This window comes from Talpa occidentalis, unplaced genomic scaffold (assembly GCF_014898055.3).
Source record: "Talpa occidentalis isolate TD23 unplaced genomic scaffold, MPIMG_talOcc4v2.1 talOcc4.4, whole genome shotgun sequence".
In the NCBI taxonomy this organism is placed as follows: Eukaryota; Metazoa; Chordata; class Mammalia; order Eulipotyphla; family Talpidae; genus Talpa; species Talpa occidentalis.
This window is the reverse complement of record NW_023604295.1, coordinates 125,416,275-125,704,632: the sequence shown is the minus strand read 5'-3', so window position 1 is coordinate 125,704,632 and position 288,358 is coordinate 125,416,275. Positions and strand designations below refer to the sequence as shown.

General features: G+C 35.5%; 1 protein-coding gene across 24 annotated transcripts; it reads left to right on the top strand.

The window, feature by feature from the left end:
* The first annotated feature begins 90,155 nt into the window (after positions 1 to 90,155).
* MBNL1 (muscleblind like splicing regulator 1) lies at positions 90,156 to 276,856 on the top strand. Of its 24 annotated transcripts, none has more exons than XM_054701006.1 (11): positions 90,156 to 90,220; positions 144,865 to 145,850; positions 238,807 to 238,977; positions 250,244 to 250,444; positions 259,086 to 259,343; positions 260,503 to 260,556; positions 261,442 to 261,595; positions 266,675 to 266,710; positions 267,391 to 267,485; positions 270,394 to 270,468; positions 273,452 to 276,856. In XM_054701006.1, exons 2-10 carry the CDS (start codon positions 145,677 to 145,679, stop codon positions 270,448 to 270,450), a joined length of 1,200 nt encoding a protein of 399 aa, XP_054556981.1. In that variant the 5' UTR covers positions 90,156 to 90,220; positions 144,865 to 145,676; the 3' UTR covers positions 270,451 to 270,468; positions 273,452 to 276,856. The 24 variants fall into 24 exon arrangements, with proteins under 24 accessions (XP_054556981.1, XP_037382174.1, XP_037382158.1 ...); XM_037526277.1 differs by lacking the exons at positions 90,156 to 90,220; positions 144,865 to 145,850 and adding exons at positions 113,332 to 113,544; positions 175,270 to 175,389; XM_037526261.1 differs by lacking the exon at positions 90,156 to 90,220 and adding an exon at positions 113,332 to 113,544.
* The last annotated feature ends 11,502 nt before the right edge of the window (positions 276,857 to 288,358 follow it).

Genomic DNA, 288,358 nt, shown 5'->3' with positions numbered 1-288,358 from the left:
TAACATTTTAGAACTTATACATATATATCATAATAAAGAATGAAATTTGATATAACTAAAGCTTCATGTTAACATTAACATCCCTAAGTCATTTCTGACTTCAGATTCATTTTCTACTATCTGGGTATATGAATTCATCTAGTTAAATGCCTGCTATTGGTTTGTTTTCCAATCTCTTCTCACTAGTGTGTCCTCTCTAACTACTAACCTTCTCTAGGCCTCTTGAAAACGTTGGAGCAGTATGCCATGAGAGATCTGGCAAAGAGAGGAGTATATTTAACCAGAAGTAGAGGTAGCAGTGGTGATCAGATGTTGATTACATAAAGAAAAACTGAACAAAGTAAGTAATATGTTTAGGACAATAGAAGACAGCTTTCTTACTGACAGAAGGAGTTCAAATATCAATGGGGGAAGAAAGAACTGAACTTGTATTAGCATCTATGGCAGTATAAATGTGAAATAATGGCTTTAAATTCAGCAAAAGAAATAATGTGTATGTGTACATATATATATATTAAGTGTATATATGTGTGTACATATATATTTCATGATAATCATAAGTTAAATAACCTCAGTCCTGTTGAAACCAGTGTGTGTTGTTAAACTGCTGCTGCTGCTGCTTTTCACCCTGGTCTAGTTGTGAAAAGTCAGGAATTTAGCCCTTGAACCATCTTGGGTTCTTGTCCCGTGGAACCATAAAAAAGGCATCCACAGACTCTTTAGATAAGTAAGCAGAAAGAACCAAACTTTGTTCAAGAATGTAAAGAACAATTTATTTAAAGGAAGAAAGCAAGGACTCCCAGCTATGCTGTACCTGGGATGACAAAGAATCTGTTGCGGGCCTGTGTCTAGGGATATTTAAACTTTTTTTCTCTATTCTAAAATCTCATTATCCTACTTTGTGATTGGCACTCTCTCCCAGTGGCCAGACTCCTCCCGGCAGATATGCCCATTTTCCCAGCTTTTAGAGTTTCTCCTTTTACCTCCCGTATCCAAGATCTTATTATCTCAAGTTTTACTATCCTTATTTATTTAGTGCTCCTGGACTTTCTGACCTCATCTCTGGAGCATGTTTTGGTTAGTGCTTCTTACAATTTACTGCCCTTATCTCAGAAGCCTTTTTAACTTTGACGAAGTCCCTGCCTGCACTGTCCCTGGAGCTGCCTACTTAACCCTAACTTGCCCCAGTACTTTCTGTTGCATGTAACCACTGGAAAACCAGTAACAACTAAATTTCCAAGGATCCTAGAGTAGGCAAAGCCTATATATGTACCTGTATATTCATCTCAAGTTTCTGCACACACATTTCAATTATCAACCTCCTCTTAGCATTTTTTTCCTTTAAACACTTCACTTTCTTTACCTTCCACCCCAGGTATTAGTGTTGACCATTTTGTATCAAACTGTAGAACAGCTCTTCAGGTTGTTGATGATTCAAGGAATGTAAATAGGGAAGTGAAAAAAAAATGATAGAGTAAAGGTATCATCACTGTCTGTTACTATCTATACATCCAGATTTGCTGTCCTTACAACCTTCCAGTAACTGTTGGCAAAGTCTCAATCCTTCAATTCTACTTCCCACTATACCCAGGAATTCAGAGCCTTTTCTTTTTCATATGGATGGACTATGTGTTACCTTTTTATTCTAAGAAACTCCTCCTTTTTACCTCAAAAAATCTCCCTCTAAGATATTCTTGAGTGTTCCCTTACCTAACAAAGTCTCATTAAGATTTCCACCCACCAATACCAAATGTACAAATTTTGCCTAAAGTGACTTTGTCATCATTCTCCAGTAGATGTCTACAACCTGCAGCCCCAAGACTTTAATCCAGCCTGGAGACATGTTTTATTTGTCTGCAGAATTTGTATTTTTTTCTCCCATGTCTGGTTCAATGTTGTATTTTGGAATTAGTTTATTTTCTAGTTTTACAGGCCCAGAAACTGGGAGAAAAGTTATTCTAGGGAGTATCATACTCAAAGTCTCATTCATCTAGGTGATATGTGGGACTGCTGAGATTTAGATGAGATTTTCAGACTGGAGTTAATGCCGTAATAGGTTGAGACCTTGGGGGATGTTGGGATGGGGTGAATGTATTTTCCATGTGGGATAAATGTGAGTCTTTGGGACCAGAAGGTAGCCTGTGGTAGGCTGAAAATATGTCCCCACTCAAAAAAAGATATTTACAAAAAGTCCTCGGAAACTATAAATGTTACTTTATTTGGAAAAAAGACCTTTACAGCTGTAATTAAACATCTTGAGATGCAGAGATGATCTTGAATTGTCTGGTTGGGCACTAAATCCAATGACAAATTTCCTTATAAGAGAAAGTTGGAGGAATATTCGAGGCAGACAGAAGTGAAAATACAGACACAGACAGGAGAATGTGATGTAAAGACAGGATTGGAGGTTGGAGTGTCCTCAAGTGCAGGAATACCAGAACAGACACCAGAAACTGGAAAAAAAAAAAAAACAAAAAACAACACTTGTCCTCTAAAGTCCACAGAGGTTCTGGAACTACGGTCCTAGAGATTTCAGACTTCTGGACTCCAAAACCATGAGAGGATAAAATTCTGTGGTTTTAAATGACCAAGTATGTGGTAATTTGTTACAGCAGCCTCAGAAATAAAGACAGGGTTTTCTTTACTTTGCTTCTGTGTTAACACAATTGCCAGGAGCTACAGTATAACTAGCTATAGGAGTTGAACTTCTAAGCATTTGTTTTTTGCTTGAAAATAAAAAAGATTAGAACCTTATAAATTGTATACATCCATGATATACTAAAACTGATTCAGACATTAAGTACTGGGGGGAATACCACTGGTTTGTTCTTTTGGGAGAGTGAAAGATTTTTCCTGAAAATAATTCCCTTTAATTTCATTAGATTATATACAGGATAAAAAATGCCCCACATAATGCATCTTCTGAAATACAAAAAGAGCTGAATTGGAGTCAGATAGCCTGAGAGTCACAATGCTGTGTGTCACGTGTGTTAGGGAACATAACAGACCACTCATTCATTCATGCTTCATTAAACATTTATTCAGTGGTTACTGGTACTCAGTACTATTCTAGACCTTGGATTTATAGTGATGAGCAAAACCAATAAAGTCACTAACTCAAGTCATTTAACATCTAGTGGAGAAAAAAAGATATGAGATAAATATATCCCATCAAATGGTAATAAATGCAATCAGAAAATAAAGCAGGGGAAAGAATATATAGAAGTAGGGGGTGCTTTAATTATCTCCAATATCTATTTTCTTGAATGACAGCAGGGAAGCATGGCTACGTAGGCAAAATGATATTTCCTAGCCTCCCTTTGCAGGTAGATTTGACTATCTAATAATGTTTTAATCCATAAAATGCCAAGAGAAGGGATTGGTGCAGATTCCAAGACATGTGCTTAATAAAGGACATCCCTGCTCCCTTTCCTCCCTTGGCTAAAATTTGAATCAGGTTGGACATGGACTCTAAGGAATGGCAGAGCCTTCAGATAAAAAAGATCTATATCCCTGAAAAATGTCTGGAAGAAGGGGTGTACCCTGTCTTGAATGTTCTGCCTATTTCTGGATTGTTTTGTGAGAGATAAGTAAATTTTTTTTTTTAAATATCTCAATATTGGATCTCTGTGTAGCAGCTAAGCCTGTTCCCTAGCCAGTAAATATTTTAATTATCATGGATAAGCAGACCTTCCTGAGCAGAGTCCACATGGAATGAGGAAGTGAAGACTGTGGAGAGGCAGTGTAACATATTAAGAGCATTAATTGTTCTGGTTTGGGTGGCTTCAAAGTAAATTTTGAGGTAAAGATTGGGGCCAGGTATTTTCTGGAGAAGTGATCCCAGGAAATACAGATAGAGGGGAGAAAGAAAGAGAAAAAGGAGAGATAAATTTGTGCAAATGAGCAGATTATCCTTAAGAGCAACAGGCGCTCCATCCTATTCAGGCCTCTCTGAGCAACATTGTAGAACATGTTTCAGAACAGTCCTCCTTATGAGAGACCAGGGTATTTTTCCACCATACCCATCCCTATGGAAAATTTCCTCTGGAAACATTAAAAACCTGGCACCATTGAGCTTCCCCTACAAGAACTAAACAAGCCATAATTAGAGAATACTGTAAGCGCAGTGGAAACAATGCTTTCATCACAGATGGACTCAAATGTAGACTTAGGGAATATAGGAAAGGACCTTAACCATGTCTGATATAATGTCTGACACCAGGTACACAAGATTCAAATTGACCAGATACCAGGCTGTGTGACCTAGGATAAGTTAATTACCTTCTCTGATTCTGTTTCCTTATCTATAAAATGACAATACTCATAGTACCTTTTAGTTCCTTAGGATTATTGTACTATATATTAAAAGAGTTGTTATATATAGCAGTTAAAAGAGTAGAATCACAATGAGAATTTAGTTTGTTATTACTGAGGTAAGAGCATTCTGGCTCAATAAACTTTTCAATTAATCTTACGCCTTAATCTATGTATTGTTGAATCATCAGTGCTTGTCACTGAACTTATAATAGTAGGTGTTAAATAAGTGTTTATTTAATAAACAGTTAGCAAAATTTGAGGCTGTTACCAGACTTCTTAGATGTGTAAGGAGTGTATTAGACATAGAACCACAATAGTCACTTCTAACCAGTGTCCCCCAATGACTATCTAGAATATTTGTATAATCCACCTTAAAATTAAGTTTACTGTGAGGCCAATGATAGGGGTTGTTTCATGAAGAATGTGAGGTATAATATAATAGAGTTTCACAAACATATTTTCTTACATAATTTCCACATTCTCCTGAGTTATTTTCACAATTCTTAGAAAACTCTGATATAAATAAAATTAATGGAATTTCTTGAAAAAATTGGAGCTAATTAAAGATGAGACAGCTAGTTTTTAAAGAAACCCTAAGTGCCAAGGTTTGCACCAGAGGTTAAAAATGAAGCTCTTGAAATCAAGAATTGAGGCAAAACTTGAAGATTTCTAGAAGATTCCCCAAAAGCAGAAAGTTAACAAAAGGCTCAGAAACTTTTGTTATGCCTACAGGGGAAATTACAGAATTCACAATGTAAGAAATGAGGAGAAACAATCAGTACTTACACGGCAAGGCAAGCAATTAGAGCCATCCACGGATTGTCCTTTAGGGCACAATAAGCTTAGAGGAGAAAAGGAAGGAAATGAGCACTTACTGAATGTCTAATGTGGACCTCAAAGCCTTGCATTTAAGATTTACAGAAGCACTTTTATTTAATCATGACAATAATGTTTTGAATATCTAATACTATGTATGAAGTCGGGTTGATGTCTCACTCTAAATGCCATGTGCTTACTGGGCAATGTAAAAGAATGGAGGGTGCTGTATGTTCCCCTCAGTATGATGGGTGAACAACACCCAGAAGTCAGAAACAAACTTATGAAGAATTTGGAAAAGAGCATCAGAACGAGAAGGACCTTCTAACCCAAAAATAAGGAAGGAAATACCAATTGCCATACTTCTAAGAGTATCTTCATGATTAGGATAAGAATTCATACCATTTCAGAAAACAGAGAAAATAATAATGTCCTATTAGAAGACCAAGTCAATTTTCGTATTCCAGAAACTCATAGGTGTCTACCTAGTGACAGTATTAGAATGGAGGATCTCAAGAAAGGTGACATGATGAAAGCTTTGAAACCAGCAGTAATTTTAAAGGAAACAATGATTGTAAAAATGTCCTCCATCTTGGTTTGATTCCGTTTTAAATTGAAATGACTTCCACATAGAATATGGTATGAACCATAAAAGGGAATTTAATTTTTTAATTTAGGTAAACTGTAGTGTAGATAAATATCTTGGGTTTTTGTTTTGTTTTGCTTTTGCTTTTTAGTCAAAGGTCTGCTGCTGACATTTACAAATAGTAAATGTCTTTGAGATGTGTTTGAATATTTAGAAATTCAAGGGTGGCCATTTACTTTGGACTTTTTTGTTGTTATTATTGCTTGTGTTTTGGTTGTTTTTTACTATGTTTCATCACTGGGAAATACATACCAATAAGTGAATGAGATCAAGGCTTAGAGATCCTTTGGTAAAATTCCTTCAAAGATGCTGGAGAAAAGAGAGGCACCAGTGTTTTCAGTGTAAACCCATAAGCAATAACAATATATCAATTTTCTCAAGTTGCACAAAGAAGCACAGGGAAGTGGTTTCCTTTCAGATACTCCTTGGAGTTTCTCTGGGTGTGTTTTCTTTGAGTTTTAATTTGGCAATAAATTTTCTGATGACATAAAACTCTGTCATCTTGTTTCACTATGTAGACGGCTCAATTCAGACTCACATGTAAATTAAGTTTGCAAAAAATCATGACTATTTGGATTTCTGTTCGCCAAAAAAAAATTCTTATCTGACAGACATATATAAGATCATTTATATTGAATTATTGTTGCTTCAAAACTGCAATTACATATGCTATTACCACATATTGTCTTGGTATTTTCACCAGGAATAAGTAGTTTCCTTATTAATATCTCTAAGCTCAATAAGATTCAGGAGTATGTTCTTAATTATAAAAGACAAATCACAATAACAGTATGAGAGATTATCCTCTAAAATCTTAGAAGTGATAGTATTGCAAAGCCTTATCACTATTAATTTTTGTTTATTCAGCAAGTACTATTGAGCATATCTGTAAGTATGATGGTTTAAAAATATAAACCCTAGAGTCAAAATTAATGGATTCAAACCCTGGCTTCCCCAAATCTTGGCATCTAACACTCTCCACCCTGATTTCTGTCTTCATGTCAAATATTCCTTTTTTATATAATGGAAATGGAGGCAACAATAATATCTGACTCAGAGAATTGTACTAATTAAGTGGTATGAAAAAACTGTGCCTTGCAGTACTGTTCTGCAAATGTGGGCAAAACAGGCGATCCTGTTGTCATGGAGCTTATAGTTCAGGAAGGGAGACAGATAGAATGATCCCAACCATCATATGTCTTATAAAGGAGAAGTATACCCCTCTGCAGGGGTGAGTAAGACTATCCTGGGATAATCAGGACAGGTTTCCTTTGGAAAATGAGAACTGAAAATGTAAAAATACTAATTTATCAGGCAAAGGGCTGATGGAAAGCATTGCAGGCAGAGGAAAATGCCTGCCCTATATTTTGAGAGAGCATGACATTTTTTGGGAACTGAATAATGCCAGCAGGCCTAAGGTGCCAAACCTCTGCAGGTGAGGTAGAAGTGGGGGTCAGTCACATGGGGTCTTTTAAGTTCTGTAAATTCCTTTAAATAGAAGAGTGAAGTCATTACCCAGTTATGCTGCCTAACAGAAACCTTATTCTTTTAAAAATATCTGGTGTGACTTACTTGTTTTGTGGCATTTATGAAAAGCCATGTGAAGTGCCTTGGCCTCCCAAAATAGTTATGATTATTTTTAAATGAAATATATGTGAACAGAATGTTTTCTCATGTACAATTTCTCCATTTTTAAATACATATATAATTTTCTAAGTTAAATAAAATGTGAGATTTGAGGACACAGACCTCTAGCTGCCAGTTTATCCAAGATTTCTGACATCAATTGCAAGCTTAGGGGGTTTCAGGGAGTTTACCAGTCATCAGTTTTGATAATTCACTAGAGGGACTATTGTGTACATGGTTGTGGTTTAATTCAGGGAAAAGATACATTAAAATCAGGTAAGAGAAGAGAAGCCTCTGTTGTCCTCAGGATGCATTGTGAATGTACCTGAATGGTGTGTGAAAGGGTGCTTGGAGCATTGCCAAGCCCAGAAAATTACCCATGATTTAGGGTCCAGAGTTTTTATTGTGTATCACTAAGCAGGTATGGTTGATTGACTAATTACCCATATGGTAATTAATTCCTAGAGGTCCAACTGATATCATGTGGCCTGAGGGGCTACCATGTATCAACTCATTAGCATAAACTCTCCGGGTGGTCCAGAAGGCCCACCATGAATACCAAAAACATATGCTTAAGAACTCCAAAGGGTTTGGAAACTACCTCCCTGCATCTGGAGACAAAGACCAGGTGTTTCCTTGGGCCAGGTCAAGATATTTACTACAAAGACGACCCCTAGGCCATTGGCCAAGGTTCTCTTACAGTAAAGAAATCATATTTGTTGGTTCATCTACATCTAGTTTTGCTTTTATATGGTAGACACAGCAAAAGTATTATGAATTATATTGTTAGTGTTCATATATTCATAATTACATGCATACTAATAATAAATTTCATGCCCCTCACATTTGGGGGTGCCACTGTGGATAGAGGTAGATTTATTTTTTTATTATTTTTTTAATTTTATATATTTTTTACATCATTTTTCATTTTTATACAATGTATGCATTTTCATCTTGGTTATATTCCCCATAAAATTCCCACCACCCTTGTTTCAATCCTACTTCCTTCTCCCACCTGAAGTGTGTCTCTAGTTTATAGTTACCTGTTGATTTTGATTTTTACCTTACTATACTTAGTCTTTTTCCTGATCCCTTATTTGGGTTTTCTAAATTCCTGCTATGAGTGAGACCATCTGGTATTTTTCTTTTTCTTTTTCTTTCTGGCTTATTTCACTGAGCATGATCCCTTCCAGCTCCACCCATGTTGTTGCTAATGGCATCAGTTTATCTTTTTTGATTGCTGAGTAATATTCCATTGTGTATATGTACCACATCTTCTTGATCTAGTCATCTATTTTGGGGCATTTGGGTTGTTTCCATAGCTTACCTATTGTAAATAGTGCTGCAATAAACATAGGGGTGCAGGTGTCCTTTTGAGTTAATGTTTTTGTGTTCTTTGGGCAGATATGTAGGAGTTGAATTGCTGTATCATATGGAAGCTCTATTTTGGTAGAGGTAGATTTAAAGAAACAATCTGTCCTATAAAACCATTAAAATATTTCTGTAATTTGTCCTTTGATTTACCATTCTGAGCCTCTTTTAAAGAAGTAACAAAATATTTTATTTCTTTCATTTCATAACCCTTTTATTCATTCCCTTACTCTTAGCTTCTATTCCTCATTAGTTCCATTAACTAGTTTACCGAAACTCTTCCACCTTTGGAAAGACATGAAGTTTGGCCACTCATCCAGCTTGCCAACAGTAACAGTAGTCTAGCATAGCCTTCCCCTCAGTAATCTCCCATAAAACAGGGTAGGATTGCTGAGGGGCAGATTTAAAGGACTATCTCAAACACCAGGGAAGTTTTACATTTCCAACTAACACAATTATGTCCAGTGGAGTAAAGGCACAATTCAATCCTTAGGAATTATGATAAAATATTTAAAGATATTATGCAGTTTTGCTTAGCGATAACCCAACACCTGCAGGCCTGGTCCTAGGACCACTGCACTGGGTAAGAGGTGATATGAGGACATAAAAAAGCTATGTAGTAGTCCAATATCCTCCCCCAATGGAAAAAAAAAAGATATATTCATAAAAAAATGTGCCCTCATTTCTTAATCCCCAGTTACCCAGAAAAGTAGCAGAATCTATTTTGTGGGGAGACCCTCCCAAAAGTACCCCTCATATTACATATGAGAACACACTCAGAAACATGTTTAAGGCAACCTATTGATTTTATCTGCCCATTTTAACAAAAAACATTCCAATTAACTAATCTAATTCTCTGCCAAACCGTATTCTGAGGACATCTGCCCATTGTTGGACATGAGTTGTGAAATGATTGCTTGGTCTGAGGCAATATGACTTGGCAGTTAAATTGGATAGTATCTTCTATTACAGGTCTTTTATAGTATTTGGGCATTTGCATTCACCACCACAAATGCAAAACCCAGTCCAGAGAATCTGTTCCTATAGGACTCATCGGAAGCAACCTACATCAGTCCTGCTTGCCTCTGTGCGCAGGTGCCTCATCTTAGGGGATATGTTCCACATTACCTGTGATATCTGCCCCTCTTTCTATCAGGCAGAACTGTTATTACTGGCAATTCCTGGCTCAAGGAGCCTAAGAGAAATATTTCTAAGATTAAGTCTATCCGTTGTAATGCCCTAACCCTCCAGTGTCCACCTCCAGCAGGGACACCCAACTGTCACTTCTGATCACCTTGCAATCCGGGAAGGGTCTCCTTCTGATGGACACCAGCATATCTCACATAATTCATTCCTCAAATTCCCATAAGGTTTTCTATAGGGCCAGGATCCCTTTTAGGCCGGGTTTCCAATGCCTTTCTGCCATATAATATGACCAGAATATTAGACAGCACCCATGAATTAGTAAAAGTGCAAATATAGGGGCACATAGGATGCAACTCACTGCCTGATTTGTTTTTACCTTTGACCAGCACATCAGTCTTTTTTTTTAATATAATAAATTTTATTTTTATATTCCCCATACAATTTCAACCCCCCCATTTTGACCCCAATCCCTCCCCTCCCTCCACCCACCCACCCAAAAGTGTCTCTGGTTCATAGATTTTTGTTGATTTTGATTTTCACTTTCTTATAGTTATTCATTTTCCTGGTCCCTTATTTAAGTTTTCTAGATTCCTGCTATGAGTGAGACCATCCGGTATTTTTCTTTTTCTTTCTGGCTTATTTCGCTGAGCATGATCCCTTCCAGCGCCATCCATGTTGCTGCAAATTGCATGTGTTTATCTTTTTTGAATGCTGAGTAATATTCCATGGTATATATGTACCACATCTTCTTGATCCAGTCATCTATTTTTGGGCATTTGGGTTGTTTCCAAAGCTTAGCTATTGTAAACAGTGCTGCTATAAACATAGGGGTGCAGGTGTTCTTTGCAATTGATGTTTCTGTGTCCTTTGGGTAAATACCTAGGAGTGGAATTGCTGGATCATATGGAAGCTCTATGTTTAGTAGGTCCAGAAATCTCCACACAGCTCTCCATAGTGGTTGGACCAGTTTGCACTCCCACCAACAGTGCAGAAGAGTTCCTTTTTCTCCACACCCTCGCCAACATTTGTTGTTGCTAGTTTTTTTATTATGTGCCATTCTCACTGGTGTAAGATGGTATCTCATGGTAGTTTTGATTTGCATTTCCCTGATTACAAGTGATGTTGAACATTTTTTCATATGCCTTTTGGCCATTTGCATTTCCTCTTCAGAGAAGTTTCTTTTTAGCTCTTCTGCCCATTTTTTGACTGGATTATTTTCTTTGTTGTTGTTGAGTCTCATCAGCTCTTTGCAGATTTTTGTGATCAATCCTTTATCATTAGTGTTGTGTGCAAAAATGTTCTCCCAGTTGGTGGGGTTTCTCTTTGTTTTTGTTATTGTCTCTTTTGCTGTGCAGAAGCTCTTTAATTTGATGTAGTCCCAGCTGTTTATCTTTGCCTTCACTATCACTGCTTTGGGTGATGTGTCTGTAAAGATGTCTTTGATGTGCAAATCCCGTAGTGTTTCGCCTATATTTCCTTCTATGTATTTTATGGTTTCAGGTTTTATGTCTAGTTCTTTAATCCATTTTGAGTTGGTTTTTGTGTATGGTGTGAGGTAGTAGTCAAGCTTCATTCTTTTGCATGTAGCGGCCCAGTTTTCCCAGCACCATTTATTGAACAAACTTTCTTTGCTCCAATGCATATTCTTTGCTCCTTTGTCAAATATTAGTTGACCATAAATCTGTGGGTTTATTTCTGGATTTTCTATTCGATTCCATTGGTCCGTGTGTCTGTTCTTGTTCCAATACCATGCAGTTTTGATGATTATGGCTTTGTAGTATAGCCTGAAATCTGGGAGTGTGATGCCTCCATTCCCTTCTTTTTTTTTCAGGAGAGCTTTGGCTATTCGGGGGTTTTGGTGATTCCATATGAATTTCATCAATAATTGTTCTATTTCTTTGAAGAATAACATTGAAATTTTTATTGGAATAGCATTGAATCGGTATATTGCTTTTGGTAGGATAGCCATTTTAATAATGTTTATTCTTCCAATCCATGAGCAGGGGATGTCTTTCCATTTCTTTGTATCTTCTTCTATTTCTTTTAACAGTGTTTTATAGTTTTCTTTGTAAAGGTCCTTTACCTCTTTTGTTAGATTTATTCCCAAGTATTTGATTTTTTTTGTTTCGATAATAAAGGGGATGGTTTTTTTCATTTCTTCTTCTTCAGATTTATTGTTAGTGTATAGGAAGGCTTCTGACTTTTGCATGTTGATTTTGTATCCTGCCACTTTGCTGAACTGATTGATGAGTTCAATTAGTTTTTCTATGGAGTGTTTGGGGTTCTCTATGTATATTATCATATCATCTGCAAATAGTGATAGTTTGACTTCTTCTTTTCCTATTTGGATTCCTTGGATGTCTTTCTCTTGTCTTATTGCTCTGGCTAGGACTTCCAGTATTATATTGAAAAGCAGTGGTGAGAATGGACATCCTTGTCTTGTTCCAGATCTTAATGGAAATGCTTTCAGCTTTTCACCATTGAGAATGATACTGGCTGTTGGCTTGTCATAGATGGCCTTTATGATGTTGAGGTATGTTCCTTGTATCCCAATAATTTCAAGGGCTTTTATCATGAATGGGTGTTGCACTTTGTCGAAAGCTTTCTTGGCATCTATTGATATTATCATATGGTTTTTATATTTCTTTTTGTTGATGTGTTGGATAACGTTGATTGATTTTCGGATGTTGAACCATCCTTGTATCCCTGGAATGAATCCTACTTGGTCGTGGTGAATTACCTTATGGATACACTGTTGGATTCTGATAGCTAAAATTTTATTGAGGATTTTTGCATCAGTGTTCATTAGGGAGATTGGCCTATAGTTTTCTTTTTTTGTGTTGTCCTTGTTCGGTTTTGGTATTAGTGTAATGTTGGCTTCATAGAATGTGTTAGGTATTATACCTTCCTTCTCAATTTTTTGGAAGAGTTTGTGAAGGATAGGCACCAATTTGTCTCTGAATATTTGGTAGAATTCATTAGTAAATCCATCAGGTCCTGGGCTTTTGTTTTTGGGAAGGTTTTTGATTACCATTTCAATTTCGCTGCTTGTAATTGGTCTGTTTAGGTGTTCTATTTCTTCTTTATCTAGCTTTGGGTGATTGTAGAGTTGTAGGAATTTGTCCATCTCCTCTAGATTGTTGAACTTGTTTCCATATAACTGTTCATAGTAGTTATTAATTATTCTTTTGATTGTTGTGTCCGTTGTGATTTCTCCTCTTTCATTTATTATCCTATTTATTTGTGCTTTCTCCCTTTTTGCCCTTGTGAGCCTGGCTAGGGGTTTATCTATTTTATTTATTTTTTCGAAGAACCAGCTCTTGGTTTCATTGATCTTTTGGATTGTTTTTTTAGTTTCGATTTCATTTATTTCTGCTTTGGTTTTTATTTCTTTTCTTCTACTGGTTTTGGGGTTTTTTTGTTGTTCTTTTTCTAGATCTTTGAGCTTTGAGATTAGGTTGTTTCTTTGAGTTCTTTCTTGTTTCTTGATGTGAGCATCTATTGCTATATATTTTCCTCTTATTACTGCTTTTGCTGCATCCCATACATTTAGGAAATTGGTGTCCTCCTTGTCATTCAATTCAAAGAATTTTTTAATTTCTTCTTTTATCTCCTCGTTAGTCCAGTGGACTTCCAGTAGTGTGGGTTTCAATCTCCACGAGGTAGGAGAGTACCTTGCCTTCTTTTTATGGTTTATTTCTAGTTTGTTGCCTTCATGGTCAGAAAAGATGGTTGGTATGATTTCAATCTTGATGTATCTGTTGATGTTTGTCTTGTGCCCCAGTATATGATCGATCCTAGAGAATGATCTGTGTGCGCTTGAGAAAAATGTATACTCAGATTTTTTTGGGTTTAGTGTTCTATATATGTCTGTTAAGCCCAAGCACTCTAGATCCTTATTTAGAGCTTTAGTGTCTTTACTTATTTTTTGTCTTGTTGATCTATCCATTGTTGATAGTGGCGTGTTGAAGTCTCCCACTACGTATGTGTTTTCTCTGATGTCTGTTTTCAGAGATGCCAATAGTTGTCTGATATATTTTGGTGCTCCTTCGTTTGGTGAATATATGTTAATGAGTGTTATTTCTTCTTGAAGTATTGTCCCCTTGATCATAATGTAATGACCACTGGGGTCTCTTTTTGTCTTTTTAAGTTTGAAATCTGTTTTATCTGATATGAGTATAGTTGTTCCTGCCTTCTTTTTTGGTCCATTTGCTTGTAGAATTGTTTTCCATCCTTTAACTTTGAGTCTATTTTTAACTTTTGCAGCTAAATGTGTTTCCTGGAGACAGCAAAAGGTTGGGTTTTGTTTCTTAATCCAGCCTGCAACTCTGTGTCTTTTTATTGAAGAGTTTAGTCCATTTACATTTAGAGTTAGTATTGATATGTTAGCATCTGTATTTGCCATTGTGTTTGTCTTTCCTTCGATTTTTTTTATTTATTCTTTTATTAACTTTCTTTGCCTTCTTTTGTTGTTATTCGTCCCTCTGAGGTTCTGGCTTTAGGACTCCTTGTAGTATTTTTTGGAGTGGAGGTTTCGTCGTAATAAAATTCCAGAGTTTCTGTTTGTCTGGGAAGGTCCTTATTCTTTCTTCAAAGAGGAAGGAGAGCTTTGCGGGATAGAGTATTCTTGGTTGGCATCTGTTTTCTTGGAGTCTGTTGACTATGTCCCTCCACTCTCTCCTTGCCCGTAGTGTTTCTTCAGAGAAGTCTGATGTCAGTCTGATTGGTTTCCCTTTGAATGTTATCTGTTTCTTCCCTCTTGTTAGTTTCATTATTTTTACCTTGTCTTGGATTCTTGGGAGCTTCACTATTATGTGTCTTGCTGTATTTTTCCTTTCGTCATGGAAGTTTGGTGTTCTTCTTGCTTCTTGTATATCAATTTTCAGATCCTTCTTCGCGTTTGGGAAGTTCTCTTCAATTATATCCTTGAATATTTTCTCTGTTCCTACATCTCTCTCCTCTCCTTCTGGGATTCCTATAACTCTTATATTTCCTTTCCTCATGGAGTCAGATAGTTCCCGAAGTCTTTCTTCGGTCTTTTTCCTTCGTACTTCTCCTTCCTTTTCTGTTTTAGTTCTTTTTATTTCTGTGTCTTCAAGAGTACTTATTCGTTCTTCCATTTCATCTATTCTGCTTTCATTGCTTTTCCCAGAGTTCTTTAGCGTCTCCATTAATTCTTTGATCTCCTGCATTTCTTTTACTTCCCTCTTTAGGGACTCAATTTCATTCTTCTGGTCATTAATTATTTTCCCCTTATCATTGTTTTCCTTTATGACTTCTGTCAGTTTTTTAATCACAGCAATTTTAAATTCTCTATCTGGAAGGCTCAGAAGTTCTTCCAAGTTACTGTCGTTGCAATCTCGTAGATGGTTTTCTTTTTGCGGTGTGCTTTTTTGCTGAGGAGTTGCTGGGTTGCATGTGGTTTTTCTACTCCCTACTGCCTGTTTTCTAATTTGCCGTATTCCTTGTGACACTGTGTTGCTGGTATTGGCCGGCATCTTGGGTAACCTTCCCAGCTCACCACTGGCTCCTCTGGGGAACTTCTGCTGGGTTCACAAGTCTCCAGCAAAGAAAGGTCCCTGCTGCAAAATGGTTATGTGGGAACGTGCTCCCCTGCACGCCCGGTCTGCCCCAGTAGTGGGTGCTGCTCCCCTCTGGGCTGGAACTGCAGGCTAGAAGGCGCCCGGCATGGGCAAGCCTCCCAGCTTACCTCTGTCTTCTCACATCTGCCTTTTGAATATGATCCCTTCTATTCACCTTGGAACTGCCATCCATAAAGCAAGAAGCACTCTGCTAAACAGTCAAGAACTATTCGGAGGGCCCTAGCTGAGTGACTGTAGGATCTGGTAAGTCCTCAAGGAGTTTCATAGTCAGTCCTATGAGAAAAGATGTTGCTTGCTCATGAGTAGCTCCATGCATTCTTCTAGCAGCATGGTCCTGTACAAACCATTTCCATTTTATTAGGGATCTCTTCTAGACTTTGACATCAGCCAAGATATTAGGGGTATTTCAGGTTTCAAGATTATTTTATATTGCTTAGTCATAGGGGTAGTCTCAATTATCTCAAAAAACCCACCTAGTAATTTCTCAAATAGAAATTTTTGCCCCAAATTGCAGTTATCGATGCTGGGGGGGGCACTCACAAGCTTTTGTGACTGCCTAAGCCCCAGTCTGCCCTCTACGCAGAGCTACCATACTGAGAATTCATCCATAGCAATACCCTCTTTCTATTCAATGTTGTTTTAAATTAACAGCTGGGGTGGCCTCAGGCCATCTTATTGGTTGCTACTTGGCAAGTCCAATCAGTATGGGTGATAGAACAAATACACATGCCCTCTGTTTTACAAAAGCAGGTAGGAAGTGGTGCACAGTCAGAAACATATCCACTTCCATAATACATTTAACTAAAGGAGATGCAATCACTTTACATATTGTAAGTTTAAACATTCCCATCACCACACAAGCTTCCACCTTAATGCCGTCAACCATTTTTCTAGTCCACACTCTCCAGAGTACAGGCTGATTCCACAAGACTCAAGGACCCTACCATGTCTTCTTATTAACATAAACTAACGAGCTGACTAACAAGCGATCAGAAGAAGTGTGAGTCATTTGCTAGTACAAACCAGCAGATGTGGTTCACAAGGCATTCCATGAATAACAAAATCACTCCTTTCACTGGGGAAATTCCCACAAGTGTAGAAATTACCTCTCATGAGCTAAGAATAAGGCTAGACACCTCTTTTGGCAAGGCCAAATTCTTTACTACAAAATATGCTATTTTAAAATAGATAATGCATAGAATTTACTTGCTGAAATTGTACTTGAACCATACAAAGCATCACTAAAGCTAAAAATGAATTCTATTTCTTTGAGAAAACAATAACAAGGTTGAGGAAGAGGATGAGGAAGATAGATGGTGGGGTAAGGAGGAAAGAGTGGTCTGATAAGCTAAAGAGCTAACATTAGAAATATAAAGGGGATATAACAGATGTAGAAATTTAAACAGATAATAGAAGGATATTATGAACAATTTCATTTCAGTAAGTTTGGAGACATAAAAATTGGTCAAATTCCATCTCATATGGAAAGAATAGTCAAGAATTTGCAGCTCACCTTTAATCTATCACTAAGTAGTTTTCTAAAATATTGTAATAAAAAGGAGCATGCTATTGAATTTCTTCAATTCTTTCTAAGAAAACAGCAAAGTAGAAGTATATTTTACACAGTAGTAATGATTTAAATTAAACTTATAATAGAATTTATTTTATTAGAGGTGTTTTAAAATGGAATATTCAAACAAATGTCAAAACTAATACCAAACAGACCATTCAGGGTAAGGAGGCAAAGTGGATTTCTGTTAGAGGGAATTAGCTCTAACATATTACTTGTCTTAACTTGCACTCACATAATGGATTCTTGCTGTGTTTTGCAATTTTTGCCTTTATACATTTATGCAATGCAGCAAATTCTTTTTATGAAAAAGTATGTATTTATAATTATGTACACTTTTTATATAGCCCTTAGTACATTTACATGGATTTTCTGTTTACATTTTAACAGATAACTTGTTACACACATTGTCTTACTTAGAATAGTTATTTATTTTGTTTGTTAAAATGAATGAAAGAAAAAAATGAACACTTAAAAAGGTCTTAGAAGACAATCCACTCTTTAATTTGTAGAAAGCAATTGTGTTAAACAATCGTGAGGGAAAAAAAAATACCTGAGTTTAAACAAAACCTTCTGGAGGTTATTAGCCATTTTCCCTGATTATCTCAATCTTTAGTAAATTATTTCATGGCAACTGCATATTATGTAAGTTTCATCTGCTATGTTTCAATCAGCATTGTGAAAAATTGGAAGACCTCAAATTCTGTTTTTGGTTCATTTTTTGTTCTGTATGTTACTTTTGTTATCTCAAATATAAGGACAAGGAGGATCAAAACTACGACATTTTTATCAATAACTGTACAAATATCTTATTCATGAGTTCAATGAATTATTCCTTGTTTTTGAAAATTTACTTCAGGAAAGTTTTTTGGGGGCATAGATTATAAGTATACAAAAATGCATTCATAAGTATCAGCAACGGTCTAATATAATATAACATTTTCCTTCCTTCCTACATCCTTCATTTATTCATTTGAGAAATTTTAGTTGAATTTTCATTATGTCCCTAACACTGGATAGGCATTCAAAGTAAAACGGTGACTAGAAAATTTTGCCAGATAACAGCATTTTTAATGCTAAAAATATTTTTTCTGAAATTCAAATTTAACTGGTTATCGTGTAATGTCTTTTTACTTATTAAGCTATTTATTTGATAATTGATTGATTGATGCTAAGAGTTATAGTCCTAATAAAAATAAACATTGTTCCCAGTCTGTTAAAAATTTAAATCTGGTAGACCAGGCAGATACTAAGCAAATAACCTTGCAGGTAACTAAAAATTACAACTAAGCATTAGAAAAATAGATACAGAACTCTGGAAGGAGAAAACCAGGAGTAAAACCTGCTCAAGAAGGGAACAAGAGGGAAGACTCCCTTGTGGAAGTGACAATAGACAGTTGCTACTCCAGGGAAGGAAACAGATACTCTGAACATGTTATTTTTATTTTTTTTAAGATTTATTTAATTTTAGACAAGAACTGGGGTACAGGCCAGAGGTGCGGGAGAGTGCAAGGATTCACCAGAGACAGAGCAGGGAGCAGAACAGGCAGACAGACCAAAGACACTGCTGAGAGGAGCAGCGGGTGAGACAGGCGAGGTCTGCTGCACCGTGTGGGTATCTCCCTGGCCTGCCGGGAATCAAACCTGCACTGCAGAGGCTGCAGACAGCTTCACAGCTCTGCGCTCAACCTGCTGCACCACGGGGGAGTCCCAGTGTTACTTTTGAACAATAATTTTATACTAAAGGAGTATATCTCTAACTTTAATGGTGCAAGCAATAGAAAACCTTGACTGTTCATGGTGATGTAAAAAACGCAGAAATAAAGTCCTGGTTCAAGGGTAACTGGGTGCATTTCTCATGTGGCTGCTATTGGAGCAGGAGGACCACGATCACCCACGTGGAGGTGGTGCCGGGACGTTCCACTTAGGTATCCAATTTTAAGTACTAAGAATATTTTCTGGGATCACAACAGAGAAGTTGCTTGTCCCATCAGGCCTCTGGCTTTTGCTCCTCTACATCTGAATGGGAACAAGTCTGCTTTAAACAGAAGGGCACTTAATCAGCACAGGCTGGTGGGAAAGACAAAACCAGGGGAGCTGCCAGACAGAAGTGTTGCAAGCACCACACCCCAGAGCCTCAGGCAGGCTGGGGCTCTCACACTTTCCCATCTACTCCTCTTGCTTCCTCTGCCTTTCCAGGTTTCTCTGTATTTAAAAAAATTTGTCTTGTCTAGTTGGTATTAATTATTCAGCTTTGAATATGCTCATTGTTCATCATCATCATAATGAGAACAGTCCTGCCTCCGGTTTATATATTTATTCCCATATGTTCAGGCTCCTTTAATTATCTTATTTATCTTTATGATGTCTGCTAAATAAAAGAAGGTGTGACTGTTATTATTCCAATTTTTATGGATGCGGGAACCGAGCATAGTCTCTCTAGGCCAGTCGCCCAAGTTCCTTCCCTGACACAATCCCAGCAGGTTGCTTGTGACCTGGTCTCCCAACTTTGTCTAGAGGTGTATCAAGTTAGCTGGCAGTGCAAAGCACAAATCAACGAACTAAAAAAATAATGATTTTAAAATTTTGTAATAAATATAGATAATATTAAATCAAAAATCTGCAGTCAACTAGTCAGAACTTATCAAAAATATACTGGTATATGTAACTATGTCAAAAATGCCACTGTTAAGTTATAAAATTATATGATTTCACAAATTCATATAATAACAGAAAGCATTATTATTAAATACAGCATTTTAAACCCCATAATTAGCATATGCTCTAAATTTTAAAAATAAAATATGTGGATTACAAATCTGCAAATTGGGGAATATTTAAGTTTTTCCTCCAAAATTATGACTTATTTTTGAATTATAATACAGTAGTGTAGCCCTTCATAAAATATGATGTCTTTGTGGGAACTTGAAGAAATCTGTGTTTTTAATATCTTAACCTCTTTGGGCAACACTCCATTTTCTGAATAACAATATTTTTCATAATTATGTCTATCTTATTTTATAACAATCTACTGCACATTTTACTCCAAACTGATACATTAAATGTATAAAAGATCTATTCTTTTGCAGTTATATAATGTATTTTTAAATGCAAAGGAAAATTTTATAAACCAGAATGCATGTGTACTTTTGAAAGAGCCAGCTTTAGTTTATTCCACTTTATAAAAGCTAGAACATTCCTGCTTATAATTGGAAACTTACTATTGAAATCTGACCTTTGTGAATGTATCTGTGTAAAATGGACAAATAAATTTCAAAAAAGAATAATTATTTCCAGATCATTAGGACTCAAAAATGATTTTTTTCTTTTTAAATAGCTTTCTAAACCCCTTTCTCTGCAGTCAAAGCAACACCACTTTTATCTGTATCATGAAAGGGTTTAGATAAAAAGTAACCCCTGAAAGCCTATTAGCAACATTAGGAATTGCAGCATTGAAGTATATTTCCCAGGTGTATCAGTCCTCTCATTTTTCCAATCTGCATGTGGCATATGCCCGCCAGATTTTGAAAACAATTGCCTCAACCTCAAGTGTCCTTTTTTTAGTGAACATATCTGTGCTGATGAGAATATTGTACTTCAGATGGCTCTGGGATTTCACGAAAAAGAAAGGAAAGAAAGAAAGGAGGGAGCTAGGAAGGAAGGAAGGAAGGAAGATTGGAGAACAATTACAAACCATTTTTGCAGTTTATACAGAAATCCCTGATTAGTTGCATCATGTGAAAAAGAAAGGGCACCTGGGCTCTACTTTGTGACAGGCTCCAGAATTCCAACAACTTTATGTAAGCAATTTCAGTGAATTCTGATGATAATTCTATGCTGATATATTGGCTTAGTTTTGCTGATGCAAAATCTGAAACTCAGAAAAATGCTAAAAGAAAAGACTCTTTCAGCAAGGCCAAAGAGAGGCTTTCCTATTGGCCATGTGGGTCAGTCAGCTAGATTTTAGACTGAGAAATGTGGAGGACTGTTAATAAGTAAGCAAAAATTGACCTCACGGCATGCCAAAGATCACTTCAGTGATGACAGTGGCTGGGAGAAGGTTCCAAAGCCAGACATTCTGAAGGAATTTGAGAAAGCACACCACACCATCATCTCCCTTTACCCAATCCAAAGGTACCCTGTCCCCTTCACCAGATGTAGAAATGAAAAATGACTGGGTGGTGTCAAAGCTAAAATCTACTTCCCAATTTCACATAGAGCTGTTAGTGCTGTTTGACTCTAGTTTATGTGGACTCCACCACTCCCATATTTCCTAAACCTGCCTGACTCCATCGCTTATTTATATGCCTTCAAGTCCTCAATTTTTTCAGTCCAAAAGAGTCCTCTTGTAAGGATTTTCCTGTTGGATGTTTTCCTGTTGACATTTGCTGTCTTGCTCTTTTCATTGCTTCATTTAATATTTTCTAAGAGTCTTAATGAAATTGATTTTTTTAGTCTCTCTTTTTTTTTTTTTTTTTTTTTGCAGTGTGGAAAGGGATAGATTACAAGTATCCTTGTGTACTTATTAAGGAAAGATTACCCGAAACATTTTAGCCCAAACTCACTGTTGACTCTTCATTATAATTACTTTATCATCAATCAGCAGCAGGGTCACATTTCAAAAGCCTTGGCATTATTTTTGTTGTCTTGATTGGAGTCCATTTTACAGACTGTTGCCTGCAAATAAACCATTTCAATGACTCTATGATCTTGGAATCAGTCAGAGTTTCTATGTATTATTTATTTATTTTTTATTTATTTTTTTTTTTTTTTAATAGAGGCATGTTTTATTTATTTATTTATTTGTTTGTTTTTTTGTTTATACATGCACTGGTACAGTCAGAAGTGCGGGAGGGTGAGAGAATTCACCAGAGCCAGAGCGGGGAGCAGAGCAGGCAGAAGGACTGAAGTACACTGCTGAGGGGAGCAGCGGGCGGCAGGAGAGGTCTGCGCGCCATGTGGGACCCTCCTCCGGTGGCCGGGGAGCAGCTGGGGATCGAACCGGCGCTTCCGAGGCCGCGGGCAACTTCGCAACCCAGCGCTCAACCGCTGCGCCACCGGGGAGGCCCTCTATGTATTATTTAAATCTATTATAAAGAGCTATCAGAGAAAGTGACTAGATTCTGAATAATTATAAGACATTGTCATCTGGGAAGAATAGTATTTCAGATGTTCTTATTAATCCCCAGGATGCTGTTTCTAAATGAGAGCACTGAAGTAATAATGCTTACCAAAGTCCAATTTTGTTTTACCTAAAGGAAGCAAATTGTCCTTGCAGCTTTTAATCACCCATGACTGGTATCTTGCTTTTTTCTGAAGGTTCTCATTACTAGCACTTACATTCAGAGGATATTTTAATCCAAGTTGGGAACTATTAGGACCTAGAAAAAACAGCACTTCATCTGACATTCAGTAAGGATGTTTTGAAACATTTACTTCCTGCAATGGAGCAGAACCATTGCACTATAGAATAATTCTTTCCAACTGGTCTATAGGTCACCAGTAGAGATTTTTCTCACACACAAACATCTGCTCAACTTGTTTAGCTTGTGATTTCCTTTCTTCAATTCAAATGGATTTTATAGGAATTTGCTGTGTATCACACTTCACCTCATAAGCAGTGACGTATCTTTGGACTAATACTAACAAAATTATTAGAACATATGAAATAAATTCTACCAGGAAAAATGCTTTGTGATTATAAAGTATTATAATATGTTGTAAGCCAAAAACATCTGAACACATTCTATAGTTGAAGATGTGCATTTGTTCTCTGGTTTGTGATGCCACCATACACATTACAAATAAGAGCAATGCTATAAAAGTGAATATTCTGAGCCATTGCATTGACTGTTATCTTCATCAAGGATGTCTTCTCAGCCAGAGACAAAAAAAACAATCATAATACATAATATGTATTATCACATAATGGATATTATGTGAAATATCCATTTCACATAATATCATGGTATTAACATAAATCAATCATAAAAGATATTACATATAAAATTTCCCACTTGTTCAGATGGATGCATCACAAATAATAAGTCTAACCATGAAAATAACCATTAGTGTTCTGAGGCTCAAGTCATGCTCAAGGTAAAAAAAAATTTATGGTAAAAAAGAATAACTTCAGTCAAGTTTTATATAGTGTTCAAAGTATTTCCAGGATATGATTGTTTTCTTAGGAAACGTTGAAAATATTTTTGCTTACAGATATGTTTGCTAATTTAGACTAATTCTAAATAAACAAATAGAAATAATCCCTAGCCTAAAAATTACATCCTATTGTCATGCCATACCAGAGGTATGTAAGATTGAAAACCTTTAGATAAAAATAACCATTACTGGGCCTCCCCTGGTGGCACAGCAGTTGAGCACTGGGCTGCGAAGCTGCCCACAGCCTCTGCAGCGCTAGTTCAATCCCCGGCCACAGGCGAGTGTCCCACATGGTGCGCAGACCTCTCCTGCCAAGCCCGCTGCTCCCCTCAGCAGTGTACTTCGGTCCTTCTGCCTGTTCTGCTCCCCGCTCTGGCTCTGGTGAATTCTCTCACCCTCCCGCGCTTCTGACTGTACCCAGTGCTTGTATAAATAAATAAATCTTAAAAAAAATAAAATTAAAATAACCATTACTCACTCCAATGTAGAAACATAAGTTTATGTATTGAAATATCTCATAGTGGAGAAGCCTAATAAATACATCAAACAGACTGCTAAAACAGACTATCATTGCCAACAACTCCATTTCTATTATTGCTCCTTATGATCCCACAGTTATCCAGACTCAAAACACAAGTTTCTTTCCATACTTTTTTCTACCTCCTGAGCAATCAAACTTTCTTTTTCAGTTATTTCCAAACACTAATTGTGCTCCCTGTTCATATATCTTTTCACCAAAAGTAAAAATGTTCCTTTCTGATGCTACATTGATTTTTTCTTAAAAATAGATAATAGAGATGATAGAGAAATAGACAGATGATAGATAATAGATATAGAGAGAGAATGCATAGATAGGAGGGCGAAACGGTGTGTGTGGGGGAGAGAGAGAGAGAGAGAGAGAGAGAGAGACAAACCGACCTCATAGTAAAAGGACTAGAAAGACATATGCCAAAATGTAGTAGTTATTCTGGGTGGGAGATAATACATGATTTTAATTTTATTCTTTGTGATTTCCTGTTTTCTAAAATAAATAATATTGTTTTGTACTTAAAAGTTATAAAAGAAAGGAAGAAAACTAAATAAAAATAAAATGTGAAGGTTCAAAGGAATCTAAATTGATACTTTCTCCAGAAATTTATGTATCTTTCCTGTACTGTCATCAATCCCAGAACATTTTATGCCATGGCCCCTATCTATATGCTTATTTCCTATTAGTTTCCTATATGTAAGTTTGATTAGGGATGCATGGTTCTTATATTTCTTTTTTACGTCACAAATTAGATTTTGTTAAACTTCAGCTCATGACTCAGTTTCTAGAATCAGTTTTGTTCATTAACGAGTCTTTTTTGAAATGAATTAGATTAAAATAGAAAATATCAGAGTGGTACATGGAGTATGGATGAGCACTAGTTTGCAAATTTTTTGTTGGAAATAGAGATGATGGTGGTGATGTTAATCATACAGACATACAGACATTTGTATTTTACATTCCAATGTAAAACTTGTTTTGTAAATTTCCCAAAATCATGTGAGTACACTGAAAATATATATAAAAAAACCCAAAACAGCTTCTTTCTTTGAAGAGTTAGAATTCTCTCAAATGAAACTGATATGTATGCAGGTAATTTCAGTATGACATCTATAAATTCTAGAATGCATGGAACACATAGTTCTCTGGGAACTTAGAGGAGGAAGTAATTACAGCTCCTTAAAAGTACCTTGTTGACTCACTTTCTTCATTCTTCTGGTGATAAATCAGCCTGTTAAGTTTTAATTAAAATATTTTTAAGAGGTTAGTCTCACATCCCTTTTCTTCTGTTCTTTTAATGTTATATGGTTGTTGGCAAATAATGGAACTATAATATAAAATTCTGTGTGCTGAGGTTATAAAAATTAAGTTCTTTTCAACAGTTCTTAAAAATTGATACTTAGGTTCTCACCTGAGTAAAGCTTTATTAACTAAGAGGAAGAAATTGCTGGGAAAATATCTCTCTAAAGTTTCACTTTATATGAAATGTAAAAACTTCACACTGTATCACCTATATTAATCTTTTAGTAATAAATAATCTTTTATTATTAAAATAGCATGCAAACATATGCAACATAAAATTTTAACAATTGTATATACATGAAACTCCATTTTGATAAAATTTTATGCCTTAAAGACATATCAATTAGTTAAAAGTATATGATAAATCCAGAATATTTGAAATAATAGAGACTGGTACTATGTTTTAATTTTTCTTTTTCTTTTTCTTTTAAATTTTTGCAGTGTTGTCTTTTCTTTTCTTTCTTTCTTTTTTTCCCCAAAGATTTATTTATTTATTTATTTATACAAGCACTGGGTACAGTCAGAAGCGTGGGAGGGTGAGAGAATTCACCAGAGCCAGAGCGGGGAACAGAACAGGCAGAAGGACCGAAGTACACTGCTGAGGGGAGCACTGGGTGTGGCAGGAGAGGTCTGCCGCACCATGTGGGACCCTCACTGGTGGCAGGGGATCGAACTAGCACTGCAGAGGCTGCAGACTGCTTCGCAGCCCAGCGCTCAACCGCTGCGCCACGGGGGAGGCCCCATATGTTTTAATTTTTCGTTGCCCAAAATGCAATGTACTTTGAGTTGATTGGATCTACATTAGGAGATAAATGAAGAAATAGATTTATAAGAGGATTTAAGAAAAAACACTTGAGAATCTCTTTGACAGAAAAAATTAGAATTCCAGTCAGATTAAAAAGGAAAACAGTGGAGTGGCCTTCTGCAAATGTAACCAGAACATGCTATCAATCTTTAGAGTGCTTTCTTGAAACCTCATTAAACCTACCCTAATGTGTAACCTATCTGTTCCTTGAATTCTTAGTACATGTTTTTTCAATAAGTAGTATTTATTCCTTTTCCAGTTCTAATTAATTTCTGTCATTATTCTTCATTTGGAGTCCATTAGAAGTTTTTTATATGTTCTGGGTCTAATGCATAATTTTAAAGTTAAGGAGCTGCTTTGGACAGTTAAATATATATGCACACTATCCTTTCTTACACTGCTGCATTAGCTAGGTCTTGTTTGTGCAGTTTGTTTGCTGTGTGAGGATTTATGGTCAACATATTTTCTGTGGTAAAATCATATTATAAATCCATGGGGAACTGTTTGCTTTTTTTTTTTTTTAAGGAACCATGGTCCAGATTCCAAGTATCTGAAGATTGTGCCCATATTTGGAAGCTGATTGAATGCCTTTAACAAATTTTCTATTTAACTCTAAGAAGCATCTTGAAATTTTATTAAATTTTTAATACATTACATTTAAGTTAACAATAAGTATAAATTCTAGTAGTAAAATTGAGGTCCCTGTTTTTTCTACTAAAACAGTTGTTTTATTTGCTGAGGAGTCCTGGGCTTCTCGTGATAATTTGTGTGCGTGTGTGTGTGTGTGTGTGTGTGTGTGTGTGTATCCATCCTCTATAAATCTATTAGAATAGTTATATGACCTACATAAACTTGTTTTGCACACTGAAAAATCTACATACTTCCTTGACAATGTCCCTTTGGAAATTATGTGACGTTTAAATGTAATAAATTTGTCATAATTTTTATATCTTCTGTGGTATATGATATATGGTTAATTCATCCAGACCAAGAAATGATACTTCTCTCCATAGGCTTTATACTTTCAAAAACTGACCTTGTACACTGATAAATTTCATTCCTAATAATCACATGAACAAGACATAGTATGATAGATTTTTGTTTCCTATTTACAAATGACAAAGCTGAGGCTCAAATAGGTAAAGATATTTGCTTAGGAACTAGGAAGAGGTCAAGTAGCACATAAATCCATCCCTTCTATTCCAAATTCTGTATTTTGTAAATACCTGAATATGTAATAGCAAAAACCCAACCCAGTTGTATTAATCAGGGTTCTCCAGATAAAAAGACCCAGCAGGACATACATAAATATAGACAAAGATAGGGCCTCCCCAGTGGCGCAGTGGTTGAGCGCTGGGTTGCGAAGCTGCCCGCAGCCTCCGCAGCACCGGTTCGATTCCCCGGCTGCTCCCCAGCCACCAGAGGAGGGTCCCACATGGTGCGCAGACCTCTCCTGCCGCCCACTGCTCCCCTCAGCAGTGTATTTCAGTCCTTCTGCCTGCTCTGCTCCCCTTCTGGCTCTGGTGAATTCTCTCACCTTCCCGCGCTTCTGACTGCACCCAGTGCTTGTATAAATAAATAAATAAATCTTTTTTTTTAAAAAAAAAGATAATACAGAGATAGAGCTCTATTATATGAATTATTCGTATGCTAGCAGATGTCTGGAAGTCCAATGATGTGCTATCTGCAAGCCCAAGAACTAAGAAAGCTAGTTGTGAAATTGAGTTCCTATCTGAGTGTCTGAGAATAGGGGAGCTGATGGTGTGAGTTCCCTTCTAAGTCAGAAGGCCCAAGAACCATAAGTGTCAATATTTAAGGGCCGGGGAAGGAGGATGTTTTGCTCAAACAGAAAATTCACCTTCCCTCTGCCCACTGGTTTCCATTTAGGTCCTGAATGGGTTGGAATGTGCCCCCCACCCCAACACTGGTAAAGGGATCTTCTTTTCTCAGTCTACTGATTCAAGTGTTGATCTCCTTTTGAGACTCCCTAACACATACTCAAAAATAATGTCTTACCAGCTATGTAGGCATCCCTTAACCCAATCAAGTTGACACATAAAATTAACCATCACACCAGTATTCTTAGAACTGTCCATGATTACTGATAATATGCTGAAATTCATTTTTGAAAGTTTCATAAAACCCTATCTCTGTCCAAATAGCTAAGCTATCTCACCCCTCTGCCTGACCACCCCTCAGGCTATCTTAGTGTCCCTCTATCCAGAATCTTCTCAGTGGAATTTGGGGAAATCACAGTAATGAAAAACTGTGAGAAATGCAGTGTTAAAACCTAGGGAGGAAAAGCTGGTCAGAAAACTAAAGAGCCTTTTATTCTATTGCTAGGAACATGCCATGTGCTGTCTACATAGTAATTTTCTTATCACATACAACATATAACAATGACTTGGACATTCTCAACCCTACCTCAGGAGGAGCTAGTTGAGATAAAAAGTAAAATTTGTCCCCACCAGACCGTGGTACACAGTTGGGAGCCTGGGATTCAGTCATATATCCATAAGGCCTAAAGTCTAGAATCTATCCACTCTACCCTTCTCTAGAAAGATGCTGGAAAACTGTTCTGAGACCAGGGGTTTCAGAAGAAGTTTGTTGAGTTGCTGTTAAGTTGCTGTTTTGTTGGCCTTTGCTCAAAAGTATGTGAGTGGTTAGTTGTTTTTGTTTTTGAGCAAGGAGTTTACATCAGCTATAATTTTCACTTACCTAACTATAAGCTTTGACATATACAATGAGCTTAAGAACTTCCTCACTCAAATGATAGGAAAAGATCTGCATTGAGAAGCCATGCAAGTTGTGATTATCAAAGAGAAGTGGATGGAAACTGAAAGCAATTTTTATGACAACTGTCAAAAAAAATCAAGGTTAAACTGCATTTCATGATGTTGGCTTATAGATTAGCTATACTCCATAAACAACGTATTTAATTCATGGCAGTTTTTGCAACCCTAGCAATAAGACAGAGCTTGCGAAGCATGTACTGCTAAATAAGGACAATCGGGGAAATCAAAAGGCAGAGTGGGAAATGCTTGTTAAAAAATTGAAATAGCTATCTGTCCCTTGAAAGAAGTTACTCAGAATTTCACGTAATTAAAGGCACCTAAAGAATATGATTTCACTATGCCTACACTAACAGTTCATAATTTATCTAATTTAAAAATGCAAAAATTATCTCACCATTCCAGTAAGTATTCAGTTCTTGTATTTATTTGTTTGTAGCACTTGATATTTCACTCAGTAATATTGACTCTAATACAATAAAAATATTTTAGAACTAGAACAGTGTGAAGCAAAAGAGAGGGACTGGCTTATAGTGGTCACAAAATAGATCAGTACTCACAAGTTCACAGAGAAAGATAAGTATATTCCACCTCAATAAAACAAATATATAAATGTTCAATTTATAGAGACAAATCATGATTTGTTGTCATTGTAGAGTATCTATTGCACTCCCTCTAAGAGCCAAAATAAATTTTAGTTTATCAAAGCAACAGGAATCAAACTGCTCAAGGCCAGTAAATGTTAAATTTGAACATATTTGACTGTTATTACATTTTTCTAATTGCTTTAAGAATCTTCCTTTCCCAAAATGAACTTTTCCTGCCTGAACTTCTCAGTAAAAGTAAAAAGCATTTTTGTATACACAGCAGCAAACCACGTACTGATCCTTCAAATTAAAGTGTCAGGTAAGGGTCTCCCCAGTGGTGCAGCGGTTGAGCACTGGGTTGCGAAGCTGCCTGCAGCCTCTGCAGCACTGGTTCCATCCCCGGCTGCTCCCCAGCCTCTGGAGGAGGGTCCCACATGGCCCGCAGACCTCTCCTGCTGCCCGCTGCTCCCCTCAGCAGTGTACTTCGGTCCTTCTGCCTGCTCTGCTCCCCACGCTGGCTCTGGTGAATTCTCTCTCCCTCCTGAGCTGCTGACTGTACCCAGTGCTTGTATAAATAAATAAAAATAAATCTTTAAAAAAAAGTCTTTAAAAAAAAAAGTGTCAGATAAAATGTTCTTTTCATAGAACGACTGTCTCAAAGAACAGAGTAGATTGAGTAGCAATCTTCTAAATGCTTGGAACTTATAAAGCCTGGAGAAATTTCCCTGGATCAGGCTGCCCTTCTTGTTCAGTTAATTCTCTAGGGATAATGAGGTTTCTTTTCCACAATGTGGAACTATTAACACTTCCAGTAGCATGCTTTTAAGTCAAGTAATAAAACTAACACACTCTTTGTATTTTGCGTTTAGCCTTCATTTTTTCCAAATGGTTAAAGGGATTGAAGACTCTTTAAATAAAGGAATTTCCATCAAACATCTTAATCTGTTGACAGATAGGAACTAAAAATAACTCTGGCATTAAAAGTTTCAGTGGAAAAACCAAATAAAGAGTCATGTTCACCCACCACTTGAAAATCCTCCAAAAGGCAATACATCGCCCATAAAGGACACAACCATAATGTTAAAGCTTCTGGTGAAAAGGAATTTCACCATAGCTGAGGAAAGAGTGTAAATATTTGATGATAAAGCTATCAAAACGTGTTTTTCATTTTCAAGTTTTTATGTAAATAAAAACCTAGTAGGCCCTTTATGTGCAGTTTCACTTTTATTGGTTGTAGCTAACCTCAGTCAACCGTGGTTTGAAAATTCTACTAACAGCAAAACTTTGGCAGAGAGAGAAAGAGACCATATTACATAATTTTTTCCATAAGAAAAGGCATTGTATTATAAGTTTCCTATGTGTATCATTAAAAGTCAATATCTGCATATACTAAGTTTACACTAAAGTCCAGTTCTTTCCTTCCCCAAATAGTTGACCCCATGTACCCAGTTTATTCAACCTCTTTCCTCTTTCTCTTTTGGTAACCACTAATTCATCTTACAGTCTAAAAAGTCTTACTTTTTGGTAACCACTAATTCTTCTTACAGTCTTACAGTCTTACTTTTGTTTTGTTTAATTCCTCTATTTGTTTGGTTTTTCGCTACACCACATGTGAGGGAAATCATACACTTTCTTTTTCCATCTGACTTATTTGACTAAGCATAATAGCCTCCAGGTCTAATGTTGCAATTTTCAGGATTTCACCTTTTTTTTAAACAGATGAATAGTATTCTACTTTTGCATATATACCACATTTTCTTAACCTACACTACTGTCTTTTGGCACTTAGATCATTTTCCATAACTTTGTTATTGTAAATAATACTGTAATAAACATGGGGGTGCCTTTTCTCTAAAAGATTGATCAATATGGGAATTGACATCATCAAAAATAAGGTTAGGAAAATCAGCCAAAGTTTGTAAAAAATAGAGCTAGATTTATGGGATACATCATAGGGATGTATGGTGCACCTTACACATTATGTATAAAAAATTCTAAGTATAAAAAAGAGCTAAATGTTAAAATAATGTAAGGACCATGTACTAGTAACTATAAAAGTATTAATATGAACCATATATATTTCTAACTGTAATTGGGGAACTCTTCCTAAGGAAAGCATAAATGCCAGAATTCATAATAAAAACATTGAATATTTGCTTCAAGAAGAGATCTCCTACAACAACATGTTAAACAATATAAGGATGATTAATGTTCAGAATCTATAAAAAACCTCTACAAATCAATAAGAAAGGGTAATCAAATAGAAAAAAAAGGAATGAAAGGACCAAAAATTTCAATAGGTCAATAAATATAATAAAGGAGATGAAAATGAAGATAATATTATATATTATCTTGATCTATTGATTAACAAAATATTTAGAAGATTGATAATATCCAATGTGAGACATAGAAATTGGATACACTTGTAAACTGTTTGTGGGAATATCATTTAAAACCTTTCCTGAAGGCAATTTCACTGGAACAATATGCTAAACAGTAACATCAATCTGAATTCCATCAGATATAATCTTAGGAATTTATTCTGAAAATCAAGTTTCTCAAATGCACAAAAGAATATTAGTAGGAATTCGAATAGTATGTTATGAATAATAAGAACAAAAATGTTAAGTTGACTTGGATCCTGGTTTTAGAGTCTGATAGCCAATGGTGTAATCAGGGTGTTCTATGTATTAATTATTTGACTCCTTGATTTATTCATCTGTAAAATATTTCTGATTTCTTAAAAGGATTAAATATACAGGTAAAGAGCATAGAACTCAGCAGCAGAAGAATGCCCACTATCGATTCGTTCTCTTCCCTTAGTCTCAGAACCACATAAGCAAAAAAAAAAAAAAAAAAAAAAATTATGTTAGAGTACATGTATAGTTTCCTAGGATACCATAACAAAATGCCATAGACTGAGTGAGGGCTCAAACAATAGAAGGTTATTTTCTCACAGTTCTAGAGACTTCAAGTCTGGTTCAAGTTGTTAGCAGAGAAAGTTTCTTCTGGGTCCTCTCTCCTTGGCTTGTAGGCCATCGCCTTCCTTATGTCTTCACATGCTCTTCCTTCCACGTGTGTCTCTGTCCTGCTCTTCTTTTCACACAAGGACACCAATCAGATTAGGATCTGCTATAATGATCTCATTTTAACTTAATATCCTTTTAAATTCCTTTGTTCCCAAGATAAATAGTAATGCTATTGGAAGTTAGGAACTCAACATTATAAAATTATGGAGGAACACAATTCAGTTCCTAACAGTATGGTTTTCAGGAAAGCAGCCTAACAGGAGTATAAGCCATACTTGCATGTTGCATTTCTTCTTTCATTCTGCCTGAACTATGGATGAAAGGGCTAAAGCTGAAATAGCCTTTTTGTGGCCTTGAAAGAAAGGCTAAGAGAATCTCAGAATGCTTGACCCTGACACACTCAAACTGCAAAAACATCATCAACTAACTCTATGCTTCAACATCTTGGTAAGTGTGATTGCATGTGTCTTGAGGGTAGGGCCATGGGGCAAAAACCTATTTTGTGTTATGGAATTTCTGTTACATGTAAATGAGCCAAAATCCACAATGCAATAAATAGTGTTCCATGAAATTTAATTCCCAATAATTTGAACTATTTTTTAAAGAAAGAAACCTAAATATCCATCAATGGGGTAGTGTTTTAAGAAATTAGATATTGTATATGATGAGATATTTTATAGTTATGAAAGAAAAACATAAGAAAGATCTATATCAATTAACAAGTAAAATTTTCTAAGATCTATTGTGAAGTGAAAAAATGAAATTGCATAAAATATTGACATTTATTTTAAAATTAAATATAAATATATATAAAAACATTAAACATTATATGGATACAAAACTGCATTATTTAAAACTAATAAAAATATATATTAATGCTGTACTGATGAAATAAAAGGGGAAATATATTTTGTGAAATTAATCAAATTACTATGTTTTCCTGCAACTTTGTACAGTTTGGCCAATTAAAATTTTAAATCACAAAAATTAAATTATGTCTTAAATCACTAATTGACAAAAAAGGTCTATCCTTTTTTGGAACAAAGCTGGAACAAAGCAGTGAAGTTCATTGATGCTGGAGTGTTCTCAAAGAATGAGTTCTTGCTTGTTTTATTTTTCTTTAGAGACTAAGGTGTGTGTGCGGGTGGGTGAATGTGTGTGTGGGAGGGTGTGTGCGTGTATGTGTGTGTTTTGGGTAGGAAGGAACCAGTGCAGATGATAAAACAGTTCTTCCATTTTACACTGCTACTTTTTTTTTTTTTAACTGTCAAATTTTTAAAGCCAGGATGTTGTTCTACAGTGGATGGGAACATTTAATATAGTAGAGTTTTTGTTTCATTTGTTTTGGCTTCTTTTTAGTAAAGCTGTTATAAAACCAAATGTGCATCTTACAATCAATGGTATTTTATAGTTGAAGAAAGATGGCAAATGAGCTCCATACAAGTGTGGAGAACAACAATGTCCTTCCCAAAAGATTCTTTCAGCTCCCGTTTCAGTTCACACAACAGGCTAACTCTTCCCCGGGGAGAGAAGGAAGTTCCATCTGTTTATTTTTATATTCACAATTGTATTTTGTAAGTGCATGGGTCAAGGTTTACTGAACACAATTTTCTACTTTATCTTTAAATACTTTTTTACATACATATACCCAAGGTCTTCTAACTGACACCAGTCAAGTGAAAAAAATACAAACTGGCAGTAGCTGAATAGGGTACACATTTTTGTTTCATATCAAGCTTCTAAAGAACTGAGTATGATATTTATATAGTGTTGGTACTGAAAATTGCCCCAAATCAACAAAAGTACAAAATAGGTGAAATTTGCATTTGTTGCTACCACAGATGATACCATCCATCCATCCATCCATCTTCTCCTCAAGCCCCAGCTCCATGGTGACTCTCCAAGGTGGGTAACCATCTACTATCCTCAAGGAAAGATTTTAATCTTCAAATTTCCTTCTGGATTCTACCATCTATAGTTTCCATTCTTGGGATTCCTCCATATTTTCAGATAGTATAGCTGTGATCACTGACAATAAATCAGTAGTAATATATAAAACTGGGGTCTGCAAACTACTACCTTGTAAATCCAACTTGAAACTTGTTTTTGAAAAGATTTATTGAGCAACCCCACCCATGTTTAGTATTGTCCTTTGTTGTTTTCTCAACAATGGCAGAACTGAGTATTTGAAACAGAGACTATACAGCTCACAAAATTAAAAATATTAATCATCTGGCTCTTTACATAAAAGTTACTGTTAATGTTTTAATATGCATTTGTGTTGTGGTATAGCAATAATTTGGGAGTTAACTGATTTGAAAATATCTCACAGCATAAAAAGAGGCAGTTCCTATATTCTGTCTCACTTTTATTCTACAAGGGGAGTGCAGAAACAACCCAAAAGCAAAATTTTTAATAATAATGTTGAGATAGTTTATGAAATGGAGAAAGTTTAACACATGGACATCTAATATTTTATCAAGACATCTTAAAAATATAGCATGTTATACTTGATATTGATATATTGGTCCAATTGCCACCAGGTTAGATGCATTCCACAAATGTTTTCATTCTGTTGTACTTCAGAGACTTGCTTTATTCACTTGTTTTATTAAAGATTGTGAGGACATTTGTAACATGCTGATCAAAACTGTAGATAAAAAAATTGGATAAAATAGGCAATATGCTAACTGAAAGGAGAGTGATCTGAACAAGTTGAAACAAGGGACTAAGTCGCCTCACATATCATTTGACAGGAATTTAGTGAAAAGTCCTAATCATGGTACCCAAAATCATTTTCACAACTGTAACATATGGTTTCCATGACTAAGCAGCCTAGGTAAGAAATGTAGTAGGTTTTTAGGGTTTAGCTGTCAGTAAACTCAATGTGATTCCTCTTGGTATATTAATTACCTAGGAAATTTCATTACATTATTATCTATTACACAGAAAATATGTCCAGAAGGATGGAGGAAATAATCATACAATAAGCAGATAGTGTGTTGCATTAAGTTGAGTATTGAACTTTCATAGAAACTCACACAAATTGAAGCATGTCTAAAGGAGAACAGTCAGAATGGGAGGAGTTTGAAATTAAATCACAGGAACAAAAGCAGTAAGAGAGATTCTATTTAATCTAGTGTCTTCAAATGTTTGAAGAATGACCTAAAATTTTATCTTGCCTATGGCACTAATCTTTGGTTCAACATTAAACAAAGAAAGAAAGAAAGAAGTCATCCAGTAGGGTTGACTCAAAAGAAAATTATTTTAATACAGTGCACATTTATTATTACTGGGATGATAACGATTAAAAAAATGATGACCATTTATCATCATTTTTGGAAGGGTTGGAAGTTATTTTTCCTAAGACATCTACTTTAGAAAATTCCAAGATCAAAATTCTTTAGATTTCAGATGCTATGTTGTTGATGAGGTTTAAAGAGAATAGCTCACTGTAAGCAACTTGGTGTGATATACCCAAGTCTTGATAATTTGTCTCCTATCCACACTTCCCACCTTTGTCTTCTGCTAAGTCTGCTTTAAAAATTCTAACCTCTAGGCATATATATCTCCATCATAACTCCCAAAGACATCCTCCATCATAACTCCTCAAGATATCCTTTCCACCTCTGCTGATCTAAAGACTACCTTTTTTTAAGGTTCATCCATGGAGACTTCTTTAAATGATTCTAACAATGTGATTGTATCTACTGCTGCATATTTTTAGGATTTCTCATCCATGGCATATGATGGAGTTGACCCTTAAATGTGCATTAGGGGCATAAAACCCCAGCACTTCCAAGTGAAAAGCTTATATATAACTCTTGACTCCCCCCAAATCTTAATTATAATCAACCTTTGATATCCACAGTGAATTGAATTCAGAATGCTCTATGGATCACAAAATTCAGGCTGCTCGCGTTCCTTATAGTCAGCCCTTCAGATCTGTGGCTTCCAACATCCAATATGGTGTCTGTGAATATAGAACTACATATATGGAGGGTTGATGTATTTATTGGGGAAAAAATCCCTTATTAGTGAACTTAAGCAGTTCAAACCTATACTGTACAAGGGTCAACTTGGTTGCCTTATATAGTTTTCCTATATCAGCTCTGACTATCTACCATATGCCTTTCACACGTTGGGCTCAATATATAGCCACTGATGATAAGGTCAAAGAGCCCAGAGGTTACTAAACTCTCTACCTTTGAATAGAACTGATCCTGAATGAAAAAATATAATAATTTCTCAGATTCTTGACTCACTACAACAGTGTGATTATTATACCATTCTCATACATTGAAGTTACCAGAGACAAAACTGAGCATTTGTAGGTACATGCATATTAGGGATGCTTTTGGCAGCGCTGCTCCTGGGTTATTTGCACAGAATTATGAATTAAGCAGCTCTGCCAAGGCATATCAAGTATTCTTTTCTGCACAATGTAGTAAATCTTCAATTTCTACATTCACTTCCTTTTTCATCTCTTTCTCTCTCTGAAATTTGTTTTGCAAGAACATTTTAATGCATTTATCTCTTTCCCTCAGCTTGTGAAATTACTCATCCTTCGGATGCATAATTGAGAGGTGTCCTATTACATTCATGGGATTAGAGCCTTTATGAATCACTCCAACATGAGAAAAATGTTTATATAAGAAGCACTAGATTTATATGAAAAGGGTACAAAGACTTTTTAATAACCCTGGCTCTTGGTTTGGGCAGGCCTACAAGGGATAATTTCTATACATGCAGGCTGCAAATTACATATCCTTGGCAGCATTTAAATGTGAAAATGGCCTCATGCAGGTAGATGCTTTTTTAACTGGAATTTACAGTGTATATTTTCATTGGTTTCTCCTCCTCCAAAACCAGACTTTAACAGTCAGAGGGGAATATCTTTAAGCCTCAGATTAGCCATAGCAGACCTTTAAATTTTTGAATTATAATTTCCCTAACCATAGAGATATATGTGGTATGAGAAAGCAATAAATATGTTTAAAGAAAAGTTGCTCTAGTGGGTTGCTTAAGAATGGATGTGAAATCCTCTGCATATCTTTCAAAATGCCACAGAAACTTTTAAAATGTGCATGATTAGCTATAGTCCACTTGAAATCAGGGGTCTTATTTAAATAATCAGAAGTTCTGGAGTTTTAGATTTATTGTGGTGTGTGTGTATGTGTGTAAGTAACTTAATTTATATTCCTTAAACTAGTTTTAGGCTATCAAAACAGTCTTTGGGAATACTAGTTTATCTCTTGTTATATCAAGAATCAGTGGCATTTAACTAAATGATGTTTAGTCTAGTGAGATCTTTTTTAAATAAAATGGAAAAATAAGTAAACAAAAACAAAAACAAACATTAATTAAATGACTGATTCTGGCAATAATTGGGTTCAAGAAAAATGTGGTTTGTGGTTAGCACCATAAGACTTTTCATTTTCTTAAAGATCCTCCTTGTTGGCCCCCCTTTTCTCTCCATCTGCCTTTTGAAGTATTCAAAATATTCACTTTTCAAAAACTGCTTTCATGGAAATATCTGAAACATTAACAGAAGTGGAAATGAATCATTAAATGTAACGCAAAATATCTGAACTGCAATGGGGACTTGAATCCCATCCATCCAACTCCAATCCTTATAAAAATTAAATATATAATTCAAAAAGTGTACAACCAAATTATTGAAAAGCTTGACTCATAGATAGTATGTTTCTTTCTTCTCACTTCTGCCCTGTAAGTCTGTTATACCAAATATTTCTTCCCTGCTCTGAGATAAAATCTTAGTTTGAAAGTATTGTTTTTTTAGCTACTATCAGATATGATAGTCTAATTTTTCAGTCATTAAAACAGGATACCTGTGTTAGCTCAGGCCACAATATAAAATGCCATGAGCGGGGTATCAAAAACAGTCATTCAGATATCACAGTTCTGGAGGCTGAGAAGCCCAAGATTGGGGAACCAATCAATCCAGCTCCTGCTTAGGGCTCTCTTCATGGCTTGCAGATGACCACCTTCTTAATGTGTCTGACACAGTAAAGAGCAAGATAAAAAAGAGAGATGTCTTACCCTCTTTTTATAAAGCCTCAGTCCTATCAGATTAAACCCTCTCTATTGATCTCATTTAACCATAATTGCTTCCTAAAACCTATATCTCTAAATGCTTTCTCATTGGACAGTCACACTTCAACACATGCATTGGAGATTGTTGGGGGTGGTTGGGGGTTGACACAATCCAACCCACCACCACTAAAGCCTAATTCTCTCCTCTAATTTATAGTTTAAATTATGGGAAGGGGTCAGTGCTTAGGTTTATGTTATGGCTCTTCCTGGCTTTTGCACATCTGTTCACAAAGCTATTTCTCTCTGTGGTGGGAGGAAGGGTGGAGAAACTGAGAAGAGGAAGTGGTGTCAGGCAGCTTTCTCTTAGCTATCCTAGTACATGGAAGATCTTAAAAAGTTTAATATTTTTAAGGTGTCTATGGGGGTTCCTCTAAGATATCTGCCATTATCTGAGGTCCTGCTGACACCCCATGCTATGGATGTCTCTTATTGTTCACTGTGTAAGACCCCTCCTCTGTCCTGGCTTCCAGGTGTCCCATAACGGAGGTGTTCCCTATGGTGTCACCATGCCCTCTTAGTGACCTTCTTGTTCAGCATCACCTTCCATATAACTGAAACCCAGCTTCCTCCTGTGGGGCCGTGGGAATATCTGCATTAACTGGTAAGGAAGAAATTGTTATCAAAGCTAACACTTAGTGTGCTCCAAGCCCAGCATCAAGCACTTAACATATTTCAATCCACTTCATTCTTTCAATGCTCCTTTGAATTATTTCGACAAAGACAAAGAAAAATTAGTTACATAACTACAAACTCTCAGTTAATAAACAGTAGAAGTTAGCTTTGTACTTAAGCAGTAGAATTTCAAAACTTTTATGCTTAACCACTATACCACATGGAGAGAGAAATCCCAGGTGTTTATTTCCCTTCAAGTCTGTCTCACTTTTTCATCAGAGGCATCTCAGTAACTTTGCTGGTGTAAATCAGGAAATGCTATTCTGAGGGAGTCTCTGCAAGGTTTGTAAGGTAGCTAACCTCACTTTGCAGGAAAGTACCACTTGCTCTCCCCAAGGAGGTGAAGGAGAATAACCAGGACCCTAATATGTTGGAGGAAAGTTTCATTGCTGAACTCTATAGAGTCCACAAAGAGTTTTTTTGGGGTAAAGAGCTAAGAACTGATTTTGGATTCCCTCATTTGTAGTTCTACTCAGATATCCCACAACATCCCACTAGAATATGGGGCACTTGGTTTTTAGTGCCTTCATTTTTGAGGGCTTGTTGAAACTGCCGAGAGGAAACATCCCATTGTAAATTGTATTTAGTGAATTGCTCAAAGTGACACAAAGAGCTAATATCTAAGCCAAAAAGAATTGTCACCTGGATAGAAAAAAAATTAATATATCTTCAGAGAAACGTGAGTTTTCCTAGAGATCAGAGCTAAAGAACAAAATGGCAGTGTATATAAGTGTATTTCTCTGTGTGTGAGTGTGTGTGCATGTGTGTGCACTTTTAGTCTGCCCACTCTCCATTCTTTCTTCTTCTAATAACAGCAACCTGATTTTCTTCTAAGGAGCTACTTTGTCCATACCTCAGACTGTGTGATTCACAGAAGTTTTATCTAGTTCCCATAGTTCTAAAGGTAGGTATATGAACTCATTTTATCCATTCACCAAATTCAATTTCCCTGGCCAAACAAAATGTACAAGTGATCCAGTTTAATATAGTGAGAGTTTCCTTAAACTTATTCTGGAACTTTTGGAATAAAGTGCTATAGTTCTTCTGGGTTTGTTAAACTAGTTGAATCTAATTGGTAATGAATTTTGCTATTAATGGACATGGTCTACCTAAATATGAAGCCAAAACACAGGAAAACAATCCAAAAAGAGTGAATCATGATGGTATAATCAGAAACCCTATATCCAGTTGTGTCTGAAGCCAAAGATCCAAAGTTGAATTTATAGATCCATTAAGCAATAAATTTACAAGAAGAGATCATAATTGAGTATTATTTTCTATGTTGAAAGACAAAGAGTTTTCACAGGATCACATCATCAAGTATTGATTGAGCTTTCTAACTCCTGAGATTGTATTTCCTATCCTGTTCATTTCCATGCACCTATACCCCAGATACTGCCAGTACCCTCACTATATCTCACATATGTTCAGAATCAGTGACTTCCATCTTCAAGTACCTACTTGAGAACTTCAGGCCATGGAAGATTTTCTGGTTGGCTTGCTGGCAGGCCAGAATTTCTGGGAATTTCATGCCTCCTGGTTGTAGCTCTCAACTAATGACTGTCAGAAATTGGTGGACAAATAACAATTCTCTCATCTCTTATTTGAGATGGCACACAGTCTACCAGAGAGGTCTGTACCAAGACTGTGCCACTATATCCAGTCTGCAAAATAATAAACCCTTAATTGACTTCCTTCCCTAGCTTAAGTCATAATTTTGCACTTCCCTATAAAGTTCTTGGGATCACCGCATGAATATATTTCTTGCACTCTCCTCTTAGGAAACTTTACCTAAGACACTTTGCATTGGTTATATGTCCTCTAGCTCAGTTCCATGTTCAGTGCTCAGGGCCATACTGTCACTGCATAAAGACAAACATCACTACCCAGGGCTTTCAAAATACCTCACATACTGCTTCATCTGGGACCCATCCCAGTGGGCAGGTGAAAGGTCCTCTGTAATGGTATCTTTTTTTCAATTCTGAAGTTCTCAACCATCCTATTCCAAGACAATCTCTTGTCCCATCACCCACAACCACATTAACTGTTCAGAGGCACCAAGACAGGATACGGGAACTGGTTTCCTAGAGAAAAGAATCATGGAGTTAGCTGGAATCTCCAAAATCAGAGACTCTTTTTCATCTGATGAGAGAAAATGGGACAATAATCTATGTTTCATAAAATTTATCATGCATCGTGTCACAACTTTGAAGTAAAATAATTACTCCAGGACAACTGGTATAAATGGAACAGTCACACATGCAAACTAGTATGTGTAATCTCCCTACGTAAGATCCTGGGTGATAAAGATCACTCCTTAAGAACAAAGGTTTTAGAAGTTTCCCCAAATGTCTCTGCTGAACAGGTCTTGAACACTTCCAAAGTGGCCTGCCCTCCCCTGCCAGGTCTTATATTCTATAATGACCTTTCCTTTCACCAAAATGCTTCCCATATTACCATCTACTTCCATTTTCTCAAACAAGATTTATGTTCCCTAGTGAATGTAACTACATTACCTACATTACAGGATCATTTGATTCTAAAAGGTAATGTGTATTCAATTATGGAATATACCATTTAAAAGAATAGAGATAATGTTGCAAGTAAGTATTTTTAAAGACCATGGAACAGGTAATTGAGGAAAGGGCAACTTTACTGCAAAAAGAATAATGAGCTTGTAGCTATAGATTTTTGGCATGGAGAGTTTCAGTGGGATCTCAAGCTATTTCCATTTTTTCTAAGTGAGGGGTGCCCTGGGATTCCCTGGGAGCAGGTTCCATGAAGAGTTTTTGCCTATAGGATTCAAATTACAGATATGGGTAGAGTCTATCTACATAACCAACGGATGTGCTGGATTTGGGTAGCCCTCCCCAAATATTAACTAAGCTCTGACCTAATGTGGTCAGGCTTCAGATTCATGGAATTGTTTCTATTTTCTTCCTGGCATTTTTTTTTCTCCTAAGCATTTTTATATATTATGTGCAGCAATTCTATTTCTACATATAACACATTGTTGTAATCCCCACTCCCCCGAGTTGTTGCTATTTCTTACACTTAATTGAACCAAGGAAACAGAATCACGTATCTATTAGCACACATACTTGCACACACCCTATCTGTATACCCTTTAGACTTAAGTTTTCCCAAACTGAAAAACAAAGACAATTAGCTTTAATGTTTTGTCCTGTACAATCATTCAGGTAGTGTTTAGAAAAAATCTAATATGATTTTTTGCATCTCTGAAAAAATAACCTTTGCCCGGAACATATATCTGAAGACAAAAGATAAATTCTTAGCAGAAGAAATTCAAAGGGAAAAAAATAAGCTAATTGTTTTTATTAGAAATTGAATTTCACTGTTAGTAACAGAGAGCTGGCTTTAAAACTGAAATGGGCAGATTTTATATTTTCATTAAAGTAAGTCCTTAAGTAGACCCTCTAGGATAAGTATGGTAGCTCCATGAAATCAAGCACTCATATTCTATTTTTTTTTTTTGCTCCACCATCTTTAATGTAGTTTTCAATTCAAAAGATGGTTGATATCATGTTACCATCACTTTGGCATTCCAGAAAGAAATAAAAGGTGAAGTCACTTTGGGATTTGGGGGTCCTCTGTTAAGCAGTGTGATATGATAAGTAGACAATCTTTCTCAAGCTTTTGTCTAAAATTGTTACATGCTAAGTAATCATTTTAATGTCCCGTCTTCTCTTGGGGAAGAAAATGCTCAGTTTCTTCTGTAATTGATATCTCCATCTGCTCCTCTCTATAAGATTAAATGCAATCTCTAGGTTAAAAAAATATGTCACCTGGCTGACTTGGCAAGGGACCTTAATCCCCTGGATTTAATGTGAGCCTTTGGTGACCCACACAGGCTTCCCATGCCCAGATGCTGACTTCTTACTAGCTAGGTGCTTTGCTAGAACCCAGAACCAATCTTGTAACTACAGGGCTCATGGTGTATTTTTTGGCTACAGTGAAACATGCTGTAACTCTATGCTTTTGATTCAGTTTCCATTCATCACATTTTAGATATAAACCATTGCACCATTGCCTCTCCTACATACAGCCAGATCTCAACTCAAAGTTCATATTACATGGGAAATGAAAGAGGTTCTAAAGTGAACCTGATCATGCCACTCTACCCTCTTAAATGAGCCAGGCTGCCCATGGTGGTTTAGCATATACTATACAGCAATATCCTCATTAGGTACCAAGAAGGGAAGTAGCGCAAGAATCCACCTGGGAAATATCAAAGGCATATACCAAGTGTACGGCCTTCTCTGTGTCAGATCTGGAAGAAGGAAATCTGGATATAGCACTGACCTCTTGGAAACATTACATATTTTCCATTTTTGCCTTTCTAAATATGTGAACTCCTAAGCTTGGCACTAATAGGCCTAAAGTATCCATTTGCTGAAGAAAGATTAGGATTTATTACAAATGGAAACCATTTATTATAGCGAGACTGAAAAGAAGGAGATATTCAACTTCTGATATGCAAATAAGATAATTCAGTAAGAAAAGTGACTTGCAAGCTCAGACATTGTCTTGAAAAATGATCTCCTAAATTTTTTTCATCTGTTTTCCTCACTCTTTTGCATTTCAATAACCAAGCCTAGAGATCATTGTCAGAGTTCTTATGCAGCGCAGATTAAATACCTGTCTCCACTAAGGTTTAAGAGGAGGTCAAAGTCATGCAAGAGGGTGTTGCAAAGGGGAAAGCAACCAGGAGATGGCAGGAAGTGGGGAAATGGAAAGATCACAGAAGAACAAGTGATTGCTTTGACAGCAATACTGTCCAAGAAGGTCCAGCCTTGTGGCCTGGTCATCCCTACTAACCCGTGGTCTTGTCATGCAGGGAGAGACCCTGAGATAGAGCTTTTCTTTTAACCTTTTAACCTTTGGTTTTTACATGTCATAAAAAGAATGTGGACATGGTTAGGAATCTTGGTTTAGATACTGACAAGTCAGGATGGTTTTGGAGGGGACATGTGGTTTTGTGGAAAGATCTACATAACAGACCACCAGGTGGAGCCTACGTGAGCCTAACAACCTGATATCTGAGAGATCTGGGGCACTATCAAAAACTGCAGTAGGACTGGGCAGTTATTGTCTTTATCCCATCTATCAGACACTTACCAATTTTTCAAAAGGACCAGTGTGAGCACCATCCCACCCCAGTTACAAATAGTTACAGAATGCCGAGTAGATAAGCAACCTCGCAGTAGAAAGGGGACATTGCTCCTGGGAGTGCCGGTGAGGGTAGTAGGGATGGTGTAGGTTCTGCCCAAGGATAAAAAGATTTCACTGTCTGACTCCTTGCTCCAGAGAATTAATCAGCACTTAACAAAAAAAGCAAAGGGTAAGGGTGACCCAAACTAGTTTTTCCTTTTTCCAGAAAAACTGAGTATGAATTATCTAAAGAAAATATACACATTATTGAATAAAGTTCTAAATTGGATTGGACAATTAGTGATTTCTTTTCCCCATCCTCTGGTGGGCAAGAGTTATCTTTGCCCATCTGAATAACAGTAATAATTAATTAGAATTATAATTCTCTCATGTATTAGGCTCAAAATGCCATCCAAATCCCTTGTCCCTTCACTTCAACACCCTTGAAAAAGAAATGAAACAGGATCTATTCTACAATAAACCTACTTTGGGCTGATTTTTTTTTTTAAGAATAACCAAATCTGCATCCAAATCCTCATTAGATATATTAATGAGTTGAACCAAACAATGAGGACAACTGCACAGTTATACTTAACATTTAGACTGAGGTACACAAGACCAAGTCCTTCCTGCTTCTTCTTGCAAAAACCTCCTTTTCTCTCACCCTATTTATAGCTCCTAAGTCTTCTTTATATATGTCTTTATAAGACATATATAGAACAACCCAAATCCTACATAACAGGGAAAAAGTAGACACACATATAGGTCTAATTATCCCTTTTCATTCTTCCTATTAAAGAATCTCCTCTTATTAAATACTCTCCTATTAAAGACTTAATCAAGCCCTTCAAATATTGTGAGATTATTATTCTGTACACTAGAGAATTGTGACAACCCTCCCTTCCTTCTACCTTCCTTCAATTTCTTTGAGACATAACCATGAACCTTCCCTAAAGATTTTGGGTTTTAGGGGAGTGTGGCAATAACATTTTCTGCTAATTACCTAAGAATATGTACAAAAATATACACATAAAAGTTGAGTCATTTGACTTTACCTCAGAGTCATGACAGACTTTCCATGAACTCAACTTTTCCCCTTTCTTCCATGCTTCTCAACTGGATGTGAGTTGTGCCACATGTGGAAGTGGGCCAGAAGTATGAGAAATCACCAAACAACATTTTCTAAAGAAATCAATATGACAAACCCACAAGTAACATAGTTCTCAAGTGAAAAACTGAAAAATTTTCTCTAGGATCAGGTACATGACAAGGATGTCCACTCTTACCACACCTATTCAATATAAATTGGGAAATCCTTGCTACAACTATTAGGCAAGGGAAAGATATAAAGGGAATCCAAATTGGAGGGGATTATACTAATCAGAATAAGTCAGAAGGAGAAAGACAAATACCTGATGATATCACTCATATGTGGAATATAAAGAAACAAAAGAAGGATCAGACAAAACTAACTAGTATCTGACTGTAGAATTGAAGCTACTAGTGGGGGAAGTTGAGGCCTGGGGGCAATTGAAGCAGGGGGTTCAATGGGCTATGGTACAGGATTATGGGTGTTTGGGTGATAGGTTTTTGTGTAGTAACATACATTTAAAGGTGTGATCCTCTGCCTCTAAATTATAATCAGGTATAGGTAATCAATGTTACCTCAATTTAAAAAAATACAATTTTTAAATCAATTATACTTAAAGACTTGAATTAACATCATTATAAAATTCACATGAAATTTTGCAGGAACAGGATTTCAAAAATTTCCTAGTTGAAGCATGCAACTTCAGATTTTAGTCCCAAACTGTCCCACAATCTCTCTCCCCATCACCCTCTACTCTTCTTATTACACACACTCTCCATCCACTGCCGAACTCTTCCTCATTACACAGACATTAGAAGGTTTAGACTTCTTTGAATAGGCTCAAACTCAAGAGTGATCGCATTTAAAAGTAAAGTTGCTCCGGAGCAATTTTTTACCTCTATCGTCTAGCAGTGAAGTAGGTCAGAATTTGAGCAGTGTACAATTGTGGTGTTCATTCAAGCAATATGACATGCAAGTTCATGAGATGGATTCTCAGAGGCAATCAGAGTTCTGAATATGTAGATAGAGATTATCCATATTTAATCAGCTAAGTAATACCAATCAGATTTTGAAAGAAGTGAGATCAGGAGATTGTTTTCATACAAATTATGTTGTTATTTGGTCTTGATTGTGTGTGTGTGCATGTGTGTGTGTGTCTCCATATCTACTTGAGAATGAAGTGTGTTCTGCAAGCTACTGGCATACTTAAAAAAACTTTTAACTATGAGTGAGGAATGAGTGAGGTTCCAGTCATAACATTTAAACCTTTATTTCAATTCCATAATAGTTAGCTTAAGTAATGTCTAAAAATTTCTTTAAGCCACAATATCCTATTTTAAGCAGCAGACTCTAGGCCATAATCCACTTTATCTGCTTCTTTCTAACTTGTAATAAGTCCCTAAGTGGAATGATTCTGAGCTCCTTTGAGACTTGTCAACTGCACCAAGGTATAAAGTAAGACTGGCAAAAAGAAATATATATGAATCCCTATTCTGATGAAATAATTCAGAAAAATGTTTCCATGCTCTGCATGTGATCTGGCTTTCTTGGCATTTTTTTCACCTTTGGCAAAAACATCTCTGTGACTACAAAAAGGCTAAGAGCTGTCTTTGAAACTACAATGTTGTGTAATTAAGGAGAAGTTACTTCATTTATCAACATACTGGTCAGAGTAATGCAACTGGTCATTCAACTGGTCAGAGTTAAGCAAGTGTACAAATTCCAAAGATATTCAAAATATCTGGATTTGGATGCCTCTAACTTTTCATTGATTTTTTAGCTGTTCATAAGTGAAAGTATATACAGTACATTTAGTGACAAGTTTCAAGTTAGGATTAATTGACCTCTCTCTCTCCCCCCACCAAAAAAAATATATATATTAACTCAGGGGGAAAATGCACTTGTGAACAAAGCTTTGTATTCCAATGCATGATTAAGAGAGAAATAAACAATGACTAAGAAACTTTTCAGAATTTTCACTGTACCATGACTTGATTTGATAATTGTCCCTAAAATCATAACTAAGAATTTTCAAGTAGTTTGTTCTAGTCACTTTTTAAGTCACTTACATTCACTATTCATATTAATCACAACAGTTCTGTAGGGTCAGGCTTTGCAGCCCATGATTTTCCAATGTAAATATGAGTTTGCAAAGGGTGCAATTCTAACAAATGAAACAGCAGGATTTTCAGTTAAGTGTTTTGATACCAAAGCCTACATTGAAAAAGCACACTCAAATGCCATAAATGGATTATAAGATGCCTTCCAGACCATTATGTGCCAATATGTGACATTGATAGTGATGTGTACTGACATGAGGTATTTTCAGAATTAGGGAAAACTTCCAGAACTGGGGGCTAAACCACCCAAAGACAATTCCACCGCAGCAGTGGACAAGTGGTTGAAATTGAATTTTTGTTCAAGCAGTCTATGTGACTTTCCTAAGTCTCTAAGTCCTCTGGAATCTGGGTTTCCTAACGTAAATTGGTTATCCTGATGGACATATCAAGGAGGATTATTAGGAAGACCCAGGATGTTGATCTGTCTTGTACACTCTAAAGAAAAATATTTTGAAGTGTTAAGTCAAAAGTATACTTCCCAGAAATGGTAACACATATTCTGAGTGAAAAGAGTTCTGGGTCAGATGAGTTTGGGGAATTGCGCCTACTGTTGTGGAAACTCTCCATCTAACATCATGCGCAGTCTTGTCTGCCATTTTTTTCTAGTAATGGAACCCATGTTGGGCATCACTCTCTTCACATCCACATGCCTCTGGGGAAGCTGCTACCACCCGGGGCAAGAGGAGGGCATGTAACTTCCTGCTCAGGAACACTAGACCTGCTACAATGATTGTGGCAAAGTCAGATCAGGATGCCAGTCCACTGCTGATGGTGGTTGTGCCCTCCACATGGTAGAACACAATGCAGTAGAAACAACACCATTTAAGTCATTTTTAAGCTGCTTTGATTTGGAATACTGTATAATATACTCTTCAGAAAGATTCACCCTGAGAAATACTAGAACATACTAGATTTCAATGAAGCATAGTTTAAAACATCAAACACATTAGATTTTCTATTTCATTAATGTAAACCATAGTTGCCAAAGTCACCAAAAAAAAAATGTTACTTCCCATACCAGTAAATTGTTATACAAACTAGGAGAGTTACCCGGCTAGAATTACTTTTAATAATGTTGAAGAGAGAAATAAAGCACTAATAAAGTAATTGACAAAGTATGCAATAATCTTTTTTAATTTTTCCCCAAATGCTCTAGTCAACAGTTCTTTTGTTGATTCCCATGACAAAGTCTTGGTACATCATTGATATATGACTATCGGCTTCATTTTTTTATATTTGTAGGACTTACTAGATATTTAGAGTCGTATAAAGAAAAAAACTACCTTACTGATTAATTTTTCAGTGATCATACTATGATGATTTTGTTGTCTGCAAATGATAATGGATGAAGCATTTCAGATTTTCTTTGTAAAAGATTCCTGGGGAAAAGACAGCAAAAAGAGAGAAAGGAAGTTTTCAAAATGTAAATGATGTTCTAAAGGTAAGACAATCACAGCTTAACCCCATAACTATGTAATCTTAAAAGTGAAAATATTTTTTAAAGTACACATATTTGGGGTGCTGGGGTTTTAGCCTGGGTCTTCATCTATTTTATGCTGTATATCAAATGATAGAGCTTATTTGACTGAGTCTGCATAATAAATAAGAAATGGCATCTTCTGGCTTTAACTCATTGGCTAGAATTGCATTCTTTGTCCATTTTTGTTTCTATTACAGGAAAGATGAATAGTTGAATAGATGAATAGTTGTCTTATGCTAAACAATATTTATCCTCATAGGGCAGACAGGTGGGCAGACTTTTAGAATACATGTCTTCTTAATATATCTGCATATAGAAGGAGTGGATTTGGGAGATGGCTCCACAAATCCCTTGAAAATAAAGTTATGTGGTACACAATCACAGAGAGAAAAGAACAATTAAATAGAAGAGAATCTATTATATATTGCCTGAACAAGATTTGTTCTATTAACACCCGTTTATGTGATCAACTATGTTAGAGTAATAGAAATAAAACTGATGCTGAATCATGTCTCATTCTAAAATAAATACATCATTATCTATCTAAAAAAATTTAAATCTTAAAAGGAAATGAAAAAAAACTAGAAATTACCCTGAAATTGTCAATATACATATAATATCATGTTTTATTTTGTTACTAGAAATTATGTTGAAAGAAAAGTGAGGCATCTAAAAAGAAAAGCCTGCTTGAAAAGAACACTTTTCTCAACTGAATTAGAGGAAAAAAGCTTTATGAATTATCATAATTTTCTATTCTGTCTATGAAATGGTTCTCCACTTGGCAGACTAAAGTATTATACTATAATTATTTTGACTACCTTGTAAGTAATTATATGTAAATTACATATGTGTATATATATATATATATATATATGTGTGTGTGTCTATATACATATATATTTTTACAAATTTATTCTGGTTCTGTAGGAGAGAAACAGAGCCTGAATCTCGTTTTATCGTGTTCATAAAAAACATTCTTTCCAATGTGTCTTTCATACATACCTGTGAAACATTTATCTTGCTGCAAATTAATATGCTGGCACTCTGCCCCACAGAATTTTATAAATTTGAAATGTAAATATAGAAATTAATTTTTCCTAATCTCATTCATTAAATTGGATGTCTCTGCCATATGACAAAAAAAAAATGTTTTTTCATAGGGGCTGTAATTTACACTTCTCCCTCACCCTCCAGACTCTGTATTTTGGGGGTAGCAGTTAAAAAAATGAGTGCATCGTTTCTGATGTTAGAGCTAAGGCCCAGGACATCAAGGGAGTACCTCCCCCAAGGGTGAGGATGTGGTTCATGGTGAGTGGAGAGGCAGGCATCAAAGCAGGCCCTTTGCTGTTTGCTCTCTTCTGAAACTCTGTGTCCCTCTACCACTTGAGCTAGATGTTCTTAATTCCTGCTATGAGTGAGACCATCTGCTATTTTTCTTTTTCTTTTTGGCTTATTTCACTGAACATGATCCTTTCCAGCTCCATCAATGTTGCTGCAAATTGCATGAGTTTATCTTTTTTGATTGCTGAGTAATATTCCGTTTTGTATATATGTACCACACCTTCTTCATCCAGTCATCTATTTTTTGGGCATTTGGGTTGTTTCCACAGCTTACCTATTGTAAATAGTGCTACAATAAACATAGGGGTGCAGGTGCCCTTTTGAATTAATGGTTTTGTGTCCTTTGGTAAATACCTAGGAGTGGAATTGCTGGATCATATGAAAGCTCCATTTTTAGCAGGTTGTCCTTATCTTGGGATAGAAAAAACTCTTCTTTCCAAAGCACTGTTTCCCTTCACATAGAGACATTCTTACAAGTCCTTAAAGCATCTGGGTCTCCTGTAAATTTCCTATCTGTTCAGAATGTTTTTCAAAGGCTTGATGGTTATCTCAGTGTCAGGGCCAACAAGATATAAATTTTAACCATGGTATGATTTTAAGGAAGAATGATTTAGGCATTCATTCATTATTCATTTAATAAGAATTTGTCTGCCAGGAACTGTGGGTAAAGAGATCAAGAATATCCCTACATTTAAAGAGTTGTCCTTACACTCAAGGAGGGTCAGCTAGAGAGGAAAAGAAAACTGGTAAAAAGAAATCATTATGGGAATATTAAGGGACACCATAAAAGATATAAAATGTACACATAGGCCACCAAAGAGGAATTCTCCCTGAGGGGCTCAGGAAAAAGAAAGTGAGGGATGATATTTTGTTCATAAGTAATATAAAGTAGATTTTATCCATTTTTACAAAATGAACACACTTTTACAAATGGATAACTCCACATCTCCAAATAATCACCAAACTAAGTACCGGATTTATTCCTGCTTCACTACAGAGGTTTAAATTCATCTTCATTCAAAACAATATTTTTAATCACTAATTTTCCATTCTATTCTTACATCCTCTGAAAAATGATAATGTATGGCTACCATAATTAATGAAAAGTCCTTTCTGTCATTATTTGTTTAACCAAGAAGGACAAGCTAAGCCCAAGCTCAACAGATGCATGAACTTGCTCACTGAGGTCCTTGAAAGGCTTTACATGAGTAGACTGGGAATCTATATACAGTGTCAATTGGCAATGAACTGAAAAGCATGTTGTTGAAGTCCTATTTACTCTGTAGGCATGTTTTCGACTCACTGCTATAAGAAACTATAAAACTCCTTTTGAGCTAAAATTGTTTAAGTTGCCAACTCTACAGGAAGTCAGAATCCATGGATCATCGACCAGACAAATAGTGAAAGCTTAGCCTGTCATATTGGAACTTAGTAACAGAGTGTTGACTGTAGTTTGGTGAACTGGTGGATGAGCTGAAAATCCTTCTGAATTCTCCTAAGAGCTTTTCAGCTGGAAAGAACAACTTAGTCAATTACTCTGAACATTTATCCCAACTTCTTACAAACACTTCCCTATACTGTACTTGCCTAGACTAAGAACTAAGCTCATTCTTTCAGACCTAAATTCATAAGGTTTGAGCTCTAGAAGGTACAGACTCATTCACTGCCAAGCACACATATAATATGGTCAGTTATTCATAACTGAGGGTCTTTGCTGCTTCTGCTTTTTCTGCAAACTTCCATAGGCTCATCAGTAGGGCTCTGAATGATATGTATTTCTCCACATTGATATCTCTTATTCATATTTGTGATAGGCAGTGGCATGAATTTCCTAGTAAAATCGCATAGGACTTTAACTTGAACCATCTCCTAGTTTGGGGGGATATAGTTGTGAAGTGACGATCACAATAGAATATGCTCCAGCTAAGAAGGTTCCAGGAATATCTAAATAAGTCACAGTGGCCAAGTTAACGTGGAATTCAATTTAGTATTTAAGAAATAGTACATTTGAGAAGCCTGGGCTTCTCTTAAAAACTTTGCCATTGCTTAGCCATCCATCACATAACTGAGCATCATTTGGTGTTCTGGAACATGGTAGACCTTAAAAGAAAAAATATCTTGCAGTACTAATCTTTTTTGATCCCTTCTGCTCTTGCCCCATGAATCATTCATTTGCTCAGCATGTTGGCATTCATTCAAGAAGGTCCAGTGCAAAATGAAAATGCAGGGCCATTTTTTTTCAAAAAGTATTAAGTAATTGTAGGTTGTCACAAAAGCACATTAAAGCAAATGTGTGCCCATCTAATTTCAGTGTTTGATGTGATGTCATAAACCCCATACTCAAAAACTGGCCTTGTATGCCCTGTGTACTGGATATTCTGTTAAATATTACAGAGGGAAAAATATAAATATGAAATAATCTTTGCCTTCAAGGTTTATAGGATCTTGTAGAGGGGAGAAAATCCATGTTACAAATTGATAAGTCAAGAAGTGCTAACTTCCTTAAACAAGTTCAGTACTCCATATAGAAAGGAATGGAGGCAAACATCTGCCTAGGCTATCCAGGTAGGCTGTTCTCTGTGGTGTGAGTCCTTCTCTCACTGTACAATATCTCACTTATCTTTTTCAGACAGCCCTTCGATGCTTTTGAAAGTGGCTGATTTCATCTGATTGCCCTGATTTCCACCTAGTCTTTGGTTAATCCTACCCATATTTTAGATTTCACAGTATAACTAGCTGGCTAGTTGCTCAAATTCCAAGTTGGTCTCCCTGCTTTGCTCTCTGGAGCTTCTTTTCTAAGTGTTTATCATACATTTGTAGTTTATTTTTAATTAGGTGGTTCTGTTTTTATTTACTTAAGGCATTATGAGTGCATGGATTGTTCTTCAGTGGTTCACAGGCATTTTCCTACTTTCTAGCTTGAGGTCATCGGGTCATCTAACAGGTACTTGTTAAATAAATAGCCATTAAGTGAAAGTCCTGACAGAGGTGGATGAAGGGGATAAAAAACTGAAAGGGAAAAAATGTCAATAATAGGGTTACACATACTTTCAAGGTATAATTGGCAAATAGTAATATACCTAGTTTTCCTTGGCTTGATTCATGGTAGGAAATGGTAGAAATTAAAGTGTTTCAGAGGTGGATGGGGTTACTTTGTGGAAATGCTTGAGACCCTAATTGAAGTGTTTGCATGTGACTCAGTTAAGTGATGGGGAATGGCTAAAGGATGTTGTTGGATTTCTTTAAATCCAATAATTTATTTTAAACAGAATATAGGAAAATACAAAGTAGAGTAGTTTTGAAATAAACATGTTTTTAAGCAATTATGGACTTGATCAAAGTGGCTCTTTGGAAGAGGTGACTGGAGAGCACTTTCTTTTTAAATTCAAAGCTTGAATTTGAATAGAGGGAGAGGGTTTGGGGATACTATTTTGGAATAAATATTAAGGCAAAAATGTACTTGACATTCTCTTAATAAAATCTTTGGATTTAGTCAGTTAATTTGTCACTTGGGAAAACTTTTAAAAGCAGCCATTCTCCTTTTCTAATCTTTTTTTTTTACTTAATAAGCTACTAATTATAGTACATTTGCCTAAAATAAGGAACTTAAGTTGAGAAAAATACTCATTTCAGTTTACACTAACCACAAAGTTTCATTTTCAGTCATTTTAACTTATAGAACTGCTAAGACTGAATCTCAATAATGTTGCATTTTTTGTGAAGTAAGTTTTAATTAGAATATGAAAAAATTACCATCCACTAGGATTCATATTACTCAGAAGCATCTAAAGATGTTCTGAAATGAAGTGTTTAAGTAGAAAAAAATTTTTCACATCCCCCTGCCAAATTCAGGATCTTAAACAATAAAATATGTCCATCCTGGGAAAAGACTTTACATACATTAGATCTATAAAACAGAATTCAAATAAATAACTTGTAAAATATGCAAAAATATTGTGCATTCAATCAACATTTATCAAACATGTTTATTTAATAAATTGGTTTTGAATGTTGATGTAAGCCAAAAGTGCAATCACTAATTCTACTAAAAGAAAACAAAATGCTAGATTAATGTAGAAGACTAATGATTTCTCTGCACCCTTGTGATATGTTGGTCAATTCACATCTTGACATATTACTATTAAACATGGCATGTGAAATTGGATGATATTAAAAGGATTGTTGAAACTTAACAATTACAACACTGCTTTAAAATTAAGACTTCTTTACTCGGTTTGTGACTCAGATGTCATTCCTAATAGGGTTATTTTCTGTTGCTGTTCAGTTTTAAACTCCTACTAGTTAATCTTTGACGATGAATCATAGCCTGCTTCAGATTCTTTATCCATTTTGAGACTTTCTTTCAAACTACCTAAATTATTCATCAATTCAATGTATAGTAGTAATTATTCACTCACGATTTCAGCATACTTTCATTGCCCATTATGTGCCAAAAGCTGTGCTGAAGTGCTAATGGTACAGAGAATAATAAAATAACATACTCAAAAATTAATTTCCACTGTTCTATCTTCTACTTTGATTGTACTTGGAAGAGTTTTGAATGTTTGTAAAGTAATAGCAATACAAAAATATTTTGTTTCTCAAACCCAGCAGCTCATAGAATAGATTCTATTCCTGAAGTTTGAATAAAATAAAATATGCACTACAGGTAATGTAAATGTAAACACTATCCTAACTCTGGAGGGAAAAACATTGGTTTTGCTGCAGGCTAGTGAGGAGTCGTAGAATAAATATCCGCTGCAAAGCGAACCTCTGTCTCACATTTCATTCACTTTTTTGCATTTTATTTTTGTTATTTATATAAGAAAAATCTTTGCAAATTGTTCCTCATCCCCCTCATTTTTTAATAAAAGCATTGGGGCACAGAGGGCACACAGAGGTCTACTTGACCTTAGAAAAAATATTCATGGTTAGATAAATATGGGAATATCTGTCGATTGGGGATTGATGCTAGCACCAGATCTGCAACAACATCATCACCATCAAGTTTTAGACAAAGGAAGACAATTCATCTGACAGTGTAGTACACAGTTTGACTGCTACTTCCAACATCTTGAAGATCAGGGAGAACTTTTGCACTGTAATATTAATAATGTCTCTGACTTGGAAAATACTTGTGAAAGAGGAATAATACCCAGTAGACCAAAACAACATTTATAAATATAAATATAAATGAGAGTAAGTTCTCATTTTCACTTTCTGTTGTTTTTTGAGCATATTCATAATTATTGCATTGTGATAAGTCATGTGAGAAATTCAAGAAGGTGAGGCTATACTGTTGACGTTGATATTATAGGTAGAGGAGACAGACTTCTTCTCTGTGACCCCAAATATGGCTGTGTCATGCAGGCATACCCCTCTATAGTCTTTTTTTTTTTTTAAGAGGCATGTATTTTTATTTATTTATTTATTTGTTTGTTTGTTTTATTTATTACATGCACTGGGTACAGTCAGAAGCGCGGGAGGGTGAGAGAATTAACCAGAGCCAGAGCGGGGAGCAGAGCAGGCAGAAGGACCGAAGTACACTGCTGAGGGGAGCAGCGGGCGGCAGGAAAGGTCTGCGCGCCATGTGGGACCCTCCTCCGGTGGCCGGGAAGCAGCCGGGGATCGAACCGGTGCTGCAGAGGCCGTGGGCAGCTTCACAACCCAGCGCTCAACTGCTGCGCCACCGGGGAGGCCCACCCCTCTATAGTCTTAAGCTCTGACATACTGCTTAATCCTCTCTTACTTCAAGGACCCGGCCTAGGGCAAGGGGGGGCTTTCTGTTTGCCTGCTTGCTTGTTTGTTTATTTTGGTTGTTTTGTTTAGGATTTTTATGTTAGTTTCTGTTTTGCTTTATCTTTTAATATATGAAAGGAGTCATAGCTTAATGACAAAGGCAAAAAGATGAAATTGTTAATGTTCAAAAAGAGCACTTAAGTGAAGTCCTTTGCTCACCTCCATAGAAGTCTTAAGGGTGAGTTAAACAGGGAAAGGATTAGGGCAGGTCATAAAAGCACAAAGACATTCTTTCCATGTCATTTTGTGCGATTATTAAAAAATGAACTGTCCCTGCAGAGGCTAACCTGAGACATTACAAGGCTGCTAAAAATGCCCTAAAGAAAGCAATGATGTCAAACATACGATAAACCAAAGCTGGACCTGTAGGGGTCTGGAGGTGGGGTTATTGTCAAGAAAATTGAGTGTTACCATTGTTTTTATTGTAACTTTAACAAAGATTCTTAAAATATAATGAGGATTCTGGGATGGTGCATTAAAACACAGATTTCTGGGCTCCAGCTGCAGAGTTTCTGATTCACTAAGTCTGGGGTGAGGCCCAAAAATTTCCAACAAATATTCAAGTGATGCCAGTGTTTCTGATGAGACAATTGAAAGAGGGTTTTGAGTGAAATCAGGAACCATGGAAAATGTGAATATTAGAAGCTGCCACAAGAGAAAATGATAGAACTTTCAGGAGAGAGATGCCTGGCCTGAAGCATTCAAGTTGGAAAGAAAATAATAGCAATAGTAATAGTAATAAATACTGTTTTGATTAAACTAAAAGGATGTGAACCTGATTCATGTTGTTTGTTTTTTTTTAACTCACAGATGATTTAGGGCCTACAAATACTATTGAGATTATACTCAATAGTATAAATACTAGTCTAATAGTATAAATAGTATAAATACTAGTCTAAATAATACTCTAAATACTCCAAGTACAAATGTCATTGTGACTTTATTGTATTTGGTCTCTATCTCAATAGCAGAAAATTGATGTTCACAGAGAAAATTGGAAAATGTAATGGGAAAACCGGAGTAAAACATCTCAACCAGAGGGGTTTGGTAAAAATAATTAAGTGCCCTTAGGAATCTAAGGGGGTGCGGCTGCCACCTCTAAGGGAAAATAATAAAAGTTCCAGACAATGAGTAGCTTGTCATAATAAGTTTCAACAGCCAAGATGCAAGGAAGAGACAAGAGACAATACTATGTGTTGTGATCTCCTCCAGGTAGACTTTGAATACTTTTACATTTATCCTTAAACTCCAAAAAAATATGTTATCATTAAAAGCTTTTGCAGATAATGCATCTGAGATGCAGAAAGATTAGGGTACTTGTGATGTCACATATCTAGAAAATAGGGGGTTTGAGAAATAAGGTCCGTCTTACTCTGATGACTATTTTCACTTTTATTATGTCACTGACTTTCCTACAGTTGGAGAATTTAGAACAATGAGTGGCCCATCTGTACATTAAGATCCTCTCTCATTCTGCTTCCCTATTAAAAAAAAAGTGACCAAATTCCCCTTTTTCTTACAGTGGAGTATCATAGCCCTCCCATCCTAGCAGGACTATACATGAAGTTATTTAATCAAAATGGTTGAGAGACAGAGGGTTAAAATGCAAAGAGTAGAAGTTTGGGAAACCAACTAACCTAGATTTAAAAAAATCTCATTTCCTTACTTGTCATTCTGTTCTTCTGGGTAGCATACCAGATCCATGACATAAACTGAGAATTCAATGACAAACGCATAATTCCCACCATATTGCAGCTGTTACTTCTACTTTTATTTTATTTTTTCTGTCTTTCTCTGAATAACATTGTAAGCCAAAACACTCAGAAAAAATGTTTTTACTACTTAACAGCTTTCTTTTGTTTTTTTTTTTTTTTTTTCAGTAGTCCCTTATCTTAACTCTTTTACTTTGTTTCCTGTTCCACTGGCCCCTTCCGCTTTGCAATACTTCTAATCTTTTACTAAACAAAAAGAAATGTGTTTTGTCTCATTACCTCTTTAGAAAATACATACTAGCCAAGATTGTAGTTCTCTGGAAAAGGATGCTGTCTGAATGAGTTTAGGTAGCCTGGAATTGCACGTGCGTAATCGTATTCCATAACTTAGGCTTTTATATTTATATTTCTTTGAGAGTCGTTTTAATCTTTCCTGGTTATAAAAATAAGTATGCCAATTGAAGGACATACTGAAAAATACATTTATTTAAAAAAGAAAACGTCATCTAAAATCCTGCAACCAGGGGAAAAGATCTACACTGTTAATATTTTCAAATATTTTTTCCACAACCTTGTACTCACCGTGTGTGTTTGTGTATCTGTGTGTGTGTGTGTGAGAGAGAGAGAGAGAGAGAGAGACAGAGACAGACAGAGACACACAAAGAGAGAGGGAGGGAGAGAGCTTATAATTGGATTCTTATGGCTTATTTCACTTGAAACAATATATTCTCTCATTATGGTCATAAGAAAATAATTTAATAACATGTTTTTAATAGCTTTATAATATTTCACCATGTAGCTATCCCTATTATTTTGTTTGTTTATAATCCACCTTAGGAAAAGAGCACCAATATAAATACCTATTTAAATTACCATTGCTTGAAAACTAGAACTAATGAGAAAAGACATGGTATAATACATGTTTGATCTCATCATTGTTTGCCTAATAATCTGGAAAAAATATGGAATATATTGTTGTAGATTTGACAGAGAGGAAGAATCCACTAAAATATCAAAAACTCAACATCACTTGTTCAGTGACTCAAGAATAGTTTTCTAAGCTCATGTTTTATATTGTTGCTATGTTTACCTTATTATTATATATTGTGGTTTGGTCACTGACATACCACTTTTGTTATTGTTAGGAAAGCAATAATTTTCTGTTCATAACTGTTAAGACAACTGAAAATAAAAATAACGTTTGTACCTTTGTATTTCTAGGATATAAAAAAATATTTTTCAAATAAGAAAATAAGGTCCTTAGCCTTACTGAAATCCGTTTGGCAGATTGATAGGGGTTTACATCCTCATGGGAAAAAAAGAACATTTAAGATTTTAGATTGTAATTATTTTATTGTTTCAAATTGTTCTCTATTCTTCATTCGCACCTGCTACATATGGACCCAAGTAATCTTTCTATTCAGTGATCCTCTTTTTTCTAATCTACACAAATGAAGACGGTTGGAATAGACAGTTTCTTAGGCCCTAACCATTCCTAAGATCATGAACTTCTGTTTTCTGAAAGGCTAATTAATGTGGCTTCTAAAATCAAAGCATAACAATATTATATTAGGTACTTTTTTGAGAATGGGAAATATATGCTTTAATAACTTTATTTGATTTTTTTGGACACACTGCTACATATCAGTAATATTAAAACTTTAGAAATGAAATAATTGCATAAAATATAATCTAGCATGGATTATAGAGAACTATGTTTTGGGATGTTTCCATGATTCATTATAAAGATCATTATTAAATAATTACTGGGTTCTAACAAAAAACTATCCAGTGACCAATGAAACCTCATCAGGTAGCTCCAGTCTAATACACAATCTTACAAATATGTGTAGGCCCCAAAAATGCACTTCTTAAAACCATGCTTAGTTAAAAAACAACTATTATCAGAGTTCTATTAATCTTGATAAAACAGCCATTTCAGTAAGGGACAATGAATGAAACATTCCTTTATCTCATAAGATAAAAGATTGTATAGGAAAGGATATATTATTAAGAATTCAAAAATTGAAAATCTTGATAATAGAGAATTTTTTCAGAGAATAAATACATTCCATAACAAATTATATTTGGGGAGTATTTTAGGTTTCTAGTCCTATCTTAGGAAGGCAAATTAGAATAAACATTCTTGTTAGTGCTATCTCTTTGGCTTCATTTTGACTCCTTCACCTAAATTAATTTTCACTTTCTTTAGTTGTATCTAAACAATGTCAATGTATCTGGTGGAATCCTGAGCAACGAGAGCCTTGCCGCAGTTATGCAGCTGAGCAGGTCGACGATATTTGTCAGGTACACAGCCAACAGCATGGCAGCGGGCGAGGCACTGCCAGGAGTTGTCAGAGGACCCTTCAAACATGATCGTGACCAGTGTGGCTTCTACTCTTTACTTTTATTTGGAAGAATGTTTAGACTTTTTCCAGAAATATGTAGAAACATGTGTGTGTCACAGCATGCTTCTCTTATTTTGCTGATAGAGTCTCTGGCATTAGCTAACCAGGCTTCTTGGAACCGGAACAGTTTTTAATGGCAAGCTACCATGTCTTCTAATAAAAACCTTCCCTTCATATTTTTCTAAATGCTTTTCTTATTTCCATGTTAGCGTTTCTTTCTTTATGAAAGCCCAGAATGCCTTTCATTTCGGCAAAGTGAACTAATTTCATTGCTGATCTTTAAATTATTTAAAACAAAAAAGTGTTGACAGCTTGAACTTTCATTTTCGTATCAATCAATATTCCAGATCTCTTTTTCAAAGGAACTAATATATTTCTGAAGGTATAAAGAGGCCATCATTTCAGTAATAAAAAAAATAATGAATAAGAAAAAAAGCACAGTCATTTACTACTTTCAACTACCAAAGTTTGTGACAAAGAATCAAAATATGCGTATAGCCAACCTGCAAAATAGCTGGAACACGATACAAACTTTCATGTTAACTTCGATGTTAGCAAGCTCACAAAAGCCTTCTCTACAAGCCAGGACCTTGCAGAAAGCCATAAAAGGGAAGGAATATAATTTCGTTTGCTGGCACTTACTGAAAAGCTAAAATAGAATAGTAACAGAAATCATATTTGCCAGCTCTAACCGAAGGAATTGCGAAACATCATCTCAGAACATTGTAAGTTATTATAAAAATGCTGTAGTTACCATGTTATTAAGTATGTTTTACAGGAGTTGAAACTTTTGTTTAGCGGAAAATAATTTAGAGCAACAAACAGCAATTAAGTAGCATTGAAAGAGCTAAACATATGTTTAAAAATATATTTGTGTTATGGAACATTTTTACATTTAGCTTTAAATTGAAATACAATAATCCATCTTTTACTCCCTGATAAGAATTAAGACTTTTGCAATGATAGTTTTCAAATGTGGTAATAGAGTTTTCAAGTAATATTCTTGAAATAATTTACTTTTTCCAGGTGTTGGTCAGGGAGGACAATAAAACTATATGTTAGTTCATAAATTCTGAATTTTTAAAGCAAGTTTAGTCATGTGAAATTAACTAATGTCAACTTATAGCAAGAAATGCCTTGGTTCTTACAGTGAATTGTTGCTCTTTTTAAAGGTGTCTAATGTAACCCTTTCGTACCTGTATGTATACAGATTATACATATTTTGCAAAATTCATAAGCTTTGAATTTGAGCTATGTTTATAGAATTGTGAGGCACCCAAGAAAACTTTGAGTAAAATACTACTTTACCAGAACAGAAAAATTGGTGTCAGCTATGGGATCTCTTTGCAGATGCTGCAATAGTGCACGTGTCAGGTTGCCTTGAAAAATGACTCTCTCTGTTGACTGCTGAATTATGTCATTCTGTTTCTGTGGATTTTCAAACATAAGTGTGAATGTTCTATGGAATTATTTTTCACTCCTTTTCTAATTACAATTTTTCAACCTATGTAATATCCAAGGAACATAACAGGAATGTAAATCAATTTATATCTAGAGAGAAAAATGACTGTTTTTGGAAATTATTTTCTTATACTGTCAAAAACACAAACTTATGTTAAAATTTAAGTTCAAATATAACCCCTTTGCCAAGATATGAATTTAGCTTTTTTTTCCCCCCTCTTACAGAACTTTGTTCCCTGTAAGAACAATTTCTACTGCTAAGGCTTGAAGTCTCAAAATAGTTTTAAAGGGGAAAAAGTGGTCTTTAAGGAACCCAAAACCTCAATTTCTTACTTAACTGGATTTACAAGTGCCTCTCCTTTCCTTCCCTCCACTACCCTCACTTACATCTATTTCCACAAGCCCTCCAGTCTGCCACTGCACTCTCTCTCCTCCCTAGATCAAGTCCTTTGCAGGTGCCTTATGGATTATCTGTGTTCAAGGAAATGTGGATGATATGATATGAAATGATTTCCTGTGATACACGCGATACTATCAACTACTTAGCTTTTTTGTCTCCAAATACTAAGCTATTACATGTTTACAGAATAAATTTAGGTAATGGATGAATTCACATACAGCACCATGCTCTGTAGGATAATAAGAGTTGCTTCAGAATCATAACAGCAAAATATATTTCGCCCAAACCTAGAAGAGAAAAATTTGACTCTGTCTCTTCCCTATTTTAGTGGTTTGGCTATGAAAGCCAACATACTTAGCTATTTGGGGAAATAGACTGGGTTCTTATTTTATCAGTTTTGGAGGCTTCTCTAGACTTCTCTTTCATGTACTCTCCAGCTCTAAGCTATGATGTTCCTGGTGTTTTCAAACACCTGAAAAAGCAAAAGCTGCTTTCAGTTCTGTAGTAGTTTCTTGCACACTAGGAATTCTCTCCCAATCTCTATTGAGCATATTTTTTTTCTTTCCTTGGCATTTCACCTATGATTTTACTCAACTTATCTTACTAGTTTGAATTTCATATTAAAGACCGTCCATATTTTGTGTATTTCCCACCTCTCTTTTCACTGCATGTATCAATACATCTGATCCCTATTATTCTTAAAAGGATGAGGGGGTAAGATATAAGAAGTTGAAAGGTGGTTTTAAATCCCAAAAAAGGAGAACTATTGACATCTTACTAGTATAAATCTATATGCTCAAGTATTCATAAATAGCATATATTTTCACCATGATAATTTTAAGATGCATCTAACTCTAGACACTTCCCACTAGATTGACAGCAATTTCAGCCCCACACATCTTCAGTTCTCTTTTCCTCCCACCTCCCCAGAGCTGTATTAAGAGACAGATAGGAAAGGAGTGAAGACAGTAAGAGGGAGTACCTTTTCAATAATTTACTACTTTCCTACTTAAGACTGTCTGATTGGTGATCCTACTTTGACAGATGTTGTATTTTTCAACAGAAAGCCATAAATCTTAATTTTATGTGAATTTTCCTAAATTATAAATGTTTACTAAATGATTCAGTTTGAATAAATTACTTTTTGAGTCAATTCAGTCCAGTTGCCATCATTCCACAATTTCTGTCTTGGGCTTGATGAGGATGCTGCTAGTCATGGAATATTTTAAAATAATCTTACCTCTCAAAGTGACCTATTACCATAGGCCCTAGCTTATGATTGCCTTGGGTAATATTCAGAAGATTAGACTACTTCAGCATATAACAGAATTTTAACAGATAATAAAATAATTCATAGTATTTCACTAAATTCAATAACTTACTAAGTTGTACTGAATATAAAATATTCCAGGTACTATGTTATAGGTTGAGAGGGGTCACCAGAGAATGCTGAGGTTTCAAACTATTTCTAATTTAGTACAAATATACAAATAATATTTGAATAAAATCAGAAAGTTTGGTGACATTTAAATACATTATTTTGAATATGAACCTTATTTTTAATGGATAAGGGGCCTCCCCTGGTGGCGCAGCTGTTGAGCACTGGGTTGGGAAGTTGCCCACAGCTTCTGCAGCGCCGGTTCGATCCCTGGCCACCAGCGAGGGTCCCACATGGAGCGCAGACCTCTCCTGCCGCCCGCTGCTCCCCTCAGCAGTGTACTTTGGTCCTTCTGCCTGTTCTGCTCCCCGCTCTGGCTCTGGTGAAATCTCTCACCCTCCCGCGCTTCTGACTGTACCCAGTGCTTGTATAAATAAATAAATAAATAAATCTTTAAAAATTAAATAAATAAATAAATAAAAATCACAGTTAAAATATACTATTTTAGAACGTTAAAATATGATAAAACTAAATTGTTTAGTCTACACATAAAATCTTGAATCCAAAGAACTTTGTGTTGTTTGTAAGTATGTGCTGAGGTTTGGAAAATATAGGTTTGAGTTTTCATATTTATAAGTATTACTGTTTTATAAACTATATAAATATTCAGAAATTGAGTAAAAACTGTATTCTTTGGGTAAAAAAAATAATAGAAGGCACCACTAGTGTCTTATATGAATCTTCTAATATTTTCTAGTTTTTAGATTTCATATATTTTTCAACTTCCAGGGTATTACAAGCTGAAAATCATTAAACTATCAAACAAAATAGATTTGAAAAGTAATTCTTGGTTGTGGTGAATATGGTAAGCAATCTTGTTAATAAAAAATGTTTTTACTATTGGGTGAAAGTAAAAAAACTGTTTCATGTTTAAATGGTGACAAAACAGCTCATTTACCCGTGTCTTTTTGGAAAGTCACAGGTATATAGTTGCCAAATCACAAGAGCCATAAAAAAATATAGGACAGTGGTGAAGGACAGTGAAGACTGTTAAGGAAGTTGTTTTCATTATTATGCCAGTCGCTAACTCAGTTAACTAGGTCATTGCAAATTAAATCTACCAAGTTAACAAATTCTATTGTATGAAGAGGTATTTTCCCATGTATTGAAAGAAAACTGGTAAACTAAATGTTGATTTTTCACTTCCACCATCAAAGTTCCTCTAGTTTGAGGTATTCTTTATGAAAGTGAGTCTATTCAAGTCAATTTGCATGGACCTAAAGCAGCTCTCAGTTTTAACTCTTGCCTATGTTTCCCCAACCAAGTCTTTTGAAAACAACTTGAACTAGTGAGCAAAATTATCACCATTCGATAAGGGTTTTTCCTTTTAAGCTGACAATTTAGTTCTGGGAAGTTAAATTTCTCTAACACTTTTACTATTTGGGTGTTTAAACACATGTCTAAGCCTTATTTTAAAAATAAGTAAATCAGGATGCTTTTCATGAACATTAAATGAGGCCATGTTTGTTGGAGAGATGCAGACTAATGTCAACAAAAGTACAGGGAATGAGAAAGGGAAGGGAGGAAGGAAATTATACAGACGGCTTATTCCAACAACAAAGTTCTTTTATATATTTTCACTGGTAGAATTAAAGAGACTTTCCAGAATATTAGAAATACTATTTGTTAATTTATCAAGGGCCAGGAGTATATATTTATTTAATAAAAAAACTACTCAGTGGAAGAATTTGGGCGGCCATGAATACATTTGATTTTGAGTCTCATATTCTATTGCATTTAAAATCTTTTAAAAGGATCTTTTCTTGTCAAATGGATTTTTTTTTCCTAAAGAAACCTATTGCTAACAACAGAGAGGGAGCAATAAACATCAAGGAAATGCCTTATATTTCTCTGCTTCCCCAAAGGCTTCTCTCAAAGGTGAACTATGAATGAGAATGACTTTTTTCTCTGCAGCAGTGAACTGGGTTTTGAGAGAATAGAAGGGCAGAAGTTTGGCCAGGAAATGAAAGCTATGCTTTTGATGCACAAGAAGGAAGGGAGGACAAGAGGAAGGAAGTGAAGAAAGGAGGGAGGAAGACACGTATCTCCTTTGTTAGGATTTTTAAGTCACAGTTCTAACCCTATATTTGCTAACCACCTGTTTCTTCTACTCTAGCTTCTCTTTCCTGCTGGGCCAATCATTTATTTCTAGATGCATCTTGGTTCTCACACCTCTCATGCTAAATTTGACTAAAACCCTGTGCAAAAATGAAAAATGATGTAAACATATATAAAATTAAAATAATAATAATAAGATATTAACATAAAAAAAACCTACCTCTTCTCCCAAAGATATTTTGTACTAACTTCCAGCCAATGACTGTACCCAAAGTCATACACCACCTACTGCAATTGTATCTGGAGATTTCCATTCATAAATTTTCCCATTTAGACTTTTAACTCTGCTGTGCAACCCCTCATTCTTTCCACAAGGCTGGAACTCTAGAAAACAAAATCCTAGCAAAGATGGCTGTGGAAATTTCAGAGATACTTGCTGCCTTAAAGCAGGAGTTAATTTAAATCATCTCAAAAAGATAATCTCTCTCTCCCTTTTTATCTCTCTCTCTCTGTTTCACTATCCTACAAAACAATGTCTGAAAGTGATTTGTGATTCAACTCTTGCAGCAAGGTGGTCCTTTGTAGTCACAGGTTAAAAGTTTAATCAGTTAAGCCTTTGTGCAAAGAACTTTGGGGTAGGGATATTTCTATAATGACAAAGCCGTCAAGATAAAGTTCTTCATAGAGTCCAAGACAAAGAATATTATAGTGGAGATGACTGATGAAGGCAGTTAATTTGCTCCTGCTTGTTCATGTCCTGTCATTTCTCGGAAAGATTCAGAGAGAAAAGTCACACAGCTTTCATTGTAACTTGCCCGTGACACTCCTAGTGTTATAGCTAGGAAATTTAGTTCTGTTAATTGTCCATCTCCTTTCTGTCCATTCACCTTTTTTGCTGAATTCCTGACAGCTGTTAATTCTAGTGTTCCTACCTAATGGTCTCTGATAGTGTTTGATGCATTCATTATGTTTATCTTATGTCAACTCTATTCCTTTTGCCTTGTTTCCTTAGGCACAGTCTCAAATTTTTCATTACAGTTCAGTTTTCAAGATCTTCATTGTAGATCAATTAATATATATTCTTTTATATATATAAAATGATAATTTTATATAGACTTAAAAAATGATAATTTTTGTTTTTATCTCATATAATAAGAAATCTAAATATAGCTGGTTCATTGGCTCAAAAATATTAGGACTTTGGTATCTCTCACCCTATTGACATTTGTGATTGCAAGATTGCTGTTCTAGTCTCAGTCATCAGGTCCAAATTCCAGGAAAGAGAAAGGAAGACAGGGAAAAGGAAAAGGGATTCAACATTCCAGTTGAATCAGCTCATCCATCTAAAGAATTTTCCAAAAATATCACCTAATAAGTTCTCTACTTATATTTCACCAAACAATAAAAACTCTCATAAAGGTCAGAAATTTTAATCCTATAAGTAGGCTCATTTACCTTCATGTAAAAAATATCTTGTTAAGAAGGGGAAGAGAAGAATTAGTATTAGGTAAACAATAAGCAACACATACTACACTATACTGCCCTTTCTCTTCTATTGGATGGTAAACCTTTCTTCATAACAGAAAGAGCATAGGATTTGGGGATAAGAAACTCAAGTTTGATGGCCAATTTAATAAGGCAATTTGGCTAGACAGCAATACCCAGATGTTAGTAAAATCACCAGTCTGAATGTCACTCTGAAGTTACTTTTTTGATATGATTAGCATTTAAGTCTGTAGATTTTGGGTAAAGCAGATTATCACCCACAATCTGGCTGTCTAATCAGTTGAATAGAAAAAGACTGAAGGCTCTCAAGGAAGTGGGAATTCTATTTGCAGACTGTCTTCAGACCCAAGTTGCAAAGTCAGCTCTTTCCTAAGTGTCTGGCCTCTGTCAACCTTGCAAATTTCAGACTTGTCAATTTCTCCCAATAATGTGATAAAACTCCTTAAAATTAATTGAAAGAGTGATGAGAGATGATAGCTAGACAGACAGACAGATAGATATCTTATGGGTTTTGTTTTATTTGTCTGAAAACCTTAACAAATATGCTAAGTTTGAATTTTGGGTTCCAAACTGACTTTGGATAAGACACCTGAAACGAAGAATTAGTTGGAATAAATCAGAAATGTTAAGGGTCTGTTCCAAAGACCTTAACAGGGGTTTATAGTAGGTGTGGAGTAGTGGGAAGGAATGTTGGAACATCACATTTCTGTACTCTTGTTCCAATTGCACCTTCATATCTATTTGAGATTTTTAACTGTGTCCCTCCCTTGAATTCCACTTAAAAAGTAGATCTATTGATTAAACTAATATACCAAGTGATTTTTAAGTTGCATTCTAGCTCTACCAAATAAGTGCCATCATTAAATGGGTTCAGCTCAAAGAGTGTTGCAATCTAAAACTTGTGGGACCAGTTAGAACTCTGGTTCATGGAACTGATACCCAAAGTTGATTAACTCCCCCAAAAGTACCAGTGCCCCAATGGCAGTTCCCTAAGAGGAGTAGTGAATCTAGACCAGATCAGTGTAATATCCACATTATAAATATATCAAGTTCAGTCTAGTGTATAAGAACAACAATAGGAATTTTCAGAGTGGTGATAGCTGAAGTCAGGTGGGTTGTAGTGTCCTGGAACTATGGTGGTGGGCTATGGATGTTTGGTGGTGGGTGCAGTATTGTAGCAACTGAAAAGGGGGATCCTGTACTGCTAAAATCCAACAACAATGCAAACTAACCTTACCTCAATGAAAAAGATCTTTAAGTCATGTTTAGTTTGGCGTAAGGCTGTACAAGTAATTCTCTGCCTCTCTACTTGAGGTGGGAGGAGATGCTCCTGATATACTCTCTCCTGATCAAATTGCTTCAAGAACAGAGAGTCAATCTTGATACACAAGCCTTTGTTATCATGGTGACTCTGACTAGGTCAACTGAAATATGTCACTATGTTAGGGGGAAAAGGCGGTCCCAAAGCTAATTCCATACAGGCTTTGTGGACTCCACCCCCACCCCAGGTCAAAGCCAAAGACACTGGGAACTCCAAATCCCATCACCACCAAAGGGAAGGTGGCTGGGACCTGAGGGTGGGGTTAAGCAGCCAGGTGGATACAAAAGGCAGACACGTGGGCTTTGGGGCTTTCTCCATTTTGGGCGCTCGGCCAGCGCGGAGCCTCCGGCCAGCTCTGGAGTGACTTTGGGTTTCCAGGTCGTCGGATCGGGTAGGACGCATTAAAGACTTTATTTCCCTATTTTTTCCCTGAGTTGTACATTTTCCTTATTTCCTTTTCTCTTGTAAATAAACCTTTTATTAACCCTTTTGTGTGTGTCTGTAGTAGAGTATTCATAAGTCCCTTTAAAGCGCGCGGGTGAGGACCACAGCCAGGAACCCGTTTAATATCGGGGGCTCTATAACAGCTTGGCGCCCAAACGTGATTTGCAAGTTTCACCCGTGGCTGACCAGCCCAAAGTAATTTTTCTTGCGTTGGTCACCATAAAAGAATCTGTTATAGGACAGGGAGAGGGGCAGCCCAAACCCCGCAAACCTGCCTATTCTAAATGGGTTCTGCCATCCGCCGCATCAACACAAAACATATGACACTTTAATGGGAAGGAACTTTAATAAAACTAGGAAACAATACAGGTAAGGCAAAGAGTCTAGTTTCTAAATGAAGCACCCAAAGTTACCCATCCCCTCGTGGGTAAAACTCCATCCATATGGGGTCGGCCCAGAGCAAGGCCCCAAAGCCTGCCACAAGTCTAAAACATCTTCCAGTGGGGACCCACAGAAAAGGGTCACAAACAACCGGACAAGCCCGGAAGGAAAAGAGCAAAATCAACATCAAATAAAAGCTGCCATTGTCACCTCCCCATGGTCTCACCCACATCTGTGTCACCCAGTCCACGACCAAAAGACAAGCGCAGTTTCTTCACATGTCTCTAGGCTCCATGCGCCTCCTTCAGGTCTCCTGGCTCCATCCTGCTTCCTTCCTCAGTCTCTTCTTGCAGCTTCTTCTCTCCCTGCTCAGCTCCATGTAAATCTAGTTTGCAAACTTTTGCTTTGCTGTTAAAAGTTTGGGATCAAGGTTAAAAAAATTTGTGTTTTTACATCAGTTGAACCATTTTAAGATTTTTTTTTCCTAAAATTTTTACATATCTGCTGACTTGTTTTGGCTAACGCCTCCAGATTTTTTTTGGCTTAAACTGATAAACTATTTTTTCCTGGAGTGGAGGACTTTTGCTTTCCACAATGGACAAATGGAGAGACTGGTTTTCTTTCACACTGAAACCTGACAAAACGTTCCTCTGAAACTGCATCCCAACCTCCATATATTTGATCTTCATCACCATGGAAATGGTGGCAAAAAGTAAAAGGGGGGAATTGTTAGGGGGAAAAGGCGGTCCCAAAGCTAATTCCATACAGGCTTTGTGGACTCCACCCCCACCCCAGGTCAAAGCCAAAGACACTGGGAACTCCAAATCCCATCACCACCAAAGGGAAGGTGGCTGGGACCTGAGGGTGGGGTTAAGCAGCCAGGTGGATACAAAAGGCAGACACGTGGGCTTTGGGGCTCTCTCCATTTTGGGGCGCTCGGCCAGCGCGGAGCCTCCGGCCAGCTCTGGGAGTGACTTTGGGTTTCCAGGTCGTCGGATCGGGTAGGACGCATTAAAGACTTTATTTCCCTATTTTTCCCCTGAGTTGTACATTTTCCTTATTTCCTTTCCTCTTGTAAATAAACCTTTTATTAACCCTTTTGTGTGTGTCTGTAGTAGAGTATTCATAAGTCCCTTTAAAGCGCGCGGGTGAGGACCCACAGCCAGGAACCCGTTTAATATCGGGGTTGCTCTATAACAACTAGACCTTTTAATTGTCTGAGACACTTTGGCCACAAAAGATTCTCACTAAAAAAATGTTAAATAAATAAATCCTCTGTAATACTGCAGTTCCAAATATGTACCCATAGGTCAGCATAGAAGTGAATGTAAAAACATCATTTAACATTTTTTTTAATTAATTTATTTATTTATACAAGCACTAGGTACAGTCAGAAGCACCGGAGGGTGGGAGAATTCACCAGAGCCAGAGCGGGGAGCAGACAGGCAGACTGAGGAAATACACTGCTGAGGGGAGCAGTGGGGGCAGCAGGAGAGGTCTGCATGCCATGTGAGACCCTCCCGGTCGGCTGGGATCAAACCGGCGCTGCAGAGGCTTCACAGCCCAGCGCTCAACTGCTGCACCACCAGGGAGGCCCTCATTTTACATTCTTAAGAGTTCCTATTAAAGTTTAGGAGATATATCCCCATCCATAAATAAATAATCTTTGTTTCCCAGTTGTAAGAACATTTCCAGAAAAAGACTTTAAAATTAACTGAATTGGTATATGATGTTTTAGACCATTTTGCCACATTACGTGAAAGTATTTCACAAGGAAAAAAAATTCATCAAAATATGGTCAAATAAAATACAAGTAGAGTTTATTAGTGGAACTGACACTATAATTAACTCAAACTAACCTTGTGAAATCTGATCAGTATGCTTCTTACATTTCATTCAGTTTATTCCATAACAGCTTTAGTAAAGGTGGTTTTGACCAAAAAGGTATCAGATATAGCTTTAAATTAATAATTTAAATCTGTGACATCATAAGTGAATAAGAGTTTTTTTTTACTGCATCTGGTTTAAGTCCTGAGTCTGGATATTTATATCTCTACGACCTTGAACAAATTGCTTAATCTCTAGAAGTCTTAATTCCCTCACTTACTAAGTAAGGGTAGTGTTAATATTATCCACTGCCTTATATGAGGGCATTCATGTATAATACTTAGCTAAGTGCCTGGCATATAATAAAAATTTGATGTCTTAGTTATCCTTTTCCAGTTGAAACAATATGATGATAATGTTTAATAGGTATAAATCATTTTTAATTTCGAAATAGAAGTGAAATCTTTTAAGTGAGTTAGCAATTAAATGAACTCCTACTTACAGTTTCTTATTGTACATTAAAAACATTATCTTAATAAAATCATAGTTAAGATGATTATGAAGAAATGTATTCATGAACTGAAAAGTCATACTGTACCTCAGTCTATACAGTAGCAAGCAGAGAGAATATGAGGTCAGAAAAATCAGTATGAAGATTGAGTGGGGAAAGAAGAGGTAAAGAAAGAAAATAAAAGAGAGCAGCTAAGGGAGGCTTTGGAAACAGTTTAGTACAACTGACAACTGACATTTGAATAATTGGAATGGAATCCTGAGCCCTGGGGCTGATTAACAGACTAGGCCTCTGCAGTCCCCTCCCCAGAGGCTCCTCCCCCTGGAAACAGCTTTTGTTTAGGCTATATTCTTCCTAGTGATCCCCTGAGGGTTATCTCAAGGTGCTATTCACTTGAGCCGCTTTCAAAATACTTAGTTTAGTAAATTACAGCTACTACTATTTTACTACTTATAATTTTAGGTGTTCAAAGGCTATAGTATCACAATTAAGGAAAAAGTAGGGGAAATAAAGGTTATGATACTAAGCTATGATACTAAGATTCTAAGCTGGGTAGGAACCACCAAAGTGAAAATTTAACTCAGCGTCCTAAGGATACAATTTGAATTGCTCAATATTGTAGAATGAGGCAACTATTACAATTCTTAGCAAGCCAAAGGATTTACAGCTCAGACTGAAATGAGAAAGAATACAAACTAGAAAGAGAAGGTAAAAGAAGGACTGGCCCAGGATGCCTGGGGCCACAAAAGTGGGCTGCAAGAGCATCCATTCAAGCCAGAGCTCAGGCAGACGTCTGAAACTCTCAAACACTTCAAGAGCATTTTGATCAATACCTCCAATCCATTCTGCTATGATAGGACACTTGTCTCTGTCTGTTTGATTATTTAGCTTTACTCACTACTCAATTAGCAATTCCAGAGTTGCTCACAATCTATATTTAACTAACATTTACTGTGTATTTTTCCCCTTCCTTCTTATCCCACAATCAGAAGAAGCATAAGTTTTAAGTCCACAAATCTCACAAAGGCTATAACATTTCTGTTTTTCCTTTTGTTGTCACTTGTTCCAGTGCAAGCTCTTCATCTCAGCAGCAAGTGTGAGATGCTCAGAACTGAAGAAGGCAGTTTTCAGTCCATGTGTGCATTTTATCTTGGTAAACCCTAAAGTAAGAATTTTGTAACAGACATGAAAAAATCTTAAACTCCATGTGTTGAATAAACAATGAATGCTTCTTGTGTGAATTCTTACATGCCACTGTTTCTGTTTTTTTTTTTTTTTCCTTATTTCCTTTCTGAGCAAATTGGAATGAACTGGAAAGAACATTAATTCCTGAGCCACTGAGACCTTGTTTGAATTCTGACTTCTCTTCTTACTCTAGTGATCACCTGGAGCAATGACTTGACCTCTTGGAGTATTGGTTTTCTCTTCTGTAAAGTGAGATGCTGCTCCTTTTTTAGGAAACTGTTAAAACTGAGATGAGAAAATATATGGAAAGATCTGAAATATTATAAGCATTCAGTAGAGTATTATTTTTTCATTGTCTGTGTTATCACTACTCATATTTTCCATATTGTTAAGTTACTCTAAAATATTGATTTTGCATATGTTCTATGAAATGAACATACTTTATATACCAATTAGAAACATGTCATTTGATATGGCTCTTGAAAAGGTTGCACTTTAAAGCTCTTGGTCCATGAAGACCCTTGATGTAACTATTTCCAGTATGAAATAAATGTAAATCACATCTGTTTCTCTTTTGATGTGTACAAAATTTAATCACTTGGTTAAAATTAGTCCAAACCTATATAGAGTTTATAGAATTATCTTTCCTTTCCAAAACAGTAATTTCTTTCTCTGAAAATTTGATCATTTAAAAAATGCACAGTAATGGGCCTCCCCTGGTGGCGCAGCAGTTGAGCGCTGGGTTGCGAGGCTGCCCGCAGCCTCTGCAGTGCCAGTTCAATCCCAGGCCATGGGTGAGGATCCCACAAAAAAAAAAAAAAAAATGCACAGTAAGACAAAATCCCAGACTTCAAAAAATAGGAAACCTAGTATGGAGTATGGATGAAACCTGGGGAAGAAAAACCAATAGGTGCTGTTAATAAAAAGAGAAAGGTGGGTAGTTGGATCAGCAAAGACTTTGATAGCCTTGGAAAGATTTAACATCGGGAGTTGGGCTGAAGAGGAGAGAATTTCTGGGACCAATGTGAGAGTAAGTACAGGAAACTGGGGATGCTTGGTGATAAAACTGTAAACATGTTTTCCCAAATATTTTCAGTAGATCAATTTTTTTTCAAATAAAATTTTATGAAGTACTCTAATATGTAAAATATTTCAAAGCAATAATTAAAGTTGCCCTATAAGTTCAAATTTAACACAATCAGTACTCTAATGTTCTAGTCTAATGACATCTAAGCATCTGGAACCCAGGGTGATAGATAATAGTTGCAGTCTTGGCATCCATTTCATTTGGAACAAAATTCTGTGGAATTCCTAACAGCACCTCTTTGGATCATCAGGATTCCAGAGAGTTCATTAGAAAAACCACGGGGTAGAGGAATTTGATGTATAACCTGGGAGGTTTGTCTTAACACTATTAAAAATAGAAGACTTTGAAGGTTTGTTAGTGTGGGAATGATAGAGGATAACACCACTCTAACAAGATTAATTTTATACAATTAATAGAAATAAAGTTTAGAAACAAGGATACTTTTTAATTAGCAGGTTGCTGAAATAGTGAAAAGGGGCTGAATATGGGCCCCAAATTAGTGTAGAGTGGGAATGAGGTATTCATTAACATTCAACTTTAAACTGGAGATTTATTTTCTAGCAAGAGAACCCTGTTTTAATTTCATAGTCTTAATGATGCTATTGCTATTACTACTTCTACAGTAAACACATAAATTTTGTTTTTAAATTTCAGTTCTTCGAAAATTAGCTATTACCTAAGAAATTGAATCTTTTGTAATTACTCTGATAGGTATATTTTTGGAATTGTATTTGGTTGGAAATGTTTATCTGAAGTTTTCTTTTCTTTTTTTTTTTTTTTTAATCCTTTGAGTTTTTAGTTCTTTTAGCTCTTGGTCCATAAAGATCCTTAGTGTAACTCTAGTAGGAAAGAGATAAATCACGTTTCTCCTTTTATGTATAAAAACTTTAATTACTTTGTTTAAATGAGTTCAAACCCTTTATTTTCTATTTCTCTTGTTGTTTTATGAACTTAAGGCAGAATCTTAATTTTCCTTAAAATCTTTCCTAAAAGATAGGTTTTCCAATTCTGACACTGGATTTAGAGTTTTCAGAGAAAATCTTACAAGGACTTTGTTGCAAGCTTTTAAAAATTAGGGAGAGATATTTTGAAGACATAATACTGTGTCTAGAGGCTTCATAGCACCCTATTTATCAGTCATCCAAGATAAAAGTAATATTCCAAGTAAGCGAAAATTCCAAAATAGTGGAAGTTTATCATTTTAGATGCCTTATTTTTCTATTTCAATCACTTTGATGGGAGACTTTTAAAATTCATTTCATATTCCTTTACTATTAAAACAATAGTGTCATTGACAAAATCTTAGTAATTTATCAAAATTTAAATTCCTTCTGGCTCATTCTTGGCCACTGCTGTTTGCAAAGTGCCTGATTTTCTTCATATCTCTCAACTGCTACCTTTATAGAAAAATCAAAGCAAACAACAAAGCTCATTACAGTTGCATATAAAGTAAGAGTCAAACATAAACAATGATATTAAAGACCACTCAGAAGTATTTTATTTGTATCCTTCCCATTGATTCCAAATGAGTAATGTTATTGAATAATAACTATTGATTATGTGGAATATTACTGTAATTTTCTTGGACAGTTGTAATTTAACTATTTGAATTTGGTGCTGGGTAATTTATGTGAAAATGCAGGATAGGCAGGACATAGGGAAAACTTCCAAATAAATGAAATAAATTAACCATTGTTTTGGGAGGCAAGGCTGTATGGCTTGATATCTGTCAGTAAAGGATGCTTTACAACCTCTTGTAGGGAAAGTTTATTTTTCTAAGCCGATACCCATATTGGGTAGAAAGCAAGTTTCCCCATATCCCTTCAGGTAATCTATATTTTCCATATTTTAGCTCCGTTTTGTAGTTGCTTATAGCTGAAGGTTAATGCTAGACTCTGTTACTCCTTCATGGTCCAGAGGCACTTGCAATCCTGGTGGAGAATCAGTTGGAGATGTATGGAAGGTAGAATTACATTCTGTTCACTCTCAGTTCTAATTATCAGTAGTGGTACATGGAATTGCAGGCTGCCCTAAGAATTAATTTTAAACATTAATGAAAAGTATAATAGATTTTTATTATAAACTAAAAGAGGATATTATTCCGTTGTGACTGAGTTTTGCTTTCTATTCTAGGTGTTATAGGCAACTCTAGATTATATGTGAAACTCAAAATGATGTGACAGAAAGTTTTTGCTTGAAGAATTTTAAGAACCTGGTTTAGAATATAAGTATGAAGTTGGGCATTTACCATTCATTCCAAATCAGGAAGAGGAAGTAGATGCAGATCTAATAAGGCATAAATCATATTTTTCCCTAGAAGATGAAAAATATAGAATTATCAAAAATGATCTTCACATAATCACCTCTGAGGCATTAAAGAGCCTATAGCTTAATAACTTTGTTGCATTTGATCAGATAATTCATGGGTTCTTGGGGATGCAAATGGTGTAGACATTGGTAATATATCAATGGTATTATATTGTAATTAATAGCTCTGTAATATAATTCAATTGAAAAGTGATTTCTAGGCACAAACAAACTATACTAGGGGTACTAGAGGGAAAAGAATATACAAATGATTTTTAGTATTGACCCAAAATTTTATTCAAGGGCATTCATAGTTTAATAATAATGTTGTAAAATATACATTATACAAATACATAGAAACAAATATTTTTTAAAATACTCCTTCATAACTTAGCAATTTTAAATAGGGCTGCAGTGAGTAAAAACATGGATGAAACTGGAGAGAATAACATTAAGCAAAATAAGTCAGAAGGAGAAAGACAAATACTGAATATTCAAGCGTATGTAGAATATAGAGTAACAAAACAAAGGGTTCGTCAAAACCAAACCAATAGCAAAACCTTAACATTGCTTAACTAGGGCCTCCCTGATGATGCAAGGGACTAAGCATCAGCACTCTAAAGCAATCTGCAGATACTGCAGCATGCGTTTGATCCCCGCCAGGGAGCTACCCACATGGCACAGCAGACCTCTCCTGTCTCACCCACTGCCCCCATCAGCAGTGCATTTCAGTCAATCCACCTGTTCTGCTCCCCACTCTGTCTCTGGTGAATCCTCTGACTCCCCACACCTCTGGCCTGTACCCCAGTTCTTGTATGCATAAATAAATCTTTAAAATAAAACATTGCTTAACTAAACAAAACTGAGGCAATCAGAGGGAAGGGTGGAGACACAATGGAATATGATGGATTATTAAGCACTGCTCTTGAGCATGGTGTGAAAACATACATTTGTGGAGTTTTAAACTAAAACTCCCAAAACAGATACAGTGATATAAACCAACTTTATCTCAATAATTTTTTTTTTTAAAAAATACTCATCTATACATAAAAGTCATCCTAAGTAAAATTACTAGTTTTCCAGGTAACAACAAAGAACTTTTTACAGCAAATTTCACAGTGCAATAACCCTGTGATTTTTTTTTTTTTTAACTTCAAACATACAGCAGCATAAACAGTGGTAAGTTTGCCTTAGACAATTTGGAAAATTGCCTAGAAAGAGTCAAGGCACTGCAATTACTTTATCCCACATGAGATCTATGAATTGGGAAACTGTATAGCACTGTGTACTTATGTACACTCCTCTCCCATCTCCTTACAGTCAGTTGTAGGACTTCCTTGAAACAATAACCTTTTCAAAAATAACTATTGTAATGGATGGTGGTTCACTGACTCAGTCACATTTCTGGTCTTTTGTAGTACAATCGAGATTTTATTGTTTTCTTGGCCAAGTTAAAGTAAAACAGATGCAAATAAATGAGACAAAGATGGGAATTTGTCATATGAGTAGATGGAGGGTAGAATTAATGTTTATTCCTCACTGAGAAATGTTAAGTATCTTCTGTTACTGAGAACAAGTTTTAGTATTAAAACTGCTTTTACAAATTCTGAAATGTTAATAAATTAAGCGTTAGAAAAGGTTGAAAAAAAGGTAATGGCAGGAACATGCTAACAAATCTGGGAAAATTTGTTAAAATGGGAAGACCCACTGGTCTCAAGTTGAAGTTTTTTTGTGTTAATGCTCATATTAATTTTAAAGACAACCATTTATTATGGGGAGACCTTATCACTCAGCCTTAAGCACCTAGTAAATTACCAGAATATTTCATTTTGTTGAAGAACCAAAAGATTTGGTCTGTTAATGAAAAATTTCTTCCTTAAGAACTAATGGTAGACAATCTGTTTAGTTTGAATAATTTATCATACGTAAAAATTTTCTGTCATTTTTGAAAATTGTCTACAATACTTGGTAGCAAGTCACTGATGAATTTCCATATTTTTCTCAAAAAATATGCTAAGGATGTGAAAGAACTGGATCTTTATAAAATCTACAATCTACACTTTATGAAATTTATATGTGGTTAATAAATATTGACCATATAACTATCATTCTTAAAGTGGAAATAATTTGTATTTTTTATTACATTTAAAATTTTGAAGGAATCAGTGTTTCAGTATAATTCTACCAGCAAACCAAACCACCAAAATTAATTTGGGTCAAGTCAATAGATCACATGATATTTATTAATTGTTTTAAATTTACTGCCTATGCTGTCAGAAGCAAATGTTTTATTAAATACTTGAATAAGTCATTCATTGCCTTCTCCTTTATTTCAGTTTATATATAATCAAAAATAGTCAAGAACTTGGAAATGGTTTATTCTAAACTCCCTCATTTTCAAAATGTAGATGCAAACACCAAGAAAACTTGTGTCTTTTTTTTCTTTTTAATAGAAATTTCAAACCTATAGAAAAACTGTATATTCATCATCAATTAACATTTGATAAATGTGTTTCCCTCTTCACATATACATACATACATATGTACATGTATAATGAATTTAATGTTAAACATCATGGTATTTCATCCCCTAAGGATTTTAGAGCACATCTCCTGATGGGACATCCTCCTACAAAAGCACAGTACTATTCTTACCTTCAAGATTAGTTATAGTAATTCCATTAAAAAATCTATTGCAACATTCATATTCAATTTCTTATCTCCAACATATCCTTTATAATTGTTTGTTTGTTTTTTTTTTTCAAAGCAGGGCCCAAGCAAAGTTCATTTATTGCATTTGATTAAGTCTTACTGGAGTCTTTTAATCTAAAGTAATCCCTATACTTTCAGTTTTGTTTTTAGTGACAGTGAATTTTGTGAGTGTCCAAGCCTATTATTATCTAGTAAAATGCCTCATATTTTGAATTTGACGACTATTTCCTTAAGATCAGATTCAAGTTAAACACTTTGAATAAGGAATATTAATTTTGAAAATATATAACTCTCATTGTATTAATCAGGAGTCTCATTAAGTTTCATTGTCCCAAATATTGATGATTTTAAATTAGATAATACAATTAAGTAATTTTCCATTAAAAAGGAAATTAAAAAAACAAGGCCATGTCTAGGGTGATATCTAAAAACTCCCATATCCTTGTGTAAATTTCATCTTACATTAGGCATTACATAATGGTGATTTGCTATTCTGGCCTTCCTTTCTCCATTTATTGCTGCTAACATTCCATTGTGCGAGAGACAGTTCATTTTTTTCAGGCCTTCTTCTTTCCTTACCCCTTCCAACCATTGTAAGGGGTCACTTGATCACAGTTGTTCCTTCGGCCAGAGTATCTGTCTCATGTACACTTCTACCTGCAAATTGACAAATATGCTATCTTTATCCACACACTAACATCTACCATCCTGGCCATCCCAGATATGTCTTAGTATTTATTCAGTTCCAATTTCTTCCATCACTTTAAAGGACTGAGAGATGATTAGACAAGGGATGGAAAAGAGAGGAAGGGCCTAGGATATGATTTTATTATACTCAACAGGATTATAGATGAAACAAATCAAAGGTTGGGTCATAAGACCATGGCTAAGGGATTTATGTATTATTTATTTAAAACTTCAGTGGATATATTGAAACATAATAGAAACAAAAAGAATAGTAAAATAAACCCCTAGATATCCATTATTTTGTTTCAAATGTTCAATATTTTGTCAGTTTTATTGCATCTATTGCTCACTTTGTTTTTGTTGCATTATTTCAATGTAAATTCCATGTATCATGCAATTTCACCCTTACATATGTCAGTATGCATCACCAACTGTTAGGATTTGTGACAGGAAAAATTCTGAGATGGTATCTCAAGATAGTTGGGCCCTGATATATTGATATATATATATCTCCCCTGTTATTCAATCAAACACTAATTTACTCTAAAGGGTTTTGCAAAGTAATTAAGATCCTAAACCAACTGACATTTTAAAAAGCAAGATTACCTGGAAAGGCCTTGTTTAGTCACATTTTTAGACCTAGGTCTAGAGGTTAGAAACAGAGGAAGTCAAAAGTCCCACACAAGGGGCCTCCCTGGTGGCGCAGGCAGTTGAGCACAGTGCTGTGAAGCTGTCCTCAGCCTCTGCAGCACCAGTTCAATCCAGCCGGCCAGGGAGATACCCCCATGGCACAGCAGACCTCTCCTATCTTGCCTGCTGCTCCCCTCAGAAGTATGTTTCAGTCAGTCTGCCTTTTCTGTTCCCCGCTCTGTCTCTGGTGAATCCTCTCATCCTCCCGCACATCTGGCCTGTACCCCAGTTCTTGTATGCATGACTAAATAAATCTTTGGGGAAAAAAAAATCCCACACAAGACAGGGATTTGACCTGTACGATTATCTCTATTTTTAGTTTGAAGACAGAGGTGGTCAGGTGTGGTCTTTGGAAGACAGCAGCCTCTGTTGAACAGCAAAGTGAGAAAATGGGGACCTCAGTTCCAAAGTAGAAGGAACTGAATTCTGCCTGTAACCTGTTTGAGCTTGGATACTATGCCTCAGATGAGAATAACAACTGTGAATGTCATATTAATTTCAGCAGTTTGAGACCCCAATAACAGACCTCAGCCCTGGGCACAGAAATAGTGAGATCATAAACTTATATTGCTTAAAGCTCTTAGGTCATAATAATTTTGCAGAAAACTAATCTTTTTTCTAAATATAATCATCATATTATTATCACACCTTAAAATCACTGCTTGCTCTATATGGTGCATGAGAGTTCTTAAAGGAGTTGGTATCTTGGCTGCATGTTTTATGTTCAATAGACTTTAATGAACCAGTCAGGAAAGTAAACAACAAAGTATAGATTTATAACGATGCAGGAGCAAATTCAAACAACTAAGCTACAAATAAACTTTTGGATCATATCCCAATAAAACTTGGAGTCTGTATGTATTTCTGAAATTAACCGGTTAAAGCGTTGTAATCAAATGACTGTGGAGACCGAATTACTTAGAACATGTTAAATCATGTCATAGTTAACCTCCACTCTTTGATGAGTCTCTACAATTTTAAATAATTCCAATGAGTCATTTTTCTAAAACATTTTTGAGGGTGTATCATTTACATTACATAGGATTATTTTTCCCAGAGATGTGTTTCCGTTTCCAGTCTTTTTATTTTATTTTATTTTATTTTCATGTTTTATTTATTTATTTATTTGTTTGTTTGCTTGTTCGTTTATACATGCACTGGGTACAGTCAGAAGCGCGGGAGGGTGAGAGAATTCACCAGAGCCAGAGCGGGGAGCAGAGCAGGCAGAAGGACCGAAGCACACTGCTGAGGGGAGCAGCGGGCGGCAGGAGAGGTCTGCGCGCCATGTGGGACCCTCCTCTGGTGGCCGGGGAGCAGCCGGGGATCAAACTGGCGCGGCAGAGGCCGCGGGCAGCTTCGCAACCCAGCGCTCAACCGCTGCGCCACCGGGGAGGCCCCGTTTCCAGTCTTTTTAGATTATATCCCCAACACTTTACTAGCTACTCCTTGTACTTCAGGGTTTGATTTTTAAATAAGTACACTAAAGAAGAAGAAAACCAAAAAAATGATACTCAGGGAATAATACTTTTTCATTCTGATAGTGAGTACACAAGTGTTAAGCATACAATTTTCAAGATTTACATTTACTTAGAACTTTGATTTCAAAGTAAAAAGATGTTGGTAGTTTTCTAACTACAACTTCTGATGCTTCTGTCATAAATTTCTTTGTCAGTTTTGATCTTTGGCCCATTTTCAGTATGATATGCACTGGATATTTGTTTTAGAATTTGATTATACATCCCCAAAACTTCATTTGACCAACTAACTTCCTCAAGTATTATAGTTCCTTCCTTAAAGACCTCCTCCAGATCTTATCTCTTTTTTAGAAGTCTTCCCAAGTTTTGTGGAAAGAAATCATTGATGCAATGCCCTCAACCTTTGCTTAAGAACCACTAACCACTAATTCCTGAAGTCACATAATTATATAATCATACAGGCTGATTCTCATGCCTGTCTCTTACAAGTTGAGGCCTATCCCAGTTTGTAACAAATATTCCATGAGTGTAATTTAATATAGCAGAAGCTGTGGCATTTGAAATTGCTTTGAATGTAAAACAATCAACACAACCACACAAGCTTGGCATTTTGTTAAAAGCCTTTAGTCACTGATTCTAAATATGTGGCACAGGTTTTTATAAAAGGTCTTCAAATTATAAACCCACAGGTATTTCAGTAGCTTACATGTATATGTTCTGTAAGATTATGTGCTACTAGTGTTCAAATGTGTGAAAAATGATGTGAATAAGAAGTATAATTGAATTTATAGTAAATTTGTCATTATACATTTTCCTAGTTTGTGAATATTAAAAATTAAAAGGCAGTCATATAGGACTCTGTTTTATTTTATGTAGTCCATTTTTAAAAAATTACATAAATACATGAACGTGCATGGGTTTACATAAAAATTGAAGTGATCATTTCTAGCTGATTGAAATAGAGTAATTTTTATTGTCCTCCTTATAGTTTTATGATCACTTATTGCTTCTATAATTCTCATCCACCAAAAATACCCATTTAGTGTGTGTATGTGCATATATGTGTGTATGTGAATATATGTGTGTATGTTTCTATATGTACGTATATATGTGCATGCATATACATGATAAATACAAATACACAAATAAATACATATACAAATATCACATTTATACATAGATAAATATCCAAGAAGCAAAAGTACATCCTGTCCTGATGCTCAGAAACCTTGTAAACAATTGATTTGCTTTACTTACACAGAATGAGGGCGTAGTATCCCTATTGTGTGCCAAGGATTTGAGCTTTGATATTTTTGTGAATTTTCAGTCACTGTGAAGCATTAAGTGACTTCATCTGAAGCTTTCTAAAAGCTGTGTAACTGCTGGTAATTTGCTTTTGGAATGAACAGAATGCATTGAGGCTCATGTAAATGTTTTTGAATAAAATAGCATGTTGTAAAGCTTTTCAATATGACCACCAAGGGCTTAGTCGGTCAGAGACCAAATAGATATCCATACTTGCCATCAACCATCAGAACTGGCCTCCAAAAGTCAAAAATATTTAACTCTGTTGACAGAAATTGCTTCCAAAGAGCAGAGATTAAATCCCCACTAAGCAACACAACTTATCTTTTTGATGCTTAAAATCACACCAACTGTCAACCCCACAACTTTTTCAAATATGTATCTCCTTATTGCTCTGAACAAATAAACAAAAAGCAAAAAAATATATCTTTTGTATGGGAGAGTCCAACCTTACATAATACCATTGTTCCCTGGCAGACTCTTTCTAAAAGCGGCTCTTACACCAGGGCTGTGGCTTGCTGTGCCCATCACCATTTGCTGTTACTTTGTCTTCTCTTGATTTAGGAGTGAGCAGTCCCCAGCAACTTTCCTGGGGACTTTTTTCCTCACTTGAACCCCCATTCTGAAGCATGTTTCTCTGTTGTAGCAGTTGTGTGTTAGTGAAGGAGAACATATCCTTTCTTTGTTTCAACATAGAAATAACAAACATTGCCCTAACCCACTTAGTAGAAATAAAGTGTTTGAGTAATCATATAAAATGGCTCGCTCAGGAATTTGAAATGTTCTTAAAGAAAAAGGGTGTTTCTTACAAAAATTTTCTGTTAATGGATTAATTTGCTAGAACATGAAGATTCCTAGAATCATATAATCATAGGATTAAAATTGAAATGAATGTCCCAGAAATGAAAAGTATTATGTTTTAAAATTATTTCACCTTACAAAAAAATGAAAGAAAAGGAAATGTTGATGAGAGGTTACTGAATTGTTAAATAGATTAAAAATGAAAACTGTTTTAAAGGGTTTCATTTAATATTTATTACTATACAGGAAGTTTTGAAAGACTATTACTTGTTTTTTATAATTTACTAGTTCTTTTTTTTTAAACATTTATTTTAACATTTATTTTTAACATTTAAACATTTATTTTATTCTTATTTTTTAAACATTATTTTTTAAACATTTATTTATTTATGCATTCAAGAACTGGGGTACAGGCCAAAGGTGTGGGGGTGGTGAGAGGATTCACCAGAGACAGAGTGGGAAACAGAACAGGCAGACAGACCGAAGTATACTGCTGAGGAGAGTAGTGGGCAAGTCAGGAGAGGTCTGCTGTGCCATGTGGGTAGCTCCCTGGCCAGCCAGGGATCATATTCATACTGCAGAGTCTGCGGATAGCTTCACAGTGCTGTGTTTAACCCCTTGTGCCACCAGGAGGCCCCAATTAACTAGTTCTATTAAACAAATTTTTGAGAACCTACTACGGTGAAAAAACTGGGATGGGATGAGAACAAAGCAAGTATATTTCCCCCTTTTAGAATATATTTTGACTCTAAGACTCATTGTTTCTCTATTTGAATAGGTCTCATTGATATTTGTATTTTAGTTAATGCATACATTAGAAAAACAAAAAAACTAATGTTTTGTAGGTCTTTAGTCATTTTTAGTTGATTCCATCATTCTACTGTCTAAAGGCAGAATCAGAAGTTGTCATACCACTTAAAACCATGAAATGCCCCAAATCTCATTAGGAATAAACGAAAGCATAGGCATGTTCTTGAAAGAATCCTACTCACCACTAGATTATTTCTCTGCCTGCTTTACTTTAAATGAATATGTTGTGCTCCTAGGGAATCTGACATTGATTCGTATGACTCCCTATAAAGAATTTTAGAGAAATGCATCATTTATTTGACTGGAAAATCAGGAAAACTTTAAGGACACTGTATCTGACAGATTATTTTTATTGAAGCATGGTATTACTTACATTATTTCCCTGTGCAAAATTATTAAATAATTCCCCATTCTAAGGCCTTAAAATTTCACTATAGGCTCAGTTTCAATTGGATTCTTTCATCTCCCTCTGTACTCTAAGAAATAAGCTGGGCTGTGCTGTCCAGTGTTTCTGGGCACTTGGATTGTGACTGGTGTAATGGATGACTGAATTTTTCATTTTATTTGATTTTAGTGATTCAGGGTTAAATCTTAAAAATGGGGCCTCCCTGGTGGTGCAAGGGGCTAAGACGCAACCTATGAAGTTATCCACTGCAGTGGCCTCTGCAGTATGAGTTTGATCCCTGGCCAGGGAGCAACCCACATAGCACAGCAGACCTCTCCTGACTCGCCCGCTGCTCTCCTCAGCAGTGTATTTCAGTCAATCTGCCTGTTCTGCTCCCCACTCTGTCTCTGGTGAATCCTCTCACCCCCCCACAACTCTGGTCTGTACCCCAATTCTTGTATGTATAAATAAAATACATGTTTAAAAATTTTTTTAAATGAAGCAAGATATAATTTTCTATATTGATTATTTAGTAAATGGTAATATTTTGATAAATTAAAGTATAAAATACATCATTAAAATTCATTTTACTTGTTTCTTTATGTAGCAATCAGAAAATTTTAATTTATGTATGTAGCTTTCTTATATTTCTATTGGGCAGAGCTGGTCTAGGGGTAATGGAAAGGCTTGCTTTTCTTAATATTCTGTACTTTGAATAAAGCATGCCTCCTCCCCCAGACTTTCTTTTCTGATATAAAGGACTCTGCAGTTACAAATTGCAGAAATCTAAGAATAATTGGCTCAATAAATGAAAACAAGAGAGACAAGGGTTCAGGAATCATTGGAATTAGAGTTTGATAATGTCATCAGAATTCAACCTTATAGTTAAACAAACTCAGCAAAAGCAGAATTTAAAATTTCCATGGGTAAATCTCATTGACTGGTTTGAATCAGATGACTATCTTTAAACCAATCACAGTAGCATAGGGAAGGGATCAAACTGATTTGTTAAACACTGGTGACATGTTGACACCAAATTCAGAGGATAAAGATAATCAATATCACTCCCCTTACATGGGCTAGTTCCTTAGAGAAAAGTAATGAAAATTGTTACCAGAAGAAAGTGAATCAGTAATGAGTGAAAGAAAGAACAGAGTAGGAAAAGACTTAATTGCCTACATTATAAATATATATATTTTTGTCTCTTCATGGCTCTTATTTCAAAATATTGTTCCTTACAATATCCTTTATCACCTTTTGAGCCTCTTCTCTGACTTATTCTGTTATGTTGCCTCACTACTCCTTTTCCCATCCCTCCCAGTTAAGTCTCCCAAAAAGCTACCACCTGCAGCTCCTTGAATATGACACTAATTGCCTGATTTCCAGGCCCTTCCCAATTTGCAAACACCCTTTCTATATAAAGCCCCACTCTTTTTTCAACTCTTGGTTCAATGATCACTTCCTCTTAAGTTGCGACTGTTGATTTCTCTAGACTAAGATATCCTTTACAACTTTTCACCTTGTATTTCCTCTGAAACTGCACATCCTTTGTTACTTTAGAAGTAGCAGTTAAATTTGCATGACGGGACTAATACAGACATCTTGAGAGTAAGGTTTACCTAACATGGTGCATTTGAAAGAATCTGTTTCAGGTAATTTAATGAAGGGATTATTGAGAGATGATAAAATAAGCTGTAGTTAACATGGCATGGTAAAGAATTCAAAGGTGAGCAATGGTAGAAATTTGTTACCATCCCTACACCTGAAAGGTAAGGAAGAGCCATGGGAGCTATAAGCTAGGGAGGAGGAGCAACTACAGGGGACATACAGCTACAGTTAGAGGTATGCAGTCATTTCCCAAACCACGTACTGAAGGGATGAACCACAGACAAATGGAGCCTGGTGATGTAGTACGTAGACTTCATTTTCAGGTACGACAGCAAGCAGTGAGACAGAGAATAACCTGCAGTATCCAGTTACTATTTTAGTATTCCATTCCCTAGTAAAATCCATTCCCTAGTAAAATTAGCAGTTAATAAATATTGAATGGACAAATTAGTGACTCTCCATAAATCTCCTATATTCCTAGTTCCTTTCATCTATTTTTCTTAACAAACACAATGAATGTTAATGTAGAACTAAATGTGATTTAATTTGTTGAACTTTTGCAATGTTTTCAAATACATTAATTCCCAAATTAGAAGAATTCTTTACCCAAATGTGTTCTCAAATTAACTTGGAAATTATCAGCACCATATTTATCAAGAAACTTACTCTGCTTGGCCCTTTACCTGTGATATTCGCTTGGCATTCTCATCCCCTCTTACAGATAAGCAACTGGGAGACTAAGGTATTTCACAGTGATCAGACAATGCTTTCCCTTTCAGTCCTCTAACTGCACAAAAAAAAAAGACCCAGAAAAATTATGTGAATGCTTAAATATTAAAGCCATTCTCTTAATAAGTTAAAAATAAAATCAGTGAACCACAAATACTTCCTTACAGCTGAACTATGCAGATAGCAATTGAAATGTCACTATTTAAGAAATTTTAAAGTGGCCATGTAAATATGTTTTGGGAAAGAAATGGTGGCTAGTTATGAATACATATATTTTTTAATGGAAATTTGTTTTCAGGGACATATACTTAATTTTAAATAAGTGTATAATAGCAAAAAAAATGAAAGAAACAGGGACTGAGAATCATAATGATAAATGAGATGAAAATAATAAAAATATGGAAGTTGTGCAATCTTTTTTTCACTCTTTATAATTTTTGAAATTATAATTCTTGAATCTCTGAAAGTTCTAAATGCAAAATATGCCAATTACTATGTTATTACCTTTATCAAAATGTCCTTTCTTAAGAAAATAGTTCTTAATTTTTATTCAAAAGAAGTTATTTTGTTATATCAGATATATATTCCTAAACTACTTTAATGATAAATGTGATATAAATTAATGCATATTCATTTGGTGATTCTGCCAGATAATCAGAAGGGTGAAGTCAGGAACTTGAGCTGAAGAGTACTTCTAGGAAGGAGACAAAAGTGATCAAGGATGGCAGTGCTGCAAAAAGACCAAATCAGAGAATCTGGAGTGTCTTGGATTTGGTAGCACAATAATCTGGTGACTTTGGCAAGACTGTCTTGATGGATTGGAGAGGCAGGAACCGAAATGCAGCAGGAACCGAAATGCAGCAGAATGAAACATATGGAAAATAGGGGAAATAAACATTGTGACAGGGCCTCAAAAGTTTAAACATAGAACTACCACCTGATCCAGCCATTTTACTTCTGGGTGTATAAACCCAAAGAATTGAAAACAGAGACTCAAACAGATAGCTGTACACACATTCTTACAGAATCACTATACACAGTAACCAAAAGATTAAGGCAATCCAAGTGTCCAGCTAATGGATAAAATACGGTAGAGACACATAACACAATATTATTCAGCCTTAAAAAGCAAGAAAATTCTAACATGCCAAAACTTGCAGGGATCTAAGTGATATAAACCAGCTACAGAGGCCAATAGTCTATGATTCCAATTATATGTGGAATCTGGAGTAGTCAAATTCATAGTGACTAAAAGTAGAATGGTGGTTGCCAGGACTGGGAGGGGAGGTGTAAATTTTTGTGCAATGGATAGAGTTTCAGTTTGGGAGGATGAAAAAAATCTGAAAGTGGGTGGTGGTGAGGACTGTACAATAATATGCATCTACTGTACATAATACCTCTGGACTATACATTTATAAAGATAAAATGGTCGATTTAATTTTCTGTGTATTCTAACCCACATACAATATGGACTAGAAAGAAGTCAATGTTGACATCTTTCACAGAAAGGAAAGTAAATAGGGCAGCTCAATCTGAGGAGAAAGTTTTAAGTCAAAGGAACTTATTTACTAGCCTGGAAGGGTTCATGAGAGAAACAAAGATACACACCTGCCACCCACATTTCAGACCGATGACACTGTGGGTTTTAGGTTTGTTGGCTTTGTGTGTTGGTTTGGTTTTGTCCGGACAGCGTTGTTAGTTATCATTTTTTTTTACTTACTACAAATTCACATTGAGTAGGAATTTAGGTGAAATAGGGATGATTCCATTTATAATCATCTCCTAATTACTCTTCATTGCTTATTTGAAAATATGGTTAAGTAAAAAGCAGAGTATGATATCCTGAAAACATGGCAGTTTTAAAGTCCAGAAGGCAGCTCTTGCAATGTGTGGAGGTTTGCTTAATGACTAACTTACTCTTGCAATACACCCCCTTCCTTTTTGCCAAAAAGCAAGGAAGGGTGGGAGGAGTATAAATGTGCGTATCTCCTTTTTTTCTTTGAAGCTGGTTTTACTTTAATCAACATTTTTTATGTCCTTTTTCAACCATTATCCCTCCTGTCCCATAAATATTTCTATATACTGCCCCAAACTTTTAGAAATGTAAACAGTTAAATGTTCACATTATAGGGTCTGCACCTGCTTGCTTTTTATTCTTGTGGCTGCAGTGAGACCAGAGCTCGTGGATAAGCACCACTTTCAGTTTTGCAATTCTTTATCTCCATGTAACAGACAAGTATTCATGAGAAAGGAAGTTTAAAACTTGCAGGTAAAAAAAAAAAAAAGAAAGCCACTACCCAGATTCCAGGAAAATGCCCGTTTACTGAAGTTGGTTTTCTTTTTTCTTTCTTTCTTTTTTTTTTACAAGATGTGTGTAACCTGATTAGCATTTAGGCCATACTCCAAAGACTTTAAATTAATTAGCTTTATAAAAGCAAACCTATTCCTCATATGTCAGCCTCATAGTGTTCTTCCAACTACAGCGGTATTTTCTGTTTTTCTATAATTATCATTGAGCCACACAGGAGCCGTTTCTTTATGTAAATGAGCATTGCTTAATCAAGTATAGACTTGGATAACTCAACTTTTCCAAAATTTGCTTACACTTATAAATAGGTGCATACATTAACGATATATGTGTACACACAGAGATTATAGTCATTACCATGATTCCAAGTGTAAACTGTGAATAATTTTCCACTCTCCTTAGACTGTATAAAGCACCCTGACTAGAATTTCACAACTTCCTTTTTTGCAAGCTGGCCTTCAGTATAGGGGGAAAAATTTGACTATTGAGCCCAAAAGAGAACAGAGCTTCTTGGGGTGCTGTAGTTGAACTCAACTGTTTAAACAGCTTAACAAGCAACTGCAAATAAGAAAGAGGTAAGAAGAAAGTGTTACTTGCTATTTTTCATTTTATTATTTGAATGGCTATTTATAGCACAATTTACAAAGTAGATTAGATAAACCTAAACCTTTCTCAAATAAGAAGTTAATATTTTAAATGAAAATATTTAGTAAATTTAGAGAGCTTCAGCTTCACATATAAGCTTTTAAAAGTTAGAAAATTTAAAAGTTATTAATGATCTCTAAATTATTTAACTGTGAAGTAAAACTGTATCTTTTTTTCATAGTTTTGCACACAATTTAGTGCTGGAAAAAAACCCAGACATATTTTTTTTCTTACCCTAAATTTGGTATATTCTTGGTATTTGTAAATTCTCCTACAAATAGCCTTTTGTTAATTTTGCAAATTATGAGTTGCACTTTTTTTATGAGTTGGACATTTTCCAAAAAATAGTCTTCCATTTTTTCCACCCACTATGAAGATATGTGGTATTATTTAAAATGTGATATTTTAGTATCATTATTCATGTCATCATAATATTCAAATACTTCAAAAATAATTTTTAATATAGATAGTAGGATTTAAAAATCTAAATACATAAATCTAATTTTAGGAATTCATTGTTTTCTTAATAAGGTTAATTTGCAGTTACAGTGCTTATAAGGTGAGCAAAACTATAACTAAATAGACCATTTGGATTCATAATTGGAGATCAAGCAAAGCTGAAAGTATTCTTATTGGGAAATTTTAAAAGTAATCAAAATACTGCAGTTTTTTTTCTTATTTGTGCCACTCTAAAATAGTGTTTTTGCATGTTAATTTTTAATACAATTGTATGCATTATATGGCCATGTTTAAATTTTCCTCTTAAAAGCTGGGTTTCATTATACGTTGGTAAAAACATTATTTAGAGAAGTTCACATAGACATTTGCTATGCAAGATTAAAGTAAGAAACTATCCCAAGTAATATATTTAAATGTTTTCTTAATTTGGTTTGCTTTTTTAACTAGAATACTCTTATGACTTCCAAAAAAGAAAGTCTATATTGTTTCATCAACTCATGGATTTAATTTTTATCAATTTTGGTAAACTATGCTGTCATACTGGTTTTCCTACATTACTTGGAAAATTGATATTTAAAATTGTTTTCAAGCAATAGGCTGTAACAAAACTTGCTACATTTTGGTAAGGAGAAGGAAAACAAATTGTTAATGTTATAAATTCAGGAAAGGAATCACTGACTCAAGTTTGGCATCCTTACCTAGCTAAAATATTTGAGGTTGATAGTTATGATAAAGCTATTAAAATTATGCATCTTCATGTTTATGTATTACACTCTAATGAAATACACAACTACTCCTATCAGAACTTGATTATGTTATTTGCAACAATACCACTTTTCATTGCTCCTCTCTTTATAAATAATAGAAGTATTTTTAAACATCCAAAATTTTAAGTGTGAAATATTTTGATATCATGAGATAATAAGTGTGTAGATGTACTATATGAAACTGAACAACTGATAACAACCAAGAGAAAACATAGTCCCAGGATATTATAATATAAATTGATCACTGCTATAATTCAGAATGCCAATTAAAGTTACCACAGTAGAGAAAATGCTTTCCTTCTTTCAAGGCAGATGTGTTGTGTGGTTGGTGTTGTTATTGTTGTTACTGAGAATGAGCAACAAAATTCTATATTATGGAAAATAAGTTTGAGGTTTGTTTTATCTTTGAGAGCGTTATATTTATAGAAAAAATAAATTAGTGCCAGTCTGGCTGAGTTTCCATTCATACAGATTGCTGAAGGGGACATTCTAGTCATTAAAAGAGCATTGTATGGAGACTAGAACCAAGGTGAAAATGCATACATTGTGCAAAAATGAAAAATGATGTAAAAAGTATATAAAATTTAAAAAATGAAAAGGTGAAGAATTTACAGAAAAAAAAAAGCAGATGTGTTGGTGTTTTTTACTTCATCTACTTTCATCAGTAAAGCAATAAGAGCCTGTCCTCAAATCCAAACTTTTAAAGTGAAATTAGATATAATATTCTAAAAACATATATGTTTGATTTTTTAAATGTACACATATGTTATAATGTCTTTAAATTGGACTGAAGTTGCCTTCATGTAACTGACACATACATTTGCATTGTGTAACAGAACGTGAAACTGGATGACTGTGGTAGAACCTGTGAAATTTCCCTGTCTGAATAAGATATGGTTGATTGTGTGCCCTGTGGAGGATCTTGATGAGAATCTGTCAGGCTACTGATATCCAGGGTCCCTCTGTCTAATCCCACAATGGGTGTGTCCTCCTTCAGAGCAGGAGTTTCTCAAAACTGCCCACCTATAGAAGAGAAGAACCTGCTTACAGGGGCCTCTATCTCACCTCAACATCATTATCTTTCAAATACTAGTTTCCAACAGAGCTATCTTTTATTTTTATTTTTATACTTTTATTGAGTTTTTAAAAGATTTATTTATTTATGCATACAGGAGCTGGGGTACAGGCCAGAGGTGTGGGGGGTGAGAGGATCTACCAAAGACAGAGTGGGGAGCAAAACAGGCAGACTGACTGAAATACACTGCTGAGGGGAGCAGCGGGCGAGACAGGAGAGGCCTGCTATGCCATGTGGGTTGTTCCCTGGCTGGCTGGGTATCGAACTCGTGCTGTGGAGGCTGCGGATTGCTTCATAGTGCGTTGCTTAACCCCTTGCGCCACCAGGGAGGCCCTATTTTTATACTTTTTTATCTATTTTAAAATGGACATTCTTTTTATTGAGGTCACATAGGCTTACAACACCGTATATGATATAAAGATATAAGGTCATACCTCTCCAGGTCTTGTTCCCACCACCAAGGCACAGCATTCCTTTTTATGATCTAAAGGGCTGGATCTCCAAATAACTTTTGAAACATTAACCATGTGTTTTCTGTCTTGTTTTTCTTCTTTCAACCATTTTCCCATTTACAAAAGCAAAGACAAGAAAGTTTATTGCTGGAAAGATTATGGCTTGGGTGCAGACTAAGAGCAACGGATTGTTTGGAATTCAAAACAAAAATTCTCTAAGTCTAGATTATGTGGCTCTTCCATCCTTTTAAAAGCAAGTTTGTGTCTACCTGTATCCATTGCTCTTTATTTTTAATGGATGTGACTTTCAAATAATGCCACATGTAGCATTTTCATATATACTAAATTAATCAAAATGTGTAAAATAAATGGGAAAAATACTGTGTTCACAAAAATATGCACTGGGACAACAGTAAATGTGCTCTATAAGATATAATACATACTTCATATCCACACAAGAAATAATTTCTGCAAACATAAAGCTTAAGTTACTCTGTATTCCAAATATAAAGATATATTACAGTGTAATTTACATATCTGTCTTGTAAAAACTAAAAATTCTATTTGCTAATTTTTAATGTTTAGAATTAAAATTATGTGTTGTTTAAGAATTATTGCTATATTTCAAACAATCCTGACATCATTGATATTTTCTGATATTTTACATGAACTAAACTAGGCACTTAAATTTGATATTTTCCAAATTCCTTCCTGTTTTCCTATTTAATTGTTCTATCCATGTAGAGAATGTAGGTTTTAATTTTTCAGTATTATCATAGGAAATAGTAAATTTTGCATTTTAAAATCCAAAATTAAAGAAAATAACATTGAAATAATTAATTAATATTGGAACAATGAAAAGTAGAGCAGAAATAAAGTTAACCTACTGATGTTGCTCCACACACTAGCATAAAATGTCCCCCTTAGTTATTATTCTTCTTTGTGGATGTCTCACTTTAAGCTTTTATTATTTTTTTTTCATACATGTAATGGTTATCACATTCTTAAAATTCTCACTTTGGAAATGATGAAAACAGTAACATGACCTTGAAAAACATCACCAGTTTGTTCTAATTTTGAAAAGAATAAAATTAGAATTTTTCTCTTAGTGTAACTTAGTTCAATTTATTTACCTTTTCATAAGAAAAAATTAAGTAGTTATTTTTATTCTTTTTTGCTGAACAGATCTGAATATAGGAGAGATAAAAACATTCTCTATGCAATTAGGCTGCTTTCTGAATAAAATAAAATCATGTATCTGATGACAATGGATTTTTTTGAAATGCTCACTGGAAACATTTGTTATATTTCACTTACTTACTTTTTTCTATTTAGCAATAATTTCAAGCTTAGAAAAGGTGAAAATTAAAATAGTATAATGAACTCCCATATACCCTTACCCAGATTTATTTAATTCTAACACATTTTATTCCATTTGCTCTATACTTTGTTCTAATTTTTTCTCTATTATCTTTTCTCTATCACCATAATTTTTTTCTGAACTCCTTGAGGGTAAGTTACAAAGAATATGACCCTTTATTTCAGTGCATAATTGCTAAAAATATCTCTCAGGTTACATACAATTATCTACAATTTATTTACTACCTAAATTTACATTGAGACAAAGTTTTTATCTAATATTTGTCTATATTCCAATTTTGCTATTTATATAATAGCACCCATTATAGTATTTGCCTCTCAAGCAAAGATTCTAATTTAGAGACAAATATTACATTTAGATGTAATGTCTTTTTATCTCCCTTAATTTGGGACATTTCCACATCATTTCATTGACTTTTTTGAAGTTGAAAATTTTGAAGAATACAATCTATCAACTGTTTTTATTTCTTCTTGACAAAGCATTCCTTAATTTGTCTTCATTGGACATTTCCTGGTGGTTAGATTGTGATTATGCATTTTCTGTTAGAATATTCCATTTGTGATGTTGTTTTCTCTTGTGCTCTCCTATCCAGAAACATAGGATGCTCATGTGGCCAACATTGGTGAGGTTAATCTTGGTTTCATCAAGGTGCCTAAATTTTCCTCACAAAAACTTGCACCTTGGACTAGGTATTAACTGATGTTTTCACCTGATATAATCTTCACTATAGTGGTTACAAAATGATGATTTTCCAACTCCAGCTCTCCCTGCCCATTTGGGTCAGTCTTTTCTTTCTACCATAAGCAAGAGAACTCCCTTCTTTCACATTTATTTGGTTATGAATTCATTTAACTGTTACTGGTATGAACTATGAATAGCTGGCTTTTCAAAGGCTTACATTTCACTAATACCTTTATTGTTTTGGTGCTCTAATTGTCCTCATTTGACCAATGGCGTCCCTCCCTCTCTCTTATATATCTTCATGGAGCCTCCCCCACTCTCCAGGCACTGAGCACTTTCTTACTATCTGGCATAAAGGTGTTGTAAGTTGATTGATCTGGCATTTACTTTGTCCCACCCCTGGAATGATTAATTTCTCCCTTCTTTTAGTAGCCAATGATACCAGAGGCCAAGATCTAGAGGTTAGGTGTGTTCACTGTCATCGGAGTGTTTTGCTATTTGACACTTTCAGCAGAAATTTATTTATACATGTACACACACAGACACATGCACACAGATATACTCACGTACATGCATAGCATACATGCATGAAAATACAAACACATGCACACATAGGCACATGTATTTTGGATATCAGGCATTTACTCTGTTATTTCCAATTCCAGTCCATCCCCCACATGGTTCTATCTTGTCCTCCCCTATTTCATCTTTGTATGCTGCTTCCACCATGTGATTCTGAGATCCTAACAACATCAACATGATAACTCATGTGCTCAATTCTATAATACATCTAAAATAATTTCTGAATATTTTACCCAAACCACAACAAACAAAACAACTGAAAATAAATTCTGGGTTTTTGTGCAATTCTCCCCCCTACATACACCTATACCCCATAAATGCTGTGTTATTAGTTAATCGGATGAATTCTTCCTTCCTTCTTCTCTCCCTCCTCCCTGCCCCCCAACTTTTCTTTCTCTCCATTTGGGGGTTATAGCACCCAATCAAAATGTAATTAGGCTCATTTGTTTCAGAGTGTTTCCAGTTTTAGGTCTTTCCCCTTTTGTATTCTCATTTCATTTTACATTCTGAATTGATTTACTTTTAATATTTTTTTCCTAAGCTATGTACTTGAAGTGCTATTTCCCCAGCTATTTCTATTAAAAAAACCGGATACACCCTATTTCAGATGTTATGATACAATTCAGAAATACTTGCTTGAGTTATTGGTTGTACCTTTATCTTTATACTTCAATTCTATTCACTATCTAGTGAGTCTAAAGTCAATTACCTTGTTGGGTATACCCAAAATGAGAATTTGGGGAAAAAGTAGATATATTTGGCATACAGTTAATGTTAACAATTTATTATTCCAGAAGTTTTTTTTTATTTAAATGTGTATACATCATTACATTTACTGAGAAATAATAAAATAAGTAAAACAAGGGGGAAAAGCGACCATGAATTTTTATTGTCCATAAGCACTGGAAAAATTCTGACCCTTTTATTGAAGTGATTCTAGAATGTTCTTGTCCCCATAGTCCCCCATATTCTATCCCAGAATTCATAACTATTAATGCATCCTAATATTTGTACCAGAAAGAGAAAATGGGTCAATGTCAAAAGATTCATATTCAAATATCATCTGTTGCTTACTGACTATGGACCTTGGATAAGTTACTTTTCTTTCCAGATATTTGGTCCCATAATGTTAAAAAAAAAAAAAAAAAAAACCCTATACCTCCTTAACTTTCTGCCAAGTTCTGGAATCACACTTCAAAGTGATTATTAAGCCTCTTCCCGCAGATGTTAATACCCATCTCTAAGTCAACGTGTTCAAAATAAAACTCCTCATTTGTTACTGTTCTCTCATCTCTAATCTCCTTTGGTCAATAAATGGCACTCTGTTACTTTCAGTTATCCAGTCAGAAGCATCATTGATTTCTTTCTTTTTCTCATATATATTCTTCTTATCAGAAAACCTGTCAGTTCTACTTTCAAAATAAATCCCAACGCTGCAACCTCACCATCCACTATTGGGCAAACTGTCATCTCTATCTTCAGAAATCTCTTTTTCTACTCTTGTATTTCTGACAGTCTGACCTTTTAAAATATAAATCAAATCATGTGACTCCCTGCTCAAAATTCTTCAATGGCTTCCTAATTTAATTACGATAAAAAACAAACCACTCACCATGGCTTGTGTGCCTTGACCTCCATCTACACCTCCTCCCTCATATCCTGCCTCTTGTCCCTTCACTTATTAAACTGGCTCCTCTCCTTATGTCGCCTAAGCATCCTGAGCTATTCATAACTCAGGGATTTTGTGCATGATCGCTTTCTCTTTCCTGGTATGCTCGTCCCACACGTATTACTCTGATACAGTCCTTGAAAAGATCTCTGATAAAATGTCTTTCCCAAGGGATGTCTTCCATGACCAACTTCATATTTTTTATAGTTTCCATAGCCCACAAACTCTCTGTCCTTTTTATGCTATTTTAATTTTCTTGATGGCAGTCAATACTACACTAAAATTTCTCTCCCTTTTTTTTTATTCAATTATTTATTTTCTGTGCCTCCAGTAGAAAGTAAGTTCTCTGAGGGCAGAGATTTGGTCTGTTTCGTTGATGCTACATCTTCAGAATATAGAAAAATGCTCGGAACACAGTAAGTTCTCCGACAACGAGAGAAGCAATAGTTCTCAACATTTTAAAGCCTTAGATAACAATAAAAGGAGCATGATAGAAATGCTGGCTATCCCCTGAGCTTGTTTTGGAGGCATCGTCTATGGCAGTGTTCCAATCTGCCCTGCAACTGTCAGGTGGGGACGCTTGGTTAACTTTAAGTGAAAGGAACTGAAACAAAAAAAAGGGTTCCCCGGAAACAAGTAGACTAAGAAGTTCTCTTTTTTTGTTTAAAGTTGGCTCTTGTCCACTGAACTAAAAAGAGACAAGTTCACAGTGGTGGAAGCTAACCTCTTAGACTCTTGAGGGGCAATCACTCTGCATCCCCACTACAAGGCACTGCTTCTGCCCTCACTGCCATGGCAAACACGCACATAAGGTTCATTGGGTTCCTCCAGTCAGATGGGAGAGCAGTCCATCCCCTTCCAGAATCCTTTCCTGATAAGCCACCAGCCTGTGCTGGCTGCATGTCAATGCTCATAGTTTCACATATTGTTTTGTAATTATTTCCTAGTGTTATTTTGGTCTTGAAGTAGATTATAAAGCTACTCTCTGAATTTTTTTTTGTTCATCCAAAAATATCTTTTGTTCATTATAAACATGTGTGGTTCTTGAGATTATTAGAACATAAATAATAATCATTATCATGATCATGATGATGACAATGCTCACAGTATTAACAATGATGATAATAATAATAGTTTTACTACTACATTTTAGTACCACTTTTAAAATATTATGCATTAGGTGCTTTGCATGATTAACTGATTTAGTGCCCTCACCAACCTTGTGAAATAAATATAATTATTCCCATCTTAAAGATTTAAGAAAAGAAGGTTCAGAGAGAGAGAGGTCGCTTGGTAACTGTCACAAAATCATCCTGGTGTGTTTATCTCTAAGCTGTATTTTATGTTATTTACTGCCTCATCTACTTATTTATTGAGAAGCATGGTAGGCTAAGCTGTGGCTGAGATATGGTAAAGAATCTGTAGGTTACATGGTGAAGCCCCTGTCTCAGAAATCTTACAATCTAATGAGAGAAAGTATTAAAAGAAGTGGATTTGTGGCCAAGGTATAAAAAATATAAAGTGTTATGTGAGTGATCAAAATAATTGAGAATTATACCTCTGGGTACAGAGATGGCATAGACTCCCTGGAGGAAGCAACTCTCAAGTTGAACTCTCAAAATTCTCAGTAGGTGGAAAGGAAGTTGGGATAATGCATTTTCAGAAAATTGCAAAGAAATGAAAAGCATTTTGATATTATTCGAATTGAATAACTGCACCACTTAAGTTTTTTCTCTGTTCTACAATCCTACCACAGAAGGTACTTGGTGATTCTGACTTTGTGGTTCTTCTCAGGAAATGGGGTGTGTGAAAAGAGGGTTTTAATTCTTATGAGAAGTTTGTTTTCATTTTGCAATGAATTTATTCATGTATTCATATATCAAGCATCATGCATTGGGCACTATTCTAGATGTTGGGGAAACAGTGATGCATAAGACCAAGGTTCTACATTCAGGGAGCAAAACTTCAATCTAGTGGGGAGAGTAAATCAGTAAACAAGAAGATTCTTAAAACAGGAATATCAGATGATGGCAGTAGCATGAAGAAAATTCAGCCAAGTAAAGAATAAAGAGCTAGGAAGAAAGTTGCTTTACCTTGCCATCTGCCTAAGATGGCCTCTCTCCTATTTAAGCTAAGGCGTGCGCAATGAGACAGCTGAGTGCGCCATGCGCTGGGAAGATGGCTCAGGAAGAGACATGAGTGTGGTGCAAAAGCAGAAATGAGGTTGGCACCTGGGGAAGCAAGAAGGAGTCCACATCTCAGCATATAGAAGATGAAGCTAAGGAGCTGGGGTTGAGAAAGGGCCAATCACCTAGGTGTAGCCAAGACGGTGGGGGGCTGTATATTGTGAACAAATATTTGGGAAGATGTGCACGTGAGTGGATCAGGAAGAGCAGTGCAATGAATGACACATTCATTATCTGTGCTTAACACAGGCCAGGAAAAAGTGTTGTTTGAAGAGAAGCGGGAATTACTATGTGGGTCAAAAGTTCTCTCAGGAGATAAATTATTAAATTTAGGTAAATTTCAGATAAGCCACGTTTACCTTCAGAGGTTAACTACATTTTCTTACTCTTTCATTTCCACAGTAAGTGTAAGTATTGAAAAGTGAAGAGGGCTCGACTATTATTTAAATTTGTGACTTAGGAATTTCAGCAAAATCGTTGTGGAATAATTGGCCCTAATTGTGGCCATTTGAAAAATAGATACACAAATGTTTGGTAATGGGGGTCATTATGAGCCTCAGCTTCTGCATGGATGTGAGGCAGAATATATTTAAAAGACTATTTTCCAGCCTCCATTGAATACAGGTATTCCCTTGTTTATCCTTCCCAAAACCCAACACCAATGACCATAGTGCCCTTAATGACATCAACCTGGTCTTCTTATAAGTAGTTAGTAACTTAGGCTTAATTTTCTATAATAACTCTAAATTTACACTGTTTTATTTTTATTTTTAGAGTGATCCAAACAACCCAATTATTACCTTTTAAATCTAAGAGTTAGTCGAACACAACTTTGAAAGGGGAAGCTGGAGAATCAAGAGCTGTGATTCTGGGAGGGAACATAGCATAGTTTCCTGAAAAAGATATATTCCTGTTTATATTGAGTAAACAATGTCTATTGGTAAGGAACCACAATGACAAATGGCCTCCTTTTGGTTGGGATTAATAAAAACTAGTGGCCTCAGATTGGGTGTGTGCTGGATGGATGATGATGTGAGGGAAAGACACACAATAGCAATTTCCCTAAGGCAGGCAGACAGAATATTGCAGGCACCGGAAACTGACTTTTAAGTGCTCCTGACAATGCCCAAACAGAAAACCATTATGCTACTCTTATTGGGAAGTGTGGAGGGGTCCCACTGTGTTTGGTGCTCTTAAGCAATGCATTTCATCCTATCATATAAACACGAGGGTGTGATGACTCATGCTATTATTGGATTATTGCAAAGTGTTGATGGTGTGTGGTTTCCAAGTGCATGTGTATAAGAGGAAAAAATGCATAAATGTCTACAATGTGTGAATATTAGAGAACACCCTGAAACTTGAAGCCACTCCCTGACCCGATACTTATGTAGGTGGGCAGATCAACCAAGAAGCAAAGAGTATAAGAGCAGTAGTTTTTCTGCAATAAGAGTATTTGTTGATGTAAACTAAATTCAGGAGGGAAACGTAAAAAGAACACGTGGGTTTGGGTGTGACTCTATTCAGTTAACTGGGAACTGGTGATCAGCTTCCAGAATTGGATGCTACGGATGCCTTCTCCAGATCCAAACAGCCTTTCCTCCTGCCTTATTTGGCTTTGTTCCTCTGGCTGGCAATGCATCATGTTAGAAAAAAGTCTCTTTCAAAGTGTTAAAGTTCCTCTTTCAGTGGATGATATCATCATTCCTGTGTGCAAGCCTCGTTACTAAATAGTACTTAGCAACACATAATCGTTTTCTCCTCTTAGAGATCCTGAACGAGTTTGTTCCAATGAAGTTGAGAGATACATTTTTTAGGGAGGTAGGAGTAAAAGCTGAAAAAAAGGAAGTTGTGCCTGGAACAATCTCTTGGCTAATGTTGACTTCAAAGAAGCAAGTAGACAACTAAATTTTTATCCTGTGACAACAGCTCTGACTCAGTTTAAAAAAAAATAAATAAAATCATATATGACTCCAAAGGAAGTGGTTTTCAAGCTACTGTGCATTATGGTCTCTTCTTTAAAGTGGTAGATGCCTTCTGCTTGGCTAGGCCTGTCCTTCATATTTCTTTGTAAAGTGGGTCGAGAAAGTTGGACGAAAGAAAGCTGTGCATGAGTCAGTTAATAGTGATGTTTCTAAAGTGTCTCTTTATCATTCCAGGAAACATCTTGAATACCCTTTTAGTTGCATCCCACCTGTCTATTAAAAAATTTCAGTATCTGTCTTGTAAAAAAAAAAAGCAGTTATCAGTTTCTTAAAGTTGTAATTTGACTTTAATTTCATATTGGGAAGAATCCTGATGTTTAACTCAGGAGTTTATTTTTTACATATCACAGATTTTTTTCAATGTATAATTACTATCCATTTTAAATATTAACAGTAGCCACAAGTTACTAAGGCCTCACCGATGTTGGGTTCATTTCCATGAAGTCATTCATCATCAGTTCTACCAGGGGTACATTATAAATTCTCAGGAAACTGAGACTTTGAGAGGTAGTTCAGAATCTCATGCCTCATAACAGACTCAAAGGCTGCCTTTGTTTCACAGGAACCAAGCCCATAGCCAGAATAGAACCCTTTAAAATAGCACCCCTATTTTCTAACTTGATTCTTCTAAAGAGTGTGGTTCATACTCAGCCTTTGCACCAAGTTTTTTTTTTTTTTTTTTTTTTTGGGGGGGAGGGATTTCCTGTTGCCCAGAGCACCCAACAGCATGGGCAGTGGACAAGGTTGCAACAACCTGACCTTCGCCAAGGAAAACCAGCCCATGTGTCATATTTAGCATGTGTATACCTGTTGCTAGTAATTCCAAAGACGATAATATCTTTCTTTACTCACCCAGTCATTTAGTCATAAATGAAACAGATCTAATTCAGTTGACTGCTTCCATCACAGAAAGGAAAACATCCAAAGCCCTGTGGAGTATCAAACATGTGCTCTTTTTGCCCAATAATTAATTTGGATGCCTCCTATGATTTGGCTGTTGGGCCCAATGTGTTCTTTCCTGCAAGTTCAAGTCTAATCTAACAAACACATGTAGAGTTCTCACTTTTAGGGACCCTGACAAAACTATTTACAACTTTTTCCAGGAGAGACCTATCATAATGTTCTAAGTATAAACAGACTTCAAAGTCTTCACAAGAAGGTAAACTGTGTTGCTAAGTCTGTAATTTAGATGATCTTCATGAAAAGAGAGGCCCAAGGTGGCCTCTTTTATATGAATAACTTCTTTTTTTTTTTTTAATGAATTGTAAAGGCTAAATGACAAGGAGCAAAGTGCTTTTGCAGGAACGTGGGAGTTCTGGAGCTGCAGGAGCTGTGAATGCTGAGGCTGTAGAGGGAAGTTACACTGTGTATGGAAGTCAGCATGTGGCAGCAGTTACAGACTCCCTCCCATTGCTAATCTAGAATAATCCTGCTACAGATTTATCATGGCACCTTAACAGAACTAATGAAATCCCATTAAAGGTGCTTAATACATTGTTTTAAAATCAGCACAACGTACCTTTCATAGCTAAGACCAGAGAAAAAATAATTTAATGTTCAGGGACAAAAATTTAAAATAAAGATCCTTTACCTTTGACAAAATGAAAGAAAATACAGTTGGGTTTTCATATTTTAATTCAAAAGTGAACATGCTGTGCTCTCTGAAATTATGAGGGGAGCTGACTTTGTAGATGTCACGGTCCGAAAAGATCATATTCAGGAAATGAATAAAAACAAACACCTAATAACACAGGGCAGAGTAGCATTGATCAGCACAGATTTCTTTGAATCTTGCCCTTGAACTGCATGGTAAATGTGCTGCTTTTTTTTTTTTTAAGATTTATTTATTTATACAAGCACTGGGTACAGTCAGAAGTGCAGGAGGGTGAGAGAATTCACCAGAGCCAGAGGGGAGAGCAGGGCAGGCAGACTGATGAAGTACACTGCTGAGGGGAGCAGCGGGTAAGACAGGAGAGGTCTGCGCACCATGTGGGACCCTTGCCCGGCGGCCGGGGATCGAACCGGCGCTGCAGAAGCTGCAGGCAGCTTCACAACCCAGCGCTCAACCGCTGTGCCACCAGGGAGGCCCATAGATGTGTTGCATTTTAACAAAAATTAAGTCACCACTTCATGCAGCCAATGAGAGGATTCTGTCCACAGTGAAGTGGGATTCAGGCAGTGTAGACATTGTGGTGTAAATGCTGTGATGACTCTGACATGACTGTAAATCCAGATGTTTGAATTCAATAGCATAAAAGAAGAAATATAAAAAATACATAATTGTCTATCTTTTGAGTTTTGATTCATCTGTCCAGACCTCCAGTTCTTGTCCACTGCACTGTGCACACTTACATTATTCACTTAGTTGAGGATATTTAATAGCTATTTTTCCTGCTAGATTGTATATTTCCAGAGACTCGGTGTCTAGATTTGCTCATCTTCAAGCCTCAGATTTTAGGTATGGTGGAATTCTATCAGGTATTTTGTGATTATTTGCAGACTGTACAGGAAAGTCAACAACTAAAGGACTAGGAAGAACAGGCAAAAGCTACTGGTGAGCTGCTGACCTAGAGTCAGAAAAGTCTGAAAAGAGAAAAGAATGTTTAACATTGTCTAAAAATACATTAATTACTGGAGAGGTGGGATGGGGTCAGGTCTCATACGTGCTCACTCACTGCTAAGCCTGTGGCAGAAATACGGGCATTCAGTGGAGCCAGGAGATCATCTGGACTGAAGGCATATTCACGCAGACCATAAATTAAGCCTTCTAACATTACCTGCAAATGAGATTCAAATAAGGAATATCCTATTAATTTAATCGTGTTTATGATTTAACTATGCTAATTTGCTAAATGAATTTATAAAACATACCAAAATTTGCAAAACTTTGAAAATCTACATATAGCTTCGAATATCCATATACCTCTCTCTGTCTCCCTTCCTATTTAATATATACTTTACAGTCTAATACAAATAAAACAAAATAAATCCAAAAGGAGGTGACCCAAGTCATTTTCAATTTCTCTGAGCCCCTGATGTCACTCTCAAGAGGTGCTCATGTTCACAACTCCTTAGCAAGAGACAGGGCACAGAGTTTTAAGCAATGAGCAACCTAAATATCATAGAATATGTGGAACTATCTTGTAGGGGGGAGTGACTGTCTAGTTTGTTTTTAAGCCCAAAGGCCTTTGATACTTACCTGGTATAAAGAAGTTACTTTCTAGGGCCTCCCTGGTGGTGCAAGGGGTTAAGATGCAACCTATGAAGCTATTTGCAGCCATTGCAGCATGAGTTCAATCCCCAGCCAGGGAGCTATCCACATGGCACAGCAGACCTCTCCTGACTTGCCTGCTGCTCCCCTCAGTGTGTCTCAGTAGATCTGCCTGTTCTGCTACCCACTCTGTCTCTGGTGAATCCTCTCACCCCCCACACCTCTGGCCTGTACCCCAGTTCTTGTATGCATAAATAGATAAATCTTTTTAAAAAAATTTACTTTCTATTGACTAAGAAGACCCTGCCCCACTAGGTGCATGACAAAGGAGCTCTCACATTAGCTCCCCACGGCCTGTCCTGAATTCCATATTTCTAGAAGTGTGTGGGCATTCGTTTACCCAAGCCTAACTCTTTTTGAGACACATTTTTCTGCAGAGAACATTGTTTCTATTGAGCCAAATAAACTTTACTAGCCAAAGGGAGAAAGGGAGCAGGCCAGTGGATCACCACTAATTCTGAGTAATTTCATTTTCTACCTTCTAGCTCAGCAGTAGGCAGTTGTGGCTGCACGTTGGAATCATCTGAGGAACTTTAAAAATATTTTTAAAAATATTGGTGCCACTCCCAGAAATTCTCATTTAATTATCTGGGTACACTCTATTATTGATCCAAAGTTGAGACACACTATCATGGTCTCCTCTTTTTACTAGGATGTGCTCCTAAATATTACCTCACACACACCGCTTGTGAGTGTTCGAAGAGGTAATGGGTGTCATTAGAGTCCCCCAAATTTCTGAATTCACCAGTTTCCGCTCCTCCTTTGTTTCAGGAGGGGTCAAGAAAGGGACGTCAACTTGGGTAAGTGAGGAGGCAAGATCCTTCCACAGAGCCCTCCATGTTCTGCTAATTAACGCCTCATTAGGGTTAACAAGCTATTTTTTGCTAAAGCAAACACTTCTTGAGGATTAAGCCTCATTCTCACCTGAGTGTGAGACTTTGATCAGTAATCTCCTGTCACCTATTTGAGGATTTGTTACTGAAGGTCTAGGCAAGGAGAGAATTGCAAGGTCAGCCTGGAATTCAGAGGGCAGGGTCCTCACTGAGTGTCAGCGGAGTCTGGGAACCAGAACTGACGCTTAGTTGGCTTTCCTTAATGACACCGTGAAAAAATAAGGAAATAAATACTCTCTTCATGTTGTTTGGGTAATGACTTGTTAGGAATGCTCACCTGATCAAATCACTTGTCTATTGATCTTCCCTGATTTTTCTGTGTCTTTCTGTCTGCCATGAGACACTTAACATGTGCCAGGTAGTTCTACCATTTTCTATCTGCAGGGAATCTGTGGGGAGTCTGGCATGACCCAGTCATACCCTTTTTGCCATCTGCTTGGCACTCCCACCTTGAATACTTAGGGTTTGTTAAATTAAATTGAATTGTTTCATTTGTTACACTCTTTCCCAAGTGTGTGTGTGTGTTTCCATAACTGTTCCCAGACATGTTCAAGGTGCTCTTAGACAAGCGACTTGTGAGCACCTTGAGGAAGATTTAACAATTTCTATAGCTCCAGAAGCACAGATCTCAGCACATAGTCAGTACTCAGTAAATATTTGAATGAATTAGGAGCCACAGCCCGCATTGTGATGCCTGGGTTAAGATATTAGAATTAATTCATGACTATACTGGTCATTTACCACATTGCTGGATAAGGCAAAGAGGAAAAAGAAAAAGATATGGATATGGATGTGAAAACTCCTACCGTTTATTAATGTGACAAAATTTGTTACTTCAAAGTTCCTTTAGAACATCTCTTAAGAAAAGGTCTGTAGGTAATTTCAAGCAATTCTGGAGAGGTTACCAGGAATAAGAGATGCCAACAAAAGATCCAGAGAGGAGTGAGCCACATAATGGAATGAAAAGAGAGATGAATATAGAATATTATAGAAACCAAAAAAAAGCACTTCAGAAGTGAAACGAGTAAATACATCAAGCATTTAGGAAAATCAAACCTGCTATTGACATTTTCAAATATTTGTTTGCTTTTAGGAATAGATAAGGTAATGGCCATGTTTTTTCAGATGCTTTTATCCTACATGCAACAGAGTTAATATGTAGAACTGTTCAGATTATAATACATAAATAGTTATGGTGCAGTGTACTCTTTTTAAAGATTACAACAGAATTCGAGGCTAAATCATAACACAAAACTTTATGAGGTGGCAAAAAGTGTTTCTCAATATTACATGTAATTATATTTTATAAGCACACATTGGTAATATGTCCAATTTGACCTTCTGATTACATGATTTATATTCATTTTTTAATCTGTCCTATTAAAAGACCACCACTATTGCATATTTCCCCCCTTAATGACAGTCCATAGTAAACAATGTGCACATCCCAGGTAGAATGTGTACAAAGATTACACATTAGACACATAAATTCAGGATCTGCGACACAGGTGGGACAGAGGCTTCACCCCTTATTAACAGTCAGCCTCTCATCCAGGATCAATTCTCCAGTCTCTGTGGCCTCATGAGAAAAAAGGAGATTATAATTAATCACATGGGGAATGTTTTTGTTTTATAACTGGAAAAAATAGAATACAAAATTGCAAAAATATTACAATATCAACTGTAACTATAAAATTTTGTTGAAAAGAGCCTGGAAGGAAATAAGCTGTAACCCTGCCAGGGACTATTTCTGGGAATTGGAATCACTGCTGATTTTTATAAAAATACCTTCAGTAATTTTGACTTTTCTATAGTGTGTTGACTTTAAGGAAAAAATAAATAGCACACACACAAATACATACATACATCTTCCCTTCAGAGGTGGTCATCTTATGGGTTCTGCTTAGCTCTGAGATATAGGGTTCCCATGTTTACTATGTCTTACTATCAAAGTTCTTTTAGCAAAATCACTTCGCTCAATCAGGCCTTTCGCCATGTGCTGCGCCTGCCCGATGGGCCAGGGCTTGTATTGTTGGGTTGCTCTCTTACTCAGAAAGGAGCACTGGCTGCAGTTTTTCTGAGATTAGCAGCCTCCACCCAACAATAAGAGTAGTCTAACTATCTGTAAAAAAAACAATTTTTTAAAAGATTTATTTATGCATAGAAGAGCTGGGGTACAGGCCAGAGATGCAAGAGGTGAGAGGATTCACCAGAGACAGAATGGGGAACAGAACAGGCAGACTGAGTGAAATACACTGCTGGAGGGGAGCAGAGGGTGAGACAGGAGAGGTCTGCCTCGCCATGTGGGTTTCTCCCTGGATGGCTGGGGATCGAATTCATGCTGCAGAGGCTGTGGATTGCTTCATAGGGCGTTGCTTAACCCCTTGCGCCAACAATCTTGATCCTGTGCCAGTCTCCCTCACCCCCAATACAGCCAAACACCTCAATGGTCCCCACTAACCCAAAACATCATGATGGTAGCCTTGCATTTTGCATATGATTAATTTGATTAAGATTCATTGTTTCTCTCATTTGACAGCAAGCTCCTTGAGGTTAGGAATCCCATTAGTTTCTCGTCTTTGGATTCCCAGTCCTAGAATGAGCTCAGGATTCATGGCTCAAAGCCTGTACTTCTTACTGCTGCGAATCCTCTGTCCAGAGATATTCCTCACTCATGTTCATCAGCCGTTGCCTGCTACTAACACCCTTAGTCCTTGACCCATTTAAAACACTGCCTTTCATTTCCATTTCTTCAACCTGCTTTCTTTTACTTCATAGAATTTTTCTCCATATAAAAATGCCTCATATGTTTATCTTGTTCTTTATCATTATCCTTTATTTGTTTATTGCCTGTCTCCTCCGAGCAGACTATAAACTACTTGAAGGAAGTGATTGAGTTGTATTTTTCATTTCCATAAACGAGAACAGAATTTAGCACAACAGATGTGCAGTAAACATTTGTGAAATGAAAGAGGCATTGTGGGAAAAGCATTTTCTCTGTGGCAGCAGGGAAGGATGGAAAAATGGAAAGAAGAAAAGAAGAAAAAAAAGGAGTAAAGAATTAGACTCCTAGAAATCACCTAATCTGATTTCTCTTCACATGAAACTTGGGAACTTTTATGCCCATCTTACAGTTTTCTGTTGCCCCAGTGTCTTAAAAAAAAAAACAACAACAACAAAAAACCAACAAAATACCACCAATGAAGTCTGAGACAGTCACAGACATTGACGCCAGTTCTGCTCTGTCACAATAGGTGCTAATTACCTAATCCAGCATTCTTGGGTCTAACAAGGGAATAGGGCTAAGGATCTCTTACATTCCTTTCTCCACTAAAATTCTGTGGTTCTAAACTTAATTCTGAAATGTATCTGCTTACCATTTCCCTATTGCCTGATGCCAAAATAATTACATTAAAGATATAGCTTCAACTTTTAGGTAAAACAACTTAAATTTGAGAAATGCACAAATTAATATTTTAACTCAGTTTTAATCTTTGAAAAACATTTTAAGACAAATAAATTGATTTAATATATTTTCTCATTTTGTGACTTATACATTAAGTGGCACTTATTATATCTAGAATATGTTGAATGATATAACATCTCATAGAATAAATATTATTGCGATCTAGTTACTAGATATATATTTATTTATTTTTTTAAGATTTATTTATACAAAAACTGGGGTATAGACCAGAGGCACTAGAGGGTGAGAAAATTCACCAGAGATGGAGCGGGGAACAGAACAGGCAGACTGACTGAGCAGCGGGAGCAGCGGGCGAGACAGGAGAGGTCTGCTATGCCATGTGGGTAGCTCCCTAGCCAGGGATCAAACTTGTGCTGCAGTGGCTGCAGACAGCTTCATAGGTTGCTTCTTAATCCTTTGCGCCACCAGGGAGACCGTAAATATAATTTTAAAAACTTACTTGGTGTGTGAAATATATATGGAGATACTTAAAGGTAAGTTCATATAATTCCTTCTGGTGTGTTTATTCAGATACCTGAATAAGTTTGAATCCAGGTTATATATAGAAGAGTATCCCTCCCTCTCCTGCTGTGAAACTTGATGGAGACGGCATTTACTTAAAATTGATTCTTCATACAAGAGTGTTTCCAATTCTTCCTTGCCTTCTAGCAGCTTCGCCTCTTAGCTATCTCTGTATAAACATGAATTAAAAAGCAAAAGACCTGAATTTGGGTCTAAGTTTTAACACTATCTTGAGAAGGATTATTTTTATCCTGGTAGAATAAAAAGAGCATTCCTACAGCAGTGATTGCAGACATTTTCATATTCTGTTTTTTTAAAAAAGCATACCTTTTTGGGATGTTTTTATTTAGAAGTTTTTCTTGGGGCCAGAAAAGACAAATTGTATTTGGGAGTCAGTGTGAGCTTACTGAGCTGTACATTTGGTATGTAGGACAAGAAAGATACTCACAATTCACATTCATATGTTCACACACTCACACAGTGCCTGAAACAGTCCTATTTAAGTGAACAAGATAAATGCTACCATTTCCTTTATCTGTATTGGTAAACCAAATAGTTGATATTATCTCCCAAAACCATATTCCTTAACTGTATTTTTATTGGGATTCATTGGTATAATTAAGACTTGAATGTTGTGAAATATTTTAGAAACCTGCTGTGAAAATTCTTTCCCTTATCTGAAAACATAGTTTTATTTCATCTGAAATGGTTTTCTATAATTTCCCTCTCCACCCACAAACGACCTTTTTTTTTTTTTTTTTTTTTCTTTTTGGTACTTATGGATAGACTCATCATGGACCTATGGACTATACATTTCACAGAAGTAAGAGAAGCCATAATGCTCACCTGATGCTGAGGGAATATCAATGTACTCTAAATAGGGAACTATTTACTTTTTATTACTAAAATGATTTTTTAAGAATTTCCACAATTTAAAATGTGGTTTGAATGCCACAGGTAGTTGAAAGCTGGCAACATGATTTAATATTTTTAACATATGAATTGGTATCTGTTACTAATGCTTTAAAATTATGTCATTTTTCATGGTATAATATTATGAAGGATACTAAATTAGGCTAAACCAGTGGCAATGAAGTTTTATATCACAATTTATTTTGACTCCTTTTTGAGTCTTAAATTGACCGGTTTTATGAGTTTTTGTAGTCATTCCTTTGTTTTTCTTTATTTAAAGTAAGATAACACTTTTTCTCTCTTTTGTCTATTACTAGGATGTTTATTCGACTGTTTCTAACATTCAAGGATTTTTCTTATATTTCATTCAGTGAAGCAGAAAACGTGTCTCAGTTTCAATTTCTCTTTTGTTCCCAGAACGTCCTCCCTTCCTCCTGTACTGAAATGGAAAAATAATTTCCCCTCTTACACCATACACAGGTTCAAAGTCCTGTTTTTCATCATGTTGCCCCAAAAAGCAACATGAAAAAATACCAACACTCTAACTCGGAAATTGACATGGGAGTGAGGACAATTGACAATTGGAAATAAATTTCTACCACCAAGATTAGTTCCTAGTGGTTCAGCAGACATTCTGAGCTAAGCCATGGAAGCCAGAGAGGGCACCCAACTGCTAGAAGATACAGAGATGTTCAGCTCAGAAGCCAGGCCTAGTTGTCATGTTGTCATGGGGAATGAGAGGCAAACTGAAGAAATGAAAGCAAGTAGCAAACAATTCAGTAGGTTAAGCCAGAGCCTGGGAGTCTTCCAAGGCTCCTCCCTTCCTCATTTGCTGAAGTGAGTCATTTTCCAGTCTGTCCACACCCATTACCCTTCTTCCATCACAATACCCTACACCCCCATTCACTCTCTCACTGCTGCCACATGCTCTTTCTGAAATACAAGTCCAAACGCCACCAGTCCCCTTTGCTGTGTAAACTCTTCCAGTTCTTCACAATTTTCAAAATAAGTTGAGAATTCTTGGATGAATACAGATCTACTTCGATTCGCCTCTCCTGTCACTTCCTACATTCCCTTTTCTCACGTCTAACAGAAAGACTGGCAGATCCATAGGATATACCATGCTCATTTCTCCAGACATCCTGAATTCAACTCTGTTGCTAATTTCTACACACCTTTCAAAGTACTAGTAAAAATGATTCCTCCAGGAAGCCTTCCTTGACTCCTTAGGGCCATCTTGAGCTGATTTCAGGACTTGAGTATTTATCCCTTAGGCAGAATTGATTCCTGAGTAGAAGAATTATCCTTGAGGGTAAGGATGATCCTATCCATTTTTCATTGTCGTGTCTCTGCCACAGCAGGCAGTAGATGTAGTAGTTGTTGAAATAAATGCTGAATTAGAAGAAGGGAAATCTTCATAGCTTGGAGTAGCCACTAATTGACAGAAAGAATGTCCATTAATTTTCTTTAACTGTGTGGGCAACTGGGTATTTTTAAATCATTAACACTGGAGGTGGCACCATTTAATTAATTAATTGATTTGCTCTGGAAGGGAGCAGTGCACAATATTATATCAGAGTTTTGCTGCTGTAACCAAGAGTCAAGAACTCAAGTCTGTTATTAATGCCTTCGGAAGTATTTCTGTACTTTTGCATCCTTCATGATGTTTTTCCTTCACGTGGCGCCTTCTTCTTTCGTACAATTTGACAAACTAGTAGAACATGGCAGCAAATCCAGCATTTTATCTCAAAATATGTTCAATGCACAGAACAAATGTTTTATATTACAATCATTGAACAAGTTATTCCTTAAATTCAAAGGAAATTTGCCCCCTATGTCTAAAATTTTATTACATCATGTTAGTCCAGGAGTCTTTCCATTCATAGTGAAGCTAAGTTACATCTTAGGACACCCAGTTAATTATGATTTGGAAATGTGGTTTCTTTTTGCTCCAGCAATAATATGACTTATTTGCCTTGGACTATTCCAGTATTTCAGAAAATCACATTTTACTTTTAAAGAGAGGACTCGGCTTTCTATATAAATCATACAACGCAGAATTGGGCTTTTACATGGCAAATACTGTCCACAGCCTAGCTGGGAAGCCGGTTTATAAGTGTTTGTGCTTGCGTGACCATGAGTTTCACTAAGGAATTCCAAAACCATAGACACCCTGTTCCCGGAGAAACACACACAAGGGCAGGCTTGCAGATGTTTTTCCCGCCTGTGAGCGCACTAGATTCAAAATCTATGTGGTGCATTTTCAGGCCCCATCAGACAGATCCTCCTGTTCCTCCTGCTCTGTCACCTTCAAGCTAACCTTGCAGGGCTTCCTCACAGAGTCCCATGCAGGGGCCTTTTTTTAAAAAACGAGCCGCTATGCCTGCCCAGCTAGTTGTTGCACCAGCAGAAAGTAGTGGGAGTGCGTCCCGTCTGCACTGTAGCTCCGAGGTGACCATGCTGCACGTCTGAGATGGAAGATACCACCCGGAGCCTGCAGGGATGCACCTCTCCCGCGCCGGCTGGGCTGGCCCTTTGCAATGGGCACCGTCCGGCCCGCGCCGACGGGCAGCCCTGGCGGGCTTGGCGGCGCTTGGGGTGGGGCGGGGGGCGGCGGGACGGCGGCCCCGCGCGCGGGAGGACGGCGGGGAGCTGAGCGCCCCTGGGCCTCGCGGGCTCCGGGCGCTGCGTCCGCCCCGGGCTTCCTGGTGGGGCCGGGCGCGCGGGGGAGGGGCCGCGGCGCAGCGGAAACCCGAGCTGGACGATAAGAGGCTGCAGCGCGACATGCAACAGTCTTTCCACTGCAGCTGAATGAGTAGTGGCGCTCACAATGCTCCCGTGACTGGGAACTGACAAGTTCAATTTTAAATCGCGGGCCCCCCGGAATCAGGACTCCCACAATGCCTTGGGCACCCGGTCGGCAGTCGGGCTGCCTCTGAAAAAAATGTGAGAGGTAAGTTTCCATTTTCAGTTTCCTGCGCGGCTCTGCTGCTCTGCATTGTCTCTGCTCTTTGGGGCTGCCCATGGCTGACGGAGGAAGTGAGCGCAGCTCGCCCCGGTGCAGGGCTGCTGAGCTCACCGGCTGGAGCTGGAGGGACCCCGGGAGGGGGCGGCTGCAGCCCGGCTCCAAGAAGCCCTTCCCCGGGCGCTGCGGAGCTGTCAGCACCGCCAGCGGACAATTTGGCAACCCTTTCTAAGAGAGAGAGAGAAAGAAAGAATCAGGAGGGGTGGGGGCGGGGAGAGAGTGGGGGGGTTCAAAGAAACAGGTGCGTGGAAGTGTACTTGCAACTTAATGACCTTTTGGGGGGTGGGGAAGGTGCGAATCCCTCGGATGGCAGCCACAGCCTCACCCAAGAGAGCCCACATCCCCGTCTCCAGGGCTGCCATCCAGCCCAGTTTTCATCTGGGCCAAATATGTGCACGCAAAGGTTAATTCTCTGTCTGCTACCCATAAATTACGCATGACATGTTTAGCTGGGCTGCCTTATATGGAGAGTGCTGTATTTCAGTCCAGTTTGCCTTTTGCCAAGTTTACAGGGCGGAAGACGCCCTGCATGAGAGGATTCCTTTTCTTTCTTTCTTCTTCTTTAACCCCCCACCCCAACCATCGTTTTGTAGTGCGTCACTCAAAAACTGTAGGAAAAGTAAGTATAGAGGCTCTCTGGGTGGAGCCGCCGTTGGGTGATTGAATTGCTTTCATGAAAGGTTGAAAAGAGTGAAAAGTAGTTCATACTTGGCTTCTGGTTTTTTAGACAAAAGCAGGGCAAATATGTAGGCCCCCCCCCCTTTTTTTTTTTAAAACGGAGCCGGAATCTGTTATTGGTAGTAATGTGTCATGTGAGAATACTTTGATTCCAGAGCCTGTAACACGAGCAGGTATATGGTGGAGCTTATGCTGGCCCCTGCCCGGCGCTTTACAACTCGAGGGGTGTTGCTGGAAGAGGAATCTTATTATAAGTCTCTCCCGGGCTGGGAGAATATTGGGCTGCTGGGGCTCGGGGGTGAATTTCCGTAGCGTGTGCTTCTTCTCTAGGGTCGAGTGAGGAACTGCCTGAGAGATTCTCGCCTCTGTCCTTACTTACATTGTGTGGCCATCAGCACTGACAGAAGCCTTTGCAAAAGGATGGGCCGCTCTATCATACGCTGAGGAATTTCTTAAACAAATTCATGCACTGAGAAAGAAGTCATAATTAATGCCTTTGGATTTCCAGGCCCTCTGCAGCGTGCTTTGAAATACTACACCAGTGGACACAGCGTTCCTCCCTCCTGGGTTTGAACACTGTGTCTGTTTATACACAGAGGGTATTTAGTGCATAACTCTGCTATAGCCGCTTGAGTGATCCAGTCCGATTATCTGTGTGAGTTCCTGAGAGTGTTGGTGTTTCTTTGCGTCTTGCTGTTGAGATAAAATATTATCGCCGACATAAGTTAAAATGAAAGTTCAACGACCGTAAAATTCTTCCTAAGGATATTTAGTTCACTCTGTAGAACGGGATAGACACGGAGTTATAGGCGGGGAGACACTGAATAAAGTTGTCTTGTGGTCAGAGAAGGCACATTGCTGTCATTGTATCTTTGTTTTCTTAAAGTTGTGGGCAGCTACAGCTCAAAACTGTTTGTTTGGAAAAAACTACGGTGCTCCACTTGTCTGTGTTGTGTGTTTGCACGGGGATGAAATTTTCTTGGATTACTGTATTGTTAGGCCTCCTTTTAAAATGTAGACATGGATGTTTTTAAGTTCCATTTGTTTAATGGGGTTGGGGGGGCAAGCTGTGTATTGCCTCACTGTGGACTAAAGAGTTGCCTTTTGTGTTTTAGGGAACTGGTTGGGTCAGCACCAGAAACCTGTTCATCCATCCCTGTATAATTACAGTGTCACTTAAGACATAATAATCAGGTTTTACTATTACTAAGAAACTCAGAAAACCTCACATGTGCCTAGCTGAATGTTTTTCTGTCATGTAACTAAAGAGCAAATTTGTGTGCAGATATATAGCTAGTGTGATATTCTGTGCAGTCATGCCAACAGAAAATCCAAAATGTTTTATGGTTTGAGATATTATTGCTTGTGTTTACATTTCCACATTTGAGGCAAACTTAGACTCCAAGTTGAATTCATTAAATTTTGATTCCAACATTCTGTTCTTCCTCTGGGCACAGAATTCCTATGAAATGAAACACTGGGTTCTGTTCCAGAACAAGAACAGAATATCCCAAGGTTTCTTTTGGTGGGGGAAGGAGGGGGGAGGGTAAGAGTAATAGTGAATCTCTCATTGAGGGGTGTGGTATTTTATTTTATAAAATTTTCTATATTATAAGCCAAAAAAAATTGCCCTTGCTTTTATCATTGTTGCCATACATTAGGCCTCTATTCGATATATATCTATTTATGGAAACAGAGAGAATAGCCTTGCAGCACTTTCTGGCTCTCTGCTTGGTGAAAGGAAGATGCGCAGATTAGAGAACATTACAGATCTTGCTTAGAAGATGCTGAAAAGAATATGATGGGGGTTTCTTATAGTCTAAGTGAAAGGCATTAGGGTGTACAGGAAATATGAAGGTCATAGACATGGAGGATGTGAAATAATATTCAGTTAAGTATTTGAGTCAATGTAAAAAAAAATCCAAAGAGCAATGCGGATCATAGAAGATATTCCATAGGATGATTTTGAAGTGTGTGGCCTCTAACGCCAAAAGTTCATATTTTTGGAAATCTAGAATGTGCTTTTCAGAATAGTAGCCACTCGCCGCATGTGGCCATTGAACACTTGAAGTGTGGCTCTTCTAGATTAAGATTTGCTTTTGAGAGTAAAATAATACTGATTTAGAAATCCTTGTAAGAAGAAAAGAGTGTAAAACATATGATAATATTTTTTATATTTTAAATTAATTTTATATATTTCTTACATTTTATATTTGTACTTCATATCTTATAATTAGCTGTTTAAATTTTGCAATGACGTATTTTGGCTATATTGCTATCAGTAGAATGTATTATTAGATTGATTTCACCTGGTTCTTGTTTTTTTACATCTCTAATGTGGCTACTAGAAAACGTAAAATAACAGATGTGGCTTGCATTAAACTTCCATGGAACAGTACTGTTGTAGAATTAAGCGGGAAAGTGGTGTACTGGGAGAACACTGAGTTTGCTCCTCAAAACACAATAGCCTGGACTTACATTTTTATAAGCAAAAGAAGTTTATTATGCATAATAATACCTGTGTTTCTTATCCTTTGTAACCAAAATTTGAGAAAACATACCACCTAACATCTATTTTTATTTCCTCAAAACTACTATTTAGTTCAGAGATTTAATGGCAAGGTAGTAATAACAGAGAAAAGGCTTGTAATTAGGGGATGAGTCTTAACACCTCTCAAAGGCCAGAATAGAGTATGATTGCTACTTACGAATGTTTTGGAGACACTATAGTTATCATTGTCCTGAAGTTACCAAACATAAGCGAGTCACTGAAATTTATTTTAAAATAGAGTTTTCAGTAAATAGCAATTATCTTCAAATGCTTAATATGTATTTTCCTTTGCTAGGACTTTCCTTCCTTAGAAAATAAAAACACCAAAAAAATCCAAACAAACTTTAACAAGTGTTAATCAAAGTTTAATTAATTCACGAGAATGAAAGATTTTCACTTGTAGGGATAAAGGATGAAAGATTTTCACTTGTAGGGATAAAGGATGTTCGGAAAGGAAAGGAAAAATGTATTTCTGCTGGGGTGCTATAGGCTCTAAAGAATTCCTATGCACGGAGACATTGTCTTTCTAACTTGCACACATTCTTGAGAAAGCATCTGACTGGTAAACAAAGCACAATGGCATAGGTCCTGGAAACATTCCTTTCAGATATTTTCATAACTGAAGTACATTTTGCCACGCACAGTGAGTGTGAAGCTGACAAAAATGCAGTTCTTTTCTAGCCATAAAAAGTATGCTTGCTTTTATTTCCTTGAAGGATGCCAAAGACAGAAATGAGGATGGGTTCAGTGGGTTACACCCTATGTGGAACCTCAGGAGGGTTGCCCTTGGTGCCACCTTGAACCTGGGCCCACCATGTGAGGCCACGATGCCCTCAGAGTTGACCTCGTGTGGAGCGGGTGGGCCACCAGATCCCCGTCTACCTTGTGTGTTGTTTCTGATGAGTCATGTAGCGTGTTTGCTAATGGTTGGAGATTGATTGATTGCAATGCACAGGATTCAGGAAGAGCTATTAACATATGGCATTAAATGTCTCTTGACATATTTTGGAGTTTCAAATATGAGGAGGAAAATTAAGCACTCGTGTAGTGTTTTTCACATTATGAAAAATACACATTTATACAAACATTATCACTTTATTGTTGAAAAAACATCTAGGTGTAATATATGGTTGTAGTTTTGTACATACTAGTTTTTTTTTTAAGATTCTAAGACTTTCAGATAATGGTTCATATTATCAGAGAGGCATCTTACCACATGTGGCTATGACAGCCATAAAAACAATCTTTGAAAGACTTATGTAGACTATTGGACATTATGTATTTGTACTTTTCCCACCATGTTTGCGATCTTATGTTGGTTCCTGTAATTATCCTTTGTTTAAGCAGCTCAGGATATTATAAGCCCAAGATAAAATGAAGCTATATTGGATAGTTACTTTTCTAATGAAATCAATTATTTTTAAAAAGCAAAGATGTTTTTTGAAATAGCATCATCATTTAAGTACTATTGATGCTCCACAAGAAAAAAAAAAAGAAAAAACAACCTGTCATCTCCTTGGATGTTGTTTTAAGAAATTGAGAGATATGTCTTTTATACATGCAAAGAGTTAAATAATTATTGATAATAGTAGTGTGGACATAATTTACATGTAGCTATAACTTTTCCCAAGAAAGTACCAATTTGTTCAAATTATCTGGAGGTTTAGGAACATTATTTAAAAGAAATGTGGTAAGTACTATTTAATCTAAAGATCACTGTCCAAGTTCATATAGATTCCAGCTCTGCTCCACTCCCTCTTTGACTAAATTTGGAAAATGAGCATAATTCTTCCTCCAAACGATTTCTTAAAAAATTATACTTGACACTGAATTTTCTCTGGATTTCCATTTTTAAAATTGGGAGCAATTAACAAATAGTGAATTCATTTTAATGAGCTAATAAGATTCTAGGATCACGGGAACAAGTTTAATCATATGAAATAAACATAACATTGCCATTCTGAGAGATTTTATTTTCAAAAGTTGATGTACAGGTGAATACTTACTCTAGCAAAAATAGCATATTGGTTTCAAGAGAGATTACCAAGCTTAATTAAGATATACTTTGTCTTCAAAGGGGTGTCAGTCTGGTGGAGAAAATAAGAATTTTAAAATAACTGTTAAAGTAGAAAGAGGTACTTCATCAGCAATGGCTAGGTAACATGGTAAGAAAATTCCAGCCAGGAAGGTAAAGTTAAGTCTAAATGTAGCTCTCACCCATAACTGTCATAACCAGAAATGGAAAACACAAGGTATTCTTTATTTTTCAATTGTACCAGAATGCTGTTTTGTCAAGGCAACTTTAATTATAGCCAGTGATATTTCCATATTTTTTATATATTTATATTTAACATCCAGAAACAGAACTTTTGTGCATACTCTGGTTTGTTTATTTAGTGCATTTCTCTAGTAGAAATGATATTGTGGTTTCCAAATGTCCTATATTAGAATATTGATAGATTTTTTCACTAGTTTTACTGTTGAATACTATGAAGTCATCAGCTTTTGAAGTCACTAAATAATTGCAAATGTATAGGAAACCAAAGTGGGAAACTGAGCTGAATAGTGTATGTAAGAGAAATTGTCCATGAGAAAAACTAGGTTGAAAGTAACTGACAATTACAGCTAGGTAGTTTGTCAAACATTTATATATTAAAGGTAAATGGTGGAAAAAATACTGAAATATGACAAAAAAGCTGTGATTTTATTTCCTGAAAATAAATGTATATTTCATTATAAATAACAATGAGAGAAACATATAAAATTGTTCAACTAGAAACAGCAGTGTATCCAATTTAATATGACATTGGGTAAAAATGAAGAAACAAAAACAGAAGGTACAGCTGATGGTTTTGGATGGCAGTAGAAGTATCATAAATGTAGACACAATTTTGTGGGTTTTTAAAAATAATTCATAATTTTTTTAAGTTTACATGTCTGTGGAAGATATAGTACCTCTGTCTGCATACTTTCTGTGCTTAAATTCCCTGCATATTAACATCTGTCTACCAATGATTGTGACCAGTAGACTCTTCCAGGAATTCTAAAAGAATGGAAACCTATTATATGCAGTAAGAGAGTGAAGAAAGATACAGTGAAAGAATTTATTTTAATTGTCAAAGCACATCAGAATCATGTTACATAGCAAGAATGCCAAAATAAGGCATCAGATAACTCATATTCATATTTTTAACGCCATTATAGACATTTTCTTGAACTCAACATAGTATTGGTATGTGCTCACAGCTTATTGTATCTCAAAATTTTAATCATATATCCAACAGTATATTTATCAGTATTGTTGATGTTGGTAATAATGACACATGTTTATTTCTGTCTTGTCTGGTTACCTCTGCAATGACCTGTTAATACTCCATGTGGATGAATAGCTCTTAGTAGAATGAAAAGGGGGAGGAAGTTAGTTCAATTAGATGAAGGATATAAAGAATAAAGGATACAGGTCCCAATGTAGGGTAAAAATTCATGAGGAAAGTTCTGAGCCATGGATTGGATTTACAACTCAATTATCCCTACCAAGGACCCCCTCATTGATATTTCTGTTGACTAAGTTTAGTTTCAGAAAGCTAATTTATAAAAAGATCCATCATCAGTTTTTATAAACATTATATCAGATTTTTTCTGAAAGTCTGTTGTTTGTTGTAATTCAGTTTTGTTGCAATGAGAACAGACCTCATTGGGGGAAAACATGTTTTTTTTTTTTTTAAATAAGCTTATTCTTTTAATTGTAGCAACATTAGGGTCTTTCCCATCAAGGAAAACATGTTTTGAAAAGTGGAACACCTTGTGAATTTCAGAGGTGATATCAACGTTATTTTTATGATTTAAACATTATTGTATCTTTAAATATTTATTACATTCTTCTCTATAAAATGTAATACATGTGAAAAAGTGCAGAATCTGGAAGGTGGGGATGCAGACAAGCCTTATGTTGCATGGAGTTGCTTCTGCCATACCAGATCTGCCTACATAGATGGCCTGGGAGACCCATTTACTCTTTCTGAGCCTTATTTTCTACATCTGTGAAATGATAAACTTGCCATACATGCATTTCTTTACAAAATACCTCATTTAATGTTTGTTACAGCTGTAAAATAGGCCTTCTGATCTTTATCTTAAAGATGAAGTAGCATGACTAGAAAATGCTTTCTGTCATTTCCAGAGTCCCGAAGCTTGTTTTTTCTTTATTATGTTGTTCAGGAGTCTTCCCAATTTTTTGTCTTGTCTTTAAGGATATATAGAGAATAGTGATAAGGAAAATCGCTGTAACAATGATTACTAACATTTTGGAGGACTTTTTATGTGCCAGGTAAGATTTCTGAATTAATTCATGTATTCCTCAGAATAACCCAATCGGATGGCTACTGTTAATTTCACTAGTGGAGAAACTGAGGTACACACCAGTTAATTGCCCAAGGTTACTTAACCAGATAGTAGTCCAGCAAGGAGTGAAACTAAGGTAGTGCAGTTCTAGAACCCATACTTCTATGTAAAATAATAAAAACAAATGAAGAAGTACTTGTATTTGGGTGCTGATAGTAAATTAAGAACAGAGACATTTGTTTTGCTAGAGAAGAGTCACAGTTTCCACAGCATTTGAGGAGACAAGAGATTAGAGAGAAAAGACAATGAGTGTGCAGTTAATAGTTTAGGGATATTAGTGTTACACTTTGGAGGGCGTGGAGTAGCAGCAGGCAAGTCGGATACACAGAAGATGTTTGGTTAGTCAAGTATCTTATGGGAGCTGTGTTTTAACCACATTTTATAGAGAAAGTTTAGAACACATCTAGAAGAAAAAAAAATACAGGATGAAGTAGAAAATGTGGTTTTATAGAATAGATGAGGGACTAAGTAAACAGGATGAAAAGGAGACCTGTTTGCTGGTGGGAAAGTAATAGACTTGATGTAGCAACTGGTTCAATTTGACATTAAGTGTGATGGAGCTATTAAAAATGATTTAAAAAAATACTAAGAATATTTTAAACTTTTCATCAAAAACATCTTATTTAAAATTGTGTTGTTAATGCTATCCCTGCTCATCATATTGCTACTAACAAGAGCTCTGTCAGTATACAGAACTATATTTTTAAAAACCAGTAAGGAAAAACATTTAAAGTTATGTTTTATTAGGGCTATAATTTGATTAATTAAAAGAAACATTAAATTCTTAAAACATCTTATTTCTATATCAGGTTCTTTTTTTAGATTTTCATTTGAAAGATAGAATTTTATTTAATTGTTTATTTTTAAAATGAAGGTCAGTTGGTTTACAACACTGTCTGTGATTCTGGTATACAGGATCCCATCTCTGCAGGTTTAACATACCCACAACACACACACCAGCAAGGTACCCATAAGTTCTCCATACAGACCAAGCTGTTCCTCCTGCCCATCATTTCCTCTCACCATTTCCCTCTTTGGTAATCTCAGTTTACAGTCAATTTTCTGGGGTTTGTAGTTTGGTTTGGTGTTTTCTGACTCTGTTTTGTTTCAAGCTCAGGATCAAATGAACTCCAGAAGTTCACCAAATTCTTTATCCCAAATTGGTAACTCTAATGAAATGTTATTTCAGCTGTAGGGGTATATTGTTATTTGCTAGGGTACTTGGCTTGATGTTGGCCAGGCAGTTCTGGTCTCTTATTAAAGTTCACGTGGAGCACCAGGGTAAGTGATCCTCAGTTATAAACCAGGTGGCAGATAGGTACATGATAAAATGAGTTTGCAATGTGCTCACGGTGGCTGACATTTATACTTCTCAGACCTTGCTAGTTTAGGGGAGGGATCAGTATTACTGTGATATTCTTTCTCCTGGAAATAAAATTCCTTAATAATCAGTCAGTCTTACACCCAGGATGGAAATAAATAAGTTAGTTGCATTGGGTTAATTGCTGTCTGTTGTTATGAGAATATATTTTAAAACAGAAAGCTTTACACGCAAACTTGTAGGCCTTTTTACTTAAGATTCTCACATGTGCTTTTTACAAGTAAACGGCTTAACATATTCTAACCAGAAAATACCAGAGAAATGATAGTTTATGTTGTATTTCATATGCATAGAGAAATTCTCATGAAATCAGGGAGGTTTTCAAGAAAAAGATTCTAAATATTTACTACTTATTTATTTCAGATGGCCTATGTCCATTAATTTTTTTTTAATTACACTGTTTATTCACCTTTAAATATAGTATGTTCATATAGAAGTAGAGAAAATAATGGTAACAGTGCTTTATTTTACCTTTTGTTTACGTGTGTTAGTATTTATGTGAAAATCACACTTAGTATATGCCTTTCTCTATGATTAGAAGTTGTTCCCCTTCCTTATCTGGTTTTTTCCTTGTGTGATAGAGATATGGTAAAAAACTATTTTGTTACATCATTAAGATAATGCTTAGAAAATGCTCATTTTTAGGTAAGATTAAGTAGTGTTAAAATTAGAAATTTTTATTTGCTGTCTCTATTTATTGGGCTGATTTTGACAAATTTACTCCAAATTATTTGGAGCCCTTATTTCATTTAATCATTCGAATATTTCAGGGAAAGCTGCATTGCCAAGCTAGTATCATTTAGATAAGGCATAATACTCCACCCAGACGAGATCTGATGAACACAGCAAAAGTAAACAACAATATAGGCAAATCTGGGACCCAGGTGTGGGGTTTCTCCAAGGTATTGCGTGATCTTTTCAAAAAATAATTTGAAATTTTCGGAGCAGTAATTGAGACTACTGAAAAAAAAAATGTATGTGTGTACTTCTCATACACATGTTTCTCAGTAATGGATTAATGTTTTGTAAGTGCTGAGATCTTTTCACTAAAGAAGTTACTTTACCATTTAAAAGTAAGACTATATGGGCAAATAAGTGCATTCTTTGTTTTCTGCCAAATAATCAACTAATACATTATATTTGACCACCTAATGGAGTTAAGGAATTGTAGCAGGTGAGGAAGAGGAAGAGCCAAAGCAGAATTACATAGTTTCTATTCTTTGAGGTATGACTTAGTAGGGGAGAAAGGCAGGAGAAGTTAGCTGCTGTTGAATATTGGTACTACCCACATGAGGACCAAAGGAGGAAATTCAAAGAAGGAAGGAAATTCAAAGAAGGAAGTCTGTGGTGCTGATTGGGCAGAGTATGCTGTGTGGAGGTGGCAGTGCTGACACACGCCTGAAGATTAGACCCCCTTCAGAATATGGAGGGAACCAGTATGAACAGGGTAGAGGTAATGAAGGTAGACTCCTCTTTGAGGCATTGCCAGCTTACATTCTTTTCAGAAAAACAAATACCCTGGAAATGGTGTTAAACAATTAGGGGACAGGCCTCTGTAGCAAGAATCTCTCTCCTGTTGACTGAAACGAGGAAACTGAGATTCAGAGAAGTTATTCCACTTGCCTAAGTTCACACAGATGGCGAGCAGCCGAACTGAATTGAAGCCAGATCTTTCCTTTCTTTGTTTCCCCATTATGACTCTGCCTGGAACAAGTGTGGTATATTTATAAAAAAATAATTTTTAAAACTCCACCCATATAACAAGTGACATAAGTCAAACAGGTATAAATTCAATATAAGAGGCTGTCAAATAAACTTTCTTCTTTTGTTATGATGTCAGATTACAAATGATTACAAATGGCATATAGTTTGCTTATAATCCTTACTTTTTAGATTTATAGAAACCAAAAAATATACTAGGCCTCTCTTCTTCAGTGGCTATGGTAAGGACTTGCAGTAACGGGGTGTGTTGTGACATTGCATTTGGCCATTTGGAGTCCTTTCAAAGGAAGCTTTGTGATGTTCAGAGGATAATGTGCTTTCTTACCAATAACATGGTGCTGTAAATTTTTCACCATTAAATGATAGGGGTAACCCCAGAGCACATGCTCCATTCATTTATCAGCCTCCAGTGGTTATTTTATTCTTTGCTGTTGCATCCAGTCTGTCTACTGCCACTTTTTGTCCTAGTTTATAACTCTCAAAGATAAGCTATTAATGAAGATGGGTTGTATTGGAGACACACGACTGCTCACAAATTCCTCTCTTCATAGAGCTCTTTTAGAGCACATACCAAATAAACTTGTGTATTGTTCCAAGATGGAACATGGAAGACTCTGCCTTTGCGCTTAGCCTCAAAAAATCTGGCAAATACTGAGTGCAGTTCCCACATGCCACCTGTCGTGCTCTGTCCTTCAGAGCATAAAAAGGTAAAATGTGCCCAGTCCTCAAAAGTAGTTTCCAGTATAGTGATAGAAATATTCACAAATAACGTACAGGCAAAACAAAGTGGGTACAGAGGAGCCAAGAATAGGCTGCTTGTGGGCAGAGTGTGGAATTTGCCTAAAACCATCCAGTAGACACATTGTATATTGAAGAAAAGATAAAACCGACTCATAATTTATTAAAATTATGTTACTCAGTTTGTAAGCCTTTTTTTTTTTTTTTTGGAGCATTTGGTAAACAAGCCGATGAAAGAATTTATTTCTGGTGTTGGCACTTTTGGAAAAGGGTGGGAACATATAATTCATCTGAAAGTTCATGTTAACTCCCTGATTAGGAGATTAAAACGCTCAGTATTGACAGTCAAATTTCACAGCCTGCAACTTTTATGTTAACAGTAAAGAAAAATCCTTAAGAGAGGTGCACTGTATTTAACTTTAATGACAAAGGGTTCTCCACATGCACACAATGCTCTTTTTTCCCACAGCTTTTCTTTGTGTGCAGGAAATAAAGTTGCGGTTTGTAGGCTAGCTTCCAAACTTTCAGATGGTGAAAGTACAGCTAAGCATGTTCTGTGCCACCCCATTCAGCTCTGAAGTGTTTATTCCGTGGCCCAGGATTTACTCTGTATTCTAGCTTAGAAAAGTCAGGAATTTGACCTTACTGGTTACCGTTATCATTTTTTCCCGTTATTTTTAATCAAAAACATTGTTTATAACCCATTGCATAAAAAGCTTGTCTGAATTTTTCAGGAGAAACTCAGAATATAATATCTGCTTTTCTGAAATTTATGGCCCAAGGAAAAAAGGTCTATTCATAAGTAAAATAATGAAAACCAAACAGGCACAAAAGACCAGACCATTTTTGATCAGAATGATTATAAAAATAGCTTCTTGGTAGGAACTTACTCTTCGTATGTAACCACACATAGTTCTCATATGGTGCTATGAGGCTTATGCCTTGGTATCCTTCTATCTAGTTCACAGGAAAGAAAATGGAGGCTCAACAAGATTAAGGTTAGGCACTTTGCTCATGTTGAAAGGTACTGTAGGCTGAGATTCCAACCTCATAGTTTTATTGCTATTTGTTTCCATCGATGTGGTACAAATTAAGTAAACAGTTTATTGCAATGCTGATTTGAGGCCTAATCCAAGTTAGTTTGGGAAAGACTTAATGAAGGAGGGACGATGTGAAAGAGACATTTTGAAATCTTATGGTTGTAAACAGCATAGCCAGGGGAGCAGACTTTGAAATTTCACTGGCTTGAAAGGCAGGATATATCAAATGGCCTGATCTGCCTGTGTGGTTGGGGAAGTATTAGTTCTACTCACACCTAATACCCTCTGTCCTGGCAGTCTCCAAGATCAGCAAAATCTACTTTTAGACTCAAAATCATTACCACCTGTGATGTTTCTGATGTCACTTCTGATGACATAGCACTCTACCATGTCAGCTTAGTAGGGCTTTGTGGCACATCTTAAAAAGTGTCTTGGGGCCTAAAAGAGTGCTGTAAATGCTCTGATAATTTATTCAACTGCATCATGGAAGGCAGTAGGGTAATTCATTTTTCTCATTATTGAAAATAGAAATTTGTTGCCAACATTAAAATCATCAGACAGGTCATTGAGAATAGAAAGTTTTACATTCACTTTGAAATTTCTGATGAGCTTTTCTCACTTTCCCCAACTCTCTAGCAATTACAGCATGTCCATATATGTGTTGCTTATATGTATGTGAATATTCCATTAGGAAGTAGTGCACAGTTATAGCTAAACGTGGAAATGAATAAAGGTATGAAGCTGAGGGATAAGATCCCCAATGAATGTTTATAAATTTGCTCTGAAATACAGTATTTAATATCATTATGTGGTTTTCTGCATTGACTAAAAGTAGGAATTGTTAAAATGTAGTATACCATAGATCCTAAGCAGAAACAAAACAAGAGATATTCTAATATACATATATAAATATAAATATATTATCACTTGCTAATGTTTGCTAAGAGATGAGGTCAAACTGCTGATAGATAATGTTATTAAGAGCCCTGGTCTGTGTCTTAATGAGTTAATTTCCATTGCTCTTTTCTTCCTCTGGTGTTAAACTTTAACTGGTTCACACAGCAACGGTTTTCTGTTTGTTAATGACCTGACATTAATGGATTTGAAAAATGTTTTCCCTTCATGTACCAGGAATTCTCATGCATATTATTTTCAAGAGAACTATTCCATGCTAACATACTAATTTTTTGGCAAGGAAATTAAGCACCTATTTTTCAGTTCAATAGTGCTATGATAAATGAAGTATAATTTTGAACATGCACATTCTGCAACACTCACTTAAATATTAATTTAGGTTCTTTTATATTCTAGACACTGCTAGGCATTTACTGCATAATGGTTAACAAATAGATGCAATTATAAACGTGCAATTATAAAGTTTAGACATCTCAAAATTCAAATTGCAGAAATGATATATTATTAGAGTTATTGTTGCCACAAAATTTAAGTCATCTTTTCAGTAATTAAAAATATTATTTATAAATGTCAGTTCAATATTTATTTTAAAGTCTATATGAGTGGTAGGTTTACTGGGTATAAGTGAAGTATTTCATTTGCGTGTAAAGAAAAGTGTCATTTTATGCTTAGACTTACTGCTTTACAATCAAGCTAGGGAAATTGCATCACACAATAATGCAGAAAGAGGAAACTTGATTTTGAGTGACAGCATAATATTGTGAGTTTAAAAGGTCAGGCTAGTGCAGGAGGCTCCAGTTTTGCCACTCAATATCATGCGGAATGCTGTGACAGCCAGGGCTGATACAGCTGAAAATATCTGCAGCCTTGGAAGCCTTGTAAGTTTCAGAAGGTCATTTTGGCATCATCATAGGAACAGTGATTCACAGGGAAGGTCGAACTGGACAGCCAGGCAACGAGATAGGTCGCTGAGCTCAAAGGTTGCAGATTTTGGAGCAATTGTCAACTGTTGTAACATGGCATCCTAATTTGATGTGGCAATCTTTCATTGAGATATTTAAGGAGGAATGGGCTTTACTGGGTGGGTAAATTGTGGCTTCTCTCTTGAAACTTTAAGTTTGCCTCTACAATCTTACCCGGTAGCAGGACACAAACTTTAATTTTATTTATATATGATGTATGTTTCATCAACAAAGGCTGTGAGTTCACTTACAACAAAAAGTGGACATAAGATAGGACTGTAAAAAAGAGACATAACAAATCAGTTAGAAGGAAAAGAGATGAAACACATACTTGAGATGAAATTGAGCACTAAATTTATCTCTTTGCTTTCTGGCAACCAAAGCAAAAGCTTGAGGAGTTAGAAACCCCCTTCGCTCCCATTTACTTAATAAGATCTCTTTTTATCCCACATACAGCCATATTTTCAACCCTTAGAGGGTTTAGTTAAATATCTGACAGCCCTTGGATGAAGTTTAGAATGGATGAATTCCAGTTAATTAAGAAGTAAGTGAAAGCTAATTCTTCAGCCTGGCTTTCAAAGCCTTTGCTGATATGGTTTTACCTCCAAATTCCGACTTTATTTTCTGCCAGCCCAAGGCTTATGGGTGTTCCATGCAGTTTGATTCCCTTTATTAGTGCTCATGCTCCCTGCTTTCCTATATCCCTATCTTTACTCTCTGTTTCTGTGGTCTGGGTCACCATTTATTTGTCTCTAACCAAATAAAACTCTTTCTTCCAAGCCCATGTTGGGTGACTTAGCCATTATGAAACCACTTCCATAATTCCCATTCTCTACTGTTATCCCTGCTGTGTATTTCTTCCTTCTTCATGTACTGCTCTTTGTGTGTAAGCAAGCAATTCTTCAAAGGCAGAACCATGTATTACCCCTGTATGCAGACCTCATATAAAGGATCTTCCATTGATTGTTAATATAATCAACACTCATTATTTTCTCTGTATTGTTTATTTTAAGTGAATACATTTAATCATCTATTAAGGTTGTGTTGGATGTATTTGAATTTCCTGAAGGAAAACATTTCTTTTGCTAGGAGAGTAGAGAAAAAAAAGAAAAAGAAATAAGAAAAAAAATAAACATAATTAGAGAAATTACTTGGCACCCTGAGAACTGGGATTATAGGTTTTTTTTTTAATTGTTTCAACTTTGGACTTTCATATTAGGAAGGAATTTAATGTTTACCGCTTCTTTGTGCCATAGGTAACTAATATAGCAGGGAACAGTGTTGGCCCATGTAAAAGAAAATATCATTTATGCCTTGTGAAAGGCACTGCTTTCTTTTTAGTATACTTTTCTATGGTTTTAACAACTGTCAAAAAAAGTTAACTGCTTTTACGTGGCTTAGAAGTGTTTGAGATAGCTATTCTGTCTCCCTCACTGCTTTTCAAACACGGTTTTTAAGTGGCTGATATAGATCAGTCATGCTATATGCATACTCACTTAACATACATTCAGTTTTATCTTTTCAGAGTGATGTTCCATTTTACTTGTCTGGAAGGTTTCTGCTGATACATTTTAAGTCCCTCTAATAAAAGCTCTGAAAAAAATGCAGACTCTTCTTGCTTAGAGGACAAATAAAAATAACATCGTGTCAGAGCTCTTTTTCAACAATCTTTCAATCAGTTTCTGAGTATTTCTGAGTGTCATGTATTCATTATTAAATTAAAAGTGATTTTAATTGTCACTTTTCTTATTATACATTATTGGTGGCCTGCGTATACTTCATGGTTGTCCCAGGACAATTTCTCAATTCCATAAAGGAGCCATCTATTTCCTTCAGAATTTATAGAGAAAACTTTCACCTCTTAGATCTCAGAGCAAACCATGAGCGATGCTGTCATGGGTGCTCTATCACAATCTCGCTCTGTTTTTTGGCCTCTATTATATTTAGAGTATTGCCATTCATTAAGGTTGGTATTATATTACCTGCATGTATTGTGAATGAAATTTGAAATTTGAAATCAGGTATGATTCTGAGTCCTGATTCTTGATTTAATTAGCTTGGGGACTTGGTCAGTCACTTCCCTTTGGAAGCTTCAGTTTACTCACAAATATATTATTTAGTGCTGTGATGGGGAAAAAATGACAAATTCAGATGAAAGTAAATTTTATACCCCTATATAGAATATTATTTGCAATTGCTAGACACTTTTAGGCAATTGTATGAGTTCTTGAGGAAAACTCAATTTTTCTGTTTGAATCTACTGTTAGAAACTTTTTATTTAAAGAACCAGAAGAATACTTTGCAAATTTATATGTAACATAAAAAGAAAACCCCGCATATGTATGTATGTATGATGCAGTGCAAGCAAACTTCTCAAAAATTAATCTCTTCAAGAGTTATTACTTAATCAAAGGGCAGAGTTTGTGGTTTTATCCAAAATAAATTGCAAGATTAAAGCACTGTCTTCCCCCACATTACCTTTATTTTTATTTTTATTTTTTTTTTAATAGAGGCATGTTTATTTATTTATTTATTTGTTTGTTTGTTCTGTTTACACATGCACTGGGTACAGTCAGAAGCACGGGAGGGTGAGAGAATTCACCAGAGCCAGAGCGGGGAGCAGAGCAGGCAGAAGGACCGAAGTACACTGCTGAGGGGAGCAGCGGGCGGCAGGGGAGGTCTGCGCGCCATGTGGGACCCTCCTCCGGTGGCCGGGGAGCAGCCGGGGATCGAGCTGGCGCCGCAGAGGCCGCGGGCAGCTTCGCAACCCAGCGCTCAACCGCTGCGCCACCGGGGAGGCCCTCCCCCACATTACCTTTAAACACAAAGGTTTAACTTGAACTTTAATAAAAGAGCTAGATTTTTGTTATATATGAAGAAAATGGCATGGATAATTCCTGTGTAAATTTTTTCTTTATCTTTTTTGTACATATATGTACACATACGAACACATCCATATAGTATATGCACATCAATCCTTATTTCACAGTTATCTATATTAGCAATTGATTTTATTGAATAGGCACTTAGTTTTCTCCCATCTTTTTGCAAAATAATTTTAATATTTTAAATATAAATCATTCTGACTTTAAATAAGGGACCTAATATTATTGTCTTTAAAATATTGAGTGTCTATATGTGTACATGTATTTATATATCACATACATATATATTTGCATATATATATAAACAATAAAATAAGATTGGCAGTATCTATGGTGAATGGTATCTTAGAGTGATGTAGAGGGGAAAGCATGGTGTCTGACTTAAAATAATATTTTTAATAATGAATGTGACAGAACTTTACATAACATTTTAAACTATGTCAGTTTTCTAAAGTAGTTGATAAAATATAATCAAAAAGCATGTCACCAAATCTTCAAAGGAACCATCTTTTAAGGCAGATATTCTGGGTTCAAAAAAAAGTATTGGGTAGAAACCCATTAGGTAGTCTGTGGTGGCAGCAACATTATAGCTTTAGTAGGTTATGATTGCCAAAATTTAATGATATTAAGAATAACGTGGGGAGTTTGGTTAAAATGTAGATTCGTAGTCTGTCCTCAACGGGTCCCAGGAATTTTATATATATATATATATATATATATATATATATATATATATATATTTTTTTTTTTTTTTTTTTTTAAGATTTACTTTATTTATACAAGAGCTGGGGTACAGGCCAGATGTGCGGGAGGATTCAAGGACTCACCAGAGTCAGAGCAGGGAGCAGAACAATCAGACTGACTGAAATACACTGCTGAGGGGAGCAGTAGGGCGAGACAGGAGAGGTCTGCTGAGCCATGTGGGCATCTCCCTGGCAGCCCGGATCGAACCTGTGCTGCAGAGGCTGCGGACAGCTTCACAGCGCTGCCATCAACCGCCTGCACCACCAGTGGAGGCCCAGGAATATATATTTTTAACACTCACCCCAGGTGACTCATTCAGATAGTGCAAGAATCCTTTTGGAGCAGTAATATCCTTGTACAGTGTTGCTCTTGACAGTCTGTTGGCAGTTATTGGAGTTTATTACCCAGCTACCTATGCCTTGTGATTTGCAATGGAAAGATGTCTTTTAAGTGCATTAAGATGTTGATGGAAACAGAGAACTTTAGTCACTGTCTTGTTATAGAATGGTGTTGTCGACTCTTTCTGGTTTTCTCTTGTGTTACAGCTTTTCCCAGCACACAGAATCTTATAGACAATTAAAATAATTAAGAACGGATGTTCGTTTTCTATTGAGCAAAGGAACCGAACCTTAAACTGCCTTATTAGTTTGGTCATAGTTGGTTCAACAAACTCTTTGTTGTGTAGAGTATACTCTTGAAAAGTACAAAATCCTAAGAATAAAATACTTGATGCCATCTCCTGAAAAGTGTGACTTTATTTCTATGCTTGACAACATGGTAAAATCATGTTGTCAAAGGAGAATAAAGGCTTTGGAAATGCTCACATTTTGCCAGCCAACCATCTTAATTAAATCTTATCAAGGTTCAGGTACTTCTTTATTCTGTGAATTGTTATTTAACAACTAGAAAGAGAGTTGGAGGAGGGCAAAGTGCAGGGAATTTTATTTTCTAACAGGATGCACATCCACTGGCAAAGTCATTTAAGAGTATATACCCGTCTTTGTTATATGGTTGCTTCCTATGGGGGAAACACATGCCCCTCCAGGCTTAGGAGCTCCAGCCTAGGGGAAAATACCACATGGGAAAATGTGTTTGGGTCTACATGAGTTCATGAATTTTATTGTGCCTTAGCTACTTTGATAACGCCTTGCATTATTTATAGCAGTTGTCAGAAACTGTTTCCTTTAGTGAATTAGTCTAAAAAAATAGGAGGGGGGAGCAGGATATTTTCTGACATTTGTAGAAATAATGTGTAAAAAAAGCATTCCTTAATCATGTGACATGGTGCTATCAAAGATTTTCTAAAAATAACATGCCCTGCAGACTCTATTAACTACACATTTTGTTTTTATTAATAAGAAAAGAATAGTAAGCTATATATTGTCTGTTTTGATACTTTGGCAACCAGAACATCTATTCAAACTTCCAGTCCCTGTTCTTTGGCAAAAATTTACAAAACTTAAATATTGTAATTATTTTAGCCATAAAATAGTTTATTTAAAATAAAGAGTTGGAAAACTGATTTTACAAATGTTTCCATTGATTAGCTGCTGACAGCTGAAAGTATTTTGTAAAACACAGAGATAATGTTTTATTTATTTTTATTTTATATAAATTTTACATCATTGTTCCTTTTTTTTTTTTAATAGTGTTTGCTTTCTTTTCTCAGGTGTATTCCCCATAGAATTCCCACCACCAATTTACCTGTGCACCATCAACATAGTCCCTTGTGTTCTTCCCGCCCTTACTTTGGTCTCTCTCCTTCTGCCTCCCCTGCAGAATATCTCTGTTTTATAGTTGACTATTTATTGTTGTTTTGTTGTGTTGTGTTTTTTATTGTTACTTTTTTTCCCCTTGGACCCTTATTTGGTTCCCCTTTATTCCTCCTATAACTGAAATCATCCGATATTTTTCTTTTTACTTCTTATTTCACTGAGCGTAATCCCTTCCAGCTCTACTGATGTTGCTGTGAATGGCTTGAGTTTATCTTTTTGATTGCTGAATAGTATTCCATTGTGTAATATGATCTAGTCATTTATTTTTGGGCATTTAGGTTGTTTCCACATCTTACCTATTATAAATAATGCCGCAATAATCATAGGGGTGCATGTATCCCTTTGAATTAATGTTTTTGTGTCCTTTAGGTAGATACCTAGGAGTGGAATTGTGAAGTTACATGGTAGCTCCGTTTTTAGTAGTCTGAGGGATCTCCACACAGCTTTCCATAGTGGCTAGTTCGCATTCCTACCAGCAGTGTAGGAGAGTTCCTTTTTCACCACATCCTCACCAACATTTGTTGTTGCTAGTTTTTTTAATATGCGCCATTCTTACTGGTATAAGGTGATATAGAGATAATGTTTTAGATTCTGCTTAGTTGAAAATATTTTGTAAAATACAGAGATGATGTTTTAAGTTCTGTTTGTAGAAAAAATGTATTGTACCTTTTGTTTGTTCTTACAATAGAAATTTGCATTGTAGATTTAGAGATGCATCTTTTTAAGGTGTAACAGATTTAATAAATATAGAAAAGCACATTATTCATTATTGGTCGAGTTGCATATTGGTAGATGTCTTCTTGGAATAAGGTTGTTGTTTTAGTTCAAAGTTAATTTAGGTATGCACTTTATGTTCTAAATATTTGTATTATGAAAACCACTCAAATAGAGGCATTTGGTGCATACGACTTTAGCATTGTTTAAAATAATAAGAAATTGTTATTAACTTGGATGACTACTAGTAAAGAAATAGACATAATAGTGGAGGAATATCTAGTTCTAAAGAAATATTTAAATTTATCTTTTTTACTGTTGATATAGGTCATTGATTTTTATATTTGTAGTAAGAAAATCTCAGAATGTATGTTTTCATCATTTCTGTAAAAATGATCACGTGTGTGTGTGAATGCATAGAAAAAGGACTGGACACACTATGCTGATACTGTTAGAGGATATCTGATTTATCAGTAGTAGAAGGAGGAATTCAGTTGAATTTTCAATAAAATCCTCTGCAGTGGTTTAAATTTATTATAGTAAAGATGCATTCATTTAGCAATATCTAAAATAAAAAGGAGAAAGAAAAATGTAGAATTAAAGTATATGATTCACATAAAATACTTGCTAGAGATTTCTCTTTATCATGTGAATTTGTAATTTAGGTTATTGTAGTTACTGTAGAAGTGGATGGAGAAAAAAACCTCAACATCCACAGAAAGCAATTCTTGGTTCACATTTAGTCTTGGTTATGAGCCTTCACATTTTTAATATGAAAATTCTTTATTTTCACAGTTCTAGTCATATCACGTCATAGGCTTTTATGTGACTTATTTTGATCTCTTTCTGCATCTGAGTTCCATGAGGACATAACATTTTCATGTGTGTCTGTAATGATTGACAGATTGCAGGTCTTCATTTTTCTTTGATCAAATGTAATGAGATTTCAATTCCTTATTGTGAGAAATTCAAGGAGGTAGAGTTGTGACACAAAAGTATGGTCGACTATTAGTGCATAGATATAAATTTAGTTAACAGTGGGGACAAATTTTCCTTTTATCCAGTTAATCTTCGGTTTTCAGATTTCTGGAATTTCTTTGTGTCTTTTTACTTTTAGGTAAGCCTTATGAAAGATATTGACATAGGCACAAAATATGCCTTCCTGTTACCACTCTCTTTTATAGAACTATAGAGCTACCTTTTGAAATTCTGGGCTTTGTAAAATGCAGTTTGGAGCTCTGGATGATTTTATAGTAATTGTAATAATAGTAGCTTATTATGTTGTTCAACATCTCAGACCTAGTTAAGTATGTAAGTTACATGGAACTTTCTCCTAAGGATATTTAAAGTACATTGAAGTAAAAAATGTATTGTCAAAGCATATCTCTGTTTTGTAACATGTCTTTCTCCTTTAAACCAGGAAAAAGCAAGTGGGTCTTGATTCATAATTAGTCAGTGAAAACATAATTCTTATTTGTATGTGAGCATATGTGAATTTGTGATTTTTTTTAAAAGCTCAACTTAAATTTGCGATTCTAACATTTCAAAGTTAATAGGAGTAAATTCAGTTGATAATTGTTTATTATTAAGAGTATGTTTGAGGTAATTTGTTAAAAAGGTAAACTTTAAGGTCAAAGACATAAATCAGTAGGAAGAAGTAAACTAGAATTATAACATCTTTGTGGCTTGAAATTTCATAAACTTTGCAGTAAGACACATTTGGGAAACAGAGGGATCTTGATTAAGTAGAAAGGAGGAAATATTCGTGTATTGTGTGGTGAGAAGTTCACTATTCATTTAATCAGGATGTGTTCAAGTAATACCATACTATACTCATAACTGGTTTCATTCATTATGTTTTGAAGAATTATTTTAGAGCTCTGTGAGTAACTATAAACATTTATTTACATTCTTTTCTCATAATGATTAATAATTAAGTTACATTTTGGTTAGTCTTCAACTGGATTGAGGACACTTTATTAAATAAGATATTTGGAAATTCAAGACTTATCTATTAAGATCACACCTTTGCACTCACATATAGTTGATGGCATTAAAGAAATGGCCACATTAAAGTTTTAGAAATTATAGAAATGTGACAACTATAATTAATTTGACCCTAATAAAATATACTTTTTGTTTTGGTTAGATTTAAAAAATTTGTTATTTCTTTGCATGTTGATTTTGTAATTTACCTTAAGTAGCTGAGCCAGCTAAACTGGAAAACAGGCATAGGTTAATTATGAAGACCTTAATGACTGCTGGTATTGGGGAGAATTTCTGCCTTGGAAGGGAGTTTGGAGCATAGAGCAGAGAGGTGCACTGGCAGCAAATTTCATTGGTGTACATGGTCCTGTGAGAATATTTTCTCAGTTCTCTCATTAATTGGCTCCATACTTAATTTTTAAATTGTGTGATATTAGGCAGTCATAGATGAATTTGCTACCACTCCTTAAGCAATGAAGATTATTTTTAAAATGTTTTAGACAGAGGTACCACCATTCTCAATAAGAAGTTAGGCGATATTTTCAGAAAATAAAGAGGATGAAAATTAGAACTAAGATGTTGGTTTCTAATTAGTATGTCCAATAAAATATAACTCATTTAAGTAAACTTTGGAATCAAAGTTTATAATTATGACATTGCATTGGGAGTAACTATGCAGTGTGTGTGTTCCATGTAGCATGCGCGGCTCTGGCATCCTAATTTCATATTGCTAGATTCCCTTGGGCCAATATACTGTGTTTTTCCTGAAAATTGCTCGAATGGTGAGGTTTTACTTTTCTACCATTCACTCTTGAACACATACTAACAATTAATTTTCTGGTCGGTGTTCTGACTTCCTAAAATGCTGCTATTTTGAAATATTAAATGGTATAGACAGATCAGAAATGACTACCTGAGCCTAAGTAGGTAATTTCTTTGTAAATATATAAACAGAACACTAAATAGGATAAATATTTTTCTCTTGAACAGTAATTAAAGTAGCTTTCATAGTATTATTTTATTATGCTTTCTCTTAGAATAAGGGGAAATGTTAAAACACTGCCTGTTTGAATATCATCAGAAAAAATGCAAATTTTCCTTTCTTTTGCTGGAATTTCTGACTGATTCTGTCAGAAATTCTCAGATCATTATTTGAGTGTTTAAATTTGCAAAGTCTCACATAACTCTTTCAAATTATTCTGTGGCTAAAAAAATTCTATTAATTTTACAGTCCAAGGTGGTATATAAATATGGTTCTGTGTTAATTTCCTTGCCTCCTGCTATCTTTAGTGACATTTGATACTGATCTCATTCATTTATAAAGGTGGTGTTGCCAGTGTATGAACTATGTATTTAAAGTCCAGGCATTGTAACTTGTAGAAAGTACTTATAAACCCATATTCAGATATACTAAGAAAAATACTCAGTCCTACCCCAAATACTGATTTTTTTTTTAAGATTTATTTATTTATTTATACAAGCACTGGGTACAGTCAGAAGCGCGGGAGGGTGAGAGAATTCACCAGAGCCAGAGCAGGGAGCAGAGCAGGCAGAAGGACCGAAGTACACTGCTGAGGGAAGCAGCGGGCTGCAGGAGAGGTCTGCGCGCCATGCGGGACCCTCCTCTGGTGGCCGGGGAGCAGCCGGGGATCGAACCGGCGCTGCAGAGGCCACAGGCAGCTTCGCAACCCAGCGCTCAACCGCTGCGCCACCGGGGAGGCCCCCAAATACTGATTATTGCTCGTTCTTGCCCAGGTACTGTTTGGTGTTGCATGTTCAGTGGGGAATTTAGTGCTTTCAAAGAGCTTACATTTTTATGGCAAAGGCAGATGATAAGCAGATAGTGAAGTCAGTACATAATATCATGACAAATGCTAACTAATACTGTGAAGAAAGATAAAGCAGTGGAGGGGTCTGGCACAGCTGGGCAGATGTTGCCCAGATGTTCCTTAATACTAAGGAACAGACGACTGGTAATTTAGATAGTGGACTAGAAAAATCTAAAAAGATAATTGCAGCATCTGGATGATGGTCTATGAAGACCTAAAGCTGGTGACACAAAGTGCGGTGAGCCACTGACATTGATCTGAGGATATTCAGCCTTTACATTTTTAAGTTTTGACTGATACAGGAATCAATTAAAAATTCACATTTTAATCATTGTGTTGAGGCTTTGTGTTTTCTCTAATATGTAATACTTAAGGGACAATAATTATTTTCTAATTTGAGTGCAGTTTAGCTAGTTGCTTTTGGAATTCTTATCTTCAGCAGTAATATATCACCTAACACACTTTCATTATCCTTTCTATTAGAGTCCTCTAAAGATTAAGGAATTAACCTATCAGAATTTTAAAGAAATTCTTAGGTGGACCTTAGATTGTTTCTTTGAATTAGTAAATACAACCCATAACAATGGCAATCCCTATTCCTGATGAGGCTGTGTGGTTCAGAGTTATCTTTTTGCTTAGCAACCTTTCCAAAATTCCAATCATTTGCATATCTTTCATGATTTTTTTCAACCTATTGACTTAGTCTTATTCTTTTAATTGTACTAATTAAACTTTGGCCTCTTTCTAAGCATTCTGAGCTCTAATATTGTTGTAATCAGAAGCTCCATGAGCCAGTTTTAGCAATCTGATGCATCTTTTAAAATTATGCTGTTTGTGTATCACCTAAAATCATCTTGGGCGCTCCCAGCAGTTTGCCTACACCTCTCTGAGAAACTCTCATTGCAGCTTTTTATAACATGGAGTTGAATACTGCTGAGGCCTGCATTAACCCCTTTGAACCAGTTTTTTCCATCCAATAAATAACAGCTTTGTTTCTCCATTTAGTACCTTAGTGAGTAGAGAAATGGCCAAACAGACTGTAGACATGCTTAGTTGGTCATACACTGAAATCTCTGTTAAAATTTTGGGATAAGCCCTGGGAAAAATTGCACTGTGAGCTAACTTAGTTTGCTAGGGGAATGCACTGCTAATTATGGACGTGTTGACACCAGTGAGCCAGGGGAAGAAGTTAATGGTTTTGGGCGAGGGGCTGCTCTTGTCACCTCTAAACATGCATGGTGAAGTCAGTCATCTCTTTCTGTTGCATTAAAACTGTCCTAGTAAGTAAAAAACCTCAAATAATGTTAACTTCCTTACTCTATACCTATTTCAAAATCAAAATCTTGTGACAGCATTCCCAGCTAACTACTCTGGTATGTACTAGGACTGAGCTGCCTGTATTTGGCCCAAAAGAACTGAAATGATTAGTAAACATATGTGACTAAGATAGTTAAACTTTGCTCATAGAAGACATCCAGATCTTTAAAACTAGAAGTTTAGTCTCACACCTTGTAAACATCTATTCTTTATTGCATTGTGTACAACCCTTAAACAGATATTTATATGAAGGCATTTGCTGTCAGTTTAATGCTAATATATATCAAGTGGTATGAGTCATTATTAGTAATTTCTCATGCTTTTTCCCCTCACTTTATTAATTCTTTTCTTGGATTCCTTTCCTCTACTTTTGTATTTACTTCTCCTTTGCTTTTCTTTCCCCTTCATATTGAAATTTTAAAAATATACGTGATTTCTGAATCATTCCAGGATAAATTTTGTTCTTGGTTTTTGGGACAAAACAACTTGTTTGTAAAATATGATATATAATATTAGGAACTTATAGTTCAATGTTTGTGCTTTGATCAATAGGTTAAAGAAGGCTTGATGTTATGAAGTTTTTAAAATGTTAGATTCTCATTGCAAAAATTGTTGCACTCCTCATTTTATCGTTGTTAGCGAAGTATTGTAATATGTTGAAATAAAAGACAGGAATTTACCTCAGAAACAATATGTCTATTAGCAAATACCTGTAAGGTGGAAATATTTCCTTCAATAATTATTTTCAAACAGCACATACTTTTAGAGCAAATTTTTAAAAATTTTATCTTTTTTTATTGAAGTGATATTGCATTGGAACATTATGTAAGTGTCAGTTATGTGTCATTTAGAATCAAGTCCTTTTCTCTCCTTCACAAGACAATAGAAAAGGAAAATACGTTTGCAGGAATTCTCATAGTCTGGCTATTGCCCACATACTTTAAATAGTGTCTATCTATAGAGCAAAAATCCATTACTAGTTGAAGTAATGTTTTGGGAATTCAGTATTGATCCAAATCTTATAAAATCTTAATTTACAAAAAACATGTAGTTATGAAGATTTATCCAGTCTTGCCTGAAATTCTTCTGCTTTAATAGAGAAAGAATATAAGCTAGAAATTTGATACTGGAAATTTAGTGATGTCAATTTATAGGTTATGAATCGGAGTTACCCCTAGTGGCCTGTACCAAAGCCTGGTACCTACATTTCCTGATTGATAGACTAATAATGCAAAAAAGGTTGTATCTGTTCTGATTACTCAGTGCCCATTCTTTTTTTTTTTTAAAGATTTATTTATTTATGCATACAAGAACTGGGGTACAGGCCAGAGGTGTGGGGGGTGAGAGGATTCACCAGAGACAGAGCGGGGGACAGAACAGGCTGACTGAAACACACTGCTGAGGGGAGCAGGGGGCGAGCCAGGAGAGGTCTGCTGTGCCATGTGGGTTAGCTCCCTGGCGGGGGATCATACTCATGCTGCAGTGGCTAGGGATATAGCCTCATCGTGCTGAGTCTTAGCCCCTTGTGCCGCCAGTGTCCATTCTTTACTCGTTAGTTACATATTTATTATTTGCCTATGTATTTTACAATTAAGTAGCATTTTCAGCACTCATAGATCTGTAATTCTTTTTTTTTGAGCATTTTAATTTTATTATATATATTTTTTACATCATTTTTCATTTTTGCACAATGTATGCATTTTCATCTTGGTTATAGTCCCCATACAATTCCCACCCCCCGCCTTGTTTTGATCCTACTCCCTTCTCCCCTCACCCCCCAGTGTGTCTCTGGTTTATAGTTGCTTATTGATTTTGATTTTTACTTTATTATAATTAGTTTTTTTCCTGGTCCCTTACTTAGGTTTTCTAAATTCCTGCTATGATCTATAATTCTTTTAATAACACTTTTTCATAGAAATAAAATTTCTCTTTGACAGAAAATAAAACAACTGAAATACCCATTTGTAAGAATTTTTGGAATTGAAGTATGTTTTGTGCTTGAGCGAGACTAAGCTTATAGCATGCCAGAAAGGAAAAATAATCAACTCTAGAAATTGATTTTGTAGTTGTATTCAGGCATAACTACCAAGCAAGGAAGACATTTAATTATGATCTTTTGGACCCTTTCGATTATCAGTAAATATTTCCTCAGGGATGGGGGATATTTCTTAAAAAACATGTTCATTCCTATTAGTTTGAGTAAAAGTTATACGTTTATCAACATGTTGAAACTATCGTGTCTTAGGAACTAGGTTAAAAAAAAAAAGATGCATCCCATTGTCAGGGAGTTTTTATCCTTGGGTTCAAAAGCACCAAGATCCACAAAGTACTTAAAATATTTTGAGATGGTATAGTGTTTAGCATGTTGGCTCAGTCTTATAGAGGTGATATTTGAATAGCAATTTAAACAAGGAGAATGGATTTGCCAAGTTAAAGAGGTGAGAGAGTGTGTTTCAAACCAAATAAATGTTAGCATATAACAAGTCCCAGGAGCTCACAGCAATGGGCATGTTATAAGACCCTGTGTAGCTTCTCTCTAAAGGGAAAATACTAGAAGTTCAGTAGTCAACCCAAAAAAGAAACCGAAAGGATAAAAAATGTGTTAGTTCAAGACAAGGGAAAAGGTTGGAGAAAGAGGAAGTTGTAAATGCTCTTAGAGGTCAGGTAAAGATGAGAATTATTCATGTTTTTTGGATTTAGCTTTTATGGAAGCACTGAGGATGGCTACTGAGCAGTCAAGTTATGACTGTGGAGGCCACTGTGATATGGATTCAAAAGTGAATGGGAGAGAAGGAATCAGGAAAAAAGACACTTTACATACTTGCCTTTCCAGTGTGAAACTATCTGAGCACTTTGAGGGCAAGAAAAAAATTCAGGTAAAGCAAGGCATTCGTATATAAAAGGTTTATGAAGGGAAAGAAGACAATGTAGAATCTTAACTGTGGACAGAAGAGAAAAGCTCCTGGGAGACTGAAAAAAGCAGATACTGAAAGATTGAAGGTGAGTGGCAGGAAAAGAGAGAGCACAGGCCTCCGGACCGCTGTTTATTTTCTTTTTTTAAATTTATTTATGCATACAAGAACTGGGGTACAGGCCAGAGGTGAGTGGGGTGAGAGGATTCACGAGAGACAGATGGATTGACTGAAATACACTGCAGAGGGGAGCAGCGGGCGAGTCAGGAGAGGTCTGCTGCGCCATGTGGGTCTCCTTCTTGGCTGGGGATCGAACTCGTGCTGCAGTGGCTGTGGATAGCTTTGTAGGCTGTGTCTTAACCCCTTGTGCCACCAGGGAGGCACCCGGGCCACTGTATTTTTTGACTATGAAATATTTGTGACATGTATGCTCATTCCCTGTTCACAATAAGAGGATCATGGAGGAGTGACTCCAGAGTGATGAAGCTTTAGAAAAACTTGTGGAACATGAGAGGGAGTTGTCCGCGCTCAGGCAGAGTTCCTCCAGCGCAAGGGCCCCAGTGACAATGGAATATAGAAATTTATAACAGTAATGGGCCTGTGTGTGATCAAGTGTGTATTTTAGTATGTCTATGCGTTGTATTTACATATGTGTTTATCTGGGTATGTTCATGCAGGGGTATGTGTATTTCTGGAGTTCTGATGACTATTGGTCATTGAAGTTTCTGAAGTTTTTTCATCTCCATATATTTCTAATTACTGTGTGTGAAATACTGGGGTTAGTGACATGAGATTGTTTCTGTTTGGGTAACATGTAGTCTAGCATGGGACATAGAAGGAAATAAAACACTGTCCAGCGGAGTAGAGGTCATTCAGTGGTGGCAATGTTATTTTTTTAAATCCACTGGCCTGTGGAGATAGAGGAAGGGACTGCTGGCATCTGAGGTAGGTAAGTGGTTGAAGGAGAGGTAAGACTTTTAAGAGGAGGACAGAAGAGATTGTTGGCTGAAGATGTGGCGTGCTCAAGGCATGCAGCAGTTGAGAAATTTTGAATGCAGAGCAAAGATTCCAGAAGATGGATGATTCTTTATAGAATTTATGACTGATCTTGTTTTGTTTTTATGGAACTAGAAGTTAAAAACAGGGGGAAAAAGTAAAAACAAATATTTCTGGAGTGTTGGGATGAGTTGGTTCTTAAATCTTTCTCAGAAGTTTGAGCCTTACAATATATTTTTCCAAACCTAGTATCTGGCATATCTGTTACTTAAAAAAATGCTATGTATAAATAATTATATTAATCATAAAATAATTTTAAAAATTCTGCTAGTTGTCCATATTATATATGTGTATATTCTAATTTCCAAATTATAAATGTACCATATGTCAACTATTTTTGGCTCTAGAAAAAGTGGAAGTGAACAGGACATTTTATACTGTGTCATTGTCTCTTTGGAGTGTGTAACTCTCAGAGTTATTAAAGCTTTGTTGGCAACATTCACAAGGGATAAAATGTATATTTTTGTTTCTGTCCCTACTGAGCATTTTCTGAAAGTTTTTCCATCCTGATTGAAAGAGAAAGTAAGTAATTAAAAGCCAAAATGCCCTGCTATAAGGGGCAGGATTTTAGGTGCTGAGTTCATGTATCATCAGGCAATAGGGGATCCCCCAACCCCACCCTTCAGCTTCATTCCTACCTCTGAAGTGCATCACTCTGCTCAAATCAAATTGCTCACTTAATATTTAATGTTTCTGCGATGGAATCACTTTCTCCCTTGAGGTTGACTTCAGATTTGCCAGACACACTGACAACACTGCACTCTTATTTTCCCCACATGACCTCAGCTTCTGCTTAAAAAATATTGGAATAAAGGATGCTTTTGTTCATATCTCGCCTGCCTGTGATATATTGACAAAGTGTCTGCCGGCTGAATGGAATAGTTTTACAGTATGAGTGCTGCTTTCAGTGGAGGGGCAGGACTTAGGCTGTAGAAGGAAGTGAATTGGATAGGTCAGGAGAATGTACCATTTGTAAACACCCCTTTCCTTTTTTATTCACGTGTCAGGACAGCAGGAGCAGGCTGTTGAGTGTCCGCTCCTGCGCAGAGCCTGAGGGAAAGCAGCTTTTCAGTCAGCTGCAATTTTTAAACCTTGCTTTTTATTCCCTGGTAATGATCTTCAAGTGCTTGGACTTGTCTTAGGAGCTGTTTTGAAACTAACATGGTTTAGTCCACTAACTGCATGTTGGGTAAATTCAAAACCCACATGCTCGTCCTCTTGCAGTGGAATAAGTCACATCTGATGGACATTTTCTGTGCTTATAGCATAGTAATGAACGTCTGACAGGCGCGACCTTTCATAAGACAACCCACACTATTGGCTTTCTGCCCAGAATATTGCTGCAACACTATCTGTGATTGGTTATCTCTCTATCATGCATTGCTTCACAAGGGGAAGCGGCCCCCTTTTTTAATAAATCTACGATGGCTGGCTGCAATATGCCTCACTGTAAGTATTTGTGTGTGAGTGAGTGAGTGTGTGTGTGTGTGTGTGAGAGAGAGAGAGAGAGAGAGCAAGAGAGAGAGAGAGACAGACAGACTTGAATATTACTTAGTCTGGTAGCACATGGCAAGGTTGTGATACTGTAGGACATCAGTGAAGTGCTACTTAGTAAATCGTAACCTATCTCTTTTTTCTACAGGTTGGTACTAAGAAGTGCCTTTCCTGACGTCTCTGCTGCTTGGAACCGCTTCTAGAGCAGTCTCTGCTTTTGCCTTGCTTGCTGCCAGCTAGACTGACGACAGTACATCCACCCTCCACCTCTAGCCCAGACACCCCATTTCTACTTATAATCAAGAGAAAAGCTCTAAGTATCTGGCATTGCCCTAGGCTGCTTTAGTTTTAAAAGAAAAGTTTGCTGAAAAAGTAAGATATCTTCTGCCAGGAAATCAAGGAGGAAAAAAAAAATCATTTTCTCGATTTTGCTCTAAACTGCTGCATCTGTCTATGCCAAACTAATCAATACCGATTGCACCACCAAACTCCATTGCAAATTCAGCTGTGAGGAGATTCCCTTTCAGACAACTTTGCTGAGAGCAGCTTGGAAATTTGGTGTCAAAGGGTCTGCCACGTTTTCATGCTTGCATTTTGGGCTCCAAATTGGCACTGGGAAGGGGTTACTGAGAGCACAAGGCTGATCCGAGGCCCTACTTTTAAACATTCATCTACTTATGATCCTAGCATTTCTCTAAAAACCAAAACCTCTTTGAATTAACAGTTTCATGCTGTGAATTTCTAGTGGGAGATCTTTTCCTTGATATTGACAACACAATTTTCCATGTACTTTTAAAGGAGGGAGTGGGGGAAAGTATTTTGTTGGGGACATTTTCATCATCATTTTACAGTTTTATCAGTTCAGCATTTTTTTTTTGTTGTCGTTGCTGTTTTTTTTTTTGGGGGGGGGTTGGGTCTGTTGGTTTTATTGAAAAATTTAACTACCTGTAAAATCTAAACATGGCTGTTAGTGTCACACCAATTCGGGACACAAAATGGCTAACACTGGAAGTATGTAGAGAGTTCCAAAGGGGGACTTGCTCACGGCCAGACACGGAATGTAAATTTGCACATCCTTCGAAAAGCTGCCAAGTTGAAAATGGACGAGTAATCGCCTGCTTTGATTCATTGAAAGTGAGTAAATATTATATTATTTTAAGGATACGCAATAATTGAATAAAGGGGATGTGATCATACAGCCCACTTGCTTTTGCTAGTTGAGTTGTACAGTGTATTCTTACTGATGTTGATGTTGGGATGGGGTCTTTATTGAGAAGCAATAGAACCAAATCTGACTCAAATTTGTTACGAATAACTTCATCAGTCCTTTAATGCTGTGATTTTTTTTTCTAAAGCAGAAAGTGTCTATGCACTTTTTACTCAGTAATAGCAAAGTCAGTGTCTAGCTTTAGGAACAGTTTGTGTAGACATATGTGTGTGTTAGTGTGTGCATAGATTATAGAGAAGGCTGTGAAAGTAGACCGATGAAAATGATTTGTAAAGGTGCTGTACCTATGTAAAAATAATAGCGAATCTTAAGATAGCTGAACTTGAATAGATTATTATTATTTTGAAATGGATTTTGTTTTTATTTTACAAGTGTTATTATTGTAAGGCCAGAAGCAATGTGTTTTGTGGGAAAGATAACTAGAAGTAAGGTTTGAAACTGTTGCTACAGTGCCTTATCTGAGCCACAAACTTTTTTGAATATGACTTTTATAAATTAGTAGATGTTCAACTATTATTGATTTTTTTTTTTAGCTTCTAATATTCTAATGTGAAGTAACTTAGCAGTTTACTTACTGTTAGACCCTGGTTATTTTTGATCTGTAACAGTCTCAGCTTGAAGTGTTAAAACTTAGCTTTTGTGGGCACCACACTACTAACAGAGTCACTTTAGTGTGTCTTGACATTCAAAAGTGTCATAGTTCATAACTCAGCTATCATGTTTGAAAATGGGTGTTTTAAAAGATAGAGTAAATGTCTTTATTTTGACATGCAAGGTTAAGACTAGAAATGTGATTTTTCCTGGGTATCTCCACCTATTTGGTTGAATTGAATTGCCTTTGAATACTTATGTGCCGGTGTAATTCATTCTTTGAACCTTTGAGAGGGGGCTCACTGTCATTTCTGCGTATATAAAGAGAAGTACAAGTCTCATACAGCCATCTGGTTTTTGTCAAAAAAGAAGTGATATGATACTAATGCTCTATTTAATAACATTGGGATAAATTAACTGAAATAGTAACTCAGAAGTTAAATTACAACTCACCCTGATATTATGAGTTAACTATTTCAGTTCATTGCTTCTTGTTTCTATTTGGGCTGCTCAGTTTGCTAAAGTTTACAGGAAAGACTCAAGATATTTAAGAGAGTGATAAAAATGGAGTACTGACCACCACAAAGATATGTTAGTGTGTTAGATTATTCTTCATGTCATTGTCTGAAAGATCAATAGGCAAAAATTATAAATGACCACTGGGCCTTTTTTTTCTCTTTCCTTTGAAAGACATCCATGAAGGACACAGGGATCGTATCTTCGTGCATGTGTATTCCTAAGCTCGTGCCCACTGAATTTAGGTGTAATTAGAGACTGGCACCCAGAAAATGAGGGGCAAAGGGCTAATTACACTTGTCGGTAACCAGCTGTGTCCATAAGTAACCCTGTTTTGACCCAATTACTAGTAAATCCAATTTTTAATCCTACAGACAGTTCATGGTGCACTCCTAGCTGCAAAATGAAGGACATTAAACTTGGCTGTGACATTGAGTGGTTTCACAGAAGACCTGCCTCCACAGCATTTGGAAACATTGTGAAACATTAAAATTCAGTTGCTATTTTTCCATCTCAAAATATTTTTTTAGTTGCTGCTCACTTGTGGCCACAGAACAGTCCCCCCTTTGAGTAAAGCAGCAGCATTGCTTAATGACATGCTGTGTGGTTAACAAGATTCAACTGCCACATCAAGGCCTTTTTTTAAATAACATAATTTCAAGATTGTAAATTTACTTATAAAATGAACTCATTGCAGCAGCTAATCAGTGCAGACTTTGTCGTTATTCTTTGTCTTTCTAAGAGAGATTGAAATTTAATTTGTAGTATTTAAAAGTTGGGGAAATATTTTGATTTGAATAAGAGGAAAAAATAAACCCAAATTCATTTATCATGGAGCTTCATACCTAGAACAGTAGCTCCTTAAATGTTAGTTAAATAACAGCTAATAATTATTTTTTTAAATATGTAATTAAGCATTCACTTTCAAAAAACCTTGTTTCTTATACATATATATATATTTATAAACCTAACACATTGTGTTATGCAGTATTTAGAGTGCTATCTTTTAGATAGTAGTCTTCCTGTGTTCAGTTTTGTGGCTAAAGTAGATCAAAAACATATCTGAAAACAGTTAAAGTAACTCTGTGACTCACGCTTGAAGTTCTGAAATTTGGGAGCAGTATGAGGTTTCCATGCCAGTAACGGCTACATCATTTGTATTGTCTCACAGAGTAAAAGGAAGGAATTCAGAAAACTTGTAATATCCTGACTTCTTTAATAAAACATGCTGTATGGATTGCTACAATCTATAGTCCAGCCTTTTCTGAGTTCTTGAGCGTGAGATGGAGGTAGCCTGTGTAATCTACTATTTTTAGCAAGTTAGGAAAGCAAACCAAATACTCTCTGAGAGGACCCTGTGAAATGGCTGTACCCTTCAGCTGTGCTGTTTCAGACTTTGGCCAGGCTCCCAGGTGACTTACGTTTATAGCAGACTTCTACTTAGAAGAGGCGAATTCATTTCATTAAAAACATAAGTTGAACAATTCAGGACAGTATTTATTTATGTAAAAGAAATCAGTTGGCACATTACTAAGGGGAATAGGAAGAATTAGCTGTTAGTATTTTAGTTGCATATTGGTGATTTTAAGGTTTAAATAATTTGATTAAATTTGTTAAATAAAAATGTAGAACTTGGTGTCATAATGAATGTGTTGATAAGTAAAATGGAAATACATGATTTCTATGTATATCAGAAGTAGTTAATAAGAAAGAGCAAATGTTCTAATAATGTGTGCTAGTTTATAGATTAAGCAGTATTTTATGCATTTAATTTTGCTTTTATACTTGTAGTCTTAATTTACAATAGCAGTCTAAGTATGTATTCAAATTGAGAATTAAATTGCTTACAAACTATACATGTGTTTTAGTTACATCAGAAATCATGAATATTTCAAAAGTACACTATTTTATGCAGGAGATAATTTTTTCCCTTATGACTTGTGACAAGGATACCAAAGAGAAAAGAAATCAAAAGAAAAATGTCCACACTCCAAACTGTCATTGAAATGATTCTGTATTTAGAAATGCTGATTCAAATAATAGTTAATGACAAATTGCCTGTTTTCTTCCATAACGAACTCTTAAATAAAATTTGGGTAGTTGATTTAAAGAAAATTTCCAGGAAGAATGTATTTTAATGGATGACAAGTTACTTATATTAATTAAAAAAAAGCTTTCACCCTATTATTCACAGAAATAGACATTTCTTACTGAAACTTTTTTTCAAATATCCATTTGTTTTTCAGATGCTGGGGGGTAAGGGTTATAACCTTTATGTTTATCACCTATTTACCAAAAATGTAGCAAAACTCTTACTTCTGAAAACTTAAGACACTTGTTCTGTTATCAAATTGTGCAACTTGATGATAATTAAGCTTTCATTTCACTATTACACACCTTTATGTATATCAACAGCACAGTTGATCAAATTTATCATAGAAATATAGAGATCAGATTTCACTGCAAAGTGACCCAGAATCAAAGGTATGTAGTGAACCCATTTATAGTATATCTGAAGAATGGGTGAGTACAGAAATCAGCTATTGGAGGACAGACCACCAATATGTAAAGGCCCCAGGCAAATGAGCAACCTGAAAGCTCAAGGTCAGTAAGGTGAATCAACTAAGGTGGGTCACTCAGGGATCTGGTAGCATAACTGGATGTTATAAAGTGGTGCTACTGTGTGCCCAGTTACATTGTACAAGATCTTCCATTGTTGGCACAGTGTATTTCAACATAGCAGTTGACTATGTTGCTACTGATCTAAGTCTCCAGTTTACTCTTTTCATTGTATCTTTTAAACCAGTTTAATTGATGATCCTGACAATTGATACCTGCAAGTTTCAGACTAAGCATCCAACTTGATTTAAAACTGACAGTAAACTCCTAATTGGAATAACTTTTACCAGCAGTTTTGTGGATTATTGTTTTTGGCTAATGGCTTCTCCTGTGTGACATTAAAACTTGGACAGATTATTAGATGTATGCTAAGTCTTTACAGGTCTGTGCTGAGTGTATCCTTCAGTGACAGGTTGACAGACTTCCTCATTTCCCATGGTGATTTAGGAGATGAGCTAACTGTAAGTTGTAATTCTTATAGCAGGGATGTTTCATGGAAATGTTCAAGAGGTATTCCCTCAGCAGAAAATTCACATCTTTGTAAAGAATATTCTGTGAATGGACTGTGATGTCATCAACTAATGTGAACCTTTCTTTAGTGAAATTCTCAATAGCTGCAGCTGCTTTGGTATTACTAACAAGTATGTGTTCACCTAATTATTCTCTTTTAGTTAGAAATTCTTTAGAAAGATAGTTTATAAGTGAATAAAGATTTCTAAACTATTGGACACATTTCAAGCTGCCTGCCTGAAATCAAGCTACCTTAAGACACTAATTCTAGAAGTACTTTGTTTTCTTTTATAAGATTTTGGTACATTGCTTCTAATTTTTTTTTCTCACTAACCTTTGCTTCAATGTGAATGTGACAAACTAAAAACAATGTAAAACTAAAGGAGAGGGATTTTGCATTTTATAGTTGAGTTCAAAGTTTAATTGTAACTCAGACTTCTAGATTTATGAGAAATTATGATTTTATGAACAGTTTCAAAACCATTCGATATCCAAGGCTGTTACTGACTTCAAAATCCATGCAGCTTGGGGTATATCTTCTGTTTAGGAAGCACATAATGTATGTCCAGTTCACACGAGAGGTGAGAAATTGAATGTTTCTCTGACCCAGGCGAAAACTAGGGACGTAGTTTGGGAAGCTTATCCATCATTTTCCTTGCCAAGGATAAGTAGAGGATTTCTGCTATCAGCATCGCTAATCCGTTACCTTTCATGCTGAGCAATGTCTCTGCCTTCCCACAGACTTAGACAAAGCTGCTTATTTTCTTACAAAGAGATCCTATTGAGAAAATTTTGAGGTTTTTAAAAAAAATTTTTTAACTTTAGTAGAAATACATTCTGTGCTTTTAGATAAGGAAGCAATTTTCTATGTTAACAAGCCAAAAATGATGACAGTCAGTGGAAGTGTACAACTAAATAAATGGCCTTAGATTTAATCCTAATGATGGTTATTAATTTGCAGAAACTTCAGTCAAAGCAATTGGAAGGCTTGATAGAAACAGTTAGTTGTTTGAAGTATAATAGCTTATTAGAATGGTGAATTCTCTGAGAATTTCACTATAAACAAGTGTAATTTTAGTGAGGACTTCTAATATTCGTTTATAGTAAACAGTGACAGAGTTTATCTATTGCTGTGCTTTGGGTACAAATAACATCAAATGCCCATCTGCAGCAATACACATAGTCTTTGGCATATTTTGGAAAAATTTTCACTTAGAGATAAAGTAATGGTGTTGTTAGAGATAAAGCTTTCTGTATTTCAAGGACTTATGCTTTGAAAAATACTGAGAGTTGTAACCCCTTAAACATGATATTTTTATGGAGAGGCTGTCTCCATTAATAATTTTGGATAATTTTGCATCTTGGCCATCTCTGGTCTCCATTCTTTTATTATCTCTGAGTTCTGTTCAGCTTCCTAACTGTCCATCTTCAGAACTGTTGGTTCTTTTCCCTTTTCACGTTTCTTACTGGGATCATGGAAATCATTTCATCATTTTGTGTCTGAGGAATTATATTCAGCATGAGCAACAGAGACACAGCCCCTCCAACACTGGTATAAACAAATTTAAGGATTTATATTTCAGTTGGTCGGACACAACTTTATGATGACTCCAGTCACTAGAGTTTAGGTTTCTTCATCCTTAGTTCCTGAGGAGCACTTGGTTTTCTCAAAATTGCAAGATGACCACTGCAGTGCCAGACTTCATATCTGCATTTTAGGAAGCCGGGAAAGGCAAGGACAAAAGGATCCCTGTCCACTCAGGCTCCATCTAACAGAGGCCCTCTGAGTTTCATCCAGTGATGTATCCTGGTCTCTCATTGGCTGATTTTGGCAGCAAGTGTAGCTGGGAACTGTAGTCTTTTAAATGTACCATGCATTGACTTAGGTCTTCAGTAGCAAGGTAGGAAGGGAGATTGGATGTTCCTGAGGGTCGTACTGGGATGGGAAATTTAGAGAGATTTATCCCACTAGAAAACTTCTGTTAACTCTCCAGAATCAAGTAGAGAGATCATTGAAAAGAACTTTGGATCTTTCTGTTTGGGCAAACTTGTGATCATGTCTTTTGTCCTGGTTAACCGCAGTTGCCTTTTTTATTTTTTTCCCCTTGTCAAATCATGTCAGTCAGTAAAACCTGGAATACTACAAATAGATTGATTTTCACTTATATAGAAAGTATGTAGAAAGTGTAGAAAGTATATAGCTTCTTTTTCATTTGTTCCTATTTACATATATTTATATATAGTTTAAATTTATATTTCCTTTGTATGAAGTAAAAGAGGAGTTAATGTTTATTTAAATTTACTATATTACTGATCAGTATTTTCAACGCTTTTTATTTTCTCATAGAATTTAATCCTCGCAAGAAGTCTTTGAGATAGTTCTGATATTACTGCCGTTTCACAGGTGGCCACACTGAGTACAGAAAGTTAGGTAATATGCACAAAGTCACTCAACCAAAGAAAAAGGTGCTCTCCAAGCCTGGTGTCCTGATTTCACAATCTGCACTGTTAACTTCTGTCCTTTAAAACATTGCTTCTTAGTTTGTATATCTATATTCTAAGGATTTAGCAGAGACAACACCCAAACAGTAATGCTTAGTAAATATGAATGTCTAAGGCACATTTACAGCATTAAAACAGTACGTCCTCAGAATTATTATATTTTAAGTCAGCAAATGAATCATTGAGTGAGCATGAGATAGCAGCAAGAATACTCCCACCAACTTTCAAAAAATAATATATCTGTTCAGAATATAAGACCATGTAGAAAACAGTTTTCAAATTATCTGAAATAAGTCATCACTGTGTAAACTGCATAGCTGCTTCCCTCTTGTAAATAAAGCCATCTTCTAAAGTTTTAATTGTTTAGAATGCATTTTCCCATAGAATCAATGTGGTTAAGTCGTCAGGCAACACTGGGACGGCCAAGTAACACACATGCTACTGGAGTTAGAGTGCAGTACACACAATACTCTGGAAACTGGTTATTAATGAAATCCAGGAGGCTCCAGAGAAGCTTGATGAATGCCATCTTTTCCTAAATCTTAAGTAATACTAGTATCATAGACCCTAACTGCTTTTGTTCAACTATTTCTATGGGAAAGATGTATTTCACGTTTCAGTTTCAGTTCCAGAATTTCATCTTGGCTTTGTGCAAGGGTGTGACCTTTTCTAAACCTTAGGTCACTTTCTACAAACCATGCATGAATGTTGCCCCTCCCCCTGCCCTGCTTCACACTCTCCTGTCTTCAGATCTAGCCGCTAATATGTAGCAGCTCAGAATCAATAGTGACCAGGCTAGGTAGGGGTGAGTGTCTGTAATCCAAAACTTCCCTGGGATGGGAAGACTTCTTTGGTGAATATGTCTTCCATGTCACTTCTTTTTTTAATGAGGACTCAACCTGCTTCCCTTTTGCATGTATAGCTTGTTGGTCCTGAGTCTGGTTTGCTGTGAAACTTAATGTTAATGAACAACTTCTCCACATTTTCTTTCCTTTCAGAAATTTTCCAAAGTATAGTTGTTTGGATGCTGTTGATTTCTGACTACAAGTAGTGGTGGAGAAATGGGTAGATAGTAAAAGTATTAAACTAATTTTTTGTTTGTTTTCTGGTCAATTTTTTACAGGATATATTCAAATAATCAAAGGGTAGCTATAAAGAATTTGTTGTGAGCAGAAAGAGAGAGAAAATTCAAGGAGTATAACAAATGTCTCCTTTATCAGTTCTGAGAAAGCATATATTAAAAATGTAGCCCTCAAGGGATGATGTGCCAGTAGAGAACAGTGTGTGGACTTAGGAGGGGGAAACTTCTCAATAGTAATTGAAGGGTCAGTGGAAGAGAAACTAAAGGAATGGTGTGAGAAAGGTTTCTGGTAGTTTCCCTCTTTTTTTTTTTTTTCCTCCAGTTCTTTTCACAACTACTAATTCTGAGACCAGAAGGGGAAGAAAAGAACTAGAGGGAATCCCCAAACAGACTTCCCCTAGCCACAGACCATCGGATTGAGCCAGTTTGTCCTGGATTAGCATTGATCATTTGAGAACCACCTGCATTTTAACCCCAAATCACAATTTTAGGCCCATCAAGCTTTTTGTAAAGGTATCTCTGTTTATTAAACAATAACTATATTTTAATTCCTGTTAATGTTAGGTTAAGACAAAATTATTTATCGAAATCTAATACCTTGTTTTCTCAAGACCGCATACAACCCCAGACATCTTAAGCTAGAAATCATGTCTCTGCGTAAAATACAAACTAATTACTTAGGCTCCTAGATTTCAGAACTACTTATACTTAAGTCCAGGCTGTTCTCAGATAAGACAAGAAGCATCTGCTGTTAATAGTTGACAGTAAATTACACAAAGTAAAACATGGAAAATTAAAGTTAGAAAAGCTGGAAAGCTTTTCTATCATTTTCAATTTTCTGCACAAGCATGGACATAATCAGTGTTTAGGATCTGCTTGTGATGGATAAATTACATCTGTAATTCATTCTTTTCCATGTTAACTGCATTCAGACATAATTTGCGTTCAGATATCTTTGCTCATCTAATATTCTAAAATTGTTCATAGACTGCAAACAAGTCTAGTAACATCTCCCAATCCCAGGAATGTTTTATAAGTAAACAGTGTTCGCTTACCAAATGGGCCAAATTAAAAAAAAAATTAGAGAAAAGCAAAGCCAAATTTATCATGCCCAGAATGAGATTCCTCTTTGGTGGATGACATTGTTTTCATAAAACAATTCTCCTTTAAGGGAGGCAACTGAGAAATGAACCATGAAGAAAGAAAGAAGTAAAGAATTCATTATATAAAGAATCCTGTTAAGAAAGAGCTGTGTTATGAATGAACTATCTTTCTTCACAGTATCTCATATCTCTTCATGGCTAAGTGGAAACTAATGAAATCTAAATCTAGCCATGAGAAAAGATTATCATCATGATTTTATTTATTGAAACTTTTTTTTCATTATTATGAACTTTTACTGCCAGACATTGCCTTCCATGAATCATAGTGTAGCAATAAATTGAAAACAAATGTCCATATGAGAAACTCAATATATTAAAAACAAAACAAAACAAAACAAAAAAACCCCAAACTCCCTTTAACTAAAGAGTTATTGCCCACTCTGAAGTTGTGTGCACTCTAAGTCATTGCCTGGTGGAATCAATTCAAGTGCCCCCCAACCAATCCTTTTAAACTATGATTGACATGAAATAGCTTAATATGTAACATCCATATAGTGGGTTAATTATATGTAGTGAGAGATCCAAAATTGTTTGTTCTAGACTCCTTATTACATAGCCTAAGCTTCTGTAATTCCCACTAAAGAGAGGTTTTTTTTAAACAAAAAGATATTTTCATACTGAAGGTTTAAGAATTTGAAGAAATTGAAGGTCAAAGAATATGCAACTTCTGCATCTCAGTTGAAGGAAAATAATCCATTCTTTCAACATTTATTATCTACTTGGTACCAACATTGCAATAGGCAATTTGGCTACAAGAGTGAAAATTACACAGAGCCAAACCTCCTTTCCTTGGATGTTGATAGGCTAGTATTTCTGTAAATTTTCAAGCTTCTGAGAAGTTTAATGAAGATTAAAATGACCATAGAATAATAAAATATTGTTTCAGCTCATGTAGTCTGTAATTTAAGTGTCCTAGAGGAATACACATTTGCTCATAAAAATACAAGTGGATATTAAATATTTTTATGTATGTCTGAGAGGTCTGTTGTGACAACATTAGTGAGTTAGTCAACAAGTAGTTACTGTAGGAAGAGCCAGGGAATTACATTGTATTGTCAGAATCAGAATCGAGTTTGTTTACAATATAAGAGATCTATACCTGATCTATCATCATATTCCATAATTTGGCAGGATAAGCCCGAGTCAGATTGAGTCTTATGTAACACAGGTAGAAGTGTTTAGTTTCATTCTCCTGATTTGATCATCATCTATCATATAAAATAATGCTGCTCATTATTTAATCAAAAACATTAAATAACCTATACAAGTTGGATAGCCAGGGGCTGGTTGAACTGGAGTTTATCACAGACAGCCTGTCTTTGGAGCCTGTGCTTTCTATCTTCACATTAAGTTTATCTTGCTCAAGCTAGCAGGGTTATGAAGCAGTGGTCTTATGCATGCAAAAGTCTTAATTATTAGTGAGGCTACATATTAGAAAGTCAGACATACTTAGGCAAGTAGTTGTTTAATCACTGCAGTTACCTTAATTTAAGACAACTGTTTTTTGGGATGCTTACTTCATTTTTTTTTAATTCAGAAAACCATCCCTGTAAATTACTGATATCTTTTCATTTAAGATGAGAAATTTATACTAAACTTTTAAGTAGAAGTCTGATAATGTAGAGATTATAAACTTAAGTTAAGAATTCAAAAAGTCATGCAGTCGGAAACAGCCTATTAAATCAGAATATAGACAATTATAGTGAGGAAAAAGTGAGTGTTTCAGGATTCCATGACAAAACTTAGATCTGAAGTAAATGACACTAGAAAAAGAAGTTTTCATTTCATAATTATTATGATTATTTTTTGTATAAGACTAGTATTCCTTACTCAAGGAAGGAGTATACTTGCTATTTTTCTAATGCATAGAATCACAAGATATTATTTTGTAGAGTCTGAGATTTCACTTGTCTTATTTCATGAGTTTTACTGGACATTTATAATAATATTGGAAACAAAAATTTGTTTTTTTAAGTCTTTGTAAGTTGTGCTATATGAAATTAAAAGCTAGATTAAACCTGTCTACTTCTTTGACAATATTCAAATTATGTTTTCTTACCTTATATAATATACTTTGTCATTATGAATTTTAAAATCATGCTAAAATTATCTAGAAATAAAATTTCGGTAGTGAATTTCAATTCTTTGTATATTTGTGTAGAACTGTATTGATGATGCCAAAATATCTGGACCCAGTAAGAGGAAATTTCTTCACATGAATAACTTAATTTTAATGAAATTTTTAAAAACAGCTCGCATTTTAAATAATTTTACATTATATGAAATTGAAATAAAAATGACTTTGCAAAGAAAGAATCATTGATTACATTTTTTTTTCATGATATGGCAAAATAAGAATGTTGCTCTCAGAAAAACATGGATTTAATAATAGAAAGTTCCCTGGGTGTACAGGGTATGTAGTAAACATTAGTTTAAGTTGTAATCCTGGACTATTAAGAGATAGAGCTTAATTATTAGTGTTCATTATATGATTTAAAATATTCCTTGGGAAATGTTTCATTATTCTCACATGAGGGTCATTTGGATGAAGGATAGCTTGGGAAAAAATAAAGAAAGCCTTTAATCTTTGTTGCAAGGATCCTTTTGTACATGATTAAGGCATTAAACAGTGGCTTTTGAACATTTTCTTGAATATATCAGTTAGTTAGGAATATTTTAACAAAATTGTCTTTGACATACAAATTCAAATTTAGTATAGAAGTCAAGAGTAATTTATGTGCAGAGCCCAATGCTCACAGAGAAAAGCAAGTGGTATTCCTTGTCCTTTGGTGTATTTCTCTGGGCATTTTCTCCACTAGTTTGTTTCAGTTTCAAATTTACTTTTTTTTTTTTTTAAAGATTTATTTTTATTTATTTATTTATTTATTTAATTTATTTATACAAGCACTGGGTACAGTCAGAAGCGCGGGAGGGTGAGAGAATTCACCAGAGCCAGAGTGGGGAGCAGAGCAGGCAGAAGGACCAAAGTACACTCCTGAGGGGAGCAGCGGGCGGCAGGAGAGGTCTGCGCGCCATGTGGGACCCTCCTCCGGTGGCTGGGGAGCAGCTGGGTATTGAACCGGCGCCGCAGAGGCCGTGGGCAGCTTCGCAACCCAGTGCTCAACCGCTGCACCACCGGGAGGCCCTCAAATTTACTTTTCGGGGTGTTCTTTGAGCATTTAGATTGGCCTTTATGCCTTTTTCCTTAAAATGAAATTTACATTGAAAATTATTTTATAGCAAATAAATATATTGGTGCCAGGAATAATGAGAATGTGGTCACTTGTGGTTTTCATGTAGTCCCAATGCTACTTTGGAATTTTAATCAAGATAGGATCTTCAGAATAATTGCAAAAAAGATATGCAAAAAAATGTAGGTAGAAATCTTTATGGCAGAGTAAGGTCTGATTAACAGCCTAAACCATGAATTCAGCTGGATCTGGGTTTGATTCCATCTGTTTCTTAATGACTTTGTGTCAGTCACTTTAGCTCCTGAAGTCTCAGTTCCCTTATCTGTAAAGTGACTTTAATAATACAAGCTTTGTGAGGTTTGTGAGAATTCAGTGAAATCTATTATGTAATATAGGTAATTTCATGCAATGTCTCTCTCAGTGAAAATACTGTAGAAATGGAAATGTTGCCTTCATATGAATGCTGGAATTCAGCCTGTTATCTTTCCCTTTATAAGAAGAATTTTGCTTATTTCACAATAAATGCCTCCTCATTTTTGCATATTTATCTGGAATATGTATAAATGTGCATTGCCACATAATAGTTTTCTTACCTGTCATAAGGAGATGGGACCCCCTAACTCCATAGCCTGTGTAACAGTTGACCTTACCTCATTGGGGTTTTATTATAAAATAATTCAGTGTTTGTATTATTGTCAGTGCCTGAAAATCCATTTCTAAATGCAGATATCCATGAATGGAAAAGTGCTTGTAACCATCTGTTCAAATTTAATTTCATTTACAACTAATGCCTCTTTAGCACTAAGCTAGTCTAAAATAAATAATTCACATTTGATATTTCAAATGCTATATTATTTATGTAAATTTGTTCTTAAAAGACTCACCTAAGACTCTTTTTCAAAAATAAAATTGGTATTTATTCATTGAAGTACCTGCACAGGGTACTTTAACTGCACAGTTTAAATATTGGAGTCAGTTTTTCATGATTTGTACTAACCCTATTTAGTTCTTCTTATACTTATATAACTTAATTGGTAACAATTACTTTCTCAAAGCAGTAAAGAAGCATCCAAGTCCATGATAGTCTGTCATATCCTCATTTTCCCTCCTTTCACAATTACTTAGAATTAGTGGGGACTAGTGAATTGGTTACTTTGGCCTGACGATACTAAAATGTGCTTGAACAAGTTCAAGATATTTGACTGGTTTGAAACAGCAGAGTACAGACAGACCTTTTCAGCAAGTGGGGAGAAAGCACAGTTCCCTGATTTTATTGGTTCATGAGAAATGACACAACCTTGCATTTTCCTGTAACCATGTCCAGGTTTTCCTTTGCCAGTTGTGGTTGATTGTTGTTATATTGTAATTCTATGTATGAGTTGTTCACTTACTGTTTGATTTATTGAGCCATGCCTCTGCCTTCTTGTTAGTACTATTGATTATTGCCCATTTTGTTCTGCTGTGTATTGATTTGGTATGTAGCAATGAGTTAACTGTATTACTTGATGTTGAAGGAAGATCAAAGGCACGTTCAAAGGAGATGCTTGTAGCTTGTTTAATTGAGTTGTCTATTTTATGCTTTTAACATGTTGTAAAACAATTAGGAGAAAGTACTGGAGGATCTCTGAGGGGAGGGAGGGTAAAATTTGTTTTTAGCTTTTTGGGAGATACCAAAAATTGTGCAGCAAGGCCTTCCTCAAATTAAATGATCAGGGATAGTGAGTTAGTAGATATGTGAAGCCAGGAATTTGCCTTTCATATTAAAAAAAAAAAAAAAAAAAAAACTAGGTCGCATCTTTAGATGCTTATTGAGAAACATTCACTTCGTTTTTTAAGAATTGTTTTATTGAAACAACTTTTTATTAGATAGTCATAAAATAACAAGCAGGGGATACATGTGTTCGTGTGTGCTGGCATTTTGGGGGCTTTGCAAAGATAGAAAATGAAGCCAGATGATGCAGTTAGGAATCAGAGCCGATCCTTTTACCTGCTCCTGTTTTGTTTCTTAGTTAATTTTTTCCCTTGTATATGATAATATTAAAGAGAATGCCAATTATGATTTTTGACAGTTTAAATTTTCCAAACTTTAGACAATTCACAATGAAAAAAATTAACCTTCAGAATGAGATCATGGTACCCATGTCCCTTAATGAATGTTACCTTTTGTTTAACAGCGCAGTTGGCTCTAATCCATGGAAAAGTTTTTATTTCCCATCAGTTCCAAGGTAGAAGCCAAACCAAAGTTAAAGAAACATTTTCCAGGAGACAAGTTTCTACAGATATTATCAACAGTCAGCGAACATGCGCGTGCTCTCGTGCTCTCTCTTTCTCTCTCTCACACACACACATACACATGCACTTCTTTCCTTTTTAATAAAGGCACTCCTTATTAATCATTCCTGATCATGTTATGGCCTCAAAGTTTGCTTCCATTTTCAAAATGTATTTGCTTCAGGATGACTGAAGAAGGGTCATTCTCTCCCTGTTACTGCCTTCCAGGGCTTTGTGATCTACAAACTTTTTGCCACCTCTGATTTGTTTGGCTTATATATGGTTTTTGAAGACTGAGGGAACTTAAAAAAAATTATGCTTGGCTTTTTTCAAAAGGCCTATTAAAAACTGTGGTCTCAAAAGATACACCAGTTCAGAACTTTAATTATAGAAATAGGAGAGCTCAACATTGAAGGTAGGATGTGTAAGATGATACCAATTGGACCTTTCTGCTACAAGCTCACTAGACCCAAACAGTTCTCCTTCTAGTGACCAACCGTGCTAACAGTAGGAACCATTTAATTTCATGTGAGTCAAAAGCTTACATGTTTCACCCAGTGTGTGCCCAGCAACATCTCAGGTACTTCCCAGACTTCCTGTGCAAGCAAAAGAGATGGAATGTAGATTGTCTCTCTATCCCTTTCACTTGCTACCCCACCTCGAACTACTCAGCTGGAAGCTCTTAACCAAGAGGGATGGCCAAATATATTTTTAAAATGCTATACAATCCTAGTCAACCACCACTCTTTTTTTACTGCCAAGGGAACACAGTGTTTTTGCCATGACTTCTCAATCTATATAGAAGATATATTTTTCTCCTAAGGATACAGCCATCTGGAAATTTTCACATACTCCAGAGTTTCATATAGAGCTGGCTTTGCTTTCTGATGAGCGCTGTGAATAAATTTTAAAACATGGCCTAAAAATGAAATAACCTCTCCTAATTAGTTATTTCTTATTCATAGTTTGAAGGGGCAATTGTTGTTTCATTCCTGTCCCCATTAGGTTTTTTGTTCAAAAATAATTTTTTCTCCCTCAGTAATATTCCTTATGATGTCTGTCCCCTAAAGAATTCTACTTCATATACACTAATTGTAATTAGAAGTTTTTCATTGGTTATATAGATTCTATTTTACTATATCTCCCCTATGAACTATGATAAAACAGCCAGTTGTTAAGAGGATAACTGCTAAAAACTCTTTTTATAGTATTGATCAACAAGTGCAGAGTGCAGGTGACTAACTCATAACTTATTTTTTCTAAGGAATTTCAACCTGACACAATTTCTATCACACAAGGATTTTACAGATTTTTTAAAAAAAATATTTATTTATTTATGCATACAAGAGCTGGGGTACATGCCAGAGATGTGGGGGGGGGGAGCGGGAGGATTCACTAGAGACAGACTGAAATACAGCAGTAGGTGAGACAGGAGAGGTCTGCCTCACCATGTGGGTTGCTCCCTGGCCGGCCGGGGATTGAATCGTGCTGCAGAGGCTGTGGGATTGCTTCATAGTGCGGTGCTTAACCCCTTGCACCATCAGGGAGGCCCGATTTTTTTAACTAAAAGAATATATTTTTACATGTTTTATTTCATTTTATTATCTCCAAATAGAGTAATCTTCAATTCACTCTAATATCTTCTTTTTGGATTTCTGATTGATCCTTATTTGTATCACTGCAATTAAAAAAGATGATATAGAGTGAAATATAACTTAGAATTTTATTTTGTTCACTTAATGGTTTCCTTGTAAGTGTAGTATATTTAAATTTACTTTTCTTACATAGATGCTAGTCTTAAGGCACAGCAAATGAATAAACTAGCCTCAATGGATAGTTTTATAAACTATCAAAATATGAGTATGGTCCTAAAACTCCCAATGCCATTACTTTAGATATTCATGCTTAAGTGTTGATTGGGTTGTTCTAGGAAGCAGGAGAAATTGATGGTCAGCCTTAGCCTGTAGTATATTTTGACAGCATGAATGAGTCAAGCAAGCAGTTTTCCAGACTGTTTAGTAGTACAAAGGAAAGGGCTTCTAAAGAAGTCATTCTTATGACTAGTTGAAAAATATTTTTCTTAGTAACTGTTCTAGAGAAAAACAGGTCACCGTTGGAAGAAAAATGAAATCTCAAGTTACAAACTCTCTGAAAACGATTTGATCACTAAACCTTGTTTACTTATGACAAAATTCCTTAAAAGGACACTGCTTAATACTTTTCCCATTATTAGTAATGTCTTGAAACTCAATAAGAACTTATGTAACACCATTACAGCTTTTAATTCACCCCACTGCAGAACTTTTGTCATTTTATTTCTTGACTTTTAAAAAAAAAAAATCCCAGTAGCACAAATAAAATTGCATCTTCCTGAATTTTGCTTAGGTTTATATAATTACTGCAAATTTATTTCACTGTGTGGTTCTAAACTGCATTTAAATCGAAAATAGGACTTTGTTGATGAAAAATCATTTGTTTGTGGGTTTACAGATTCTCCTCTAGATGGCTTGAAAAGATGCGCTGTCCACACATCTCTTCAGCCAGTGACACAATCTCAGTGTGAGCTTGATGGATTCCAACCACTGGGTTTATCATTACCACATAGATCTTTGAAAGGAAAGGCTGCAAATCTCATTCTGAGCCATGACTAGCTATTATGTCATTTTGAAGAATAGAAATAAAATCAATACAGATCCCCCCAAAAAGGACACTCAACAGTCATTAACAGACGGCAGCTGGCTTTCAAATTGTAATGTCCTGGCTAGTTAAGTGCCCCGGATTACTGTGATTTTTCAATATTGGGTCAATGCTTAAAATTTAGAATGTAACCTGGCTAGCCTTATTTTTCATTTGCAGTATTGGAAGTGTCTCTAGCATTCTTGAAGGAATGTGGAAGAAAATTGAGATTCTGCTGTGGTTCCACTTAGGTGAAGTTTTTACCAGAATAACTGTTGTAGAAGCAAATCAACGAGTGATTCAGCCTTCACTCTGATTAAAGCTTTGTAAGAAATTTAAGAATGAAAAATTTCAGGTGCTAGACGCAGTTCCATAATAAGCATGGCATTTTTCTTGCTTAAATTAAGATTTGTTTATTCTTTGTATTTTAAAGGATTGTTCATGTAATGTTTGAGTTTTATTATTTTTTTTTATATTTAGGGAGAGGTGTTTTTTTTCTTTTATCACTTTCAACATTGAACTTAATAGGTTCTTGGAATTGCAGTTAGAAGAGGCTGTAGATATGATGTCATACAATTCATTTGTTTTTATAGATTACCAAATGGAGAATTCATTGGTGAGGTTAGGGCTCAATAATATTCATAAAGCTCCCTATCTCACCAGGCACTATATTGCATAGTGGCAGCAAAACCCAGAATATACTATCTTCAGTTCTCAAAAATGGTGATACTGACACACCTGGTGATGAAAACTGCTACTAAGTTCAAGCCATTGCTCTTTACTGCTATTAAAGTGAATAACTTTCCTGACTTACTCTGACGTCTTGATTACTGGTGGCATTAAAGGTTTACAGTTTTTTTTTTCTGTTTAATAGCAGACTCTCCAAAAAATTGTGCGTGTATATATGTGTGTTTGTTATAAAATGTACTACTAAAAAGGATGTATAGAATACAATTGAAAATTGTAGTATTTTTGTTTGTTTAGCTAAATTCTTGCATTTGTAGCCAACCTGTGTTGTCAATTGCTAAGTGTCTCTGTACTCTTACTCATAAGAGGCCCTCATTATACAAAATTACCAATGAGACACATTTCAGAAGATGAAGAGTTACTTCTTCTCCACATCTCCTCCCTACCATTTTTTTGTATCATAGTATAAATCACATTCTCCCTGATTTTACAGTTCATTTGTGTGTTTCTTTTTCCCACTATTGATAAGCTTCCTAAAAATGGGAAGCTTGCATTAATCACCTGTGTTTGTATGGTATTTTAAATATCCTTGGCATTCATTATGTGTTTAGTGAATTGAAGGCAATGGTTTTTCCTGACTGTGACCAATAATTGTGAGCAGATTTTATGTGCTTAACATTCAACTTCAAAGAATGTTTTTTTATGCAATGGGACATTTGTTGGATAGCAACTTATAACTGTTCATAAAATATTTCTCTAAGGACTCCAGCATCCTTCGTTTATAGTGGGACTCATCCAGTTGAATTGCTCTGGCACTATAATGGACTATTTATGTACTATTAATGCAGTTTTCTGGAATAGGCCTTTTTTTGGATGTAAGCCATGTTCTGTATGTTATCTTCTGCAGACAGCACCAGGGGCCTGATCAGGCTTCCCGACATGACGGCTTTAATACAGCCCATGTCTCAGAGGAAAATGATAAATTGGTGTGTGCAGTGACACTATGCACAGTTATTTTGTTAACAATATTAATTCCCTGTTAGAGTGTTTTGTAGGAAAATCATCAAGCTTACATAGAGTAACATTTAAACTTCAAAGATTACACAGAGATGTGATCTATTATCAGACAGAAACATTATCACTATTTTTTTTTCCCTTTTTTCCCTCAATCTACTGAGAATATTGAGAAGAGCTTGAATTTAATATTGGTCATCATTTGAGAGGAACATTCTGCAACATGATCAAAACTATAATAATTATTTAATAATTATTTTTTATTGTAGAATTAATGAGAGTAACAAGGATACATTATATATATATGTATATATATGTATGTGTATATATATATGTATATATATATATATATATAGGGACATCTGTAAATTTCACCATGCTCTAATTATAGAAAATAACGTTTAAGTTATGTATTTCAGTGTGAAAACTTTATATACTATTGCAAAACTTCATTCTGAAACTGAAAAGAGAGTCCAAACTTCCAAATAGTATAAATGTCAAGGTCCATCCACTCGTTAACATGATCATTACTTTTTCCTCTCCAACAGATATTTTAGGAGTTGTATGATATAAGCGATTTTAAAAGGAACAGAAAAAGTCTAGAGTCAAAAATGTTCCATATTATGTGTTGATGCCAGTAGTCCTGGCAATTAAATATTTGATGGAGAAACTACATTTATCTACTTTGAAGAGGATCATCAGGAGGGATTAAAAATTTAGTACTTCAGGCTCATTAAGGGTTAGAGTGCAGTAATTATGTAACTGGTAAGAAATGCTATAATGACCACTTGAAATTGACGCGTTCCTCATTGAAACTTACTGGCCGAATTCAAGGGGCTTCACAATGTCATCTGCTTGGAAAATAAATTCTTCTGATCCATTATATTAGATTTGGCATGCTTTCTTGAGAACGTAGTGTATTTTCAGAGAAGGTAAGGGCTTGATAATAATCCTAAAAAGATCTGGACTCTAATAGAGTATGACCCCGTGGCATGAACCAACACTTACTGTCTTGAACAGTGATCCTATTCTTCATACAATGCTCAAAAGAGATGAATGGAGAAAAGACCTTTGTACTACATTTGTTTGTTAGTCATGGGGAGGCTGGTCTAATTTTCTGATCTTGCAAGTTAGAAAATAATGAAAATGGGTTGCCATTCTTTATCATCAAAATTTTAAAGAGTTTTTTTTTTTTTCCTCCAGCTTTGCTTCCTAAGTAGCCCAGTGTCTTGTTAATTTCAAAAGAACTTGTCAGACCTACTTTCACGCTAACAGGGAGAGAGAGTGATATTAATTTAATATTGTGATTCTGTTTTGTTTTTCCTTAAATCTGGATCTATCAGTTATTTAAAGAATCTCTTAATCCCTAGCCCAAAGCCTATTATTCATTGTTGTTTAAATATGATTCTCTTAAGCCAGGTAATACTACTATACTTTAGAAGTATGAAAACATATACATTAGATACTAGTTTATTTTACTGCCTAGAAATGCAGCCATAGGTCAGAACTCAGCAATATACTCCTAGTGGGCCTCCCGGGTGGCACAGCAGTTGAGCACTGGGCTGCGAAGCTGCCTGCAGCCTCTGTAGCGCCGGTTCAATCCCCAGCGTCCGATGAGGGTCTTACATGGCGCGCAGACTTTTCCTGCTGTGCCTGCTGCTCCCCTCAGCAGTGTACTTTGTCAGTCAGCCTGTTCTGTTCCCCACTCTGGCTCTGGTGAATTCTCTCACCCTCCCGTGCTTCTAACTGTACCCAGTGCTTGTATAAATAAATAAATAAATCTTTAAAAAAAAAAATATATATATATACTGCTAGTATAGTCCCTGGTAGTTAGGTTTTTACCTCCAATGCATATTCCCTGTCTGGGAGCTTTTTAAAAACAGGGACTGTTCCTTGGTCATCTGTGAATCTCAAATGTCTATCCATGGGCCTCAACTATGTTAAGTTTCCAGTAACTATTTCTTATATTAAAGTTAAAATGGGAAAAAAATGTAGAGCATTAGCTGAAATAGAATCTCTGAATTCATGCCATAAACTTCCTTACCCCACTCCCCAGATTGAAATAAAAAAACTATTAAGCTAATTATAGTGTTTATGATTATAAATTATACCATGCATTTCAGTAAAAATTCAGTCACCACTTTGCAAGGCCCGGTTCATGTAAGGAAATGAAAATTTATATTGTCTGTGGAACACAACAATTATTTGACTTGAATTTTCATCTATCAACTAATTGTGATATCACCAAGATAAAAATATACACCTACATCCTCATCTCAGTCTGAAAAAAATATCAATTTAATTTAGCAACAACACTGGTTATTTGAGTAATTTTATCTAGTAGGCATCAGTGCTGCTGACTGAGTTAAAATTTTTTAATCGCTTTGTGAATTTTTCTCCCTTAAGGCAGTGAACTCAATGACTTTTTTTTTTTTTTTTTTTACCATTTATAAGCATCATAAGTAGAAATCAATAGTTAAATTGACCCAATAAAAGATGATTGGGTCCTGTTATTGAGACAAGCAGAACATCTTAAGGCAACATTTATAGATTCTGACAAAGCTCAAAAGCACCTTTTGCATATGTAATAAATAGCGCAAAAGGTTGTTAATGAATTACATTTGTTCAATAGAGTTAATTTAAGCCATGATTCTGTTGACTAATAGAAAGGTTGCAGGTTCATGAGAGCCACTTTGAACAACAATCAGCAGCAGACTAGCCATGTGCCAAAAATGGGGACATATTGATTTCAGCTTGTTAACCTTTTAAATCAATTGGTGTAGAATCCATCTCTTCTACTTTGCTGATCACCAATTGCTTCTTCTTACATTATATTTGCATTTTATGTGAAAAATAAATTTTATAATTCATTTAAGATTTATCTAGATAAAATTTTTGGATAAATATCTAAGTATATAATATCTAGTTGGGTACTTATTAAATAAAAAAGGAAGTTCACAAGGAGATAGGATAATATATTAATATAAATAATGTGAACTTCCTTTTATATACATATAAATGTCATCTAATACTTATAAGTTCAAACCAGTGTTTAAATGAATGACCAAAAGGAATATCTTTAAATATACTTACAGTAATTTGAGTTCACTTTTATGTACGTATATTTGTATATTCCTTAAATTAGATTATATAGGTAATCTATTTCTGGGTTGACTGTTTTACTTCTTTCCTTCTTATCACCATCATCCCATCATACCTTTTATATGGTAAGTAATTTGTAAAACACAGGTATAAAATACAGTCACCCTCCTGTGCTTGTAGTATCTGATGCTGACCCAAATCAAATAATTTCCTTCAGCTGTCCTTTCATTTTCACCTACTCTGGTTAGAAATAAATCCTCTTGTGTGCTCCCTGAGGGATGAATAGTTTAGCAGGAAATCACTTACTAATCACAGTTCATTAATCACATAGAAAGAATATTTTTTAAATGTCAACTCTGTCACTCATAGAAAATATATGTTTCCTTAAGGAATCCCTGGGGGTTACTTGTTCATCCTCATTGCCTTTAACACATTACATTATATTCCTTAGAAGTTCATTGATTTCAAATATAAGTTGACTATTGATGTGTATACACAGATGGCAGTTATACCTTTTCTTTGATATACTTGTTATCCTCCTGGTCATTTCCTTACCCTGTAAATTTCACTATCTGTGTAGCTTGGTGAAGGCTATGATGGAGCTTCCTCATATAAGGACTCTTCCCAACTCCATCTTCATTGATGTCGTGTTGGCAGCTTAAAATTGGCCTGGCTGGAACATTTACACCATGGAAATTGGCAAATGCTTCAATTCAGGGTCTTCCTTTACTTAGAGAGTCACTTATTCAATGCTTAGCAGCACTCACTGTTTACAGAGTTGTCTCTTTTTTGGATCATTCAGTCATCTAGAATATCCATGTAGAATTTTATTTCCAGATATTTTCATTACACACTGTTTGAAATTCTCAGAATACCACTCAGTACACCACTTACCAGCTGAGTGACAGCGTAAGACACTTAGCTTTTCTGTGCTCATGTGTATTTATCTGTAAGATAGGGATAATAATAATACTCACCTCGGGGATGATGTAAAGTTGATTAACAAATATATTTGTTTCACTATATTACCAATAGCATACTGAGCACTCAAATAGTGCTATGTTTTATTTCTCTGTACTTTAATTAGTAGACATTTATTGATCACCTACTGAGTACTTAGTGTTTTGCTGAGTCCAGTGGGTCATTGATGGAGACTCAATACTTCTAACATGGGTGTTAGACATGACACCTCAAGTAAAAGATCTCCTCTTTTGCTGTTCCAACCTAAAAATGGGGATACCCCAAGACTATAAGTAAGATATTGTGCTATTTTAACATAATCAAATTTATTTGAACTTAATTTGACTACTGTTTTTAGGAAGTTGAGGGTGAAATTTTAAGGAACATTTTATTTCCTGTGTTAAGATTTGTAATGTACTTTTGGATTTTTTAAAACACAGTTTATAAATCTAAAGCATGTGTAAATGGAACTAGTAAGACACCCCTTTGTTAAAGGGAATCTAATACTATCAGGCAATGATATGATGACAAAAATGTGCTACATACATCTGAAGTTGATTTATTTAGTTTTGCTAGGCATGTGACATATTGTAAATTTTAGATTATATCATTTAAATAGTCACTGTAATTTTAAAACTTCTCAGATATTTTCTCTAGAATGGAAACTTTTTATTCATCTTTGGATAGTTTAATACAGCTGTTGAGATTAAGGTAGAAAGCAAATTCTTGGTATAAAAGTAAAAGTATCTTTTTGCAATTGAAAATCAGAAAGATGGAAAAACTTTATATTGTTCTTGTAAGTCTGTGACATATTTTATGATGTTATAGAGCAGTTCTGGTAAACGAGAGATCTTTAAAAGAAGTGATATTATATTTGCTTTTCTAGCACCTTATCAGGAAATTTGAAAGGAGACAAAAAGCTAAGCTCTTTAATTGTGGTGTAGGATAACTAAGGATTAGACTGAATCTAACTTTGAAGATCAACAAGTGGATATTTATATTATGTCAATGTAAGAATAGTTCCATTTTTGACTTGCAGAAGCTATTTAATCTGAATAGCACAAAAACTACCAAAAAAGCTTGCTAACACATAAATATTGAGTATTTTCGTCTGTTAAGTGGAAGGCTAGTGACATGGATATAGTAGTAAAATTCTAAAAGGAGTTCGTGAAAAAATAAATGTTATGCAACATGAAAAGAATACCAGGGGAAAAACTGACAGAGTAGAATAACAGGAAGATTAGTCATTTCTGGAAGGAAAAAAAAAAAAGGTGGGGAGCGGGGGAAGAAATATTTTAAACAGGAATGTAGGACTGGAAGTGCCAGTGCTAACAGATAGATATAAGCTAATTTAGGAGTGAAACTGGCCTTTAAAAAAAGGAATAATACTGGCCACATTTAATTACAAAATGTAAAATTCACATTAACAGCAATGAAAAAACAAAAATAGAGAACTTTTTCTGTTAGGGATTACGGGAACCCTATAAAAATAAAAGAATGATGTTTACTCCTTGACTTGAGCCCACTTGGCCTATGTCAGACAGCAGTATCAAACATGCATAAAGAAAATGCATTTCCTTTTAAACAAACTAATACACTACTGTTTTCAAGTGTTGGATAACATAAAAGCATTCTGGGCATTTTGAAAGTATTTGGTTTGAATTAATTTTCACTTAAACATTTACTTGACAACTGGCGGAGTAGCAGCCTCCAAATATTTTAAAAATTAATTCCATAAACTCTTGAAAATATAAATTATAACTATGTATCATAGAGAAATATGTAACAGTCCCTATAACAAAAAAAAAACAAAAACAGGCAAGTAAATATCACAGGAGTGTGTGTGCGCGCACGGGCGCACAAGCCCATAGGGGCATAGATAATCCCATTAATCCCTCAATTCTACTGAAGGTATTGGGGGCACTTGCGGCAGGGATTTTGCTGCGTATTTCCCAACCTCTCTGAGAATTCTCATTTGTTAAATTGGAATAATAATAGACCTGCCTCAAAGTCATATAATGAGGATTAAATGAATTAGTAGATTTAGGCATATTTAAACAGGAAGATGGTATTTTTGTCATTTTAATTACAACTCTGTATTCAGATATGAACAGAGGCTTGTGTGCAGCGTTTCTGACTAACACAAGAGAAGATGGACAATTGCAGAGGGAGCTCTTACTGATGCTTTGATGGCTTAAAGTGTTATTTGAGAGCTTACACATATATCCATACTAGACAGATATAAATCTATTACTTCTTTTGGCTATCCCTTACTAACTCCAGGAAACAGAAAATTCCATAAAATCTATTTTGAATAAAGTAAATATCCCTAGGTTTATATTATGATGACATCAGGACAAAAATGTGCTCCTTCTATCAGGAAAAAAATATGGCATTATTATTTAAATACTGAAAATGGCTTATGTATATTGAAATAAAGGTATCAATTTATTCTAATTTAGAGACTCAAGACTTGATAATTGTGTAGCATTGAATTCATAGAAATGCAATATGTAATCAAGCAAGTATTTCCTGTGATTTTGTGATAAAATCTTTTTTTTTAAAGATTTATTTATTTATTTATACAAGCACTGGGTACAGTCAGAAGCGCGGAAGGGTGAGAGAATTCACCAGAGCCAGAGGGGAGAGTAGAACAGGCAGACAAAGTACACTGCTGGGAAGCAGCGGATGGTAGGAGAGGTCTGCGGGCCATGTGGGACCCTCACCTGGTGGCCAGGGATCGAACTGGCGCTGCAGAGGCTGCAGGCAGCTTCGCAACCCAGCGCTCAACCACTGCGCCACCAGGGAGGCCCTTGTGATAAAATCTTACTCAGTTGCAATACTTTCGTGACTCACATGAACATAGCTTACTGAGATAAATTTTAACTCTAGCACCGATAACCAGTTTACACAATACCAAATGCTGAAAAATCTCTCTCACTCTCCAATTGTTCTTCCTCCCCTCTCTACCCGTACCCACACAAACATACCCTTTCCCTACACTCGTGCACACACACACACGCACACAACAGGGCATGACTGCATAGGAAATGTTTATTTTCCAAGCTACAGAAAACAAATGTTATCTCAAACACTAAAAGTCCTTCCTTTTCCTGATTTGGAAAAAAACAAGTCCTATTGAGTTACTTGCAGATTTTCTTTTTTCTAACATTTAGGTTTATTTAAAGCATGAAGTTGTGAGGACAAAATGACTAAGAAGTGTGTAATGTATAATTAGAGTTTTTTTACTTTTCGGTCACCAGCTCATCTCTAGATGACTTAGTATTAATCAAAGATTGATTAGAGCTAGTATCTTGTTTGATTTCCAGGAGAAGCAGGGAACTCACTGTAACCTCTCTGCTTGTGACCTCAGTATGACCCAGAGTTGATGCTTATTAGTGTGTTTCTTTTCAGGTAAAGTCAAATTCAAGGAATTAAATTAAGAGATTAGAACCAGTAAGAATTGACGAATATGAAGCATAATTTATTCATCTAGAAATATAACTTCAGTTGATCTTTCTAAAAGTAGTCTGTTAAAATTATTAGAAGTTCCAATTTCATGTTTTTAATTGCACAATTAACATTCCCAAAAAGGATTAATTGTAGCTGCTGCTGAAAGGTTGAGCAGTTGGGACAAAGTACATATATATGTGTATATATATATATATTCTCTTTATATATGTATATTTCGATGACTGTGTGAATGAGTCGTGATAGTCCTAGTCTATCACTTAGAAGTGCCAAGGTCATAAAAATCCTTTGTTATGATCCATCTTATATAAAAGCCTTGAAATCACTTTATTTTCTTCACCCAAAAGATGTCAGATATATTTTTTAGAATTTTCGGATAACTTTTGTGTTAATGCAGTGTTAACACAGAAGACAGATAAATTTAAATCTTGTTGTCAGTCAATCAAGCTTATGTGGGTACAATGTATAATATCTCTTATCCATGGAATTCTGCAGAGGATAGTTGTCTGGAAATTGAGTAAAGAATTGTCATATTCCTTTTATGGAAACTTTTGATGGTAAAAATAATTGAGAATAAATAGACTCATATATCACTGCCAGCTATGCCACACGGCACCTACAATTTCTTCTTGCTAAATGCCATCAAATGGTTGCCTTTCTTATAGCTTGTGGCTACATTCTAACAGGGTAGACACCGTCACCAAAACTGTCTTCTCTCTGAAGTTTTCATGGTTTCTTGTGCTAATGTATATAAGGTTAAAGCCATAAAAACTAAAGCTGACCAAAAATAGTCCATAGAATTAAAGAGATAGATTGTTTTCAGTATTCTTCATTGGTTTTTCAGTCTTACATTTGGACCCTATATGTTTAATGTGGACTGCCTAAGATTTACCCAGATGGTTTTGTCTCTTCAAGAGCTAATTCAAGGAATGTCATTGCAATTGCTGAATATTCAAGGAAGTGCCATCCAAGGTTGGTTTCTGTCCCTATCTCAAGGGATGATCTTGGATTTCAGAAGCTTCCACTAAGTTCTCAATTAATATCTTGACCCTGCACATACTTAAATTTATTTTCCACTGATAGGAATAAAATATGGCTGCTAGCAGTGGTAACTCCCCCAACCCAACTGTGATAATAATGTTACTGTCCTGTTACTGCCTCTAAAGAAAAAAAAAAAAAAAGTAAAAACTGAATTTGTCCTTGATGTTTACAAGATCTTATTTCAGTTGATCTGAATCCTTAAGTGATTAAATGTCATGAGATACATGAATGTAGCATTGTGTTTTATAAAGTGATGTGCTTTCTACATGTTGTTTTTGAAAACGGACAGGGATCACAGATCCTTCTCCCACCAGGTTTCTGGACAGATCGGCTATTTCTCATTCTCCTATAAGGGCCATCACCTGCTATCTGATTTTAAGAAGGAGTAGACATTTACTAAGTAGTTGTATGACCTTTGGCAGCTTACTTAACTTTCAGAACTTCTGACTTCGCTGATAAATCCTGTAGACAGGAAGCATGTCTACCTGTTGGATTGTAAATTTTAGATAAATTAGTTCATTTGTAAAACTAAGGAAATTTAGGATATACAGTAAGTACTCTAGATAGAGTATTATATCTTAATTTTTATGTCAACATTTTTTAATGTCTAATTTTTTAAGATGAACTTGTAATACACAAATAAAACCAAAATTAATATTGCAGTTTTAAGGAAATGTTGAAGAGTATATGTAGCTCTGGAACTATAACATTGGTTCAGATCACTTGTGAACTCTGTGATCTTGCACACTGGTTGAGACTTAAGTTCCTCATTTGCAAAATGAAGCAGTACTAATATCTAATCCATAGATGCTGTGAAGATTAAAAGAGACACATGTGAAGCACTGACAAGAGTGCTTGGCCCTTCATGAGCATCGACATGTTTGCTAGTGTGCTTATTATTACTTTTATGAGGAAGTGAATGTGTGAAGAATTAATATATGAGAAACACATTATACTGAGAATCTGTATGTGGGGTTTAAATTTTGCTAATGAGAATAGTTATTCTATACTCTGCAAAGAACTCATGCCTGGTGCTTATTATCATTATTAATAAGTAAATGCTATTTACTTACTAGGAAAATAATACTCTATTTTCTACTTATCCTTTGTTGAACTATTAAAAATTTTAAATCTTTAGCTGTTCTTTTTATCTATAGGATTTTAGTTCCGGATAATTCAGTTAAGTCAAGTCAGTGCTTTGATAATGATGTTACCTGCTTAACTCTGTGGTCCAGCCACATTTAAGTCACTGGTTAAGTTGAAAACCATTGCAAGGAAAAGCAACTCACCAATAAGATCAAAGTGAGAATGAAATATAGAAGCAATGAAGTCATTGCCTCTTCTGTAAAATAAAGATCATAAGATCTGCTATTTCCCCATCTGTTGGGAGTATGGTAAAGATTATGAAAACATTTGCATTTATAAAAAGTGATCATATGCCAGAAAGAGAGAGAGAGAGAGTATTAGGAAAGAACTGAGCAAAATTGCATGATGACATTTATTTTGTATGGTCACCTCCTTTCATTAATGGACATTTTAGTGCAGTCTACTGGCTGAATTAGGAGTGGAAATGGAAAATGAAAATTTTAAGAGAATTCCTTAAGGCTTCTTTGTAATAAATTTTTAAAAATGCGTTTCTATCGAATTAGGAACTTAGAATTCCCTAGTAGCAGTATATTTATCACTTTGTTTGGGGAGCAGATTTTACCATGATCACAGAAAAACACCTGTTTTGACACTCTGTGGGAAGGGTGCAAACATACGGGCAAACTCTGTCTAGGTGTGGAGTAAACAAGAATGCTTTGGCTAGCATCCTGCGAGGAGCTGGGTCTAAATGGTCTGCTCCAGCTTCTGCTGCTGCTGCTGCTGCTAATATTGCTGGGAAGGAAAAGTGGCTGACCTGGCATATTCTTTACTCTCGGCACTGCAGCAGTCGCTCAGGAAATGTTGTTTAAGGGGAACCTTCTGGATCCTTTTCATGGCACCATGGCAAGAAGAAGCCGTATCTTATCTATTGAAGATAAATCGTGGAGTTGGCTAATGGATGCTGGTGAGTGAATAAGGCAAATGGGGAGCCAATTCACAGAGATATCTTTTGGGTAGACCAGTTCTCTCAAAGACAGAGATGGCGTCCATGGGAAAATAGTCTTGGCTATTTTGAATATGTGAACACTGTTCTAGAGTGGAGTCATGGTTCTATAACTCGTGACCTGATCTGTGATCCTGTATGTCATTCATAAATGAAGTTCACATTTATTCCCAGCTTTACTACTTATCCATACTAATCTAGAAGTTTGTTAGATACCTCATATTTCAACTATTATATCACATATAATTTCCCAGTCACTGTGTAATCTTTATTCTTGTTTCTCACTTGATCAACAGTGATTTGAAAAAAAAAAAAAAAAACAGACTTTATAGTATAGGAAAGCAGATATTTTCCTTTCAATTATAATTGTGTACTTCCTTTCTTCACAACAATAGACAGTTTTGAATTAAGAAGTTATTAATGTATATGTCAGGAATTTTCTTTTCACTTAAGATATTTGTATGAGCAAAATAGTAAGATATTTGTTATATCAGTTGCAAAGAATAGACCTTAGACACTAGCAAATTAAAAAACTTCATTGCTGATGTATTTCTGTCCATCACAAGGTAGTTTCCATGAGCAAGATTTTTATTAATGAGAATAATTTGAATGCGCTATCTCAATTTTTCTCATTCTAACGTTTTCGTTTTCTCACTCCAAAATTTTATTTTCCCAAAAGAGGCTATTATTGTGAAACTTATTTTGAAAGGCACATGTATATTTTTTTCACTTTGTAATTTATAGCTGAATATGAGCCAATTAATAGTTTACCTGTGCTTTTCATGAAAAGATTGGTAGAAATGAAAATATTAAGCTTTCCGTAAAGGTGTAGAATTATTGTATTAATCAAAGTTTCCTAGAATTATTGTATTAATCAAAATTAATAGATATTCCATAGAAAAGGTACACAATTAAGTATAGGAATTTGCAGTGATAATAATAAAGATAACAAAGGCTCTGACAAGTCATGCAGGACAATACCTATTTAAGTTTATTTTAACATTGAAGATATTTATTTGACTTTCACTACCCACCTCAGGCCCAACCTCAGACATACATACACACTCTTGGGGATGGCCTTCACATGTGGCGCCACCATTTAGTCAATAACTAACGAGCACCTTCTGTGTTGCCATGCTAGCTAGGATTAGATATAATTCTGAACATATTTGTCAGGCATTTCTTCCATTAACAACAGGAAAACACGGATTTAGATTATTTGACCTTATTACTTTAGTAAACTACTAAAGTACCAATGTAATATTTATTTTTTAAAAAAACTACTAATTTTCCTTTTTCCACTGAAAATATTCCTGACATACCATCTAATCTGAAAAGCTTTATAAATGGTTTGACTCTGCTATTTCACATTGGCAATATTTACTCACTTTTTTGTCTTTTGTATTTTGTTTTTGGTTTTAATCTTTTTTGCTTAGCTTATTGAAAATGATTTTCATGAAAACACAGATCATTGAGAATATAGGTCATATATATAAACTATATATATTTTTTCCTGCTGTAAGGTCTCATTCAGTCTTTCCTTGTTGAAACCTATCATATTGACTTGATTATATTTAAAAAGTTTTATTTCAAACCAAAGTCTAGTCTTGCAAACTTGTTATAATGAAAGTATTTTGAAAGGTATATTCAGATTCCTCATCTTAGTTCCCTTAGAAAATGCCAGTTCTCTCATTTTAAATACTAGCTGCCTAGAAAGTATTTATTGTGTTGTAGTATATGGTTTACTTCATTTTGTAAAACTGTCTCAATCTTAGTGACTTATTGGACATGAGAGTTTGCCCAAGTTAAAGATGGCTTTTATTGCATATGTTATTAAGTATATGCAAATATATATATGTATATTTAAGGTGAGAGGTGGAAATCAGCCTTTCCCTACACATGATTCTTTGAGCTGTTTGACACCAAGTGAAGTGAATATCACTACTATTTTAGCTAAATTAGAATCAAGGAAAATATATGTAAATAAGAGAAGTCAACAATTACATATTTGCAGTCAAGAAATAGGCTTTCTTCTCATTTAATTCTAAGACAAGTGTAAACATTGTGCATGGTTACTATGCGTCAAGTCTTGAAAAAGTGACTAATCCTGAAATGAGTTTCATAATTTTTATTTTGATACATATTAGGGATTATTAAAGTTCTGTCAGAGATTTACTTGGTCTGACTTGATTTCATCCAGTTCATTAAAACAAAATTGTCTTAGGGTCTGTCTTCAGTGGCTGTTTAATATTTAATATTCAGTAGTCTTCTCAAAATAAGTTCCTAGGGGCTTTTAAGCAGTGAAGCTGTGCATAGTGATTAACAAGCTATAAGCATCTCCATGGAAAATACATTATTTTATCCGGATTCAGGAGAGTCTTAGACAATGAATAGTTTATCTGACAACACTTTAAAATGTACTAAGTTATCATGTTTCTTTCTTCCTCTTCTTTTTCACTTTTCTTCCATCTCTTGCTCTTCTCATCTCTGAACATTCATAGTCCATTTGTCTTTTTCTTCATGTTCTCTTATCTCATGGAATTCCTTTAGTTTCCTCTGATCATAATATAAAGTGATGTATTTGATAAAATGTTTGTTGTATTTATTAAAAAGCAATTTTTACATTTCATCTTAAAAATCTACTGAGTTTAACCTTCGGTCTTTTCATTTTTCTTCCAAGAATGGACTCCTTTATCCCCTGTGATTTTTTTTAATATTGTAAATTTCCTTATCTTAATGCAAATGTTATAATGACAGGATTTAGAAATTTTATGTTACTAGATTTTTAACCTTGAGTACAGTAAGCCTGCTATATATAATATGTCTTCCTTACTTTTCTTTCTAGAACTAGAACTCCATATCCCTCCTCAGCTGTTTTTGGCTTTCTCATGGGATGCTAGAATGGCCTCTCTGTGTATTTTGTTGCATTTCCCCATTGCTTCTTGTGTTCTGTCGGGGAATTTTGGTGATTCTTTTCCAAGCGCTCCCTGAGCTCTGTGCTAGTCATTTCCCTCCCCCCAGGGTCTTGTGCTGTGTGGTTATGTCTCCACTTCCTGGGCCCTGTCCATTGACAGAGCTTTGGGTTCCCTGATGGCTGCCTCTAAACCCTCATGAGGGCGGGAATATTCCTTCCCCTGCTGCTACAATTGAGCCCGTGCTGGCTACCAAGTTGCCCTCTACACTTGCTTTCCAAGCTTTGGCTGTGGCTCAGTGACCCTGCTATCAAAACCCTGAAGCTTTCCTAGCTCGACACTCAGTGGTAGCAGCAGGTGTTGGGATTTCTCGAGCCCCTAAGACCCTGAGAACAAGAGAATGCCGTTTGACATAGACCTCAGGAGTTTTCAGAGCACCAAGAAACCTCTCCAGAAGATATGTAAAGGTAAGATTCCGCTTTCTCTAGGTAGCTGTTCTAGAAACTAAGAAAAACTACAGCTAGGGATTTAATGTAGACGAATAGATGAGAGTATCGTTGGAGAATTTGTCTATGATATAGCCAAAAAACAAGTCTTAGATCAGGGAACTAGTTATTGAAGACACTTCTTTTGGGAAATATGTGTGATATAAACATTTTGATTCCATTTGTATTAAGCTTGGCAATGTAAAGATTTTTAAAGTAGTTTTTCCATTATTTGAAATAGAATGATGCATTTTCCCCCACTTACAATGTATTGTGCATCTAGTGGGGAAAATCTTGTTGAGAATTAAAATAGTTAAAAATAAAATAGGAATTACTTATTTACCAAAAGTCCACATTTTGTTTTATTCCCCCTTCATTAATGTTTAAAACCAGAACCATAAAATGAATATATACTCAAATTCTTTAAACCCAAGTTCCTAAATCAATAATTCATTGAAAAAGAATTGGAAGAGCAGCTTAGATCCTGGAAGAGTCAGGCACATTATTGTCCTTTGTCAAAAAGTACTGCTTAGCATTTTAAATGTTAGTAGTCTCTTTTCCTTTGGAACTTTATTTTTTATTTCCTTTTTTTAAAAGACAATTTTCCCTCTCCCCCCCCCAACTCCTACCTTTTTAGGGAAAACAAATTCACTCCATTTGGTGTAAATAACTTGGATAAAGGATCTGTGGTGTGTGTGTTTGTGTAAGAGAAAGACATGGGTGGGAGAGAGACATCAATAGCATGTGGGCATCAATAGCACAGTCATCTTTTCAGCATATAGAGTTTATGGCAACTGTGATTTAATATAATCCTTTGTTCTTGACCCTGCCTCTATTAATAGATGTTAATTGTGAAGTGATACTAGAACACCTCTGCTAATATAAGATCACTGATGACTTTATTGTCTGCTCATGTCTTTTCTCCTTTCTTTTTTGGTTCAATATGGACTTAATATTTTAATTGATTCCCTATAGTTGGAATCAAAACTAGTAGCTTATGATCACTAATTTAGGAAACCAGAAGTGGAATTAAGTTTTTAAAAATGAAATAAGAAAAATGTTTACTAATAGCTACACCAATGGAAAGTTAAGATTTATCTTTGATAGTGCATATTTAGGGTACTTATTCTTAAAACTAAAAGATTTTCAACAAAGTATTTGCACTTGAATTCAAGTTTTATTCCCTGTACACCTCGAAGTATAAGTAAATGGAATGTTTTGAAGTCTTTCTATTACATTAAATTGGGTAATTGTTTTCAAATGTAAAAACAGAAAAGGGAAATTTTAATGCTTTGATTCTTAACATTTGCAACATGTTAGCAATTTTTAAAAATGTGTGCTAGAAGTTTGCATTATTCTCAAATTGGTCTATGGAGTTCATTTTTCCTTTTTCACTTATCTAGAATTTTTATTTTCCATTCGGACAAGAAATGAAACTCTTCATACCTAGACACATCTATAAATACACACCTTTTGCATTTTAGTTAAATATTAAGGTAGATTCAGTTGAACTTAGGGACATTTATAAAATTAGTTTAAAACTAAAATTATTTTAAAATATTTTAATGGAATGTCAATTTCTATTTAGGGTATTATGGACCAAGTACCTCACATAAGCAGAATGCAAATACAGTATATTTAGAGCTTAGTGATTACTTTTTTAGGCCATACAGAAAGGTGACATGATGTCATAAAATAGTGGTGTCATGAAACTAAAGACATAAAGACACACTAAAAAACCTTTGAATAAAAAATAAAATGTTCCTTTTATGGAGACTGATACAGAAAACAGAGACTGATAATTCACAATGTCTTAAACCCAGAGCCAACATCAGAATCCAAGTCATTGATTTCTAATCTAGTAAACGTGCCTCGATGCAATGTTATTTATTACTGAAGTTGCAATGTATTTGAGGTGCAGAGCAGTGAATGCATTCTAGGAATAGAAGCGATTTTCTTCATGGTCTAGTGTATCTGAACTTGACTGATAAACATGAACTCACTTCTGCAAAATACACTGATTGCAGTTTTTAGAATTTTTATTTCTGCCTTATTTACTGTGACCTTCATTACATTAAGATTTTGAAAGACACAGTGAAAGAACCATTAAATTATTTTTGTCTACTTCACAAGGAGACCTGGGAGTATAGAACCTCTGGTCAGCCATTGATTTCCTTTTAGGATCTTGTAAATTTGGCAGTTTTCTGGAACTTTAAATCCTTGAAATTGAAAAAAATAAAAAATTGCAAATATAGGCATTTAATTGTTGCCAATCAAAAATATTAATTCACTGCTATTATTTCTAAAATTAAAATTTCATCAACTGGTAGATATGTTTATCTGTGATATCATAAAAGTAGAAAGGACTGACAGTCTCTGTGCTATAGTAATTAAATTTATGTGAAATTATTTAATATGTTAATTAAATACTTTGTGGTTATCTGATTTAGAATTATTTCAAAATCCAGATTCTCCTTGACTTGACTTTACCATGCCCAGGCTCCTTTCATATGATTCTTTTGAGGGTATAATCGTAGCCCCTATGTCCAAAGTGGATTCAAGACCTAAGAAAGACCTATAAGAAACGTGTGTAAAAATGAGAATGTAAATTCTGAATTCTCTTTTTAGGAAGTTCAATTTGAATAATAGTTGGAGTACTTCTGGAATAGAAACTTATAACACTGCTTCCCCCAAATTATGAAGTATTTACTCAATGAAAGTTTTAGAAGTGAGTGCTACTTCTCAACTTAATCCCAATCCTAATAACCCTAGAATATTCTGCTGTCTCTCAACTTATATAATTCATACACTTCTCAATCTTCACTATTAAGTTCTTCTTGAAGAGTATAAGTACTATCCATTCTGTTATGAGCAGAATGTTTATAATCCATATTGAGAAGTGTCAAATGTAAGCCTTTTTACAATATATTTCCTTTGGTGGAACAATTTTCCTGTCTCGTTAGGCATATCTATATAGGAGAGAAATTAAAGAGCAGATCTTTATTTGGTCAGAACCTAAAAGATCTCAGACTAAGTCCAGAGAGTGACATTTTTTCTACTTTAAGAAAATATCTCACTTCAAGAAAAGTATTTCTATTCATTGTGTATCTTGTTATGTGGAAATAACTTGCTGAATAAAAATGATTGAAAATTAAATGGATCTCTAATTTATTGATTACCTAATATCACCAGTTCCATTATAATAATTATTCATTCTTCACAAAAACACCTTTTGGGTGTTAGTAGTATCATTTAGTAGTATCATTTCACCTTTACAAAGGAGGAAATTGAGGCTGAGAGTACTTGAATAACTTCCCAAGATGTCACACCAGGGTTCTGGCACCTTTGGCCATATTGTCCATCTCTGAGGTCCCTATTAGTGGTGCCCTCTAACAGTGAGTATTAGTAGCCACATTTAGTCGGAACCCTTTTCTTGGCAAAGTGCCATCAGGCGCTTCTTCTTAACTCCCTCCTCCCCCTCACTGCCATTCTCTCACCAGCTACTTAACCTTAGAGAACTTACTTTTTGTTCCCTCCCAGCTGTAGTCTCACCTGCTCTGAAATATCTTGTCAAGTTTTTTTTTACGAAGGTTTAATTTAATGAGACAGTTTTCCAAGTTCTTTGCATGGTGGCTAGCATATAGAAAACAGACAATAAACTGTTGATGTTATTATGTAATTATCTCAAGGTCACACAATGAGAAAGTGGTTCATTAAGAATTCAAATCTAAATTTGTCTGTCTGGAAAAGGAAAAACAACATGCACACACACTCTTTCTGCAGGTGACAGCCACAACAATAGGAGACACACAGCAAACACTCATGCTCTTTCTGAACTATGACACTGCCTGTCATCTCTAACCATACTTTATTTAAGGTGAATAAATCATGCCACATATGCTGATTGGAAAAGTAACACAGCTTAGTGTTTAAGGAAAACTCAAAGCTTGAGACTTTAAAGTATTAGATTCTGGTCCCATGACTTACAATATGTGAGCTATTAAGTTATTTACATGAGGGCTCTTTACCTATGAAGCTTGTATGTTGTATTATTATGGTGAATAAATGCTATAAAGAACTCCCATAAATGTCAACTATTATAATAGTTCATAGAAATGTAAATATTCCTTTAAAAATACTGTATGCCCACACAGTGGGGTGCATAGCTAGTGAAATCTGTAGGATTTTAAAGATGGATAGCATCTTGCTGATGAGATGATCTTCCACTCTCCAATAATCTCTATGCTTTCTTTGTCAAGCCTTTGAACTTCAGTGGCAGGTGAGTGGAGGAAGGGGGGTATGTGAAGTACATGAAAGATCATAATGGACCCAAATAGGGATGGCTACACCCTCAGGAAGGTGGGCAAACTCTTCTTACTAGGGGCAGATGGAGGAAATAGTCCTGGATAAGCAAATGGTAGGATTATTATTTGTGTGTGTGTGATTTTCCTTTTCTTTTCTTACCTTTTTTTTTTTTATTATTATTATTTAAGCAGAACTCACACCAGCAGCTGAGGGAAAAATCTGGACAAAGTTGAGTGTCAGGGTTTGCTCAGTGCAGGGCTTTTTTGAATTATTGTTACTTAAGTGTCTGGTCTCTCAGTAGATGCTCAATCCCTTGAGGTTGAGGATGTTATTTATTTGCAATGCTTAGCACAGTCTGGGAAATAGTGGGCACTTGATGCATGTTTAATAATTAAATAGAAAAATATAAGTTCCAGAAAGGGCACAGAACTCTTTTAAGGGTCTCAAGGCCACCAAAGAGAATGGAAACAAGTCTGGAACACAGGAAGTATAGGGTTCCTGGAGCTTCCTGGGATAGAGGGAAGGATTAGAGCAGATGCTTGGGGTTGGCCTGGGAACTGACTGTACATAATCTTTGCCATGACTGGTTTATGGATCTGGCAGCACTGAAACATTCAGTGTCATCTGGTTAATAAATCTAGAAGTAAAGTATTTCACATTTTTTATAAAACATATTAAGCTGAGGATATATATATATATATATATATATATTCAAAAGCTATTGGACTCCATTTACATTCATTTTTCATGTGGTTAAAAATGATATTTCTGGAATTACAACTCAATTTTTGTGCCAGAGACTTGAGAAAAATGTATCTGTAAATATGTCATTGATGTATATACCCTTACATAAAGAAGTTATCAAAATATGGTTTTAAATATATGATATCATAAAATTGGAATTTATAACATGAACATATGAAGAAGCACTTATGCAGATATTGTAGGAAGTTCGAGTGTAATTCTAAAAATCAAAATATATGTAGAGATGATTGGTAAAAGTTTTTTTAAATTACAAATTTTACTAATCTTTTGATGTGTAGTTCTAAAAGCATCTTTCCAATCAAAGTCTATAATCAAGACATAAACCATAATAAAAAGAATAAAGAAAAAATGTAATGCTACGGTATAACAACTTACATTGATATTTAAGTGACCATAAAGGAATGTTTAAGTAATACAAATAGGTGTATTTTGCAGGGCAGATTTAGACTGAACACTGTAGTTCCTATGTTCAAATCTGGGATATAGTATGTGGGCAAGTGAGGAAGTTTGTTGAAAACTTCAGTGAGTCAAAAATATAGCCATTGTTTCCATGAACATTTGTGTCTCTTTATTTTGAAAAAAAAAAAAAAAAAAAGCCTTATGTTACTATAGTGCTTCTGTAAGGTTAAGATAGTGTGGAACTTTCCAGAGCATCTTGAGAACATTATTACTTAAGAACAATGATTTTGGAGCCAAGTAACATGGGCTTAGACCCCAGTTCTACCACTCACTGGTGTCTGTCTTTGGATAAATTATTAGACCTCTTTGAGCTTCAGATTTCTAATCTTTGTAATAGGGATAATGATAGAACCATAGACTTGTTTTGAGAATGAAGTAGATTAATAAACTTATTTAGAGTAGTACCTGGCATGCACTAACTTCTTTTTCCTCTCATCTTTCTGTTCCATTCTTTGTTTGTAACAGAAGTAGTAGTTATTTAGCCTCCTGTTTTGGGAGGGAGAGATGGAGGTGGGGTGGGTGGGGTGAGGCTAGAGGGGGTTTGGTGTAGAAAGATAAAAAATAAAGTCTAGGAGACTGTTTCTTAGCTGATTGTTCAGATGCCTGAGGTCAAATTCATGTGGCTGGGCAGAGCTGAAACTTTTAAAAGTTTATAGATGGGGTGGGGGAGCAGGGAAAGGAGGGATCGGGGTCAAAATAAGGGGATTGCAATTGAATGGGGAATATAAAAATAAAATTAAAAAAAAGTTTATAGATGAATGAAGGAAAAGAGCTGGCTAAATATAAGACAAAAATATAAGACAAAATAATCTGAAGTTAGATCTTTGGACAGTGGTGTTTGCTATCCGTTTTGAAACTTTGGTAATCCTCCCTAACTATGTTCATTTTGGTTCTTGATTTCAATGTCTTATAGTCAGAAATTTCTGCCAATATCTCTTTCAACAATTGTTGCCTTATTTTGCAAAAAATATTCATGAAATTAAGCCAGATTCATAACTACAAATGGTTTTCATTGTTTTCTGTCTTAATTTTTACCATAATTTACCATCATTTTGTGATGAACACTAAATGTTGCTCTCATGAGCACTAAAACTGAAAGTGTAATTATTATTTTTATAATGTAAGTGGTAATAATTTAAATGTATTTAGAATAATAATGGGATAAGAGGGAAAAGTTCAAACATTTTCCTTCATAATTTGTAACTTAAACAATAGTTACTTTTAAAATTTACAAATAAATAAACAAATGAATAAACAAACAAATAAATATGAAGCTGAGAGTGACTTCTGTTGCCCACATGAGTTTCGCACCTGCTTACAACAGAGAACATGAATATAATGGGAAGAAAAATAGGGTACCAAAAACAAAGAAGCATCTGCTTTTAAGGAGAAGATATTGTTTTAGAATTTGATGTGAGCAAAGTATATTATTTCTTCAAATGGCTGGATAAGCCAGTGTATATTTATTGAGTAGATTAGTGAAAATCTATGAGTGAGTGAGTAGGTGAATGAATGGATAAATTTAGTGGTAACACATTCTTCTTGCCGTTTTATTTTCAGGGAACATTATTTACTTTAAAGAACTTTCTCATTAAAAGAAATTGAGTGAAAGTCCACATTTTCTCTTGTAACAGGCAGTTTCAGTAGAAGCAGAACTTTTAAGGTTATAAAATATATTGTTTATGTTGATTGAACTACTCTAACACACTTTTAGTGCATTTGGGACTTGGTAGACGAGGAGAAACAAATCCCATGCAAAAGGACAGTTAATGCTATTCTAAAAATAAGAACTGGTCCATGTAATCATATCCTAAATAAAATAAATAGACGTGGATAAAGAAAATTACCATGGATTAGAAGTAAGTGTGTTTTCTCTATTTTCATTTGGTTTTGATGATCATTTTTATTGAAGGAACAGCACATGCTACACATTTTTACACATTTTGCCAGCATTAGCAACACCTAAAACCACTTGAAGTCTTTGGAAAAAGTGATTAGATTTCACGCTATCTTGGCAGGTTTTTTAACTGCCTAAAAAAGGTTGAGGAAACTAGTTAAATATCCTTAGGAAATTAGTGATATTAAATTTTAGGGCATTAGAGTGAGCCTAATCAATCTTACAACAGCCTGGGAACAAGAAGCTGCTTGCTGAAATAAACTGAAGCTGGTATTTGAAGAGAGGGGAGGAAAGTTTGCTGATGAGGAAGCCATCTCACTGAGCAGAAGCATTGGCTTTCCTGCCCTCTCTTGGGGTTCACTCCCCAGGAATGTGCCCCTTGTGCTAAAATAGAGTACTATGTAAACACAATCTGAAGACATTTGAAAATACTCCAATAGGGGTAACTATATAATTATTTCTAGCTGTTGCATTTATTTATCTTGGTACCAATTTATTGAGCTAGTTTTTGACTTGTGTTATTACCTACAGTGTCTTGTTTCATAGTTTGAAAAGGTACATAAACATTTAGAAAAATGAAAACATCAGTGATTTTATTCAGTGAACAGAACGATTGGAAACTTATTTCTTATTATCTTGTAAATGAATAGCTGAATGTAACATTATCTCCATGGAATGTTAAAAAATGAAAAAGAAGAAAAAGAATGGAAACTTTGACTCCTGAATGAACAACTTATCAAAACACTAGCTTTTGATTTTATCGGAGGTTCACTGTAGAAAGTTTTTACTATTTCTATATAGCCTAGAGGAAATAACTGAACTTGAAAAGCTGAATATCATTTCTGACTAATCTATTAGTCATCCTAATAATAGGAAATCATTTAGTTCTTATTTTTCATAGTAGTCCATCTTGAAAAATCAAAAAACATAGCCCACTCAAAGATATTTCAGGAAAGTTGAGGTGATGCTTTAAAAAAAATTCTTTGTATTTTAAAAGTGCACAGAGTAAATGTGCATTGTGCTACTGTTTTATTTATTTTTTGAATTTATTTTATGATTTAAAAAATTGTGTTATTTTTGGTTTATAACACTGTATGTGATTTAGGGATACAGGTTCACAGATGTATTTTACCACAGCATACCCACCACGAAAGCATCAATAATCCTCCACCATAGTTCCTTTGGAACACCACTCATTTTTCAACATACAGCTAGTATAAATTAAGCTGTAAGTGACATTGATATTTACAGTTTGAATGATTAGGGACAGTGCATTGTCATTTGCCAAGATAAGAAACACAGGTTTAGGGCCTCCCTGGTGGCCTAGGTGTCTTAGTGCTATCACCAGAAGGCCTGAGTTAAATTCCCTGCCAGGGAGCTAACCCACATATGGTGCAGCAGACCTCTCCTGTCCTGCCCGCTGCTCCCCTTAGCTGTGTCTTTCAGTAGATCTGCCTGTTCTGCTCCCTATTCTGTCTCTGGTGTATCCTTTCACACACACCCACCCCACCACCTATGGCCTTCATCCCAGTTCTTCTATAATAAATAATAAATAAATCTAAAAAGAAAAAAACAGGTTTAGAACTGATATGTTCTGTTTCTTGTTATAGAGAATAAGCTAGAAGCTGATAATTGATTAGGTTTGGGATGGTTGAGTTCACAGAAAAAAAGTTTAAAAAATCATTACATAGAATTGATAGTGCTGTGTTATAGGATAAAAATGTCCAGAGAAAGAATGTACAGACAAATCTGAATGCATCCCTCTATGATCAGCAATTAGAAAGGAGGAAAATCAAAGAAGTGGCAGAGCAAGCAGATTACTAAATAGAGAAATGAGCTTTATCAAGAAAGGCAATAGAGAAACATTTAAGAAGGAAGTAGTTATGGATGCCAAATGCTATAGAGAAGAGCAGAAATGAGAAAAGGACGTTGACTTTGGCAGTTGAAAGTACACCTTTGAGAAAGCAGTTTAAGTAGAACTGGGAGGGAGCAGGTAGAACCCCCACTGCAAACTGGATTCCAAGATGAGTCACTAGTAAGTTGGAAAATACATATGAGGGCTCAACAAGCTTCAACAACTCTATAAAGAAATTCTGTAATAAAAAGAGGTGGGTGTCAGGATGGCAATTCAGCAAAAAGAAGATTATTGCAAAGGGTGGAGGTTGTTGCTCCAATGGAAACATGTTTTGTCCACTAAAGAAAGGTCCAGGAGTCAGTGGAAAGGAAATGAAGGAAGATTCTTTAAAGTAAGGTTAATGGAAGATTCTTTTAAGAGAGAACTGGCCAAGAGGTGGACCAGACCCTTCTCGAGAGGCAGCGTGAAGGACAAGTACTCACCAGGGAGAGTCCGCTCCCTGTTGGAGTGTAGCCTGGGTGGCTCGCTGCCATGTTTGTGTATTGCCCTTTAAATCATTTACTTCAACTTTGCTTGCCTTTGTTCTATCTTGGCTATGAATTTTATGAGGGTGGGGAAATATTTTACTCATATTTACATTGCTATTTGCTTCCTTTTCTTGGGAACCCCTAATGTGCTTCAGTCACTCCCCCAAGGCAGTGAGTGCTATCAGGTGACAGGTTTGCAGCCTAATTGTCCCTCAGCACAAGCTGAGGCTGACTGGCTACAGAGTTGAATCTCAAAAACTTTCTAAAACAAATGCCTACTTTCACATGACTAAGACAGGGTATTATTTTAGATTTTTTCATAGTTTATTAATACAGTAAAAACATAAATAAACTTAGCTTAGAGCTGAGAAGTAAATGCTTCCCAAAAATCAGATAAAATATTTAACCATAATTCATTCTAGAAAGTGGAAATATCTGATTGAAAAGAAAATAATTACAAAAAGATAAAAATTTACCAGGCAAATGGTGGCTGAATGGTATGGTATCTATCATGTTGGTATTAACCAAATAAGATTGGATTATGTCATAGTCAATATGGTCTGATCTCTTTTCTGGGCCAAGTCCCTTGATCAGAATGGTTAAATAATATATTCTGATTTTTTTAGCAAAAATAATTGAAAGCAAAAGTTAAAAACAAAAGATTGTCCATCTCCCGTTTAAAAAACATCATAGGAAATACGTTAACTGTTTGATTATATTGTAGTATTTATTTTATGGTTGCTATTTTTTCCTATAACTTGAATATTTATTGAAGTTAAAAATGTGGTTTCATAACTGGGATATTTCTGAAATTTTGACTTTTTAAAACAGGTACATGTATTGTATAACAATTTCAAAAACTTTTTTTTGTATAAACATTGATAGGAGTGGGGTGTTAAGGTAATGGGCTCAAAAATCAGACTACTGGTGTTTAATTCTGACTTCAGGAATCACTAACTCTGTGATTAGGTATAAGTTACTGTAAACTGTATTTGTCTCATCTGTAAAACTGAATTGCTTGCATTACCTCCCTGAGATGATTTTGAGAGATTTAAATGAGTTGAGGTGCATGAAATATGGAAGCAGGGGCTACTAGATGAGAAAGCCTCATAAATGTTAGTAATTATGATTTTATTTTTAGAATTACACTGTAGAGATTCTGATGTACTTAGTAAATGCCTACGATGCTGCACACTTTTTTTTTTTAAAGATTCATTTATTTATGTAAGAACTGGGGTACAGGCCAGAGGCGAGGGAGGGTGAGAGAATTCACCAGAGACAGAGCGGGGAGCAGAACAGGCAGACGAGACGGACTGGAAACACTGCTGAGGGGAGCAGCTGGCGAGCTAGGGAGGTCTGCTGCGCCATGTTGGTCTCTCCCTGGCTGGCTGGAAATCGAACCTGTGCTGCAGAGGTTGCGGACAGCTTCACAGTGCTGTGCTCAACCTGCTGTGCCACCGGGAAGTCCCTGCTTATTTTCTCAGTTTCTGTTCTAATCCATTTTCTTCACCTTTTAATAAATATCAATGATCCATTTTTTTTAAAAGGGAGAGTTCCATAGACACTGGAAGTTTATGAATAACCTGTATTTTCATATTTTAGACTCAATTCTGTATTGAAAATGAAACATATCTATCTTAATTTCTAAATTCTGTAAAACAATAGTTTGTTATGTCAGCCACTTACAAACTCGATTTTATTGTTCCTGAAAATACTCAGTTTTATTTTTGGAAAAAAGAAGGAATAATTGAAGGGTGAGACAATGTATCTAAATGAGTGAAATGTGACCAGTGACAACTTTCATATAGTCATGCTTTTCATTATTTTTCACATTCATTTAAAACTGACCAGGACTCTTGTGCAGTTGAACAGACATCTTTTTTTTTTTTTTTCTTTAATCTCCCGGGAAAGCTTGAGAAGGTCCTTTAATTTCATTGGAATGTTAAGTTGAAGCACAATTTTCCCTGACCCACCTCTCTCGCATCATCTCAAATCACTCTAAAATTTAAGGTGTCCTCTCTCCCTTCCTGGGAGACTTTTACACACATCTCATTGTCTCACAATGGCGCCTTCCCATCATTCTCTCTTCTCGTTAAAGGCTTCTCAACCTTGTTTTCTTAAATAATGACTACCTGGCCTTCTAGACTTGCTTCTAGTGACAGTTCCTCTGGGGTCCAACTCCCTTGGCTTCCCCATCCTCCAGCCTGAGAGACACCCCTGCAGCGCCACGCAGGTTCCTATTGTAATTGTTTACTGATTGGAGTCCTGTGGGATGCAACAAGGACTTTGATCCTTAACTCTGTGTCTCCTGTGGCCAGTGCCATTGTGTAAATCCTTTTTGTTTTTGCCTCAATAGCTGTTTTGATTTAGAGATGAAGCTAGGGATTGTCCTTATTTCTTAGAGAGGTACCCGGACATAAACATATATTTTGTAGTATGTTATTAAAGAAATTAGTTTAAGGTGCTTGGTAGTGAGTAGTTTACTTGAAGTAAACACCCCTCCTCTTTTGTTTAAATTAATGCACAGGCAAATTTAAACTGTGTCTGATATAATTTTTTTATCTTTAATTTGAGGATGTCAGGATAGGCTGTAATTAGATAAGCAAAAAACACATAATTTCAGTAAATTATCCAAGAAAAGATTTATGTCTTGCTCTTACAAAATCAGTGCACTCCATCCTGTGATATGGGAATCTAAGTTTTCTCTATTTTCCTTCCTCATGCGACTTCTCGGGTAGCTGAGGCTAGGGTAGCGAGAGGTGGAGGAAGAGCACTAGGTTCTAATCACCCTCTTTTGCAGAAGTCAGTTAAGCCATTGTTTATACTTAGGCTCCCTTGGGTAGATTTAGTTATATGGTGCCAACTTAATCATGACAGATGCTGGAGGAGGCCTTTTGGTACTTACATAGAAAAAACACTACATAGAAACTGACCGAGTCACTGTGTGTTTTGCTTTGCTTTTTTGTTCCTATTTTTAGGGACATGATGGGATGGGTAGATTCTGAATGATTTTGGATGTATAACACTAATTCCACATCTATCTCCTGTAATAATTGGCAAATAAGGGTCAGTCTCCATAGAACTTAATCTTTTTTTGACTTATGGTCCATTTGAGAATCTGATAGGAATTACGAAACATAGTGAACACCAACACTTAACCCTAAAATCTGGCATGCAAGTGCAAGAGTTCATGAATCTCTGCCACAACACTTTGTCTTTTATGAGAAGAGAAGCGAGAATTCCAGAATGATGTGAAGTGGAAAGACTTGCTTTCATTTGAGTCATGTACCTTGTAATCCAGTACAGCAGAACAGCAGGAGCTGGTGGTAAAACATGAGCCAAGCATCAGTTTTTACAGTTTTATGAAACCATTTTCTGATTCATTAAAATGTGTGCTAAGAAAAACGATAGTATCCCTGACTTAGGCTTTATGCCCATGTACAATTTCTACAGTCTAAAACTAAAATAAACATAACTTTTTTTTAAAAAAAGATTTATTTATTTATTTATACAAGCACTGGGTACAGTCAGAAGCGCGGGAGGGTGAGAGAATTCACCGGAGCCAGAGAGGGGAGCAGAGCAGGCAGAAGGACCGAAGTACACTGTTGAGGGGAGCAGCGGGCGGCAGGAGAGGTCTGCACGCCATGCGGGACCCTCCTCCAGTGGCCGGGGCGCAGCCGGGGATTGAACTGGCGCCGCAGAGGCTGCGGTCAGCTTCGTAACCCAGCGCTCAACCGCTGTGCCACTGGGGAGGCCCAACAGATAACCTTTTAATGTATAAAACTTTTTAAAATCAAAGAATGTATTAGTCTGTTCCTCTCTGAGATCAATTAGGCTTAGTGTCCTTTTCAGTTTTTATGTGCCACCAACAGCATTAACCTGTTGTGATTTAAGTCTGTTTCCCCCTTTACAAAATATATTGACCCACATCTGCTCATTAAAAGAAACAAGTAAATGCTAGACTGTGCATATAGTCAAGGAAGCTACTTAGTACTCAAGTTTGCCTGACAAAAGATACTCCTAAAAGATGTAGTAGTTTTAGAATACCCCTCCTTTTTTTTTTTTTTTTTTTTTTAATTCTTAAGGGTCAGAAGTTCACCTGCTCATGGTATCTTGGCTAGGTGAGGTGGACCCTCTCATAGGGGATGTCCTGAAATGTATGCGGTCTGGAAAGTTGGAATTAATCATGTGGAACAAGTAATCCCTTTAGAATATTAGCTGTATTGTGGAAGTGATTTCCTTTTTACTTTATGAAATTTTGAAAGTATAGTTATTTTTGTTCTCTATCCCAAAATGGATGTGCATCAGCATGTGTATTATTTGTGTGTATTTGTATATGTACACTGTTACAGTTCTCCAGACATTTTAATGCAGAGCTATGCATTTCTTCATTGATTTTACCGTGTTTATCCTAAATGTAGTGGGTAAAGTAGACAGACAGCTTGGGGATCAGATCTTCTATCCCCAAATTCAGCATTTATTACTGATACGAACTTTAGGTTTCATTTTGGGTTTCCACATTTTCTTAGCAGAGATTATATAGCATGACTTATCTGTCTTTCTGAGCTGGGAGAATGTGATTGTAGAGAGCCCAGTGTAATTTTTGCTGTGGAGGCCCTTAAAAATGGTAGCTGAGGTTAGTGATATTATTATCTACTATTCTTCATAGTGACCCAGGAAAAAGGGCCAGAGGCAATTTTCAGAAGCTCATGATTATAGTAAAGACCATTGCTGCTTATTAATTATATGTTCCTTGGTCAAACATTTCACATCTGAGAGCTGGTTTCCTTACCTCTAAAATAAGGTAGTAGCTTCTGCCTTGCTGCCTTCAAATGACTGTTATTAGGAGACTAGAAAAGAATATTGTGTTTGTAAACATGAATGGTAGTAGTTTTGTCTGTTCTTTGATTAGTACTAGATTCTCGTCCCTGAGAGGGAGTCTCAGAAGCAGGGAAGCCACCCTAAGAATGCTTAAAAACTTACTGCATTTCAATTATGTGTCAGTTAGGGTTCTGAAAGTATTTGTGTATGTGGGGTTATTGGGGGGTGGAGTGAGTCAGGAGAAAGGATATGTAGAAAGTAGTAGCAGGAAATTGAATCTCAAATGGTTTCTTCCATTTTCCCTCTTTATTCTTGCTTCCTTAAAGTTACCACTCCCAGCAGGTCATGATTCTGGACATACAGCATTACTGATCAGGTAAATCTAATTTTTGATAATAAAATGATTAAAGAGAAATTAGGTTGGCCCATGTCATGCATTGTCCTTACATCAGAACATAAGTGGTTGCAGAGGAAAGCAGAGGACTCCAGTTGAAATGAGAAATATGAGACCCATAGAGTCCACAGAGCAGAAAACACTTAATACTTCAAAAATAAAGATAGAGTGTGTGTGTGTGTGTGGGGGGAGGTTGTGTCTGTAAATTAGGAAATAAGTATATTTAAGGCTGTATTTAAGAAAAAAGAATTATGTTAACTTTAAAATTAAATTTCATATGACACATCAATGATGAGTGTGCCTGGCATCCCATGAAAAATCAAAACGCCTATAAAGGAAATTTATTAAATTGAAACAATGTTAATTAAGGACCTTAACATTGACAAACAAGTTTATTTACTACTTATAAACTTGCCATTATCTTTGATTACTGGTATAGTTTATTAAAGATAATTTATACATTCATATTTAAACATAGATGTCTTGATGAAGATATTACAGTAATGTAAATTTACTGGCTCCTTAAGAATTGGGTAACTGATTTATGAAAGGAAAAGACAAATTATTAAAAGGAGAAAAACAGAGGTGAAAATTACCTTTTGGAATTTAAGCAACTCATTAGAATAAATGATAGAAAAGGGCAAAAGTTATTTGGAGAAAAAATATTTCATTCACTTTTTAATATCCAAGTTCAATTAGTTTTCTTCTTAAGTAGGTCTTTTTCTTTTGCTGTAAGAAATGAAGAGAATGATTTGAGATATCCAAGTGATGGTAACTCCCCCACCCCTTCTCTTTATTCATAACGATAGAATGTATTTTGCATTTTTTTGCGATTACGGCTTGTATAAGAAAGCTCTTTCAGCTGTCCTTCTAGGGAAGGATCTGAGCAACCCACATCACTCAGTGATCTCTGAATTACAAAATACCCCTTGGTTTTTAAATTAATGCATATGTTATAGAAAGATAGCAGTTGCTTAAAAGTATATTAAGATATCTTTTATTTGTTAATTTCCCTTAAAGGGAAAACAATTTCTCCCTTTCAAAGGCTACATTTAGTACTTATAAATAAAGACAATTCCCCTGGAGATTAAACTATATATCCCCAGAATAACACAGTCTTAGCTACCAGTTACCATTTGACTTCAGATGTAAACAAGAAATGATTTTTGCTTCCTTCTTAGCCAACATTGGCAGGAACTATATATACTTTGACCTTGTCACTTGGGCAGAACAAATTACATTGCATGTTTCAAAGGAAACAATTTACAAAAGGAATACAAACTGATTTGCTTATTAACAGAACATTGAACTAAATTTCCAGAGTTTTCTCCATGTCTTATGTCATTTTTATTTACAATATTATTCAGTCATATGTTTTAGTTACTATTTATCATGAGCTGTTTTAGTTAGTTCCAGCTTGTCTGGATGCTATAGATTCAATGATAAGCTATTAAATGTTTAACAACCTGCTCCCCAAGGGGAAAAATATCCCACTCAAATTTGTCATGTTTGCTAATTTCTGCAGTGGAAATACTAGCCCCCTGACTAATTTCAGGCTAGCTAAGATAAGATCACTGGATGTGGCATTGAGAAGAGATATGCATAGTAAGCTAATGCCAGTGGTGCAAACCAGCAACCCAGCACCCCCGTAGGGGTCAGCCTTGCAGAATCCCCAGGTTTCCTTTCTAGGATTTGAAGGATCTTTTCTAAGATCTTTATAGGATCTTTTAGATAAGGGATGGTTTTCGTGAAGGTGATTGCTTACACATGAGATTAGTTACATGCTCCAAGTCCTTCTGTTCAAATAGGAAATTCCTTAATGATTCACGGTGATTTAAAAGGCCAGAAATGAGATTCAGGCATTAAGCAAATTACCCCTGTTAGGTGCTTACCTTCGCTCATTTGCAGTCAGACCAGACTCAGGCTGTAAAGTCAAAGCAGAATAACACTCAGAGCATATCCCCAAGAGATATTTAGAAAATTATAATCTACGGCTGCTTGAAAACATTGGCCTTTTCTTCTGTGTCCAGCTTCTCTCAGGATACCTGCACGTCAGGTTTTTGGTAGATCCTTTTGGCTTTGTCATGGCAACCAAATACATTGTCCAACTTTACTTCTAAATGTTTAATTATGTCTAGTTTCCAATATACCTATTCTGTCACTTTTTTATTGTCTTCCCTCTAATCCTCGAGTTGGTCATTGGCCTGTGTTTATAACCTATTAATGTTCTATGTACTTCTTTTCCTCCTACAGTCTATCACATTTATTTGAAACAAAGGCAGCTCCCCTGACATACCACAACATAACAAAACAATAACAGAAGCCCCATACCCATATCCCAAGTCCTGGTGGTAAGGATTAGTGATAGATTAAAGTTGCCACCATGCAGGAGTTACCATTGGTAAAATCAATACAAATTTTAGCAGAAAGAATTCAGTATAAACAGATCCACCCCTATTAGGCCACTTATGTCACTCACTCATCCTGGATCTTCTTTCCAACTCTCTTTCCTTATCTCTACTTACTGTCCTTCAGACTCATCCTAAGAATTACCCTTTCTATGAATTCTTCCCTAATGGCTGCTCCCAGGACTAATCAGGGGTTCCATTCTTGCTCTTGCCTTAGGGCACCGATAGCTCACTATAAGTACATCTATATTTATTGTAAGTGCTGATATTTTCCTTCCAAAATTTTATTTTGAAAAGTTTGTTTTGCCAAGTAGGTTTATGCATTCATACTCTTTCTCCCAAATCATGAAAGATACGATTTGCACATACCTACTACTCCTTTAGTCAACCCTGCCCAAGATCCTCCTGTTTTTAGGTTGATTATACTCAATAAATTTCCAGAGATTTTTTTGACTGAGTTGTTTATCCATCCATATGTATCAAACAGTGACTGTGTGGCCTATTTAAAGAATCTGATGTCATATAAGAGATAGAGAATCTCACTAGAGAATGCAATGGCATATGCTCTTTGATGGGGTTCTTCAAAGGACCTTGGAAACAAGAGGGGCAGGGCCTGTTTCCTGATTAGTTTCAGAGATGCTGAGTAGAAATTTGAAGAATAAGAAGTAAAGCAGGAAGATAAAAAGGAAGCAAGCGCTTTTGAGACTGAAACATCAGTATATTTCAAAGCCAAAAAAGCATGAAAAAAAAAAAATGTGAGATGTTCCAGGAGCTGCTAGCCATTTGGTTTAACTGGTGTGGCAATTGTTAAAGTACAGTTATGAGAAGAGGGCAGGTGCATCGATGGAGACAGAGCTCGGAGGAACTTTGTGAGTTCAACTGAAGCAATGAAACGTGACTTAAAAGATTGGAAACCATTGTATGGACATTGTATGGAGTAGTGGTAGTTACCAGATTTGTGTTTTAGTAAACTTAACCCTAAAAAAAGTATGAACTGAATAGATTTTACTATTTTTACTCTGGGGAGACTAACAATTGTTTTAATAGTCGTTAACTCAAATAGTAAAAGTGATTCAGTGGCAGGCTTAGGTAAATCATTGAGCATTTAAAAACTTAACCAAATTATCGACATCTCAAACATTGTCTCTTACCTAAGAACCAGTTTTATTTTCATCTAGACATTTTCTCCTAAGTTAACTGGCACCTAAAATTAAAAAATAAAAGTATTGCTTTTATTTTAGTAGTGTCTGCAGCTAACACTGCTGCCTAAAAGGAAAAAAAAAGAGCGAGAAAGCAGAAAAAAGGAGTTGCTGTCATTAGACACCTGGATTCTCAGAGTACTGGATGCCATTCAAAGCATTTTATTTCTTGCTGCAAAACTTTTTCTGCTGAGTAAATGAGTGGGAATTAATCAATGAAAACATGACAGTGATGCTGGAGATTTTATAATTGATGTAATGTTTTTGTTTATTGGACCAATTAAGCCTGATTGACTTGCAGACTGCAGCAGCTCTGACAAATCACCCATTGCTCACATTTCAATTCTCTGTGCTCACTGCAGTGTGGATCCAGTGACAGGATCAAGGAACTGCCTTCAGCAGTCCTGCCAACCACAGCATTATTAAGGGTCACTTGTGCAAATGTGAAAGTATATGGTGTACATACAAGAAACTAGTGTATTAGATGTGTAATGCAAATCCCTAGGTATATTAGTTAGGCATCACACTGTGTTTGTTTTAAACTCCTACAAACATTCTAATTGCATAGTAATCCCTTTAAAATTAATGCACAGAAGACTATATATACATCAACTTGATTTTGATAGACATTTTATTAAATTAGCTTCCATGTTTGAACAATTTCCTCGCTACCCCACTGTTGACAGTTTGGATATGATAAATTTTTGTGGTGGGGACTGTTCTGTGCACTGCAGGGTGTTTAGCAGTATCCCTGACCTCTACCTACTAGAAACCAGGAGCCATTTCTCTTCAGCCTTCAGTTCTGACAGCAAACTTACCTGTCCATATCCCCACCTGTCTCCTGGTGGGCGAAATGGCTTCTGCTGGAGCATCATAGATGTAGACCTCTAAGGGTCAAAATAAAAACCAAAGTAGTTCAGTTAACCTGCACATGGCTAATTGGATTTATTCACTTCTCAGAAATGTATTTATTATTTTTTTAAGTCGTTAGGTAAAGATGAGTATACAATGTTTTGGTACCTTACTGAGTGCTTAAATTTAGGGACTATTTCATAGAATGAACAAGCCTGAAATATCTGTGGAATTGTATTAGTATTTCTGTGAAGTTTCCATATTTTTAAAATTTATGTAGAGACTGGAAATTGAACACAGAAATGTGTATCAAATAAATAGATGAAATTTCATAACAGATATTAGATTTTAATACTAGTAATAGAATTAGGATTACATATTCAAGAATGTGATCAAGCAATAGTCCTTTTCAGTCATGGTATACAATATTGGAATTATACATTTGCTTTAGAATTTCACTTTTTATCCACCAATTTATATTACCATGTTTTAATTTCTGAGATAAGTTATTACTAGTATCTGAAGATGAGGGATAGAAATTTAAATTGTATAGGGATTTATACTTACCTCACAAACCAAGAGTCTAATATTTGATTCTAAAATGGTAACACTCAAGGTCAAGTTAGTAGTGTGAGCGGTAAAATACTAGGGTAAAAGGTGTCGTGGTAAGACTTTAATGGGAATATGCTGTGGTGGTTAAGTTGAATAGAGACATTAAAATTCATTTAGCTAAATTTGTGGAAGACCAGTATGTTTCAGAGAGCATGAGGGTGGAGGTGGAAGATAAATGAATAAGTCTAATAAAATTAATTTCAGTTATGCACAGTATTAAAGTATTTATAGTCATTTTCCCTCAAACTGAGTATAGAATACTGTTAGGCCAGGCATTGTGGTACCAAACCTAGTGCTTACATTTATATGATTTCATACATTCTATAAAACAGTCCACTGAGGCAGGTGCTGATAGTCCCATTTTAGAGATGAAAAAGCTAAAAACTTAATGCTGAATTCTATGTCATACAATTGACTAATATCAGAACCAAAGTTTGAACCTAAATACTATATATAACTCTTTCTTTACTTGATATACTCAACAAGCACCAAGCACAAGCAAGGTACTTGTGGTAGTTCTGTCAGTTCTTGTGCTTGTGTGGATAATAATCTTCGTATTACTCTCGCATTTCATTCTTTTTTCATACTTTCTCTGAACCATACTTAAGAATGAAAACCATCCATCTCATAGCAGATGGTGCCGGAGAACATGAGCTCTATGGGTACAGTCTCCATGTTATAGCAAAACCTTTTCCATAAAGAGGTTATCTGTTAGGTGAATTATTTATTCCCACAATATTTTATCAATTGAAAATCCCCTTATTTTTCATGTATAACTCCTGAATAGAGTCCCTTCTTCCTTTAATTTGATCACCTAAGTTACTTAGTATGCAGTTGATAGAGACAATCATGTCGTGTCATCTTTTTTTTTTTTTTTCCCTGCCTGCATCTTTTGTATTTAAAATTCTTGAAGACAGAGACATCTGCATACAAAGTAGCTATAGTGTGACTTGGACTTGCAGTGACTTTGTGTTTTTGTTATCCTAGCTAGAGATCACTTCCAAGGAGACAATGCACCCTTTGTGATTTCTGGTAAAAGTCTGCATGTTTTGACATGTCGGCATATGTACAGCATGGTGGAGGTCAGGAAGGAAACATTCATTACGTGCCTGCCATCACTTCAGAAATCCGCTTCCAATCTGAATTGATGTAGAAGTGGAAACCTTTCAGACATCCCACATGACGTATGAATCAGGTCTGTCCTTTGAATTGTAGAACCAAAGCACACTGACCCATTAGTGAGTGGACTTAACTTATAAGTAAAAATCTAAGTATCTTATTTAGAAAATATTTGTAAAGTCAGACTGTTTTCTAAACCAAATACTGCCAACACAATTTAACTTCTCATAAAATATTTTAAATGAGCAACTTAAGGTTTTGATAAAAGCCTCTAACCTGGGAAAAGAAAAAGTCAGAAGAATAGGGAGTAGATCTGTATTACATTGGTGAAAAAGAGTCCAGTTTGTTATTTTGTGACTTGTCCTGGCTTTTTTGTTTGTTTTTGACATGGCCACTTTTGAAATTTTAAGTGAGGATCCAAGGAGGTCCAAGTTAGGACTTTGTTTACAAATATACAAGCAGCTCCATGAAAGTGGAAGCTGTCTCCATCCCGCTGAGTCAATTTTTTTTATAGCTGGAGTTTCCAGATTATATGTCACTAAGTGTAACCAAACTTAGCATGGACGAAGGTAGCATATTTTGAAGACATTTAACTAGGCTGAAGATGTGAAATAAATGCATGTCTCACTTTCAGTAAACTTAACACCTGTAATATATAGAGATATAAATTTCCTGAAGAGTAATTAAAAAATTGCATTGTTAAGCAATTGGTGAATTTTTAAAGTAAAAGGGGTAGAAGGCCTCAACCATTTTTGATATGCTTTATAATTTTGTACTTCCTTTTTTTGACTTGGTTAACTGAATACAAAATGATTGCATGACTTAATTTTTCAGGTTCCAGGAAACCTTGAGACAAAATGGTTGAGTATTTGCTCTTTCCTCATAGCTACAAGGCATGAAATACACATAGTAATATTGCCCTCACTGTTTTTCTGAAGTCTTACAGCCTTCATTTTCAATTTGTTTAATATCTCAGATTGGATAAATGTAATTGAGCCTTTAACCTCAGTTAATTTTCCCTAACTAATGCTAAAAAGATGTACTAGAGGTTAAGTTAGTGATGTTAAGCAGTTAATTTTTTTTCAAACTATCTAGATTCTGAAAATAGAATTAAGAAGTCTTTGCTTAATTTTACTTGTCTTAAGAACAGTTTGTGAAATACTGATATAGCCTTGAGGTTGGTATAACATTCTGTTAAACATCTTTTAAAAGACTGAAAGTTTATGCAATGTCCCCCGCCCTCAACCTTCATTCCCCACCCCTGCAAATTCAAAGGTAGTTTCAAGAGATTTTTTTTCTCTTCTGCGAGATGTGTTTCTGTCATCTATAACTATATCTTTATCTGCTTAAGTAGAGCAGGGAAAGATATAACAGAGTCTTTCAAAAATAAAAACAAGACAGTCTATGAATGGACAAATTTTTGTAGAATGCTAAATTTGCTACAATGTCTCTGACATTCCATGCACCTTCATTTATGTAGAAAATTCCATGAGTGACTTAATACTGTTTCAACTTCTAGTCCAACTCTAAAATTCCACAATTTATTAACTGCAACTTTTATTTTTGATCACAATAAAGCTAAAAAAAACTGTTTAGTGGGTTTGTAATCCAGCTTTAGCCAGAGGGTTTGTTGCTATTTGAATATTGAGTAACAACTCTCTGATGTTGAATTTAATTACCACCTTAAGTTTCTTATTCTGGTCTCAAAAACCAATATATTTCTGGTTTTAAGACGTAATTTTTAGAAAAAGTACACATCTTTTGTCACGTGTAATTTTTACCAGTTGATTTTTATAGCACTTAATTTTATTCCATTTCTATCCATTTTTCATCTTATTTTGGGAGTGAGTCATCTTGCTGAGCCCTGCAGAGTATAATGTAATATCCTCAGCACCTAATAAGCTGGCAGATACATTTCCATTTCAGTGTAGATGCTATGGAAAATTTAACTGAATTAAGCTGTAATGCTTCACTTACTTTTAAGTGGTCCATGTTGGAAGATTAATGAAGAAATTTTTGGTTTATCGTTGTATTTTGGAAATGTAGCAATCTGATGCTTTGGGAGGATAAATTATGACAGGTGCAAGACTGAAATTTAAATAGGTAAGCATAATGAAGAAATAAATATCACTGCCAGTTAGGAAGGTGAGCAAGCTTTTGAATGCCTATCATCCTTTATTGTTTTACTGTTCCTTATAAAAACAAGGGACTTCAAAATAATGCTTACTATCATCAGTTATTTTGGATGGTGAATTAAGACAGATTTTTCTCTAGAAACTGTCTCATTTGCCCTTGGTTAATGTTTAAATAATAATTTGCAGAATATTAGACATTAATATTTCACTGTAGCAAAGCGACTAAAATGAGTGTTCAGAATTCTATAATGACATTGCAGATATATATATTTATTTAAAGTGATTAAAACTATTCTAAAGTGAAAATTCATTAGATATAGATTATATTTAACTCTTAATTTTAAGTGATTTGGTTGCTTTAGGAAAAGTGATATAATGCAAAATTCCATTTTTCTATATTTTTTGAATAAGTTTTTTAAATGCACATTTTCAAATATGTACACAGAGTTAGAAGAATAGTATATTATACTAAAATCCAGTATTAACAGTTTTCAGTATTAATTTTGTTACTCTATTGTTCAATTTTGTCTGAAAGGAGAGTGGACTCCAGTATTTTAAAACAAATCCTAACTGGAATATCATTTCTTATGTAAATGCTTTAGTATACATTTTTATACACAAAGACCCTTTTATATAAAAATGGAGCTCTTTTTTTCTGTTTGGAAACATTTAAACTTAGAGATAGCTGTAATTTAGAAGAAAATATCCTAGCTACAGAAAGAGCACTTACAAAATCAGCTCTTATTTTAAATATACTACAGCAGTGATTTATTATTTGCAAATTAATCCAGCTTTTAAAAGTCCAATGAAAGGCATTTTTGTTTTTTGTTTTTTTGCGAGGGGAGCGGTTTGGATGGAGAAGGGCTACTTTATTTTTATTTCTTGACTAGAGAGCATGTGCAATGACCTGATGAAAACAAAACACCCTAAGGCATCTTGGACAGGAAAACATCTGTACTGCTTTCTTTAATCCGTGTCAGCCACCAGCCTCTCCCAGCAGCACTGCAAGTTGTCACTCCCACTCTATCAAAATCATTAAGTAGCCACACTACAGTGGCTTAAGCCCATAAAACTGTCAGTTACACCCAGGCATTCCCTTTACATGCCATGGCCACTCATAACAGGATGGCAACTTGGAATCAAAGGAATCTACCTGAAAATGGGCAGGATATGATTGCCAGGAAAGTGAAATTGATATATAACTTGTAGAATGATCTAGATAACATTTACCAAGCAAGAATAAAGTGTCTAGTGTATATCTCATATGCAAAAATAATTTAAAAGGTTGAGCAGGACTTCAGGGATGTTTGAAGTTTTAACAAAGCAGTTTGCCACACACCATGGTCTCCTGCCCAATCCCCAGAGACACTGGTTCTCGTAAGTCAAGAGGACTTTTGAAGTGGGAGTGAATATTTCTTCCTTGGATAAAGAAGAATGATTTTGTTTCTGGGAACTTGTTTGTAATTTTTATATTCTGTTTGAATAAGAAAGAAGCTATCTTTTAGAGATATACATTATAAGGAGTTGAGGCTCTTGGTTCCTTTCCAGAATAGTTGTGTTCTACAGTAGTAGAGATGGGTCTAACTCAAAGGAGTTATTTTTCTTCCTCGCATAGAGCATCAGTGCTAAAAGACTTACCTGGGTAACCTGTTTATAGCTCTTTTCATGATACAGTGTAGAGAATTGAAGATTAATTTTATTGAAATCATAACTGCAATCAATCTGTAGATTATCAGTCAAGATAAACATCACAGATTACCACTGAATTATGCATACAAATATTTACAACATCTTGGGTAGTGATTCATAAAAGTAAGTAATAATAGAGACCTAGTACTTAAATTTCCACATATTTCTCCAACTCTAAAGGAATATTTTCTAAGTGGTTAATACTATTGAATAAATTAATAAGGGTAAGAAGTATTTGAGGTGCAAATTAGCCACATTCATTTCCCTTTAGACTTCAGAAAATCCAAGTTTAGTTTCCTGGAGAAATTTCTACATATTTTTATATTATGATAAATCTCTGCTCAGAAGTCAAACTGTCAGCAGTTCTTCCAGATATTACACTGTTTGACACGTCAATATATTCATAAATTAGTTTGAAATATATTGAAATTATACTGAAAGGGATTTTTCAAAACTTCAGGAAGAAATTTTAAAATAGTCACTAAAATATTTTAGAAGCAAAAATGTAGATTTTTCTTGAGACTATATTCTCTTAAATTGTTCAGATACAGAAAAATATTTCACTCAGATGTCTTGGAAAACATTCTCATTTCTTTTCTGGAAGGAATATAAATTGAGCTGCACGGCTTTGTTTATCTCTACTGTTTAAATCTTTTGTCTAATACCATTACATTGTTTTGCCGTTATAGTTGGGATCTCTTAAATTAGAGGTTCTTTGAAAGTGCCAGTGTTATCTCTGTAGTTTATACCTGAAATATGAAGCTGTTTTAGAAGCAAAATGAAATGTTTATGCTGGCTAAGACTTGCTGACTAACAGTTGTTGGAAACTTTCCATTTGTCAAATTATTATGTAGATGATCATATATTAGATCCAGCTGAGAGGAGAACCGGCGCTTGGTGAGATCTGAAATCATGCTTTGTTGGTTAATAGTGTGTTTTTAGGAATAAAATATTGCTGTGAAGAATGCAGAAGCATCATATCATTTGTCCCCAGACCATCTCTTAGCTGATCTCTGGAGTACAGACTGTAGATCTTCGGAGGAGCTCTTGTTAGGGGGAAGGGACCATTTCGTATCGGGGTTGCCCCGAAACACTGATTTGGGCACTGCCCTCCAGGACTGCTTGCCTCTTTAAGTCCACGTTTTCTCCAGGTTATCTGTCCCTATTTTCCTTACTTCCTCTTTTTGCTTATCTTCCCCTTTCCTTTCTTTCCCTGGATTCAAAATATAATACGGAGTAAGGGTTGCTGTTGCTGCTTTACATGACAACTGCCTTGTACTTTAACACAAAACTCCTAGATTGTGCAGTGAGGAAAGTACAATGGTAATAGGCTGTTTCATGTAGTTGAAAGATTTTCATTGTGAGTAAGAAGCTATTAGTGATGGTTATATTCATTCCTTCAATGGTATCTCCCTTTTTTATAAGACAATGTTTTGGTATTTTCAGTATAATTATGCTCAGATATGATGCTTTTTCCGTTGGGTTGGCCAGATCCTAATTCTTAAGTGGGCCTTTAAATCTCGATTGATTTGAAAATGACTACTGCTCTCCAGCTTAGCCATATGCTAAGGATTGATCCAGTAGATATTATAGAAGAGACTACGTGCCCAGGGCTGGTAAACACAGTTACAGACATAACCTTGACACCTCCACGTATTAGCCATATGACTATATGCTAATGACTTAAACTGTTTGTGTCTTAGTTTCACCATCCCTTATTTGAGGATAATAAGTGCCCACCAAGTAAGATTATAAGGACTTAGATGAGCAAATACCTGTGAAGCATTTAGAACAGTGTTCAACACACAATATACGGAAATAAATGTTAGTGGCCATTATGTGTCCAAAGACAAATTATCGATGACATTGAACTCTGTGTTGTGACACACATCAGTATATTAAAAGGTCACACTCATATGTCAGAATTTGTGACAGGGAATTGGTTTAAAATTCTTTAACATAGAGAAAATTATCTATCTTCTAGAATGCTCTAAATTTCTTCTAAAGTCAAAACTAGCACATTAGTTAATTTATTGCTTGATAAAATGTATAGCTGTCAAATGATGGCATGAGGACAGAGTATGAAGAACATTCCTTCTGTTCTTGCTGTCCAAATAAGATGTGGTGGTGCACTTGTTCCTACAGAATCTTTCAGTTTTAATTGTTCTGTTTTATCATAGATGAACAGGCATTTTTTGCTTCTATGAAAGAGGTATGCAAGCTTGTTTTAAGTCATTACCTCTCTGCACTTATTGAAATGCTTAATAATATACAGTATACCCACCTGGTATTTATATAATAGCTACACAGCTTTTTGCAAACCTATTTCTAAATGTGCCTAGATCTTGCCTTTTCATATGAAAGATTTCCTCTGAAAAATTTCACAGCTTTTCACAGTTTCAATAATATCAAGAAATTATACCAAATATACTATGTGATATTGTTGTTAGACTATGAGTTTTTAAAATATATACTTGTAGCAGACTGAATATCGACTACATTTTGATGTGTGATATGATTATTCTATATATTTAACATATACTGAATAACTTAAAACTAGATTGAAAAAGTGGAAATTAAATATAAAGACTTATTATATGAGAAGTTGCCACTAACATTTTTGGTAATTAACCTTGAATTTTTCTCTTGAAGACTACAGCAAATTGACAGAATCAATACTGAAGCAGGCATTCCTATGCATGCAGTGCTCTGCTCTGTGATTATAGTTATTTGTAAAAAACAAATCAACGTAGCTTTTTTTTCAGAAGCTATGTGTATTAATATTAGGAAATTATTTTTTAGCATTTTATCTTGCAATGGATGCCTAGTAGCTTTTCTTGGAGTGTTAGATATTAAAATCAGTTCAGCTTCTCTTTTAAACTATTGTTTTGATTGTTGTTTTATATTTTGGCAAGATGTAGTTTCCTTTCCTGGGACCATTCCAAATTACTCAGAAGTATTTTTGTTAACTTTATTGGAACACAGATTTTTCTAAATGACTTTTTAATAATTGCTACAAATAAGACTTAAAGAACCAGGAAGTTATATAGAATGGCTGCTGGATTTTGTGTCTATTTTTTGAGTATTTGTGTTTTTATTTAATTTTTTTTTTGGTCAAAGGTTCAATTGAAGATGGGTTAAAGTGCCTTTCTCTGCTCCATCTGAGTTGGTGAATTCAAATTTTCTTGAGATAGACTGAGGCTAGTAATGCTTACACTATAAGGCAAATGAAAATGCAACCCCAAAGTTTTATAGATATGAAAAGGACTAAAAAAAGTTGTAAAAAAGACCTTCTAAAATAGTTACAGTTTCTAAAAGTAAAAAAAGAGTTCAGAACCATAGATTGCTATTCCCAGCCTGGATGAGTTAAGATTAATTTTAAACTACAGATATTATTCCTTGAACATTTCTAGGTGTGAAGATTTTTTTATACCATTGTTCGGGACTACATTTCAAGTTGTATAGCCTTGAGATCAAGAAATTGTCCTTCACTATTCATCACTTACTATGTTCTCTGTGTTTTAGCAGTTCCTTTTGTTACAGATTTGAAGTTTAAAAGATGCGTCATGAGCTATAAAAATAGGAAGTGCTCACAAAAATCCAACATTACCAGTTGTAGAACATATTGGTCCTTGAATGCCTAAAATACAGTGCCTGAAAAGATTAGAGGAAGAAAGAAAGTAGGATAATTTGAGAATTTGACACTCCTTATCTTCCAAATTGCTCAAATTGGACTCATTCCTTACAGCTAAGCTCAAAGTTTATCTTCAGGTCTAGTGGCGCTGAGCTAGGAAGAAAGGAGAGAAAAAGAAGATAATGGACAGGAAAATAAGAGCATGAAGGGAAGAATTTTCAGATTATTAACTGATTACTAGTGGTAAGCCTCTAAAGAGATATTGAAAGAGGTTTTATAGCTTTTGCTTCATCATCCTTTACCTCAAAGCCTTGGCTAAATATATCCAAAGTATTGTAAGCTTGAATAAGTAATATTTCTAATACTTTAATCTATTATACTGAGCTCTTTGTATTTTAATATGGTTTTTGTAGATTTTCCTATGTTAGGTGTATCTTTTAAATCATTTATGAGTCTTTACATACTTCAAATGTGTATGTATTTCTCTGCACATTTCTCTAAGAATTGGGTACTATTTTTCCTCTCTGATATTTATTTTTTTGTTTGACATTACACAGGAAGATTCGTTGAATAATCAAAATACTTACCAATACCAAAATAGATTTTTTTTTGGTCTTTTTGGTAATAGCATGTTCTTATACCATCATATTTTAAAAATGCACACAGTAAATAAAATGGAGGTGGGATGTGGTAGAACAAACAAACTCATTTCAGAAATATTTCCCTGATTTTAGACAAATTGAAATGGTGAAAGGTCATGTTTTTCCCTTAACAGTGAATTGAATAGATGTTTTTATTAGAACAAATTTTATATTTAACATTATATTTACATTAAATGCAGCTCTTGACTGCTCACACTCAAAATTATTTGTAACAAAATCTAGATAAAAAGATGAGCACACCTGGATTTGGGATAATGTGTACAAATATGGGTATATTTGAAGATGGCAGAAGTTTATAGATTCTTTTCTAGAATTATGTCTGTTTACCTTAGGTAGAAGAAGCTGAGGACACACTGAAATTGTGTATGGCTTGTTTAAACATATAAAAACAAACCCTACTCATAAATGCATGCTATTTTCTTAAGAAAAAATTCTATTTATAGTTTGAATAGTTTAAATTTTATTATAACAGAAACATGATTGGTTACTTATTGAAACTTAGCTGAATAGGGAAATAATGTTCTCTGTTGTTTACTGGAAAATCACTTATCTAAAAATTCATTTTGGAGATGAGCTTGTGTATTTATAGTTAGCAAAATTTAATTTTACTTTTTTCATTCATATTTCTATAAAATTGTTCTTAAGTTAATATGGAAATAATATTCTTTCCATTCACATAGGTTAATTTCCACATATGAGTCTATGAAAAGTGTTTTTATCTCTGTGATTAAAAAATGTTATGTGGTTTAGGTTTGTAATTAGTTGGGTGAGAAAAATCTAAAGTTTGTTGTTTGTTTAAATTACTTAACTTTGTTTCAAAATGATCAACCTGATCAAAGCTTGGAAGGGTTTAGACAGATAATGTGAGGTAACTGATTGATTTATACCTTGTTTTTCAGTTCCTCTTTTGACCCCCTAACCTGCCTAACCTGTTCAATACAGGGATCATATGTACACACACACACACACATATATATAAATACATATATATATATATATATATATATATACACACATACACATATACACACACACATACACAGACACACATGTATATAGTGACACAAGGGACTTATGAGGTGTTCCTATTTGTCAATTGATTGAGAAAAAAACTCAGTGTAACTAAGTAGCCATAACACACGCCTTAGTTACCCCAAGGAAGGTATATTTAGACTTGTTTAGTAAGCAGAGGTGGTCATGTTTAATCAAGCAAGTAAACATAAGTATGAAATAGTTTGCCTTTAAACCCACTTGGCATTAGTTGAAAGAGCCAAATGGAAAATGAGCTGACCACTCTCCACGTACCGTTTGTCTTAAACAGTTGAGCTGAATACCACCCAAATGGTGTTTTATTAAGGGAAAGGAAACACTTAACTAAAATAATAATGTTAAATCACAAATGTAAGAGTTCTTTATGACTCTATGATAGACCCTCGTCTTCCTTTCTGTGATACAGTGGACCATGTAAGACTTTTAAGGGTCAAAAGCTGGAGAAGTCATGTATGTATTAGTACGAACTAGAGGATAAATGCAACTAAGTTAACTTTTTTTGCTTCTGCTCTAACATTTCAAGTAAGTTGTAGGTGAAGGAGAAAATTAACTTAAAAATCCAGAATAAGAGGGGAAACTGCTTTTCTAGACACTAAAGGCTCTTTTTCATTCTTATAGTAGTTTTGTTTATGAATGCTGTTGGGTATGTATCTGAGGCAATTACGCAGAGTACTAATTTGAAGATTTTTGTCTCAATGGCAGTATGTAAGTAGACGTTGGATAGGTTTCCTTTGGTTGTTTAGCTTTTTCTATTACATTGGGTAATATGTTTTTTGTGTTTTCAGTTCAGTGTTTTTTAACCTTGGTATTTTCTGCAGCTTTATTGTGTGTGTGTGTGCATGCGTGTGCACGCATTCTTATGAGTAGTTTCATAACACAATCTTATTTTGTACATCATTTCATACTTATAAGAGTGTTTCCTCGTGGTATATCCTGGTAACATTTCTTTCAAAAAATGGTTCTCCCCTGAGAGATAAGGAATCTTCAAGTCCAATAATGAGGAGGGCAGCCTGCTTGGTCTCTCTGGATGATAGTGGCCCATGTAACAAGGGCTTTCCTGTGAGGTAGTATCAGCATTTGGTTTCTTTGTAAGTTTTTCTACAGTCTCTTTCTCACTAAAAGCCTGTCTAGTTTAGTGCTTTTGGAGAATGATTTTGTGCAAACTGACTTGCTTTTGGATAAGCAGATGTGTCCCACTCTCTGTCATCTTTAACAACTACTGATGCTAATAGTAGTTAAACCAGAGGTTCTTGCAGTTTATAGATCCTATGGTTCACAGTTTTCTCGGGGGATATTCAGAGCCCCTAACTTACTATGTTCACCCACATGTGGAGTCTTCTGCAGTGAATGCATACCATACAAGGTATCTGGAACCTGCACAGCTTAAGAGCTGTTTATATGACTTGTGCAGAGCCACAGACATTCTGAAAATAGCAAAGGTCTGAAAACTTTGGTCATAGAGAAACACTGTTTCATGAATAGAGCATACATTAGATTAGATGAGATAAGATGAGATGGTGCAAAGGATCCATTGTTACAAGATCAACAGAGGTTTGTTATCCCTGGGGAATAGCTGCCATGGAACTAATTCCCAAGTGACCACTCCAGAGTTGTTTTTGGTGGAATTCTCTGGACAGTTTTGCTTTTGTTTTGATGCTGAGGCCAAGGGATGAAGGTTTTTCAAATGCAGATGTGTTGTAATACATTTCATTGTTCTTGTACCATGAAAACTACTTGATGGTCGAAAAAAGACCTAAAGAAATGATGAATTTGGAGAGTGTGCTTGTAATCTGTGACTGGTGAATTAGTGATTTACCTTCCCTCACCTTAAATTCCATTTCTGTGTGATGAACGTTGAGCAGATCTCTAACACTTGAGCAAATCTGTTCCATTAAAGGGAGTTTTAGGTTTATTATTTACTTAGGTTAAATGAGAATTTGACTTTGCAACCTGTGTAGGTAATTGGGTAATAAAGTGCAAACATTTCTATGTCATTTTTCAAGATGTAAAATTTAAATAGTTTGTGTTTGAATTATTACAGACCTGTATATTTAGTGTATAACAGATGCTTATATTTTATTTTTTAAGAAATGTTACACTTGGAGGAGAGGTAGATGAAGGTACGCTATTAGCAAACTCTGCTGAGAGGAAATGCTTCATAGTGGGCAGCTGCTATGATTATACTTCTTATCTCTCTATAAAAGGGCATATTGTAAACCTTTACAATGTCTTTTTCATATATAACATAACCCTATTTGCCAAAGAATTTTGTGCCACGGCTTTGCCTGTCTAGGGAGTTCCAGTAAAATAATTAAAAAATGAAAGGCACACAGTGTGAAAGAAATTCAAACTAATTTCAATTGAATTTTAGAGAAAAACATGTTTAATTGTCAAGTTAAAAATCATAAAACATCAGGATGATACTCTGTGAACAACATAGCTTAGACAAAGAAACGAGACAGTGGAGAGTTGATAGTCATGGTACTTAGCGTGCTTTTGATCAGCCTGACATGGTGCTTGGTGCTGGTGCAAGTCAGCTGAGCCCTGAGGCAGGTGACCTTCATCATTCAAGGTCAAGTGTAGCATGTAGATGATGCTTGTTTCCCAACCTTTGATTTCAAAATTTGAATTCTAAATCTTCAGAGGACATTTTTGTTTGGTAAAGCAAACATTCTTTTGTATTGCTTTGGAAATGTCTAATTTTATAAAATAGTGCTGTTGGAAGTTTATAATTTCAAATGTTGTGCCATTGGCTATGCCATGACCCTGAGTTGACCAGTCTGAATATTGCTGACAGATTTGATCCTCTTAGAGAGCTTATTAGATAATTATTATTTATTCTTTAGGCCAGAAAAGATCAAATAACTGTGATTTTCAGAATTATTTATGCCTTTTTTAGATCATGCAACAGAGGTTGCACATTTTGAGTAGGAATCTCCAAAAGAGAACTCTATGTGGAAGCAATACTTGGTTTTGAGTTATGATTTGCATTTTATAACAATTTGAAAGGTAGCAAATTAAGGGTTTTTTTTTTAAATGAATTTGTAAGGTACCTTTAAATATATGCTTTTGAAAAGAATAATTTATTCTTTGTGAATTTTAAGCCTCTCATAGGTTAAATATTCCAAGGACCATTGTTACCTTAATAAAGACATCTTTTAGTTCCCTTTGAGGCAGAGAAAATCACCATAGGGGAGACTAAGAGGAATTTAGAGACTAGATACTCTCAGATACAGTGTGATGTTTTAGTTCAGGTGAACTGAGATTAAAAAAAAAACAAAAAAACTTTCCTGTGTCCTAATAATTACTTTCTTTCATCAAAAATATATTCAGTTAGGGTCTTCCTGGTGGCGCAAGGGCTTAAGTTTGATCCTCTTAGAGAGCTTTTTATGAAGCAATCCGCAGCCTCTGTAGTATGAGTTCGATCCCTGGCTGGCCAGGGAGAAACCCACATGGCACAGCAGACCTCTCTTGTCTTGCCTGATGCTCCCCTCAGCAGTGTATTTCAGTCAGTCTGCCTGTTCTGCTCCCCACTCTGTCTCTGGTGAGTCCTCTCACCCCCTGCATCTCTGGCCTGTATCCCAGCTCTTGTATACATAAATACATCTTTAAAAAAATATATTCAGTTAAAGTCAAGTATATCAGATTGTACTGTTTCCTTATAATCAATAATATACAATATTCATGTGTTAAGTATTGTATTTAGCACCTTTTCCACACAATGGATTACCCTCAACCAAGGAAAGAATAAATAATTTAAAGAATAAATAATTTAGAATTTTTATTAGTGATAGGATGACTTCATTTTATACATGATTCTAGTCACGTCATAATAGATTCATGCCTTCAAAAAACAAATTTACATATGTCACTTGCTTTTTGGAGTGATACTGAAATGAGTACAGTCTGGGTACTGTGGATGGAATTTCTACAATACATTAATATTTATCTTCTGGGTCACCACTTGAAGAGTAATGGCACTATGTCCAGAATTCTTGCCATGGACTATGTTAGTAAAACAGTAATAAAAGTGATAGAGTAGTTCACTATTTTATATTCTGTGGCTGGTTTTGGTCATCTGGCTGGAGTATAACCCATATTAATCTCTTGAGTCAACAGTCAGGAACATTCAATGATGTACTTAAAATACTTTTTAACATGTGGTATTTAGAGTGTTTAGAGTGTCAAAGGATCCTTTGTAATGATCTTCCCCTTGAATAGTTCAAAAGCTATTTTAAAAGTTATTTTTTCAAAGAGCACAGTGTTTGAAGACTCAGAAAATATAAATCCAGTAGAGTACTTTGGGGAAAAAAATAACTCAGTTCTAAAAAAAAAAAATCACACCATACACTGAAGTGATGTATTAGTCAAATAATCTATGAAAAATTCCAGAAAACAGAGTGTGTGTTCATTTGGGTTGGGAAAAGGAACTTTTTATTTTTTTTTTTACGAACAAGAGAATGTATTTGATGCTCCCTCAGGGAGTTACACCCTTCTCTATAATTGTGTTTTTCACATTTTATGTTCAAATGTAAATGACTAAAGAGAAAGTATAACGTGTTCATATTTTTCATAAGAACATATTAAAGCTTGTTTCTATGGCAACAACTTTTAATTGGCAAATCATATTCTGTCAGTACTCTAAAGCATATTTTTCTTGGGTGCATTGAATTGTTAGAAATGTTTCACAAAGCAAAAGTTAGAATTGGCATTGTTCTTTGGCACGGGATATACTTCGGGCCAAGGATTTATTTTACTAAATAATTTTATTGCAGTATGATTGTGTGGTAGGTTGCTGGAAGTTGAGACACCTAGGCCAGGACACTGTTGTGTGCAGAGAAACCTGTAGAGGGTTGCTACGGGCACTCAGGCTTAGCGACTTGTGTTACTTCACAAAGGTAAAATAGGCAACTGTCTTCCCTGGCAGAACAAACAGTTTGAAAAAAAAAATTAAAATCCTTTTGGGCTGTGTTTCAGACATTTAAAACAGAATAGCTGTGGTTCCTTATGCTGTCTACTTGACTAGGATAGAATAGATTGATTTATTAGAAACAAATGTAGTTCGCATCTTGCTTCTCATAAATTTTATCTTTTGAATCAATGTTGTGCAGGATGTTGAAGCAGGTATTTGGTAAGTTGGATTCGGCTACTGCAGTGTTATAAAAATAGATTAAGTAAACAGACACAGCAGGCCAATGCAGCTTGGATTTTGAACTCTTCTGAGACCCAGTATAACTTTAATAGTTTATATGTCTAGGGAGAAAGAAATATGAATCCCCGAGGTAATTTTAATATTATATAATGAAAAAAGACCTTATACCAACGAATCAGGTATTGTATCTCTATTATAATTATTTTAGTGAGCTTTATCTGAAAGCTTCAATTTTTAAGCTATTCCGGTTTGCTGTGGTTTTTTTTTTTTTTTTTGCCTTTGCTATTTTTATATCACTGCGGTAGCATAACCCTGCACCAAGCCCAAGACAGCATTGCAGTTGGTGTTGAATGTAAAACTGTTATTAAACGAAAGCTAACAAAGCAAATCCTTGGAAAGGAATAAGTTGTCTACATGGAAGACTTGCAATAGTAAAATGAAATTTGTGTTTTAAAAATTAAAAAGTGAAACGTGTAAATGAAACTGTCTACTTCTAAAGCTGTGATTTCAGAGTAGAGAACTAAAATATGTTAAACCACTCCTCTTAATTATTCTCTACAGTTGCAGATTTTCTGAAGAAGCATTCTTTTCTCATATCTCCTCTTGATCTCTTAAAAACTGTCCTCAGTGTGTTTTTGGCTAACAAAGTGACTTTGTTCTTTTTCGTCAGAAGTCACAGGAAGCATTTATAGCTGGATAGCTGAACCTTACCTTTTGTGAAGTGTCATTATATCTTTCTATTCCAAGTATATTTCCTGAGCAATTATGATTCTCATAGTTTTATATTACCTATATATAAAAACAAATTATATATATATATATATATATATACACACACACACACACATATAAACATTTGCTCTCTATATGCATTATATACACACTTATGCTTTGTGGGTAGATTTCACTATATCTCATTTTATGTTCAGTAACCTAAGAAAGATGATTTAAAAAAGGTGTTATTAACTTACATAAAAAGTGGTAAATCAGCTTACTAAGGCAATTCCATAATTGAGCCAGAAAAGTAAAAATAGGGGTGACTCTCTCCTTTGAGCCACAGGCTCCAGACATTGTTTTATGGGTCAAAAGGATTTTACTAGACCTTGTATGTTCTTATAGTGTTTGAATATTCAGGAATAATCCCATAGAGTCATGACATGTCAATGATTGTGCTGGTGCTTAGAGGAAATTTAAGTCATGTGCTTTGAGTGGGCTGGATGACTCAGGTAGAGAGGGCACCTCATTGGCCACCCACCTCAGTATGTCTCTGTTGACTGTTCACATAAGCAGCAACTTTGATGAAGTGGTAGAGCTTTAATGTTTGGAAATTTACAAAGGTCTGGGACATAGAGCTTTGAAATGTCAAGGCTCTTTTCATACTGTAAACAGTATTTTATCAATGAAAACATCTAAAAGATTATAACTTTTAGATCTTCAGTTTTTATAATCCTAAAAATCCCCATCTCATAATTGAGCGCAGCAATATTGTTCTTCTAGTTCCTTCTTACCCTCAATTCCTATAATAAGAACATCTGTCTTGATCATGGATGCTTCAGATCCTCATTAAGTTCTTATACCTGCCTACTCACATCTAGTCATATGGTGAGTAGATACATTTTGGGAAAGGTTAGGACAGAGCAGGCACATAATTGTTTGGAAAAGGAGCCAACGATTCTGGTTCAGAGACCTAGCAGTAGAAAGTTAGGAGCTGAAGAACTGGAGACTTAACTCATGGTATTCAGTATGTATTCATTAAGCACTTGTGATTGTTTACATGTATGTTATCTACACAGGTATACAGGTAAATAGACTGAGTAACTTAAAGAATATAGTTAACCCTTGAACACGGCACTGGTTAGGGATGCCAACATATAACTTTTGACTCCCCCAAAACTTAACTGGGAGTTGATTTCAGGACCCTTCCTCCCCTTCCTGTGGATACCAAAATCCCAAGATGCTCATAGCCCTGAAAGTTGATCTTGCGTAGTTGTGGGTTGCACATCCATGCATTCAACCAATTGATATCCCAGGTTCCTTCAGTTGTGAATGCAGGTACTGGAGGAGAGAAAAAAGTTTTGTGTATAAGTGGATCCTCACAGTTCAAACCTGTGCTGTTCAAAGGTCAGCTATGTCTTAATTACATGAATCATGCCCTAAAATAATGACAGAGAAAGAAAGGGAGGTAGTGGAGGAGTAGCTTCTGAATTACTAGAAATATGATTGTGACTATTGCTAATAAGGATTAATAATAAACCTTTGATGGTTTAGAGCCCAATTCACTTTCTTTTAATCTTACCAAGTTCACATGAAGTATTTCATAGTCCTTGAATGGGGATTAATCTCCATATATGCCCTTTATCTATGTATGTATATTAAAGCTTCTGTCTCTACAAACACACATATATCCATATGTATGTGTGTATATATTCATTTCTCTCTCTTCACACATGCTCACACACATAAACATAGGACACTTGCATGTGTGCACGTGCACATGCACACACGAATATAAATGGGTAATAGTTGATAGTTCTCTGGTTACTTAGTTTGAGATCAGATCTTAGGAAATAAGACTCTGCCTTCTTTCTTGTATGGGAGTAGCATACCCAAGGAGTAGAGACACTGGACCCAGAGTGATTTGATTCAAGGAGACAGGACTTATTCAGGACACAGCAATAAACTTGCCCCACAGTCTGTGGAGTGGCAGAGGAACAGAACGAGAACTTTGTGGAAAGCTCCAGGTTAATGGAACAATGAAGCAAGGCCTTCAAAGGACACTTTTATGAAACCTTGCATCTAACAAATCCATATGAATTTATAATGAGAACAACAACTGCATTTCACTGGTGTTTTCTAGGTATCGACTTTAGAAATTTTTATTTGAATCCTCATTAAGTGACACTATCAAGTAGATAATATAGTTATTCCCATTTTCTTAACAGGGAATTTGAGATTCAGAATTAAGTGGTATGCTCAAGGTCACAGAGTTGGTAAGTGGCAGTTAGCACTTGACCTTGAATAAATCCCTTCCCTTTTGGAATGCCCATTATTAAGCACGGTCTCCTTGATCAGTTATAAAGGAACTTTACATTATAATATCACACATAGTGGTGATATTTCTTGGAAAAATTAAAACTTCTCCTAGAATGGATAATGATGGCCCCAAGTTTGAAACATGAAGTATTCACAGCTAGGAACAGATGTGTTATATAACTGCTTAAGCTGCTGTTCACAGATTTCTGACATTACCCTTCAAATTCCTGACCCTCTTTCTGCATTTTCTTTTCTCCTTCTAGCTCCTCATACCTATAAACCTTCCTCCTTTTGACCTTGTCATTTGTATTTGAAAACTTGGTTCCTACTACTTGCCTGAGAATCACCTGGGAACACTAATCCCTCTTATAGCTCCTGAAGACACTGGGAAGAAGCCTGGCAGTGTTTGCAGGCTGAGTTCTGCATTCTCCCTATTCCTTGTGCATTTAGCTCCTGCATAATGTGGTTGGTGTGTGCTGCATTCTGTTCAACATGTGCAATACTGCGGGATACTTCCTATACCAATCACCTTGGTATCATTCAAGATTAAAAACAGTATATGACCTCAGGGGGTGGGGGGAAGCAAATATTGTTAACAAATGAACAATGATGTAAAAAATTAAAAAAAAAAGTATATATAAAAAAAAGAGCAAGGAGTCATACCCCACCTCCTTACCTCCTTGAAGATAAACTTCACCCTAAAAAAAAAAAAAAAAACACAGTATAGGGCCTCCTTGGTGGCACAAGGGGTTAAGCACCACACTATGAAGCAATCCGAAGCCTCTGCAGCACGAGTTCGATCCCCGGCCTGCCAGGGAGCAACCCACATGGTGCAGCAGACCTCTCCTGTCTTGCCCACTGCTCCCCTCAGCAGTGTATTTCATCAGTCTGCCTGTTCTGCTCCCTGCTCTGCCTCTGGTGGGTCCTCTCACCCCTCCCCTTTTCCCTCCGCCCCAACCCCCCGCATCTCGGGCCTAGCCCCCCAACCCTAGCTCTTGTGTGCATAAATAAATAAATCTTTTTTAAAAAAAAACAGTATATGTGAACTGAAAATCAAATTTGATCAAAATGCTGACGTCCTAATTAGAAACAGTGAGAAGTAGCATCCAATTGCCTCAGGCATCTGAATCTGTTTGTCTAGCCCCTTTCTACCACCAGCTTTCAGGGAAGCGCATTTTAAAAATTCTGATGAATACTTTCCAATTCTATTTTGGTGGGAAAGGCTGAGTTTGCAGGGAACTGGTAATAAAGTATTGGCACTCTCTTGCTTCTACCATCTGAATGAATTGCAAACTGTATTTAAGTTCTGTTTTCCTGATCCTAAGTTACAAATATAGGGAGAATCATTAAGTCCTGTCATTCTGTTAAAAAGAAAAAGGTATGTTTATATTATAGAGAGGCAGTTGAGATTTATGAATAGCAAGTAGTGGCATGAAGATTTCTTTTCTCTTTATGTAATGCAATATAAAACAGAAATATCAACGTGGAATTCCTAAAGATGAGCCTTATTATTTTTTAAAATATCCCCCCTTGTAGGTAATATTGTATCCATATTAATAGGTAATTCACTTCTTATTGCTGTGTAATGCTTCTATTAAAAAATTCAGATTGTCTTTCTGATTCAAAATTTGAGAGCAGAAATTTGTATAAGACCCACTACAGTGGTGCTAATGGGGAAGAGTTAAACAAATTGAGCCTTTTGTACATATTTACATTTCACGTGCTATTTCAAAACTCAGAAAATAAATGGAATGCTTTTGAAAATTGGCATACTTATCCTACTTCTGCCTCTCTGAATAAACAACTGCCCCAGAATTTCTGCTTTTGTTAAGCCACAGCAAGGAGTACAAAGCATTCAAAGTATTAAATCTTTAATTTTTGAATAATATGTGTCTCCTTTAACATTTCTTCTTAAGCCCCCCTTCTATTTTTGGCACAATTATGTAATACCCTTAATTGGGTGAGCCATAATCTCAGAGTGGGAAAGATACACACGAAGAAGGAACACATGTGACAAAAGCAGCCTTTCAGAATATTTCAAGGCGTTGCCAGTACCATCGCGTCCTTCTGAAAGGTAGCTGCTCCTACTTTTTGCAGTGATGTAAGGGAGTCTTCATATGAAATGCAAAAAATTCATCTGCATAAAATACCCCAAAGTTGTTTTTTTTTTTTTTTTCATTTTTAACAGGAAACATGCCTTTGCAGATGGGTCTATCAAGTTGTCCAGTATTTTAATGCCATGTGCAATTTGTTGCCTTGAATCCCAAGTTTTTAGAGTAGTGCTGTCTTATCTCCAGGAGGTACCTCCTTTAATCTCTTTTCTAGATCCTATAAATAGGCAATAGACCCCCTATACATAAACATCTGTATACTTCCCATCCCCCTCTGACTGGTCTGTCTCCCTGCTATTTTATTATTCCCTCAAATCCCTTCCCATTTAGAGGATCTGAGCCTCTAAAAAGAAATGACAGTTATACCCACAAAAGACTGTATAGAAGGGACCCCCAGTCATTGATGAGTTGAACACGGAATGCAGGTTAGAACCACAAATTGTCTTGCAGCTACAATCTGGAGGATTATTGGATTTCTAAGACTGACCTCAGGTTCAGTATTGAGAATACTTTTAATGGGCATGATCATTCTAGTCCTTTCACTTTCTAAAACTAGAATTTACAGCAGTAAAGAACTAGAAGCCCTTGGACCCATCTTGAAGTATCAGCTACTTTCTTAATTTCTCAAAATAATGAAGGGTAGGGGGGAATATGAATCCTCTCAGGTCTAAGAATATCTTCTGACAATTTTAGTCCGAATGTAGCGTATGCTTCTTATGAAGTCTCTGCCACTGATATCTCCTAATCTCTTTACCAATTGAAATTGTGTAGTTATATCTTCTTCCATTCTGTATCATTCAACATAATCATAAGCTAATAGACACCCGATATATGCTTACTAATTGATGTGAAAAATAAGATGTTAGCAAAACTGTGGATATGTTAGTCTTTCCTGTGTGAATGCAATATTTGGCAGAGCAAATATGAATATCATATATATAGTTCACCAGTTCTTTGCAGAAAGTGTTTTCTCAAAAGTGTCATTTCTTTCTCAGAGTCCTCAGAGAGATTTCACTTTAGTAGGAGGTATGATCTTATTTTAAATTATTTTTTCTAAGAACCTCACTGAAAAGTGCTATCTAATTTATAAAGCTTTTTTCTTTTAGCAGTTTTTGAGAGTAACCAATTTAATATGAATCTATTTTTATCCCTGACATCCAGTTCATCCTACATGGTTTTCCAAGATGAACCTACAGGCTTTTAAAACTAAGATTATCAGAGAATTTTTTTTTATAATTTCACCCAAAGTGAGAACCACTAAGACATTTTATGGTGGACTACTGATATTTGGGGGCACAGTTTAGTTTTTACTACTTTTATCCCCAAAGATAAAATAGACAGCATTGTTTATGATTTAAACAAATGTCATAGTCAACTGCTAGAAATCCATTGGATTTGAAACTATGTTGATATCTACAAGAAGGCTGTATATTTATGTACAATGAAAACAATACTCTAGCAGCTCTTAATCGTTGCATCCTAAACTCCTCTGGCTATTTGAATTCCAACTTGATATTGTCTTAGTTTTAAATATAGCCTGCCAGATTTGTTTATACAGTACAAATGAATCAGACAGATGAATCTCAATCATTTTAATTGTTCTGTGACTTTGTGGAAATTATTTCATTTTGCAGGATTGCTAAGTCTTTGTCAGCACAATGAGGGGTAACAGTCCATCAAGGCAGTGTGGGGTGAATTATGTGAGATTGCAGATTTCCTTGACTCACTTCTCCTGGCTCACTCTGTAGAGGAGACCAGGTCCTGCCTTTGTGGCTCTCACCTCCCTAGTGGAGTCAGTCAGTACAACATAAATAAGTAGCACAACTGCAGGTATGGCTAGTGCTATGAAGAAAAGAAATAGGGGCAGTGTCAGGGAGCCCACGTATGAGTAGCTATGTTCACTGGGCTTTCTTGAAATGCACTGGTGGTAGTGGTAGTGTCTTCCCTCACCTTGTATTTTATTAACTATTATGTTCATAAATAGTAGAACAGAAATATGGATGTGTAAGTTTTTATTTTGTGGGAATGTTTTTGTTTATTAGTTTAAGGTATTAAGGTAGAAAGCTTATTACTTCAGGGTTAATAGAATGACTAGGTATATTTTCATTTCTTTTTCTTTTTTATTAGATTTATTTTGTTTATTCATTTATGCATATAAGAACTGGGGTGTAAGCCAGAGGTTGGTGGTGGCGGGGGATGGGGGAGAGGATTCACCAGAGGCAGAGTGAGGAACAGAACAGGCAGATCTTCTGCAATACACTGCTGAGGGGGACAGCAGGCGAGACAGGAGAGGTCTGCTGCGCCATGCTGGTTAGCTCCCTGGATTGAACTCAGGCCACAATGACTAGTGATAGCTTGATAGCTAACCCCTGTACCACCAGGGAGGCCCTATTTCATTTCTTCACAGAGGAATACGGTATATCACATGATACTTGTGATTATCTTTGAGGTTTATTTTTTTCTCCTCTGATTTTGGTATGCAGTAAATTTTACAGAGGGCATGTGTACGCTGGTTTACCTTGCTAATCTGCTGGAACAGTTTAGTGTGCCTTGGGTTATTAGGCACCATGTAACCAGATGAACAGTCATTACTCTTAAATTTGTTTGAATGTGGTCTTTCTATACCCTTATGACTTGAACCAGTTCACTGTGAAGTGTCTTCAGAAAATCTAGTTCCCAGCAATGACATTCATTGTGTATATTACCTTTGCTTATATTGTCGAATTTTTAACCAGGCATTTAAATTACTGCCACTCATCACTCCTTTACTCTTTGTACTTAACCTCACTTGAACAAAGCCTTTATCTCAACTTGATGGGTTTGGCCGCTGTGTATTGAATAGACCAAACATGCCCACCTGATTGGTTTTAAATCCTCACATTTTATTTATAGAACCTCCTGACCTTTTGGATTCTTAGGAAGCCAGTAGTGTTACAGAAGATGTAATCCTCAGACTTGGTAGCAGACTTGAATTTGAATCTTAAACTTTATTTGCTACTTCCATGATCTTGGACAAGTCATTTGACCTCTGTGAGCTTACTGCCCCAACCCCCGCATTGGCATTAATGTAGTTAATACCAGCGAGGTTAATTAGAATGCTTGCGCAAGTCCTCTCTCCCAGTCTGATTGCCTGCTGCACTTTGTCCACTTTGGTATTACAAGACACTTCATAGATTGGTGATCTATTTTCTGAACTATGCATTATGCTTTATGGTGTGCCTCATCCCACCTTTTGCTTTCTGGTAGTTCATGAGATAAGAAAGAGGTAGATGAAAATTCTCAAAAATAAAGTTTGGGAATTACATATTTATTTTAGTGAATCTCTTTATTTGTTGGAGCAAAGTGCTTTGTGTTTCATTATGAAAAACGAAGTATAAAAAAGGTCTATGGTGAATTAACAAATGTTTTTACAAGATAGGCCCATAGAAATATACTCAAGAAAGACACATGGGGATATAGCATACTTTTAAATATATCATTGGGAAGGCAACCAAAGGAGAAATGTCAGACAAATATACCCATAATAACTAGTGAGCTGGCAGGATCATTCAAAGAGAAAATATAATAAGCAGTGCTGTTAGCCCATGCACTAGTGTGTGAAGTACTGTTAAAAATGGGTGATAAAATTTGAAATTTCACCAACTTTAGAAAGTACATTGTGATTCTCAGAGGTAATCAGTCTTAAATGATTGATAATATGTTTTTAGCAAAAAGAATAAGGCTATTGAGGACTATCTGTGCTTGGTGGAGGGCAAGATGTAGTAACAGGCATCTAAACCTGTATATAGGTGTCAGCCTATAACCCTACATTGTATATACTGTTGTAAACCATTGTTACTTAAAAGGCAAATAATACAAATAGAAATTAAATAAAATTTAGCAAATAAGGCTGTTGATAATTTCTAAATGTTTACTTGAATCTACTTAAAGTATTTCCTGATTCTTTTGTGGTACTGTTTAATCTTTTCTTAAAACAATCACGTTCACAAATACATTATATAAATCTTCTCCTGCCATGTGTTACATGAGCTCCACTAATTTTACCAGCTCACCCACGTAGAATCAGGGAGTTACCCCTGTACCCTATGTAAGCCAGTTTACTTTTGCAAGGCCTGGCAGTTTATAAAGCAGAATACTAATTTTAGAAAGATATTTTTGTTTGCAGAATCAGTCCATTTGATTATTAACCAATCTTCTTATCTTCCAGAGATTAATATCAAAAACAAACTCCCTTACTAAAAGGCCATTTTGAGACCAACTCAAAATTTATTTTTAAAAATCAAAATGAAACAAAAATAATTGATCCAGTTACAGTACAAAAGAAATTTATTGTAAATCAAGAACACAACTTTTTAAATGAAATTTGAAATTATTTTGACTTATAGGTAAATGTAAAACAATACAAAGAACACAAACAGTTTCTGAAATAGCTATAAATAGTTGTATGTAGATTTGGAACTTAATTCACATAATTATAATTCACTGAAATAGTTTTGAAAAAATTATATAGCAAGTAGGCATATATACTGATTCTTAGTTTTTTATATTCCACACCATTTAACACAATTTCCTTTAATGTAAGGAAACATATTTCGTGTTTGATTTCATAATATTGTAGAATTCTCGTATGATAGATAATAAATTATTATATTTTTAAATTGGATAGATGAATACATTTATGTTGCATGCAGTCGATGAACATGAAAATTATCACTGTCAGCTGCTAGCGGTATAAAATGAGGCAAACAAGCTTTGTTTTTTATAGCATTTGGTTTTGTGGAATCAGGAAAAATGTAAAGTGGCTGGTTATTCTAACAAGAAATATTACAAGAGGGAAACGTTTTTAGTTTTACTTTACTGGCACATCTCTTGAGAAATACTTCATAAATGTTGCCAAGCTACCTGCCATCTTGATAGTTCTAAGGGCATTTTCCAATCTGGGTAATCTAGATTAGTTAATAATCCAGATTTATTCTTTCTGGTTATGAATGTAGTGTGTTGTCCAGTTTTTATCTTGGTATTAAAAAACAATGAAATACAGAATAGCAGACTGACCAAGAACCAGAAATTTGCTATCAAGTTACAAGAAATTGGAAAATAATACAACTTAACTTGGAAGTTAATCAATAAGCACATTTAAAATATTACTAAGTTTTGAAAAAAGCACTTTCTCATGGTTTTGGGAAGTTAGACATAGTCAGTATAAATTGTATTTTGTGTTTATTTTACATATAACACAGGTATGTAAAATACACTATGCAGTATACATTCTGCTTTATAAGATTCCTTGATTTATTTACCTCTTTAATGAATTAATACCTATTATAAGTCTTTGGCTATTCTATAAGGTTCTCTCCAAATAAAGTTGGGGGTGGAGTCTCTCATCTCTTACTTGAAAATTTATATCAGTTAAGCTGTGGATATTTTTACTTGAGAGTAGGAAACTTGTAATGAGTTGTAAAACAATATCGTCAAGTAAACATCAGAACTTTCACCTAAAACCTCTTATCCTCAATAGAGGTAGAAACTATAATTGCTTATCTAAAAAGCTATTAATGTTATTGATATGTACTGTGCACCATCTTTGTTGAGTATGTAAAAAAAGAACACTTAAAAGCTTCCATGAGTACATCAATGACTTGGATCCCTTAACCTTTTTCCCAAGAGATCTTTTGCTTCCTATGAACTAGGTGTTTAGAAACAACTCTTTGTCCATAGAAGTGTTACTGGTCCTAAAAGACAGTAGCTTTTTTTGTGAATGTCTTGCCCTTAAGTGCCCTTTCTCCCACTGTCTGAAAGAAACTGTGAAGAAAAGCAATCTTTTGGAAACAGGAGTATCAGTTGAAAGTCAGATAACATTAGCCATTATCTTGAAGTCATTGGCAAACACTGGTTTAAAGAAACTTTGGAAAAGGTCATGATTGATGTGTAAATGAGATGGTTATTGGTATATATAGGCTAACCTATGGTCCTTAGAGTAGCAGTCATTAGAATTGTCTGAGAGCTTGCCTGGGATGCAGCCAAGATCAATTAAATCAGAATTTTGAATAGTGGAGGCTGGTTGTAGGGATTTTTTATTTATAATGTGTAGCCATGATTGAGGACCATTGGCTTAGTCCTTGCAGTGTTGTCTTAGGGATATGATAGCTAGAACACCCTGAAATGCCCACTTCTCTTCTAAATTGTTTATCCAGTCTACAGATACTTATTAAAAATGCTTACGCTGCTAAGTTAGATTTAGTTCTGTCTGTAACAAGTTCTTAATCTACAGGGGTAGACAGACTTGTAGAAATTACCTGTAATACAATTTGACAGGTGCTGACTTCACTACTGTGAGTTTAGCCGACCTGGCAAGAAAGGAAAGAGGATGAAGAGAGAGGGAGAAATAAGAGAAAATTTCCACGGAAAATGACATTAGAAAAGTTGTCACCTCTCAGCGTCACATTTAACCATGACAGTGGTTTTGTTTCAATCACTTTTAAAATACAAATGCCTTGTTTCTAATGCTTAGAGAAATGAACATTGATGATTCTTAGTTTGGGTGTCAGGAAAACTTTCTCATAACCACCCAAGAATTATGATACTTGGATGAAACTTCACAAATGAAGGCACTGCTGAGAATGGGGAGGAGAGTATCTATCTGACATCGCAGAGCTACGGAGTTGGGAGCACACTGGATCCAGGTCTCCCTGGGTCTGGAATAGGTGTTTTCCCACTGGTCTATTAATTTGCTATCCTTCATTCTGAGGGGCTTCCTGTGGGTTGGTTCACCCACAGATTCTAATTTGATATTGAACTGATGGACTCTGACAAAAAGGAGGTTGAAGGAAGGAGATAAAGAATGGTTGCAAGCTTGTCCAGAGAAGTGACTGAGTCACCAGAAGCAGGGATTACAAGGTCCAGGGATGGAGGAACACACTAGGAGAGCGAGGGGGCCCAGTAATTGCAATTTACTGAGTACCAGCCCTGAGACTCTTGTACACATTTCTTTATTATTTTGTGCCAGGATGGTATTCTTAGCATCATTTTTTTAAAAGATTTATTTATTTACGCATGCAAGAGCCTGGGGTACAGGCCAGAGGTGTGGGGGCTGAGAAGATTCACCAGAGACAGAGTGGGGAGCAGAACAGGCAGATTGACTAAAGTACACTGCTGAGGGGAGCAGCGGGCGAGTCAGGAGAGGTCTGCTGCACCATGTGGGTTGCTCCCTGGCCGGCTGGGGATTGAACTCGTGCTACAGAGGCTACGGACAGCTTCATAGGTTGTGTCCTAACCTCTTGCACCGCCAGGGAGGACTTCTTTTAGCATCATTTTAATAGAAGTTGAATTTGGTGAAGTTGAATAATTAACCCAAAATCTTACTGCTAGTAAATATAAAAGTTGGCAGTTGAATAACATTTTGATTAACCATTGAGCTGGGCACTATTACTTTTTATGTCACATTCAGGACAGTTCCTATATGCAGGTCTTTAAGACCTGTATCTAGAGAGCTTACAAGCTGAGGACACAGATAAATTCAAACCATATATATATTTTTTTTTCAGGCCATATTTAGATAGGAACAATGTACAGCGTTGTGGTTTGTGACTAACAGTAAAGAATTAGCTGAAGAAGGAGCAAGTGGCAGGAAACTAGGGGACACGGAAATATAATTGAATGATGAGAATATTGGGCTACATGTTGATAAATCCTGGAGAAGATACAGAGGAATGTTTAAAACTACTGTGTTGGACAAATGTCTTATTTTCTGATACATGACAGAATTCATTTACATGGCAAACATTTATTGTGTTTATTATTTGATCTAGGCTGTGGGCACAAAGGGTTTGAGGAGTAAAACCTTGTGACAGAGGCATGTTCAAAGGAAGGGAAAATAACTATTCCTAATGACACCACCTGCCTTAGCCAGAGGTAGGGAGTCTTAAATGAACAGATATGTCACTTTACTCACTTAATGCACCCAAGTCGGGTGCTTAGCAGATCTGGGCTTCCTGCCTAAACGTTGTTGATACGATAGCAAGGGAAAAACATCATGTGACAGCCGTCTGTGCTTCTCCATCTTACGTTCACATTCTGGCTTGTTAAGAAAAACAGTGTTGCCATGGCTGATGTTCCTGTGAGGCCCAACATCTCCATACTTCTCCTCTTAAATAAGAACTTAGGAATATACTCCACAGCCTCTGATTGCCATTCAGAAGGTAACACCTTGTGATGATCAAGCTTTTTGCTTAAGTCATGACTTCGATACTTTTCTGTCCTAAAAAGTCACTGGATGTTAGATGTTTTATAAAACTTTTATGGATGCTTTATAAAAGTTCCATGGTTCATAGACATCTATTTTATTTGTTTGCTTATTGTTAATATGGATCCTTTTTAAAGAGAACAATGCAAGGATATTAGAAACATGGATTCTTTCACAAAATTCTGAGACTTTCCTGTTTTTTTGCCCATGATACTTTTTAGGTAACTTTTGTGGCGTGTTACTTATTCCCTTATTTGGGGACCAGCCTTAGAGAGTCAATAGAAATTTTAAGGGGTGAGGAGGGAGTGCAGAGGAGCAGACAGGCTCAGGTAACATGTGTTATGATGCTGCTTTTTCACTTCAAGAGATTTTTTTCACCCTCACTGCCTGTGCTGCTGCAGTCAGCATCCAGTAGAGACGTGGTGTAGGCTCCTGAGCCAGTGTCTTCCTGTTCGCTGCAGCTTGGAGTCTGAGACACAGCTGATGGCTTTGCACAATTTTAGCAATTTGTAATGGGGATGGGGGGAGGTGTTCTTTCCTCACAGGGACAGAGCCAGTGTCGTTGAGCACATTTTGTTCAAGTACAAAGTTGATCTCTCTGAAGGAGACAGTGGTCAGCTGTGGTGAAGACCTTTGTCACTTCACTTTTCTCAGTGCTCTGTCATTGTTTATGTGAAGCAGTAGCATTTAATAGTTGGACTGGAGGCAAAATCTGTACGACCAGAAGTTGACAACATTTATTTTCAGTTAAGGAATCTCAGAGGTTTATGAGGAGTCAAAATGAAACACTGGGGAAAGAAAGGGTCTCTGTTATTTGGCAAAGGCAATGAATGATGTTTCTAAAAGATTGGAGAGCAGAGCAATGTAATAATTTCTGCATGTAACTGACAGACAAAATTTTAGGCAGCTGTTATAGCTTAGAGAACTACAAGCACTAATCACATGCGTAATATACACTATTCCCATTTAGTAGACTTTGATGAAAGATGTACAATGAAAATATTGAACTGAGACTTTGAAAACATTGCATAATATTATACTAAAGTTTATCATCATAATAATATATATGGCCATGTTAGAGACATAAAAACAGCATTTTCTTTCCTGTATTTGTAGGGTTATGTAGGATCTAGCAAGTGCAAATATAACATTTGGTATTATTATTTTTGAACTGACTTGACCAAAATATTTCACCTCATTGATATCCTTTAGTGCTTTTATATTACCTAATAAAAGACTTTCCCTGTAAAATCTACCATCCTCTGTATTATAACTTTATATTTTTCATTTTACATGCAAATATAAATTACAGGTCTAAAATCACCTTTTCTTTATTTGTTCAGTTCACTGAACAGACCGATGGAATCCCTTAGATAACCGAAGTACTTCTTGCCTCACTAGGTCTCCTGCAGAAATGGGAAACACAAAACAAAGTTTTAACTTGTTTGGTATTCATTTATTTTATTTTTACTGTTTCTCCTGTAATGATAGTTCTGCTGAGAAAAACAGTGAATGAGGGAAAAACTGAAATTTATGAGAGAATTAAATTTTTTTCCATTAATTTAGAAATAACTTGCAGATTAGTCGTCTCCAAAATCAGTTGTTTATATCGTGAAACATCTTTGCAGAACTCAAAAGGGCTGAAGCATCCATTTGGTGCTGATCTATTCTGATGAAAGTCATCTATGTTTTAGTATGTACAATGATTAGTAAAAATACAAGCTTGGTGAGATCAAATGATCTTAACGCTAAAAAGAGCCAACTTTGTAGTACAGCTGCCTAGGTTTAGTCAGCCCTGTGCTGAACCCCTCCCCCCATGGAGGGATATTCATTATTTTATTTGTTAGTTTTTCAGTTGTTTACATAGTGATATAATTTGGGGAGTACAGCCTGACACCTCCATATGTGAACCTGCTTCACTCACCCTCCACCAGAACTCTTGGAAGGGCAGTTAACGATAAAGAGCTTTTGTGTTGCCAGTGCATTAGGAACTGGAGTAGGTGTGTAAAGATCTGCTTGACCAGGAGTTTGTTGAGGAAAACATTGTAAGCATTTGACTTAAAAGCTTACCTTCTTTTTACTATGAGGAAAGCCCTAGAAATATAATAGAGACAGTCATGCTGTAATCCATCTAATAATGGTAAGATGATGTACTGGGTACTATTTGTAAAACATTTTGCATTTCTCAATTGAAAGGCATGCACTACAAATAAAGCACTAAATTGTATTATGTAAATGTTAGGGCTTTTAATTATTAGCCAAGATTGAAGAGTGTCTGATTTGGATGCTATAAAACTTCAGAAGTGTTTCTGTTTCAAACAGTTTAGAAGTCTGACAGTTGCTGTACCGAAAAAATAATAAAGCAATTGAAAAAATAATAGAAACATAGTAATCTGGCATTTCCAGTTTTATGATGCTATAAAAAAGCAGCCAACAAATGTTGGATTGTTCAATGATGCTGGCACCTACCAAATATCACTGGGCTTTCACAAGGTCATGGAGACTCTGATTTGGCTCAGGGATGCTGACCAGAACCATCTGTGGAGTCCAGGAAGACAGAGAAATAGGGGCAGAGAGAAGGTGCAGTTAAACCTTTCCGGTCTCTTCCTGGAGCTCTACACTTTTGTGGGATTCTGTGGCATAGGGTTTAAGGAGAAAGGGAACCTGTTCCTTCTTCCAGCACCCCATCACAAGCAGCTCTAAATATAAAATCCTTGTGGGCCCTCTCTTAGGAGGCTAAGATTTCTTCAGATGACTGTCAGCTAAAATAGCGTACTGATGTAACTGCTGTCACAGTTGTATGTATGTCTGATCTCTCACAGACAAAAGCTGTTGGAGGAGAAAGCTGTGGTATTTTTGTAACAAGAATGTGTATGTGACTTGTTGGTTTTTTCCCTTTCTCTACCTCCTCAGCAGCAGCTAACCCAACTTGTAGATATTACATAATACTCATCTAGATGTGTAGAGTTTCACTTATGCCATTTTCAAAATGATTGATGGCAGTTGCGCAATTAACGCTCCTAAGTTCTCTGGGGAAAAAGTCATAGTATCCCCATGTTTGACTTGGAGTGCGTGGATATTGCGTCAGCATTGAGGATATTTTGGGATTTTGTAAATGTCACTATTGGTTTTAATGTCCAAGAATCTTCATCATCAAACTTAGGAATGTTCTATAAAATAAGGCCTAGAACAGCCATCAAATACTGGAGAGGACTCTAAGTAGCTAGAAAAAAACCTAAAATCACTTTTTGAGATCATATTTAGACTTCGATGAGGAACTGTTTAATGCCCATGAAATGGAATCTGTTACATTCTTTTATATTCTTTAAGGCCACGGTAAAATTAAAAATGTAAACTCAGTAGATTATATGTGTGCGTATGTGTGTTTGTATTGCTCTTTGCTTTACTGGCAGTCTCAATAATTTCTAAGCTACAGTGTCTATGAAAATATGAACTTTTGATGAGATCAGGAAAGGGAAAAATCTAAATTTGCCTTATGCTTTATTTCTTTTGAAAACAGCTTATGTCTATGGAAAAGTCATTGAAAAAAGTTGGAAATTTTTTCAATGAAAATGCATTCACAAATTTCCGCCCTTTTTTTTCCTCACTGGAAAGAGAATTCTCCCAGCTCTTGTGTTGAACTGATCTTCAAACATTTGACATTATGTTGATTGTGTAAAGAAATAACACTTAGAAAGTAAGCTTTAAATATTGACTAGTGTTACTATATTTACTTTATGTTAAGTTTTGATGAGTTGAGATTAATTGCCTCACAAAATCAGAAGAGCAGTAATTCCATTATCTATAGGAATGCGAGCATTTGTTACTGGGGTCAGCTTAAAAGTCCAATGTAGAAATTAAAACAGGAAAACTGCGTTTGGCTTAATACTATTTTCTTGCCTTTACAGATGATAAAATCCTGAAATAATTACAGTGGTACTTTGATATTAAAAATAGGAAATTATGTAAGGAAAAAAATCCATTTACTGATCTGGGTTAAGGGGTCATAATATTTGAGAATAAAAATGAATGTAATAAATAGTATTAATATGTTAGTACTATCCATTTGCCATATAGTATGCCATACTATTTAAATATAGTAAACATAGTATTGACTTATTAGATTGTATGTATATTATATATATTTGTGATATAGTATAATATTGGTAAAACAAAACAGATAATAACATTAAATCTGTGAAATCTCCATGGATACTTTCTAAAATAAAAAATGAAGATATCTGTTTTGACCCAAAGGACACTTTAGGAATTTCTACCAAATGGTAGTTCAGAATCCTTTGGGTTTTATACTGCAGCTTTCTGAAAGTCCTTATGTATTTTTCCCAATAAAGCATGAAATATAAATGTAAGTTGTTTACTCTATGCTTCTTGAATCTACAACAAAAGCAAAATCTAAGTTTGCATGCTGCTCTTAGAAATAGGTATATAATTGGGGTGACTGTATATAAATGTGTGTATATACATAATTTCATACATGCATATGTATACTTCAGCATGTGATTAAAAATAAAACTAGATAGTGGGTCCACTAGAATTCCAGTCGGTAGTCAGAAATCTTTATTTTTCTGAGTTCTCTAGTTATTTCAATTTATCTTTCTCAGCTCCATTTTTAAAGGGAGGGATATATGTCTAACTATTACTTAACCTGAAAAGACTTTATGTAGCAAAGTAAAGCCAAAATATGTTGCTTGCCTTTAAAAAAGAGTCACCATTTCCAGTATTGTAGTTAACAGGTGCATGAAGTTTTTGATATGATCCTGGAATTTATTTACTCCGATATACTGCTGTCTCTGTTTTTATGTTAAATAGAAGAAAAACAAACAAATATTGAATCTCACTTTTGAAGTTTTTAGAAGTTGCAGCAAAATTAACATATGTTTGAGGAGATTCCCACAATAAAGATCCCTACCATTTAAGTGTATGTGTGAAAATGTGTAAAGCTACTTACAAATAACTCTGGGTTAGCTGTTTTGTAATTTTGTGTACACCTCTTTTGTACTGAATGTTTGTGTTCCCCTAAAATTCACATCTTTAAGCCCTGTCTCCTGCATAGATATATTTGGAGAAGAGGCTCTGAGGAAGTAATTAAGCTTAAAGCAATTCAAGTTGAGGTCCTAAGTGTGGGGACCCTGATCGGATAGGGTTAGTATCCATATGAAAGACACTAGAAGAACTTGCTGTCTCTCCCTGTGTTCACTCAAAGAAGAGGTCATGTGAGGAAATAACAAGAATGTAGTTCTTTATTAACCATGCAGACAGTTCTTATCGCAACCAAACTGGCTAGAACCTTAATTTTGGACTTGAACTTCCAGAACTGTGAGAAAATGAACTTATGTTGCTTCAACCATCCGGTCTGTGATATTTAATGATGGCCACCTGAGCAAAGGACTAGTCCCTATTAAATTCCATTAGGTGTAAAGGAGTGGTTGACTCTCACTGGAGATGTTTTTGACTCTTCCTCCAACCCAGGTGCATTTGACAGTATCTAGGGACCATTTGAAATGTTGTAACTGAAGGCAAGTATGCTGCAGGCATCTAATATGCCAGGATGCTGCTAAACACCTTACAATACCCAGAACAGCCCCACAACACTTAACTTGGCCTAGATGTCAACAGTACTAAGGTTGAGAAACTTTGAACTTCTTTTTCAAATGCATGTGTTGTTATAAGCTGACTGAAGTCCTCAGTGGAAACAAGTGTAATGTAAGGATTTAAGAACTAGTGGATTGTAAAGATTTAAAAGCTACAGTATCCTCTCTGTTAAGATGTAATTAGTTTTCAATATTTGCTAAAGCTGATAAACTGTAATTTGTAGAGTTAATCAAACTCATATCCACTTAAATGAAAACAAAAAAACTGGATTATTTGCATATATATACATGTTTGTATGTCTCTAAAGTTGTGATTAGCTTTTGGAAAAAAATGATACTTTATACAAATTTCTGCCATAAATTTCCTACTGCTAGATAATTTGTAATTTTAAAATGAGTACATATACATAATTAATTTTTATATGTAAGTCCATTAAACCTTACATTGGAATGGATAATTTAAAAGCATGACAGGACCATAAGAAGCACATTCATGTTATGTTACAACTGCCAATGTTTCATCCAATCTGTGACCAAATTTTTTTGAGGTAATAGATCATCTTTACTGAAAAACAGTCGTGAAAATTTTCATTAGGAAGTTACCACATTTCTCTGCATTACTCAGTGTAATGACTGTCTCTACAAAGTGCTTCAAAAACATTGGTGTATCTCATTTGTCCCAAAGGAGATAATGATTTTGTTTTAACAATAAAAGTGATAGTAATTTGAACTGTCTTACCAGAAAACTAGTATTTCCAATGCAAGTTGGAAAAGATTTATGAGTATAGGTGGTACACCTCTTATTTTTTCATTGCTCCCTACTTCTAGTGTCCAAATTTTACTGTCCAAATATGACTCATTAATTTTAATCCTACTACATAGTTACCACTTGGACAGTTAATAAAATGCCTTTTATTTCTGATTTTGTAAATCACAATTTACAAAATTTCAGTGGGGGAAGTAGAATTAATAATGGAAAATTAGTTTTCCATTTTTTCAAATAGAACTTTGATTTTTTTTTGTTTTATTAATTTTGATCAACTTCTGTGTAAGATGTTATATTTTGTACAGTTAACTGGTTCTTAAGTATTAAAGGTAGCTTAGAAATAATTTTATCATGTCTAAGTTGCCATTACTAAATTACCAAGTTTCATCTTCATTTTACAATTTATATCTTACTGTATATATCACATACATATCATGTTTAGATATGTACTACATATGCTCATACTATGCAATTATTTAAAAGCACACTATTCATTAAACTATAATTTAAAAAAAATGAACCAGGTCCTTTGAGGTACAGACATCAATCCAAACATATATCTTTCCTTGTGACTCACAAATTTTATGCCAATTTCAAAAACTATTGAGAAAATCCCCAAATTCACAGTTGAATATTTGTAGCTTGATAAATGGAAGACCTGAATTGATTTCTGAATGACTGTTATTGATTTCATACAGGTTCTTAAGGCTATAAGGGGAATGTTTTTACTCTGTTGGACATTTTACTTTAAAATTAAAGATGTAAAAAAATTATTAGAGAAAAAAGGACTTAGTCTGGATTAATACTTTATTGAATCTCTTCCCTTCCCTTAAAAGATACTATATATGCATTATAATGATGCCTTTGGAATCTATGTTGAGTCAGACCTCTAAAAGGCCTCTTGAATGGAAATTATAATACTCTAGACTATAGAGAGACCAGCTTATCTGATGGTATCTCTTATTCTTCTGTGCATACATAAATAAATAAACCTTAAAAATAATAATATTCCAGGGAAATCATCAAAAACAAGGTGCAGAAACATAACACTGTAATAAATGTGTGAAAATGGCATTTTCCATAGTAGATGTGGCAAATACAGAATGGAAACCAAAGGCAAAGCTTGTATTATATTCTCGCTGATTGACTTGCATTGTCACCTGGTTATACTACTGGCATTACATTTAGTACTTTTAACAGATATGGTGGTGAGTTAAGCAACTGCTGATTGTTATTAGCTTGAGAATTTAAGGAAAGAGAGAAAAATAATTAATACTTTTTGACTAGTAGCCCAGCATAAGATTGGCCCACTCTCTTGCTTAATATTCATATATCACCAAATGAGATGAATGGTATTGATACTGTTCAACAAAAAAGATGTGGTCATTCAGAGTTTAACTTCCACAGAATCACACAGCAAGAAATTAACAAAGCTGCTGTTTGAAATCAGTTCTGTTTGGTACAATTATGGCAGTAGGTGGAACTGCATGTAGCTATCAACACTGAATAAAAATGTCTTTATATTTTTGTGTTACTCCTAGCAACCTGATTTAATGTATCTTGAGATGAAATCTCTAGGTGATTTAGAGTAGTATTTCCTATTCAAAAACCTACCTATATGAGCTCTAGATACTGATTGAATTGAATTTCTATTTTTAGATTGCATCATCACTCTGTAGATTTTAGGATACCAAATACATTGACTCTTGGCTTAAATGTTCTCCTTTGCCCCCCAGCTATGAAACCATCAAACCTTCTGTTACTTTTCTGCTTTTATTGTGGCTGTTTTTATCACCAGTGGTTTACTGGCTTCTGAATCAAAAGCATCATTAAGTCAGTACAACTCAGAATTCCAGCTTGGTATTAGATTTAGTTTTTGCTGCTATCTTTGTGGATTCCAGATAGAGCTAGAGCAGATTTCATCTCTAATCACTTAGTAAGCAGTGTTCATGCATTTATTCTGCAATGCTTATTGAGGTAAGGTGCTGGGAACTTGGATCAATCTGGAGAGGCACCTATGTCATATTTATTTAAACTCTCAATGAAAGGTATGCTATTTGTGGTTTTTTCCAGTGCTGTAGGCAATTCTCTAGAAGAGGATGTTGATTTTAACTTATTCTTGACCTTTTATTTGTCAAACCACAATTATGTACCAGCATAGTCAGCATTCAATAAGTTTTGAACTTCCTAAGAAACTAAGTTTAACGCAATATCAATTGCAGAGGTTACCCTGTTACATTTTCCACATAGAACAATGAAAAATTCATGTGGCTTAGCTGAATTGTTTGTAGTGTTTTCTGCTATATCAGAGTACTTGGTAAAGGGTCCCCAGACCTGTTGCCACAGAGTCTCTGTGAGGAAGATTTAGTAGTCTGTACACTTTTTCACAAAATTTCTTCAGTTGATTTTTAGGAACATGGCTTTTTGAAATTGAGACTCCAAAGCTATCAAATCAAGCCAGACATCTAAGAAATGTAGCAGAACAGCATTCTTCCTGAGTAGGCATAGCAAATACAGAATTAGACCCAAAGGTCTGAGCTTCTATTAAAAGTTTTGAGATGCACAGACCCAGAATACACGGAGAGCATATGATTTCCCTACTTCATGATTTCTATCTGAGCTGTGTTCACATGTGGGATCCCAGGTGGTTTGTGTTCAGGGAGGTACTGGAATGCAGTCTGTTTGGCGAGACTCCCAAGGCCCAGGGCTATCTCTCTGCTGTTTATGGAACCAAAGAAACTCACAAGGTAGACTATAAGCTGCTTTTCTTCAATTAAACAAATGTAGCTTTCTGAGAAATATGACATGGAAATGTTGAGAATCAGAATTTCCCCTCCAGTCAAGATGACATAATGAAGTAGTGGATTTTCTGTAGGAGACCTCAGCTAAACATCTCTAAAATCAGACCTTTGTCATCTCTGAGCTTATTCTCTATGATTTATCTGGTGACTCTTAAGTCCAGTTTTTGTAGTTCTTTGCATCCAGATGCTTTTAAACTAATAATAGGCTTGTGGTGTCAACAGCTATCCAGCATTCCTGTGAAATAAGTTATAGATATGTAAATATTGCTTTATTTGTGAAAGAATCAAGAGCCATAACTAATAGATATTATAAAAATGACCCACCTGCTAATAATTTGTTTTTCTTCTGTTGGGTATATAGTTTAAACTATGGTGGGAGTGGTGGGGAGAGCACTAGCCTTGACCCTGCTCAGAATTCCATGTGGTGCCAATACTGTGACATACACATTATTTTCTCTAATCTTCATAGTAAACCTATGGCATTTATTAGCAATTTTGGTAACGCAGCATTATTCAGCATTATATTTATTACATAGTAAATATAGGCTACATAGCAATTTTTGAAATGGCTAAAGGGCCTGAGGCTTAAAGAAGTTAGTTTCTTATGTAATTCATGCCACCCCTGAGTGAGAGCACTTAGTTCTCCACCCCAGGTCCATGCTGTCAACTGGTCAGGTCCAAGCTATGAACTACTGCGCTCTGCTGTGCCCTGGTTTAAAGTATTGTTAGTAATGCTTTATTACATAAAGCTTGTAAAATAACCCATAATGATATTAGCACAATGTAGAACTTAGTCCTAAAAATCTTAACCAAAACCAGCCCCAAACAGATCATTCACAGCAGAATTGTGGCAGATTGTATCACAAACAAAAGCTTCACTTTTCCAAGTCAGCTTACAGTATGCCATCAAATTATGCTAATAGATTTTTCTTAGAAAATAACAAGAAAATTTGAGAAGGTGGCTGATTAATTAAATATTTTCTTTTACCCACACAAATAGCTCTAATAAGATTTACTGGTGAAAGATGTTGTCAAGGTAATAATTGGTGAGGTTGTTTCAATGAATATGGCAATGTAGCCGATTCATATGTACAGATTCATATGCTCACACAGTATTGCATATTACAGATTTTAATATTTAATTTTGAAGAGAAGAATATATTCACATTTCTTATTTCAAAGAAACTTATTTTGTCTCTCCATTTTACATTATAAAATTTTGAAGGGTAAATATGTCTTATTGCTTTATTGTTCTTGGGTAGTGGGGGCTAGACTTATGGTTGAATGGCTAAGGGTCACATTTTTCACCAATGTCTCATTATACTTACTAATCTTTAGATAGTGGGGAAAAGCGGGGGCTTTTTTCTTTTCATTTGTAAATATCTAAATAGATGGACTTGGAGTTTAGTGCTAATTTTAATTTTGCTTGTTATGAGGTGTTTGTAAAGATGTTTTGCTGAAGATAGTTTGCCTTGAGTCTTCCAAGTTCATTTCTTTAGAACAGAACACAAGTACAAATAGAAGGTTAAACCTCTGGAGTTCATTAAATTCAACAGAGGTATTGTGGCAGGAGCCTTAGAGTCTTTATATTTACTTCTCTATGTTTTAATATTATCCTGATAGTTTATAAATTTTGAAACTCGAACCTAGATTATTAGTACTTGAAAACTTTTTCAAATGTTTTAATACTCATTTTGATTGTGAATTCAGATGAATTCATTACTTAGGCTAAATGTATGATAAATACTATGGCTGTACATTGTGGAAAAAAACTCCTAGTAGATTTAACCTATAGTACCGTGCTTTGCAATATTATTATTATGTTTTAAGATTTGCTGATTTTATTATTTTTTAAAAGTATTTGCTGCTTTCTTTTTTTAGGGTCGTTGCTCCAGGGAGAACTGCAAATATCTTCATCCACCCCCACACTTAAAAACGCAATTGGAGATAAATGGGCGCAATAACTTGATTCAGCAGAAGAACATGGCCATGTTGGCCCAGCAAATGCAACTAGCCAATGCCATGATGCCCGGTGCCCCATTACAACCTGTGGTGAGCATGTTTTCCATCCTCTTTCATTATGTTTGTAATTCCAATGCTTCACTTCAGTGATAAAGTGATGGCTGCACTAGATTAAATAAACACAGGTAGCAATATCAGTTGCCTAGCATTTTCTAGCAAAATTATCAGTCATACCTGGAACAATTTTCACACTGAAATTATTCATCATTGGCTAAGTCAGGTAGAAATTTATACAACCCAAATACCCCAAAATAGATGACTGGATCAGGAAGATGTGGTATATATATACAATGGAATATTATTCAGCAATCAGAAAAGATAAATTCATGCCATTCGCAGCAATGTGGATGGAGCTAGAAGAAATTATGCTCAGTGAAATAAGCCAGAAGGAAAAAGAAAAATACTGGATGATTTCACTTATAGCAGGAATATAGGGGAACCAAATAAGACATTATTGTAAAAAAAAATGATAGCAGTACAAATCACAACAAAGCAAAACCAGACAATTATAAATCAGAGACATACTGCAGGGGAGGAGGCGGGAGAGGGATCAGAGGGAGGGAGGGAAGAGCACAGGGCGCTGAGGTGATGGTGCACGGGTGCATTGGTGAAGGAAATTCTATGAGGACTACACCTGAGGGGGAGGGGGGAAGCAAATATTGTTTCAAAATGAACAATGATATAAAATGAAAGTAAAATAAAATAATAAAAAAACAAAAGAAATTTCTATCATAGCACTCCCCTCCCCTCCTAAAATTCTCAATCAAATTGAATCCTACGACTAGCAGATGTTAAAATCATCTTAAAACACCCCTCAGTATAGTCAGTGTGCTTTTTTCAGGCTACCTTTAAAGGTAATCGTAATTTCTTTTAATTTTGAGAAAATTGTTCCTTTTTTCTCTTTTCTTGAAGAGACTCCATCTGTTTTGTTTTCTTTCTTAGAGGGGACCCTTTATTATTCTGTTAAATGGAAATTGAAATTATTTCATATTTATCAATATTAGGAAAATTCTAACAGTAATGAATCAATATCATGAACTTAGAGTCATATAAAGGGAGAACTAATCAGAAGAGGCAGAAACTAAGGGCTTTTACGAAAAGGGCTAAAGTATAAACTGTAGGTGGTCATAGAGATTGGATATTTACTGAGTAATATATATATATAGAGAGAGAGAATATATATAATATATACATTTTTTATTCTGAGCACATACATTTATATTGGGATATTTTAGGGGTGTGTGATAAATAACTTTAAATCTCTACTCACATTTATTCATAAAAATGTAAGAGATTAGCATCATAATTTTAGCTTGCAAAAGATGTTTTGATATTGTGATATAGTATATTTAAATGTCTGATGAAATTTGCAGTAATCAGGATATATCTGCCAGTAATTAATGTTACTGACTTATTTATATACAATATGATGGACTCATGGGAATGTGAAGTTTTCTGATATGTTATAGTATGTGTGGTAATTAATTTTTTCCTAAAATACTTTATTACCTGAACTTAGTGTAATTAATATTCTCTTAGAGCTTAATGTACCAATCATTCCAAATGTACCAATCATTCAAAAAAAAGGGGGGGGATTACATTGCAAGGTGGGAGGGATATCCGTATTACATCAGCAGTGAAATACCTTACCAATACTATATTGTTGAGGTGAGAGAAGATTATAATTTTGTGTCAAATTCTGATCTTTTTTTCCCATTATTGGAGACTCAGTTAAAAATTCATCCTAAATTTATTTTTGTGATACCTGCTAATTTCACATATGGGTATAGAAATATTATGATGGTGTACATTTGGTGAAATAAAATATAGGCATAAAATATAAGACAGCTGGTCTCTTTCATACTTAGTCCTCACAGTTTCAGTGGTCTGATAAATCGTGGGGGTGGCTACTACCTTAGATGTTATTAAATCTCCCCTTGATGTGAGATACTTTGTTCCACTTAACATGTAAGCCTGCTGATGGCCAGGCTCCACCCTCTGGGTGGAGCCACAAGTGTGGTTCCAGTCTGCAGGGAACAGTCCCCAACATGGCAGGGACTTCTTATGGTGATGTCTTGGCGCATCTCCTGCATTAGTCCTTGAGTTTTATTTTCAAGTCCATTCCAGGATCATCTTATACATAATCCTAGGACAGCATATAAATAACATTTATGCTCATTTCTTTGAAATATGAGTAGCAAATATTTATTATTTATAAAATCACTAAGTCACAGATTTATGAAACCATCAGAAAATGTCCCCACACTTCCTAGTCTGGTATCTTTATTGGAAAATTATCTGCTTAGGGGCCTCCCCGGTGGCGCAGCGGTTGAGCGCTGGGTTGCAAAGCTGCCCGCGGCCTCTGCGGCGCCGGTTCGATCCCCGGCTGCTCCCCGGCCACCGGAGGAGGGTCCCGCATGGCGCGCAGACCTCTCCTGCCGCCCGCTGCTCCCCTCAGCAGTGTACTTCGGTCCTTCTGCCTGCTCTGCTCCCCTCTCTGGCTCTGGTGAATTCTCTCACCCTCCCGCGCTTCTGACTGTACCCAGTGCATGTATAAACAAAACAAACAAACAAATAAATAAATAAATAAAACATGCCTCTATTTAAAAAAAAAAAAATTATCTGCTTAGATTAAGCATTTATTTTTATTAGTTATAAGCACATTCAGGCTCTATGTTAATTTTCTTTGATATGACTAGATCTGATTGTGGAATTACCCTCTGCTAAAGGCATCCTGACAGTGTGGTCTAAAAATATATTCTATTCAGAGTGACGCTTCTGTAATAAGTTGAGAAGTCATTTTAATTATTTAATTTTGTAGCATTTGGGAGTTTAATAACTATAAAGAAGACTTTAATCCAGGAAATTTGCCTTTACAACCCCACCCGAGACTTTCCTAGCCTTGGCCTCAGCCCTGTTTTGATGATGATAATGATATGGATATTCAGAAGTAAATGAGATAGCCATAGCCAGCTGCTTACTGGATCTATAATGCAGGACCTAAAGATAGGAGTTATAACAGAGCTGGAAGCTTCCAGGTGACTATTGGAATATGGCCACTACTCAAAGACAGCTGCCACCTGATGGTGGTTTTTTTTTTTTTTTTTTTAAGATTTATTTATTTGTTTATACAAGCACTGGGTACATTCAGAAGCGTGGGAGGGTGAGAGAATTCAGCAGAGCAGGCAGAAGGACCAAAGTACACTGCTGAGGGGAGCAGCGGGCGGCAGGAGAGGTCTGCACGCCATGCGCCATGTGGGACCCTCCTCCGGTGGCCGGGGAGCAGCCGGGGATGGAACCGGAGGATCGAACCTGCGCTGCAGAGGCTGCAGGCAGCCTCGCAACCCAGCGCTCAACAGCTGCGCCACCGGGGAGGCCCTGATGGTGGTTTTTGAAGATACAGCATAACTTGGATCCAACTGAGGTAGTGGTGATCACACAGGCGAAACTACTGATAGCAGATCCCTAACATCAGGGTTATCAGAAATATTTGAGCAGTGATAGGACTGTAGTCAAGTAGAACATCTTAGTTCTCTAGGACCAACTGGTTTGGCCCCAATCTGCAACTGGAGGAACATGAAGAAGGGAAAGCCAACAAGGTCTAATCTGATTTGAAAGCACCTAGTGTTGTACCTGTCATTTAGCAGAGGTCAGAAATGCTTGATGGCTCAAAAAAATGAATGAAGGAGGTAGTTTCCTGAACTTGAGAAAAAAGGGTAGAGATTCATGGTAGTCTGAGTTAACCAGGAACCAGAACACAACCTCAGTTATAGAACTTGCAGCATAGAATGAATAATGGGGGTACAGATTTGGTTGTTTATTAACAGATTATTAGCAGAGGGCACAGGGGGCTCAATGCACGTACTGTTGGGACCATGAAGTAGTTATTATAGAACTCAGTTTGAGTTCTCATTTGCTCATAAAGTTTGAGAGTCTGGGTCTGGATTAAAGATCTTTGGGACTGTGAGTAGGTTGACTTGGGGAATGTGGGAATTTATTATTTCCTGTTTCATGGACTTTAGTACAATGTAATTAAGATTATCAAACAAAGAATCAGAAAAAAGGTCTAACACTTTGGGGCCAAGTTCAATACTCTTAAGAGCATTTACTGTATTCAGATTTTTATGTCACAGTTTCTCACAGCCATTCTGTGAGGTAGGTAATATTATTCCAACTTTACAGATGAAGATTCAGGTTCAGAGAGGTTAAGTAGTTGGTCCAAGTTATATAACTAGTTAGTAGCAGAGCCAGGATTTTAATCCAGGATATTCAGGGTTTGGCATCCATGCTGTGGATACACCAATCAGGACATGCCAACAACCAACTCTGGGTCCTTGAATGACTCATTTAACATTTCTGACTTCCTTCCACAGATAGTTAAAAGTTTAAAATATATTATTATCTGAAAGGTCCTAATAATCTTATAAAGCATAATTATTCCCATTCCTTAAATGAGGGGAGAAAGTAGTTGAAAACAAGTAATTGAAATTGTGTATCTACTTACTGAACTTAGTTTAGTGAATTTTTAAATAATTGGCATTATTTCTATTTTTTAAAACCACTAATAAAAATGTTTAAAAAATTCTCTTTATTTTAGGGCCTTTGAAGATAAATGAAAGACCTATTTAATGATCTTAATTTTAAAAATGGAGCTTGTGCATTGTTTTTCTAAGGATTACTGTGAAAAATTATTGCTACTTTGCACCATCTGGTGTGAAGGTAATCTAATGAGAAATTACTAAATTGCTAAAAAAGATAGACTGTACCTAGTGGCTCACAACTTGGAGGCATCTGTTACACTTTTTTGATCCATCCAAGCAAGATGTTTCTCAGAAATCGCTGATTCCAGACTCATTCATTGCCTCCAAGGAGCTGTGCATAAGTAGTGGTCATGCAAGCTGCATCAGCTCAGGAGTTCCACTGTGGTGGCCCCTTGTGCCTTACCCTCTGCTCTCACAGTTGGCCTTGGCCATCTACGATTTCTTATGACATCTCTTCTGAAAATCCACACTCCTAGCTATTCAGTGTAACTCATATAGAACTTTATATGTCTTTCTTGAATTTGAAGTAGCCTAGGCATAGACAAATCCAGTGTTACTGGATTTCGCTAAATTCTTGGGAGCTTCTTTGCTGGTCCTATCACCTTGCCTTTGCTGTGGCCTCATGTTCGGCATTTGTTGGCAGTTAGGTGCTGAAAGATTTGAAATCATTTTTGCCATATTTCCAGGGATACCTAGAATTCTTCAGTTATTTTTTAGTGTTTTCCAGCTTAGCCAGCTCGTGGTTGAGATAACGCACTTCACCCCAAAGTGTTTCTGGCAAAATGTTTCTACATCAGTTACTCTAAGTATATTTTATCTATTCTGTTCTACATCCTGTGTTTTAAAACAGGAGCCTGAAGCTTCTCAAGCAATTTGAGAATGGGCCCTAAGATCTAGGGACTGGCGGAAGTATTTCTTGATACCTATCAACTGGGATGGGGGGGCTGCAAGTGAGACTTCCTTACTTAAATGTATATCATTTCAGTAAAACTGGGATGAAGGGTAATGTAAAATTGTGATAAAACAAATGGCCATTTGGTTTGCCCAGTGAACAGGTCTGTCTAGAAGCAGAGTTTGAAACAGTATTTATTTTATTCCAGGCATAGCCCATCTTCTTAGGAAAAAAAGACATTGTAGTGTGAATTTGTTGATAGCTCCTATTAGTTTCTGGTCCTATGTTTATATTCAAGGTGATTATTTGCTGAGACTGTTTAGAGCTCTTACAAAGGATCGTGCTTATGCTGTTAATTTACAATGAAAAAGCTTATTTTTTTTTTACTGCTTGAAGGTTTGACCTTCACAAATAAACAAAAAATACATATATTCATGCATATACAATGAAATATATATATATACAATGCATATACATATACAATGAAAAGGCTTAATTTTTTACTGCTAGGTTTGACCTTTACAAATAAAAAGAAAAAAACTTACTTTAAATTTTTGTTCCATAAATTTCAACAGATACTTGTTGTGTTTTTATACTGCCTCCATTTTATTAAAAATTACGCAAGTTTTTTTTTTTTGGTAGACAGAGTTTCACATAGTGTTTTAAAATAAACTAAAGCCCCTGTGAAAATTACCACATTACAATTTAGTGAAAGTGCATTACTGAGATACAGAAATTCAATAAAAAAATTACAAAACAGACATAAAGGAAATTATACTTTTCAAACAAGCATATGAGTGAAATTAATGATTACATTTTGATGTAAAGAAAGGAAATAATATAGATCTCTCTTTTAATGTTTATATTTCTAGAAAATATTTAATGAATTCTGCTGGGTTTTTTTTTCCCCAGAGAAAACCAGTTCACATGTTCATTCATTTTTGTCAATCAAGCAAGTGTATATAGAGGATCTGTTTAAATGCCAGCTGTATGATATATACAAAATGAACAAAACCAAGGTCCACTAAGAACCTGCAATCCAGCTCAGATAGTCAGTAAAAATGTGGTTTCCAAAGCTGTTTTCTAAGTAATTCTATGAGATAAGTAATAAGTAATTCTATGAGAACAAATGATCAGAAAAATTCTGTAATTGGAGATGTAGGTAGATCAAGGAAAACTTCAAGAGGAGAGGGTCCTGATTCTTCTTCTTTCCTTGATAGCATACTTTATTTTAAATTTTCTTCAGTAGATTACAGATAATTACATTTATTTTATTAGTCATCAGAGACAAATTTCTATCCTGAAAACTGTTTATATACAAAACTAAAAATTAATCCACTGTATACTATTAAATCTTATGAGGGCTAGTTTCCATTTATTATTTTTATTATGGAAATCAGTTGGTTTTAATCTTTTTTTAAATATTTATATATATTTATTTTACATATTTGTCCAATGTTTGAGTTCTTCTCTCAGGTATAGTCCCCATAAAATTCCCACCACCAAGTCACCTGTGAACCATCACCTTTATTTTTATTTATTTTTTTAAAGATTTATTTTTATTTATTTATGCATGCAAGAGCTGGAGTAAAGACCAGAGGTAGGGGGTGGTGGTGTATGTGTGAGAGAATTCACCGGAGACAGAATGGGGAGCAGAACCGGCAGATGTACTGAAATATTCTGCTGAGGGGAGCAACGGGCAAGATAGGAGAGGTCTGCTGTGCCATGTGGGTCTGCTCCCTGCCTGGGGATTGAACTCATGCTGCAGTGGCTATGGATAGCTTCAGCATGCTGAGACTTAACCCCTTGTGCCACAAGGGAGGCCCCATCCCCTTTATTTTTTATTGAAGTTTTATTTTGAAAATTATTTTATATAACATTGCACCAGAGTAGCCTTTAAGGTGGAGGAAAAAACTGAACCTGTTCCTGCTTTTAAAAGGAAGACTAGGTAGTGTATGGAATTGGAATTACCCAGGGGCTTTAAAAAATGATTGCTGCCTAGATACATCTCCCCAGGGATTGTGATGTGTGGGCAGTGCTAGGACTTTGGGTGCTTCAAGTTCTACAGGTGATTCTGATGCACAGTCAGGCTAGAATCACTGGTTTCAAAACCACCTGGAATCAGACCTACCTGTGTCCAAAGCTTAGCTCTTTCCTTCTGTCATTATTCTCTATGGGTGTTTAATCCCTGTGAGCCTTTTTTCTTAATTCATTGTTTGTTTACTATGTGCCAGGCTTTGTTCTATTTTCTGGAGTTCTAACAGTGAACTGAGCAGATATCCTACCCCTCCCTACCTTCCATCCATGCCTTTAAAACAAAGGCAATGGTGGTTTTGCTTTTGTTTGCCCCAAGGGGTTCATATACTGTATACACTTATGAGGATTAAATACAATAACACAGGTAAAGCACTTGGCACAATGCATGGCACACAGTAACACAATAAATAGAGGTAGTTATAGTAATAATCATGTTTACACAAATTTAACTAGGGTCATAATGTGAAATTGAATAACATTTTCATTTATAATAAAGCCTGATTACCGTAATGGAATGAGAATGTCTCATTTAAAACAAATAAGTGATTACCCCATAAAAGCACCAGCATTAGTAAGGTTGCAATTTATTTTTCTCTGCTGAGAGTGTTCATTGGCAAAAGGCAATCATAAGCAAACCTACTTTATCCTTTCCGGGAACAAAGATATCTGTAAATCATTATTACAAGGATGTAATCAGTATCAGATACACCAATTACATAGTTATACATTATCCTGTGGATGCTTCAGAGAAAATAGGATACCTCTTGATAGAAGCATTGCATTAATACCTGTCCTTGTGATTCTGCTGAGCCACTCCAGGCTGGCTTTTGGAAGAGAGAACTGGCAGTGCAGTAGTTCAAGTGCCTCACTAATCGGATTAAAGCTCTCTCATGGGACTAGCCATGACCTATGCCCAGCAAGGTGCTCTTTGAAAAAGGAATGTAACAAATTTACAAAAACTCAAAAGAAATGAAAGAATGTTCTCTTTATTTTTGGGGGGGAGGGGGACAGCTTTCAGGATCAAGTTTCAAACTATAGAGCTATTATTATTGATTGTCTGCCTATTTAGCAAATAGCTCTACTTATCTGGAAAGGGAACATTTTGAGATAATGCTTGCTGAATAGTTGATGTTTCAGACTTTTAAAAGATGCTGTGTATTTTACTTGGGGACAGTGCCCTAAAATTCTACAGATTTGAATTTGCTCTGATGAATTGCTAGAAACTCAATATAGGTGACAGCTCTGCAGAAATAATCCACAGGGAAAATTGTTACCAGTTAGTAAGAACAATATTTTTATCTAGTAAAAATATCATCTTATCTATAACATGCAACTATTGAATTCCATGCATTTGTAGATTATTAATTTATTTTATTCAATTTGATTTAACAAAACTAAGCTTTGTTGGCCACTGCCCTAATTTTGTTAAAATGAGAACATTTTTCCTCCCTCCAAGCAAATTTGTAAATTTAACGTCTGCTTCAAAATAGTTACAATAGATTGATACAGTGACATAAACATAACTTTCTGAAGTGTACATTAAAATGCACTGTCTCAAAATAACATGTTAATTCATAGCAAGAGAAATGATATGAACTGATTTCTCCATTTCCTAAAGTCTTCAATGCTAAATTTCTTATAATTCTTAAATATCTAATAACATAATTACAGTGCTGGTCTGGCTGCAGTTTCATATATCTTATTGAAACTGACAGTATGTAAGGCTGTAAATTTAAGCTGATAGACCTGAATAGAAGTTCAAGTTTAACATGTATCACTGTATGGTCAACCCTTGTCCTGGTGCTACCTGGGCAGCCAGCAGGCAGTGGAGCAGCATAAAATAAGCTGTGACTCAATTAACTGTTGGTAGACAGAGGTTGCCACAATCCTGGCAGGTTATTGATTGTTAATATGTGGCATGCACAGATAATTTCTTGTTATCAATGGATGTCTGCTTTGGGCAGGCCTGGGGTTAGGGATCTGAATCATGGTAATAGGCCACTTCGACAGGCAAGAACCATCAGCCTAGCAGGGCAGCTAACTGTGGTATGCATGTCAACATATACAGAGGCAGAATTATTTTAACTTGAAAATGTTAGTGGTGTCTATGTGTTTTGGTGTATTGTTTCTTCTCACAAGTGAATCAAATTATGTATTCCATATATTATGTTTACAATCTTCTTAGTAAGAATGTGCATACTAATTGCAAAGATTTGGTACTAAATGAATTTGTGAGGTTAGGAGGAGCATGATCCCCCAGGACTATACTCTCAATCTGGACACTGTTGATATTTTGGGCTGGATGAGCCTTAGCTGTGAAGGGGCTGTTGCGTATTGAGACACTTGGCAGCATCTCTGGACTTTACCCCTGAGATGCCGTAACACCCCCAGCTGTAACAAGCAAGAGTCTCTACATAATGCCAAGTACAAAATCAGCCATAGTTGAGAACCAATACCCTAAGAAAAAGAGAATACTTGAATTTCATTTTACTCTTATAACTGATGAGTCAGACCCAGATTGCATAAAAGATGTATTTTATTTTTTAAACATATTTCTTTTGAGCTCTAAGATGTACTTTTTTTATATACATCTTATTTGCATAAAACTTTACTTTAGCGCTCTTGAATACTGTATAAACTCTGGGATCATATAGCTTCTTATTGCTATCAGAGGGAAGAATTATCTGCATTCTAATATCCTTTTCATTATGATTCTATTCTTTACCACCAGGTAAAGAAAGTAAATTGCTAAAAATTACCTTAAAGGATCCATTTCGTACTTGAGTTTTTGTGTTTTGGAGACAAATACTATTATTATACAAAGCATTAAGCTTTAAAAATTGAAATGGCTTTGAATTAGGAAGTTGAAAGTAATACTGTTGCTAAGTGCAACATTGTTGTATTAGGTTATGCTTTAAAAACTGGAAAAGCAAATTTTAAAGTAGATTTCAGATAAATTATTTAATTCTATTCAAGGATATGGTGCCTGATATGCACATTTTCTTACCAACAATTAGAAACCATTCTCATGTATCCATGAAAGCATTTCTGGCAGAATTCTATCTCATAGCATTTCACTCAGAGCTGCCATGTGTGTTTCCTTGAGCAATCATCTAGCATTTCTTTAGTGATGTTCTATTTCAGACTTCACCTTTCAAAATAGTTTCTCACAGGTCAAGTCAATTCATTGTTACATCATCTGCTGTCATAGGCTGGTAGAAAATTTATAATTTCCCCCAGAAAAACCTACAAGTGAATATGCCAAACACTTTATCTTATGTGCTTGAAAAGTATGTTGTCATCATCACCTTCAGCATACCCCATGAGATTTACACAGTTTACATTGACTGTGAAATTATGTTACCCACTGGGAGTTCTGCTTTATTTACTCTAGATAATAGGACACTTGCAACCTATTAACAGTTGTAAACAGATCTTTCAAATACCTCTGACATAGCAATTATTAAATGTACTTCTTAGACAAGTTTCTAGGATTAAAATAGTACAAACATCAAGATGAGCTTCTATACTGAATAATTTGTTGTTCAGAGAAATATTACAAGTATTATAGACCACAAACTTTAAAATCGTAGTGAAAAAATTGAATATTTTACCTGTTATATTTTAGAAAAATATTTACCTAATGAATGCTTATTTAAGAAGCATTTCTTATCCTTAATGAGTGTAAGTAACACACAGATTTAAATGAGGTAAGGAAGACTGGATTATGGAGAGATGGGTTGATGGAGGGCAGATATATAATGTAGGATATCAACTTTGAAATGAGATCTGTATATTAAATTTTGCTTTTTATTTTACTTTTCAGCCAATGTTTTCAGTTGCACCAAGCTTAGCCACCAATGCATCAGCAGCCTTTAATCCGTACCTGGGGCCTGTTTCCCCAAGCCTGGTTCCAGCAGAGATCTTGCCGACGGCACCAATGTTGGTGACAGGAAATCCTGGGGTCCCTGTACCTGCAGCTGCTGCAGCTGCTGCACAGAAACTAATGCGGACAGACAGACTTGAGGTAGGAATGAATGGTTGGTGTTTCTAGTACTCCGTTTTAACTTTGAAATGTGCTATTTATTTCTTCCATGGCCACACTGGTGATAGCAATTAAAAGCAGAGTTTGCTAATTTATTTTTTTAATATTTTATTTTATATAATTCTTACATCACTTTTCATTTTTGCACAAAAAATAAATTAAAAAAAATAAATTGTTATAGTCACATAAAAAAAGCAGAGTTTGCTTTAGTGTTTAGAGCATTTTACTAAGATATAGCTATGCTATATTTGACAAATACAATGTTTATAGAGCCACAACATCCATATATAATACAGTGGATAAGAACTTTGACTTTGGGGTCAGACTACTTCTTTGTGCCTCAGACTCCTCATTTAAAAAATGAGAGTTTAATAGCACTTACCTCAAAGAGTTGGAGGACTGTCTGACACATGCATCCTAACTGTTCATGTCGTTGCTGCTATCAAGAACAACAAATTCTACCAACCCCCTAATAAATGTTCTCATAAAGAGGTAACAAAGATTATTTAGTATATTATCTATAAAACATTTTGAAATTTATTATTGCAAGTTTCCTCTAGAGCCTCAACAATATTTTGGTTACAATATCAAGGCAGCTTTGTTTGTGAAATGTTCTCTTATAAAAGTTTTTTAATTGCAGATTTCACAATGCTATAAGTCTTAAAGTATGATCAGATGTATGTGTTTTGCTGGTGTTCCATGAAAAAGAAATTAAAAATATAAATCTTACATTGAAGTGGTTGTTCAGAGTTCCAGCATGACTGTAAATTAATGGATTTGGTAACTTATAAATGGAGTGAAAAATGGTAACATTTACTGTACAGTGAAGCTCTAAAACCTGGCATGGTTTCCAGCTAAAGAATAAAATAACCTCTTTCTCTTTTCCCTGATGAGAATGAGGCAATAGTTTGTGCTGAGAAGTCTTGCCTGTGTTAATTACTGGAAAGAAGGCAAAATAAGCTGCTATGTGAAGATAAATGACACTAATAATTTATCGGGTTAGAAGGAATTTGTTTATTAAGCACCAATATCTTCTTTATTGTTTTGATGCGTGACAAGGGATCTCAGATTTCATCATAGTTAACAATCACCATTACCTTTTTGATAGTAATACCAATAGTTAATATTTACTGTATATTTACTGTCTACGAAACATACCAACCTTTCACCTGCAACACATATTTAATTCTCAAAACAATCTTCAGTCTCGTTAACTCCATTTCACAGGAAATAAATTTAAGGGCAGATATATAAAGTAGCTTATTCAAGGTCACACAGTAGGATATTCAGATAACATATGAACTCAGAATTCCATTTTTAAACACTGTATTAACCTCCATTTTCCATGAAATGGTATTACAAAGAGGAGCCAGCAGATTTTGATTCCTGTATACTTTTTAAGTTTCTTTGTTTAAAGTATTTCTTATGTAGTATTTCTTATTTCATTGAACATTTTGGGAAAAGCTAGTAATTAAGAAAGTGCCATAAAGAAAATTCAGGAAGGATGTTGAGACCAAGCCCTCTCTCAGCCAAGGACTGTGCTTTATGCTAGTGAGATACACCTTGACTTGTAGGTAGTTTGTCATTGTACAGTTGTGCTTGCTCACTAATTAACTAATGCTATTTGAAGATAATTTAGAAGGAAATTTAAGAAATTGTACGTATTTAAAAATTATTGGAATCACTTTTTCACTACTGACCTTTCTGTAGCAAAAGTTGGGTTTGTAATGCTTAATTGATTGATTAGTGGGAACCAAATAGATGATATGAGATGAACTTTAATGAATTAATTACTAATCACAGATACTCAAAAAGCTGAGAAATCTCTATTTTTTTATAATTTTTTAAAGATTTATTTATTTATGCATACAAGCACTGGGGTACAGGCCAGAGATGTGGGGGGTGAGAGGATTCACCAGAGACAGAGTGGGGAACAGAACAGGTGGATTGACTGAAATACACTGCTGAGGGGAGCAGCAGGTGAGACAGGAGAGGTCTGCTGCGCCATGTGGGTAGCTCCCTGGCCAGGGATTGATCTCGTGCTGCAATGGCTGCAGACAGCTTCATAGGTTGCGTCTTAACCCCTTGCGCCACCAGGGAGGCCCTGAGAAATCTCTATTTTAATTTCTTCAGAAGGCTGAGTGGTGTGGACAGAATGCTTCTAAACTAATCCTCCCACAATTTCAGTTGTCAGTCCCTGGTTATATTTCATATGGTGTTTAATTAGAGTGATGCCTTTGGTCACTTGGCTTTGTTTTGCTTTCATGTATTTTGTCTGTCTTCATCTGCACAAGTTACAACAAATGGATACTGCTGCATGAACTTTCATTTCCTCTTAACTTGAATTCTACTTATCTAGGTGCCTGATGGGAGGGCAGCTTCCTATCTTAATTCATGTTAACAAGATCTGATTCAATGTCACTGCTGCAGCTCGTTAGAGTATTGCAATGGGAGGCTAAGGGGCAAGTCTTTCTGCTCTGCGCATGTGATTTTAGACACTCTTATCTTCAGGTATTTCCTCTTGTGTGCTACATCTTGCACTGCATATCGGAGTGTAAAAGACATGGCAGTAAATGAACACACACTTATTTACTAATTGGTCACATGTTGAGTTAATAGGGGTTTCAATCTGCTTTTTTTCCTCATGAACTGAAGTACATTTTTAAATCCTCAGTCCTTTTTGAGATGAGAAATTTCAAATCAGTCAAAATACCAATTCTTCTTGCTACTTCTTTCTTTTTTTGCCACAATTGTTTAGACAATAATATTAAAGTCTGTAGATTATCAGCCTTCTAGGTTCTTATTTAATTACTGAAGGGATCTGACATATTTGTAACATCCAAGATGATACTACCAAAAAATATTAAAGTTTGAAAATGGGAATCAAGGGTTAGCGCTAATGATAGTGCTAATTAGATGAGTAAACTTGGTTTCAAGTTTCTCATATTCTCTGAGCTTCCTATTCCACACATATAAAATAAGAGAATTGTACTAGATAATCTCTAAGATCATCTTCATTTGGGATATGTTAAGGACATTAAGGTCATTTTCTTGTTTATAGTACCAGCTGCAAGCTATTTAAAGTTGATTTAAAAGACATTTTTTATGTGTGTGTATAAAACAATTATTTATTCAGTATTCATATTATCCATTTTTTGTTGGCTCTCTTTTAGAAGATGTTATATAATGTAAAATTCAATTGTCATGGTTTCTCCAAAGAGACACAAATAATATTAAATTTTGGTTACCATAATGTGGCTTTTAAAATTTCATCTTGTGACCTTGGGCTGTAATTTCCAAGTACAGTTTATTTTCAATGATTATTCAAAGAAATTGTTAAAATCTATAACACTGGAAAGAACTGAGGCTTTAGTCATATTCCTGTTTGATTGTGAAGAGTTGGTGACTAAGGATATCATTGTTTTGCTTATTTTGAAGACACACAGTAATTTTCTGTGGTGCAAAAAGGATCCATGAGTGCATTTATTCTCTCATTTATTCAACAAGATCCAGTGAAGAAAACCTTATAATTGACTTATCAATAGCTAGAAAAAACCCGTATCAGACTAGCACCATGCTCTTAAAATTATGCCCAATAACTTATTCAGTGAATGAATAAATGAGTCACTCAAGCAATCAACCAGTTAATCAATTAATTGATGTCAGAAAGATACATGCCCTTATGCAGAGCTTAGGTTATCCAACAGAGGAAATAAAACATGACATAGTTAGAACATTTGTTAATATTCTCCTTTGAAACATGTTTGCATTTTGAGCATTCCAATTACAAAATATGGCATTTTATTCATGCCCCTAGTTCACAAGTAATGATTTTCAAGTTTAAATGTGATTAGATCACTAGGGATGATGTTTAAAAATGCAGGATGTCATCCCCACAGACTGATTCCATAGATCTTCATGGGCTCAGGACTCTTTCACAGATCTGCAAGGCAATTTTAAATGCAAATGGTCTATAAAACACTTATTCCAGAGGATACTTGCACCTGTTATTTAAGATTCAGCTTCTTATCATTTACCTCATGTGCAGTTGAGTGTGACTCTGAATTTAAAATTTGCCTTCTCAATTTCACTTCGCATTTCACATTTTGTTAATATGCTGGAACATGATAAACAAAATAATGACATGTTTTCGGTAAACAGTGATGATTATTAAGGTTGTTTATACCATATAAAAGCATTAAAAACAAAAGACAAACCAATGACCACCTATTCCAGACCCTGATGAAGATGTAAGATTGTCAGTTGATTAATAGCGCTATTTTTATATCCGTAACCTATATCAGAAAAAATGATGTGTTCCAGGGAAGGTAAGCAAACCACATGGCCTCTGATATTTTCCGTAATAATTTATTAACAAATAAAATATTCTTGTGCTGAAAGTTTTATTCTATGGAGGAAATCTTGGCGTGACTTTCTAATTCTGGCCACTGGGTAATGGATGCGTCCACTGCTCAATGACACATCAGAGTCTGGTAACTATTATTTTCCTATGGTAAAAAATGATACCTGTATAACACACACAAAACAAGGATTTAAAGGTAAATAAGTGAAGACATGCCTAGGTTTGGGTTTTAATTGGACCTTAATGGATTTGCCCTGATCTATGCCATATAAAAGGCATTCAATTAAAAAAAATTAGAAAAGCAGAATGTTTTGAGAACATTAGAAAGGCTTATTGATAAGATTATTTAATTTTGTATTTTTATAGAGAATATTTGACTATTTCTATTATGATATTTTTATTTCTCAAAAAAAAAAATCCAAGATATCTTCAGTTTTCTTTGTACACATCTGTGTAGTTAAAATTTTCCTTTTAAAAGATCTGTAATATCTCAGAGCAAAGATGAGGTAAGCCCTTCTTGTCTGCCATGTGAAGTCTCCTCACCCCCTCTTTGATACCTCAGGTCCCTAAACACAGAATAAATATCCCCATTCTGCTCCATTATTCTTTGCTTTACATCCATGGATGTTTCCTCTGGAAATGGAATGCAGTATCTATTTTCAGTTAATTCATGATTTTTACTATAAAGCAACTGTTTTCCATTTTATATACAGTTTTATAAAACTTACCTGATTTGCAAAATAAAACTTTCCTTAATACTATTAGTATAAATGACTCAACAAATATTCTTCTTGAAGTACATTATGTGTTTACATAAAAATATGCACTTATTTTAACTTACTTAATGATTTTTAAATCATTTACTGAGCTAAAAATATACATTTATTGACCCACTTACACTCGTTCTTCACACTTATTCTTAAAAATTATCAAAATGTATAGTCATGAGTATATTCTTTGCAATATTATGTGTAAATGAAAATATTGGAAATCTAGATGTTGTCTGAACATCTAGAACATCTGAAATTGCCTATATTATACACTTCTATTTGCTAGAATTTGATGCAACCTTCAACAATAATCACTCTGCATCCTAGTTGGGAATCTTATGCTACCATGTTGAACAAAAACTGGTCTTAGTAGCTATACTGTAATTACAATGATTTGAAAGATGTGTTCATGCAGGCTGGATGTAACTAGAACAAGGAACTATACTGTTATAATTTTCAAATTAATTTTACCATCTGAGTCCCAAAGTCTCTGTAAATTATACAATTTCTTCTCGTTAGAATTACACAGTTTTGTTGAAAATTTGGCTGGAAATTATAATTAGCTCATATAATTCCCCATCAAAGATATTTCTTTTTGAGAATCAGTATACTCTGTTATTTTTTTTTTCAGTTTACCAGAGAAAGAAAGTCAAATTCATATTCAGAAGTTAAGTGATAAATCTGATTTTTTGGTGTGATTATTAGAGGGAAGAAATGTGTTTTAAAAGCTTTGAGAAGTTTGATCTGTTCAACTATGAACCCAACAAACTCACTTGTACATTTAATACTTGGCAAACTTCTCCAGCCTCTGGCCTATAACTCTAACCAATATAAGTCTTAATAGATTTTCTGTTTTGTCTTTGTTTTTTCAAAGGCAAGAATAATGGGAAAGAACAGCTAATTCAGTGTATATTTTTTCTATCCTATTGCTCATGTCAGGAGAAAACAATGTGGGGAAAGAAAAAGATAAAGCAGTCAGAAATGCATATCGTGCAAAAGCAGTTGATTAAATTCTTTGAACCCCAGAAAAAAGATAAATTCTAAGCTAATGGTGGATAGTCATCAATTCTGCTTAAATATTTTTAGAATTCTCCCTAAATGCATTCTGTAAGAAAGTAAAAGGGATGAAATTGTAATAAACATTGACCTGTAACCACACAACACCTACATAAAGCTGATGGAGAGGGATGAGGTGGTGTCATAGAAGGACCATTTTTATGCGACATGAATTTAAGGTCACATCACTGAAAATAAAAAGAACATTGAGATGGAGAAAGAAAGTCAAAGCAGCCCAGCACTCAGATTATATTTTGGGAGAATGACACTCAAATTCCTGCCATGACCACTGGCATTATTGTTTTCTGAAAAATAGCACATCTTTGATTTTAATAGTTAGTAGAAAAATAAATTAATAAACCACAAATAAACTGCCTTCCAATCTTCTTTCTTATCAGTGTGGCATCTTTCTTGTCAATGTGGCAAAAAATAAGATAAATTGAAAAATAGTGATAGCTACTTGCTACCAATTTCTTATGAGCACATTTCAAAATGCAGGAATTACTGCAGAAGTTTGCTTAAACAGAAAATTAACCCTTTTATTTGGGCTATAGTACAAATTTAGCTTAAATTATACAATTAGCATAAATTATATACGTAATGGGAAAAGATTTTATTCCTCATGATTTATTTAAGTGGGTGTCTCTTCCTATATTGATGATTTGGTGAGTTTTGATTAGAGACTGGGGATTTGTGGGTTAGCAAACTCCACAGTTATTTCCATGTTTAGCTGGACTGGAGCAAAACAATTCTAAGTAGCAGCCTAATCATTTTTGCTTTTCAAATTATAAATTCCTGGTTATCCTTATGTTTTTCTATTCAAAAAGATATGCGCAGTGATTAAAAAATGTATGATCTTCTGTTAACTTCTCAGTCACCTTTGTGTTCTTAATCTCTCAGAGTGGCGCATAGTAGTTATACAGTAATTCTTTTAAAAGAAATAAATTGAAAGAGATGATGAATAGTGTCCCTATCATTGTGTATGAGGAACGCAACACTTTAGCAAGCTTGACGTTTCCAAATAGTGCAAGATGTCATGAATAATGTTCTTTTTAAAAAGAAGTATCATGATACAAATTATAGAGTCCTTTTTTTTAAAAGGAAGTACTTTCCTTAATTATGGGATATGAATATAATGGGGAGAAACAACTAGAATTAAATGTGATCTTATGTACACAAGTCCAAGAAAACCTTTGCTATTTAAATCTTAACAAGGTTCTCATTTATCTTTCTTGGTGAATTCAAAATAAAGGGCTGGGGTCAGTATTTGCTATGTTGTGAAAAATAAAAACTGTTGCCTTGAAGCGTGAAGTCGGAGTATGAAGGTATTAAAAGGACATTCTGTGTTTTAGATGGCCCTCTTGTGGCAAAAAGGTCAAACTATCCCAAATGAAGACAGTGCTGGAAACCTGATATGAGCAACTTAAAATAATTAAAAGAAATAATCCATTTTCACCTTTTTCCAAGGGTCCTCACGGCAAAATTAATAAATATAAATAAGTGATAACAGAAACTAATATTTTCCATCTATTGTATATATCTACCAAGTGAATCTGTAATGATTGAAAAATTAGTAGTATATAATTAGTAGTAAAATTAGTAATATATATTACTAAAAAGCCTATCACATTTTATTTTTTATACTTTTTGCTTGGAAATAGTTTCAGATTAGCACGAAAATTGCAAAAACAGAGTTAAGAGTCCCTGTGTATCCTTCACCCAGCTCACCTAAATATTAACATCTTATATAACCAGAGTATCACTTACAAAACCAGAAAATTAGCATTGATACAGTGCTATTACCCAAGCTGCAGACCTTAATCAAATTTCATCAGTTGTCCTACCAATATCCTTTCTCTGACTCCAGGGTCATCCAGGGTTTTAGACTTTCTTTGCATTGGATGACCTTGTCACTTTGAAAGAGTATTGATAGGTTGTTTAGTAAAACACCTTCCATTTCAGTTTGGCTGATGTTTCCTCATGATTAGATTCAGGCAATGTATCCTCAGCAATAATAAGTAAAGTGGGACTATGCCCCTTTCTCAGGGCATCAGATCAGCAAGTACATGATGTCTCTTTACCAGTGATACGATCTTTGGTCACGTGGTTAAAGTGGTGTCTGCTAAGTTTCTCCATTGTATAATTGCTCCTTTTCCCTTGGTAATTAATAAATATATCAACATAATTTTCAATCAGATGTTTTACTATCACTGGAATCACAAATGCATTTTCTTTTTCATGGATATTTTATTTACCGATAATGGGATTTAATTGTATACCAGGCTAGGAATTTTCAAGTTATTTTTACAAGTGATTTCTTTTCCCCCTTTCATCTGTAGCCTTCTGTCAACAGTCTTGAACTCTCAGTTAAAATCTTCAGAAAGATTCTTCTTGATTATGTTGACTGATTCCCATGCACTTAATGACCTCGTAGGTGTGTCGAGAGTATCAGCGTGGCAATTGCAACAGAGGAGAAAATGATTGTCGGTTTGCTCACCCTGCTGACAGTACAATGATTGACACCAATGACAACACAGTCACCGTGTGCATGGATTACATCAAAGGGAGATGCTCTCGGGAAAAGTGCAAATACTTCCATCCTCCTGCACATCTGCAAGCCAAGATCAAGGCTGCCCAATACCAGGTCAACCAGGCTGCAGCAGCCCAGGCTGCAGCCACCGCAGCTGCCATGGTGAGTAGAGACAGCAGCCTCTCTTGCTAGCAATCAAAAAAGAAAAGTGAACAACTATATCTGACTACAAGCTATTCATTTATTGACCTTTTTTTTTTTTTTAATTTTTGCTGAAGATATGTTTGTTCAGGTATCCCAGACAATACATAATGAAGTTACTGTTCACAGAAGTGAGGGTAACTCCTCAAATGGTTCCGATCGCTCCCACCCTTGGCCTAACTCAGTTTGTCTCATTCTGGATATGGAATTTCTGAACTTTCTCTTTGTTAAAGAACACCCCCGTCTCCCTTTCAATTTAACGATATTGCCATTTCTGGTCCTCTTATTTCTGTGTGCCATCTGATCAGCCATCGTTTTCCTTTGGTGTGTTCTTTTGCACATCAAGACTCTTCTCTATGTATATCTTGCATTTAACAATAACAAAATCTGGAACTATTTAGGAGAATTGCTTCAAAACTTGTTTTTAGAATTAGCTACAAGATTTTTAACATTATGCTACCTAGATTGTCTTAAATAATATTGTGGCATAAACATAATTATCAAACTAGAGCAGCTTGCCTATGCCATCACAAGAAGGAGAAAGAGCAATACTCAAGGAGTTAGAAATTGGATTATTTAGTACAGACACTAAACTATGTTCTTAAGGTAAATTTTAATGTCATCTAATAGCTAATTTTAATGAGTCCATTCTTTGTTCTTTGCTTAGCTGTTTTAATGTTGTCCTTTTTTACATGAATATATGACTTAATCATTAAAATATTCATAAAAATCACTGTGTGGTATTTCATAGCACAGTAAGATGATCACGAGAGAGGTCTTTTCTGTGTTTGTTTATGGATACTTGAGCAAAAATACAGAAGGCAGACTCTCTCCTCTCTTCCTTTCACTCTTTTTTTTTTTTGTTAGAGTATCTTGTTTGTAATTAACTACAAAGAGGAGTTATCCTCCCAATAACAACTCAGTAGTGCCTTTATTGTGCATGCTTAGTCTTGTTATTCGTTGTATATGGCATTCCGATGATTTGTTTTTTTATTTGTTTTTTCTCACCTACCCAAAATGCACTGCTGCCCCCATGATGCACCTCTGCTTGCTGTTTATGTTAATGCGCTTGAACCCCACTGGCCCATTGCCATCATGTGCTCGCTGCCTGCTAATTAAGACTCAGTCGGCTGTCAAATCACTGAAGCGACCCCTCGAGGCAACCTTTGACCTGGTACTATGACCTTTCACCTTTTAGCTTGGCATGTAGCTTTATTGTAGATACAAGTTTTTTTTTTTTAATCAATTTTAAAATAGATATTCCTTTTTCTGGTATAAAGTTGTAAAGTACAATGAAAAAACTGAGTGTGGTTTCCTGACAAAATTAGTGGAAAGAGTGTACAATAAGTACCTGGACGGATATCATACAATGAAAGATTCCAAAAGCCCAGCAGCCCACATTCAGTTTAACTACATTGTAGAATGTTCTAATGAAATACTTTAATAACATTAAAAATGTATTTTTGACTGTATATTTATGTACCTGTTTGGTTAGCATGGCTTTAGTGATAGAAGTAGTAGTTACTTTTGAATATTTATAGTTAAGTGTTTAAGAAAAAAAAAAAAACTTGCATGTTCTGGGACATTTGCATGTCTAGGTAGCTCTGGGGGGAGGAGCAGAGTGGGATTAGGTTTTATTTGACCTGTTTCAGTCACTGTACAATTAACTATTAACATTGCTTATACTTGTCAATCCATGGAGCGCGCAGTGCAGCTTTTCTTCTTTTCCCAAATCAACGGCTTCTCACAGAAAGCCTGAAGCATTATGGGACTTAAAACACTTTAACACACATGATAACATATGCTCTCGTACTAGTGGGTTTTTTGTTTTTTTTGTTTTTTGGATGAAAATAATGCTTCCTTTAAAGCTTTATCTTGCATTTTTTTCTTTTCTTTCTTTTTTTTTTTTTTTAAATTGAATTTTTCCCCCCTTGGGTAGTTAAGTGCTCTGCTGCTTGCTTTGCTCATGCTTCCTAACAATTTTTGCCTTCAACTGATTTTTCTTTTTTCTTTTTCTCTTTTTACTGGTATTTGTTTTTTATACTCATTCACTAAACAGGGAATTCCTCAAGCTGTTCTTCCCCCATTACCAAAGAGGCCTGCTCTTGAAAAAACCAACGGTGCCACCGCAGTCTTTAACACTGGTATTTTCCAATACCAACAGGCTCTAGCCAACATGCAGTTGCAACAGCATACAGCATTTCTCCCACCAGGTAAGAGATTTGAGTTTGTCCACGATGAATATGATCATCCACATAGAGTTCTACTGGTAGAGCTCCCCAGTTGTCATTAGTCATAGATAAGGTGGAAGGTAAGGCGGTCAACAGTGGCAACTTATCTGAGGTACTTCATGTGGTTTTCCTTAAAAACTAAGACTTGGAGCTTTAATGAAAAATGGAGTAAAGAGCAGTGATGTTTTATATATTTATTTTTGTTTGTGTAATTTGGAATTGAAATATAGTTCTCTTCTTCTTTTTCCTTTCTTCAACACTGTTTTTTGTCTGTCAAGCTTTTTTATGACACTTTCCTGCTGTAAGACCCCTTGCCTTGATCATGCCATAGAGTTAATTTGAATGACATGAAATGACACTTTCAGTTTTTATTTTTATTTTTCAGCCTTTTTGTTTTCAAGGTGGAGAATAAAAAACTGACTCTGTGTTCTAGAGCTCTAAAATATAGTGCTCTTTTAGGTACCAGTCAGTACATTGTTTAAATAATTACTACTCCTAAGCCAATATTAAAGTGGTCCTCTGTGTCCAGTAAAGTTCGCATTTATTATTGAGTTCTATATTTATTGTTCAGTTGATTTCAACTTAATCACATAAACATGAGGATTTAAAATTTAAAAACTAAACTAACCTGGAAAGTTATGGCATTTACTTTTTGTTTACTTCAAAAAATACATATTAAACTCATATCATTTAGAATTCAACTAACCAGAGACTCTAACCCTATTTTTCTTTCTACCTCTTATTCTTTCTAAAAATTTATATTAAGTTGAATTCAGAGATTGATTAAAATAAATTAATTACTGGTTGTGTATGTCAGTGGTAAAGCCCTATGTTGATAGTAGTTAGTGTTTTAGGTTCATACTGCCATGAGGGACTGAGAATTTATTTTTAGATAAAAGAATAAAGTATTTATGCTAGGGATTGCACACTTATTACTCAAGGACTAAATCTGGAATCCCAAAATATGTGTGAAAGAGTTTTTGCATAAAAACAAAGTAAATCCTTTAGAAATTATATATTCTCTCCGATTCCTAGCCCTATTATTCCCTATTGCCTCAGGCCACATAGTTTCAACCTTTTTGTGCAAAAGAGCTACCTTTATTGAGTGTTTTTCTCTGTTTTGCTGTAATCAGTACTTTACATACATTATCTCATTTTTCTTTCACAACAATGCCAGCAATTTGCCATTATTATTCCTATTTTACCAATGAGTAATTTGGGGCCTACCAGGACCCAGTGATTTGCACTAAGTTACATATCTTTCAAGGTTTAGATAGACCTTTAACTCAGGTGAAGTAGACTTTGGTCACTCTCTCAGTGTGTTTGAGTTCTTTCCATGAAGATGGAAAAAAGGATTTGGGAGAATATTACTAGTCCTTACTGATCACTAACTCCATGGCTGGTGTTTCACACCCCCATCCCCTGTAAACATACATCTATTAGTTTATGTTCACATTGAAGGTTTTTCTAATTTTAGATATATGTATGTATATACACTACTTTTTTTTTTTAAACCATTGCCCTTCAATTACTAAATTGAGTATTTATATAGTTTAAGAGTATTCTAGGATCTCATGTTGTGTGTGTGTATTTTACCCCTGGAATTAGGATGTATAAAAAATATCACTTTCATTTGTATCAGTTTATTTTCTTGAATTTAAATTACATCAATTCTATGTTGTATAGAAATATCAGGCATTACTGGAATTCTAAGTCCCCATATTCACATCTCCTAAACCTCAAAAAGAGGTCCTGTGGCTTCAGAGAAGTTACCCTTTCTCCATTTTTAACACTGATATGCTTATTGGCCCAACTTACAAAGCCTCTTGAAGGCAGATTCTGCACTATTTCTGTGCCTGCTTTGCAACCAGATATCATGGCCAAGCCCGAAGACTCACATGCAATGCATTTTCTTAAATGCCTGCCCCCTTCAGGGATCCTTCAAAGAACAGATTTCATGCCCAACTACTTATGGGCCTTGCAAACTGCCTGCATTTCTGTCTTCTCTTCCTCATCTTTTCGCCTCCTGCCATTTCAGAAGCACACTCTCTCTTCTCTCTGCCTACAACACTGCCCTCAATCAATGTAGCCTTATGACTTTAAAAGTTCTGAAAATAAGCTTGTTCTAAGCGCTTTCAACTTTGACTTGAGTTGTAACTCTACCAGAAATAAGAAAGAAATGGGCAGGAAGATTTCTGTGGTGGTGGTGCAGAAGAGAGAAGCAGGAGAATGTTTTTGGTTTTACAGAAAGAAAAGAAAACAAAGGTTTCCATTGTGTTACCTTTATTAGAATTAATAAAATTAATGCAGATATTTTACTCAAAACAGTGATTAAAAATCAGGCTTGAAAGTATAAACCAACTGTACTGAAAGTTATAGCTTTCTAAACCTTTGTTTTTTGTAAAATTGGGATAATAATGGTAATTGTTTCATTGGATTATGTTGAAATTAATTTTAACCATAATTTGATAGCACATTCTCTTAACGCCTTTTTATATAGGCAATTAGGATAAAGTCAGGAACATAGAAAGCACATTTTTTTTTTATTATTATTGCATGAGTTCAATAGTGCTGTAAAATAGAATTGAATAAATTGAATAGAAACAGGAATAGATGTTGCTTCTTTGGATATCAGTTTTAAGAATAATTCAGTTGATAGTGAAGCTTTAGTCCTAATTATATAAATTATTTTTAGAAGATCTTAAATCAGCTATATAATTTTTATCTTAATATATCTCAATAGACTTAAATGATCACATCTAACATTGAACCTTCAACCAGGTTCCTATTTTAATTACTTTTTTTCTACACTATTCCTTGTCTTTAAAGTTCTTTTAACTATCATATTTGTAAATTATCTCCATGGTTGTTTCCCTGCGTCTTCATACAGATTAATTACAAATTTAATTTAACAAACCATATAATTAAAGTAATGCATTCCTCATAAACACATCACTCTATTATGCAAATATCTTCATAGGGAAAATCTGAAAGCAACAAATACATTCACTTAAATTTTGCCTTATGCTGAAATTTGAGGGCAAAACATTAAATTGGCTCTTTGCACGTCATTATTAGTCAATCAACCCATTTGATGGATTTTATGGTCATTTCAAAAGCAATTTTTGTTTTTGGTAAGTGGGTCCTACAGCATTATGTCTTCATATTTGTGAGTTATTGCACCCTGGCTAGTATTTTCATCGCTGCCTTATGTTTATTTGCTGCAAATCCCTCAAAACTGTGTGCATTGGTTATAAAGGTAATGAGGAAGATAACTCAAATTAAAATTCAAATCATAAAAAGGTTAGAGTTTTAAAGAGATAAAATAGTTAACTTATTTTCAGCATGTGCAGGCTTAATTATGCATGAGATGAAATATAGTAGGCAAATTGCAGCATAACAATAAGTAATAAATTTAAAACATACAACCTGTTTAATATTTAAACTGATGTTAATATTCTTTAAATACCACATTATTTTCTTTCATTTACCGCTTCATCCTATCCTTCCCAGTCCTCCCATCCTACCATTAAAGGTTAAGGATTTCACAAGATCTATACCCAGGATTAAATATTGCTTGCTCTACTGTCTCAAATAACATCTTCGCTAGTACTGGTTTGTTTTTGTTGTCTTGCACAAGTCTTTGACTCAGTAGTAGTAGCAAATGGCAGAAATCCTCCAGCGTCTTAAATAATACCCATCAATATAATATCACCCCACCCAAGAGGATGCAGGCCTAAATCCATTACCAAGTTTAATCAGTGATCATTATGTCTATGATCTAATTGTGACAACACACTAATTGCAGCTGTTTCAAGGATGCCAGTTAAGTAATCTGTGTTTCTCAATGGCAACTTTGTTTTGTAGGGCCATCTCTGACAAGACTCAATTGGCAGATATTTTTCTAACAAATGTTCATCCCAGATGCTGCTAGTGTTTAAATAGGATGTGCCAAGATTGAGATAGAAATATAAAATCATCTGATATTTTGAAACCTAGAAGTCTAAAATAAACTCAGAAAGAACAGTAGTTCTGTATTTGGGATAGTGTCCTGTACTTGGTAAAATAGTTTGGATTTTTCAGTGTTTATATGTCAAGGAGCATAGGGACTATATATAATATTTATTTTTACTTCCCTTACTTGAACGATAGTGAACATCTATTGCTATACTCTGTATGTGATGTTGTAACTTTATTATCTCCCATGCAGGATTTTTATTGAAATCTAATTAACAATTTTTATATGTGAAATTTGTTAGAATATTTGGTATTATAAGAAATCCCAAGGGCCCAAACCAACAATGAACAGCAGTCTGTTTTCCAAGATACCTATATAAATGAATTTGAAGCTTAGAAGAAAGTGTAGCCCCTCAAAATGTTTTCCCTACATTTAAATTCCAAACTAAGACAATGCAGAAGTTTCACTTTTCACTTTATCCATGACTTGCTGCTTGGTGTCCCACCAAATAAAATTCCTGTATAGATGATCACAACCCCTTCCATGTCTATGTGGTTGCTGCTACAATGAACAGGGAAATAAAACCTAGGGAATGAAAATGAATGTTTTGGTTTTGTTGCATTGTTACCAGTTTTGTACACTTTATTATTTATCATTTGAATAATAAAAAATTTCTCTAATTTTTTAACATGTACTCAATAGAAAGAAAACGTTAATAATAGTCATACGTTAAAGTCAGAAATAGCAAAGCTGCCATACGTCTAGTTACCAGATTAAAACAAAACAAATTGCACTATTATTTTTAATAGAATTAAGCAGGTTTAAATTTTTTTCCCAAAACTTTTATTTATATGAAGCAATTAGGAGAAACAAAGTGTACCAGCACACAGTTAAACTGGCTTTTATTCTTCACTTGAGACTGGTTCTAATTGATCACTGTGCTATTGTATGATTTGATTGTGCTGACGGATACATGCCACTGTTCCCATAATAACAATTTTTCTTCTTTGTTCAAATGAATTTCCTAATTACACGTGTGATGGGATGTTTTAATTCTTTTCCCTTTTCAAATCCACCTTCCTGTTGCAATGCATGATGGGCAGGCTCAATATTGTGCATGACACCCGCTACAAGTGTTGGTAGGTGCTTTGTTTCTTGATTATCTTAAACCTATGGTGCACCTCACAGCCCCTCAAAATCCACTGCTAAGTTTAACTTGTATCTATTGGGCAAGTCCATTTCCCTTTTACTAACACCTGTCAATTAAATGCTATTTTCTATTTAATTGACATGGACTCACATAAATGTTTTCTTTATACACAATTTTCCTTTAGTCACCTTTGGTGGATTTTGATTGGACTCTGAGTTCTGGTGTGTAAAAAAATCTATCTTATTAAAAGTAATATACTGTATATTTTGTAATAGTAAATAAGAAAAAAAATGCTGTCATTCAAACAGATAATTGTATGTGTGAAGTAAATTCCTGTATTTTGACTTAGATTTTGAATGTCTGACTATGAACACTATGTAAAATTCTTGTTTTTGACTTAGCAAATTAAGCCTGTTTGTGTCAATTTTCTTGATTTGATGGTAACAAGCTTTTTTTCCCCTTTTTTCTCTTTCATCTTCCTCCCCTTCTCTCCTTGGAATGTTGTCCTGCTTTGCGCTGTGATTGCATGTCACTCGCTGGTGATGATGTCCCGTCACATGGCTTATTGCTGTGATAAATACCATGCCCAATTATCTCCTCCATGTTGCCATGGTTTCCATATTGCTACACTCTTCTGTATGTTTGCTTATATGATTTTCCCTCCGAAAGTTCCCATGGTGCACGGTGCTACGCCAGCCACTGTGTCCGCAGCAACAACATCTGCCACAAGTGTTCCCTTCGCTGCAACAGCCACAGCCAACCAGGTTTGCTAATTTACAGCTTTGTTTCTTAAAAACCAACTCTAATAGGGCTCAGTCCAACAGCCCTTGCGCACGTGGATTTCCCATTGAGGTCAGTGGGAATCGTGTGTATGTGAGGGCTATAGAGGGTGCTTTACTAGCATGGGGTTTCAAAGATACCTCTTGTTGGCCTACACATTCTCTCTATGAAGAGCAGCCAAATGCTTTTATGCCATTTATAAGTGCTCCAAAGTTGTCGCAGCTCCATTTCTAAAGCTACTAAAATCATATTTACACAAGCAATTCTTATTTGGTCTCAATCAAACATGCAGGTGTTTGAGCTAAAGACAGAAGTAAATTTAAGACTTTTATTATAAATTTTTGGTATATCCAATTTCTCCATTATTGCCTAAATTCTTAATAAAAAGCCAAATATGCCACAAGTGACCACTCTTGTAAATAGTTCATTATAAATTCATTATAGTTTTATTTGATAAACAGATTGGATATTCAAAATAAATTTTGTGTATAGCATATTCAAGCTTTAACTGAAAAAAAAAAAAAAACCCTAAGTGCTCTTACATCTATAATTATATAGCATAAATGTTGGAGAATTATGATGGGAATAAAAAAAAGACATAAAGACATCAAATATGGTGAATGGAGTCCTTTTCTATTATATGCAACTTTATGGGTCAGCAATTACCCAAGATACTTACCTTTAAGTGTTAGGCATCTGTTTTAGAAATTGAAATTTCATGATGTACAAGAGTGACTATTTTAAAAATGATTATTAAAATATTTAAAAATTAAAAATTCACTGATTCAACCAGAACTTTCTGGTGCTCTCTTAAATTATGTTCTAGAAAATGCTGGTTGTATCAAAATCAAATTTATGTAAAATAGATTTTGGCTTGAATATATGGATATGTTAAGAAGGTAAAGTTCAATAGAGTCAATAGCCTATGAAAAAATTTAGAGCCAAATCAAATTTCGGCTAACCCAGACTAAGGTTAAATATAGCCAGTGACTCAAGAAAGAATCAATATCAGATGTGTATCTAGTTGTCCAATTACAATCCATCTGAATTGATAGTTATTGCTACGTGTAGTCGCCATCTCTGTTTTTGCAATACAACATGTACTGTTAAAGAACTATAAACTGTTGATATAGCCATTAAAAACTTTTGAAAACAGCATACCAAAATGGATGCATTTTAGAACTGCAGTCAAGCTTTAAACATTTCTTGGCAAAGAATCATCAGTTTTTCCAAAATTTGTCAAAATAGCCCTGGATATATGCTAACACCTCAGACTCATTAACAAGAATGCTAGATTGTACATATGTGGCATGTTAGTAAGTAATCTATGGCAGAATTTTTTAATGATTCAATGCAGTCTATTTATGTGCAGATCAATGATGCTGAACTCTCTTGTGAGTACCTCTTATGACTGTAGAATTGCTGGTGTAAGCAACACTATAGCAAAGCAAATTTCAACATGTCCTTGGCCACCTGGGTTGTAGGGGACACTTTACTTTTTGCATTGTGCTGTGACCATTTCATGCATAATCTTGGGTTTTCATACTGTTTTACAACCAAAAGAAAGAAAAGGGAATGGATATATATATACACACAATATATTATATCTACATATACATACATATGTATATGCCTACAGTACATTAGCATTGCTGGAGATAGCTGATGCCACAAAATGCAACCTGCATGCATGCAGAAGTTTATAGCTGGCCCTTCATCTGCATCGATTGGTGTTGAAGGTCCTTGGTATGTTTCGACAGCCCCATCCTTGATGCTTCTACACTGTTGGGTGCAACATCCTGTCCTGCAGCAGCAGGAAAAATGGTATGAGAAGCTTCATTATGCTTGGAGCACATTTTCGTGCCATTTGCCAATGCCGTAAATTGTATAAAGATGTCAGCTGAGAAATGGACATGAAATAGGGACATTTTAATTTACACTCCTGATGGTGGATTGTAATATGTCAAGTTAACCTAGGACATCTAAATTGAAACAACAAAAAAATGCCTTCATGTATGTGACTTCACTATTCTCCCATCAACTTTACTGCAATGGGATTAGTGCCATTTTATAGATGAAGAAATTTAAGCGTGGGATATTCAAGCTCTTTGCTCAAGGTTATACAGCCAGGAAATGGATCACTAGTGTTAGACCCATGCTCTCAGCCCTCTCTCTGATCTTTTGGATCTACCCTGCTACCTTTTCCAGGTTAGCAGCTGAGATTCTGGGTTAGAGGAGAATCAGGCTACAAATTGGAAATTCTTGGCTTTGGGGACTTTTAAAATTAGTCATCTCTATATTTGGTTCCTAGTTGTATTTTCTGTCATGTTCTTTAATTCTCTTGCCCATTTAAAATACAATAAAATGTGCAATCAGGATCCAGACATATGTTCTGAAATAAACTTATGTTCTTACCTGTTTTTTTTAAATAAGAATTCCTCTCTGATATTTTTAACTTGAGAAAAAAGTTAGCACCATAAGTTGAATGAAAATGTTAGAAGTTGGTTGCACAAAAAATAGGCAAGACATTTTCTATTTTGATTTCTGGACTACTAAAGAACTGAACCACAGGGGTGTGTGTGTGTAGGCCAACAAAAAGGGCTTCTTTCAATACTGCTCTGCATGAATTTTTGATAGTTTTACTTCTCTTACTTCCTAAAAACTGATAACATTCATAGACTAGTATTTAACACAATGATTAAAAATTATGAACTGCTATTTTAGCATTAAGTTTATATTAACGTACTGTTATGTTGACCAGATAAGGACTGTCACCTTACAGCTGAATTTCACTTTTCTTAAAAAAAAAAAATATTAGTATTAAAGTGTTTCATCTCTTGGTTGTTGGCTTGCTTGCATGAGTCATTCATTAAATAATTTTTTATTTGCTAGATACCCATAATATCTGCCGAACATCTGACTAGCCACAAGTATGTTACCCAGATGTAGAATTTTCATCACTAAACAGTAAGTTCATTATGTAATATATAGTGTATATTTGTGGTGTTTTTTCTTAAAAAGATAACAATTGGTTAATGTACATAAGGAAATTTTTCAAAATTTCCTATTTTTATCTTAGGTTTTGAAGAATTTCTCATTTAAATTTATGAGGAATTTTTTGGTATCACTTCAATGTACATAATACTAAGGGAAAATTAATTTTGTTTATACTTCATATTTTAAAAAAATGAAGAAAAAAACATTTAAAACTAAATAGAAGGCATAGATCAGAGGCTGTCGAACTTTTTCTTTTAAATTTCAGACAGACTTTCTATTGAAAGGCCAGACAGTAAATATTTTTGGCTCTGGGGTCCCTGTGGTTTCTGATGCTGCTCTGTTGGAGCACCTGCCATTATAGCTTGAAAGCAGCTAAAGGTGATATGTAAATGAAAGGGTGTGGCTGTGTACCAATCAAACTTTTAATATTTACAAAAGTAGGCAGCAGCCTCTATTTGACTCCTCAAACTAGTTTTCTGTCCTCTGCTGGAGGGCCCCATTTATCTTATTTTTTATTTTTTTTTAAAGATTTATTTATTTTATACAAGAACCAGGGAACAGGCCAGATGCACAGGAGGGTGAGAGGACCCACCAGAGACAGAGTGGGGAACAAAACAGGCAGACTGACAAAATACACTGCTGAAGGGAGCAGTGGGCGCAATAGGAGAGGTCTGCTGCACAATGTGGGACCCTCGCCAGCCGGCTGGGATCGAACTGACGCTGCAGAGGCTGCAGACAGCTTTGCAGCACGGCGCTCAACCGCCTTTGCCAGCAGGGGAGGCCAAATTTTTTTTTGTTTGTTTAACTAGATTTTAGGCGAGCATGTAACCACTTTCCCCCACGCTTTTCACCACATAGTCATTAGGATACGGAATGTGAGTTTTAATAAAGGGATGTACTCACTCACTCACAGGCACAGACATCTACTTAACCAAAGAGCTTTAGGTACTTCGGAGTCATCATTTACGCTAGAGGATCATACAATTTTGAAAACGTCACCATTGCTCAAAAGTTATTTGTAAGTCTTGTAGTTTGCTCTCAGAGAAATTGGCTGGATTTTGGCAGAATGGACTGCCTTTCATCAACAGAGGATGCTTTGGTCAGTGTGCATACATTCAAGACATAATATGTGCTTAGAAGCATGTGAGTGACTTATATTTGGAGTCACAATATTTAAAACTGAGTCTGGTAATTAACAAGAGTAAGGATACGTTGGTGCTACTGTGTGATGGTTACCCTGTCAGTGAGATAAAGGTACTAGACAGTGAGATAAAGGTGTAAATGTCAGTACATTCTATTAAAACAAAAGAGGTTTAAACAAGTTTTTCCTGGAGCAAAGATGAAAGAGCCATTCTTCCCAGCAGAGTACAAAGATGGTTATACAGAAAAAGAGGAAGCAAGAGTCCCATAGAAGGGATGGTAGGGCCTCCCCGGTGGCGCAGCGGGTTGAGCACAGCACTGTGAAGCTGTCCACAGCCTCTGAAGCACAGGTTCGATTCCCAGCCAGCCAGGGAGAGACCCACATGGCATGGCAGACCTCTCCTGTTTCGCCAGCTGCTCCCCTCAGCAGTGCTTTCAGTCCATCTGCCTGTTCTCCACTCTGTCTCTGGTGAATCCTCTCACCCCCAACAACTCTGGCCTGTAGCCCAGCTTTTGTATAAATAAGTAAATCTTTAAAAAAAGAAGAAGAAGAAGGGATGGTATACTGAGGCAGAGAAATGATTCAGAGTCCCTTATGATGATAATCCATAGCAAATGCCCAATGTCGAGCCTATGCAGAAGTGGATCGGCAAAATTTGTGAGCCATTTTAAAAAGAAATGATAGACTCAACTCAAGAAATATTACCAAAGACATACTGTAATCATGACGTGAATTATTGACACTGATCTTTATCTCTTTCCTAAGCTCTCTCAATGCAGTTCTGATAGTAAGGTTTATTTTTCTTAACAGTAGCCACATTTTTGAATAAGCATTTCATAGTTTGTAGGTTTGGAAGACAAGTTTTCCTTATGGCATGGAAAAACCAACATTAATTTTTATAGTCAACTGGGTATGTTTGTTATCTTATATATGTAACTAGGTTCTATGTCTCAGCAGTAATGCAAATTGAAAGAAATGATTTTAAAGTTCATCAGTAATGATGCCCTAAGTCCATCAGTAATCAGTAAACCAGTAGAATTTTCTGTATTGAAGCATAGGCTCTCAATGTTCTATTTATTTAGCAAATGATTGCTCATATTCATGAGGCTTTGCAATATTTAACGAGTCTTTGAATGCAGCAAAACGGTGATTGTTTTCAATCTCAGGGTTGTATTTGAAAGAGCACTTTGATGTAAAGATTCTCTGATGAGAGCAAAATTTAGGGGAAAAACTGGAACTGTTAATTTATGAGTTCATTGTAATATCTGGCCAACCTTACTTCATCAAGAACATAAGGAATGATTTTTCCTCTTTTGGCTTTCAGGAAAAAACGTTTCCAAACTTTAAATTACCCACTCACTTAAAGTATCATTTTCTCCCTTACCCCTCTGGCCCAACACATATTATGCAAATTGATCACCCAAATACAGTGAATCATGTTTAACAGCACATGGATTTTATTTTGGAGGCCAAGTCATTTCTCTTAAAACATGCTAGACTCCAGATGTAAAGTGTGTTTAAATTCTGCTCCACGATAGTGTAAGAAAGAACCCTGCTGTATTATGCCCCTTACTCTGCAAATGTATTGACCCTTTTAGCTTAGTATTGACTGATAATAAAACAGTCCCTAAAATCTTAATAAACAATTTTAGACCCAGTCGTAAGTGAAGCAGTTTTTATATGGATATCTGATCACATCCACGTGGTCATGCTATTTAAATCAAAAAATACAATCTCCATATTAATTATGTGTTGGAAATTACTTTTGCATATTGTCTGTTTTAACCAAGATTATCTCTTTTTCCCTTGTAGATCATACTAAAGAGGAAAGGACAGTGTGCTTGGTTAGAGTAAAGGATGAGGTCATTAGCCATATTGTATATACCGTCAAGCAACACACACAAAAACCCCTCAGCCACAAGACATCACCTATTGCATGTTAACCAGAAGAAAAGAACATGGAAATCCACTGCACACTGTTGCCTATACACTTTGTACATTTAATTGATATTTGTGCTGAGGTGATATTCCTGTCTAAAAGAACAGCATTGTCTTTCTTTTCTAGCACAGAGTTATGCATTAAAAGATGCATACTTAATTAGTTTCCTATATATTCATGCCATCTTGAAAAGACAGACTATGGTGTAACCATGATTCTATTATGTATTGGTACGTCTGTAGACCAAGATATAATTTTTTAAAAATAAGTTTATTTCTTTCAAGGTTTACAAATAACAAAGGTGCACCTTGTATTTAAAATTGCCATTATAGATGAGAGCGTGCATGCACAGTCATTTTTGTTTAAGAGTAATATTTTTAATGTAATAGATTGTAAGACTGGTGAGGGAGGGATCTGACAGAGATGAATGTGCCAAGCAAAACCACAACTGTGTATCTTTTAAAGCACATCATGGCTTTAAGTACCATGTTGTTAAGGATTCTCATGAAGTGCCATAGACTGTACATCAAATTAGAGTATTATTTCTTCAGTGTTATTGTTTTCAGAGCCACATTTTGTTGCTTATTTGCTATTACTAATCAGTCAAAGGGCACCATTCTTTTCTTTCTTTTTTTTGAAACCAAAGCTGTCTCAGAAATGGCCAATTTAACTTTACAGTAACAATAACAATAGACAGCACAACACAAACTCTTAATACAGATAAACTCACACATACTGGAAATATATATAATAGATATATATAAAATTATTTTAATGCATTTTAGTGTAATATTTATGCATACTATACTGTATAACATGTTATTCAAAAGGGATATGCCATTTCTGAGACACGATAACAAAAAAATTGTTTGAGGAAATTATTTTGCTTCTATTTATAGCTCTGTCAAAAGTCAAATGACTATAAATGCTTTGCAAAAATGGTTTCACATTTGCTTAAATGCTTCATCACAGTCACATTCAAAATAGTGACTCTAAACAAAGAAGAAAGCAGCACTGTCATCAGATGCATGATTTTAAATTCATGATAAACCAAAATATGAAAATGGGATATGTTTAATTAACCTAGTCATTGTGTGGGTTAAGTACATGGGTGAATTTTTATATGTGATTTGTTTTGTTTTGTTTTGTTCAGATAAACTGCTTATAGCCTTAGAAAGCCTTTTACAAAATTAAAAAAAAAATAGATGTGCATTCAGTTTTTAAGAATGGATTCATCCAAAGGATTTCCCTTTTTGTGGTTTGGATGTTGCAGCTAGTAAAGGATATTTTTGCTCTGTTCAGCAGTTCTAAAAATTGCTGAAGTAGGGGCCAGGTCACTGGTAGTTCTAGTGGAATGGGAGAAGAGAAAGTTCAGTTATAGAACTTTCCATACTTCCAAGTTTACTGCAAGTTTTTATGCTTGAGAGAGATGCTTTCTAATATAAGACTGATGTGTTGATTTTACTGATTGTACTGTACATCTATTAAAGCCTTAGATTATTACATTACGGGTTGGAACCCATACCAATGTAATTTCAATCGTGTTAAGAGAGTAATGGTGACTTCACATATTATTGTAGTTAGTTACATTATAGAATATTACTTATTTTTCTTGTTAAAATGTAGTTTTTCATTTCCTACATTTATTTGACTTCATTTTCTATTAACAGTTGAATATCATTTTCAGTTTATAGACTATTGTTTTACTAGATTTTACCAATGAATTTTTCAAAATACAAAAAAAAGTAGTCTTTCCTTCATAACGTACTCAGTTTTGAATTACATGTAGAGTGTCATGAGTATTCGTATATTACTGTTAACTAAATGATTTATATTTTACTGATTTAATATTAAAGTGTAAGAATGTCAGTCATTGTTAGTTCTTGTCTAGTTTTCATTAAAAGAACAAAGATCTTTTATATGGATATCTTATAAATATATAATCATTGCTAAGTAAGAAGTTAAGTTGTTGCTATGGCAACAATCCTGGCAGACAATTGAGTAATATTTTGATGATTTATTTTGTTTGTAATTAGTTATTATAAGAAGATCTAGATCCTAGATATTAGAATAAAATTTATTTTCTACTGTATCCATTTCAAATGTTAAAGTATTGTTTAATATTTTTGAAATCCCTGAATATCAGGCCTTGTTATAAATAAGCTGCATAATCAATAAATAGAACAAGGGACTTTTTGTTGATAATCCAAATACTCAAAGTTTACGTAATGAGAATTATAGCGTGTGTGCAAACTCTTGAGGGTTGATTATGCTGCAATTTAGCATGTTGGAAAGTCTAGAGAGAAGGTTGACTTTTTGCACTTCTGTATATAGTCAAAAGAGAGAAACCTGTATAATAGTAAGATCTTATTTTGAATAAAAACGTCTATAATTACAAGGAGTTTTGTTAAGGCTAATAAAATTACAGACTGAGCAAAATTGCTTGCAAAAGTGGCACAGAGTTAGCACTCCATACCCCTTCAAACATGTTGCTTTGCTTTTTGTGGACAGCTTGTAGTTTGCCAGGATTTTTTCAGCTGGAAAGATATGCCATCCTTCCAAGATCTCATGACTGACAAAAACTTCATTGGGCCAAATCTGCCTGAAGATCATTACCAAAAATAGCAGGTACTTCAACCATTAAGGAGAAATCATGGATCAGATATTCCTTACATTTTTCAAAACTACTGCATGTTTAAAACTTCAACAAAAACAAAAAGGACGAACTATATTAAGGACATATATTATTCAAATCAGTTCTGCCAATATCAGTGGTTTATTGTTCACAAAAACGAATCTTCAAAACAAGTATTGACTTTCACAAATTTAAACCATAACAGGCAAACCAAACAGCTCACCGTAGCTATAGTTGTTATGTGATTGTTTTTTAATTGCTGTAGGATCCTGTTCTTTCAGCAGGTGAAAAAATAAAACACAGTTCAAATTTCACGGTTTTAATTTTCAACTCAGAAGCACTCAAAAATGCAAACATGATAATGGGCACTTGTTTAATGAATTACTATATCCAGCCTTAGCTCCAGCTGGTTATGATGTTGCACTTATCAGCAACCCTCCACTTTCATCTGCTGAAAGGACAGAAGTGCTTGATTTTACTATTATGTAATCAAAACTTACTTTCTGCTTGTAGTTGCTTAAAATTATGTATTTTGTCTGGGGCTGCAATTTGTTTTATGCTTATTTTATTATTACTGCAGTAGTTGACTTTGCTGTATGGAAAAATAAAGTGAAATTGCCCTAATAAAACTTCTCTTTCTTAATTATATTTGTCTATCTGAGATTGAAGAGTAAATTATTTTTGCGCGTTTCAAGTACTCCTTCCTGTGTCTACCTTTACAAACATTGATAAGAGAATTCATTAAATGGTTTTAAGGGCTTGCAAGTCAAACATTCATTGCCTTACTCACCAGCTGTCCTTTGATACCAAGACTGAGAATGAGAATCATGAAGTGTTGCCATCCTCTGCCCTGTGTTTTTTGAAAAACCTTACCCTCCCCTCTACTGACAGTTGAATGCAGGTTAATATTGTTTTAAGTATAGGGTAGAAACTATAAAGAAAAGATGAATGTCTCTTGTCAATTCTAGATCTCTGTCTTTCTACAAAAGAAATTTTCCTTGTCATGAAAATTTTCCTAGCACTGGAAATCTGGCAATCTAAGATAATATTTCAATAATGAAGTAACAGTGACACTTGACTGAGGGGCATGAGTTCACACACACACGCACACACACACAGCTGAGCCAGTCATGCTGTAACTTGTGTGTGTGTATTTTTTGATGATGAGTTACAAATGTGTTTGAAGTGAAGCCTGATGTCCCAGAGAGTCTTTGCATTTTGCAGTGTCCACAGATAACCAGTGAAAGCCACAGTTCCACTAGTGAAGAAATTCGCTCATTTGATCATTTGGTTTTACTTATGTGACTGTGCTATGTGGTATTTGGTTGAAAGCTGCATATTCTCCTTTGTAGACAGAAACTTTTTCTCTACAACTTCCATTAGTAACAATAAGTGCATTACTGGTTGAGTTCTATAAAACTCTTTATTCTTTTCTTTATTCTTTGTGGACTCAACTATTCTAGGTTGCTGCTCATCAAAAGGAGCAGTTACCCTGGAGATGATTATCTAAAGTAGGGGTTCACAACCTTTTTTGAATAATACCCAAATATCTGGCTCTCTCCAATTAGTGATAGGATTGGGGGTCTCTTAATTGAAAAAAAAATAGCAAAAGGCAATTGTGATATTTTCAGTACTTTAAGTGGGACCGTAGTTTATTATCCATGAGTCTGGAAAATGGTGTCTCAGATGCAATTAGTTTTCCAGAAAAGGCTGATTGCTCAGAAGGCGTTATTACTCTAGGGGCCACTAGGGGTCCTCAGCTTACAGATAGGACTGTTTTAGAACCGCATGTGAAGTTTCCTGTTTCTGGTTTGAAAAACAAAATCATTTGCTAGAGCTATTTTTTTTATTATGGAGCCTTGTCACTCTCGGGGTTTACACTTTGGAATCACCCTCAGGTTGCAATCTGTCATGACCAGTAGTTCTCATCATGGAGGGACTAGTCAGCTGGCGTGCATGAGAACCTGTGGGACATGCAGCAACAAGATTTTGTTATTTTTCGACTTGCTTTTAAGTCCACTCTGTTGATTCTAAGAGACTCACTTTAATATTCAAGATATTCGATATGTTCCGGAGAAAATTTTATACTGTTGTTTAATAATTTGGAAATCTTTGTACGTCTGGATCATAGTCATTTTAAATGTTCAAAGTCTGTTGTATTAAAATCATGAAGGACAAAAATAGGAAGAGTAGAAATTTAAATTTCATGAAATTTGTTTTGACTTCTCATGTGCTGTCAACACAACATTGGTTCTCATTGAAACGACTTTAAAATGATCCACCTCACCAGCCTTCTATAGTTGATCTTGCTATAGTTGGTCCCAGCCAATCCCTCAAGAGCCCTTGGCAACAGCAGCACTTAGCTGGGTGGTGACTCTGTGGCTGTGCTCAGATGGTGACTGTGAGGCCATGCTCGGCCATCATTTCCCTCTCCTAACTCACCCAGGGTTGGACTCCAGGTTCTCCCAGGTTCTATATACTGTGAACCTCCAAAAAGCTAAATGCACATGTCCTGGGGCTGACCTGCTCCTCGCTTTGGCTCAGGCATTGTCCCTTTTTGCTTTTTTTCCCTCGTGCTGTCTGCACTTGCCCTGAACACCACCTGTCCCACCCAATTCCCACCTCCAAGGAGGCAGGTCCTCCTACTCCTTTATATCCTCTGAGAATCTCCATTCTCTGCTGTTTTTGTGTTAGAGCTTTTCCTTCTTTGTCCATGTGCTATTTTTCTTTTGCTAATTTAAATGTTGAGAAATGAATTAAAAAATACAGCTTACCCTTGCATTTATCATTTTAGGAATGATAAATAACAGGTTAGAAAACAAAAAGATAAAATCTGGTACCATAATGAACTGTTTAAGTCTTTCAGAAATGATTCACTCTACAGTCATCTGTTTCCTTCTCCCTAGTAGGATTTCATAATGGCAAAACATAGAATTTCTTTTTTAAGAGATTAAAGAATAAACCTGAAGGTTATTCATAGTGGTTGGGAGTCACTGGATACTTACGTAAATGCTGACTGTGGCTGTTAGTCACATTTGCCTCTTGATGGATTCTGGGATATGGAATACCTGAACTTGGACCTGGACGAACTTGCAGCTTCAAGTGCTGGTGTGATCCTACCCCAGTGGGCACACTTTCGCTGATGGGAAATTGTAACAATTGCAACCACTGTTTGCGCTGTGGTCATGAACATAGCTGCTAAGGAATAAAAGCACCCACAGAAAAATAATACCTCCAAAGGAAGACCACAAATTGGTGGGAATTCCTCAAGTCCAAGTGCATAGCTTAAATCTGTTCTGGGTCTAGACATAGAGTTGTATGGGGAATTCGATGTTGTGTTGAGTTACATCTCCCAAGTCATAGGTGAAGGAAGCTGCTTGGACAAGGACAGCTATGATCAAAATAGTTCACGCAAACCAGCATATATTCCCAGGAGACCCCCAAGTTCATAATGGACTTAGAAACCAGCAGTCATGTGACTCCGATGATTAGAAATAAGTGAACAGTCTGAAGAAATTGAATGTAAATTTACTTAATAATTGCTTGAACTTTACCACAATGAAGTGTCATAGAACCCCAAACTTAGCCAAGCAAATCTCCAAAGTCCGTTTAGAATGGTCACCATGCATTCATCCAGAAGGGACTGTAAGCCTCTTGCCTCAAGTTGTATAGTGAAAGTGACAAAACTAAACAGAAAATCCAGACCTTAAAGTACCAAAATACAACATCACTTCCTACAGCAGAATAAACAAAACAAAGCCCCAGTAATTGACATCAAGCATCACAATCTGGACACTGAATGGGCCTTGGGAACAGAAGAACCTCAGTGCTTCTTTGCTCAGAGCACCTGCCTTTAACAAGTGCAACTAATATCCAGACATGAGTGTGGGTGGCCTCCTAAGATAAACAAAAGTAGCAACATGGTGATTGGGGCAGGGCAGGCCCGGGATGACAGGGAGATGGTTAGTAGGAGCTGGGACAGAGAGAAGGGCTGGATTTGACAACAGTGTAGGTGGTAATGAAGGTACTGTTCAGAAAGACCAATATCACAGATAAAACAGCATACATGACCCACTGATTTTCTTACTTTAAATAACTTTTAAACTAACACTGGAGAATATAACAATATTCCAGCATCATGTTAGGCTCTGAGATACAAGTTGAATGGCAAGAACTTCACCGTCTAAAGACCAAAATAATATATACTGAATACACACTGATCCAGTATTTTCTACCTCCCATACCTTTCTACAACTTTTTTTTTTAAAAAAAGAGTTATTTAAGCATACAAGAACTGGGGTACAGGCCAGAGGTGTGGGTGGGAGAGAGATTTCACCAGAGACAGAGTGGGGAGCAGAACAGACAGACTGACTGAAATAAACTGCTGAGGGAGCAGCCAGCAAGTCAGGAGAGGTCTGCTGCGCCATGTGGGTTAGCTCCCGGGCTGGCTGGGGATCAAGCTCATGCTGGACCTTACTGCAGTGGCTGCAGATCACTTCATAGTGCTGAGACTTAACCCCTTATGCCACCAGGGAGGCCCCCCAAACCTTTTAACTGTACTTTAGAGTAGTTTAAAATAAAATTAAATAAGAATTACCCTCTCTTCTTGAGCACAATATCACTTCTCGCTCATTTTATCCTTAGAAAGTAATCTGAATATTGAAAAAGAATTATTAATACAGTCATTGCAGAATTTATTTATAATGACTAAATCCAAAACAATATTTTTTTAAATTAAGAAATGACTAAGTATTAAAGAATGAAATATATTTAAAAGCATTTTTTCAAAATTGATTTAATGACAATTATGTTTAGTGATAGGCTTATAGGAGACTAAATTTTCTGGGCTTTCAAGATTTTTTAATTTTTAGTAAGCATACTGGTTTTTTATTTAAATTACTTCATATCTTGTTTCTTATGTTTTTATGTTGAATTCATTTGCATTGTTGGTTAGATCATTTGAGAAAAAAAGTGTGCCAAATTCAAAATATAAAAACATTTTATAAAGCATTCACTTTACCTGCCACTGCTCATTTAAAAGTTACTTAAAGTAAGAAAAATCAATGAATCATGTATCCTGTTTTAAGAAAAAAACAGTAAAAAGAATGAATAAAATCCCTTAGTGTAATCTTCGCTCTTAATTTTCTAAAATTTTAATTAGCTTCCATGAGATTATATCATCAATTTACATTTGGTTTATAGCACATATTTCTATTTTAAAGCAATCCATCAATATTTCAATATTTATTTAGGTGGTTAACTCTTCGCCTCCCTACCCTCCAAAAGATGGCCTATGTCATGAAAATTGGTTATTTTATTAAAATTAAATTGGTTATTTTATTAAAATTGGTACAAGTTTATTATAATTTTCTGGAAAAAGACAACTACTTTTGTGCAACATACCTTGGGAAGATTTGCTAGGAGGGTAACTGTATTTACCAGGGAGATGATGGCAAAGCACAATGCCTGCGCAGAGACTTGAATGAATTAAAGGCAGTATAACATTACCTTCGTGACACATTCTTCCCAGTGTCTTTCCTGTTCAACTGACTCATCTTTTCTATAAATTAAAGTCCTCTGCATCCAGAAGCATTCTCTTTCTCCCTACACCACGAGGTCAGCATGAATTATTTTTTGCTCTATTTTCTTGAGGCGTATTGTTTTTATCTCTAGTTCCACACTTACTTTATTCTGCCTGACATCACAGGTTTGTCATTTACCAATCTGAATTTCCATGAAGAAAGGAGGAACCTGTCTAACTGATCTCTTTTTGGAACCCAGTGCCTGGCACGAAGTTTTGTATTTACTAGGAGTTTGTTGAATGTTAAGCTTACTTGAATTTTAATAAAATCTCTCTCCCAACCTGATTGAAAATGCAGAGCAGGGACATTGTATGGAACTCTACTTTCCAGGCCAGGAAAACAATGTAACCACTGAATATAGAGGAAGATTGATGGTATTGAGGAATACCTTTCATTTTTTGAAAAATAGTCTGGAGAAATGAGCTGGTATTTCCCAGCCAAGATTGCCCATGTACCCTTAACTGTACCACAAAATAGAGTGATTTAGAATGTTTTCTCCTTGAATAAAAAAATGATTACTTAACTTATTATCTATGGAAAGCAGAATGTAGGAAGGAATATTTTGGTATGTGTGATGTACCTTATAAAAATATTCTGTGGTGAAGGAGAGAACATACCTTTACAATCTTTCTCTATTTTTTGAAACATTTCTAAGTCTGAAATTTTGAGTATGCTGTATTGAGTGCAAATATCTTTCCTTTTCATCTACTAAATTGTTTTTATTTACATATTTATTTCTTTTTCCAGGTTTCTCAAGCTTGCATCAATTAACATTAACAGTGGTGCAGAAGAGGAACAGATTTTAAGAATTGAGTGGAAATTAATTTCTACAGGAAATACACGTGCATTCTGGATGCTTTTTAATATATTTATCTTATTTTAATTAATTGGTTTCTTTTTATTCTTTCTTGTTCCCTTTGTATTTTCTCCAAGGCTCTGGTTACTGATCACACATAACTTTAGACTCTCAACTCCTATCAGAACCCTCCTTATAAAACTATGTATTGAACACTTCTTCCATCTGATGTGGCTTAAAAGAATCTTGGAAGTCACTCCATTCCTTTACAAACCATTTCCCCACCTGTTCACTGCTAATTAACACCCCTTGATTAAAAGATGAAATGTTTCATTCTATAGTTAATGAGAGCTAAATACTTTAAAAGACTTTGTGGCAGAATGCCTTAATTCATATTATTTTACTTCTTTCTTCTTCTCTGCCCTTCTCTCCCACCCTTTCTTCATCCCTTTTTTCCTGTTCTTTCTTCTGTAGGAATTTAAAGAATGCTAATCTGTACCATACAGTGTCGTAGACATTGAGGACCATACAATTAAGTTGAATAAATTTCCATGCCCAGAGAACCTGAAGGAAAGTTGGCAAGATATATGTGTTGAAGAACAGGCCTCCCAGAGAAGTTCACAACAGACTTCTCAAGATGTGTCACTCTGGCATGTGGATTATTTTATGCTGACGTCACTCAAGACACTGCAGTCTCAGGGGAAATTTTTACCACTCCCTGAGCTACCTAGAAGAATGAAAGGTGGGGTATATTACCCAGGATTAGGATTTTTACCCAGAAATAATCCATCTGAGAAAACTGTCTAGATGTCAGGAAAAATCTAATTATAGATCATGTGGTCTTCATAAGGTAAGTCACCCCTTCCTCATCATGCGAGTCCTCTCCCACACCCAACCCCGCCCCAACTCCTTGAAGCTGCAGTTCCTGTCTCATTCTTTTGCTCAGGGTATATGCCCACATTTTGCATCATTGGTCACAGATATGTAATTAAAGTTTTTCTTTTCTCTTTGGTGTCAATTTGCTCAACCATCTCAAGAGGAACCTGAGTGGGAAGGGGGACATTTCCTCTTTGCCCCTACAGTTTCAACAAATAACTGTAACAGAAACCGATAATTGATATACTGGTGGACCACGCAGACACCCCAAGGAAAGGAGAGGAAAGGAATGGAGAGCAGAGGAGAGGTCACTGATATTTAAGAAGCAAATAAGAGCCCAGAGATGAATCTACAGTTATTAGAAGACAAAGTTTCCCAATGTAGGATAAGTGAAGTTGTTCAGGCTTTTACACTTCTAGCCTCTGTAGCTATCACCTGTGACCTTGAATGCAGAAGGCGCTTGGACACCTGGAGCACGGTGTGGGCATGCGTAAGTGTGCTGAGGCTGTAAGGGCAGTGTCACTCAGAGACAAAAAGATGGAGGACCACTGCGGCGAGAGGAAGAGACCACGAGACAGAATGCCAGAAAGCCTGAAGAGGGAAGAGCATTTGCTAGCTTGTTTCCCCTGCATACTATTAAAAAACCTGTGGGGGTGATGCCAAGGGAGTGTAGGCCAGAAGTGCGGGTGGTAAGAGGATTCACCAGAGACAGAGTGGGGAGCAGAACAGGCAGATCCACTGAAATATCACCGCTAAGGGGAGCAGCGGGGAAAGGTCCTTCCTGGATGGAACTCAGGCAGTAAAGGTAGTAGGAGTGACAGCGCTGAGACTAAACCCCTCAAGAGGGAGGCCCTTCCAAAGTTCTTTAAACTGCCTGAACTAATAGTGAACTTACCTGGTCTGGGATGCTTGCAGAATACCCAACTTCATAGATCTCTCACTGCTTTTCAGTGTCATGTCACTCTCTTAAAGCATCATCATGTTGGTGGTGATAAAGGAAAATATTACTTGGCCTATAATTGCACAGTAACCAAACCTCAAAAAAATGTGATAACCACTTGCATTTTATTCCCACAAAATCTAATGAATTGCTAGAGTCTAACACTTGCAATTTAAAAGCAATATTTATTGCATCTACTGAGAAAAACAGGAAGAGACCAAAATAAATCAATGACATGTGTTTGGAGTCTTAAATTTGTAAATCAGGAAGTACAATTTAGGGGATGACCCAAATTGTCTCCAGCTGTGACAAATAAATGAAAGTAACTGAGGGGAAAATGGTCTTGGCATTGAGCAGTGAATTAGGAGGGAAGCAGGACTAAGCCAACTGTGTGTCTTATATAGTTGGAGATCTGAGTGGTAGGTAGTCATGACTGCTACAGGGTTGGGAAGGAATGTGTACAGTATGAAAACCTCAAGAGGTAGCATTTGTAATTAATTGGATATGGAGCGATAGAGATGGACAAGGATGCAAGAGTGGCTTTGAAGTGTCAGGTGAAAAGCAATATGATTGATGAGCGAGAGAATGGGGAATTTAACAGAGATGTAGTTAAACTCTACCAGATTGCATCTTCACTGTTTTGGAATATCTATGTGGATACTATTAGCCCACAGCTGGGAAAACATATCTGCAGATACCTGGGATCCCAATGGACCCTACCTTTATCTTTTCCTCATCCTTAGCTACATAAAATAGATGCCCATTAAGATGAAGTTATTTGTTTGCAGGAATCTCAGATTTAAGAAGCGTTCAGTCTGAAGTTATTTATGTGCTATAAATTGGTAAATTTAATCATATTAATATTAATCAATTCTCTTCAACAAAAGAAAACATTAAGAAACTGCAAAGATAAGATGACAGAGGTTAATAAAATGAATTTATTTTGAAAAAAAAATCTAGAAACATAAAGAATAGAATGACAACCCATCAGGGAAATGGTCAAGGGACGACTGATATAGGTACTTTTTTTTTTTTTTTTAAAGATTTATTTATTTATTTATGCAAGCACTGGGTACAGGCAGAAGTGCGGGACGGTGAGAGAATTCACCAGAGCCAGGGTGGGGAACAGAACAGGCAGACTGATGAAATACACCTCTGAGGAGAGCAGTGGAGGCAGAAAGAGAGGTCTGCATGCCATGTGGGACCCTTGCTGGTGGCCGGGGATTGAGCCGGCGCTGTAGAGGCTGCGGGCAGCTTTGCAGTCCAGTGCTCAACCGCTGCGCCACCAGGGGAGGCCCCCCTGATATAGGTACTTTTTAAAGGAGAAAATTCAGTGCAATCTAAAAACAAAATGAGATGCTACTATAAACCCAACCCAATTGGTCAAATGGAAAAGTATGTCCATGTCAGTGTTTGGGCAAGATGTGAAGTCAATAAAACACTCATATACTGCTGGACAGAGTACAGACTGGTAAGACTACCTATAAAAATATTTGGTGTTACTTATTGAAGATGAAGATTCACATAACCTGTTACAAAGCAAATAAACTCAGGTTTCTATCCAAAAAAAATGCCTGCATATGTGTTGCAAGGCAGGTACAAGAATTCTTAGAGAAACCTTAGAATTAGAAATAGTCCCAAACCAAAAAAACAAAACAAAACAAAATTCTCATCAAAAGTAGATTGGATGAACAAATGGTGATATATTAAGATAATGGAATACTGACCAGTGAAGAAAAAATTGTAGTTACAAGCAGCAACACAAATGAAACTCAGAATGTTGATGAAATGAAGACAAACATAAAATAAAAGATATACTACAGCCCCATTTATATGAAATTAAAATCCCAGTAAAGAAAAGCAAGGGTGTGAACTGTAACTGAGAAATGCAATTAGGGTTTTTGTAAGTAGGTTGACAACGATTTATTTCTTCGTCTGAGTGACAGTTCCATGAGTGTTCATTTTGTTACAATGCAGTAAACTGCATTTGTGTCTTATCAACTTTTTCTATAAACTTGTTATATTTTACAATAAGGAGATTAAAAATAAAAAAACAAAATGGGACAAAAATAAATATTTTATTTCCCCCCCAAAAAAATTATGATACAAATTTAGAAGAAACTATGAACATATCTTAACATGGAAGTCACATATTAGGAAAGTAGAAGCTAATTTTTATATGTAATCATTTTAAATATGCAAGTTTTGGGAGTTTTTTTAAACAATAAAACAAAATTTCATTGACACAAATTTTTTTCTCATACTAAAAAGTTTTAATAAATAAGAAAAATAAGTGTAGAAGGAAATATTTTGTATCTGATTATATTTAAAATTTATGAACAAGCAGAGAAAAATGTATTCTTCTTCAGTTAACTATTCCCCAAATACCTAATTATTATCACAAGCAAGATAGTAGAAAGGAAACTTAGGGAGACAGAATAATAAAACCCACAACAAACCATTAATCAAAATACTGTTATTCATACCCATGAAAAACTGTGAACCATTAATGATTTAGTCCTATAATCCAGAAAGCATGACCCAAGATATTTATGAAACATAAAATGGAAATTAGTTGAATCCCTCATCTACAGAGCTATGTTTCTTATTATGTTTTAACAATATATCAAATGCATTTAGGGAGTCATGCTCATTGTTATTTATACAAGAATTAGTAATTCATAGACCTATGAGAAAAAATGTTTATGCTAAATTCTCAATAAAAGAAATGCCCAAGATACTTCAATCTCATGTTTTCTTCATATAGTTCTTTGTTTGGTAGTTTCTGGGTAGTTTCTTAACATCTTGTTTTTATGCACCTTTTCTTCTCCTTTTAACCAAATACAGAAACTGTGGGCAGAGTGCATTTCCAGCAGATGTCAGTGTTGGTGTTTGATGTAATCCAGGAAGCCCTCCAAAATCCAAATCTTGCCTTAAAGAAGAGCAGAGTACTGTGCTGATCCTCAATTCTTTGGTATATGGCAAATTATTTTACAGAATTCTATTCTTCTGTGAAACATTTTCTTCAGAAGTATATTTCTGTAAGTTAGGAATAGTTACAATTTCAATAATACCTTTCCATCTCTTTGAGATTCTACTTGTTCTACTTATACATAAATTATCTACATTATTCCTCCTCTTGTTCCAAAAAGCATATTCACTATTCCTCTCTCTGAATTTCTTGCCAAAGTAATGTTTTTTTGTGACTTGAATAATTTCAGTGTTTTTATACAGGGAAAATGTATTTATCATCTATAGGGTACCAGGGAAATAGAACAGTCTAGTTGTCTTGTAATGAAGTCTGATGGTTATGGGGCTAGGTTCTATCACAAGCTATGACCAAGGTACTAAGAAAATACAAAATACAGGACAACAAATACTACCCAGGGGGAGGGAGGGAGGTCTCACTGAGGTATGGAAATTGTTATTAGCCATTTTGTGTTTCAGAATTTAGTACTTCAATAATTTTTCAAGAGGAAATAATCTCTTATTTTCCATGATACAACTCAAAATGTTAACACAAATAAGTTTCATTGGCTCTGGAAGGATTCAGTCAGTTTAGGCTGCTGAGAAGCATTGAAGATTAACTATATGACTTTGTTTTAAATTTTGGAAATATAAATTAATTATCACTCAAAACATGTAACTTGCTTTGTATATGAAATCATTCAACATAAAGAATGTGGAAGATAAATTTCAGTTCTGAAAATTGGTATGATTTTTGGGGTAGAAAATATGGATTTCACCTTAACTTTCCTGCCCTTGGCTCCTGGAAAAGGGGGAGCAGGAATTATGAGCTAGGGAGTTCACAGGAGCCTAATACTTGCAACACACAGAAATCTTATGGGAAAAGATGGTAAATGAGATAGCATGTGTAGGAAGGTGTATTCAGATCTGTGTTATTATTTGTGCAAGTACAATGTTGTCATAAGTACTTAGTTCCTTTATTTG

What these genes read in the sequence shown, in the direction of transcription:
- MBNL1 (XM_054701006.1), top strand. Translation starts at nt 145,677, where the DNA reads ATGGCTGTTAGTGTCACACCAATTCGGGACACAAAATGGCTAACACTG. An exon ending in GACACCCGCTACAAGTGTTG is followed by an intron (nt 266,711 to 267,390) that starts GTAGGTGCTTTG and finishes TCCCTCCGAAAG; the next exon opens with TTCCCATGGTGCACGGTGCT. An exon ending in CAACAGCCACAGCCAACCAG is followed by an intron (nt 267,486 to 270,393) that starts GTTTGCTAATTT and finishes TTTATTTGCTAG; the next exon opens with ATACCCATAATATCTGCCGA.